Below are 288358 nucleotides of genomic sequence, written 5' to 3' on the forward strand. Positions count from 1 at the left end.
TCTAGAACAACTGTTAAGAGGAGACTGTGTGAATCAGGCCTTCATGGTAGAATATCTGCTAGGAAACCACTGTTAAGGTCAGGCAACAAGCAGAAGAGACTTGTTTGGGCTAAAGAACACAAGGAATGGACATTAGACCAGTTGAAATCTGTGCTTTGGTCTGATGAGTCCAAATTTGAGATCTTTGGTTCCAACCACCGTGTCTTTGTGCGACGCAGAAAAGGTGAACGGATGGACTCTACATGCCTGGTTCCCACCGTGAAGCATGGAGGAGGAGGTGTGATGGTGTGGGGGTGCTTTGCTGGTGACACTGTTGGAGATTTATTAAAAATTGAAGGCATACTGAACCAGCATGGCTACCACAGCATCTTGCAGCGGCATGCTATTCCATCCGGTTTGCGTTTAGTTGGACCATCATTTATTTTTCAACAGGACAATGACCCCAAACACACCTCCAGGCTGTGTAAGGGCTATTTCACCATGAAGGAGAGTGATGGGGTGCTGCGCCAGATGACCTTGCCTCCACAGTCACCGGACCTGAAACCAATCGAGATGGTTTGGGGTGAGCTAGACCGCAAAGTGAAGGCAAAAGGGCCAACAAGTGCTAAGCATCTCTGGGAACTCCTTCAAGACTGTTGGAAGACCATTTCAAGTGACTACCTCTTGAAGCTCATCAAGAGAATGCCAAGAGTGTGCAAAGCAGTAATCAAAGCAAAAGGTGGCTACTTTGAAGAACCTAGAATATGACATATTTTCAGTTGTTTCACACTTTTTTGTTATGTATATAATTCCACATGTGTTAATTCATAGTTTTGATGCCTTCAGTGTGAATCTACAATTTTCATAGTCATGAAAATAAAGAAAACTCTTTGAATGAGAAGGTGTGTCCAAACTTTTGGTCTATACTGTGTATATATATATATATATATATATAACTTTATCTTCCACCTGCTACTTCACATAGGAGAGGAATCTTGGGGAAATAAACCTCCCTTCCACCACCAATCCTGCATTATATATATATAACTTTATACAGCTATACAAATGCTAGGTAAGCATGGAACTCAAGTAAGGTCTCAGTACAATAGGCTAGAAATCCAGTTCTATCTGGATTACTCTGGATGGGATTTATTCTGCTGTTTTTCATGTCAGATTGGTCTCTACATGTTATTTCTACCCAACAGCTCTGTTGAGTGCACTTGAATAGCACACATTTGGTTTGCTCTGCTGATCTCTGATTTGTGTACACTGCACTTTGGTGCTGAAGCAAGACAAGTCAACAGTCCATTGGTAAAATAGCCATACACTGGGAAGGATTTGCCTGCTAAAACAGTGAAAAAATAATACCACTTTATACATTTGAATGGAAGAGAAAAGTCTTTTAAAAATACTTACCCAGCTATGATGCATTAAGACAACATGTGGCTAGAAACTTAGTGGATTTCTAGGCACAGGACTTTACATCATAAGTAAGGAGTCACGTTACATACAAAACACAGGCAAGAATCTCAATGTTTTCTTAGTTGGCTTCTCTAAATAGATGAATGACCTGTCAACAATGACTGCATAACCCTTTATCTATGATAACACACTATATTGGTTCATCAGCATTTCCCCTCAATAGTCTGTACTACAACTTTAAAGATATACAGTAGGGAGGAATCTAGCATGTCCTTCAAAAAGTCACAAGTAGGGGCTTTGGGAAAATTTCTTGTTCACTTTCTGAAAAATGTTGAGACTTTTTGAGCAGCACGCCTTCCAGCAGCACCTTTGGTCAAAATTTTAGAGAAGATCACTTTTGTGACACATTTATGAAGTGTGACTTTTTAAAAAGTCACAACACCAGACATCCTTTTACGGAACTAGGTACAACCACATTGCACTTGTGCCACATTTATTATTACTGTGCATTCTTTCCATAAATTTGGTGTACATAGCAACTTCAATCTCAAAACTAACCTCAAATACACCTACAATGATGAATTCCACCCAGTGTGTAACTGAAAGACAACTCTTCTATGATGTCAACGGGTGAATTAATTAGGCCGAGTGAGTGGTTGATCAGTCATTTTCATCAGTGATTGTGAGCCAAAACCAGGGTCAGAAACACAGAACAGGCGCATTATTACTTATTTCTGCACAAGCTCCTTTTCTGGTTTTGGCTCACAATCATTGATGGAAATCACTGATCAAACACTGACTGTGTGAAAGTGGCCTTATAAAGAGTAACAAATTAGGCATGGTGGGTCACCTATTGGCAGCAAATTAGAACTATTTGTTTTCTTTGGATAACCTTAAATGTAGTAATTTCTATCACTAGACTGACTACAATTGAGTTCCTTCATTTTCTGTTTGGGAACCTTTTTTTACTGGATGCATCCAATGCAAATGTGAACATACCCTGGCACTTAAGAGAACAATAAACAATCAGTGCAGCTTATTGAAATTGATATAAAACTAGGCCTAAGCATAAACTGGGGTAGTAAATCAGTCATATTGCGGGGGCACAAATGAGGCCTAAAATGAGGCCCCAAACGCCATCATAGGGCCACACAAGTGTCAAGTAATAGAAAAAGTCTTAGATTATTGCCGAAATATGGCATGTGCCATAATTTGTTCCTTTTTGCCACTTTTATGATGTAAAAGTATTGATAAATGTTCCCCCAGTTCATGGCAGATGCAGCCAAGCAATGCCAAGGAAAGTCAATATTAGCCAAAATTGCCCCCTCTCTTTCTATTGATCTAGTGAGTGGAAGTCTCAGTACTACTGTTGAGCGAACTTGTGGTTTCAAGTTCAGCGTACACGTTTCAGGTTCGGGTTGTCTAAGAATTCTGTTATGGATTCCGCTACTACTGACTATAAGTTATGGTCCGCGGTAGCGGAATCCATGACAGAATTCTTAGATAACACAAACCCGAACCTTGTACGCCGAACTTGAAACCACAAGTTCGCTCAACACTACTCAGTACCTGAAACCAAATTATGTCAGAAGTTTGTTGAAACTACTTTTTAACATTATACCATCAGGATAGTAAAACGTGACCCATGTCTTCATTACTGAGTTTCCACAGCGTTAGGGTCCATTCACACGTCCGTTGTTTCTTTCCTGATCTGTTCCGTTTTTTGCAGAACAGATCTGGACCAGTTCTGTACCCATTCATTTTCAATGGATCCTGAAAAAAATCGGACAGCACAATGTCCGATTTTTTTTCAGGACCCATTGAAAATGAATGGGTACAGAACTGGTCCAGATCTGTTCCGCAAAAAACAGAACAGATCAGGAAAGAAACAACGGACGTGTGAATGGACCCTTCCATTGAACTTTTGAGTCTGCAGTATGTCGCAGGATTTCATTAAAGGGCCTCTGTCAGCAGAATTGTACCTAGGAAACTGGCTGACCTGTTACACATGCACTTGGCAGCTGAAGGCATCTGTGTTAGTTCCAGGTTCATATGTGCCCGCATTGCTGAGAAACATGATGTATTAATACATGCAAATGAGCCTCTAGGAGCAACAGGAGCATTGCCTTTATACCTACAGGCTCTGCTTTCTCTACAGCTGTCCCTCTGCACTTTGACAGGACCAGGAGTGATAACATTTTTACTGCCTGACCCTGTCAATCAAATGATGCTGGTGCTGTTTTTGGCCACATGTCTGTATTTTTACACAATATTTTAAACAGTCTTCTCCTGCACTGTTAGTAATAATTTAAGGGGACACTTACATTATAAAGGGGTATTTTTTTTATTTTTTTTGATCATCATATTTTTATTAGTTGAGTCAATTTTAGTATTTTAACATAGCATGTTATCTTTAGTGCACTTTCACACTAGCGGCATGGGACTCTGGCAGGCTGTTCCGGCGGGTGAACAGCCTGACAGATCCGTCCTGCCGCTAGTTCACGTGTGCCCCCAGACTGCCGCTCCGTCCCCACTGACTATAATGGGGGCGGAGCTCCGACGGCAGCACATGCCAAGAGGCAGCAGGACTAAAAGTACTGCATGCAGTACTTATAGTCCGGCCACCTCTAGGCGTGCGCTGCCGCCAGATATCCGCCCCCATTATAGTCAATGGGGATGAAGCGGCAGTCCGAGGGCACACTTGAACTAGCGGCAGGACAGATCCGACAGGCGGTACACCCACCAGAACAGCCTGCCAGAGTCCCCTGCTGCTAGTATAAAACTAGCATTAGATCCATAAAATGCCACAGAGGCAAATGTATTTCAATGACCTTTCCCTGTGAACCATTACATTTGCTGGCAGATGAGACACAATCTAAAATACGTATAGACAATACAAATAAAAAAAATATAAAATTTAAGAAGCATCTCATCACAAGCAACCCCTCTGAAATAAATAAGGCCGCAGACACAGCTCTTAGCAGGAGGTTTTGCTCTTCAGAAAAGCGATCAAGTCTTGTCTCTCTGTCTTGCTCTTGATACCAGCAAAGATCATCTTGGTGCCAGGGATGTACGTTTTGGGGTTATGCAGATATTCAAACAGGGTCTGCTCATTCCAGGTAATACCCTTCTTCTTGTTTGCATCAGTGTTACTGAAGCCTTCCGCTTGACCCATTTTGCGCCCAAACTGGACATACAGGTTGGGTCTGTTCTTGTGCTTGGCCCACTCACACGTGTGGCACTGGGAGCATTTGGTGACAAAGAGCTTCCTTCCCTTTTCAACGTCTCCCATTGTTAATTAGATCCTCCTGCAGATCTGGACTGGTATGCTCTAAGTCCAAGGACACGCTGTACCAACCTGGCAGTGTTCATGACGAAAGGGGTATTTTTTAAAACAGTGATCACAGAAAACATTTTTTTACCTTTTTTTTGCTGTTTCAGCAGTACTATACCATTGAAAATGTAATACAAAATACTGTCCTTTAGCAGTCCATGTAGCAGTCAGCACAGATGATACAACCTATGTAGATAAGTAATCCATTGTCACTTTACTGCTGTTGTGAGGCTAATGTGTATGGGGGCCTTTAAGCAAGACTATATCTGTAAAGAATAAATCAAGGCAACTGGACGTACTGTAGATTTCTTGAAAACGTTTCACTCGTTCTTCCAGTTGCCTTGATTTATTATTTACAGATATATACCATGACCTGGATAAATGAGAACATTAACAGACTTTAAGCAAGACTGTTTGCCGTGCTAAAAGGCACACAAAAAAGTTACAGTCAGGACAGGTAGTCAAATACATGGAGTGATTTCATATAATCATATTCAGACCACCCTCCACCTGTTTAAATTTTTTTTTTATTAATATGTGAGGAAAACATTTTATGGAGGTGATAAAACTGCCAACAATACCTCATAGTAGCCCCCAGTCTGTTAATAATCATATGTTTGATCCGTTAGTCTGATGCTCTATAGGTTCAAAAAATGTCTTGCGCATGCGCGGTGCGCAAGACTTATGCGATCCCGGCCGCACTGCAGGCTGTCAGTCTAACAAAAGAGGGTACGGGTAGGGGGCATGCTTACCTTGACTTGAAGCAAGGAAGCTGCTGCCCCCTTGACTTCAAGCTGACCGGCAAGATAGCTCTGATGGCGCTTAAAACATCATTGTTTGAACCTATGAGGTAATACTGGCAGTTTTATATATTTTTGCAGTTACAGGTTCCCTTTAAATTCCATTAACTTGTGAGAAATAATAGCTGAAAGGTAAACTGTAACTATAATCAACTAAAGGTCTGACTGGAAAATACTAACTTTGCCTTCTAAGAAAAACCGTCATGTGACCTAAAATACAAGGTTAGAGCAAGGAGAGGAGCCTGTACGAAGGACAACCCCGGCATGCATTCACTGGTTAGATATTAGAAGAGTAGGAAAGTCATACTTCTGCATTTTATAACACTGTAATGTAGAGAACCGGCGGTGTGCATGAGCTTCATTGACCTCAATAATGGGACAGATTTACTAATCCTAAAATTTAGACAAATCTAAACTTATCAAAATGCCAAATTTATCAAAGTGGCTCATGCTGGATGATAAATTTGGTGCATAGCTAGACAGTATTTTGTAACTTTACACCAACTATTGGTTGGCTTACTTTGCAACCAAATTTTGGTGCAATTTTGGCACACATTGTTGCATCTTAAATAAGGAGAGAAAAGAAGAAATGAATCGCACATCCACTGCTAATGCTATGATCTCATCCCTGCAGGAGACAGCACTGAATAGCGCATGTGTACCACCTCCAAGCTACATGCTAAATGAGGCATTTGTGTACATTTTGATCAAAGGCAATAAGCCCACTCACCACGCCAAGGTTGCCTCTATGAGTGGGTCCTAACCTAAAACTGGCGCGGCGCTACACGGCGACCACCAGCGCTGTGGCGCCATCCCGGCCGACGGCGGGACCCAATGGCCAGACAGCACCCCTGCTGCCAGACCATGCCATACCTAGCTCTGTGCCCCACCAACCAGCCAGAAAAACAGCACCAGGGGCATTGCTAGGGTCTCAAAAGATCCGGGGCACAAGCCCCAATGAATATGTCGTCGTCCCCCCCCCCCCCCGCACTATGCTGTGCTTGCTATACAGCGGCACTTACCTGTCACATCCAGGGCCTTCAGAGGATGTCTCCTCTCTGTCATCATCTTCTCCATTCGGTCTGGACAACTTCTCTGCAGAGTGTGACACACAGACATCTTAGCTTCCTCACTTTCTATCATTATCCCCCAACTGGAGTCCCCACAGTGTTATCCTGCTGCTTGCTATGCCAAAACCTCAACCCCCCCCCCCCCCCCATACCCCCAAATACTATCCTAAAGAAACATTACTGCCCCCCCATAGTAATTGTACTCCTCATAGTCCCACCAATAGTAATTCCCTTCTAGAATGCCCTTATTAGTAACACTGCCCCAACCGTGATAATGCTCCTCAACAATGCCCTCCCATATTAATAATACCCTCACAGAGTCCTTAGTAGAAATAAGGCCCCCTATTGTTCCCCCAGTGGTAATAAAGCTCCCTACAGACCCCTCAGTGGTAATAAGGCCCCCATAGTGCGCTTAGTAGAAATAAGGCAGATCTGTAAGACCCTCCTATAGAGCCCCCAGTAGTAATAAGACCGCCTATAATGTCCCCTGGATCTGCAGTGCCCCCTGTAGTTATAATCCTCCCTCCACCATACAGTCCCATGTAAATAACATCACCTCCTCCCCAGCCGCCTCCAACGCACAATCCCATGTAAACATCACCCCCTAAGGCTACTTTCACACTTGCGTTCGTGCGGATCTGTCATGTACTTGTACAGGACGGATCCGCACCGATATAATACAAACGAATGCATCCGTTCAGGACCAATTCGTTTGTATTAGATTTTAATTTCTAAGTCCCAATACGGATCCGTCCTGACTTACATTAAAAGTCAATGGGGGACGAATCCGTTTACAATTGCACCATTTTGTGTCAATGCAAAGGGATCCGTCCCTATTGACTAAGTCAGGACGGATGCGTTTGGCTCCGCAAGGCCATGCGGACACAAAAAACGCTGCTTGCAGCATTTTGGGGTCCGCCTCCAAAATGGAACGGGGGACCGCACGGAGCCGAACAAATGCATTCTGAATGGATCCGCATCCATTCAGAATGCATTGGGGTTAAACTGATGCATTTGGGGCTGCTTGTGAGAGACCTGAAACGGATCTCACAAGCGGATCACCAAACACAAGTGTGAACGTAGCCTAAACCAGTGTTTCCCAACCAGTGTGCCTCCAGCTGTTGCAAAACTACAACTCCCAGCATGCCCGCACAGCCAAAGGCTGTCCAGGCATGCTGGGAGTTGTAGTTTTGCAACACCTGGAGGCACACTGGTTGGGAAACACTGGACCCTAAACATTAAGTCCCATGTACATAAACATCATTCCCCCCCACCATCCACTTTCAACATACAGTCCCATGTAAATAACATCCCTCCCTCCCCCAGCCACCTCAAGCACACAGTTCCATGTCAATAACATCCCTCCCTTCAGCCCTAAAATACATCCCAGTTAAATAACTACAACTCCCAGCATTTCTCTGCCTCTCCCTTCACTTACCTCTCCTGTACAGACATCACCATTAGGCTCCTTCTCCTCTTGACTCCGGTCCAATCCTGCACTGGGAAGAGGCGAAGGACCTTTGGTGACATCACAGGTCATGTGATCAGCAAAACAGGCTGTGATAGGATGACCTGGATGGTGACATCATCCAGGTCATCCTATCACAGCCTGTTTTGCTGATCACATGACCTGTGATGTCACCAAAGGTCCTTCGCCTCTTCCCAGTGTAAGATTCAATTGTATTTGCCGTTCTGTGTACGGCAATACAGTTGTATCTAGCAGGCAGGCAGGACATTCAGGGCCTGGGACAAAACATCCGGGGCCCAGGCCCCGAATGTTTTAACCTAGCGACGCCCCTGAACAGCACAGTGGCCCCCATGCAGCACCGCACCATGTAAACAGTTGTCAAAGCTCACCTGCTCTGAAGCTCGCAGGAACTCCAACTGAGAGCATGATAGGCTAATTTAACCCTCAGGGATGAGATCATAGCATTAGCAGTGGATGTGCGATTCATTTCTTCTTTTCTCTCCTTATTTAATTGTTGCATCTTAAGCCACGCCTTTCTCCCAGGTCACGACCCTTCTTTTGGTAAACTAAAACAGACAATCTGGGGAGGGTGCTGCATAGTTCTGAACTAGAGTATGGTGTATGAAGGATTTGGATATAAGGGGCCTAACTGCACCACATTTGTGAAAATGATTTAAAAGCACTGTTATTGGGCACCATTCTTCATCCATTGTTGCTCAGTTCTTAATACATATAGTTATCAAATATGAAATCATCCTGGTGCTCCTTAACATGAGGTTCTGTCTGACAATTTTAAGGGGTGGTCGCATATAGATAGAAGACGAGTGGAGAAATGTTTCCTGGGGAAATAAAGTTTATAGAAGTTATGTTCCCAAGCATCTGGGTGAATCTGGAGGCCTCCCTACACATTAGATGATTGGCCTGTCCTACAGAGATCAGCATATTCCATAAAAATTAGTCCTCAACATTTTGGAGGTATAGTCTGAGTCCACAACCTGGATCAAAAACATGGTTTGTTAAACTTTGTTTTTGGTCACTTTAGATTTCAAGAGTACAGTATCCGACCTGTTATGTGTGGCCAAACAGATCACACTGATGACGTCAGAGGAATTTTTCTTTGAACTATACAGAGGGGATGCATTGCTCATGTTTAATAAGAAGACTGATTGCATTTGTGCATTTAATGCACTAACAAGCAGTATCATCTCAGTCTGATAGTGCCACCTAATGGCAGCCTGCTGTATAGCAGTAAAAGTGCTATCTGGGTGCTTTATTTTTACTAGCAAAAAACAAGACATATTTTATTAAAAATTGCACCAAACTGAACACAAAGATAGCACATACGTCATTATATAGCTTTATTTAGCATTAAAGTACATATATTACTTAATACTAGTGCCTTTTTTGTTTGGCCAAATACTCATTTTGATGCTTTACAAATTTGGGTCAAAAAGAAAGAGGTCAATCAGAACCTCAAAGTTTATTTTTTCTTACATAGTATTTTTCATATGGGTATACTGCTACCTAGTGGCATTATTTAATACTGGGACAAAAACAAATATTTAAACAATCTGAAAGATTTTAGGTATTTTCCACACAGCCTGTAACTGTCGGAGCCCATTCACATTGAGTTTTGTGATGCAGATTTTGGATTGTTTTCTGCATCAGAATTGTTGCCAAAAAACAGACACATATTAACTTCTAAGGGAAGCATCTTTGGCTTTTTCTTCCAGTTCATACCGAGCCAGAAAAAAAGAAGCAGCATGCCCTATCTTGGCCACTCTAAATTTCCCATTGAAATGAACGGGAAATGGCCAAAATCCGTGCTGTATGCTTGGTACGCATCTGTGCATTTTTTGTAGGGTTTTTGGCACGGATCAGCACCAAAAACCGCAAGCAGAAAATGCCCTATTGAATGAAGTATACATGCTTTTACAAAAAGACATGTCATAAACCAGTCTGGAATCCACTCTGATTTTGGAAGTAGATTGTCAAAATACATCGTGTGAATGTACCCTTACAGAGGACAATATAGTACAGCTCCCCAAAGCATGCTGCACTTTTTGCTCCGGCCAAAAATCCTGAAGACTTGCCGCAAGGCCGGATCCGGAATTAATGCCCATTGAAAGGCATTAATCTGGATCCGGCCTTGAGCTAAACGTTGTTTCGGCGCATTACCAGATCCGACGTTTAGCTTTTTCTGAATGGTTACCATGGCTGCCAGGATGCTAAAGTCCTGGCAGCCATGGTAAAGTGTAGTGGGGAGCGGGGGAGCAGCATACTTACCGTCCGTGCGGCTCCCGGGGGCGCTCCAGAGTGACGTCAGGGCGCCCCACGCGCATGGATGATGTGATCGCATGGCACGTCATCCATGCGCATGGGGCGCTCTGACGTAATTCTGGAGCGCCCCGGGAGCCGCACGGACGGTAAGTATACCGCTCCCCCGCTCCCCACTACTACTATGGCAACCAGGACTTTAATAGCGTCCTGGCTGCCATAGTAACACTGAACACATTTTGAAGACGGATCAGTATTCAAATGCTTTTAGTTCACTTGCGGTGTTACGGATCCGGCGGGCACTTCCGGCAAATGGAGTACACGACGGATCCGGACAACGCAAGTGTGAAAGAGGCCTTACACCATTATACAAGCTGTACACTGACTACGTTACATTGTATTAACATGTCATATCTTCAGTGTTGTCCAATGAAAAGACATAATAAAATATTTACAAAAAGTGCAAACGTTTTTGGCAGGTGTGGTAAAAATGATGCTATCAGGGAGGGAAGAATGCTACCATTAGGAGGTCATCTGTTTGAATCCAAATGTATTATGCAGCATCATTAAGATAATGTCAATATCTTCAACATAAAAAAGAACAAGTAGTACTGGAAGTGATGATATGGTCCCCACAGAGCCCTGATCTCAACATCATCGGGTCTGTCTGGGATTACATGAAGAGACAGAAGGATTTGAGCAAGCTTACATCTACAGAAGTTAATTCTCTACTGGGTCGGACTAGAGATCCTTGGGCCCAAACCTCACATCATCAATAATGTCTAACAGATTTTGACTCAAACAAATAGACCCTGATGGCAAGTTATTGGTTCCAAATGTTTATTTTCTCTTGGACCTTTGGGGCCCATTATGGTACCGGAGCCTGGGCGCTGTAGAATCCTCTGGTAATCTTGTGGGATATTCTGGCACTGGACTGATACCTCTGTTCCACCTATAGTGGGCCCCTAAAGGTGCGTGGTTACTTTCTGTGTGCATTCCATTATATATGCAAAGAGAAACAATAGAAAAAAAAATACAGTATTTTTATTCACTGCACCCGTACTTTGAAATTTTAACCTTTGAGTGTCAGTATTTAGGCTCTTTCTTTACTGCATTAGAGCCTGCCATTATAAATCCTATGGAGGCATGTGATGGATGCAACAGTATGTCACCCATAGGGTACCACTGTACAAAAATGTTTTATTTTTTGTACTGGTCTTATATATTGAAGCATGATATCTACTGAGCTTATACAGTTGAAGGAAGAGTATGCCAGTGCATTTGCAATGCGCCAAAATGCTGAGTGGTGTAGTGAGGCCCAAATGTATCTTTTAAAGGGCTTCTGTCACCCCACTAAACTTTCATTTTTTTTTTTTGGTTTACTTATAATCCCTATAGTGCGATTTCTGCATACATAAGCTAAATAATTCTTTCGGTCCAGTAAAATTTGTTAAAAACGTAATTTTAAAATATGCAAATTACCTAGGGCACCTCTGCTGGCCCTGTTAGAATTCAAAATATCGCGCCTGCGCCATACCTGTCTTCAATCGGCGCAGGCGCACTGAGAGGTGGCCGCTCCATCCTCAATGCACCTGCGCCGGGTGTAGATGTGACATCATCGGCGCAGGCGCATTGAGGATGGAGTGGCCGAGTGAGCGGCCGCCTCTCAGTGCGCCTGCGCCGATTGAAGACAGGTACGGCGCAGGCGCGATATTTTGAATTCCAACAGGGCCAGCAGAGGACGATCCGTTCCCTGGCCCTGTCAATCAACATGCGGAGGGGGCGTCTTTAGGATCGGAGAATGCAGCTGCTACCAGCAAGTAGCTGCCCTACTTGCTGGTAGCAAGGTAATTTGCATATTTTAAAATTACGTTTTTAACAAATTCTACTGGACCGAAATGATTATTTAGCTTATGTATGCAGAAATTGGACTATAGGGATTATAAGTAAACCCAAAAAAAAAAGTTTAGTGGGGTGACAGAAGCCCTTTAAGTGTCACGGTGCTCCTACTCGAATACTGCTGGACCCCAGGCTTTGGCTTCGAAGCAAAATAAAGGGGGAATAATTGAGGGATGAAGGAAAAATAACTTGAGTCCAGACCTTGTGGTGAAATTCAATGGCAGCTTTACTTGAATAAACGTTCATCCAAACTATTTGCAGGCTTTGTCTTGGTCCCAGCAGGCTTTTCAATAACTCTGCCTTTTCACTTTGGGCTTGCTTAATAACTTTGTTTCCTTTCTTTATGCTGCACTAAAGTTTGCTTATGTCTGGTCTCTGTACTTTAGGTCTGTTCTGGTGTTTTGGATGGGGTGCAGTGGGCTGTTCTGACACTCAGTAAATAACTTATCTCAGCGGAAGAACTATTCCTCTTGCTGACTTCTCTTATGGCGGCCAAATAACTATTCCTCTGGCCCCTATGGCTTCCAGACCTTTTTCCTTAAGGCCAGCTGAGCTTGGGGTGCTCTGGCTGGCATAGACATGACCATGCCCCTACCTTGCTCATCTCCTGTCTAGCTTAGAACTAGAACTAACTGCTCCACCCTTCTGGCAGGAAGCAAGACTGGCCCACTTTTTCCCAAAGGGGGGAGAATGGAATGGTGAGTTACTATAGCTCTGCCATTTGCACTGCCACCTGCTGATGAACTAGGCATATTACATGAACGAAACAGTTGCATAACAAGATTAGGAATGCACAGTGTAGAGGACCTGGACAAAAATACGCTAAATGGCATTTAGGTTAGACCATTAAAGATAGTAGCGGTGTGTCTGAGTGGTAACTCCACTCCGGGGTGTTACACATTCTGGACACTCTTTTGGCCTTTCTCTGGTGAATAGGTGTCTGTTGAAATGCTAATGTATAGGTTGGGAACTTATCCTGGCTTTTACATAAGTGCACAGACATGGTGTTCATTTAGCCTTACTGTGCAAAAAGGTGAAATAAAAATTCTGTTGCTGCTTGAGGTCAATCCTTTAAATATCTCAAGGCAAAGTTACAGCCCAAGTAGTGAATATGTATTTTACTAGTTTTTGTTCCAGTACAGAGAAATCAGAAATTATTCCAAGTGTCTTTTCTTTGGAAGCATTCTTATATGTTCGACAATTACTGTATGATAAAAGGTCAGACATTTTATAATTGTTTGGTCTTGTGTTGGGCCACTCATCAACCAGATGTCATGCTGTTTCCTTATATAAAATATGTTTTATTAAACGAAAAGAACAGATTTATAGGACAGCAGAGTACAGCATGTTTCTCGACATTTGGCTTCTGATCACAGCCAGAATAGCACTAGTTAAATTGTGTTCCTTCTTGGCTCTGAATTCCTTCCAGGTCATTGACTTGCATAAAATGATCCGTTTGATTTCTTGTAAATGTTGTCTGAATTTCCTAGCAGAGAACCTGTGCAGATGCCATCTGAGTTCTATCATAAATTAGCCAGAAAACATTCAGTATGGTACAGTCACAGTTGTGCTCGCTGGAATATTTCTTGAATTCAAGCATTTCCTTGCAGTTTCCATGGAATAATACATTTTCCTTTTCAAAACTGATAAGAAAACAATAGGCATCTCCTTTAAAAACTAAACAGCCTGAAAAAAAAACTGCAGGAGCCATAACCCTAGAACCTTGCATAAAGGCCTTTCACCTTCCCCAAAGCGAATAAAGACATATGCACACAGACTTTGGATAGGGTCTTATTTTCAGTTACACCATTATACAATATCTTAAAATCACTGTGACGAATACCACGCCTCGCGCCCGCTTGACATCGCCTACGCCGAGCTCACGAGACACGGTATGGTCACGGGTTACCAAAGCGTGATGTTACGCCCTCCGGAGGAGCAGGTAAGGTCAGCTTGGTACAGTTTACACAGACCCCTCCTTTCCAAGCAGGCACAGAGAGGCAACAAGCTGAGAGAGCCTTTTCACTGCTGCACAAATCCCCACATCTGTGTTTCGGCGTAGTTATAAGCTACCCCGGGTTGGTTTGTCACCATTTATAATCCCGTTAGCGGACCGGGCTTATATCAAACGAGAAGCTGGTGGCAGATAGCCAGGCTGAGACAGCGCTGTTTTCACTGCTGCAGTGAAAACAGCACTGTCTCAGCCCAGGTATCTGCCACCAGCTTCTCATTTGATATAAGCCCGGTCCGCTAGGGTTAAGCAGAGCAAAAGTCAGTTACCGGGTAAGATGAAAGTTCCTTTCGGTTGTGGTGAGTTCTTTGCTGTAGTCACATGAATGGCAGTGGGCATTACACGATGCGACCCTTCTTCAGAGAAAGACACGCTTGCTTGCTGGCACAAGCCTTTTAACTTGTAGCCATCCCCTCCACTCCCAGGCTTTGGGAGGGGTCCACCACCCCTCTGCTGGACTGGCTGCAAATGACCCACAAAAACCTTTAGGGTTCATAGCTCCAGTCCAGAAGATCACAGGGAGATGGTTCTGGGACCAACGGATCTGCCTGGGTTCCGCTACAACTAGAGTCCAAACATGGTACCGTTAGTTGGTTTCTGTGGGGAGATATGTATATCTCCCTTCCCTGGCCTCCCACCATTAAACCAAGAACATGGGCCTGTTCATCGTGGCCACCGGGGCACAAATATGTACCCGGTTTGCACCTGCAATGGCCGGGCGATTCATAATTCCTTATGAAATGTAGGTGCCAACATATCTGGGAGGTAGCATTGATCCTGGCAAGGGCTGACAACTCCTGCTGGGGGTTTTTCCTGCAGGATCCGGGCTGTCTGACTGGAGGTGTGAAATGTAACAAAAGGTGGCCTGCTAGGATTTTTCTACTAACTGGCTTCAGCTTGAAGCAGGGCCCCACTGTGGAGCTTGATTTCCTCTGCCAGCTTTCAGCAAATGGTGGGTGTGAGGACATGGCTGACAGTAAATATTAATCCATATTCCTCACAATCACCATAAAGCATCTCAGGGTTCAGAAATGGTATGCCTGCCACCAGATGCCCAGGGGGAAAGTCCTCCTTCAGCTGCACCTCTTCATCTCTTTAATATTACCAACTTTATGACTTTTTTATGCAAAAGTATAAAACAGTATTAAAATAACATAGAAAACTGTAAACATCTTGGTAAATTATAAACTTACAAAATTTTACACGCAGAAACAATGGCTGATAAAGAGGGAAGGGGTCGGCAAGGTTTTAGTAAGGTAGTCTGTGAAAGAGGCCTGGGAAAAGCTACCCTACATATTTATTGATTTAGGAGGTACAAACATAATTGGAATAAGGAGAGAGGGGTTTATCTGTGATGCCACCATTCCTATAAATAAAGCAGCACAGAAAGGAGGAGTGCCATACGCTGCACCCCACCACCTAGATGCCCTGAAGTTCATCATGACAGATGTCAGATGGAGGATCATTAAACTAATTGTCTCCTAAAAACACTGCTATAAAATAAAATAAAATCCAACATGTTGTGCCCCCTCCCAATGCTGCACTAGGTGACTGCCTATTATGCCTACCTCTTGGTCCACCGGGTCAAATTTTTGGATTCATTTTACACGAAACAAAAAAAATGAATATTGGATAATCATCAGGAGTATTAAACCACAAATACTAAAGTACTTACCTCCCTTATTAAAATATACCTTTTATTGAATTCAAGCAAGAATTTTCTAATACAAATACAATGCTTGAATTAAATAAAAGGTATATTTTAATAAGGTAGGTAAATACTGAAGTTTAATTTCACATGACTAGAGTTTTCTCTTTTCCCTCAAAAAATGAAAATTCACAAGAAAATGATTGTCTTCTCTCCAATGTTTTTGTCAGCCTGCAAACACATACCCCAGTCACTTAACCCCTAGATGCTGCAGTCAATAGCATCTAGAAAGTTAGACAGAAGTAGTTAAACACAAACGTAATTGCAGGGGCCAAGCTATTGCCATGGCAGCTGGCGGCTTAATAGAGGAGCTAATTCCAGCCTGGTACAGTCATAGGCTATAATGCATTGGTATACAAGGTACACAAATTTTTTATTTTTTTTATGCACTTATATAGTGCTACTATAGTCTGCAGCACTTTACAGACATTAGCATCCAACTGTCCCCAATGGGGCTCTCAATCTAAGTTCCCTATCAGTATGTCTTTGGAGTGTGGGAGGAAACCGGAGTATCCGGAGGTAACCGACGCAAACACGGGCAGAACATACAAACTCCATGCAGATTTGAACCTACGACCCCAGTGCTGCAACTACTGAGCCACAGTGCTGTCCACTATATAGGGAACAGTATTGGGACACACCAATCATTGAATTCAGGTGTTTAATTGAGTCCCATTGCAACAAATGTATAAAATTCAGCACCTAGCCATGCAGGCTGCCTTTACAAACATTTGTGAAAGAACAGTATTGTAATAGGATGTTACAATTTTTAACAAGTCAGTTCATGAAATTTCTTCTTTCTTCTAGATATTCTTAGATCAACTGTGAGTGGTATTATTGTAAAGTGAAAGCGTTTAGGAACCACAGCATTCCAGGAATAAAGTGGCAGACCACGTAAAGTTATAGAGCAGAGTAGTGATTTCATGGCATGGGTTTCCATGGCCAAGCAGCTCCATTCAAGCCTTACATCACCAAACACAATTATAAAAAATAAAATGGCTGCACCCCATTATACATACAAACAATAGAGCTAAGAAATGGGGCTCATAACACTAAATATACTGCCTCTCTTTGGACTTACTTAAGCCTACAATATTCAGGGCAGTGTAGAGACCAGCTACATACGTACACTGCCCTGAATATTGTAGGCTTAGGTAAGTCCAAAGATAGGCAGTATATTTAGTGTTATGGACCCATCTGGGGAAGCCACCTTGACGCCTGGTAGATGGGCCCGACCCACGTTTGATCAAATATGTGCGCTAAGAGCTTCCATTAACTCATTTATAGTCGGTATTGTACTACTTTTATTTAGAATGACCCCCATTTCTTAGCTCTATTGTTTGTATATATAATGGTGTGCAGCCATTTAATTTTTTATAATCATGCTTGCTTCATGGATATGCACCTGTGATTCTGAAGGTTGTAGTCTAAATTCTCTTGTAGTATCACCAAACACAATGCCACGTGTCATGTGTCACACTGCCACTGAACTGTGGAGCAGGGAAATTGTGTTCTATGGAATGGTAAATCACACTTCTCTATCTGACAGTCTGAGTGATGAGTCCTGGTGATGGAGGGATAATATTATAAAGTTGTTTTTTAGTGGTTGGCTTAGGTCCTTTAGCTCCTGCGAAGGTAAGTCCTAATGCTTCAGTATAACAAGACATTTTGGACAATTGTATGCTTACAACTTTGTTGGAGCAGTTTTTCTCTGTTCCAGCATGAATGTACCCCAGCGTACAAAGCAAGGTCCATAAAGGCATGGTTGGGTAAGTTCAGTGTGGATGAACTTGACTAGTCCACACAGAGCCCCGACTTCAAGCCCATCAAACACCTTTGGGATCATCTAGACTGAAGATTGCGAGCCAGGTCCTCTCATCCAACATCAGTGTCTGACCTCACAAATGTTTTTCTGGATAAATGGGTGAAAATTCCTACTGACACACTCCAAAATCTTTTAGAAAGCCTTCCCAGAAGAGTGGAAGCTGTTTTATTTGCAAAGGGGGAACTAAATCCATAATAATGCCTATGGATTTAGACTGGGATGTCATAAAAGCTCCTGTAGGTATAATGTGTAGGCGTCCCAATACTTTTCCCCATATAGGGTATATTGACAAAAAATAAAACAGTTATGTCCAGAAAACAAAAAAAATTATGATTAAAACCCATAATTGTTATTTAAGTTTGAATTTTTAGGCTAGTGTAAATAAAGGGGGTAGTTGGACTGATGTGTGGCAAATTTATGAAAAGGTGTACGACCCTTATACAAAAACAAAAAGCAAAACTAACAGAGAGCCAATTATACCTAAATTTGCATAATTTCCACCTATTCTAACTAAAGCATGTTCCTAGGACTTTAACATTGATGTCTTATATTTAGACCATCCACATCAGATTGGTGGGAGGTCAACTCCTGAAAGCTACAACAATTTATTGACCCAATTTACTGTGGCTCTACAGTGTGCACCAAGAACTGCTCCATACATTTTGTAGTGACTGCGATTAGCAATGTGGTTCAGTACCATTCAAATGAATGTGTCTAAACTGGACTACCAAGCATAGCCGCTATAAAATGTATTAATCTAGCCTAAACTACATCTCCATACCATGACCACTCTTCCTGCTAATTTTCATTTTTGGGAGTGCAAATTTTACCACTAAAATATCAAATGTCATAATTTGCAACGTTTTTATGGAGCAGTGTGGAAAAACTAAATTTGCATTTGGGGTGAAATGGGTGCATTGATAACCTTTTTTTAAATGAGACTGAGTGGATTAGCTTATGTAGTTTTACCATTAGTAGAACATGTAGCCTGGCATTCCCTTTACTCCTCATTGAAAGTACAGAGTGATCTGCTTACTTTATTGTTTTATATTGCAGAAGGAACTAGTCTCATGAAATCACGCAAGGACTTACTGGCCTGGAGTAAATTACTGAAAAAGCACATTAAAGCAGTTGGTACACAAACAGTATTTATCATCTTTGCACAGGACAGGTGATAAATATGACTCTTAAGGTCTCACTGCTGTTAACAACAACAGTTATAACAACAGGGATACTGATTCTCCTGTGCGTACGCCGCAGTAGTATACAGTTGTGTTAAAAATAATAGCAGTCAGACATCACTAACCTGATCAATCACTGTTTTTGAAGCAAGCATCATGATATGGGGATGTTTCTCATACTACGGTCTTGGGCCTATTTATCGCCTACCAGGGATCATGGATCAGTATGAATACATCAGAATACTTGAAGAGGTCATGCTGTCTTATGCTGAAGAGGAAATGCCCTTGAAATGGGTGCTCCAACAAGACAATGACCCCAAACACACCAGTAAACGTGCAACATCTTGGTTGCAGACCAACAAGATTGACGTTATGGAGTGGCCAGCCCAATCTCGGATCTTAATCCAATAGAAAACTTGTGGGGTGACATAAAAAATGCAGTTTCTGAGGCAAAACCAAGAAATAGAGAAGAACTGTGGGATGTAGTGCAATCATCCTGGGCTGGAAACCTGTTCACAGGTGTCAGAAGTTGGTTGACTCCATGCAACACAGATGTACAGCAGTTCTCAGAAACAGTGGTTACACAACTAAATATTAGTGAAGTGATTCAAAGGAAAACTAAATCTTCAAACATTTTTCAGTTTATATAGTGAATGTTTGAGTTTGTAAAGAAGAATACAAACACTGCTATTTTTTGAATAGTCTACTATTCACTTTTCTTCAATTTTTTTCGAGGAACAACACAAATTTGATATATTTTTCTTCATGTTTTGATTTGAAATAGAATGTGTAGGGTTCCCAATGCATTTATGTGTATGGAAATAGAAGCTATTAGAAGGATTTTGAGCTTTATTAACTTTATTAAACACACTGCTACTACTTTGAACACAACTGTACATGCGTGATCACTACTGCCTTCATAGGGTGGACCACTATAAATGCTGATTGGCAGGGGTCTGACACCCTGCACCCCCACCTATCAGCTGTTTAAGTGTGGCTCCATCACCTGAAAAGTGCTGCTCCCTTTGACTTCATGGGTGAGCTCTGTCCAGGGGCGTAGCTATGGAGAAAGCAGGGAAAGCAGCTGCTTTGGGGCCTGAAATCAGAAGGGGCTTGCCCAGGAGGAGCACAATTTTTTTTAATTGTCAGAGCCCCCTCAACAGTATTATACAATTACATTATATACAGTGACACTTTAGAAAACAGACCAAGCGCCTGCCGGGCCTCATCTGACCGCACAATCTTGACTGGAGTGGAGGTTTGCACGAGAGGAGGGGGATGCAAAGAAGTTGCTGGGGGGGGGGGGGGGGGTGGAATCGCCCGTAAAAAAATTTTCTGTGGGGCCCAGTGATTTGTAGTTATGCCACTGACTCTGTCCACTAAACAGTTGACAGTTGTGCAGTTCCTGTTCCTGTGTTCCATTAACAGAGTTACACCAAAATAGCTGATCAGTGGGAATTTGGGGTTTCAGACCTCCGCTGATCAGCTAGTGATGGCCTATCCTGACAATAGCTGGACAAGGTATGTTGAACAGATGAGCGTCAAAAAATAAAAAGTGATCAAAAAAGTTGTATACTCCAAATAGCAAGACCCCACACTGCTGCATCAATGGAAAAATAAAAAAAGTTATAAAAGTTATAGCTCCTAAGAGTATGGCAACACAATACCGAAAGATATTTTTAATTATTTAGTTTTAATTGTGCAAAAGCAGGAAAAGAAAAAAGCAATATAAATTTAGTATCACTACAATCAAACTGGTATTTTTTTTCAGTGTCCATTCCATTTTTTTTTGCAGTCCGTATGGGGACACTTCAATGGGGCCGCAGAAAAAACTGAAATTACTCTGTGTGTATACCGTGTCCTCATGTCCGCATGGCTGTTCTGCAAAAAAAATAGAACATGTCCTATTATTGTCCGCATTACAGACAAGACTAGGACTGTTCTATTAGGGGCCAGCTGTTCCGTTATGCAAAATGCGGAATGCACACGGCCGGTATCCATGTTTTGAGGATCTACAATTTGCGGACTGAAAAACATCCAATGGTCGTGTGCATGAGCCCTAAAATGAATGTCATTTAAATTGCATAGTGAACATGCTCACCGACACGTGCATTTCCTGAGGCTGCTGCCAGCACAGAGAAAGAAGACAAGCAGGCACTTGTGTGCCATGTCCGTGCGTATGCGAGGAATTACGACACTTCTGGGCAGTGATGTCGGGGCTGAAAGGAGGGCATTATTGTATGTGGGGCGGTTCTAGGCTACCAGAGAAGGGGCGTGGCTGGGCTCCAACGGCAATAGGGACAGCCCCTTGACTCCTTAGGAAGGTAATTAGCATATGAGTAAAATCAAGATTTTTTTAAATATAAACTAAATCATTAATGGCAGTAACAAAAGCATATTTAAAATATGCTGAAGGAGACCTAACTGTACATATGAATCTTTCTTTTGGCATAATCCTGGTGATAGAATCTCTTTAAGAGTCATAAGGGTGGTCCTACAGCCTTTCCTGTATAACTGTACATACAGAGATAGCTATCAATCCCTGGTAACACCGCCCTCTGGACTCCTAAGTATAGAAAGAGTAGTGATTTACGTATATGTAATACAAGTTCTACTGAATCATTTCGCTTAAAACTATGTATCAGTCTGCTCAGCTCCTCCTGCTCTAGAACATGCTGCCTGCAGACTGCATGAACACTGCCTGGCAACACCCCCATTGCTCCTAGAGGCTCATTTGCATAAACTAAAAGTTCATGTTTCACAAAAAAGGGACAAAGACTGTTAGCTTCAGCTGAGATTAGCACATGTCTAAAGTCAGCCAGTTTAATACCGATCCTCCTGATGACAGAAGCCTTTTAAGAGCTGTCAGGAGTTCAGAGATAAAAGCTTCACACTGAACTGCCAGAGCTGCTGTAATCAGCAGAAATAGTCTGCAAATATACAGACACTGACACCTGTACAGAGAAAACTGCTGAAGAGTAGACCAATAGAAAAACAATTTTTAGCCCAAATAAGTAGAATGCAATAAAAAAAATGCCCCAAATGTGTACATAGCCTTTATGGCCTCTTTCAGACAGATGGGCGTCCCGGATTTGCTCCAGATGCGTCCTGGGTGCATTGCGGGAAAACTGCGAGAGTGCGCACACAATTTGACTGCAGTTTTTTACTGCGATTGCGTTGTATTGTTCGGTTTTTAACGCGCGGGTGGAATGCGTTTTGCACGCGCGTGATCAAAAATTGAATGTGGTACCCAGACCCGATCTTCTTCACTGAAGTTCAGGTTTGATCATCATGAATGTTGATGATGTAATTTGCTTCTATGATATCAAGTTGAGGCCACCAGATTATGAACCCAACATTGCAAGCAGAGCCTTTTTTTCTTGTCTGACATTGTATTCATCAAGATCCCTCACACAACAGGGACTTTAACTGGAAGTATTCCTGTCATCTCCCATTTCTCTACCAACATGATTCTTAAAATAGAAGTCAAATTATTCAAGAAGGGAAATGGGACTGTTCTTTCCAATCATGGACACGATCATGTCATGAGGATGCCGTGTGATTTCCTGTTTTAACTCAGCACTCTGACCTTTACTATGACTGACTGAAAGACATGAAGCAAAGACAATAATCCTCACCCTTGTGTCTCTCATCAGAGTATTACAGGAATGCTCTTCATTAAGCTTCATAACCTCCTATCTAACTCCATCCTTCCACAGAAACCTTACTCTGGCAAGGACCCAAGCAATAACCGAAGTGGAACTTGACAAGAACAATGTTCAGTCTTTAGCTTGTGGAAAGAGTAAATATGAGAGTTAATATGAGCACATTACTTCACTCAAACACCATCACAAATTAAAGTAGTATGTAGTTGAAAAAAACAAAAAACACCACCCTAAGAGGTGGGAATTAAAGGGGTTTTACAGGGTTAGAAAAATATGCCTGTTTTATTCCAGCACCATATCTATCTGATATTGCTGCTCAGTTCCATTAAAGTAAGACGCACTAACACACACAACCTGCGGACAAATGTGGCATCGTTTCTGAAAGAAAGCAGCCATGTTTTCTTTAATCCTATACAACTACTTTCACATTTTATTCTACCTCCAAAATCAAGCACACACAATCACACACCTTGTTTTTCTGAAGGATAAATACTGGCTATGCAATACTCTCCCTCAAAGCCCTCATACTTGACATAAGTGCAGGGGCATACACAAATCTCATAGGGTCCCATCTTAGTATGGGCCCACCCTCCCCACTCAGTTTGCCAGTATGCGGGCATGAAAAACTTCTAGGCAACACAGAATGCAAAGTGTGACTTCCCTTAGGGATTTACTTTTTTTTCCTTAATTTCCTTAAACCAGACAACTGACATAAATACACTAAAAAAAATCCCACCTGCAGCCACCAATAGGGGAAGCTCAGTGCAATTTATAGAGTAACCATTGACTTTAATGGAAGCAGTAAACAATCTCTTTCTACTGAGCTCCCCCTAGTGGAGGCTGAACGAAAAAAGGGAAATCTATTTTGGGAAGAGGCGAAGCAGTTCAGAGCTGGCACCCCCTCCCCTTGGGTCCCATACTAGTCGTGTAGCCTGCACCATGGTAGGTATGCCACTGTAAGACCAGCCTTGTGTTTTACACTTTACCTCACTAAATTGCTCCTAGTATAAATGGTGTATTACACTAGGTGATTTTTCGGCAGATGATAGCGTTCGTAGTAACGTTCATTAGCAATCATCTGGCAGTGTTATACTACCGCCGATTGCCCGATGAATGAGCGTTAATCGGGCAATCCAAATCTTTTGACAGGTTAAAAAATCATTGTTTGTCGGCAGCAGATCTTGGTGCCAGCAAACAATGATTCAGTATAGGGATTAGCGATGGCATAACGATCACTCTTCCCTACACTAAGGAGGAAATCGCTGCGTGTAATAACGGTGGTGTCCTCTGCCAGCGAGCAGACCACCATGATAACCACCTTAGGTTGAGCCCAAAGTCAAGCCAGTTGGTTGACACATTGGTTTCACACACACTGATCATTACATACTGTACAGTAAAAATAATGGCAGTTCTGGTTGTGCATACAGCTGTTAAATTGTAATCATGACTTATATAAAAAGTTATAATCAATCTAAACCAAAAACAGAATATGTTATAGGAAGCTACTGTCTATGATTTATATAAGAAAACAGGAATCAATACAGTTCTTCGTAAAAAGTGATAATCTGCTTCATACACAATGACACCGGATGAGTGACTGCCTGATGACTGAAGCATATAATCTTATAATATGGCTGAGAGGTCGTAAGATAGATGCGGATTCAGACACTGTTTTCTGTAAATTCAGCACATTGTGTACAGAGGAGGATAGTCATAAGGTCTAGTATTGGCAGGCTTCTCTTTACATGCTGTACCAGAGTATTTCTACTTCAAACAGGAAAGCAATCAGCATTAAGGATAATTAAAGACACCCCTGAATGCTATTTTCATAGGACCAAATCCAGACATGTGCTACTCTACAATATATCTATTCTGGCTAAACAATCTCCTTTACTCATTTTTGGATTTAAAAGGCAAATATCACTACTTTAGAGTGCAATGAAATGCCACCATTAGGACTTGTTCATATCTGCATTAAAGGCTCTGTTTCGGACCTACGTCACAGATTCTGTCAAAACAGTGAAAAGTCCTGCATGCAGGACTTTTTTTCTACACTAGAAAGTGGAATCCAAATAGACCCCATTATAGTCAAAGGGATCTGTTCGTCTCCATTCGTGTTGAATCCTGCACTTTCATTATTTTCATTGTTCTGCTCCTCTAATGATAGTGGTGGTGTTAACTGACCCTTAGTAGATGGAACTTCACTAGCCTTTGGGAATACCATAGATTTGAGGCCTATATACAGTGTCAGACTGTGTTCACGGGCCACTGCACAGCTACATGGTGTCATAGACCCAAAATACCCTTAAGCGAAACCTCTCGTAAAATTTATAATCCACGCTTAGAGTATTAAATAGGTTTTTATTTAGTGGAATATAATTGGCCACGGTGCCTAATGTTACCTATATAATAAGTTAACCACATTAATATATAACACCAACTTTAAATAAATACCGAATAAATAACACCATCTTGTCCACTTGTAAAGTAGAGTGACTATTACCCCGTACTTAGCACCGTGACAATATGAGAAAAGGGGATGGGGGATTCTTCACTGCCACTTACGTGAGTGCGCAGCAACTAACTTGTCTCTTCTTTTATAGGTATCCCGCGAGACCATCTGTTGACCATCCTCCAATCAAGCGGAGCCTTTTTCTTCCATGAAGACTTTAACCTGTACCAACCACATCAGTTACCAGGTAAGAAAATACAACACATGTAATATTTGCTCATGTAAATAATGGGGGCCATGACACCATGTCCCCCTCATCCGCCTGTGAGCCAGTCTGAGCCTGCCTATAGATAGATAGATTTTGGAGGTGTGGCTGTCTCCATCTTTTTTTGTGCACTCCTAATAAACCCATCTTTTCCACGTGCTGTTTTTTATTAGTGCTGTACATAGCTGTAGTCTGCTCTCTTTTGAGGCCTATTGGCAGAAGCAGGGGTGCACCAACAATGAGGCCATGTGAGGCCATCGCCTCAGGCAGCTACAGGTAAGGGGTCAGGTTAAGAAATTGGCATGGGGGGGGGGGCGTTTCAGTTTTCGCCTCAGGCAGCAGAAAGGCTAGGTGCACCCCTTAGCACAAGGAGACGTTCTTTTACTCTAACACTTTTAGTTCTATCTGCAGCAGTTTTTGTTTGGCCTAATCCCTCTATATTTGCCTGGTAGCAGTCAGATCTCCGCCGGTTCCCATTATAGTCAATAGGGCCGGTGGGTAATGCGTTAACACCTGGCAATGCTGGATCCAGAGAGCTCGGCCAAACTGTTCTCTGCTGGAACAGCCTGCCAGAACTAATAACGCTAGTGTAAAACTAGCCTTATATAGAGTAGGTTTTGTATAAATGTGGAGCTGGCTCTCCCTGAACTCATTCAGACCTGTTGGCACCTTGCCGTAGTGTATGGGAACTAATGAATTTGATTAGAAATATAGTTGCTAAGTACCTCATATTCATTTTATATAGAGAATATACTGTATATATAAAAAAAAAAAAAAAAAAAAGCTGATAAAGCAGGAAATATGTTAGAATAGTGCCCTCTTCTGTGTCCACCTCAGTGAATGTGGCAAGTAGGGGCGTTGTTAGGTCAAAACATTCAGCCCTTGAGCCCCGCATGTTTTGACCAGTGCCCCGAATGTTATGCTGGCAGGGCGGCTGCTCTTACTCTCCTGCGCTACACCACACCAGCCCAGCCGCTCACAGGACAGGAGGATACATTTATAAACTGTAATTCCAATCCGTATCCTGCAGTAACTGAACTTTAAATCGGCTTTAATCTCCTTACTATCTTACACACTCAGCTCCGGAACATGCAGTGCGGGCGGCGCTCGCTCACTGACCACTCCCACTAGGCATGTGACGTCAGTGAGCGAGCGCCGCCCACACTGCAGGTTTCTGGAGCTGAGTGTGTAAGATAGTAATTAGATAAACGCTGATTTAAGGTTAAGTTACTGCAGGATCCGAATTACTGAGGGGATGATCTGTGGGGTTGCTCAGACGGCTAGGCCCTTCGCAGTAGTTATTAACCCCTTTCAGCAGTCCCCCATTCACTGAAGGGGGGACTGCTGCAAGGGGTTAATAATTACTGTGAAGGCGGGACTGCTGAAAGGGATTAAAGTAGAAAGGGGGTGGGGGGTTGATCTATGGGGTTGCCCAGACAGCTAGGCATTTCACAGTAGTTATTAACCCCTTTCAGCAGTCCCCCATTCATTGAAGGGGGGACTGCTAAAAGGGGTTAATAACTACTGTTAAGGGGGACTGCTGAAAGGGGTTAAAGTACAAGGTGGTGGGGGATGATCTGTAGGGTTGCCCAGACAGTTAGGCCCTTCACAGTAGTTATTAACCCCTTTCAGCAGTCCTCCATTTACTGAAGGGGGGACTGCTGAAAAGGGTTAATAACTACTGTGAAGAGGGACTGCTGAAAGGGGTTATTAACTACTGTGAATGGAGGACTGCTGAAAGGGGTTAATAACTACTGTGAAGGGGGGACTGCTGAAAGGGGTTAATAACTACTGTGAAGGCCCCCCAGGCGATGGGGGCTTGTGTTCATGGGGTGGGGGTGTGGCTTCATGGGGCATGATACAGTGGGCTTGTGCCCCGGATGTTTTCAGACCCTAGCAACGCCCCTGGTGGCAAGGTGGACACACATGCTCAGTCTTGTCTCTCTTTGCTTTATCACATATGTGGAGAGATCCCTAGTGTGGTGGCTGCTTCTGAAGTTTCAGCGTCCTCTAAGAGAAAATGCTGTTCAAGTGATAAAAGAGTTAGACAGAGTTACTGTAATTGTTGACAAGGACACAGAAAAGCTGTTCATTAGAAACAGCAGGTGGGGCTATTCTAATATTATAATCAGAATATCTGGAGATAAGCATAAAGGCAATAAAAGGTATAAAGTACAAACCTTTGCAACATGGTTTAATGTGGCAAGGATCCATGCAAGTAGCATTTTTTAAATGCTTGCCTGATATTTTATGTAATCTGGTGACTTTGTATCACCAATATCATGCATGTGTGCCATTCCATTGGAGAAATGTGAGTTATGTATAATGGCAGTTGACAGCGAACACCTATAGAACTAATGAACAGTGTTGTCCTTGTCATTATCCTTCATGCAAACCGGTGATGTTATCCTTAGAAATTCAAAATTCATGGTATTGTGTGAACATTATAATGATAGACTGAAAAATGTGGGACAGAATGTGAATTTAGATATTACATCAACACATTTATATGTCCAGCAATGATTCTAGGCATAATAAAAGCCTTCCCATGAAACTCTTATGTAATAAATTCTAACTCTTACCTTGCCATGCTAGATCTTGCCAGTTTAAAGAAAAAGTTTATGTGTACATATCCTTGTCACATTACAAGCTCTTGTCTTGACATGAGCCATACATAACTTTTGCACTCATTGTTATGCAATAGAGTTTTTTAGGTTTCATGTAATAAACCACTAGTTCTACCACTTTCTAATATACTTTGTGCATCAATTTCTGATCATTTTTAGCCACCTGCTTACCGCCACACGTCTTTATACATTGTGGCAGTAGGCTGTAACCCAACATACAAAAGCTCTGGGTTACAATATGATCTGCCATCGCCCCATGGCGCCACGGAATGCTGTGACTGCGCTGTCATTAGATAGTGACTGCTGCGGTCACAGTAAGTATGCCTGAGACCACCCCAAGTGGTCTCACTGTGTGACATCATTGTAGCAGGGTCCTACAACGATCCATCGTTAAGGTGAAAAGCCGACAGGAGAGCATCCTTCTTTATGTGACAACAGTTCCTGCTAGCTGTAAAATTAATAGTGAGCCTGCACTCTCTGAATTAACCCCATCCTGTCATGACTGTGGCAGGAAGGGGTTAATTGACTTTTGTTCATAAAAAAAAAAAAGTTTTTTTTAATTATTATTATAAAATTAAATAAATTAAAAAAATTAATAAAAAAAGGTATAGCTATAGTTACCAGTATTATAAACCAATAGTATAGCAGACTACGGACATGCAAACATTTTCACCCTTTTTCATAAAAAAAGAAATAGTTTTAGCAAATGTATAGCATACTTTGTGTGTGCAAAATATATAAACGTACACACGTTTTGTTTACTTTTGGCTTTATTTAAAAAATAAAAATGTAGGTATTCAGCTATATTTAGTAGTGATGAGCAAAGTTATGAAAAATGTAATTTGGCTTCTTCGTGAAATTTCACAAATAAATTTGATCCATGATGAATACTTTAGTCAGGAAGCGCATTCCTTTGTATATAGAGATTGCGCCGCCTCCCGCCATTGAACCATTCAGAGGACATGTTCAACCCTGATCACGGCATCTGATGCTACAATTGAGGTCTTTCAGGGATAAATCAGGGTAAAAAAACATACTCACCTTATCCATTTGCTTGTGGAGAGGCAGTCGCAGCTATCTTGATTGAAGACATTGTGTAAGATTTTGCAATGTGATGATGTCACCATGCGCTGGCATAGTGATGTCACAAGTCACTCTACGCGAGATTTCCCGTGGTATCTTCAATCAAGATGTCTGCAACGCCCTCTCTCTGAGCAAATGCATGAGGTGAGTATATGTTTTTTTTGTTACCACCATTTCAGGAAAAATAGATTTGTTACCATGAAGGGTAAGGAAATTCTGCTTTGTGGAGAAACACATTTTTTCTGAAATTCGGATTGAAGTCAGTTCATCAACATTAAAAAAGTCACTTTGAAGGGGCTTGTAACACTGTACAACATGTGTTCTGGCAGTACGGTGCCATAGAACCAACAACAGAAAAAAAGGTTGCCAAAATCCAAAGTCTTTGAAATCTTCCAGTGAGTCCTGCCAGTAGATAAATTACACACGTGGCATGCATTTTCAGGGAACAAACATACGGTAATGGCTTTAAAAATGTTTTGTTGGCCCTCATTATAGCGAATTGGGCCAGACGGATTGCCAGCAGTGCACGGCTGCGCCCAACAAGAATGGTTCCGGAAGGCTGTTTCCGGCTGGAAAAGCCGGATCTGTTTCGCATAAGTGTGAAACAAGCCTAAGATATCTGTTTGCAGTCAGTGAATAAGGACACTATTGTTTGCATTCAGAGGCTGCAAAAACCTACATACCTCTGTTTTCAGCTGAGAAGTGGATGGAATTGTGTCCCCTCTGGCAATACTCTGCAAGGTAAACATAGGTTCACATCTCTGTTTGGTATTGTGTAAGGGCTCATGCACACGGCCGTATGACCGCGGTACCCATATTGTGGCCCACAAACAGCGGGTCTGCAATATAAGGGCAACAGCCGTATCACCCATTGACTTGAATGGTCCGCAATCCGCAAGATATGGAGCTGTGCGGAACGGAGGCACAGCTCGGAAGCCCGGAAGCCCATGTAAGCACTACGAAATGGATTATGGTCTGTGCCTGCACACTGCAAAAAAATAGAACATGTTCTATTTATTTGTGGTGCGGAATGTAGCTTACGGATCATGGACCTATTCAAGTGAATGGGTCCGCATCCACAAACGGATGCACTTGACTGCTACCCGTGCATTGCTGACCATTATTTCCAGTCTGCAGCAGGGGCAGGTCGTGTGCATGAGACCTAAGTCTGTTCCGACAGAGGAGCAGACTATAGAAAGTACCATATCCAGTATAACCGGAAACCGCTGGGCACTGCAATAACGGGAACTAGCAGGTTTCCAGCATGAATGCCAGCATTTTTGCTGGAGTAATACCGCTGCATGCAAACCAGTACATTGTTGCCAGCATAAAGTTTTGTACAGCTGATGCATTTGTAAGGATGGGGGGTTGTACTCACTTTCAGGAGCATATACAGTCATGTGAAAAAATTAGGACACCCTTTGAAAGCATGTGGTTTTTTGTAACATTTTTAATAAAAGGTTATTTCATCTCCGTTTCAACAATACAGAGAGATTAAAGTAATCCAACTAAACAAAGAAAACTGAAGAAAAGTCTTTTCAAGATCTTCTGTAAATGTCATTCTACAAAAATGCCTATTCTAACTGAGGAAAAAGATAGGACACCCTCACATGTATTCCCTCTTAAATTGGCTCAGATCTCACACAGGTATATCACACCAGGTGCACATAATTAGTAGATCGTTACTCTGCATGTTGAATGAGGCTTGCCCTATTTAAACCTCAGACATTTAGTTTGGTGTGCTCCTGACTGAGTAAGAGTGAGCACCATGGTGAGAGCAAAAGAGCTGTCAGAGGACTTCAGAAAAAAGATTGTAGCAGCCTATGAGTCTGGGAAGGGATTTAAAAAGATCTCAAAAGATTTTGAAATCAGCCATTCCACTGTCCGGAAGATAGTCTACAAGTGGAGGGCTTTCAAAACAACTGCCAACATGCCCAGGACTGGTCGCCCCAGCAAGTTCACCCCAAGAGCAGACCGCAAGATGCTAAAAGAGGTCTCCAAAAACCCTAAAGTGTCATCTCGAGAACTACAGCAGGCTCTGGCTACTGTTGATGTAGAAGTACATGCCTCTACAATCAGAAAGAGACTGTACAAGTTTAACTTGCATGGGAGGTGTGCAAGGAGGAAACCTTTGCTTTCCAAGAGAAACATCGAGGCCAGACTGACATTTGCCAGAGATAAAGTTGACAAAGACCAGGACTTCTGGAATAATGTTCTTTGGACAGATGAGTCCAAAATTGAATTATTTGGACACAACAGCAGAGGACATGTTTGGCGTAAACCAAACACAGCATTCCAAGAAAAGAACCTCATACCAACTGTGAAGCATGGAGGTGGAAGTGTCATGGTTTGGGGCTGCTTTGCTGCAGCAGGACCTGGTCAGCTCACCATCATAGAATCCACGATGAATTCTACTGTGTATCAGAAGGTGCTTGAAGAACATGTGAGACCATCAGTTAGAAAATTAAAGCTGAAGCGGAACTGGACCATGCAACATGACAATGACCCAAAACATACTAGTAAATCAACCAAAGATTGGCTGAAAAAGAAGAAATGGAGAGTCCTGGAATGGCCAAGTCAAAGTCCAGATTTGAATCCCATTGAGATGCTGTGGGGTGACTTGAAAAGGGCTGTACGTGCAAGAAACCCCTCAAACATCTCACAGCTGAAAAAGTTCTGCATTGAGGAGTGGGGTAAAATTTCCTCAGACCGATGTCGAAGACTGGTAGATGGCTACAAGAACCGTCTCACTGCAGTTATTTCAGCCAAAGGAGGTAACACTCGCTATTAGGGGCAAGGGTGTCCTATCTTTTTCCTCAGTTAGAATAGGCATTTTTGTAGAATGACATTTACAGAAGATCTTGAAAAGACTTTTCTTCAGTTTTCTTTGTTTAGTTGGATTACTTTAATCTCTCTGTATTGTTGAAACGGAGATGAAATAACCTTTTATTAAAAATGTTACAAAAAACCACATGCTTTCAAAGGGTGTCCTAATTTTTTCACATGACTGTATGTTTCACTTTAACCCCTACAGGACCAAGCCATTTTTCACCTTAAGACCAGGCCAAATTTAGCAAATATGACATGTGTCACTTTATGTGGTAATAACTTTGGAATGGTTTTGCTTATCTAACAAATTCTGAGACTATTTTCTCGTGACACGTCATAATTCATATTAATGGTAAATAAGTCAAAAATTTACCACAAATTTGGAATAATTCACAATTTTCTAAAATTTTAATTCTCTGCTTTCACGACAGATAGTGATACCTCATAAAATAGTTACTACTTAACCTTCCCTATATGTCTGCTTTATGTTGGCATCATTTTGTAAATGTCATTTTATTTTTTAGGATGTTAGAAGATTTAGAAGCAAATTTTAAAATTTTTAAGAATATTTCCAAAACCCATTTTTTAAAGGACCAATTCAGTTCTGAAGTCACTTTGTGGTGAATACATACTGTTAAAACTGTGTTAACCCTTTAGGTGTCCCACATGAATTTAAGGAAAATAGAGTAGACATTTCAAAATGTCACTTCTTTTTTATTTTTTTGGGCAAATTTTCCATTTCAAACCAATTTTCCTGTAAGACAGCAAGGTTTTACAACTAAACAAACCTCAATATTTATTAACATAATTCTGCAGTTTGCAGAAACACCCCATATGTCCCATATGTCATCATAAACTGCTGTATAGGCACACTGCAGGGCTCAGAAGGGAAGGCGCACCATATGGTTTTTGGAGGGCAAATTTAGCTGGAATAATTTTCTGATGCATTTGAAGACCTCCCGATGCACCCTTACAGTGAAAACCCCCCAAAAAGTAACCCCATGTTGGAAACTACACTCCCCAATGAATATTTCAAGGAGGCTAGTGAAAAATTACATATTATACAAGAAAATTATGCTTTAGGCCCAAATTTTTCATTTTAACAAGGGGTAACAGGAGAAGAACAGGAGGGGGTACACCCCACTATTTGTTATCCATTTTCTCATGAATATAGCAGCACCCCATATGTGGTCATACATTGCCGTATGAGCACACCTCAGGGCTTAGAATGGAAGGAGCATCATATAACATTCGAAGGGCAGATTTTGCTGTAATGGTTTTTGGATGCCATGTCATAGAAACATATAAATTGTCGGCAGATAAGAACCATTTGGCCCATCTAGTCTGCCCAATATACTGAATACTATGGATAGCCCCTGGCCCTATCTTATATGAAGGATGTCCTTATGCCTATCCCATGCATGCTTAAACTCCTTCACTGTATTTGCAGCTACCACTTCTGCAGGAAGGCTATTCCATGCATCCACTACTCTCTCAGTAAAGTAATACTTCCTGATATTACGTTTAAACCTTTGCCCCTCTAATTTAAAACGATGTCCTCTTGTAGCAGTTTTTCTTCTTTTAAATATTCTCTCCTCTTTTACCTTGTTGATTCCCTTCATGCATTTAAAAGTTTCTATCATGTCCCCTCTGTCTTGTCTTTCTTCCAAGCTATACATGTTAAGGTCCTTTAATCTTTCCTGGTAAGTTTTATCCTGCAATATACGTACAAGTTTAGTAGCTCTTCTCTGAACTCTCTCCAAAGTATGAATATCCTTCTGGAGATATGGTCTCCAGTACTGAGCACAATACTCTAACTGAGGTCTCACTAGTGCTCTGCAGAGCGGCATGAGCACCTCCCTCTTTCTACTGGTAATTCCTCTCCCTATACACCCAAGCATTCTGCTAGCATTTCCTGCTGCTCTATGACATTGTCTGCCTACCTTTAAGTCTTCTGAAATAATGACCCCTAAATCCCTTTCCTCAGATACTGAGGTTAGGACTGTATCACTGATTTTATATTCTGCTCCTGGGTTTTAACCCCAGGTGCATTATCTTGCACTTATCAGCATTAAATTTTAGTTGCCAGATTTTTGACCATTCCACTAGTTTTCCTAAATCCTTTTCCATTTGGTGTATCCCTCCAGGAACATCAACCCGGTTACAAATTTTTGTGTCATCAGCAAAAAGACACACCTTACCATCAAGGCCTTCTGCAATTTCGCTGACAAAGATATTAAACAATATGGGTCCCAGAACAGATCCTTGAGGTACCCCACTGGTAACAAGACCATGGTCTGAATATACTCCATTGACTACAACCCTCTGTTGTCTGTCCCTCAGCCATTGCCTAATCCATTCAACAATATGGGAGTCCAAGCACAAAGACTGCAATTTATTGATAAGCCTTCTATGTGGGACAGTATCAAAAGCCGTACTAAAGTCTAGATAAGCGATGTCTACTGCACCTCCGCCATCTATTATTTTAGTCACCCAATCAAAAAAATCAATAAGATTAGTTTGACATGATCTCTCCTTTCAATCCATGGGATTTTAGATGTTCCACAATCCTCTCCTTATGCATAGTTTCCATTAATTTCCCCACTATTGATGTCAGGCTTACTGGCCTATAGTTGCCCGATTCCTCCCTACTACCTTTCTTGTGAATGGGCACAACATTTGTTAATTTCAAATCTTCTGGGACGACTCCTGTTACCAGTGATTGGTTAAATAAATCTGTTCATGGTTTTGCTAGTTCACCGCTGAGCTCTTTTAATAGCTTTGGGTGTATCCCATCAGGCCCCTGTGACTTATTTGTATTAATTTTAGACAGCTGACTTAGACCCTCTTCCTCTGTAAAGACACATGCATCAAAAGAATCATTAGTCTTCCTTCCTAACTGAGGTCCTTTTCCTTCATTTTCCTTTGTAAAATCTGAACAGAAGTATTCATTGAGGCAATCGGCTAGTTCTTTATCTTATTCCATATACCTTCTTTCTTTTGTTTTTAATTTGGTAATTCCTTGTTTTAGTTTCCATTTTTGTTGTGTATGGGATGCCTTAGTGGTGCATGTGGACCGCGCCGACATCCTCCATTGTATGCATTTTTTTACACTGTAGCGTGTAAAACACGCTACAGTGTTCGGGGTTTGAACAGTTCCTCCATATTTGCCACGATATTTTTGTGTTTTTGTTTGATATGCAGTGTATGTGCCTTTATTTGGCACTTAAGCACTTTTGCACCTGGTAACCTCCATCACATGGTCTGATATGGGTGTGGCTTACAGTCTTGCTTTGTTCACATTGCATTAGTTGTCCTGCTAGGCGGTTGTGTGGAAGCTTGGCTGTGAGCTGGATTTCATCACCTTCAGACCTTGTTCACACCAAAAAGAGGTAGCGTAGTGATAGGACCCCTTGCCATGCTGAGTGACCGTGACGTGGTGCATGATGGGCTCCGATATCTTCCTGACAGGAATATATTGGCAAAAGTCTCAGCTTTTAATATCTACTTGTATGACTAGTCAGTATAGTCAGTGGTATATCCGTTTGGTGCAATGTTTTTGTGATCCATTTTTCTTTGGCCTAAATTTTTCACTTTCACAATGGGTAACAGGGGAAAGTGAACCCCACCATTTTTTTCCGAATGTGTAAATACCCAATTTGTAACCATAAACTGCTGTTCGGCAACATGGCAGTGTTCAGAAGAAAGGGAGCAACTAAATTGTTTTTAGGGGCAATAACTTTTTTATTTTTTGTTGATGGAGCTGTGTGAGGCCTTGTTTTTTGCAGGAGAAGCTGTGTTTTTTTGTACCATTTTAGGGTAAACATGACTTCTTTGTTCCCTTTTTAAACCATTTTTTGGGAGGCGAGATGGGCAAAAATTGCAAGTCCGTCATTGTTTTTCTTTCTTTTATTTTTAATGCTGTTCACCATACGGGATAAGTAACATGACTGTAGATAGTTTATTGTTTTGATTTTTAACCAATCATAAATGTGTGGATATATGAAAAAGTAATACTTATTAAATTAACTTATTGAAAATTAAACTTTTTTTGTTTACTTTTTTTTAACACTTTTTGTACCCAGACCCACATGATTCTTGAAGATCCAGTGGGTCTGATGGCTGTACAATACACTGCAATACTGTATTGCAGTGTATTGTCAGTGACCCTAAGCCTGATCAGTGTCCTGCCTCTGACAGACCTGTCAGGCTTGGGTACATGGCAAACCAGGAGCCTTTTTTAAGGCCTCCAGTAGCCATGGAAATGCAGTAGCCCAATGTTGACCCCTTTCATACAGCAGTCTTTATGGACCGCGCCATGAAAGGGGTTAAACATCCGTCAACTGAGCCAGCACCGATTTTGGCTGTTACAGCAGAGTGTCAGCTGTATGTTACTCAGTCATCTTGAAACCGATCAGGGGCCCAATTGGGGACATTGGGGTTGCATATTGATGGATGCAGGGGGCCCATAAGGACACTCCTACAAATTCAGATGCCCAGAGTCACGAACTGTGGGGATCAGAACCTGTAACTGGCATTGCAATACCCTGAATGGCTAGTCATGGAGCACTAAGTGGCAGTGTTCCATGATGAGTAAATATGTCATATCATTAAGGGGCTAAAGGTAACCATGAAATTCTGTGCAAGCTATAGGCAATATAGAGACGGTGGAGGTAAGAAGATTGATATACAGTTTTCTGTGGAAAAAAAAAGCTTTCATTCTGATATCGTCCTGAAGGCCAGAAGAGTCCAAGAAAAAATTGTTGTCACCTTAAAGCAGAGAGCTGGTATGGTCTAGCAATGGAAGCAGGCAGCTTACTATCACTGAGGTGGCGTGGCTGAGTATATTTGTGAGCCTGTGAGGCAATAAGTCCCGGAGGATCCTGCTAGGATTATGAGAAACGTCAACCCAGTAGGGAGCCAAGGTGGTTTGGGGGTGCTAGACTCATTCCCAATAGACTATAGCTAGGTCCATGAGGGGATGTTGGAGACATCAGCCTGGGAGGGGCTGGTGAGCAGCATGTAGAAGTTTGGTTGCTCATAAACTTGTAATTGGCCTGTTCATTGCAGTCCCTTGGCATAGTAAACTAAATGGGAATGTCATAGGTGGTTCCAGGCGAGAAGAAGTAGCTATGAACAAGCTTGTACATACAGCTATGTACAGAATGTGTGTAAGCAAATTTACAAGTTTCCTCTTCCATATCTTTTTCATGACCCTTGGGCCATTTCCCCTCCCTCAGTTTTTTTCAAAATGGGGGTATAGTCACTTGCTAAGATGCACTTTTTGGACATATCAATGGGAAATTTGACTGGTCGTTATGCTGTCAACAAAATTAAAGAAGTCTTAAAAGACATTTGATGTATAATTGTACAAAAATAGTTCATATTTTACTATAATGTCCATATATTTGTCTAAAATGACTAGACACATATTAATTATTATCCTGGAAGGATGCTATGTGTTTGTGTGTGTGTGTGTGTGTGTGTGTGTGTGTTTTTGTTTCTTGCATATGAGGAAAGAAAAAATGGAAGCTTAGACAGATATTTATTTTCTCAGTTCCCATCAATATACATGTGCATGGATCCCATGAACATTTCTACTTCTGTTTCAACAAGTTTGATTCCTGGCATCACTTCATGAATTTCCTATTCTTCCCCACCCATCCCATGAATAGATAAAGGAGTATCTTCCTGTGCAGGGTCATATCTCCATGTTAAAAGATAAGAGCGCTATTGTCATGAGAATGGTGGATGATCAGCAGCCCTCGGATGATCTCACTTGCAGGAGCATGCCAAGAGATAGGGGTCTATTGCTAGGTCAACGAACTTGGATGGGAAATACAACTTTACAAAACTCTTACTGACAGTGCTGAAATATATGATGTAGAGTGCCAGACATTTCACAATTGCATACAGTGCCTTGCAAAAGTATTCACCCCCTTTTTTCATATTTTGGTGACTCACAACCTGGAATTAACATAGATTGATTGAGGATTTGCATCATTTAATTTACAGAACATGCCCACAACTTTCAAGATTTATTTTATTTTTTTATTATTATTGTGAAGCAAACAACAAATAGGACAAAATAACAGAAAAAGTCAATGTGCATTGAGTCAAAGTATTACACCCCCCTAAAGTCAATACTTTGTAGAGCCACCTTTTGCAGCAATCACAGCTCCAAGTCGCTTTAGATAAGTCTCTATGAGCTTGTCACATCTTACCACTGGGAATTTTTGCCCATTCCTCCTTGCAAAACTGCTCCAGCTCCTTCAAGTTGGATGTTTGCGCTTGTGAACAGCAATCTTTAAGTCTGACCACAGATTTTCTATTGTATTGAGATCTGGGCTTTGACTAGGCTATTCCAACACATTTACATTTTTCCCCTTAAACCACTCAAGTGTTGCTTTAGCAGTGTGTTTGGAGTCATTGTCCTGTAGGAAGGTGAACCTCTGTCCTTGCCTCAAATCACGCACAGTGTTTGGTTAGGTTTTGATCAAGAATATCCCTGTATTTAGCACCATCCATCTTTCCCTCAACTCTGACCAGTTTCCCAATCCCTGCTGCTGAAAAACATCCCCACAGCATGATGCTGCCACCATGTTTCACTGTGGGGATGGTGTTCTTTGGGTGATATGATGTGTTGGGTTTGTGTCAGACACAGCGTTTTCTTTAATGGCCGAAAAGTTCAATTTTAGTCTCATCAGACCAGAGCACCTTCCTCCATACATTTTGGGAGTCTCCCACGTGCCTTTTCACAAAGTCACAATGTGCCTTTTTATTATTAGCTGAAAGTAATGGCTTTCTTCTGGCCACTCTGCCATAAAGCCCAACTCTATGGAGCGTATGGCTTATTGTCCTTCTATGTACAGATACTCCAGTCTCTGCTGCGGAACTCTGCAGCTCCTCCAGGTTTACCTTAGGTCTCTGTGCTGCCTCTCGGATTAATGCCCTCCTTGCCCGGTCCTTGAGTTTTGGTGGGCAGCCGTCTCTTGGCAGGTTTGCTATCGTGACATGTTCGTTCTATTTGGTTATGATAGATTTGAAGGTGCTCCTGGGGATCATCAAAGATTTGGATATTTTTTTATAACCTAACTCTGACTTGAACTTCTCAACAAAATTGTCCTTTGTTCTTGTTCTTGTTTGGAGAGTTCCTTGGTCTTCATGGCAGTGTTTGGTTAGTGATGCCTCTTGCTTTTAAAAAAAGGTGTGTACATGTAATGACAGATCATGTGACACTTAGATTGCACACAAGAGACATCATTTCACTAATTGTGACTTCTGAAGTTAATTAGTTGCACCAGAGCTTTTTATGGGCTCCCTAACAAAGGGGGTGAATATATACGCACATGCCAATTTTCTGTTTTCTATTTCTAAACAATAGTTTTATGCATATATTTTTCTCATTTCACTTCACTAACTTAGACTATTGTGTTCTGATCCATCACATAAAATTCATATTAACAAAGCATTGAACTTAATGCTTTAATGTAACAAAATATGAAAAAAGTAAAGGGGGTGAATAGTTTTGCAAGGCACTGTATGCATGTTTCACATCATGGTTTGTTCACATCATGCGGATATGTTTAGCCATACAGTAAAAATAAACGTATACAAACGTATGCAGTTTTGTGGTTATCTATCCTTTTTTTTTAATGTATACGTTTAATGGATGTGCATATATTTCGAATACGCTTGTAACCATTTTTTTTTAACAAAAAAGTATATGTTTTTGTGAAACCTATATTTTTTCACATAAAGATCTGAAGTGTATCAAAGGAAGTAGGAAGTATCTGGATAAAAACACATACATTTAACAGATGGCAATGTATTGTCTTAGATTTCTATGCGTCTCCCATTCGCTGCAATGCAAAAAAAAAAAGTATATGTTTTTGTTTTTTGCAGGACAGAAAAGTGTGGTGTGCTACGTTTTTCCGTCCTGCAAAAAATAAATACTGAAATGTAAACAGTGACAAATAGAGCCAAAAGTATGGATTTTTACACTAGGTTTGCCCAATTATAGTCTATGAGTATGTCACATTATGTATTTCTACCGTTTCTGCGTTTTTTCTCCCTGCAGGCAACATGGTAATATAGCGGGAGAATCTGAAAAGATTGATATTTAGTTTGGAAAACTATAACTTGTATTTCATTGATTTAAATGCCATCTCCATTTATGCCTAGGAGTCCAGTAGGTGGTCATACATACTGATTGACAGGTATCTCTTTATGTACAGTTATACAGGGAATACTGTACATTACTAAGCAGGACCACCTTGTGGACTCCTAAGCATAGACAGAATCTTTTCCCACAAAACTAAGAAATGCAGAGATCAGTGGCATACCTACTATAGATGTAGGGCACATAACTCCTCTGGAGCCAGTGGGTGGGAGAGGCACACACCTGATGGATAGCTTACTGTCCATGTAAGAGGGTTGAAACAAAATGCACCCCTCTTACATGGAAAACACGTACCCTGTGCAAAAAGACTTGCAGTGCTCACTTGAGTTGAACTGTTGGATTATTTTAAGAATGAAGCTTGTATAATGCATTGCACTGTATGATATACTGCAAAAATATGTACTTGTACTTGTGAATGTGTGTGCTTGGAGCAACACAGAGGTTAAGCTGCCATCTAGTGACAAATGTAATATTATGTGACTTAAGGTCCTTAAAGGGGTTTTCTGGTTTGCATCAGCATGCTTTAAAACATAGATTGTGTAATGTATTTATTTTACCTTCATTGTTTTTATCTTCCGTTCTGGGCTGTGGTCACATGACCATGTCCATGCAGCTCTTTCTTATTTTCAGTGATGTTTAGTCCATGGGCATATCAAAGCAGCAACTGGAGCAGTGACATAAAAGTGTCCATGTAACTAGCTGGGTGGAAGGGAGCTACAGTGCCTTGAAAAATAATTCATACCCATTGACCTTTTTACACATTTTTTCACGTTACACCCACAAACTTAAATGTATTTTATTGGGATTTTATGTGATAGACCAACACAAAGTAGAAAGAATGTGTGAAGTAAAAAGAAAATGATACATGGTTTTCAACATTTTTAATAAATAAAAATCTGAAAAGTGTGGCCTGCATTTGTGCTCCATTGAAAGAGTGACAGAACAACCTTGGAAGGAGGATTAGACCATGAAAAAAAATCAAGAGAAGGAGCTGGATTCATGAAGAAGGGAATACACTTACCTTTTAGAGACCACTGCAGAGAGAATCGGCACAGATCCGGTAATTTTTTGCATTGTGACTTTGATAGAGGATTTGTGGCCTATCCCCCAGCTGGATCCTGCAACCAATGTACAGTACAGACCAAAAGTTTGGACACACCTTCTCATTCAAAGAGTTTTCTTTATTTTCATGACTATGAAAATTGTAGATTCACACTGAAGGCATCAAAACTATGAATTAACACATGTGGAATTATATACATAACACAAAAGTGTGAAACAACAGAAAATATGTCATATTCTAGGTTCTTCAAAGTAGCCACCTTTTGCTATGATTACTGCTTTGCGCACTCTTGGCATTCTCTTGATGAGCTTCAAAAGGTAGTTACCTGAAATGGTTTTCACTTCACAGGTGTGCCCTGTCAGGTTTAATAAGTGGGATTTCTTGCCTTATAAATGGGGTTGGGACCATCAGTTGCGTTGTGGAGAAGTCAGGTAGATACACAGCTGATAGTCCTACTGAATAGACTGTTAGAATTTGTATTATGGCAATAAAAAAGCAGCTAAGTAAAAAAAAAACGAGTGGCCATCATTACTTTAAGAAATGAAGGACAGTCAGTCAGAAAAATTGGGAAAACTTTGAAACTGTCTCCAAGTGCTGAACAAAAACCATCAAGCGCTACAAAGAAACTGGCTCACATGCGGACCGCCCCAGGAAAGGAAGACCAAGAGTCACCTCTGCTGCGGAGGATAAGTTCATCCGAGTCACCAGCCTCAGAAATCGCAGGTTAACAGCAGCTCAGATTAGAGACCAGGTCAATGCCACACAGAGTTCTAGCAGCAGATCTCTATAACAACTGTTAAGAGGAGACTGTGTGAATCAGGCCTTCATGGTAGAATATCTGCTAGGAAACCACTGCTTAGGACAGGCAACAAGCAGAAGAGACTTGTTTGGGCTAAAGAACACAAGGAATGGACATTAGACCAGTGGAAATCTGTGCTTTGGTCTGATGAGTCCAAATTTGAGATCTTTGGTTCCAACCACGTGTCTTTGTGCGACGCAGAAAAGGTGAACGGATGAACTCTACATGCCTGCTTCCCACTGTCAAGCATGGAGGAGGAGGTGTGATGGTGTGGGGGTGCTTTGCTGGTGACACTGTTGGCGATTTATTCAAAATTGAAGGCATACTGAACCAGCATGCCTACCACAGCATCTTGCAGCGGCATGCTATTCCATCCGGTTTGCGTTTAGTTGGACCATCATTTATTTTTTAACAGGACAATGACCCCAAACACACCTCCAGGCTGTGTAAGGGCTATTTGACCATCAAGGAGAGTGATGGGGTGCTGCACCAGATGACACCGGACCTGAACCCAATCGAGATGGTTTGGGGTGAGCTGGACCGCAGAGTGAAGGCAAAAGGGCCAACAAGTGCTAAGCATCTCTGGGAACTCCTTCAAGACTGTTGGAAGACCATTTCAGGTGACTACCTCTTGAAGCTCATCAAGAGAATGCCAAGAGTGTGCAAAGCAGTTATCAAAGCAAAATGTGGCTACTTTGAAGAACCAAGAATATGACATATTTTCAGTTGTTTTACACTTTTTTGTTATGTATATAATTCCACATGTGTTAATTTGTAGTTTTGATGCCTTCAGTTTGAATGTACAATTTTCATAGTCATGAAAATAAAGAAAACTCTTTGAATGAGGTGTGTCCAAACTTTTGGTCTGTACTGTATACACTCAGCAAAGGACAGAAAATCGTATAGATATTGAATTTGTATTCAGCCCCCTGTATTCTGATGCCCCTAAATAAAATCCAGTGTGACCATTGTGCTGATTGCCCTCAGAAGTCACCTAATTAGTAAATAGAGTCCACCTGTGTGTAATTTATTCTCAGTATAACTACAGCTGTTCTGTGAACGCCTCAGAGGTTTGTTAGAGAACATTAGTGACCAAACAGCATCATAAAAAACAAGGAACACACCAGACAGGTCAGGGATAAAGTTGTGGAGAAGTATAAAGCAGGGTTAGCTTGTAAAAAATATCCCAAGCATTGAACATCTCACCAAGCACTGTTCAATCCGTCATCCGAAAATTGAAGGAGTATGGCACAACTGCAACTACCAAGACATGGCTGTCCACATAAACTTAACAGCCTATGGTCACTCTGAAGGAGCTGCAGAGATCCACAGCTCAGATGGGGGAATCTGGCCACAGGACAACTATTAGTGGTGTGCTCCACAAATCTGGCCTTTATGGAAATGTGGCAAGAAGAAAGTCATTTTTGAAAGCAAGCCATAAGAAGTCCTGTTTGCAGTTTGCCACAAGTCATGTAAGGGACACAGCAAACATGTGGAAGAAGGTGCTCTGATCAGATGAGACCAAAGTTGAACCTTTTTGGCTTAAATGCAAAACGCTATGTGTGGTGGAAAGCTAATACTGAAAATCACCCTGAACATACCATCTTTTCTTCAGCAGGGACAGGGAAGCTGGTCAGAGTTGATGGGAAGATGAATGGAGCTAAATACAGGGCAATCCTAGAGGAAAACCTGTTAGATACTACAAAAGACTGGGGCAGAGGTTTACCTTCCAGAAGGGCAATGACCCTAAACAATGGAGCTACAATGGAATGGTTTAGTTTGAAGCATATTCATGTCTAATGCACACCACTTTCCAAAATGTTATTTATTACTAATTTTTACTAATTACTAATTATTATCACTTCATACGTACGTGCTGCTTTGTGTTGGTCTATCACATAAAATGCCAAAATACATTTAAGTATGTGGGTGTAATGTAAAAAACTGTGGACAAGGGGTATGAATACTTTTTCAAGGCATTGTATAAACTAGCCGGGCATTGTTAGGAGCAGTGCTAGAACTATGGCAAAGAAGCAAAAGTATATCAGGGGTTTTACTGGATATAGCAACAGGAAGTGCTACATCTGCAGGCTTCATGATCAGTAGCAGACAGGAGATGGAAGAGTGAGCTGGGAAGCTGCTGCTGCAAACAAAGCCAGCACCCTGCAAGTAACTAGCTAGATAGTGGAGGTGACCGGTACCAGTAATAACTGTACAACAACTCAAGCACTAGTTAGGACATCTAAAGTCGAATATTAATGAGCAGTTGAGGGTGGAGTTGAGGGGTAGACAGAAGTTGCTACTCAATGCATTCAAGCAGCCAAGGCCAGTATAAGAGACATGAATGTACTCAAGACCAGCCAGCCTGGCGCATTTGCGAATGACTGTATGTTCTGTAGAAGGCCATACCACAACTGAGGAGAGTGTGTACGGTGGTTGTGAGGATGGAGATATCAACCTGGGAGCACATGTGAGAAACTGTGCAGATTGTGTAGTACTGAGTCATGAGAAGAGGAAGGCAAGGTTTATAACCGTGATACAAAGTCAATTATACCAATCAGGGTCTGAAACAAATTATTCTGTAAGGACTGACCTCCTTACAGCTATATATATTTAATAAAAACACAGTCTGCGAATTGAATCATTCTGAGCTTTTTATTTACAGACTTCTATGAAACCCTGTAGATTAATGTTTTATTGTAACAGTTTTTACTTCAGTATAAAACTCGTATGAATCCTTTGCACCTTCTCTACCCAGGCCTGATGCTTTCATACCACCAAACGGTAAATTAAGGTCCCTCACTAACCAGCAGTTAGTCCAAACCAGACCTGCCTGAAGTCTCTTAGCAACACGATGAGTACGGCCCACATCTCTCGTCCAAATAGTTGCTGCTAGGCCATACTTGACACCATTGGCCTTTTCAATCACTTCTTCTTCCGTATCAAATGGAACCACACATGCTACAGGGCCAAATATTTCTTCTTGCATGCAGCAGGACTCCTCTTTTAATCCAGTGATAACCGTAGGCAACATGAAATAGCCACCCTGGTTATTTAGTGGTATGTTTAGGGCATCCACACATTCACCACAGTTAATTGTAGCTCCTTCTGATAAAGCCTTCTTAATGTAGCTCCTCACCTAAAGAAAGATTGTGACTTAGTGTTAGCTTTTTAGTCTCAAAAGGTAGGGCAGGGGTTTCAAACACATGGCCTGCAGGCAGCAGCCAATGTTCCTGCTGTCAGCAGTTTACAGTGGTCCTATAGCTCCTGTCCCCGCCGTTCAGCCTCATAGGCCTGAAACCTATGAGGCAGTAGAACATGACCGCCAGCATCATCATGCCAACTGAGACCAGGAGGTTGCAGTGATGTCATCGCGACCTTCTACTCTGGGATGCAACAACATACATATATATATATATATATATATATATATATATATATTTATGTGTGTGTGTTTGCACTACTGGGGGCACTATGGGGGAATTAATACAAGCTGGAGCACTACAAAATGCACTGCAGGGGGGCATTATAAATACTGGGGGCACTATAGAGGGCAATATAACTACTGAAGCTATTACATGGCGCATAATAAATAATAGGTTCACTATAGAGGGAATTATAACTACTGGGGACACTATAGGGGGCTTCATTACTACTGTGGGTTCTATAGGGGTGCCTTATAGATCATCTTTACTACTACTAGGGGCTCAAAAGGAGTATCTTATAGATGAGCCTAGTTACTGCACTATAGTGGGACCCTTTATTCTACTGGCATAGTAGCATTATTACTACTGGGGGTACAGTAGGTGCATAATTATTGGGAACAATATTAAGGGCATTGCTACTAATAAGAGCACTCTTGGGGACCATTATCACTATTGGGGGACTGTACTGTAGGGGGCACTATTACTATTGAGAAAAGCCTGGGAGGGACTATGTGTATAGCACTACTATTGTTGCAATATAGTGTTTGTGGACCTTGAGGAACACAGCAGGCATAGTATTGGGGGTGGTATCAGGATAACAATGTTAGGACACCAGGAGTGGGAGGATGATGGAAAAGTGAGGAATTTAAAATGTCTGCGTGTGAAACTCTGCAGAGACAAGAGACGAATGAAAGAATGGAGGCAGTCTGGTCCGAATGGAGAAGATGGGGAAAGAGAACATCTACATCAGAGAAGACATCACTGGATGTAATAGGTATGTTGTGTTATATTCTATAAATAATAATTTTGTATTGTATTATATCTAAACTTAATGCAGGTTGTCAACTGAAAAATGTTTCTACAAGTGGCCCATATATCCGGCTAAGTTTGGTACCCCAGGGATAGGCCAAAAGAAGTGTAGATCCTAGGCAGGCAAATATTCAGGGGCAAAGCTATAGGAGTGCAGATGTAAAATTTGCATCAGAGCCATGATGCCTGAGAGATCCAAAGACTTCTCTCCCACATGAAAATATGTTGTTATCAATGGCACATACAGTGGTATGTGGGAGAACTAGCTGAAGATATTGCATTATCTTCTGCTTCAAGACTTAATGACCTTTTAGTCGCAATCACATGCAATCCATGAAAAACACCAGCTTCATTATTAAAATTCAATGTGAAAGATAAAACTACCTTAGCTAAATGTGCCTCACTAATCAAAGCTCCCATACTGGCTGTGGGGTCAGAGGGAACGGACACCTGCCATTTTCTTGTAGCTTCTACAAACTTCTGCAGGAACTCCTCATAAATTGAGCTGTGAACATAAATCCTGCTTGTGCAAAGGCAAATTTCTCCCTGCAAAACAACATTTATCACCATGAGAATGTGTAAGATGTTACAGGAACACATTGGGAGCTTCTATTTAACGGGTATCTGTCAGCAGATTTGTACCTGTGAAACTGTCTTACCTGTGGCATGTGCGCTTGGCAGCTGAAGCCATCTGTGTTGGTTCCATGTTCATATGAACCTGCATTGCTGAGAAAAATGATGTTGATATATGCAAATGAGCCTCTAGGAGCAACAAGGGTGTTGGCTTTGCTCCTAGAGGCTCAGCTCTCTCTACAAATGTAGCACCCTCTGAACTTTGATGGACAGTTTCTGGTAATATGACATTTTCACTGTTTGGTCCTGTCAGTCAAAGTGGAGAGGGCATGGCAGCTGCAGAGAGATGAGGGCACATATGAACATGGGACCAGCACAGATGCCTTCAGCTGCCAACCACATATGCAACTGGTCAGCCAGTTTCATAGATGCAAATCTGATGACAGATGCCCTTTATACGGGTAGTCTTATCAAGACCACCCCTGTACAAATACCTTATTACGACACAGAGATCTTGAAGGAAGTCCACTGCTTGGGTCTCCACGTTATCAGCCATAACAGAGTGACGCTCCTACAGAGCGGCTCATGTTCTGGTGGACTCAAGCCATCCTTTTTTCTACCTGTGTTCCACCATCACCTGCTTGTGAATAATATTATGTATCCATATGACAACAACTTTCAAACTACAACCAGTTTGGCAAACAGCTGGTTTTGCTGGAGGAAGCCACCTCCCGCTAGTCATCTCCCCTGCAGTGGTTGCTGCAAGGAAAATGTAATACTACATTTTCCTTGCAGCAACCACTGCAAGGGGAGATGACTAGCGGGAGGTGGCTTCCTCCAGCAAAACCAGCTGTTTGCCAAACGGTTGTAGTTTGAAAGTTGTTGTCATATGGATACATAATATTATTCACAAGCAGGTGATGGTGGAACACAGGTAGAAAAAAGTAGGTTTATATTACAGATTTACAAACCGGATTCCAAAAAAGTTGGGACACTATACAAATTGTGAATAAAAACTGAATGCAATGATGTGGAGATGCCAACTTCTAATATTTTATTCAGAATAGAACATAAATCACGGAATAAAAGTTTAAACTGAGAAAATGTACCATTTTAAGGGAAAAATATGTTGAATCAGAATTTCATGGTGTCAACAAATCCCCAAAAAGTTGGGACAAGGCCATTTTCACCACTGTGTGGCATCTCCCCTTCTTCTTACAACACTCAACAGAAGTCTGGGGACCGAGGAGACCAGTTTCTTAAGTTTAGAAATAGGAATGCTCTCCCATTCTTGTCTAATACAGGCCTCTAACTGTTCAATCGTCTTGGGCCTTCTTTGTTGCACCTTCCTCTTTATGATGCGCCAAATGTTCTCTATAGGTGAAAGATCTGGACTGCAGACTGGCCATTTCAGTACCCGGATCCTTCTCATACGCAGCCATGATGTTGTGAATGATGCAGAATGTGGTCTGGCATTATCTTGTTGAAAAATGCAGGGTCTTCCCTGAAAGAGATGACGTCTGGATGGGAGCATATGTTGTTCTAGAACCTGAATATATTTTTCTGCATTGATGGTGCCTTTCCAGACATGCAAGCTGCCCATGCCACACGCACTCATGCAACCCCATACCATCAGAGATGCAGGCTTCTGAACTGAGCGTTGATAACAACTTGGGTTGTCCTTGTCCTCTTTGGTCCGGATGACATGGGGTCCCAGATTTCCAAAAAGAACTTTGAATCGTGACTCGTCTGACCACAGAACAGTCTTCCATTTTGCCACACTCCATTGTAAATGATCCCTGGCCCAGTGAAAACGCCTGAGCTTGTGGATCTTGCTTAGAAATGGCTTCTTCTTTGCCCTGTAGAGTTTCAGCTGGCAACGGCGGATGGCACGGTGGATTGTGTTCACTGACAATGGTTTCTGGAAGTATTCCTGAGCCCATTCTGTAATTTCCTTTACAGTAGCATTCCTGTTTGTGGTGCAGTGTCGTTTAAGGGCCCGGAGATCTCCGGGCATCCAGTATGGTTTTACGGCCTTGACCCTTACGCACAGAGATTGTTCCAGATTCTCTGAATCTTCGGATGATGTTATGCACAGTTGATGATGATAGATGGAAAGTCTTTGCAATTTTTCGCTGGGTAACACCTTTCTGATATTGCTCCACTATCTTTCTGCGCAACATTGTGGGAATTGGTGATCCTCTACCCATCTTGGCTTCTGAGAGACACTGCCACTCTGAGAAGCTCTTTTTATACCCAATCATGTTGCCAATTGACCTAATTAGTGTTAATTGGTTTTCCAGCTCTTCGTTATGCTCAAATTTACTTTTTCCAGCCTCTTATTGCTACTTGCCCCAACTTTTGGGGGATTTGTTGACACCGTGAAAATTTGAATCAACATATTTTTCCTTTAAAATGATACATTTACTCGGATTAAACGTTTGCTCTGTCATCTACGTTCTATTACAAATAAAATATTGACATTTGCCATCTCCACATCATTGCATTCAGTTTTTATTCACGATTTGTTTAGTGTCCCAACTTTTTTGGAATCCGGTTTGTACTTCTTATCTATATTATAGAACAGATTTATTTATATACAAATCCCCTTATAATATGACTTTGTTATTTTAATTCCTCAGGAGCTCTAGCCCTAGCACATATGTCATTAGTAAAGTTAGTACCACAAGTAATCCATACCTTCCTAGGACCTAATGCTTTAACTCATTAGTGAACACACATACGTGTTTTTACGGCAGTCACTAAGGGGCCTTAGGCTGGGCCGCCGCTTTTTTACGCTGCACGGGTCCCATGAGAGCCGCGGCCCTGCTCTAGGAGTGCCGATCCGGGCTGTTCAGCAACTTACACTCTGCGGACAATGGCGCCCGCTGCATGTAATGTGCTGACAGAGGGCCTCCCTCTGTCTCCCATCGGCACCCCACAAATGCGATCGCAGGGTGCCAATGTGTGTGAAGGATGCCTGCAGTCTGATGCAGGCCCCACACCAGCCTTCAGTAATTTCCAGCAGGCTGCGCCTCTCTGGCGCAGCCTGCTGGTCAATGTTAGAATAGCATATAGGGATAGTGTATTGCACTTTAAAAGCAATCAAAAAGCTGTCTGTTATAGTCCCCTTGTGGGACTATTAAAGGGGACCTTTCACCAGGATACATGTATTGAAATAGTTATATTACCTTACAGTGCGGCCCCCAGTGATGTCTTTCCGCTTTTTTTTTTCAAAGGACCCCCCCTTTTGTCCACTGCATATGAGGCGCTGCATATGAGGTGCCGAAACAAAAGGGGACCACAGCGGACGAAAGGTAGGGGTCCTTTGAAAAAAATAAGCAGAAAGACATCACTGGGGGCCGCACTGTAAGGTAATATAACAATTTCAATACATGTATCCTGGTGAAAGATCCTCTTTAAGTGGTAAAATGATTTTTTTTATTAAAAAATATATATTTTTTTCATTTATTCAATAATAAAACCCCATTTAAAAAAAATGTTTTTTTTTCCATTGAAAATACGCTTTTAAATGAAAAAATAGCAAAAAAAAATATTTCCCATATGTTTGGTATTGCCACGTCCGTAACAACCTGGACTACCTAAATATACAGGGAGTGCAGAATTATTAGGCAAGTTGTATTTTTGAGGATTAATTTTATTGTTGAACAACAACCATGTTCTCAATGAACCCAAAAAAATCATTAATATCAAAGCTGAATATTTTTGGAAGTAGTTTTTAGTTTGTTTTTAGTTTTAGCTATTTTAGGGGGATATCTGTGTGTGCAGGTGACTATTACTGTGCATAATTAGTAGGCAACTTAACAAAAAACTAATATATACCCATTTCAATTATTTATTTTTACCAGTGAAACCAATATAACATCTCAACATTCACAAATATACATTTCTGACATTCAAAAACAAAACAAAAACAAATCAGTGACCAATATAGCCACCTTTCTTTGCAAGGACACTCAAAAGCCTGCCATCCATGGATTATGTCAGTGTTTTGATCTGTTCACCATCAACATTGCGTGCAGCAGCAACCACAGCCTCCCAGACACTGTTCAGAGAGGTGTACTGTTTTCCCTCCTTGTAAATCTCACATTTGATGATGGACCACAGGTTCTCAATGGGGTTCAGATCAGGTGAACAAGGAGGCCATGTCATTAGATTTTCTTCTTTTATACCCTTTCTTGCCAGCCACGCTGTGGAGTACTTGGACGCGTGTGATGGAGCATTGTCCTGCATGAAAATCATGTTTTTCTTGAAGGATGCAGACTTCTTCCTGTACCACTGCTTGAAGAAGGTGTCTTCCAGAAACTGGCAGTAGGACTGGGAGTTGAGCTTGACTCCATCCTCAACCCGAAAAGGCCCCACAAGCTCATCTTTGATGATACCAGCCCAAACCAGTACTCCACCTCCACCTTGCTGGCGTCTGAGTCGGACTGGAGCTCTCTGCCCTTTACCAATCCAGCCACGGGCCCATCCATCTGGCCTATCAAGACTCACTCTCATTTCATCAGTCCATAAAACCTTAGAAAAATCAGTCTTGAGATATTTCTTGGCCCAGTCTTGACGTTTCAGCTTGTGTGTCTTGTTCAGTGGTGGTCGTCTTTCAGCCTTTCTTACCTTGGCCATGTCTCTGAGTATTGCACACCTTGTGCTTTTGGGCACTCCAGTGATGTTGCAGCTCTGAAATATGGCCAAACTGGTGGCAAGTGGCATCTTGGCAGCTGCACGCTTGACTTTTCTCAGTTCATGGGCAGTTATTTTGCGCCTTGGTTTTTCCACACGCTTCTTGCGACCCTGTTGACTATTTTGAATGAAACGCTTGATTGTTCGATGATCACGCTTCAGGAGCTTTGCAATTTTAAGAGTGCTGCATCCCTCTGCAAGATATCTTACTATTTTTGACTTTTCTGAGCCTGTCAAGTCCTTCTTTTGACCCATTTTGCCAAAGGAAAGGAAGTTGCCTAATAATTATGCACACCTGATATAGGGTGTTGATGTCATTAGACCACACCCCTTCTCATTACAGAGATGCACATCACCTAATATGCTTAATTGGTAGTAGGCTTTCGAGCCTATACAGCTTGGAGTAAGACAACATGCATAAAGAGGATGATGTGGTCAAAATACTCATTTGCCTAATAATTCTGCACTCCCTGTAATGTAAGTTATCCCCTACAGTGAACTCTGTAAAAACAAAATAAAATAAAAAAAGACAGAACTGCAAGTTTATTCTTAGTTGCCACCGAAAAAATTTAATAAGTGATCAAAAAGCGCCATTTACTCCAAAATGATACCAATGAAAAATACAAGTCATCCCTCAAAAATCAAGCCCTCACACAACTCCATAGAAAGAAAAATAAAAAAAGTTATGGGTCTTGGAAAGCGGCAATGCAAAAACATTTTTTTCTTTATTGCAAAAAAGTTGTAAAATGTAAAAAAAAACTATATGTATTTGGTATCACTGTAATCGTACTGACCCAGAGAATAAAGATATTATGTTTACACTGCAAAATGAACGCCGTAAAATCTATAACGTAAAAACACAGTGGCAGTATTGCTGTTTTTCCCATCTCCCTCCCGGTAAGAGTCAATAAAAGTTAATCAGAAAGTTATGTGTAACCCAAAATGGTGCCATTAAAAACTACAACTTGTCCCGCAAAAAACAAACCCTCATAAAGCTATATAGACAGAAAAATAAAAAGGTTATAGCTCTTGGAACGCAACAAGGACAAAAGGAAGAAAAACGGTTGGTCAGTAAGGCCCAAAAAAGGCTAGTCGCTAAGGGGTTAAAAGGTGGCAGGGGATATGATGTGATGCAGGACAGCACCATCTAGTGGTAGAAATAGGCTCTTGCAGAAGGTTATTTGGGCTAAATTCATTTGTGCAATGTATTTCATTTAAACTGATCCAAAATCTGTTGAGAGTTTCCACGAGTTTCAGAATCTGACACATATGTACCTCAATGATAGAAAAACAAGCCAATAAATCCTGTATAAAAAACCTGATGCTTTCAAATTTACTGTATGTTGCTCGTCATCTTCAAGGACTTGTAAGTACCTAATATTTATCTTTGTACGAACGCTCATTAGTGAAGATCTGCTGCCGATTATCCGATGAACGAGCAAACATTTGTTTATCGAGCAATCGCAATTTTTAGGCAGGCTGCTGTCTAACCACGCTCTGCTGCCAGCAAATTATGATTCAGTATGGGGACGAGCAATGGCATTAGTGATCAGTCCTCCACATACTGTGGAGGAGATCGCTGCATGTAAATTCAGCGATCTCCTTCACTGACGAGCAGGTGAATGCTGGCACTATGATAGAAATACTTAGGCCTCTTTCACACGGGCGTCATGTTTTTTGCCCGGATAAGAGGCGGGTGCGTTGCGGGAAAATGCGCGATTTTTCCGCGCGAGTGCAAAACATTGTCATGCGTTTTGCACTCGCGTGAGAAAAATCACGCATGTTTGGTACCCAGACCCGAACTTCTTCACAGAAGTTCGGGTCTGGGATTGATGTTCTGAAGATTGTATTATTTTCCCTTATAACATGGTTATAAGGGAAAATAATAGCATTCTGACTACAGAATGCTTAGTATAATAGTGCTGGAAGGGTTAAAAATAATAAAAAAGTTAACTCACCTTCTCCTCTTGTTAGCGTAGATGCCGGTCTGTTCTTTAGCTGTGGACTGAATGACCTGAGGTGATGTCAGATCACATGCTCCAATCACATGGTCCATCACCATGGTGATAGAGCATGTGATCTGACGTCATCAAAGGTCCTTTAGCCCACAGCTAAAGAACAGACCGGCCTCTACGCGAACAAGAGGAGAAGGTGAGTTAACTTTTTTATTATTTTTAACCCTTCCAGCACTATTATACTAAGCATTCTGTATTCAGAATGCTATTATTTTCCCTTATAACCATGTTATAAGGGAAAATAATACAGTGAATAGACTGTCACCTAGAACCCATGCGTGAAAATCGCACCGCATCCGCACTTGCTTGCGGATGCATGCGATTTTCACGCAACCCCATTCATTTCTATAGGGCCTGCGTTACGTGAAAAACGCACAAAGAGGAGCATGCTGCGATTTTCACGCAACGCATAAGTGATGCGTGAAAATCACCGCTCGTGTGCACAGCCCCATAGAAATGAATGGGTCAGGATTCAGTGCGGGTGCAATGCGTTCACCGCACGCATCGCACCCGCACGGAAAACTCGCCCGTGTGAAAGGGGCCTTATACTTGTCCACAATTGCGGACAATAATAGGATATGCTCTAAAGTGATGGAAAAATGAATGAAGCCAAGCAAAAAAAGCAATATGGATAAATGGATAATAGCAATACGTTAGTAATTTATATATACAGGTGAAACTCGAAAAATTAGAATATCGTGCAAAAGTTCATTTATTTCAGTAATGCAACTTAAAAGGTGAAACTAACATATGAGATGGACTCATTACATGCAAAGCGAGATATTTCAAGCCTTTATTTGTTATAATTTGGATGATTATGGCTTATAGCTTATGAAACCCCAAAGTCACAATCTCAGGTACCCTTTGCTCAGGGGGTATGGATTAATTATCTGACGAGAGTGTGACACTTTGAGCCTAGAATATTGAACCTTTTCACAAAATTCAAATTTTAAGCTGCATTAATGCAATTCCTTTTAATTTGCATTAGGCCCCATGCACACGGCCGTGTTTCACAGCCGTGTGCGGGCCGTGGAACCGCGGCCTGGATCCCTCCTGAGAGCAGGAGCGCACGGCGTCACTGGTTGCTATGACGCCGTGCGCTCCCTGCTGCCGGCACAGTACAGTAATACACTGGTATAGATCATACCAGTGTACTACTGCATTGCGGCGGCAGCAAGAAGCGCACGGCGTCATAGCAACCAATGACGCCGTGCGCTCCTGCTCTCAGGAGGGATCCAGGCCGCGGTTCCACGGCCCGCACAAGGCCGTGTGCATGGGGCCTTACTGAAATAAATGGACACGTTTCACCTGTGTATATATATATATATATATATATATATATCATGTTAGACAGTGGCTCTCAGGGATCACTAAATGCAGGGAATAGCGTCTTTATTTATTTGCATTGCAGGTATACTTACACAAGTAGTTTCTCTATATGAACAAGACTAACCATAGTGGCCCAAATTTACTAATATGTCTGTGCCTAGAATCTATCTAAAAAGTGGCTCAACTTGTCACTGTTTTGGCACAATTTGTACACTTTTTTTTCTACTTGCTCCAGGTGCAAGGTTTTGCACCAAAATTGTGCCACACTTTGGCATAAAAATTCAGTCTCAAAGTAAGACAAGCATTACTTGGTATAGAGTTTAGTTTTGGAAGCAGCGACTTTAAGGTAAGGGTGGGTTCACATTAGCGTTATGGAGTCCATTATCGCTTTCTGTTATAACATGGTTATAATGGAAAATAACGGAATCCATAAGACAGAAGGACGGATCCGTTTTGCTGCCTATAGACTTGAATTATGACAGAATGCAAAACGGAGGCCTTTAAAAGGATATTGGATCCGTCTGGGTCCTGTTATGCAAGATGGAAAACAAAGTCCTGTCGACAGGACTTTGTTTTCCGTCTTGCATAACGGGACCCAGACGGTTCCGTTATGTTTTGCCATAGACTTCTATTAGGATGGAGCAAAACGGAATGCCTCTTAAAGGCTTCCATTTTGCATTCCATCCTATGGATTCCGTTATTTTCCGTTATAACCATGTTATAACGGAAAGCCATAACTGAATCCCTAACGCTAGTGTGAATCCACCCTAATAGTGCTAGCACAGTCGCTCCTCCAAATTTGAGCTGCGGCACCTGTGCTGCTGTTCGGAGAAGCTGTGCAGGGCACAGATTTTCAGGGCCAAGCTAGATGTCTGGCCCTGTCAATCAATAGGGAGATGGACACTTCTTCACCTTTGGGAACAGCCCCTCAAAGCTAAAAAAAAAAAAACTCTTGCTAATGAGATGAATCGATTTGTTCAAGTCGATTAGCTCATCCCTAAAATAAACACATCTCAGACAAGAATGTAAGATATCTGGTACTGCATTTTTTATTTTTTTTTGTGTTTTTTTGTGTAAAAAAGTTTTAGCCCGGATGGATTTCACAGTATACTCAGCACTTTAGATTGGCTGAGACTAATGAAGGAGAATGAACTGTTTTTATGTTCTTAAATGCACTGATATCTCTTAGCTACAGCATTTTAAGTCCTAAACAACAGAGATAGGGGAAAGATATGTAACAGAAAAGATTTGTAACCACTGAGTTAGAAATATACATGTTACTTACTTGATTAGAAAAACTTGACCTTACAGTGGTGGCAACACATTCCTCTAGGTTTGCATCTTCAAAAACAATAGCTGGGTTCTTTCCGCCAAGTTCTAATGACAGCTTTTTGCAATATGGTGCGCTCTTTTCTATTATGCGCTGAGCGGTCACAGTGCTTCCAGTAAAGGAGATAATTGGTACATCGGGATGACAGACAAGAGCCTCGCCTGCTCTAGGGCCCGTACCAAACACTACATTAACCACTCCTGATGGGACACCTTTAAAGATGAAAGAATGTAAAAGACTAAATATAAAAATAATCGCCAGGGCAGGATAACTAGCTGTTTGATGGGAGTCCGACCGCTGGGACCTCCACCGATCTCACGAAGGGAGGTCCCATTCCTCCATGCTAATGGAGCAGCAGGTCACGGTTGTGCCCTGCAGCTCCATTCATTCTCTATAGGACTGCCAGAGATAGCCAAGTGCTGTACTCAGCAATCTCCATCACTCCCATTAGGCGAATGGGGTGGCATGGCACATGCTCGACATGCATCTCTATTAGGATTGGATGGGAGAACAGGACACCTTTTCTTGGGATATTACAACACTTGTTAACATTTGTCATGTTCTATGACCGTTAACAAGGCCCTCATCATAATCTGATCTCATAATGATCTTCAAGCTTTTACCTTACAAATCCAATCACCAGACACATGAAAACCAGCAATAATGGGGGTATCTCCTTTTACTGTGTGTCATTAAGTATACCCACCACTAATCATATCACTGTATATCAGTTATAAGTGCAAAAGGGGAGATGCACCTCTTATATATAAGGTTTCATCAAAAATAGTTGGTGCCACACTTCCTTTATACTATTGATGAGCAGTTTGTGCTCTAAAAAGAAATGAATGGCCATGAAAGTGACTATTACTTTTAGGCCCCTTTCACAAGGGCGAGTTTTCCGTGCGGGTGCGATGCGTGCGGTGAACGCACTGCACCCGCACTGAATCCTGACCCATTAATTTCTATGGGGCTGTGCACACGAGCGGTGATTTTCACGCATCACTTATGCGTTGCGTGAAAATCGCAGCATGCTCCTCTTTGTGCGTTTTTCACGTAACGCAGGCCCTATAGAAATGAATGGGGTTGCGTGAAAATCGCATGCATCCGCAAGCAAGTGCGGATGCGGTGCGATTTTCACGCATGGGTTCTAGGTGACAGTCTATTCACTGTATTATTTTCCCTTATAACATGGTTATAAGGGAAAATAATAGCATTCTGACTACAGAATGCTTAGTATAATAGTGCTGGAAGGGTTAAAAATAATAAAAAAGTTAACTCACCTTCTCCTCTGTTCGCGTAGAGGCCGGTCTGTTCTTTAGCTGTGGCTGAAGGACCTTTGATGACGTCAGATCACATGCTCCATCACCATGGTGATGGACCATGTGATTGGAGCATGTGATCTGACATCACCTCAGGTCATTCAGTCCACAGCTAAAGAACAGACCGGCATCTACGCGAACAAGAGGAGAAGGTGAGTTAACTTTTTTATTATTTTTAACCCTTCCAGCACTATTATACTAAGCATTCTGTAGTCAGAATGCTATTATTTTCCCTTATAACCATGTTATAAGGGAAAATAATACAATCTTCAGAACATCAATCCCAAGCCCGAAATTCTGTGAAGAAGTTCGGGTCTGGGTACCAAACATGCGTGATTTTTCTCACGCGAGTGCAAAACGCATGACAATGTTTTGCACTCGCGCGGAAAAATCGCGCATTTTCCCGCAACGCACCCGCCTCTTATCCGGGCAAAAAACATGACGCCCGTGTGAAAGAGGCCTTAAAGATTGTCTGCCAACAGTTCTGACAATGCTAAACTGCTGACAGCACTAGGTAGAGGCTGGGGGGGGACATACCTTTTGTAGAGCTTTTTTTTTTAACAGGAGTAAGGCGACTATGAGCTTTTATTCCGCCAGGAATTGCTCTTGCAAGTGTGCTGGAGGCAGAGCTTCACAGTGAAGAGCTCTCTGTTTTACAGCAACCTCCGCCCCAGTGCTCTGAGTTACAAATATAGTGGTCCCCTGGTTGGATACTACTCAGAGTAGAGAGGTGGGGCTTTGGAGCAGAGGACACTTCGCAGCAAAACTCTGCCCCCTGGGCATTTTCTGGAGTTGTGCCTGGCAGAATAACAAAAAAGTGTTTGTACTGCTCTTCCCAGCACCAACCTAAGGCTACTTTCACACTAGCGTTCGTCGGTCCGCTCGTGAGCTCCGTTTGAAGGGGCTCACGAGCGGACCCGAACGCAGCCGTCCAGCCCTGATGCAGTCTGAATGGAGCGGATCCGCTCAGACTGCATCAGTCTGGCGGCGTTCAGCCTCCGCTCCGCTCGCCTCCGCACGGACAGGCGGACAGCTGAACGCTGCTTGCAGCGTTCGGGTGTCCGCCTGGCCGTGCGGAGGCGTGCGGATCCGTCCAGACTTACAATGTAAGTCAATGGGGACGGATCCGTTTGAAGATGCCACAATATGGCTCAATCTTCAAGCGGATCCGTCCCCCATTGACTTTACATTGAAAGTCTGGACGGATCCGTCCGAGGCTATTTTCACACTTAGCTTTTATATGCCAAAATAATGCAGACGGATCCGTACTGAACGGAGACTCCGTCTGCATTATTATGATCGGATCCGTTCAGAACGGATCCGATCGAACGCTAGTGTGAAAGTAGCCTAATGCTGTCAGCAGTTTTGCAAGGTGAAAACTGCTGACATACTCCCTTTAAGAATGCATTCTGACTCTTTAAGTCTGCAAAGTACATATAATTATCTGTTTCTATGGATGTGTGAACCATTATTAGACTATTTGATTGAAGTACAGAACTGTGTGTTCCATATAGCACAAAACTCTGTCCTGAAAATTGATCAACTGTAATCTTAAATGGCCAAACCTTTGTTGACACCACCCACTCTGCACTGTAGAGTTCTACACTGTCGGGTTTCATCTGTTCGGTTCAGCAGCAGCACTTCTCAGAGAACTCTGCACTGTCAGATTTCATCTGTTCGGTTCAGCAGCAGCACTTCTCAGAGAACTCTGCACTGTCAGATTTCATCTGTTCGGTTCAGCAGCAGCACTTCTCAGAGTACTCTGCACTGTCAGATTTCATCTGTTCTGTTCAGCAGCAGCACTTCTCAGAGCACTCTGCACTGTCGGTTTCATCGGTTCTGTTAAGCAGTAGTACTTCTCAGAGCACTCTGCACTGTCAGATTTCATCTGTTCGGTTCAGCAGCAGCACTTCTCAGAGTACTCTGCACTGTCAGATTTCATCTGTTCGGTTCAGCAGCAGCACTTCTCAGAGAACTCTGCACTGTCAGATTTCATCTGTTCGGTTCAGCAGCAGCACTTCTCAGAGAACTCTGCACTGTCAGATTTCATCTGTTCGGTTCAGCAGCAGCACTTCTCAGAGTACTCTGCACTGTCAGATTTCATCTGTTCTGTTCAGCAGCAGCACTTCTCAGAGTACTCTGCACTGTCAGATTTCATCTGTTCTGTTCAGCAGCAGCACTTCTCAGAGCACTCTGCACTGTCGGTTTCATCGGTTCTGTTAAGCAGTAGTACTTCTCAGAGCACTCTGCACTGTCAGATTTCATCTGTTCTGTTCAGCAGCAGCACTTCTCAGAGCACTCTGCACTGTCGGTTTCATCTGTTCTGTTCAGCAGCAGCACTTCTCAGAGCACTCTGCACTGTCGGTTTCATCGGTTCTGTTAAGCAGTAGTACTTCTCAGAGCACTCTGCACTGTCAGATTTCATCTGTTCGGTTCAGCAGCAGCACTTCTCAGAGTACTCTGCACTGTCAGATTTCATCTGTTCGGTTCAGCAGCAGCACTTCTCAGAGTACTCTGCACTGTCAGATTTCATCTGTTCTGTTCAGCAGCAGCACTTCTCAGAGTACTCTGCACTGTCAGATTTCATCTGTTCTGTTCAGCAGCAGCACTTCTCAGAGCACTCTGCACTGTCGGTTTCATCGGTTCTGTTAAGCAGTAGTACTTCTCAGAGCACTGAACTGTTGGGTTTCATCCATTCTGTTCAGCAGCAGCACTTCTTAGAGCACTCTGCACTGTTGGATTTCATTAATACTGGTAAGCAGCAGCACTTCTCAGAGCACTCTCCACTGTTGGGTTTCGTTAATACTGTTCAGCAGCAGCACTTATCAGAGCACTCTCCACTGTTGGGTTTCGTTAATACTGTTCAGCAGCAGCACTTCTCAGAGCACTCTGCACTGTTGGGTTTCATCAGTTTTGTTCAGCAGCAGAATTTCACAGAGCACTCTGCATTGTGGGGTTCCATCAGTACTGTTTGGCATTTCCAGCATGCAGAGTACAGATCTACAGAAAGTATATGGAATCCATACTCTGCAAGCTGGATATGAACAGACCAGATGCAACCAAACAGCGCAGAGTGCTCTGAGAAGTGCTGCTCCATGATTGTGGTTTTACCAATGCTTTAGTTCCCCTTTAAGCTAAGAGTGCCCTAGAGACTGTAGATGGACGTTTTCTGAACGACTTTTTTTTCCTGGTTGTTCTGTAAAAGTTTTCATTCTTCACAATACCATAAGTTAAAAAGAAAAATCGCTGATTGATCTCTGTGTGCCCTGTAACCTCAGTTGGGCTTCTGCTATATGATAGGACAAACATCTGTCATTTGGCAGACGTACAACGGGACTAAGATTCAGTTCACAGCTCTAGCTTACTAATGCGTCCTTGGTGCCCTCCTGACACGGCACCTAACACAAGGAAATTATGCCCCACCAGCTCTCTACTAAGTATGTACTTGCTTTCAGGTAAAATAATGTTGAAGTATGCTTTGGAGGGACACTGTAAAAGTGGTCAGGTATCAAGTTTTGATCATTGCACTTCAAGAACGCTTTACTTTTTCCCTATCTAGCCACCATTTACAGGCGTTGAGTCCATGGCTTCAGGTGTTTGTAAAGTCATGTGCTCAATGTTACATACATTCAATAGAAAGAAATAAGACCACTGTCTGTCACATTTTCACTGTTGTCTTTGCAAAGGTACAAGTCTTCGTAAACGAATACCTGCTTCACTCAGAAATTTGCACATCATCCATGCCGTGACTGAAGTCATCTCACTTGGCTTTGCCACAACTGTATTTCCACACGCTATAGCCGGGGCAATCTTCCAAGTAAGTAGATATAGTGGTAAATTCCAAGGGCTGATGAGACCAGCTGATTAAAAGAAACACAAGTAAACGGTTAGTTCTATCTCAGACATTTATGGCATATCCACAGGATGTATTAAAATCTCTGATGGATAGAGGCCCCACCGCTGGAACCTGCTCCTATCCTTTAGAACTGAGCGCTTCCTACCCCCAGCCTGCTTGAATGCAACAGCCAGAGGTGGTTGCGATTACAGAAAACCCCAAACAAGCTGTGCTACACTGCTTCCGTATCTCTGTGAGCTATGCAAAAAGCATGGCACAGCCTACTTGGTTGTTTCTGTACTACTGACCATTGCTGGTCACCGCATTCAGGTCGAATGGCAAACAATTGCCCCCCCTCCCCCCCCAGAATGTAGTGAGAGCCAGGGGCAGACAATGGACTGAACATTCTGGGCCCGGTGGCGGTGGCAGCGGCAGTAGGAGATGAGCACTCATCTCCATATACCTCCGGACAGCGATACAGATGAATGGTGCGGAGGAGCAGGGGAGAGGCGTCTGCCTTGCCTGTTCCTCTGATAGACTACAGGCACTAGGCCTGCAGCCTATCAGAGGCCGGCGCAGGCGACGCGATTACATTATCTCGCTGCATGAGCCATACAGAGCGGGACACAGGCCGGAAGAGTCCTGCATCGCAGTGTCATGGAGATATTGTTTTAATTATTTTTAGTACAGTATGGCAAGAAGGGGGATGGGGCCGTATATACTGGCACATTATGAGGGAGCGCACTATGGAGAAGGGGGGGAAGGAGCACTATGGGGGCCCTATATACTAGCACATTATGGGGGGAGCACTATGGAAGGGGGGAGTGAGCACTATGGGGACATCTAATAGGGGCCCTATATACTGGCACATTTTGGTGCCACTATGGGGAAGGCGGGAGAGAAGCATTTTGGGGGCATCTATGTGGGGCAGTCTATAGGGGCATTTTATACTGCCACATTATGAAGGGCACTATGGGGACGGGTATCAGCACTATGGGGGCATCTTCTGGGGACACTATATATGAGTATTTTATACTGGCACAAATTATAGGGGCACTATGGGCACAGCTCAACTGGGGCACTAAGTGTTTTTTGGAGTGGCACACAATACGGGTCATTTGATCCAGGGGTGTAGCTATAGGGGGTGCAGAGGTGGCAGTCGCTACCGGACCCAGGAGCCTGAAGTGGCCCAAAGACACTTGTGCTGCATAAGACGACACACAAAGCACTGAGGGAAGGAGGGCTCAAGCTGAACTCTTGCACCGAGGCCCATGAGCCTTTAGTTACGCCCCTGATTTGATCACATGACGGCACTCTGGGGACATTGGCTCTACTGGGGGCACTAAGAGGAGGTATTTATTTTATTAATTTTTTACTGCCACACAACAGGGCATTTTTTTGTACTGGCGCACATTATTACAACTGGGGGACTATGGGAGCATTATTACTTCTGGGACACAATTACTGTTGGGGGCACTGTAGGAGCACTATTACTACTAAGTGCACTCTGGCACAGAATTATTACTATTGCTGGGATTTTGAGGAGCACTATTACTGTGGGGGCACGCTGGCACAGTATCAGCTTAGCACAGTTATTTTTGGGGGACATTATGGTTACACTATTAGTGTCATGGGCACTATTTGCTGGGTGCAGTTATTTTTTAAGGCATTGTGTTTCAATATTATTGAAGGGGGCGCTATCTGTGTGTAACTAGTATTTTCAGGGGTTTATCTGTTTCTACAGTATAGTTTTTGGCGGCACAGCGTCTCAGTATTGGGGTGCATGATGGGATGTTGAGAAGGTGGGAGGAAAAGTAGGAAACTAAGATGTCTGTCTGTCTGTCAAACTCTGCAGAGATGAGAGATGGCTGAAAGAAATCATCATGGCGGTCTGGTCTGAATGGAGAAGATGAAGAGAGATAAAATCTACATCAAAGGAGACGTCACTGGATGTAAGAGGTATGGGCGCGATATATGGATGGGGCTGTGTTTCGGTGTGACTTGAGGGTGGGCAGGGACACAGGGGCCCCATAATCTCCTATTGCCTGGGGAAGTGCCCCTCCTGACACCAGGCTCTGGATCCGCGACTGCAGCACCCAGCTAGTTTCTAGCTCCTCCCACCAGCTAGTTACATAGACACTCCCCTATCACTGCCCCTAATAACACCCAGCTACTTTCTAGCTCCTCCCACCAGCTAGTTACATGGACACTGCTTATAACAGCCCCTGTTGCTACTTTGACACTCCACTGATGGATTGCAGGGTGGTGGTAACCATAGAAATGAGCAAACAGGGTCCGCCTGTCTCCCAGGCCGACAGGCGCTCCCTTGTACCGAACATAATGCATCATAGTGATTTATGACACAGTCAGTCTCTATCTGATGGCGGGTCTATTGCTGTGTACTCGCATCATCTGTTAGTACACCGCAATAGCCCTGTGTCATAATTCACTATAATGCAGTCAGTTTGGGTCAGTGGCAGCGGTCGAACCGGGAGATGAAGCCGAGACACAGACCGTGTTACCTGGGCCAATTACGGCCAAGTGCCACGGCCAAGTCTAAATGTGATTGAGAACCCAACCAAGCTAAGACTAATAAATATTACCGACTCCAATGGGGGTGCGCACAGTATAATTCATGCAATTCAGGTGGTCCATTTGTGTGCATTCTGTGGTGTGATGCAGGATGGATGAAGCAAAGAACCGGAAGTTGTATGCAGAACGTGGTATATCTACAGCACGTGCAAATGTAATGGTTTTACCTGGAAAGTAAGACATTGGTTCACTTTTAATAAGTTGCTAGGGAAAAAGTTATAATTTCAGGTACAGTAGTATTGTTCATAGGACATGGGTCTTCTACAAGTTCCTACCATATATCTGAAATACTCTTGGTAAAAGAGCACATGCATGGGGCAACATGGCTACCACTGTATAATACACATCAGTGAGAATTTCCCATTGACATGTCAGCAAATAAGACTTGTTAAAATATCAGTTTGATGTCTGAACCTGACCATTATACAAGATAAGACTACTGCTTAGCTCTTCCTCAGAAGCAATTTGTTGTAGATCACATGCAGTGCTCCTTCTGTTAAGAGGTTCTATGTATGAAAGAGGTTCTTCAGCAGCTGTAGTGTGCATTGTACCGTTCTGTGCACCAGGTTCTGCAGGATGTAGTTTTAATCACCTCAGCTCAAGGATGGACAAAAACAGTAAAGCGTCCCTATGAAGTCTACACTATATGGGCAAAAGTATTGGGACACAGTCATTGAATTCTGATATTTCATTCAGTCCCATTGCCACAGGTGTATAAAATCCAGCCCCTAGCTATGCAGCCTTCCTTCCAGGGGGGTCCTGTAAGGGTCCATTCACACATCCGTGTGTGTTTTGCGGATCCACGGATCTTCAGATCTGCATAACACGGACAGCGGCAATGTGCGTTCCGCATTTTGCGGACCGCACATTGCCGGCACTAATAGAATATGCCTATTCTTGTCCGCGGACAAGAATAGGACATGTTCTATTTTTTTCGGGAATGGAATTTTGCGGAACGAAATTGCGGACGTGTGAATGGACCCTAATAGGATACCACCATTACAAGTCAGGGTAAAACTACTGTAAGGAGGGCACATATCAGTTCATGAAATTCCTTCACTTCCATTTATTCTATGATCAACTGTGAGTGGAATATCAAAGTGGAAGCGTTTAGGAACCACAACAACTCAGTCATGAAGAGGTAGACCATGTAAAGTTACAGGGGGAGATTTAAAAGTGGTTTCCCATAGCAACCAATGAGAATGAGTCTTTCATTTTCCTTTGGCACTCTGAAAAATGAAAGGTGGAATCCGATTGGCTGCTGTGGGCAACTAAGCCAGTTTTCCTTTGCACCAGCCTTGATAAATACCCCCACAAAGCAGGGTAGTCGAGTGCGGAGGTCCATACTGCATAAAAGTCACCAACACTCTGCAGACCCCATAACTGATGAGGTCCAAACCTCCTCTGGCATTACCATCAACACAAAAACTGTGCGCCGGGAGCTTCATGGCATGAGTTTCCATGGCCGAGCAGCTGCATGAAACCATTCCATCAATAAGCATAATATTCTTATAACCAGTGAGACAATGTATCAAGTACAATACCCGCACAAATACAGTATATGTCGCATGCTGACATGTTTGAGATCCTATGACAGGTTTAACCATATGGTTTCTGGGAAATGTGGCTACCCAAAATTACATAGTTTTTCCATACACATTATCTCACAAAAGTGAGTACACCCCTCAGATGTTTGTAAATATTTCATTATATCTTTATATGGGACAACACTGGAGATATGACACTTTGATACAATGTAAAGTAGTCAGTGTACAGCTTGTATAACAGTGTAAATTTGTCGTGCCCTCAAAATAACACAACACACTGCCATTAAGGTCTAAACTGCTGGCAACAAAAGTGAGTACACCCCTAAGTGAAAATGACCAAATTGTGCCCAATTAGTAATTTTCCCTCCCCGGTGTCTTATGACTCGTTAGTGTTACAAGGTGTGAATGGGGAGCAGGTGTGATAAATTTGGTGTTATCACTCTCACACTCTCTCATACTGGTCACTGGAAGTTCAACATGGCACCTCATGGCAAAGAACTCTCTGAGGATCTGAACATAAGAATTGTTGCTCTACATAAAGATGAGCAGAAACAAATGAAAAGAGAGCTCATATTACCAAAAATATATAAATTTTATTACAATAAGTTAAAAATAACAGAAAAAAGAGAAGAGTAAATTAGTACATGAGATGCCGTAAAGCAAGGTGATGGGAGCGGAGAAAAAACAGCACCACCCTGGGAGGAAGGAGCACACGGTTATAACAAATAGAAAGATGTGATATACGTGATATCTAACATGGGAGTAAGAAATCTTGGGTACAGTGCCCAGCCCATGCAAAAAGTGAATGGAGAAATGGAACCATGCAATATCAGGTAAAGCACGGTCAGCTCATGCACCCCCACTGGAAGTAGATACAAATGTATAAGGATGGAGATGTGTATCATAAAGGGCAAAGTGCCGGTGGACAACAATTGACCACACAATCAGCGGGGGGCAATGGGAGACCAGAGCTTACCTGAATAAACCGTGTGCAGAGAAACCCAGGGTGGCGCCACCCCAACACGCGTTTCGGCGTGCCTTCGTCACCCCCTGACATTTGTATCTACTTCCAGTGGGGGTGCATGAGCTGACCGTGCTTTACCTGATATTGCATGGTTCCATTTCTCCATTCACTTTTTGCATGGGCTGGGCACTGTACCCAAGATTTCTTACTCCCATGTTAGATATCACGTATATCACATCTTTCTATTTGTTATAACCGTGTGCTCCTTCCTCCCAGGGTGGTGCTGTTTTTTCTCCGCTCCCATCACCTTGCTTTACGGCATCTCATGTACTAATTTACTCTTCTCTTTTTTCTGTTATTTTTAACTTATTGTAATAAAATTTATATATTTTTGGTAATATGAGCTCTCTTTTCATTTGTTTCTGCTATTCCACTCGGGAGCTTTTACCGAGTTACACTTTAGGTGTATCCCCTGCGGCTATTCAGGGTGGGCACTGTCTCTTACCCGCCTTGGGGATACCCTGGGTCATTTTTGTTTGTTTGATCTACATAAAGATGGCCTAGGCCAGTGGTGCCCAACCATTTTTCGTCTGAGGGCCGCACTAGACTTGGTATAAATTTCGCGGGCCGGAACCAGGTAGCTTTGCCAGAAAGAAATGCAAACGCTGTGAGGGGGCACGTGTAAGCATTACTACTGTGAAGAGGGCACATATCTGGCATAACTACTGTGAGGGGGCACATATCTGGGCATAACTACTGTGAGGAGGGCACATATCAGGGTATAACTTCTGTGAGGAGAGCACATATCAGGGTATAACTACTTTGAGCTGTGAGGAGGGCACATATCAGGGCATAACTACTGTGAGGGGGCACGAGTGAGCATTACTACTGTGAGGAGGGCAAATATCTGGCATAACTACTGTGAGGGGGCACATATCAGGGTATAACTACTGTGAGGAGGGCACATATCAGGGCATAACTACTGTGAAGATGACACATATCTGGGCATAACTACTGCGAGGGGGCACATATCTGGGCATAACTACTGTGAGGGGCATGTGTGAGCATTACATCTGTGAAGAGGGCACATATCTTGGCATTATTACTGTGAGGAGCACATATCTGGGCATGACTACTGTGAGGGGGCATGTGTGAGCATTATGTCTGTGAAGAAGGCACATATCTTGGCATTATTACTGTGAGGGGGCATGTGATGTATACATGTGTTTAATGTATGTAGTGCAGTATGTGATGATCACACACTGCACTACATACATTACACACATGTATACATCACATACTGCGCTGTCACCTTCTTCTGCAGGTCTACCTTGATGTCTGGTCTTAAGGTTTCAGTCAGATCCTCCACCGCCATGCTTGCGCCGTGTGCCCGGCGCCACCAGGAGCTGGCCCCTCCTCCTTTCTACTCCCGCCGACTTCTCCTACAGCAGGGCGCTCTATCACTCCAGTGCCCGTCCAATCTTAACAATCAGGGGCGTGGATAGAAATGACTGGGCCCCATAGCAAAAAAAAATATGGGCCCCCCCTCCTGGATCTCCCACCCCCACATACCTATCAGACCTCCCACCCCTTCCAGAGCTCCCACCCAAACACCCCTCCAGGACCTCCCACCCAAACACCCCTCCAGGACCTCCCACCCCAACATCCCCACACCCCTCCCTAGATCCCTCTAAGTGTCGTCCACAGATCCCCCTCTTCAGTGTCGTCCACAGATATCCCCCCTTTAGTGTCGTCCACAGATATCTGTCATGGTCTTACCTTCTTGCTGTTCTCCTTCGTTTGACATGTGCTGGCGGCCATCTTGGTTTCTGGGTTTCTTGTAGCCTCCCACCCTGCGGCTTCTCCTTCCCACTGGGAGGAGCTGGATGCCTAGCTCATATATATAGGAGGTCTGTGGCTTCAGTTCCTTGCTTGGTCCTCCTGTGTTCACATGCTTCTAAGACTGCTGCTGCTTCTGGTTCCTGATCCTGGCCTCGTCTGACTACCCCGCTGGTTCCTGATCCTGGCTTCGTCTGACTACCCTTCTGGTTCCTGACCTCTGGCTACGCAAGACCCTGCTTCGGTTTAGCCATCCGTTTGGACTTTTGCTTACAGCTTGATTTTCAATAAAGCCTTCTTATTCCCACTTATCTCTTGTTGTACGTCTGGTTCATGGTTCCATGACATTAGGACCAAGCCATGAATTCTGACGGTACAGGGCCATCCTCGCTACCTACGCTGATTGCCAGACTTGATCAGCAGGATCACCTGTTGGGTCGGTTCGCTGTGGCGTTGCAAACCCTGCTTGAACGCACGGCTCATTTCGCTCCCGTTGCCGATGGGTCGGTTGTCGCTCCTGGGCCCGCTCCTACTGCCGCTCCGGTTGTTGCGCCAGAGTCTACCCCGACACCTGTTGCTGCGCCTGCGGTGTCTCGGGGTATGACCGGTTCTGCCCCCCTTCCACAGCGCTTTGGGGGAGAGCCAACTCAGTGCCGAGGTTTCCTTAACCAGGTGGGCATTTATTTCGAGTTGCTGCCACATGCCTTTCCTACTGAGAGATCAAAGGTGGGCTTCTTGATCTCGCTGCTCTCGGACAAGGCCTTGGCCTGGGCCAGCCCTTTATTGGAGAACAACAATCCGGTGGTTGCCGAGTTTTCCGGTTTTGTTGCTTCTCTTCGGAAGGTATTCGATGTGCCGGCTCGTGCTGCCTCTGCTGCGAAGCTCCTTATGTCCATCAGACAGGGTTCACGATCCGTAGCTGAATACGCCATTGAGTTTCGTACCCTGGCAGCAGAGGTGGGCTGGAATAATGAGGCTCTGGTCGCTGCTTTCTCTCATGGTCTTTCGGATGCCTTGAAGGATGAGGTTGCAGCTAAGGACCTACCAGTGGAGCTCGAGTCTCTTATTTCTTTCCTGATTTTGATTGACACCAGACTCAGGGAGAGACCTTCCTTTAAGGAGAGCCTGCGGAGGCCTTCTAACAGATTGGCGCCTACGTTTGCTGTCCCACCCGTGCCTCCCTCTCCTCCCACGCCTCCTGGGGATGACTTGTCTGGGGGTGAACCCATGCAGCTGGGGTTTGCTCGCCTGTCCGAGGGGGAGAGGGTACTCCGTAGACGCGAGGGCCGATGCATGTACTGTGGTCTCGGTGGGCATTTTCGGTTGGCATGTCCGAACCGTCCGGGAAACGCTCGCACCTGAGATCCTGTCGGGGGCAGATCTTGGGTGGAGTCTCCTCGTCCCCGGTTTCCCGTGTTGACAAATCACTGATCACTGTTGTCCTCTCCTGGGTCGGGGGCTCGGTGACGACCCAGGCGTTGGTGGACTCTGGTGCTGGTGGTTTGTTCATTGATAGTGTGTTCGCTGCCGCCAATTCCATTCCTCTGCAGCCTCGAGGTTCCCCACTGGCTCTTGAGGCGATAGACGGCAGACCCCTTCTGCCGCCACACGTGACTCATGAGACCCTTCCAGTGGGGATAGCCATTGGTGCCGTTCACAGAGAGTCGGTCTGTCTCCAGGTGATTTCGTCTCCACACTACTCGGTGGTCTTGGGGTACCCCTGGCTCCAGAAGCATAATCCGACTTTCGATTGGAGATCGGCCGAGATCCTCTCGTGGTCACCGCAGTGTGGGGCTAGTTGCATCCATGGGCCTGTCAAGTTGCTGTGTACTTCCTCGGACTCTCTGTTGCCTCCTGAATACGAAGAGTACCGGGATGTATTCGATAAGGTGCGCGCGGTTGCCCTACCTCCGCACCGCCCATACGATTGTGCCATAGAGTTAGAATCTGGTGCCGTTCCTCCTCGTGGCAAAGTCTATCCACTGTCGGTAGCGGAGAATGAGGCCATGGAGGAGTACGTGAGGGAGGCGCTTTCATGCGGACACATTCGCAAATCCTCGTCCCCGGCAGGGGCTGGATTTTTCTTTGTGAAAAAGAAGGGCGGTGAGTTGAGGCCTTGCATCGATTACAGGGGTCTCAATCGCATCACGATCAAGAATGCTTACCCGATACCCTTGATTTCCGAGCTGTTCGATCGCCTCAAAGGGGCCACGGTCTTTACCAAACTCGACCTGAGGGCGGCATATAACCTGGTAAGGATCAAGGCGGGCGATGAGTGGAAGACCGTGTTTAACACCAGGACCAGTCATTATGAATCCTTGGTTATGCCCTTTGGGTTGTGCAATGCGCCCGCAGTCTTCCAGGAATTCATCAACGATGTTTTCCGTGACCTGTTGCAGCAGTGTGTGGTGGTCTATTTGGATGACATCTTGGTATATTCTGAATCCATGGAGGCCCACATTATGGATGTCAGACGAGTGTTGCAACGGTTACGAGAGAACAGGCTGTTCGGTAAGCTTGAGAAATGCGAATTTCACCGATCCCAGGTAACCTTCTTAGGTTACATCATTTCCGCTGAGGGGTTCTCCATGGATCCTGAGAAGGTTTCGGCTGTCTTACAGTGGCCCCAGCCCAGTGGTCTCCGTGCCCTGCAGCACTTTTTGGGCTTCGCCAATTATTATCGGAAGTTCATCAGGGACTTTTCTATGCTAGCCAAGCCTCTCACGGATCTGACCAGGAAGGGCAGTAATTTCCAGGTCTGGCCGCTCGAGGCCATCCGAGCTTTTGAGGCTCTAAAGTCCGCCTTTGTGTCGGCTCCGATTCTGTCGCATCCCAACCCTGGGTTGCCCTTTGTCCTCGAGGTGGACGCGTCTGAGACGGGAGTAGGCGCCCTTCTGTCTCAGCGTAGAACACCAGAGGGTCCTCTGCTTCCTTGTGGGTTTTACTCCTGGAAACTGTCTTCCGCGGAGTGCAACTATCAGATTGGTGACAGGGAGTTATTGGCCATCGTGCAGGCCCTTAAAGAATGGAGGCACTTGCTCGAGGGTTCGGTGGTTCCGGTTCTCATCCTGACGGACCACAAGAATCTGACCTACCTTTCTGAGGCCAAGAGATTGACACCACGTCAGGCCAGATGGGCTCTGTTCTTGTCACGTTTTAATTACGTGGTCTCCTACCTACCCGGTTCCAAGAACATCAGAGCGGATGCCTTATCACGGCAATACTCCGAGCTGTCCAGGGAGGAGTCGATTCCGACTTCGGTCATACCTCCGAATCAGATCCTGGCCGCCATTCGCACCAGTCTGACATCTCCCCTGGGTGAGCAGATTTTGGCGGCTCAATCTGGTGCTCCCTCTGGGAGACCCAACGGCAGATGTTTTGTGCCTGAGGAGTTGCGCACTCGGTTGTTGCGAACCTACCATAACTCCAAGGCCGCGGGGCATCCTGGAAAGAATCAGCTGTCCTGGGCTGTTTCACGTCTGTTCTGGTGGCCTTCTCTACGTTCCGACATCGCCGCATATGTAGCGGCATGCTCCGTTTGTGCCCAGAGTAAGTCCCCTCGGCACCTTCCGTTGGGCCTTTTGCAACCCATAGCCACCGGGGAGCGCCCATGGTCACACCTGGGGATGGATTTCATTGTGGACCTCCCTGCATCCCGAGGCCATACGGTCATTCTCATGATCGTGGATCGGTTTTCCAAAAATGTGCCACTGTGTTCCTCTCAAGAAGTTACCCTCTGCACAAGAGTTGGCCACGATTTTCGCCAGGGAGGTCTTCCGGTTGCACGGTTTGCCCAAGGAGATTGTGTCGGATCGGGGGAGTCAGTTTGTGTCCAGGTTCTGGCGCGCCTTTTGCTCCCAGTTGGGGATTCATCTCTCTTTCTCCTCGGCCTACCACCCTCAGTCCAATGGGGCCGCAGAACGATCCAATCAGGCCTTGGAGCAATTCCTTCGTTGCTATGTCTCCGATCACCAAGACAATTGGGTTGACCTCCTGCCTTGGGCTGAGTTTGCCAGGAACACGGCGGTGAACTCTTCCTCTGGGACGTCTCCCTTCATGGCCAATTATGGGTTCCAACCTGCCGTGTTACCGGAGGTATTCTCTCCCCAGGATATTCCGGCTGTGGAGGATCACCTTTCCGTCCTACGTGCTTCTTGGGTACAGATCCAGAGGTCCCTTGAGGTCTCTGCGCAGCGCCAGAGACTCCAGGCTGATCGCAGACGAGCGCCCGCTCCTTCCTACCAGGTCGGAGACCGTGTATGGTTGTCCACCCGCAACCTCAACCTTCGAGTGCCCACTCCCAAGCTGGCGCCTCGCTTTGTTGGTCCCTTCCGAGTGCTTCGCAGGGTAAACCCGGTAGCCTATGCCCTTGCGCTTCCTCCTGGCATGCGGATCTCCAACGTGTTTCATGTCTCCCTGTTGAAGCCATTGGTGTGTAATCGTTTCACTTCCTCGGTTCCTCGGCCCCGTCCGGTCCAAGTGGGCAATCGTGAGGAATATGAGGTGAGCAATATCCTGGACTCACGCCTGGTCCGCGGTCGGTTGCAGTTTTCGGTCCATTGGCGTGGTTATGGTCCAGAGGAGCGTTCCTGGGTTCCCTCCGCAGATGTCCATGCTCCTGCTTTGCTCTGAGCCTTCCACGCACGCTTCCCTCAGAAACCGTTCCTTACTCCGCGGAGGAGGGGCCCTTGAGGGGGAGGTACTGTCATGGTCTTACCTTCTTCCTGTTCTCCTTCGTTTGACATGTGCTGGCGGCCATCTTGGTTTCTGGGTTTCTTGTAGCCTCCCACCCTGCGGCTTCTCCTTCCCACTGGGAGGAGCTGGATGCCTAGCTCATATATATAGGAGGTCTGTGGCTTCAGTTCCTTGCTTGGTCCTCCTGTGTTCACATGCTTCTAAGACTGCTGCTGCTTCTGGTTCCTGATCCTGGCCTCGTCTGACTACCCCGCTGGTTCCTGATCCTGGCTTCGTCTGACTACCCTTCTGGTTCCTGACCTCTGGCTATGCAAGACCCTGCTTCGGTTTAGCCATCCGTTTGGACTTTTGCTTACAGCTTGATTTTCAATAAAGCCTTCTTATTCCCACTTATCTCTTGTTGTACGTCTGGTTCATGGTTCCATGACAATATCCCCCCTTCAGAGACTTAGATAGAAAATAGACCAGCACTACTCACTATTGTTGTAGCAAATCCAGTATGTGGTGGTGCCTGTAGTATTAAACCCTGGTCCTAGGGTTTCCGTAGTAGACAATGTTGAATAAGCCACGGCACTCCAGAGGGATTCCAATCAATTTCTTTATTACACCTTGTGTAGCAACGTTTCAACCTAATGGTCTTTGTCAAGCTCCCCTTCAGAGAAGCGCTGTAATCTCGCACAGGCGCACTGGCAGAGGCCAGGAAGACGGTGCATGCGCACTTCGATGCCTGTGCGAGATTACAACGGATCTCTTCAATTTCACAGAGGCAAGTGCAGTGAAAAAATTAGCTAGGAGGCGGCGCTGGGCGGGGAGATTGCAGGCACAGGCAGCATCGCTTTGCTGCCTGTGCCGTTCGCAGCGCACCCTGCGCTGATAAAGTCCGGTCACTGCGCGGGCCGCATGACACGGCTTTGCGGGCCGCAGGTTGGGCATCACTGGCCTAGGCTATAAGAAGTTTGCCGATACCCTGAAACTGAACTGCAGCACGGTGGCCAAGACCATACAGCGGTTTAACAAGACAGGTTCCACTCAGAATAGGCCTCGCCATGGTCGACCGAAGAAGTTGAGTGCACGTGCTCAGTCATATCCAGAGGTTGTCTTTTCAAAATAGACGCATAAGTGATGCCAGCATTGCTGCAGAGGTTAAAGGGGGGTGGGGTGGGTCAGCCTGTCAGTGCCCAGACTCTATGCCGCACACTGCAGCAAATTGGTCTGCATGGCTGTCGTCCCAGAAGGAAGCCTCTTCTAAAGATGGTGCACAAGAAAGCCTGCAAACAGTTTGCTGAAGACAAGCAAACTAAGGACATGGATTACTGGAACCATGTCCTGTGGTCTGATGAGACCAAGATACAATTATTTGGTTCAGTTGGTTTCAGGAGTGTGTGGCGGCAAACAGGTGAGGAGTACAAAGACAAGTGTGTCTTGCCTACAGTCAAGCATAGTGGTGGGAGTGTCATGGTTTGGTGCTGCATGAGTGCTGCCGGCTGTGGGGAGCTACTGTTCATTGAGGAAACCATGAATGTCAACATGTACTGTGACATCCTGAAGCAGAGCTGGATTACCGAGGAGTGGAAGAGGATTCCAGTGGCAACCTGTGAAGCTCTAGTGAACTTCATACCCAAGAGAATAAAGGCAGTGCTGGAAATAAATGGCGGCCACACAAAATATTGACACTTTGGGCACAATTTGGCCTTTTTCCCTTAGGGGTGTACTCACTTTTGTTGCAAACGGTTTAGACATTAATGGCTGTGTGTTGTGGTATTTTGAGGGCACACCACATTTACACTGTTATACAAGCTGTACACGGAGTACTTTACATGGTATCAAAGTGTCATATCTTCAGTGTTGTCTTATGAAAAGATATAATAAAATATTTACAAAAATTTGATGGGTGTACTCACTTTTGTGAGATACTGTACATGGGTAAAACATAGAGAAGCACTTTCTACATTTGCTACAGGCATCTTTGAAAGGAAACGGCTGATCTACAGTACAGGCAGAGGCGTATAGACAGTTTTTTTAGGAAATACCCATGCATATTTTATTTTATTACATTTAGTGCAAACCAAGTTAGATTTTATGCAAACTCATTTCCTTTAGCATACAAGCTAACTTTCCCTGTTTGGGATTTTGCAGGCATTTGTGACTCATTTCTGACCCATCGGTACAACACCTTGAAATGTGCTTGTAAATGAAGTGGCTTTCACCTTACACGATGGCTTAATCATGTAGCTTTTGTTTCATCACACTTAGGCTTTACATTGATAACTGGAGTGCTTTTTATAATGGTGGATTCCAGTAACATGCCTATATACTGTATTTCTATCATCTTAAAGGGGAACTCCGCTCTTGGATAAAGTCATCAAATAAGACAGTGCTGTGGGTATGCAAATCAAATATCCTAACTGTATATGTGGTAACAAGTGACAGTACCAGTTGTAAGATTCGTTATATCCCACTGTCCCCCATGTGACATAGTTGACCACCATTTGTAGATGAGCTAGCTCAATGCCATAGTGGAATAAGCAAACTCATATTGTCCTGGATAGGAATGTCCAACTGGCCTGCAAGAATTAGAAATATCAATATAATGAAATGTTCCCTTGAGGACAACAAACATTGCTGCAGGCTTGAACATGGAGTCCTAGCACCATGGAAATTTGAGGCTTTACTTGACTAGAGGCCGGTAAAGACTATTAAACCTTGAAGATATATACAATACTGATGTTGTCTGTCACCTTGGTCTTTAGATTCTGCTTGTGCAAACTCCTCCAAGTGGTTTTCAATAAGGTCTGCTAGCTTGTTCATGACTCTTGATCTATCCTGGGGGCTCCAGGAAGACCAGATGGGGAATGCAGCTTTGGCAGCATTGACTGCGGCACCAACCTGTTGATTGAGAAAGCAGTACTTTACTGCATGTTAGCAACTCATTGTAGGCAGAAGTTATCAATTTACCCGTGCAGCCTCTTTTTTTAAATCCTATGATCCTATATTAGGATAGACCGGGGATGCTCAACCTGCAGTCCTCCAGTTGTTGCAAAACTACAACTCCAAGCATACCCTAATAGCTTTAGGTTGTCCAGCGATGCTGGGAGTTGTAGTTTTGCAACAGCTGGAGGGCCGCAGGTTGGGCATCCCTGGGATAGACTAATAACATTTGATTTGTGGGGGGACGGGACATCTGGGACTCCCATTGATCAGTACAATGGAGAAGCTGTGCCATTCATTTGAGCCCCACACCCCTTCACTACAGAAGCTCATCCATTTATTTACTTGAATAACGTGACATGCAGGCAAAGCTAGTCCTACAGATAAACTTCTGGAAGTTGGCAAGCAGTGCTTACAGAAGCCTGAGGTTGGGCTACCACTTATTAACAGTGATGGCCTGTCCTACCAATCAGTTTATAGAGTATGGCCACACGGTCAGGTTTTCTGATGTAGTTTTGGAAGTCAAAAATACATAAACAAAAAAAATGCACATCATGGGCATTGCCATGTGCAAAAACGCCCATACTGTTAAAATATAACAATATTTATCCCATATGGCAACCTTAGATATAAAGAGCCAGGGAAAAAAAACGTATGACTACCAGGAGGCACAAGCTATACATTTACACACAAGTCACCGTATTTTTTTGCCCTATAAAATGCACCTAGGTTTTAGCAGAGAAAAATAAGATTTTTTTTTTCATCTGATCCGAGTTTTTTTTCTTATTTTTCATTAGCAGAGAATACTTTTTTTTTTTCATTAGACCCCCAATGCTCATCTGACCTAAGATAAGATCCCCAATCCTCATCAGAACTCCAAATCAGACCCCCAAAATAAGACCCCCCCCATGCTCAGATTAGACAACACAAATTAGACTCCCCGTGTCAGACCCCCCGTGCCCAGATCTGATCCCCCCATACTCAGATTATACCCCCCATGCTCAGACCAGACTCCCATTGCTCAGATCAGATCTCTCCCCATGCTGAGATCAGGACCCTCCCATGCTTATATCAGTAGCAACTGAGGGCCGTCTTTACCAAGGGGCAAAAGGGGCAGCTGCCCCAGGCCCAGTTGCTCCTGGGGGGCCCAAGGAAGCTGCCTCTTGAGCCCTGCTAGCTACTGCCCCGGGTGTCAAGCTGTCTGTGTACTTTAACGTTGTGATCTAGGACCTTAATGACATCATCACCATGTGACCAGTAACCTAGCAATTACTGGCCACATGCCTATGAGGTCATCACAGGTCCTATCAGGAGTGTTGCAGAAGTTAACTGTGGAGCATTTTTGTGTGAAGATTACATCAGAAAAAGGTGACAGGGGCTGTTATGTTAATATACTGTAAACTACTGTATAGTGGAGTGCTGTATACTGTGTGGGACTGTATACTGTGTGGGGGGGGGGAGGCTGTATACTGTGGGGGCCTGTATACTGTGGGGGGGCCTGTATAGTGTGGGGTGCTATACTGCTGTACTGTATACTGTGGGTGTGGTATAGTGTGGAGTGCTATACTGCTGTACTGTATAGTGTGGGGGGGCTGTATCGTGTATAGTTTGGGGTGCTGTATACAGTGAGGTGTTGTATACTGTGGGATGCTATACTGCTCTACTATATACTGTGGGGTACTGTATAGTGTGGGGTGCTATACTGCATACTGTGTGGTGCTGTATACTATAGGGTGCTATACTGCATACTGTGGGGTGCTGGGGTGCACTGTAACACTAGGGTGAGCCGAGCCCTGGTCTCCTTCCTGAAGAGTGGTGCCCACTTCCAGCCTGACCCCAGCTGCCCAGAACACTGATCCTGAGCCGCTGGAGTCTTTAGAACTGGAAGTATTTACAGTCATTCACTGTACTCTACCAGATGTGTGGATTTTTTGGGTGTGTGTTGTGGTGGAGGGCGTGATTGCCTGCTAAGGTGCAGGAAGGCGGGATCCAGGGGGCCCAAATACATTTTTGCCCAGGGTCCAATCAATATTAAAGACGGCCCTGGCAACGGTGCCCGATCAGGAAAGATCTCAGCATGGGGTGGAGAGTACGCTGGTCTGACTGCTTGCCAGCTCCACCGCTAGAGCCGCACTTGAAGAGGCAAAGAGCCGCATGTTGCTCGAGAGCCACGGGTTGGCCACCCCTGCCATATGGCTTAACGAAAAAAAATAATCAAAATGGCGAATTCACTATTTTTTGTCAATTTACCTCCACCAAAAAAAATTAGCCCTCATACAGCTCTGTAACTACAAAAAAGTTATAGAGTTTAGAAGATGAAAAGAAAAACTATACAAGTGTGTTATTCTTGTAATCGTACTGATCTGGAAAATGAAGGTAACAGCTAAATTTTACAGAATAGGGAATGCCTTTAAGAAAAAAGAAAAAAAAAACTGTCGAGGAATTGTGTTTTTTTCCAATTCCATGCCATTTGGAATTAGAAAGTACAAATTGTCCCACAAAAAAACAAGTCCTCATGTGAATGGAAAAATAATAAAGTTATGGCTTTGGGAAGGCGGGGAGTTAAAAATAAAAAATCAGGAGTGGATCATAAAAGGACAGATAAAACGTCAACTTTTTTTTTTAAATCACTCCTGGTTTTGGCTTCCAAAACAGCATTAGGAAACCTTAACCATGTGGCGGTACCATTATAGATCCGAAGAAATCCTTTAAATTAGTGATCAGAGACATTTTTATCTCTCATTGGGGAACATGAGTCATTTCAGGCTGTCAGAAGGAAACCTAAATTAGCACAGGCATCCTTCTTGCATATGTAACTGTATTGCTTCACCACCTATGATGTTATTGCAGACAGACCGTATAAGACTAAAAGGTTACTTGTAAAACAATCCAAAAGTCAATCCAAAAGTTAACTGAAATCCCAGCAGCAAACAACACACCCCATAGTCAGATGGATGGAATTTTCCTATGCTGGACATTTTAGTCTCTTTGTAGTAAAGCCCCAATATAGGCCCACCTGATGTCTGTCTGGTCTGCATTTGGACTAGTCGTACCATGTGTATAGATTGCATACCTGGATAACCAGTAAGTAAATATTACAGTAGCAAAACCACTGGGGCCCTAGACATGGGTCTCCACCCATACCCCTACTGTTTCTAATTGTTCCCAGTGTCTGAGACAGTCAAAATAAGATTGTGAGCCTCACTGGGCACCCACTGGGCACCCGACTTTAGTGGAAACAACCTCTGTAACATGCTGAAATATTTTGTTGCTATACAAACAATGGGAATTCAATAAATGGTTCTCACAATGTTTTGTATATGTAATTTACTATGAGGTTAGCAATAAGTCTATGAACATGGGCAAAAATACCTCAGAAAAAGCTTCACAAACGCCAGGGCCAAAACTATGTGAAGGTACCCTACAAGACATCAACAAAATGATTGCAGTCTGTCTCCTCACCTCCTCATTGTCACTATCAGGTACTTTGCAGTAGACTTCACCTGTAGAAGGATCATATGAATCCATATAAGATTTGGCTGGGACAAATTTGCCACCAATGTAATTTTCCAGCTGCAGAAAAGTCTTTTTAGTCTCCATGTTCATAGAAAAGAATTCTCTTCTATTCCATGGGTTGTGAAAGCAGGAAAATTACTCTGGAATTTGGACTATAAAGTTCATGCAGGTAAGCTCCTCCTCGCTCTGCAAAGAGGTAGCTGGACCTTCACCTATTTCCTTCAGTGGAAAACAACAGTGTGTGTCAACTAAAACTTGGAGTTAACTGTGGTTGTATATTATACCGTCATGCTATGTATGCTGAATTTATAGTATGAATTTTATATGGCTGCATAGCCTATGCTACATCTCATTATACCAGTAAGGTGAGGGAACATACCTTTAGACTTCAGGTCTTCACTATGTGTATGTTACGTGATTATAAATTACAGCCCCTTTAGCAATATGGGAAAATAAACTGATCAGCCATAACATTCAAAATAGAGTAGATTCCAACGAGCGATGAGCGAATTTCATATTTTGACATTCATTCACACTTCGTTTGGTGGTAAAAGCAGAATTGCGTTATGGATTCTGTTAACAAGGACCATAATGCAATTCGATGATGGAATGCATAACGGAATGCCTTTAGAGGCATTCCATTATTCACTCTGTCATAATAGAAGTCTATGGGCTGCAAAACAGATCCGTCCCGTTTCCATTATGTAGGGCAGGCCATAGACTTCTATTATGACGGAATTTTGCTTTTACCACCAAACGAAGCGTGAACGAATTTCATAACATGAAATTCGGTCATCTCTAATTCCAACCATTCTGCCAAAACAGCTCTGATCCTTTGAGGCATGGAATCCAGAAGACCTCTGAAGTTCTTACCTGGTATCTGGAGCAAAGATATGTGGAGCAGATCCTTTAACCCCTTGGCGACCTCCACCATACATGTACGGCAAAAGTTGCCACTTTAAAGATGAGGCCTGCTCACACATGGAGTGGACACCATAGCTGCTGGGTTTCTGTTGTTTTAAACAGCAGAGACCTGTGGCGGATGTATGCCATCAGCTATAAGGCTCCAAGAGCTATCACTGGTATATACCAATACAGTCCAGCAGTTGTTAGCACTCTATTGGTATATAGTAAATGGTGTGTTCTATGATGGCTATATTTAATAACTATTAGCCCCCTTATGGGGCTAGAACCCTTGTCCTATTCACCCTAATAGAGCTCTATTAGGGTGAATAGGATTTTACAATGTTCCTGCTGCCCTGTGCTTTATGCACAAAGAAGCAGGGAGCTTACCATGGCAGCCATAGAAGGCTTCAGTAGCGTCCTGGCTGACATGGTAACCGATTGGAGCCCCGCCATTTCACTGCTGGGTCTCCTATTGGAAGCTGCCACTGCCACCAATGAAAATACTGAGGAGGAGAGGAGGACCCTGTAGCCACTGTGCCACCAATGACTTTAATACTAGAGAGGGGGATGGGGTGGCCACCAATGAATATAATATAATACTGGGGTGCCACCAATGAATATGGAGGGGGGCACGTACTGTGACACCAATTAATATAATTAAAACAAATACAAATGTAGGTTGCGGGTGCCGGCCATATCACATACCTGGCCTCAATGACAAGGCGGTGCGATCTGCATCTATTAACCCCTCAGGTGCGGGACCAAACTGCGGAGGAATTGTGTTTTTTTCCAATTCCATCCCATTTGGAATTTTATTCCAGCTTCCCGCTACACCATATGCAACATTAAATAGTGCTATTAGAAAGTACAAATTGTCCCGCAAAAAAAAAAAGTCCTCATTAGGCTATGTGAACAGAAAAAATAAAGTTATGGGTCTGGGAAGGTGGGGAGTGAAAAGCAAAAAATGGAAAATCGCAAGGTCCTCTTAGGGTTAAAGGGGGTCTTGTCATTTTTTTCCTGTCCATTAAGCAGTGGCGGATAAATAGACTTAAACAGATGTGCAATCACAACTTTATGGCCGTTGAGAGGGGTCTAATTACTGAGATAGCAAATTTTTATCACATAGGCAACCGAGGATACAAGTGCCCAGTAGGCGGCCCCGAGCCTGGCATGTACTCGGGCTCTCCTGAGAAAACCCTGCCGTTGGTAGATTGACAGCTCCAGCATGGTCAGTGTAGAAGAGGATGCCATAGGACCACACTATGATAACAGATCTGGGGAACTTGGAGGCCAAGTCAACACCATGAACTTTTTCATGTACCTCAAACCATTTCTGAACTATTTTGCACTGTGGCCACATTTGTGGTGAAAGATACCACCACCAAGAGTATCTCACTGCCTGTACTGGGTTTCCTTATTCAGCACAGTACAGCTTGGTGCCATTTCTTCACCAAGCAACTGAGACATGTGCATCCGGCCATGTACAAGATATAAAAGAAAACATGATTCAATAGACCTTCGTCTATAGTTCCTGTTCTATTCTGTCTGTATGATCTTCTGGCAGCGAAGGGGATTCATTACGATTGCTCTGACCTAACTGCGGCTGGATGAAGGTCAAATATTGTATGGTCTTTCTTTCACCAAAGCTGTTATTGATGTATACACTTGTGGTATATTTGAACACCATGAGCTATCATTTTTACATCCTGTGGGACACCAATCAAACCAGGACTGAATGACTCTTCTCAGGTAATTTACATAATGTGCACATTATATTTAAAGTTATTTTTACACCTAGCGTCAGACTGGACACGGAGTCAGGTGGCCCCTGCCCACTGGTAGTTAGGCTACCTTAGCGCCTTGTTACCTTTAAATCCCTCATTACTATAGGGCACCTTAGGGATTTCTTTTGCGTCCCAGCTACTTGCATCTGCAGCACGGGACCCCCTCCTTTGTTGGTGGTAATCCCTTAATCTTGATTTTTGGTTGGAGTTATCCCCTCTTGTACCTAGCAATATTCATGTACTTAGCAATCTGTGTACTCAGTATTTAGAGTACGCAGCATCCAATATACTCAGCATTTGGTGTACTTAATACCTAGTGTATTCAGCATTTAGTGTGCTCAGCATTTTATGCAATTAGCAATTTGTATATTCAGCATTTCAACCTAGATTGCTGATGAGTTACTGCAACGAAACGGGGCACGTCGGGAACTTCTCTCTAGGGTACACTAGGGACTCTGCCCGGGTCTAGGGACAGGCATCCGGGCGGGGTCGCCCCTTTCTGGGCGGGTGCTCTGCATAGGTAGGTAGGGTATTTTCTGCTCCGCTCCCTTTATAGGGTATTATAGGGATAGCTGTTCCTGCTGCCACTTCTGCTCAAAGGTTCAAGAGCTACCCTGCTCCGTTATTGTGATGTATTGGTGAACTCCTATTTTCCGCCTGGCTGTACACAGACAACGGCAACCTGGAGGCCTTTAAACTATTCACATCCGAAGTAACCATTTATCACGTCCGGACCGGTGAGATTGTTACATTTTTTCTTCCCCTATGTTGTATCAGATGGTCCAAACTCTGCTTGGTGACGTACTTTATAATTTTGCAGCCAAAGTGTGTTTTTTTTTTTTTTTTTACATAATTTTTCTCTATTCATTGTATGTCTCCATGGTGTTGAGATTTTTTTTTAGATAATCACTATTAGTAAAGGTTATGTCTTAAATTCCCATACCTCTGGTCTTGGAGGTCTCTTTAATTTTTGTTGCTATTGGGAGTATTGTGGGGAGACAACATCATTCTCCTCTGGTCTTGTGCTATTGTGAATTATTTTTATAAATCGTTTTAAAATGGACAAATTTGACAAGTACATACTTAGAAAGCTCTTCTCTAGGACAGGTTCCCTGGTTGTAAATGCTCTAAGCTGAAGGTTGAGTGGACAATCTGTACATTTTCTTGTAAAAGTAACCCATCTGTTTAAATGAAATACATAGACAATGTAGATGTTATGCTCAAACCAAGACTTTTTAATTAGTCGATTTTATATCCATGTTGATCAGTTCATAAAATTGGCACACACAGCAAACCCCAATTATTCTTCACTTTTCAATGGTTGGCCATGCTCTAAAACTTAAAGTGTTGTCCTGCAGTCATGCTCCACTGCACATAAGCAATTTATATTCTGTACTAAATACTTTAAACCAAATCTCATTAATATAAAGGCGAAAAAAAAAAAAAAAAAAAAAAAGACTGCAGACATTTCAGAAGAGAGAACTGTAAACGTGTCTGCCAGTTGTAGATGACAGCATCATGCCAAGTCCCAGAAGATTATTAATATAAATTAATTTTGAATTTTATAGGAGAAGCTGCAGCAAGTCATTAATGATATAGGACGGTAGAGAGAACAGGAGAGACACTTGATTAATGGTATTGTGTTCTTGATCCAGGACAAGGTCTCCTGGCTCTTTGTTCAGTGAAATGGCAAGACTGAGAAGTTGTCCACAGCGGCTCTGTCCGTTACGTCTTCTAATTGCACTTTTGTCTTCAGCCAGGCATTCTAGGGTACAGAACCTGGGTGGCCAAGCTGGATGTACTCAGCTGGTTGCAAAAGTCTCCATTATTAGTTACGTGTCATTCTTTTATCTGATAATTGAAAAGAAATCTGAATTAATATGAAATACGTGATAATGCACAAAATGCGTTTCTTTTATTGTCACTTGTCTAACAGGCATCATCACACTGCTGGCGGCTTGGGATGGTTTTAGCAGGGGACAGGTTCCCTTTACATATGAAATATAAGTGAATGGAGACGGCCATGTTCCCAGCACACAGGTCAGGACAGCGGCTTGTAAACATGAATTATTCTTAGTAAACTATCCGACATCAGTTTAGTAATGATTAATTCTAGCCGTTACCAGCACATGTACATTTAGTAATATCAACTGGCCAACCCCTTCAAGACTTCTAAAACTCCAGGAGCAAAACTGCAGAGGATCATGCCCATGTACATGGTTCCCAACTGGTGCTATCACTTGAAGAAACTTTTCTGCAATTTCTGTCATTACAAAAATAAAGTAATGGCCATAAATAGGCATGAGCGAATCGACTTCGGATGAAACATCCGAAGTTGATTCGCATAAAACTTTGTTTGGTAAAAGTTTTTTAACAGTAGAAATTAATTTCTGAAGTTATTACCCGAAGTCTCTAACAAAGTTTTATGCGAATCGACTTTGATCATCCCTAGCCATAAAACTGAAAGTAGAAATTAAATGGGTTTTCTAGGCCCCTGATAGTGATCATCTATCCTCAGGCTAGGTCATTAATATCTGACACTCCGCATCTCCACTGATCAGCTGTTCACTGCAGCCTCCAGCACCAAACTAGCACAGTAAATTGAACAAGAAGCACAGCTCCGTTCAAAGTGTAGTGGCCATACAGGGTTACTGCAGCTCAACTTTCATTCACTTCAATGGGACCTGAGCTGCAGTAACCCAGCACAACCACTACACTTTGAACGGCATTGTGCTTCATGTTCCATTCAAGAGCTAGTTCCGATGCAGGAGGCTAATCTGTGGGGATGCGGGGCGTTAGACCTAACGGATCAGATATTAATTACCTATGCTGAGAAGAGGTCATCAACTTAGCAGCCTGGAAAACCCCCTTTAATATACATTTTATGCCCCAAATACTTACAGAAAAACTTTAGAGTGGAGAGCTGCTGATGCTTTGCTCCCTGAACAATGTATTTATGAATTTAAAATTGTCTGATTCTATTAATATTAGCTGTAAAGATCTTATGTTGAACATGTCTGCGTTTTATTATAGGTTTAGTATGTGAATGCTTAAAACGATGGATCAGGAGAACGTCTGGACTCCTCATGCTCTGATGTGTGCCGATTGCTCAAAATTTGCACCACATACATTGCTAGTATAAACATGCAGCAAGTGAAAGGTAACCAACATATAATCCAACCCAGGGAAACAGAGAAAACTGCTCCTCAGCAAACCTACCTCCGTGACAACTCCAGCTGCTATAGATGACCCACTGTATCGAAGCATGAACCGGCCAAGTTCTTTAAAGTCTTTGTATAATTCTAAAGCGATAGGCCTTTGTGTCTGAAGCTCTATCATGGCATTCATTCCTTTTGTGAGACATCTGAAAAAAGTTAAACCACCACATAAAAACTACTGCACAGACAAAATAAAATCCAAAACACAACTTCATGTTAAAACAAAAAAAAAAAGGAATGATATGGTCTGCAATGGTATGTTGTTCCTATTTTGGTCTGCAGCACATTTTAGGCATGATGACCCCATACACATTGTCATATTATGGCAGTAATAAGTACGTCATGTGCATGAGCCCAATACTGTATTTCCATACAGATTATGCCAAAACCAATTACATAAGTTTTATTTTGTAAAATGTTGTACTTCTCCAAACTGCTACAGATTACATTTTTAGGTTTTAAGTATAATATTCCCTTTGTTATATAATAACTATCAGTAAGAAGAGAAATGGGATCAACATCTGAGATTAACATCTTACAGATCTGGCTCACAGATATCAAGGCTGAATCAGAGAGCGAGTGTTAAATTCCTCTGAAGTACCGGGGAGAATGAAGTATAAGACAGCTACCCTGGAGATAAATAACCTGTAGGTGTCATGGATGGATGCACTGGAGCCTTGCAGGGGCAGAAAAGGTCTTCTGTAGCTGCTCTGGATAAGCACCCTGAATGGAGAACTAGAATTCCCTTTCAAGGCCTTCTTCACACACACTTTTTTGCTGTGTTTTAAAATGCATATAAATTGTTTAGAATGGATATTTTCTACTTGCTTAAGCTACTTTCACACTAGCGTTTTTGCTGGATCCGGCAGGGTCCAGCAAAAACGCATCCGTTACGGATAATACAACTATGAGCGGATCCGGTTGTATTATCTTTAACATTACAAAGGGGGATCAGGGGGGATCCGCGGATGGCGCCGTTATGGAGGATTCTTTGGATGACACTGTTATGAGGGATTCTTTGGATGACACTGTATGGGGAGGGGATCTGTGGATGATGCACTGTTATGGGGGATGTGTGCTGTGACACATAGGGCCATGAGGGGGGCCAGCATAAGATGCTATATGTGTGAATGACACAGACATAGCATATTATGCTGGTCCCCCTCATGGCCCTATGTGTCACAGCATTACTTTATTAATGCCCCCTCATGTGTCCTAAACCGCACACATAACTGTCTTTGTATGCAAAGTCTTTCTTTACTGCTGAAACAATCGCTCTGCTAATGATAAAATCACCAGCCTCTGTACTCACACTGAATGCACTGCAGTGAGCGGGCGGGCCGGCCGGCACATGACTGATGTCACTCAGTCAGTCGCGCTCCTACCACTTCATTAATGAAGCAGGAATGCGACTGAATGAAGTCATGCGCCGGCCGGCCCGCTCACTTCAGTGCATTCATGGTGAATACAGAGGCTGGCGAATTTTTCAATAGGAGAGCATACAAAGACAGTTATGTGCGCGGGGCCTGCGGCGACTTGCCTTCAGCCCCTCCCCCTTCTGTAACTAATGTATCGCCGGCAACGCTGTGCAGCATAGTGGCCGGCGATACATCAGTGTCAACCACGTAAAAAGTCAACCATCGCTTTATGAGACGCACAGTGTCTTATAAAGCGAAAAATAATCGCTGCATTTTTGGGTCGGCCAAATAGCCATATCGCAATCGGCGATTATCGCGATACGATTGCTTTGGCGATATATCGTGCAGGCCTAGAGGGAGCTTAGGTAGTGCATACGCCAAATGCTTCATCAGGAGACTGCGCAGTTAGAGTAGACTGGGCATGTGCAGGACGCTTCTTCAGACGTCTGTGCAGTACAGAATGGACGAGTAAATGAAGCTAGGCATCTACTATATGCCGTCATTTGAAGGTGCCGCGAACAGAGCAGCCAATGTTTACATCTCATTCCCATTCATCTGATGGGATAGGTCATGTGATATTTTTATAGACTAGGTCATTACAGATGTAGTGATCCCAAATGTGTCTTTTTATTTTCAATAAAAGCATTTTGGAAAAAGAAATCATGTTTTTGTGTTGCCATTTTCTGAGACCCATACTTTTTTTTAAATGTTTTTCTGGTTACTATCTTCTGTGGGGGCTCATTTTATGAGGGATGAGTTAAAGTTTTAATATACCATTTTGGGGTACTTTTTGTTCATTCAATATTAAGATTTTTTTGTGAGGCGAGGTGAACAAACAATAGCTGTTTTGGTACCAGTTTTATTTTTTACGCATTCATCCGATAGGGTAGATCATGTGATATTTTTTATAAAACCAGTGGTTACGGATGCAGCGATGCCTAAAATGTCTATTTCTAATTTTTTGTTTCTTTTTATAATTAAGGCAAAAGGGCTTTTTTTTTATTTTTTTTTAACTAAAACACTTTTTTTTAAACTTTTACTATTACTCTTACTATTTTTGTCCCACTATGGGACATCAACTTTTGAAGGTTTGATCCCTGTTTCAATGCAGTACAATACATGGTGTACTGTAATGCATTGGAACTGTTAGTATTACACTGACAGTTGCCTAGGATACCCAGCCCAGGGCCTGGGTCTCATAGGCTTCCGTAGCTGCCAGGCCCCGAGTCCTGTGTGAGGCACTCGGCTGCCTTGGCAGCCACTGGCATTCCGCATCACATTGTGGGGACCCGATGGGATGAGATGGGGAGCTCCCTCCCTCTGTAAACCCGTTATATGCCTGGGGTCATCATTGACTGTGGCATCTAAGGGGTTAATCCGCTTGATTTTTAAGCAATGCTGGCGGAAACAGCAGAGGCCTGGCTGTCAGTAAAAGCCGGGCATTTGTTGCTGATCAAGCAAGCGCAGTTTCCGAGTCCACTTGATCATATATGGCACGTTTCCGAAAGTTCCTGCCGAAGTACGGCTTATGTGCGGAAGGAGTTACAACGTTTTTTGGAGATTTTACTACTGATGACCTATCCTCTGGATAGCTCATCAGTATCTGATCGTGGGGGTCTGACACCTGGGACCTCTGCAGATCAGCTGTTTGAGAAGGCACCAGTGACCCTCTGAGCACAGTGGCCATCTCACCAGGCACAGCGCCGTACATGGTACTGCACTCAGCCCCATTTACTTAAAGGGGTTGTCCGGGACCAAATGTTTAAAAAATAAAAATAAAAATCACGTTTACTCACAATGTACATCTAAACTCATTGTTTATATATCTCTGTTTATCTTTCCCTGACTTCCGGGTGCACTGCCCTGTGGGTCCTGGGGCAGCGCAGTATTAGGTGTTTTATTTTCTTTAACAGGTGTTTTTTTTTTTTTTACAGTGCTCACCTGAGGGGTTAGGTCATGTGGTATTTTTATAGAGAAGGTTGTTACGGACGCAGCGATACCCAATAGGTCTTTTTTTTTTTTTTTTTTTTTACATTTAACACAATAAAAGTATTTTTGAAACAAAAAAAATAAAAAATCATGTTTAAGGGTCCATTCACACAGATCCGCAATACACCTGTCCGGCACCCCCCCATAGAACTGCCTATTCTTGTCTGACAGGCTGTTCAACCGCCAGAACAGCCTGCCGGAGGTCCTTGCCGCTAGTGTGAAACTAGCCTGAGGGGTTAGGTCATGTGATCATTTTATAGAGCCGGTCGATACGGACGCGGCGATACTTAATATGTCATTTTTTTTTAAATAAGAAAAAAAATAAAAGTAAAGTACTTTTTTTTTTTTAGGGAAAAGGACACTTTTTTTTATTTTATTTACTTAAAACGTAATTTTTTTAAAGTAATCTCACAGGCTGTCACGGAAGGCAGCCACGATGCCTAAGGAAGGCATCTGGCTACCTTCCCTGCCATCGGGTCACCGTCACAGCAGCGCGGGGACCCGATGGCCACCCCGCAGGATCCTGCACGTACCGCGGTCAGTGGTGACCGCGGCAGTGCAAGGGTTAATGCGCTGGCATCAGTGTTTTCACCGATGCCAGTGAATACAGCAGGGGTCAGGCTATCAGTGACTGCTGGACCCCTGCAGCTGATTGGGAAGGCGCAGCTCCTGCACCCACCCAATCAGCCTGCCGTACATGTACGGCGCTGGTATCCTACAGGTCAAACACCTTTGTTATGCCAAAGGAACAAACTGCTCATTACAGCGCTGTGCTGCTTTCAGTACATTTTGTTTCTATATCACAGGACAGACTAAATCTCACTTTGGCTTTTTCTTAACCACTTCTCCTGTGCTCTTGTGTAGTACACTGATCAGCCTCCTGATGGTGGCGGGCTCACTCACAGTTTGGTAGTGTATAATAACCTAGATACAGAATGAAAAAAAAAAAGAAAATGAAATACGTAATTTAAACAGAGGGTAAGACTAAGGACATATCTGTAATATTAGGACAGCAGGGCATCACAAACCTGACAACGTTCTGTAAAAGACATTATGTAATCTTAGTCTTCGTAAAGATAAAAGAACAAATACTCACTGGGAATCCTTGTGTTACAGGAACATCAAAATTAAAGATGAGAACTCTGGCTCGGAAACGTGTACAGGCTCTGATAGGTTCACTAGGACTGCAGAACACACAGCCCACACTGCAAAAGAAAGAATATGCCCCGTCACGCTGTAATACACAAATGCGGTCATACAGAAGAGGAATGTTCTGCAATAAGTCATGAGAAAAGCCCCCTCCATGTATGTATAGATCAGCTGAATATGGGACTTTTCATTCAATAGATCAGACATGCCCCCCATTCATATCACTTAGTATGGCCGGCTTATTACCAAGTTTCCCGACTCTATCTAATTTACTTATCGGCATGGACATTGCAGCAATTATGCTATGATGTGATATCTTTAATGACTCAAGCACAAGCCATACAGGAAAGTCAGCCAAAACATAGACACACATTTCATGGGACTTATGTTCTCATCAAGAAACCTGCCTGCCACTTCAAAGAATGCCACCACTCACAGTAGTTTGGCCTAATATATGCTTCCGGAGATGCCTGTATCATGAAGAAACAGCGGGTTCAGAAACGTCAGTATGTTCTTCCAATTATTTTACTTTTCAGTACTGCAGATGTGGTTTATATATTGTTTTATGTGTGTATAATGATAAAGATAAAAGGTCCTCATTCCACCCACAGCAGAGGTGATAAATGGATGATCACCGGAGGTGTACCTTGGTGGGTCCCAGCAGTCAGACACCCAGAGATCATATATTTATAGCATGCTGTTTTTTTCTATCAATAAAGGGATATTTCTTTCACTTTTCTTTTGTATCAAAGAGTATGGCTTTTTTGCACGTTGTCCCAGGAGCATTGTCCAAAATACAAAAGGAGGGGGATAAAAGAACACTTTTGGGGCAATCCATACCCAGTAATGTAAGATATATCACAGAAAAACAAATAAGATTGGCATGTAAAGCAAATCACCTAAGCTGCACTAATCATATTATTGCATATACTTTCAATGGAATAAAACTGGAGACAACAGAACAAGATGACTTGGGTATCCTGGTTACAAGTCAGCCAAGCAGCAGCTGCAAAGGCAAAAAAGATTTTATTGTGTACTGTGTAAGGGTCCATTCACACGTCTGCAACGTGTTTTGCAGATCCGCAAAACACGGACAGCGGCAATGTGCGTTCCGCATTTTGCGGACCGCACATTGCCGGCACTAAGAGAATATGCCTATTCTTGTCCGCTATTGCGGACAAGAGTAGGACATGTTCAATTTTTTTCAGGATCGGAATTGCGGACCCGGAAGTGTGGGTCCGCAATTCCGTATCGGGGCCGCACGTCGTGCGGCCCCATAGAAATGTATGGGTCCGCAATTCCATTCCCCAAAATGCGGAATGGAACCTAAAAGGGAGAGAGAAAAAACTGTGATTGCAATGCAATATTACCCCTTGTAGGGTCACATCTCGAATATGGGATTCAGTTCTGGGCTCCACATTGCAAAAAAGCCTATAAGATAGCTGGAGAGTATTCAAAGGTATTGGATATTGAATTGGAAGAAATGAGCTAGATAGGTCACCAATATCAGATCGGCGGAGGTCCAACTAATGGCACTCCCACCGATCAGCTGTTCAAAGAGGCTACGGTCCTTTGTGAGAGCCTAGGCCTCATGCTAGTGACATCACTGTACATCAGTTACATGGCCTAGGCACATGGCAGTCCCATTCAAGTGAATAGAGCTGAGCTGCGATACTAAGCACAACTGCTATCCAATGTAAGAAGCTGAGCTTGGTAAGCTGCAGTGCTCACCAGAGCTTCAATGAGTGCAGTAGCCTCGTCAAACAGCTGATCGGTGCTGGTGCCAGGAGTCACACCCTCACCAATCTGATATTGATGACCTATTCTGAGAATAAGCCATCAATATAAAATTTTGGATAACCCCTTTAAATGGGATGGAAGGGATCTCTAATAGCGCTTGATCAGCTTGGAAAAAAAATATTTTCTTACACGTATAAATACGTTTGTGGTCGATTAAAAAAAACTGGTACAGGGTTTATTCTTTCCAAATGACCAGGGTCATTCTTGACATGCTAAGGAAAGGCTATTTAGACATCAATACAGGAAAGGATTCTTTACAGTAAGAGTAGTCACACTATGAAAAGCCCTACCCCAAGAGATAGCAATGGCAGTTACAAATGGGTAAAGATCAGGAAACCTAATAAAACATGTACATCTGCAAGTGGTTCTCATATTGTTGAATTACGTAATGTCACACAACCCATATTCCCTTCGTTCTAATCCTAAACAAACGTGACGTCAGTGTCAATCACAAAGACAAAACATAACTCGGCCGCAAGACAATTCCAAAATCGGAATCCCGAATCACTCGTAACCACTATGCAAACGAATACGCCACTAACGTGTCTACAAAGCTAGTAGGCAGGGGTACCACACCCAGGTGCAGAGTTTTGCAAAGGTTGCAATGTGGTGACAACTGATGTCTTTTTGGCTGAGAACTGACACTATGAAAAAGCTACAAACTGCAGAGTAATATGTTCCTGTTTACGGGAGATTAGTTTCATACCCGGTTTCATTAATAATTGACAAATTTCATATAACAGTCAATTCTGTCTAAAAATAAAACCACTTAACTCTCAGAGACTACACCCTTTTCTTGAGGTCCTGAAACTGCTGCTGAGTCAGACACTGATTGATGAGCACTTACTTGATTTTGATGATATCCACGCCGGTCAAAGTGAGACTAACGTGATCTCCGGCCGCGGCCCAATCAACTGCTTCATCATGTAATGTGATTCCTGGAAATGAGTAAGATCGGAACTTTATTGCTGGATGCAAGTAACACAACATTTCTCTGGGCCGAAATGTGCTACATGAGTCATTGTATTTCAGTTACGAATGGTTAGAGGCACAAACTAAAATCGATGCAACCCACTATGTTCACTGCAGGCAGCTACTAGCTTCACGTTTCTACAGATATAACAAAAGAATCCATTAAGCATTGTAATATGTTCTGTGTTACCGTTCCTCAAGGTTATGGCCACGCGGCGCTGCTGAGAAGCATTGCCCTGTAAGCCATTCCAGTATTCAATAACTCATTAAAAACTGTTTCTTCACTGTGCATTCTTAATGGCCATGTGGTTTTGAAGGCTACCGCTCAGCCATTAGCAATACATAGTAAAAAAATAAAAAAAAAAGAATGGAATACCGCTTTTTTTCACAGCACTGCGGTTGATTTTCAGCTACTGTACTGTAAAAATGCACCATGTGGCCGTAGCCTAAGAGTCTTTAAAGGAGTTTTATATTGACGATCTATCCTCAGGATAGGTCATCAGTATCTGATCAGTGGGTGTCCTGGGGGCCAATCAGCTGTTTGAGAAGACGTCAGGGCTCCTGTGAGTGCCGCGGCCCTCAGCTTTACCTAGGCCAGTGGCAACATGATCATCGGTCACGTGAATGGGGCTGAATGGAGTACCAAGCCCAGTCGCTATACCATGTACGGCTCTGTGTTGGTAAGCTGCAAGAAGGCAGTGGCCCTCACAGGAGCGCCGATGCATAGTCAAACAGCTGATTGGCGGGTGTCGGACCCCCACCAATCAGATACTAATGTTCATCGGTATCAAAATCTTGGAAAACTCTTTGAAGATCTGAGCTTGATCTCCGTGAAAGGACACGTTCTAGTTTGTGGCCAGAGCCTAAAAATCAGTTCTGATAATGTCATATGGACACAGGTGCACAGCCATTGCAAAAGGGTCTCTCTATGCACTTAATGTGCCAGATAACGGTTTCATTAATGCCTCATGCACACGACTGTTGTTGTGTTCCGTAAAATGGGGTTCCGTTGTTCCATGATCCGTTTGTGTTTTTGTTTCCGTGTGTCTTCCTTTATTTTTGGAGGATCACCAGACATGAAGGAAAGTAAAAAAAAGTCTAAGTCAAGTTTGCCATGCAAATGATAGGAAAAAAACGGACGCGGACAATCTTGTGTGCCTCCGTGTTTTTTCACGGACCCATTGACTTGAATGGGTCCGCGAACCATTTTTCCGTGAAAAAAATAGGACAGGTTATATTTTTTTGACGGACTGGGACCACGGATCACGGACGTGGATGACAAACGGTGCATTAGCCGAGTTTTCAACGGACCCATTAAAAGTCAATGGGTCCGCAGAAAATCACGAAAAACGGACACGGAATGAAACAACGGTCGTGTGCATGAGGCCTAAGGCTAATTTTGCACAAGTATGTTCAGTCTAGGAAACATGCTTCATAAGATGTAATTCCTGGACCCAATACTGCTCCTCTGACCAAACTCACAGTGTAATTATGATTTATGATGCTCTGAGTTCCTGCCTAACCAAAGGTCTACTGTACACTACTCACATAATGCTGTGAGTACGGTGCAGAAGATCTGTGGTCATTATAATGCTGTGAGTTCATGTCAGAGAAGCAGCATTCAGTCCGGGAGTGTTTCCCAGACCCAACACGCTCCTGTGAAATTAGCTTTAGGCCCCTTTCAGACGAGAGAGTGTCACGCTCCGGACTCGCAGCGCATCACCCATCCTGAAATTTCAGCACTGCCGGGGTCGCATAGCATTATAGTGATTTATGATGAAAAACAACCCTGAGAGGTCTGGAATGTATAGGATAACACTGACATAATGCTGTCAGTGTTATACAATACATTCCAGAACTGTAAGGGTTACATAGCATCATAAATCAATTTGATGCTATGCGACCCCATCAATGCTGGGAGTTCAGGACGGGTGATGCGGTGAGAGTTCGGAGCGTGACACTCGCTCGTCTGAAAGGGGCCTCAAACATGGTCTGAAGGTTTCCATTCCTGAGTACAAGCAATTATCTTACAAATGGTTAGATACCGATACAAAAACTAGAAAAGGAAGTTGCATGAATTTTCAATATACACTGAATTATCTCATTTATTATATAAATCTAGTGGGCTTTTATATAAAACTAGCTGGGTTTAGGAATATGAAAAAATCCTTTATTACCATATTCAAAAAAGCCTAGGGTTGGAGCTCTCTCAAAAAACACAGGTAAGAATGCTTTTCTGACTGCTATTACAGCTTTTTTCAGCAGAGGGCACTAAAGGCATAAGATGAAGACATTTATACCATAGACCATACAAAAACCAATGTGGTAGAAATTACCCACCATCGGATTTTACAAATCAAGAGGCAGAAGACTGACTCCTAGAGTTCCATTATAAACACTTCTCAATAAATGTCCAATAAAGACCAACAAAACAGGATCATATAAAACATATGTCAAAAAGGGAAAAACATGATTGTGTTCCTGAATCCTTAGGCCCCTTTCACACGGGTGAGTTTTCCACGAGGGTGCAATGCGTGAGTTGAACGCATTGCACCCGCACTGAATCCGGACCCATTCATTTCTATGGGGCTGTGCACATGAGCGGTGATTTTCACGCATCACTTGTGCGTTGCGTGAAAATCGCAGCAAGCTCTATTTTGTGCGTTTTTCACGCAATGCAGGACCCATAGAAGTGAATGGGGCTACGTGAAAATCTCAAGCATCCGCAAGCAAGTGCGGATGCGGTGCGATTTTCACGCACGGTTGCTAGGAGACGATCGGGATGGGGACCTGATCATTACTATTTTCCCTTATAACATGGTTATAAGGGAAAATATTTGGCATTCTGAATACAGAGCGCTAAGTAAAATAGGGCTGGAGGGGTTAAAAAAAATATAAATTTTTTCACTCACCTTAATCTACTTGTTCGCGCAGCCGGCATCTCTTCTGTCTTCATGGTGATGGGTCATGTGATTGACCATGTGATGAACGCAGTGACGTCAAAGGTCCTATTCCTCAAAGAAGAAGACAGAAGAGATGCCGGCTGCACGAACAAGTGGATTAAGGAGAGTTAAATTATTATTATTTTAACCCCTCCAGCCCTATTGTACTATGCATTCTGTATTCAGAATGCTATTGTTTTTCCTTATAACTATGTTATAAGGGAAAATAATACAATCTACATAACCTTGAACCCAAACCTGAACTTCTGTGAAGGAGTTCGGGTCTGGGTACCACAGTCAGTTTTTTATCACGCGCGTGCAAAACACATTGCACACGCGCAATAAAAACTGAACGGAACGCAATCGCAGTCAAAACTGACTGCAATTGCATACCTACTCGCGCGGGTTTGTCGCAACGCATCCGGACACGCTCGTGTGAAAGAGGCCTTAAAGAGGTTATATCAGGACTACAGCTCCTATCCTGATGGACGTCATGAGCCAGAACAGCCAGCCACTCTGCCAGAGGTGGTGTTACCATCCATTACATGGAAGGCCAATCTCTTGAATGAACCCCATGTAATAATAAATTTTCCCTGACTGCTGGGTGTGAGAGAAGCTAGCTTTTTTATTTTTTTTAAAAGGTGTTATCTTTCTGTCATGGAAGATCAGCTGTTTGATCTCCAGGCTGAGAAAAGTGGGAGACATTTATCAAATCTGTGCGACAGTAAAATGATCATAACTAATCACAGATCAGCTTTCTTCATGTCTGGTTAGCATATCCATATATTATTGCATTTACACGTATTAAACATGCTTCTATCCGCAGATAGTTTCATGAATAAGGTTAGAACACTTAGTAGTAGGAAACACAAGTAGCGGCACTCACCATAATGTTTACTTTGCACCTTTTATTGGTAAAAAAGGATCGGACACAGGCACTGCACAAAAAAAATCTGGCAACAGCCGTTTGGCGCACCTTGCGCTTTGTCAAGCCTAATGTGAACCGGTATGGGATGAGATAAATACTTCTCTCCACCTCATTTTTTCCCTCCCCCATCCGGTCACATGACCATACACAGGTGAATAATAAATATACCAATTAAAAATAACATCACATAATAGTGCAAATACGTACTTCAAATGACACCCATCCACATAAAAACCTATTAAATAAAGACAGCTATAATCCAGGCTGCTTCTCTCTGGAGGAGGAGACGCTTTCCATCCCATCCCCACTGGCATATAAACCACCTCCAATCCTGCAGATTGTAGGACATTTTTGTTACCTTCATGTTGTTCTTGTATGTGGTTAATCAAACGTGTGGCTCCTATTCCTGTGTCTATAGATTTTTTTATGTTCCCTGAACCTGACATATAGGGGTCTAAAAGTTTTACCAATGTAAAATTACCTTTAGGGGTATATTTTCCCAATAGAAGGAGTAAAAGTCCAGCGCACCAGTAATCCACAGTGCACTGGACAAGCCCAGGCTGGCTCAGTATGAACACCTTGAAGCAGAAGAAACGTCCAGCACGTAGTATGTTAAAGCGCTGCATCATCTTTATTCCATCGTGGATACAGTCAATGTACAAAAGCAGTGGTCATCACCTCCCGTCAGACAGACATGTTTCAAACCAAACTGCTCTTAATCATGATCAAGATCGATATAGTCAAACACGGCCCTAGTATTTTCTTGCTGATGACATATTCGCTCTCTTTTTCCTAATGCAGTCCTTTTGTTTTAACCGAATTACTCTCTGCTGAGCTGTCCCAATGGCATGATCAGGGTAACCCCTATGTAAAAAGCGGGACGTAAGGTCTATACACTCTTTTTTGAAATCATCATCATCATCTGACAATCCTCCTCAATGGAAGGAATTGCCCATAAGGAACTGCCTTTTTGACATGAGGCAGATGAAAGCTGTCATAACGCAACAAAGCGTTAGCAGAGGTAGAGAAGTGCTACCATAGGTAATGCTATAGTGAGGAGTAATTTACAGACAGATGATACTAACTGGTTGGGAAAATCTACCCCTAAAGGTAATTTTGCATGTAGCAGGTGCTCCATGTGTAGATTTATGCATAAGTCCAAATTCCTCACAATAGGGGGGTGCAGCATTTTGTAAAAAGTTTTATATCGCGTGTTATATGTAATCTTTTGCCCGTGCGGTAAATTTTACACTGGTAAAAAAAAACTTTTAGACCCCTATATATCAGGTTCAGGGAACATAAAAAAAAAAAATCTATAGACACAGGAATAGGAGCCACACATTAGAACAACATGAAGGTAACAAAAATGTCCTACAATGTGCAGGATTGGAGGTGGTTTATATGCCAGTGGGGATGGGAAGCGTCTCCTCCTCCTCCAGAGAGAAGCAGCCTGGATTATTAGAACTAATGCTATGGACTCGCTTGGACTCAATGACCAGAACGATCTTGCTGTCTCTATTTAATAGGTTTTTATGTGGATGGGTGTCATTTGAAGTATGTATTTGCACTATTATGTGGTGTTGTTATTTTTAATTGGTATATTTATTATTCACCTGTGTATGGTCATGTGACCGGATGGGGGCGGGAAAAAATTAGGTGGAGAAAAGTGCGCCAAACGGCTGTTGCCTGATTTTTTTGTGCAGTGCCTGTGTCCGATTCTTTTTTACCAATAAAAGGTGCAAAGTGAACATTATGGCGAGTGCCGCTACTTGTGTTTCCTACTACTAAGTATTTATATGACTCTTTTGAGCAGAGCACCACCGAATATTGCTTTTGATCTAGTGCTGAAAAGGGTCTATTCAGATTGATCACACATTGGGTAGTGCCAGCTGCGTTTTTTCTTGATAGACTTAAAATGTTAGAATAGCCCCCCCTGCTGTTTATAATGAGCAGTCTTTCTGTGTCCACCTCAGTAACGTGCAGAGGTGGACGCATATGCTTTGTCAGAGGGATCGGTGAGGTTGATGAGCCAGTTACTTCTGAAGCTCCAGTGTCTTCTCTGCGTCTCAGAGGAAATGATGAGAGAGACAGAGTTACTGTAATTGCTCAGGAGATAGCAGAAAGACTTATAGGTGGTGCTATTTTTAAAGTGTAAATACAATAAATGTTAAGAATAAAGGGCTGAACTGATCTAAACAATATTTTTTCCGGGGGCAACCCCCGACATTGTAAAAAAGGAAAAAAAAAAAAATAGCACTTTCAAAATGATATCATCCAAGTACACAAGTTTTATTTTTAGGATCTCCATGCCAAAACATATCCCCTCACATTCGTCTGAATACAGTGTGATGTAAAGGGGACAAGGCGAAATGACTAATAAAACAATGTGGGAATCATCTGCTGGCGTGAGAAATCGAAGCCTCAAGCTCAGGCATTAAGTGAAATGTCTCACACAGAAGCGCTCAGACGCACAGTCACCTGTGAGGAAATTCGTTTCAAGATTTTGGATAAATTATTCAACAGTCAGTATCAGTTTGACAGCACGTTCCAGTTTCAGGTGCAGAAAGGGCTTTCAGAAGTTGTCCCAAAACAGATGCTGTGAGAAGCAAGGTAGTGCATCCTTCGATAGCAGACTTCAGCTATGTCTATCGACTTACCTTTAACTGTGCATCTATCATTAGGGGGCATAACTACTAAGTGGTCTCCAGTCTGGATGTACCCAGCTTCTATTTTGCCAGTCACGCAAAATCCAGAACCTTGATCTGGGCAAAAAAAAATATTATAATATCAAATACAATCATTAAAGCTTTTACTCTTATCCAGGGTTACCTCAACTACCTTAGATGCCTGCTGAACGCTTGTACGGTCAATATCTGATTTCCCCATACACTTACATGCTTGGGGTGCAAGGGGTAAGGGGAATGTGTGGCTGCCAGACACCTCTGGAAGCACCTTATCTCCCACAAAATAATAGGCATTGTTCTCCAGACATCTGCTATTGGGCAAAAGTCAGGACACCCGAATACACATTAGATGGTTGGAGAGTTCCGCCAAAATTAATGAGGCTGACATGACTCTATTGTGATCCAGTGTTTCAGTCTGTATCATAGACCAGAGCTGAATTCACAATTCTGCTGGCTACAAAGCAAATATCTCCCGGCATTACTTTTCAGCTGAATGTCTGACGCGTATATTTGACAGAAGCCATTGTGGTCTGTAGAAAACGTCCCCGGGGTGAACAACCCTTTTAAAGGTGGGTCTGACTGGTTTGCTGACCAGTTCCAATGACAACCAGCATAATTGTGAATGCAGCTCTGAGGTATAATCAGTGTAAGATCGAGGAGTAATGTAATTACAAAAATATAGATTCAGTGCAAAGGAGGACAAACGGATTTTGATAAGTTTTTTTCCTTAGCTATCACCAAATTGCCATATCCAGAGGAAGCCTCCTTTTCTGTTGGCCTCACCTGTCTATGATATTTTACTGATAACTTCCTCGTCTACTCATACGAAGGCACTCCTCCGCTGCCGCGTCTGCCCGCCCTTAGTCTCTGTTCTAACCTCCCTCCTCCCGTCCGTAATCCCGCGCATGTGCCGATAAAAGCAATATCAGTGCGTGCGCATTGAATGAGCACTGTCGGGCCGGGGCATCGCAGTTTAGAGTGCGCATGCGCAGTATAACGGACGGGAGGAGAGAGGTTAGAACAGAGACTAAGAACCGGCAGGCGCGGCGGAGGGGGATTGCCTTCGTATGAAAATGACCCAGGGGCCTGGGCACCTTCACAGACTCATTTGCATGCGGATTAAAAGTGTTTTTCTCCACAACTATGCTAGCAAGGAACAAACGGTAAGCACCGTTTTAATAGGGGGGATGCCGTGGACATAACACTGTTATTAGGTTAATAGGGTGAATCTGCGTGAAAGACTCCCTTTAAGTACACATCACAACCCCATTAATCCGCAAAATGAAATGCTTACCTTTAAAAACATCAGATGCACACAACCTAAAAGGTTTCTCAACCGAACGTTTTGGAGCTTTAAACGAATCTACAATGAACAAAAAAATACTGCTTCAGTCATAAGTTAGAATGGCCCAAGAGATGAAAGAGTGAACTTAAAGGGGTTGGCCCATCTCAAACATTAGGGGCTTATCGCTAGGATAGGCTCCTAATGTCCGATAGGTGCAGGTCCCACCTATCTCTAGAACAAAGCGAAGGAGAGCAGACCTCACATGGATGGACGCCCTCCATTTATTTCTATGGGACTGCCGAAAATAGCAGAGCCCTGGCTCGGCTATTTCTGTCAGCTCAACAGACGTGAATGGAGCAGTGGCCACATTTGCATGGTGAGCTTCCCATTAATTTCTATGGGACTTCCGAAAATAGCCAAGCGCTCTTCTATTTTCAGCACTCTCATAGAAATGAATGGAGGGCATCAGAGGTGGGACACACACACCTATCAGACATTGGTGGCCTATACCAGAAATATGCCCGTAATATATGATATGGGCCAATCCCTTAAGGCTCCTTTCACACCTGCGTTCAGGTGTCCGCTCGTGAGCTCCGTTTGAAGGGGCTCACAAGAGGCTCTGAACGCAGCCGTCTGGCCCTAATGCATTCTCAGTGGAGGCGGATCCACTGAGAATGCATCCGTCTGCCAGCGCTTAGCCTCCGCTCCGCTGCAAGCAGCGTTCGGGTGTCCGCCTGGCCGCGCTTGAAGATGACACCATATGGCTCAATCTTCAAGCTGATCCGTCCCCCATTGACTTTCAATGTAAAGTCTGAACGGATCCGCTCAGGCTACTTTCACACTTAGAAAAGTTATAATGCAGACGGATCCGTTCTGAATGGAGCCACCGTCTGCATTAAAATGAGCGGATCCGTTCAAAACGGATCCGCTCGAACGCTAGTGTGAAAGTAGCCTTAAACAGTCCGCTCCTAACAACATTTACATTCACTGGTTTGCATAACTTTGACGTAAAAGTCACGTCAAATCCTGAAGTTTTTGCTACGGCTCCTGTAACGATTCTCTGCAATGGAGCATAAAAGTGACAAGCTGCTATGTAATGTTAGCATTTAGAACGATTCACAAACATACAAAAGACTACAAAAACACACAAAAAAATGAATCTGATAATATTCAAAGGAACTTGTACAAAACAAATTCTCACCAATTTGGTCAATAAGGCACGGTCCTTTGTACCAACTTGTCAGTTCACTTATTTCACTCTTTTTCGACAAATTTTCCCCACTAAGACCACTGGTAGGAATGTAATAAACGTCACTGTCCTACAAAAGGTGAAAATAAGTAACACAATAGGGTTCACTGAGCCACACATCAAATCCAAAATGATAGCCAAAGACCATATTACCTTGAAACCAGCTTGCTTTAGGAAGTGTCCAAGCTTACTAGTAACTTCCCGAAACCTTTCCTCCTGCCAGTTAACCTGCCAAAAGTAGAATGCTTGAAAGCACAGAAAACGCACCAATAGTATCGCGATACAAAGGAAATCTCAGCAGTTTGTGAAATATGAAAAGTTAATTTGGAGGAGGACCTGTCCCATTTCCTGACATCTGTTATAGTACTTACTTGCTATTCCTATAACTGTGTGCGGTCTAGTTCCTGCTAGTAATATATGACTTAGGTCGAATGCACACAGCTGTGTTCCGCGGCCGAGAGCGGTCCGTGGTATGCTGGGCTGGATTCCTGTTCAGAGCAGGAGCGCACGGCGTCATTGGTTGCTATGATACCGTGCGCTTCATGCTGCCGCTGCTGTACAGCAATGCACTCGTATAGTGTATTGCTGTACAGCAGCGGCGGCATGAAGCGCACGGCGTCATAGCAACCAATGACGCCGTGCGCTCCTGCTCTAAACAGGAATCCAGCCCGGCATGCCGCGGAACACGGCTGTGTGCATTCGGCCTAAAGGTACAAATGGGTGTTACCAGTTGGGGGGGGGGGGGTGTCCCTAGTCTCACCAGCAGTACTGATCAGTGTACACACCTAGTTGCAAATTTATTAATAAACTGCTAGCAGCAATAACTGAGGACAGAATTACAGTTATTTGAAAAGATGCTCCAGAATTGTTATTGCATGGAAAATACACGCACACACACACGTGAGAAGTGGTGACAGGTCCTCTTTAAACTTTCAACTCCTGGAAACAGAGGATTCAAGCTCAGCTGTTTGTGCTATGAGTATTCTAATCATAATGAATGGCTATCCAGACCTTGGTGGCTGAACTACTTAAAAACGGTTGCATTGCGAAGATGATCAATTTTAAATTTGAAGTTGGCTTGGCAATCTTTTCATTGCAACGGTTTCCAGCTACCCTAAAGCTCTGCAATTTCGGCTAACACAGAGGGAAGCCATGTCCGTAGATTTCCTTCCCCTTCAGTGGCCACTCCACTGCAATGAATGTACAGACCATGAAATGCATGGACAGGATTGGTCTGCCAGAGTGTCTCTTCAGCCTGGAACATAGAGGGAGTCAAGAGTAGGAGACCCCTTCCCCACCCAATGATGTCCATATGCCCAGAAAGGGCATTTGGACTAATATGGTCTTAATGGAAAGCATATATAAACGTGAGAACAAAAAAAAGGAAAACAAACAGTGATGGACTGACAATTTAAAACGGCCATGGGAAAAACATAAAAGTGGTCCAACCAAAATGATAGATGGTGGGGCAACACAAGTAGGCAGGGCCAACCATATGCAGTGCAGGCCACAGACCTTCCCTATTCCGGCCTGGAGCTTTAGATGCCTGCATTGCCTAATGTCCTGATTCCTATGAGGGTGAAGAGCTGGGCAGGAAGCGATGGGCTCCTGTGCCCACCATAGTATTCAAATGTGTCACCGTCCTGATAATGGCAATAAAGTTGTCTTGAGGAGGGCACCTGTGGTACCCAGCTGGGTACATAAGTACCTGATGTTCCCATCATTAATTAACGCTGGGAGTGTCAGATTGTTATATATCCAGCGGCTTGAGGAGGGCTTAGGTGGTCCCCTGGTCATCAGCCCACCAGGAGATTTCCCTGTAGAGTCTAAGGCCAGTCCACTCCTGAAAACAAAAAAGTATTTACTGACACTACTTGAATGCCACAGTAAATATAGTAACATAGTTTGTAAGGCTGAAAAAAGACATCTGTCCATCCAGTTCAGCCTGTTATCCTGAAAGGTGATCCAGAGGAAGGCAAAATCAAAACAAAAAACTGAAAACCCAGTAAGGTAGAAGCCAATTTACCTCATTTTAGGGAAAAAAATTCCTTTCGACTCCAATCAGAATAACTCTCTGGATCAATGACCCCTCTATAGTAGCTATAGCCTGTAATATTATTACACTCCAGAAATACATCCGGGTCCCTCCTGAACTCTTTTAGTGAATTCACCATCACCACCTCACAGAGAGTTCCATAGTCTCACTGCTCTTACCGTAAAGAATCCTCTTCTATGTTTGTGTAAATACCTCCTTTCTGGACGTAGACTTAGAGTTGCTTCTGTTTCTTTTTTCACAAGAGTGTTTTATCTTAGTATTTTACCTTTGCATTTCCTCTAGACATTTCTTATGGCCTGTCTCCAGAATCCTATTTACCTCTTTAGTATGACAGCTATGGCTGTGTGTAAAGCAGTACAACCAGGTAACAACAGCTAAGATTTCTACAGAGCAGCAGCATCAACCCAAAGTCCTACCTGGTGAGGTCTTCTGGATAACATGAAGTGCAGGAGATGGAGCCCACATTCTTACATATAATACAAACTACTTTAAGTGGAAGGGCCATATGAGGTGCCGATTTTAAGAATATTTGAGCAGAACTACAGAGATTTACGCGCAATAGTAAAGGCATCTGGAAAATCATGTAGCCACCAAAAGCAATGCCACAAAAAATATATTTAAACCATTAATACCAAAAAATTACCTGATCCATTTTATTGACTACAACAGCTAACTGAGTCACTCCAAGAGATCGGACCAGAAGTGCATGTTCACGTGTCTGTCCACCAGCTTCAAAGCCTGCTTCAAACTCCCCACGACTGGCATCTACAACCAAAATGGCCACGTCAGCCTAAAAGAGAGAGGGACAGTCTATATCCAAGAAAGCCATACAGTGTAAGAACGAGGCATAAAAGCAACAAGTCACTACATAGAAATGCAGAAGTGTAAATCACTTTACTAAATCTACTTAACCCAAGTCCCGGGCCAATTTTCGTTTTTGCATTTTCATTTTTTTCCTCCCCACATTCCAACAGCCAAAACTTTTTAACTTTTCCATTCATATAGCCATATGAGGGCTTATTTTCTGTGGGATAAGTTGTATTTTTTTAATGGCACTATTTTACTTACAATATCTTGTACTGGATTAGGGGGGGGGGGGGGGGGCGGAACAAAACAAAAACAAAAAAAAAAAAAAAAAAAACAATTTTGACAATATTATTTCGGTGTTCACTGTGTGCAGTAAAAATGACAGGAAGTCCTTATTTTGCGGGTCAGTACAATTACGGCACTTCCAAATTTGTAGTTTTTTTTTTTTTATGTTTTACTACTTCGGTCCACAAAACCTTTCCCTTTCAGATTTTGAATTTTAGTGAATGGATTCCAGGTAATTTTTTTTCCCTTTTGGGATTTCTTGTCTTAGCAGCAACTTCTTGACAGCTACGTGTAATTCAGACCCATAGCACTGGGTTAGCTTCTCACAGCAGAAGGATGGGGAGAACACTTTTTCTTTGCATTAGATCCGAAGCAGGAGTAGAACTTTATTTTCTATATAATATAAAACCTTTAAAAAGGTTTTCCCAGACCAAAGCATATGCCATAAACGTCTCATAGATGTGGGTCACACCTCTAGGATTCATACCTATTTCCAGAAAGGCGGTCTCCCAAACCCCACCTGACTGATGAAGTGGTCTCTGGCCTCAGCAGCCAAGCAGAGAATGAATAAAAAGGTTGCCTCACATATGCTTAACCTTCTCCATTCCTTTCTATGGGGCTACAGAATTTATCAGACACGGATGGTATATATAATGTATATGCCATTAATCTCTAAACATGGGAAATAGTGACGGAGGCTTGTCTGTTTTTTTTATTTTTTATTATTATTATGTTTTCTGGAAAATAAAGAGTAAATGACCCAATGGCCACTGGAAAGGAGGTTTTTGTACAGTACTGAATGAACAATGAAACACAACACATGCAGAATCACAACTTACTTGTGCAGCTCCAGTTATCATGTTTGGGATGAAATCTTTGTGCCCCGGTGCATCCATCAGAGTAATAACTTTAGTCTTCGTTTCAAATTTGGTCATGCCTACATCCATAGTTACTCCTCTACCACAAGAGAAAGAAAAAAAAAAAGAAGGGAAATTAAAAAATTAGGCAGCAGATGCCAAGGCATTATATTAAAGGCTTGTCTCATCTGGACAACCCCTTTGTCTATGCTCTATCAGGGCATATGGAAATTATAGATGGTGTTTTCAAATTGGCTCCCCCTCTATGCACCAAAACAGAGAGATGGTAATCAGCAATGGCCATCACTTGGCTGGCCTAGCCTGTATTACATTCACTGGAGCAAATACTACAAAAGCTGTTTAACAAGGATTTGGCAGCTGGACCCACTGGGTTTCATATTAAAGGCTATAGGACCTGTAGGTATTGGATAATTGCCATGGCTTTCATGACTTCCAGCATCATTACATAGGTCATGCTGAATAAACTGTACTACCTGCTGTATAATTATATATAAAAATTCCATGTATTTTTGTTTATAGGACAATAGGGGTTAAAAGGCAGAAGATTTGTACCTAAGAAACTGGCTGACATGTTACATGTGCACTTGGCAGCTAAAGGCATCTGTGCTGGTCCGATGTTCATATGTGCCCGCATTGCTGAGAAACATGATGTTTTAATATGAGCCTCTAGAAGCAACGGGGACGTTGCCCTTTCTCCTAGAACACGGGTTGCCAACCTGAGGCTCTCCAGCTGTTGTAAAACTACAACTCCCACCATGCTCTGCTTTAGGCTGATCGTTGTAAGCAGTGTGGGCATGCTGGGAGTTGTAGTTTTGCAACACCTGGAGAGCCTCAGGTTGGCCATCCCGGTCCTAGAGGCTCAGCTCTCTTTCTGCAACTGCTGTGCCCTCTGCACTATGACTGACAGGCCCAGACAGTGTAAAGCCTTATTCAGTGTTTTCTCAGTGATTGCGAACCAAAACCAGGATTGGAGCCTCCACAAATATAAGGAATAAGGGAAAGATCTGCACCTGTTCTGTGTTTAGAGCCGCTCCCAATTTTGGCTCAAAATCACTGACCAAACATGTCATCATGCCTGCCTGGCCCTGTCAATCGAAGTGGAGAGCGAATAATGGAAACGCCCCCGTTGCTCCTAGAGGCTCATTTGCAGGTATTAAAACTTCACTTTTCTCAGCAATGCAAGCACATATGAACCTGGGACCAACACAGATGCCTTCAGCTGCCAAGTGCACATGTAACAGGTCAGCCAGTTTCATAGGTACAAATCTAATGACAGATGCCCTTTTAAAGATGAAAAGAGCAACTCCAAGTCATCACTACGGCTGAAACCGAGGAAGGCCTAAAACAGCTACATTTCCCCTCTAAGAGTTATTGATTTCTGCATCTACATGCACATTCACAGACAATTTATATTAAGGTCACAGCCTTAGCTCTGCAACGTGTTGAAATTGCCCATGTCTAGGAATAACCCAAAAGACCCCACACTAAAGTCATACCAAAGACCCCGCACACCAAGTAGGAGATAAAATACCTTTGCCTTTCTTCTCCCGTCTCGTCTAGCACCCACGCATATGCAAAAGAAGCTTTTCCTGCTTTCTTGGACTCTTGCTCATATTTGTGCATAGTCCTTTTGTTCACATGCCCCAAGAGATATAATAAATGGCCCATAAGAGTACTTTTCCCGGCATCAACATGACCTGAAATGAAAAATATTATGATAACCAGAAAACAGAGCGCATATATTCACACTTTCACACTAATCTAATCCAGTCATGCAAACCCCAAGTTTGCTGTGAGGAGGTATAATTCAATTTTCCAGCATCTATGACTGTAAAGTGTACTGTGCTAATGCAGCAAGGCTATGTACTTACATAAGAATGTGACTGACAACTAGCTCTCACATTTGCTGAAGCTAAAAACAACATGGCTACTTGGCTTGCCTGTCACACTGCCACAGTTAATGGCTATAGACACCTATGACATGGAAAAAGTGATTCATGCTCGGGGCCACTTCCGTATTTTGGTCCGCAAAAAAAACATGATTTGTCATCCTTCAAATACAGACAAGAATAGGACCTGTGACTGACAGATCTGAAACACGAGTCTGTAAAACAATGGATGTGTGCATGGCCCTGTAGAAATGGATTGGTCAGTGTGCCAACTATGAAAAAAATGGATACCCGACTGAAGAAAAATACAGTTGCCCTACAATATGTTAGTGGTTACTTTGAGAAATAAAAAAAAGATGTGCACTAAGTTTCAATCTGCAATCTTTATTCATTTTCATACCCCCGATGTTACTTGTTCCTAGTTGCAGACTTCTCAAGTGGACGTGTCCCTCTTACTAATACGTGTTGGATGTGAGGTCTGTGTGCCCAGGATACTGCTTCCTTCTCCCTGAAAACTGCTTTCTGTACCTCCCCTCTATCTACATCCTGTGTGAGCTGCCCTCATGGGATGCTGTTCCTCCTCTCTACTCATCTGTTGTGGACAATCTGCTGTTAGTATCTCTAAGGCTGGGGCTACACATTGACCTTGGCCATGATACCCATTGCGAGACCAACCATCACTGAGTGGCACTGCAGCCATCTCAATAAATGGGGTCGCAAATCAACTTGCAAGTTGCCACAACCCCATTTATTGTGACAGCTGCGGTAGACGCATATGTTGCAGGCAAGTTCAGCCTTAGGCCCCATGCACACGGCCGTTGTTCACAGCCGTGTGCGGGCCGTGGAACCGCGGCCTGGATCCCTTCCTGTGAGCTGGAGCGCACGGCGTCACTGGTTGCTATGACGCCGTGCGCCCCCTGCTGCCGGCACAGTACAGTAATACACTGGTATAGATCATACCAGTGTAGTACTGTATTGCGGCGGCAGCAGGGAGCGCACGGCGTCATAGCAACCAGTGACGCCGTGCGCTCCAGCTCACAGGAAGGGATCCAGGCCGCGGTTCCACGGCCCGCACACGGCCGTGTGCATGGGGCCTTAAACTGAGAAAAGGGAGATAGAGAGCAGTCATACAGAGGAGGAAAGCTCTGGCAAATTTATTTCAGATTCAGCAGCACCAGCAACTATGTGAAGGACTTACACTCTCCAGAACCAGAATGCTAGGAATTTTTCTTTTGATGAGGACAATTTCAAAAGTTGCTTAAGTTTGCATTTAGGAAGCAAACAACAACAACCACAAAATCTTAGTCCATGGCCTATAAAATTAGATACGACGGCAACAAATAAAAACAAAAGTACATAAACCGTGGCGTTCATGTACCTATAACAACAAGGTTCAGTAGCTGTTTTCCTCCTTGTCTTTTCTCCAGCTCTTCTTTAACATTTATCTTTCGCTTGGATTTGCCAGAACTTTTCCCTTGGGATGGGGTAGAATTCAGGTCTTCTGAGATCTGAGGTGTGTTAGATGAGCTGGGACATAGCACACTGTTGTCAGTTTCTTCCATAGGGTCGTCCGTAGCCTGGCTTCTCGTACATGCAGTAACACTCTGACCATTTGTTTCAGATGGTGCACTGCTACAAGTGTAAAAAACATACCTTTAGGCACAACATATACTGTACTAATACTGCTTAAATGGATAATACAGATAAAACCAACCAAGCATATGAAAATCATTACTGGAATAACGATCAGTCACTGACGACACAACTGATTGTACATCAAGTCCTCCAGTGATAGATAATCCCTTTTATTAGTTCAATATGCTCTATACCTATTATTTAGGTGATACAACCCCTTCGCTAATTAAGTTTGCTCAACTGTGAGGAGAACTTGTGTTGCCACCCACTAGTATATTCCGAAAGAAAGGTTTTTGTGTAATGAAAAGTTATAATATTTTTCAATGTACTTTATGTACAACGAAATTCTTTATATTGATCAAGATCTCTGCTACAGGTCATTCAGTGGGAAACTCCTTTGTTTACGTCAAGTCCTGGTTATGTGATGGACACACATGACAAGGACAGAATATTTTTACAATGAGGTTTCCATTGAATGACTGCAAAGAGATCTTGAAAACTGAAGAATTCAACTATGGTAATTTTTTTCAGTATACAAAGAATAACAGTAGCGTTTGGAATCCCTTAGCCAGGCTACTGGAGCTCACCCCATGGACTATGATGGGATCCGGTGGTGATCTGGCAACTTTTACTGCATAAATGTCGGGTCTACGCCACACAAAAACCGTTGCATGTAACGATTTTTGGGTCTGGCTGACAGCCCGCATTTGTGCAGCCGAATCAACATGCCACAGGTGAGAACACGGTCTAACTTGCCTTAATTCTTCTAAAGAGATGCCAAATATTCTTTGCCAGAATGGCTTAGGGTCCTGTTATAATTGTGGAATTTCTAACTCGTGTAAAGGTACCCATTCCCACTCATGCAGATCATGCAGAAGATACTAAAGTGAGAACCCAGCCATATTCTGCTGGTTCTTGCAACAGTGCCCCTCTCTCTGGACTCATAAAGGGAAGCTGTGAACAGATTTATGCTGCCCTCTCTTAGTTGCAGCACTCTGCAATCTAGAACTTCAGCGTATTCATTAGCTGCGAGCTACCCATGCTGATTGACCGCTTTCTCTACAGGCATAGTAAGGGCTCTTTCACACGAGCGGAATCCGCTGCATGTGGGAGTGCCAAGCCCCGCACTGGACAGCAGAGACACGGAGCATTAACATGATTGATAATGTTTTTTGACTCTGTGACCTTTTTACTACAAAATCACGGTGACGGTAAAAAGATCAGAGAGGCACGGAGCATTATCAATCATGTTAATGCTCCCTGTCTCTGCTGTCGGGAACAGGGCTTGGCACTCTTTCACGCAGTGGATTACCCGCACGGCATCCGCTAGTGTAAAAGAGCCCTAATAGAGAGAAAACTGTCAATTGAGGGCAAGTTGGCGGAGGATCTTACAGCTCATGAATACACTGGACTGCTTGTTAATTTATTTTTCACTCAATGTTACCGTATTATGTGTTGTTAATAAATAAAACCGCATTTTCCGCTTTATAAGACACACAAAAAAATGTCAGTGTTCCTTATAAAGCAACTGCTGCAGAGACAACTGGACCTGGAAAGGATCGGTAGAGCACAAGAGGCCAGTGAATCTATTTATTTTATCTCTGATATAAGGTCTGATGGGGGTCTGACATGGAAGTCTCATCTGAGGTGTGATTGTGGTCTGGCATAAAAGTCTGACCTGAAGTCTGATGGGGGTCTGACATGGAAGTCTGATATCTGAGGTCCGATGGTGGTCTGACATGGAGGTGTGATCTGAGGTATGACATTGAAGTGTGATCTGAGGATCTGATGAAAAATATTTTTTTCTTATTTTCCTCCTCTAAAACTGGGGTGCGTCTTATCATCAGGTGTATCTTATAAAGCAAAAAATTAGGTGGTAATAATAATAATAAAATAAAAAATTAAATACAAATTATCTGTGTATGGTAAACTGATCAGAGCTATGATACATAATCACATTGTGTCATTTGTAGTTTAGCATAAATTATTTACTTATAGCATAACACTGTAATAACTTTAAACTCTACAAACCTGTTGCACCCATATCAAACAAACAGAACTTTAGACATAGCAGATCAAAAAAGGTCTGCAAACTGCTACAAGTGCAACCTAGCTGGGACATTAACGGCCATTCAGATACAGAAAAATGCAAAACCCCAAATGATTGAAGTAACGGACACAGATATTAGTCATCTTTGCACTTGTTACCTACAGAATCTTCCTGCTGTAACTAATGCCTTGTTCTCACTTTATTTGCTTGACACACTTCACCCATCTGTCCAAGTGAGGCACAGACCTATCCTTCCTCAGCAGTTAGTCTCGGATCCTGTTCCAAAAGACAAGTCAACTATGCTACTTACTGAGCAGAGGAAGATGAAGGACCTGTGTACACCGTCTCTCTGCTGGTGTCATAACTGTTTGCATTTTGTATTAACACTTTCAAGTTGAGCATGCTTATATATTCAGCCAAATGGGGTCTTAATAACCTGTGCGTTGGTAGTGGATCCGCTGAAGTTTTGAAGGGGCGCAGGCCTAATAACTTTGGCGTATCTACCGCTGGTCTAAATGTAAGCTAGCTTCCTTGCTGGCTTAAATTTAGACCATTTTCTACACCTAAAACAGGCATAGAAAATGATAAATGAGACGGCCGCCACATGAGCGGGGATATGTCGCAGATTGCGGCGCAGAGGTTATATATATTATTATTTTTTATACACGGCTGGATTTCTTGTGACTGTCGCGGCGATCTCATTCAGTTCTATGGGACCACCGCTACTCATCGATCCTGGCCGCGACAAGCGTCACCGTGTAGCCCTAGCCAGGGGTAAAACTGCCGCTTACCTGCAAAATCCTGCACCCATTAAAGAAGTATTCCAGGATTATAATACTGATCGTCGTCCATCCTCAGGATAAATGGCCATCAATATCAGATCAGCGGGGGTCTGACAACCTGCACCTCCACCAATCAGAGTAGCTAGAACTACACAGCTCCATCCAATGTGTAATGACAGAGCTGGTTACTGAAGAGCGGCTCCTACTGAAGTGAATGGAAGCAGAGTTGCAGTTACAAGCTCTGTCCACTCTACAATGCATGGCGCTGTGTACTTCCAGCCACGGAGCTACTCTGAAACACCTGATCACCCTGGGTGGGGGGCATCGGACCCCCACCAATCTAATATTAATTTGTGAAATGACTACCTGCCTGGTAGTGTGATTCGCTGTGGATTTCTCCTGTGCAAATCCACAGATAAACCGCAGCAATTCGGTCTTATGTGGAGTTACTGTTAGCATATGGAAAAACATGGCGGAAATTCCACTGTGAATTTTTCAGATATGCCACAAAGGAAATTGTGCCCTGGATTTCCTGCGGTGAATATCCTCAACATGAATAGGCATATTGCGTACCTAAAACACACACCACAGGTCAAGTTATATTTCTTAAAATCTCCTCTTTGCTGTAAAACTCTACGTATTTGCCACATGCAAATCCACAGGTTTTACTCCACGTGTGAACATATTCTTCTAGTGCAAAATGACTTGATTTGCTGATCCTGCTCGGACTTCTGCAGGAGACTCTGCCTCCTAGGCTCTAGTCTGCAGTATGGGAGATGACGTTGTAGGATGTCATTTAATGCACTCATTCTATAAGCTTTTGCATACACACCTTGGTACAGAAAATCCCATTGTTTGCTTATTTCCAGAAACAGTCAACTTGGCAATTTTGGGAACAATCTGTGCATCTGGAGATGGCATTTCTCTTGCTTTTCCTATAGAGAAAAATAATATGCAAAGATTACTTGTCGGAAATCAGTGCCTGTTTTTGACAGTACTTGGAATTTCTACCCCAGACATTGTATATACAAAAAGGTACCAACTTAGTGTGGTCAGGAAGAAGAAGAACGAAAAGTAATTTATACAGCAATAGCTTCAATCCCTACCTGACCAGCCTGATACATACCCCAATAGGACCCTAAGTAGAGGACAAATATACCGCGTTTGATGGTGGACACTGGTTTGAGATGTCAGTAGAGAAAAGGACAGGACACTCTTGAAGCACCGTAAGTTTTATTTGTGCAACTGACCAATAAGCAACCCTGCTAGATCCAAATGTGAAAACTGCGGTTTGGGCAGAGGATCTGAAAGATCTCCTGACATGTCTTTTATTGGATATTTGCATTTGCCATGCTAAAGCATCTTCTCTTGGAGGTTTGCGTTATACAATTTCTCTATTATTCCTCCAGGAAATTATGAATAACTGGAATGGTACTACTATAACTTGACTATAGGGTGTGTCCTCACAACAGTTTTGGGTGTTTCCAAGTCCTTGAGGAAGCATGGGTACATAGGCTGCCTGTGTCAATTGCCCAATAAATCGCTTTACTGTTGAATGATGAGTACTGCGGATGCTTTCTTCTGGATTTTATGTAATGCCAACGTACTGTAATCAAACATTTCCAGGAGAAATAACAGGAACATCACAACCGATTTTAGAAAATATGCTCCAGTTATCTAATAGGAAATGCAAGTGTTTACTAAAAGACAGGCGGGAGATGCTAGGTCCTCTTTATATGCCTTCGGAAATCTTCCTGTATTCTAAATATAATACAAGACCAGGTTCAGCCATCCTCTGCCACTCTGAAATGGTAGTCAGTGGCTCTAGGTTAATCGGTAACACTATAGCATTGCCATGATTCATGTCGGCTTTTATTTCTAGAGCAGTACTCTAAAGTGAGCACTCGGCTCAAGGAAAAATAATTTAAAAAAATCACATTTAGACCGCTTTCACACATAGGTTTTTGGTGCTGGTTATCTGCATTTTCACACTATTTAGCACCACAATTTTTAACACTTTTTTAGGTAAAAATGTGAGCTCCAGATATTAGATGAAGTTGTACATAAAATATGAAATGCAGGCCACAAGTGATTTTTTTGCTGCTGGCATTTTTGTTCATTAGGTGGATTTTTTTTTTGTGTTTCTTGCTTCTTCTCAAAAAGTAACCAAGCTGTAGTGCTTGGCGTTTTTTCAGGCATTTTTTGACACCTTTTCTATAGGGGGAAGGGGGACGGGGGGGGGGGACAGCATGAAGAAAATTCCAGTGGTAAGCCACACTGTGTGTAGCAAAAAAATAAAAATAAAAAACTACAGCCCTCCCCGGAGACAAATTCAGGTGTGTAAGGACCCCAACTGGGGAACAAACAAAACAGATCCACAAACTCTGAGGCTCTTTTCTGCTGCTCTACTCAGACTACATGATTCATACTGAGGATTTGTAGACTAAGACACTTCCTGCTGGCCAATCCAAGAGCAGGGCTGGACAAGCAGGAAGTGTCTTGGGACTAATGCACTGTGCATGAGGTAGTCTGAGAAACAGTGCAGCCATCTTGGATGACAGAAAAGGAGTGAATCAGTGGATCTGTGGCTGAAAAAAAGACCACCAGGTAAGTGTTCTCTTCATTTCCCAATAAATGGGATTTATTTTTTTCTTAAACCAAAGGGACATTTTAAAAGGGGTTGTCTGGGTTCAGATTTGAACCCGGACATACCCATATTTTCACCCAGGCAGCCCTCTGATGTTAGCATCGGAGCATTTCATGCTCCACCGCTCTCCCTTGCCCTGCTTTTTTATTTACAACAACACACTGCTGGGCAGAGGCTGCTGGGCAGAGTATTCGGTGACGTCACCGGCTGTGATGGGTGGGCTTTAACGCTGCCCTAGCCGTTTTACAGGTTAGGGCAGCGCTAAAGCCTGCCCATCAGTGCCGGTGACGTCACCAGGCTCACTGCTGGGCAGAAGCCTCTGCTTGGCAGCCATATGGAGAGCCCAATACGTCACGATCTCCTGAAAATGCCTTTGCCCTGCGCGATTCAGTGCAGGGCAAAGGAGAGCATCGGAGCATGAAATGTGAGAACCAGTTTATTATTCCGCAGTTGTGTATTTGAACAGGAAATTCACTAGAAAGATTGGGATGGAGTGGACGTTCAGTTTCCACCCAAAACACATTGGGGCACATTTATAAAGACCGGCGTTTTAGACTTTTAGTCTTAATGAGGCCCTGTCCTGGCCATGGATCCGAAGTTATGAAGGATCCTTTATCTGATATCTGAGATTTTTGTTTCCCCTTAGTTCAGCTAGATGTAACTTATGCACAGACCACTAGGGAGTCCGGTACACATTGCATGAACCTTTACCATAGACATTAGTAAGTAGAGGTCTGTTGTAATAGTTCTAGGTCACTTCCATTTGCCATGGAGGAAGAAATAATAGGAGGGAGAAGGCCCACATAAATCAGAAATTTTAAAGTACATAAGAAAATAAGAAGAAATTGATGGTTGTGGAAAAATGCCCCAAGGATTATGTTTTTGGGACTATCGAAATAACTTGTAAGCCAATAAATTTAATGAAAAATGTAACTGCAGGGAAAAAAAGACCCTTTAAAATGACGTCTCTACTTAAGAAGTACAAATAAGGAAACATTAACTTCTCTTGAGAATATTTCAGTTGTGTCGTTTAGTAGTTGTGATTGTAACCACAATTGGTTTTTAAGGTTAGAAGACTTAATAACTTTTATCTTCCGAACCACAAACGTCTAGCTCTTGCCACACAAGCTTCACCTTTTCATAAAGCCTGGCCACAATGTAGACATGTTGTAGCAGCAGCGTATGTGAAGTAAAAGTATATTCTTTACAAATAATCTAGATATTATCTCCACAGATACTAGCCGTGTTCATTACAACAAAGACTGCTAATTAAGCTTCATAATTAATATTACGGCGCAGAAAAACCGCAGTGACGTGTACATTTAGATATTTTAGTACATCAAAAGCAATGTGTTTACTAACACCAGATTCAGGTGGCTGTTCTGAACGCCATCAGCAAAACATGGGCATATCTGGACGTTTAAATATAGTGTTCAGGTGCATCCACTTTTACCCTAGACCCATTCATTAGAATAAAAAAGGGTCGGATGGAAAGCGGACAAGAATGGCAGCATGAATTGCACCAATAACTTTAATGGATCCGTGTGCTATGTGGTGAAATACACACAAACTAAATATGCACACTTTTTATTTGTAATGCATAAGTATGTAAGGAGCGCCGATGCCTTGTCAAACAGCTGATCGGTGAGGATTGAGGTTGTCAGACGCCCACCGATCAGATACTGATGGCCTATCCAGAGAATAGGTCATCAGTAGTTCACATATATAGAATACTATTTCAGCTCAGCCCCATTCACTTAAAAGGGATTGTCCCATCTCCCTTGTTCACCCCAGAAGCTCAGCACTTCCTGGAAATTCAGTAGGCGGATTCATTTCTTTGGTTGAAAGCACAGGCAAGCAGCGTTGTAATGACGTCGATGCGGTGTTTGCCTGTGCGAGTTCAGCCGCTCTGGCTTTATCATAGCTGTATAGAAAAGCTCCAGGGCTTCTGCGCATGCCCTGGAGCTGTTCTAATGAAACATGATATGTTGCAGAACGGTGGCCTGGACAGGAGCTGCTGCGCGTGGATATGTGTAGTCCTGCAATCTCGGCCTGCACAATAAGCAATGTACTTCATCTCACTGCGCAGGCACCACTGTAAGAGCGCTGTGGTGGCCATATCCCCATGCCAAGAGAACGGAAGGCCATGACTTGGAAAGGAGGCACTTCTAACAGAGCATTCCAATTGGTAAGTGCCTTCTATTGACTTTTGCTGCATGAGAGGACCCAAATAGCAACATGGGATGGAGCGGAGTTGCAATATCACATGGAAATTTAATTGCCGCTTTTAAAAATGTCAAAATTATTTTCTGAGCTTCCGTAATGCAATTATCTCTTGTAACAGGAAGGTAGCATGATACTGAAACCTTTAGACATCAGTGGAGTAGAAACAGTCAGGTGACTCATCGTTATCATCAGATAAGCATAAGACAAGCAAATTTACACTTTTTTATGCATCGCTGAAAAACATTGTTCTAAGGCCTTCTGCACACAAACTTTTTTTTTCCCGTATACGGACTGTATACGAAACCATTAATTTTAATGGCAGAGAGAAAAAATGTAGGTGTGCTTAAACCCTGTCACACCGAGCACGGACCATACCAGGAACCACGGCGTTACTTGAGTAAAAAGAGAGAAGGGTCCAGCTCGATTAAAATGTTACCTTTATTTTTCAGTGCAGATAAAAGCCAGTTACACTCCAGTCTACATGTTTCGAATCAGGGACAATAGCGATCCTTCCTCATGACATACACATACTGAGGAGGAGGTTGGATATATAGCGCCTCCACCTAGGAGCAGGTGGACACACTAACTACAAGCTCCTCCTTTAAATGAAATTGACAACACATGCTAAAAGGCATGATAAATGAAAACAAAAGAACACACACAAATCATGGATCAAAAATTCAATAATGTAACATCAAGTCATGCTTCCGATTAAGTCCACTTGGTGCGGTGGACCCATTTTGAAGATCCAGAACGACTCACGATTCAAAAGCTTTTTGTAATTACCACCCCTTGATGGTGGAGTAACCCTTTCCAAGCCTTGCACTATTAAACCCTCTGTGTCACCACCATGCACCGCTGAAAAATGCAGGCTGACTGCAGACACATTTCTGGCATGTGAATGAGGAATGTCAGAGATGTGCCTGCACAGTCTAACCTTAAGGCCATTAGTGGTGCAACCAATGTACTGGAGGGAACAGAGAGTGCATGAGATACAATATACCACATGAGTGGTGTTACAGTTGATGTATTGTTTGATGGAAAAACTTTGATTCATGGCATAGGAAAAGACTTCCTTGCCAGGTCGCATATGGGAGCAACACGTACAGATTTTATGCCCACATTTATAGCTGCCAAGAAACCGCAACCACACTGAAGAGGCTCGTACCCCTTTAGAATATAGAGAGGGGCAGAGTCTATTGCCCAGCGTGGGCGCTCTACAGGCTGAGCAGAAGATGCCACCTTTCAAGACACTGCGCCATTGGTCATCTGTTGACAATACAGGTAAGTGCTTTCTTACTATGTTACAGATCTGCGAGTATTGTGTACTATAGGCAGTGACAAAAACAGGCAAACGGGAATGCAGTGACTGATTTAAGTTATCAGAGCGACGTGTGCGCTTATGGTGAGTAAATAATAATGATTGTCTGGGTCTGGACAGGGCCTCCTTCTGGGCGTGTGCTAAACCGTGCTGGGAATATTGTCTCATGGAAAGGCGAAAGGTCGCAGATCGCATCTCCATGCGGCATGTTGCATCCTGAGTGCAGTTTCGTCTACTGTGAATAATGGAACCGCAAAAAAAACGAAAGGTACTCCGTATGCCTTCCGTTTCCGTATTTCCGTTCAAAGATAGAACATGTCCTATTATTGTCCGCTAAACGGACACGGATAGTACTGTTTAATTAGGGAATGCCAATTGGCAAATATATTACTTATATCAGGCTATAGAGTACAGAGACTATTCATATACTTAGCCATGTCCACAATTCTGAAAGATTGTGAGCCAACATTGTGCTTGATCCGTTTAAAGGGAACCTGTCATGTTGAACATGGTGTCTGAGATGAAGGCAGTATGTTAAAGAGCAGGAGGAGCTGAGCAGATTGATATATAGTTTTATGGGAAAATATTCTGTATAATTTACATTTTATTCATGTATATTCCTGCTCATTCTGGGCTTTGAAGTCATGGAGGTGGCCCTATCAGTGACTGACAGCATTCCCGTTGAATGTGTATACCAAGATATCTGTCAATCACTGATAGGACCGCCTCCTTGACTTCAAAGACTACAATGAGCAGGAATTTATATGAATGAAATCCAAGTTTTACTGTATCTTTTCCCATAAAGCTATAAATCAATCTGCTCAGCTCCTCATGCTCAGCTCAGACACCACGTTCAATGTGACAGGTTCCCTTTAAGGTATCTGTCTTTTGACAAGTAGTCATTAGTGTAAAAAAAAAAAAAAAAAAGTCTAAACTGTGAGTTCCCTAATATGTATTTTCCACCAGAAACTCTCTCTGCAAGCAGGGCTTTTTGGTGATGGGGGGGGGGACAGCCATCTTGGGTAACAGATTTCATATTCCTCTCTGATAATCTCCAAATCTGTGGTCCTTAACCCTTTCTACCCCGGAGGTTTTTTGTTTTTGCGTTTTCGTTTTGCGCTCCCTGCCTTCCCAGAGCCATAACTTTTTTATTTGTGTGCCATATTAGGGCTTGTTTTTTGCAGGACAAGTTTTACTTTCCAACTCCACCATTTAATATTGCATGTGATGTAGTGGGAACCGGGCAAAAAAATTTATGAATGAAGTAGGCGGCGCAGGCACGTGACATCAGTGAGCTAAAGACCGGCCCTGCTCTACCTGTTACAGGACATTTAGTAAGTAGTACAGATGGGGCTGGGGATCGGAACTTCAATTAAAGTTATTATTATAAAAGGTTTAAGCATTAAGGAAGTGAGTGAGCGGCAGGGCCGGAGTCCAGTGACCGCACCGGCCCCGCCACATTTGCATGACACCGGCCCCTCCTCCCTCCCCCTCCAGCTGATACATCGCAGACTGCAATATAAAATGGCAGCATTCGCCCCATAAGACGCAGCGGCATTCCCCCCCCCACACACACACTTTTTGGGGGGGGGGGGGGGGGGAATGCGCCTTATGGGGTGAAAAATACAGTATATCTTTTATTATTTTCATATTTTAGCCAATTTAACAATGCCATGAACCTCAGGGGGAATGTCTCTCTGATGTCTATATAAACTGCTGTACTTCCTGTAATGAATAAGAATTTGCTTTGACCCGTGTGTGTGTCAGTTATTTTCTTCTGTGCACATAAAACATAATCAGCCCTGATTAAGGGCAACGTCAACAGTTGGCGCCCAACATGGGGCTCAGGAGAAGTAGCATCGCTAGCCGAAGTTTGGGGTTCCCAGAGCACGGTGGACCACGCTTGAGGACAAGGACTGCAGTCTCAGAGACCAAGTGAGAAAATTTGGTTATCTCATCTGCCTCTTGCCGTGCTCCACTGTGCTGTGGTACTCTGTTCTGGTATTGATGTTATGTAGTGGCAACTTCGGTTGATGTAAAATCCTGAGTTCCTAGAATCCTAGAAGGATTGCTCTTCTGTGGTTGTTTTTTGTCTGTGTGTTTTGTGTCAGGCACCTTCACCGTTAACGGTTAAGCAAAGCAAAAGATCTCTCATGGCAGGGGGTGGAGCCGCATTAGGGGCTACTAAATTATCTGTTATGTCCAGACAGAGGGAGTAGCCCGGGGTGCTCCAGGAAGGGACTTGATTTAGGGGTTAATGATTTATCTGGTTTAGTGACGGAGGGTGTGACCCCGGGTAGGACTCAAATTAAGGGCCACTAACCTATCTGTCTTAGTGACAGAGGGTGTGGCCCCGGGGAGTCCCGGTAGGACTATAAATTATCTGACTAGAGTGGCGGAGGGTTAGTCCTGGACTGGCGGACCAGATGTGGTAGCTAGGGAAGATACTGTTAATATCCTGCACAGGGGTGAGCCCTGTTTGAAAGCATGAAGGAGAAGGTGCATGCTTCTGTCTTGGTTGTGCGCGTGAAGTGAGTGAGTAAATCCATGGGAATCTTAACCCTAGGAGTACTAGTACCCTGATTTAGGGAGGAAGCTAGTCTGGGAAAGATTCAGAAAGACATATTGGGAGTATGTTATAAAGGATCATGAATGTGAAGAAGTTGAAGATTACAGGATGTGATTTTAAATGGAGAATTCAGTGCGTGGAAGTAAGCATGTGAAGCATTGTGGAAAGTTGAGTGATGATGCAGTGTAGCGCTGGGGATGTATTGTGTCTTGTGTGTGTGTGTGTGTGCCCCGCGCCGAGCGTGTCTCTGTTGCCCGGTGAATATGGGAGAGGGAGAGGAAAGAGGGAGACAGCAGGGGAAATGCAGCTGCAGGGGAATGATGTCATGACATTGGAATGTGTGATAGCGAGAACACTGCAATACTAAGATATATTGGATATATTAAAAGTAAATGTGCGTGAGATACTGAGTGTGCGTGTGTATGGAGCATGTATGTATGTAATTTGTTAATGAGTTCAAAGACTTTTGCATGGAAAAGTATGAGAAAGGGTTCTATATGTCTGTTCGACATTGAATATTATGTCAGTGTGGACCGGGAATCTGACCTTGTGTGTTGCCAACTAGAAAGCGGACTAGTAGAGGAAAGTCACATAGCCAAGTTTACAGAGCGAAGTCAGTTCTACGAAGTAAGGGTTAAAGGGAACCTGTCGCCGGGATTTTGTGTATAGAGCTGAGGACATGGGTTGCAAGATGGCCGCTAGCACATCCGCAATACCCAGTCCCCATAGCTCTGTGTGGTTTTATTGTGTAAAAAAAACAATTTGATACATATGCAAATTTACCTGAGAGGAGTCCTGTACGAGAGGAGTCCAGCATGAAGGAGCCCAGCACTGCTCCTCAGAATCTCCTCCTTGCTCCCTGACGTCAGAAATCTAGAGCGCCATAATCTCGTGATAAGCGAGCTAGCGCATGTGCAGTGTCCTCATAGTGTTCCTTCCCTGTGCTGGCATCAGCCTCAGGAAAGGAACTGCGCATCGCAAGATTACAGCGCTCTAGCTTTCTGACATCTTTCTTATTTTCATATTTTAGCCAATGTAACAATGCCACGAGCCTCAGGGGGAATGCCTCTCTGATGTCTATATAAAATGCTGTACTTCCTGTAATGAATAAGAATTAGCTTTGACCCCAGTGTGTGTGTCAGTTATTTTCTTCCGTGCACGTAAAACCCTTGGGTTACTATTAATTTGGAGCAGTAGAGCAAACATAATCAGCCCTGATTAAGGGAAACTTCAACAATACCATTCTGGGATGTGTATGACTTTTTGATCACTTTTTATTTAATATTTTTGTAGAAACGTCGAATCGGCCATTTTGACGCTTTTCTCCGTTTGCCATAGGGGGAATATATTTTTATACTATGGGCCTTTTTTTTTTTTTTTTGGGGAAAAGGGCGCTGATTTGATTATTTTATTTTTTAACTATTTAATTTTTTTGTTTACACTTTTTTATAGTTCCCATAGGGAACTATAACAAGCAATCATTAGATTGCTATTCTCATAGACCCCAATGCACTAGCATTGGAGTCTATGAAAAAATTGCTAGTTTTCTATGGAGCCCTATTACAGGCAAGGGCTCCATAGGAAACAGTGCAGCTGCCTCCTCTCATTCACTAAGACAGGGCTGCTGCACACAAGATCCTGCACCTCCGATCTCTGTACAGGGGAGCCAGAGCATCATCGGAAGCGCACTCAGGATTGACCACGGCATCTGAGGGGTTAAATGTCCATGATTGGAATTACTGCCGGTTGCGGACATTAGCTGCGGGTGTCTGCTATAAGAAACAGCAGGACACCCGTGGCTATGGCACCAGCTCCGCTCAGAAGTGGGCGCCATCTTTAACCCCTTAAGGACTTAGGACGTACCGGTATGCCATGTTTGCCGAGTCCTTAAGGACCCAGGGTGTACCGGTACGTCGCAACTTTTAAATTCCATTGCAGCGCGGCGGGGGTTAATCGAAACAGGATGTCCGCTGAAATCATTCAGCGGGCATCCTGTCACAACGCCGAGGGGGTCATGTGACCCCCCCCCTGATAGCATGGAAGGCAGCGCGATGCCTTCCTTAGATATCTGCGCTGCCTTCCGGTGACAAGCCTGTGAGGCCGGAAGCTGTATGAGAGCTGAATGAATGTTGTAAATAAAAAAATAAAAAATAAACTGTGCCAAGACAGCTATCTTTCTTGCTACCTTGCCTCACAAAAAGTGCAATATAGAGCAACCAAAAATCATATGTACCCTAAACTAGTACTAACAATACTGCCACCCTATCCGGCCGTCCAAAAACTGTATGGCATCCCTTTCCTTATGAGCCCTGCCGTGTGCCCGTACAGCAGTTTACAACCACATATGGGGTGTTTCTGTAAACTACAGAATCAGGGCCATAAATATAGAGTTTTGTTCAGCTGTTAACCCTTGCTTTGATACTGGGAAAAATGGATTAAAATGGAAAATTTGCCCAAAAATTTAAATTCTGAAATTTCATCTCCATTTGCCAATAACTCTTGTGGAACACCTAAACGTTTGTAAAATCTGTTTTGAATACCTTGAGGGTGTAGTTTCTTAGATGGGGTCACTTTTATGGAGTTTCTACTCTAGGGTTGCATCATGAAGTAGACATATGGGGAATGTAAAGTAATAACTATTTTTGGAGGTATTACTATGTATTATAGAAGTAGAGAAATTGAAACTTGGAAATGTGCAATTTTTTTTACAAATTTTTGGTAAATTTGATTTTTTTTTTTATAAATAAAAATGATTTATTTTTATTTTTTTCATTTTACCAGTGTCATGAAGTACAATATGTGATGAAAAAACTGTCTCAGAATGGCCTGGATAAGTCAAAGCGTTTTAAAGTTATCACCACTTAAAGTGACACTGGTCAGATTTGCAAAAAATGGCCTGGTCCTTAAGGTGAAATAGGGCTGAGTCCTTAAGGGGTTAAAGACCCGGCCAGTGCTGGTCAGGAAAGGGTTAAATCTGTCAGCAGGATAATAGCTATTGAAGTAAATCCATGGCCTAATAGCACTTAGTACCTTATTTCTAGATGTGCCTTTGTTCCAGAAATAGATGTTTTCTATAAAATCCAATTATTTGGTATGCAAATGAGCCAGTAAGGTGCCCAGAGGGGTGTCACTCTTGCAGGAAGGAAGGAGCACAGGTATGCCTCCTGCTAGTGCCCAAGCCCGCTCTCATGCTGGGAGCAGGGACAAGGTGGGCAGCGTTATGGCTTGAATGTGATGTAGGAGAGGTGGATGGACACATTGTGGCAGGGGGTGTGTCTGGGCGCCTTCCAGCAAGAGTGACGCCCCTCTAGGCACCTTACTGGCTCATTTGCATACCAAATAAACTGGATTTTCAGAAGATAAAAACATCTATTGCTGGAACAAAGGCACATCTGGAAATAAGGTACTAAGTGGCTTTATTTAAATAGCAATTATCCTGCTGACAGATTTCCTTTAATGCCATAAACCAAGTAAAGGTGTCATGTACGGTACTTGCATTGGCATTAGAAAGTCCTTGAGTAGGTTTTCAATATCTGATTGTGGGAGGCCATCTTCCAGCACCCTCACGGTCCTCCGGTAAGCAATGCAGCCTCCTCATGGCATACCAAGCACAAGCCCTGCACTTGAATGGGACTGAGCAGTAAACAGGCCATGTGACCAATGAATATGACTAGGGATGAGCGAATAGACTTCGGATGAAACATCCGAAGTTGATTCGCATAAAACTTTGTTCTCCGTACAGTACTAGGATGTATTGACTCCTATCAGCTGTAGTTATTACTTTGTGAAGTCTCGCGATACTTTGGGTAATAACTTCAAAAGTTAATTTCTATTGTAAAAAAACTTTTACCGAACTCAATTCCGGTTCCAAGTGGTGCCTTGGAATCGAACCCGAGTAAAAGTTGTTGTTTTTTACAGTACAAATTAAATTCTGAAGTTATTACCCAAAGTCTCGCGAGACTTCATGAAGTAATAACTTCGGCTCATAGGAGTCAATACATTCTAATACTGTACGGAGTGCTCGTTCCGTACAGTATTCTAACAGTTTTATGCGAATCGACATCGGATGTGTCATCCGAAGTCTATTCGCTCATCCCTAAATATAACGTTACAGGCCACATTGAGCGCCATGGCCTCTTCTAACAGGTGATCGGTAGGGTTGTCACATGTCTGACCCCACCAATCAGACAATGAAGACCTTTCCTGAGGACAGGCAATCCATATTGAACTCCCAGATACCCCTTTAACTTACAAGTCAAGGCCACAACTCTGTACTGCTCCATTTATAAAAGTTGACTGCGGAGGGGTTCACCTGATGTTCAGAAGTGCTAATAAAATCCATCTCTATTACCTTCTATAAATGACACTTACATACAGTAGAATAATAAGCCATTCTACAGAATAGGTAGCTTACTTCCTATCGGTGGAAAGGCGAGAGTCTCTTTTATTCACAACATTAAAGGGATTCTGTCACCTCTCCTAACCCAAAATCGGATTTTAAAGCAGCCACGCAGCACAGCTTACCTTGAATCGGCTGTGCTCTTCTATCTTGCAATCCGTCCAGTAGTTTAGGAGAAAAACGACTTATGATTATGCAAATTAGCCCTGAAGGTGCCCAGAGGGGCGTTATGTTCCCCTTAGTGTGCCCAGTAACGCCCCTCTTACAGTGCCCAAAACGCCTTCCTTCAGAAAGCCTAACCGTCCACAGCCTCTCATCCCTCTCCTCCCCCTCCCTCACGGCCGAGCGAAGTCTCGCACAGACGCAGTACCCACTGAGGGCTGCACCAGTGCGATCTGCAGGAGACTGAGGGCAGGAGCTTCATCGTCGTCACTGGGCATGCGCCGAGCCCAGTGACGTCCGATGCTCGCTCTTCCCTCAGTCAGCAGGCTGACTGAGGGAAGAGAGCATCGGACGTCACTGGGCTCGGCGCATGCCCAGTGACGATGAAGCTCCTGCCCATGCGCAGAGCCCAGTGACGTCCGATGCTCGCTCTTCCCTCAGTCAGCCTGCTGACTGAGGGAAGAGCGAGCATCGGACGTCACTGGGCTCGGCGCATGCCCAGTGACGACGATGAAGCTCCTGCCCTCAGTCTCCTGCAGATCGCACTGGCGCAGCCCTCAGTGGGTACTGCGTCTGTGCGAGACTTCGCTCGGCCGTGAGGGAAGGGGAGGAGTGGGATGAGAGGCTGTGGACGGTTAGGCTTTCTGAAGGAAGGCGTTTTGGGCACTGTAAGAGGGGCGTTACTGGGCACACTAACAGGAACATAACGCCCCTCTGGGCACCTTCAGGGCTAATTTGCATAATCATAAAAGTCAAGGTAAGCTGTGCTGCATGACTGCTTTAAAATCCGATTTTGGGTTAGGAGAGGTGACAGAATCCCTTTAAAGCTTCTACTGAATTAACAACTTGTACATTAATAAACTATATTATCTATACTATCTATAATACTGGTGTCTTATGTGGCAGAGGAGCATTCAGTGGTCAGATACAACTGCTATCACTGCACCCTTCATTGCTACAGCTCTGAACAAACTAGATGGACACTGGACCTAATTTAAAGAGGCTATTAACATAAGCTCGGGCTCACTCAACTGCCAAGATTCTCCAGAACAGTTACCTCATGAGACATATACAAGCGTTGACAAAAAATAATAATAATGCACCAAGGAGTTGTTGGAATCAAACTAATTTTTCAATGTGTGAATGTAATGATGATGATGAATGTAAGTGATTACCATATTAGAGGATACGTTTATTGGGGAAAACTGTACAATTGAGCAGAGGCTCTAGTACCCTGCTGCTGCGCCTCTTCTAGCCTGGATACAAGATGAGATACGGTTGGTGATGGAGGCGCACATTTGCCGACAGATGTTGCAGCTGGGCCCAGGGGCGTTGTAAAGGATTATGGGCCCTGGTGCAAGACTTCAGCTTGGGCCCCTCTTCCCTCACTGCTTTGTGGCCAGGGGCCGGGAAGCATATAGCCTTTGTGCTGCCTGAGGCAAAAATTTAAATGACTGCAATGAGCACCTGAAATGAGAAATTTTAGGGGGTACCTAGATTTCTATTTAAAAAAAAAAAAAAAAAAAAAGTAGTAGAATCACTGCTCGGAGCAAAGAAGTATATGGGATCCATACTCCACATATTTGAAGAACAGAGCCAGTGATTCTACCCCATTTCTTTTAGAAAGGTTTAGTGGACCTATACGCTTAGAAAACCCTTCTGATGTAAATATGAATGTCAGAAATGACACACAGGCCATTCAAAAAGCGTAAATTAATTAATGTAGAGCTCTTTTGACTAGACCAGTGTCATTTACATACCACATTATCAATCCCTGCTAAGGTTACATTTTGTGGTTACAGATGTTACACATGAGCTTCAGGTAAGGAAGCAGCAAACCGCAAGTCTGCTATCAGTGGACAGAAGCAAAAATAGATAAAGTACAAGTGCACGATTCATCAAGCAACCTATTGAAGCATGAAAACCTGAAAACTCAGATGTCAAAGCAGTTTACCCCCAACATTCCACTCACTAAGGCTAAGATGTGGGAAAACAGTCTGGTTTTTGTTATTGTGGCCCCCCGTTTGTAACACAAGGAAGCTGGTACCAAAGTGAAACACCTTAGCGGCACCTTCAAGCATCTTGACTTAACTGGTGCGCATGTCAAGAGCGGACTATCACTCCAGATACTGGAGCCACCATCCATATAACAGGCCAGTATACTGTTCTTCTACTAGTTATAGGTATAATCCTTACTTTGGTTGATCATCTACCAGTAAGTCATGTTTTCTCCCAGAGGGTGCGATTTCATCATATATCTTGCAACATGCCGTACACTGTTAGGCTACTTTCACACTTGCGCTTGATCGGATCCGTTCTGAACGGATCCGATCATATTAATGCAGACGGAGGCTCCGTTCAGTACGGATCCGTCTGCATTAATAACTTAGAAAAATTTCGCAATTGCACAAGTAGCCTGAGCGGATCCGTCCAGACTTTCAATGTAAAGTCAATGGGGGACGGATCCGCTTGAAGATTGAGCCATATTGTGGCATCTTCAAACGGATCCGTCCCCATTGACTTACATTGTAAGTCTGGACGGATCTGCACGCCTCCGCACGGCCAGGCGGACACCCGAACGCTGCAAGCAGCGTTCAGCTGTCCGCCTGTCCGTGCGGAGGCGAGCGGAGCGGAGGCTGAACGCCGCCAGACTGATGCAGTCTGAGCGGATCCGCATCCATTCAGACTGCATCAGGGCTGGACGGAAGGGTTCGGGTCCGCTCGTGAGCCCCTTCAAACGGAACTCACGAGCGGACCGACGAACGCTAGTGTGAAAGTAGCCTAAATTGTATTTGGTTACATATGAAACCAAATCTTCGACCATAACTTCCAATTATAAGCGGCTGTCTATTTGCAGTTAATACATTACACAATACAAATGTGATTTAAATATTAATAATTAAATCATATTTGATTTGAGAAAGAATGATCTGAGTGCTGTGGTGATTTCTTCTACGTGCTAGTTATACTGCAAGGAGAACAGAATAAATCTGAGGTGCAAAAAAACTATGACGTTCTGTACCCCAAATAATGTCAATGAAAAAATACGATTCATCCAGCACAAAAAAAAAGGTCTCAATAGCGATATAAATATACGAAGAAAAAGAGAAGTTCCAGCATTCAGGATAAAATCTAGATGTTTTCTTTATTCATAATGGTCACAATTCACATACATGGACAGCTTTTCCCTCCACCGCTAGGTTGACATGTTTCGGACTTGTTACTCGTAAGGGCAGCAGCAGAGGACCCTAGATAGCCTGTTCTAAATCTAGCTGGCTGTGAAGCCGTCCCCTGCAATTAGACACCGTCACAGGCAAGAAGAAGGTGATGCCCACCGAAGAGAGCTGAGGTCTCCTCTTCCCTCTACCGATACTACTAATTAGCATATTTGGTAGGTGCCAGGACACAGCAGGGGGCATAGCACCGAAAAACGAAGGGGACAATCTAAAAAAATAAATAAAAACAACGGCACCTGCTAAGGCAGACTAAATACTAAGGTTTAGTTGCAAAAAAAATAAATAATAATCCCATGAAAGTCGTATAGAAAAAAAAAAACCACAACATTTTAACTTTAGGCCATATCACCTAGCCCTAAACATTGTCAATGTTTATAGCTTTGTGCATGCTGTACTATTTTTGTATGCTCTCCGGCATTTCATTACATATGCAACAGGACATTGACACAAGCTTATTGTTTTTTTTTGCATGGAATTGTCAGAATAAGCTTCCTGCACAGGAGCACCCTTTACAGGACAGCACCCCAGTTTTTCCTGAAAGGGTCGACATGACGGACTATGCATAAACAGAACAGTTAATGGCTGCATGGTTTTGTGGGTAAAACTGGCAACACTGCAGCCAATTAACATGCTAACTGTAAACTTGCCGTTCCGCAGTCACCAAAAAAGGGGTTTGAACAACACTCTTCAGTTGCAATTTCCAAGTCAGATAAGGCCTGCAAATGCTTAGAAAAAAAAGTATAAAGTATGCTATTCATAGAGATTTTGACAAACATTCCCCACTCATGGCAATTCAGAAGATGAAATCAAGGGTTTGCTTTGTCCTGTAAGTCACTGCAGCTTTTTAGTATGGTTTACATACCAAACACATTACAGACATGGCCCATAAGAGGAATCCACCATAACATCATCCTAAGATATGTGAAGAGTCCAAACTGGCAGGGGTCTATGATACTGCTGTACCACAGTATGTGACAGGTCACAGGATACAGGGGCGGAGTGGCCATAGACCTTACAGGGAAATTTCCCGGTGGGCTGATGCCCAGGGGGCCACCCAAGGCCACCTCTCTGCTGCTGGCCAGGTACATAATGAGCTCGCAACAGTAATTAACGCTGTGAGAATCAGGTACTCATGTACCCGGCCAGTGACCGCACATGCCCTCCTGAGTTTAACTACTGTGGCCCACATCGCACCTCCGAAGCCCCCTGATCCATATCTTCTTCAGATACACATGGAAGAGAAGGACAGAAAATGCCATCTACTGATGGGCACTATAGAGGGACAGCTTTTGGGGCAGTATATTGTGCTGCACTGTGGTATATGGTTTTGATGGGACGGTATTTTGCGCCATGGTATTGCTGACCCTGCCTACTTGTGTTGGCCCTCCTTCTGTCAATTTGGACCCGCCTACAACATGGGGCCACTTTTATTTATTATTATTTTTGAGGACCACTTTAAAGTTTCTAGTCCACCCCTGACAGGGTGAGTGGCCTAGAGAGATTCATAGCCATAGAACGGTTTCACAGCATACAGTCACTTCTGAAAGCATTGACCCCACTTTGCTGAGCTTCAACAATAATTGGGGGCAAGCCTCACAGATGTAAAAGCATTTCAAGAGAATCTGCCACCTCAGTCAAGCACTAATAAGTGCAGTAATACATGCATAAAACACCTAATGCTGACACCGGATCATTAAAGAGGTTTTCCGAGATTTTAATACTAATGACCCATCCTCAGGATAGGTCATCAGTATCTGATCAGTGGGAATCTGACACCCAGGACCCCCGCCGATCAGTTGTTTGAAGAGGGGGTGGCGCTCCCTGCGAGTGCTGCTTCCTGTTTAATACACTGCCCGTCTTCTCCGAAGTTACGGTAGTGCAGCGTAATGATGAGCACTCATTCCATTCACTTGCAGTAGCGCTGGCACCTTCTCTCAGCTTTTCCTAGGCCAGTGACGGCACATTCATTGGTGACGTGGCCTAGGCACAGCTCAGCCCTATTGAAGTGAATGGGACTCGGCTGCGACAACAAGCACAGCCACTATACAATGTACTGCGCTGTGCCTGGTAAGTTCAGAAAAAGGTCACGATGCTCTCTGGAGCGCCAGTGCCTTAAAAAAAAAGCTGATCAGTGTGTGTGTGTGTGTGTGTGTGTGTGTGTGTGTGTGTGTGTGTGTGTGTGTGTGTCGGGTGTCAGACCCCCACCGATCAGACAGATACTGATGACCCATCTTGAGGATAGGTCATCAGTAGTAAAATCTCGTAAAACCTCGTAGACTGCTTTGAGAGGACTTCTGTGCATGAGCACATAATGGAAAGGACTACAGAAGAAGTTTGTGGGTGCATAGCAGGGGAATAGGGGTCGGAATCAACATACAAATCTGAAGTCAGCAGAACAGGTTCTACACATGTATTATTGTACTTAAAGAGGACCTTTCACCTATTATTACACTGTGAACTAAGTATACAGACATGTAGAGCGGCGCCCGGGGATCTCACTGCACTTACTATTATCCCCGGGCGCCGCTCCGTTCTCCCGCTATTCCCTCCGGTATCTCCGTTCACTAAGTTATAGTGGGCGGAGTCTGCCCTTGTTCTTCTGTAGCGCTGGCCAATCGCATTGCAGAGCTCACAGCCTGGGACAAAATAACCTCCCAGGCTGTGAGCTCTGCGCTGCGATTGGCCAGTGCTAGAGCAGAACAAGGGCAGACTCCGCCTACCATAACTTAGTGACTAAAATATCCGCCTACTATAACTTAGTGACCGGAGATACCGGAGGGCATAGCAGGAGAATGGAGCGGCGCCCAGGGATAATAGTAAGTGCAGTGAGATCCCCGGGCGCCGCTCTACATGTCTGTATTCTTAGTTCACAGTGTCATAATAGGTGAAAGGTCCTCTTTAAAAAGGACTTGCCAGAGGTGACAGATTCCCTTGTATTTGCACACAAAGCACATTTGAGGAATGTTATTTTTGACTGCCACCTACTGGTAGCCTGCTGGCATAACACCAAAATCAGCACAGCCTTAAAGCCATCGCATTAAAAGGAACCTGTCATCATGAAAATGCAATGTAAGCTACAGGCCTAATGTTATAGAGTAGGAGGAGCTGAGCAGATTAATATATGGTTTTGGAGGAACGGATTCAGTATAATTTGTATTTCATTCATGTAAATTCCTGCTCCTTCTGGGCTTTGAAGTCATGGAGGTGGTCCTATCAGTGACTGACAGCTTTCCCTCTACAACTGTGTATACAGAATGAGCTGTCAGTCACTGATAGGACCGCCTCTGTGACTTCAAAGCCCAGAATGAGCAGGTATATAAATTCATCATAAAAACATCATTGCTGCAGTGGCATAAACAAAGATTAATGAACAGGTGAGCAATGCTTCTTTTTGTATTTTCTAGCATTCTCAGCCCTTAGCTACATCTGCTGGGCGATTCCAATACATGGGGAGGCTCCACGTTTGACCTGCTGGATTTCAACAGTACCAAACCTTTTGACCTTTTGTTCTGCCAGGAAACAAGCATCATGAGCGTCCAGCAGTGACATGTCTCCTGGTCCCACAGACAGCATGAGAAGAGGGAGGTAGCAGGAGGAGTCATTGGAATGGTACTCACACAAGAAAGAGAGCATCCAATCAACAGGCACAAAGGTGCCTTCACAAGGGCCACCAGAAGGCCGGAAAAAGGGACGTCCTTTTTAATCCATGCTAATTACTGCAAGTAATACAACACTGTGGGATTCATCATATCGGGTGAGCTACTGGCAAATACTACAGTGCTGTGAAGACGTATCCCCTGCGGTTCTTAACTGTTCTTAAAGAGCAGATTAAACCATTAAAGAGGTTGTCCAGCCATTAATATTAATGACCTATGGTCAGGATACATCATCAAAATATGATGGGCAGCAGTCCGACAGTCAACACTCCCGTTACGTCCCGATGTTACGAGGAGGTGGTGCTCCAAGCGAACGTCCCTTTCTCTTCATTGCACTGAGTCTCAGAAGAGCAGTGTAATACAAGTAATTGCTTCATTCAAGTGAATGGAGCGAGTGCTTGTTATCACACTACACCACCGCTCCATAGGAGAGGAATGACAAGGTCTCACAGCTGATCGGCAGGGGTGCCGCATATCGGCCCCTCACCAATGAGATATTACCAGCTGGACAACCCCTTTAACCATGTGCATCCGGCAGAATGGTGGACACATACAACACGTCATGTAAAGCTCTTTGACCTTGTTTAACTCCTAAACAGGTAAGGATAGATCAATACTGCCACTTACTCAGTGTGTCTCTGAGTAAATTGTAGCCATGAACCATTTTCCAATGGTAAAACCTGAGCCAAATTCAATATAGCGGATTTCAAAACGACCGCCAAATAATACAGCCTCCCTCCCAATTAATACTTTCACACACTGCAAGTCAATTTTCCATATATTACACCAGTTAAAATGCTGTGTCCAGACTTTTGTCTCAGCCTGTATTATATCCTTATAACAACGGGTAAATTAGATAACTTAAAAGACGAACTGTCACAAGATTTCACACAAAAAAAAAAAATATAATAATAATAATAATAATAATAATAATATTATAATACCCCTAAAAAAAAAAAAATTGATCACATGGGCCAGTTTCAGATAGCCATGTGTAATCCAAGGAAACCAGTTCATGCAATAGCCACATTTCATCTGACCGCAGCTCACAGCATCCTAGTATCAATGATGCTGCGAGTTCCTGGCCGACCACAGGGCTACTGTACTGTACTCACAAGCATTATGTGAGTGCAGTACCAGAGTCCTATAGTTGGGCAGGAACACACAACATCATAAGTAGTCTTGTCTGACCACAATTCACAGCATCATATCGATTTATGATGGTGTGAATCCCTGCCTGGTCTGTGACACTGTTCTCACATGATGGTTGAGTATGGGGCAGAAGTGCCACAGTCAAGAAAGAACTCACAGCATCATAACTATGTGTTTGGGTGAAATGAGTCTGGGTCGGGCGGGGAAATGAGGTGATCACACAGACCTTTTTCCGAGTTCACACAAACCTGTCTAAAACCAGCCTTAGACCTGATGAGGCTAGTGTGCTTGCTATGAAAATCCAAGGATTATACAGCTGTTCTAACATGAATTAAAGTAAGCACACTGGCCTCACCAGGTCTAAGAAATCTGTTATGCCGTTTGTAATGTGAAATCTGGTAACAGATCCTCTTAAAGTGCATTACCAAGGGTGGTTATAACTTATTTTTTGGTATAAGTTTACATACTCGTGAAATGGCAAAGATGCTCAAGGCTAGGTTATTCAGGTACCCTGATGGGGCTTTCCTGACAGACTAGGAACAATTACTTGCAAACAGTTTCATTCTGTCTGTACGATACTCAGAACACTTCGGCATAAATATTCAAAGAACATCTGGGTTTTTCAAAGAAGAAAGCTTGATGAACGCAAAACAAATATTCACTAGTTACAGAACAAGGCCACCTACAACCACGGTGAGAAGTAAGATCTCACACAGCTACTGCAAATTCTGACAGACAAACATAAGAGTAAGCTAATATGGCCTGGAGTCTTAAAGGGAGCAGCCAATGGCAGGCGGGGACGAGCCTTCCTAGAGTCACCTGCGATGCTAGGGAGGCTCATCCCCGTCTGCTTTTGGCTGCTTCCCCCCCCGGATGTTTTTATCCATGTGCAGGGAGAAGCAGCGGCGGTGCAGGGACCAGGAGCTGCGCCGGGAGGGGGTAAGTATATTACCGGTGAGGGGCCCAGCATGTGTGTGTGATGGGTGTTTGAGAAATTGGATAACCCCTTTAAAGAGAAGCTGTCAGCACGATCCATCCAAATAAACCAAGCATAATGCCTGGTAGGGTTGATCATGCTCATGCCCATCAGTGCTCTAAAATGCTCATTTGCATAAGTAAAAAAAAATTGAGACTTCTCAGCAATGATAAAATGTACAGACAATACAAAAGGTATAGGTTTAATCTATGTACAGTATGTGGATGGTTTTCCCTAGTCGCATGACTCACGTTCTATACCATATATTTTAATCATTCGTTATTTTTCTATAGGTTTAATCAGCATGAACAACCCTACCAGGCAGAATACCTGGTTTACTAGGGTTTATCAGAGGTTGCACATTTCTTTTCCAGAATAGTAAAAATACTCCCCCTACCATTTTTGAAGAGTATTTTGAGCTAGAAGGAGTACAAAAGCAGTAATTCAAATAAAGTTGATATTTATGCAGGGAACCATTACTAGTCTCCTGTAGAACTGCCTATCATGCATAAATAGAAAATTTAGACAATTTTAATTGAAAGCACCAAATCGGTCAGGACATCAATAGGGAGCAGAGCAACAGTGTGTAAAACTCAACACAGATACAATTGTATCATGGCAGCAGTGAGTAGCACTCTAGAAGGCAAAATCACAGCGAAGGACTGGAGGCACTTCAACAAAGTGACATCATTAAAGGGGTATTATCATCTTAATGATCACTGTTAAATCTGTTAATGATTTAACAGTGATAATTTTTTTAAATATATTTTATTAACAAATCCCCACCCCTTAGAAAAAAATAAACCTATACTTACCTGACTGTTGTCTTCAGTCTCCCCTGGTTATGGCCACCGCTCTTCTCATGAATCGCGGTGGCCGCGTGTGCGCAGACGACTTTTCTTTTCTTCTCCCGGCCGGCCGCGCGCTGTACTGAACGCGCACGCCGAGTCCGCGCATGCGCCCTGGTGACTTCTTCCTGGCAAGTATACTATACCGGCCAGGAAGAAGTCACCAGGGCGCATGTGCGGACTCGGCGTGCGCGTTCAGTACAGCGCGCGGCCCAGCCGGGAGAAGACATCAATGAAGATGGAGCCCGCCCCCTGCCGAGTGCCGAAACCAGGAAGTGGACAGCGCGCCGGGACCAGGTAAGTATGAAATAGCCTGTTGAGAAAACCCCTTTAATGGGATGGAGGACCTCAGAGTACAGTGCAGACCATCTGTTAGGATATATAGGACAGTGCAGTCTAGTCACCATTTTTGCTGTGGCTGCCACAAATATTTTACTGCTAGTCTGCCACTACCATAATGTGTCAAAAAAAATAAAAAAATGTTTTTTGCATTTTATTGCATTTTTTTTTTTAATTGCTACATTTTCATAGCAGGAACAATAAAAACTACAATTTCACTTAAACCTTCTAAATATACCTGCTCTGAAGTACATACACAACCATATTTTAGATGCAAGTTCAAGCCACATTTTGGGGGGGGGGGATGTCATCCATGTGCTGTCCGCATTCGTGTAGCCGTTCCGCAAATTATGGAACATGTCCTATTCTTGTCTATTTTGCAGACAAGAACAGGCAGTTCTAGTGAAACATTGCAGCATGCACATCGATAGCATCTGTATTTTGCAGATCAGCGGTTTGCAGACCGCAAAACGGATAAGGTCATGTGCATGAGGCCCAAGGTGTGCAGACACCTGGTATCTTTTGTAACAAACAGGGGTTCACTCACAAGTTAATAAGCCCCTGGGTGACACTAGCTAGGGTTCACCAAGCCCCTGGGTGACACTAGCTAGGGTTCACCAAGCCCCTGGGTGACACTAGCTAGGGTTCACCAAGCCCCTGGGTGACACTAGCTAGGGTTCACCAAGCCCCTGGGTGACACTAGCTAGGGTTCACCAAGCCCCTGGGTGACACTAGCTAGGGTTCACCAAGCCCCTGGGTGACACTAGCTAGGGTTCACCAAGCCCCTGGGTGACACTAGCTAGGGTTCACCAAGCCCCTGGGTGACACTAGCTAGGGTTCACTAAGCCCCTGCGTGACACTAGCTAGGGTTCACTAAGCCCCTGGGTGACCCTAGCTAGGGTTCACTAAGCCCCTGGGTGACACTAGCTAGGGTTCACTAAGCCCCTGGGTGACACTAGCTAGGGTTCACTAAGCCCCTGGGTGACACTAGCTAGGGTTCACTAAGCCCCTGGGTGACACTAGCTAGGGTTCACTAAGCCCCTGCGTGACACTAGCTAGGGTTCACTAACCCCCTGCGTGACACTGGGTAGGGTTCATTAAGCACCTGGGTGACACCGGATAGAGTTCCGTCATAGTTGCTGAATACCGGAAAAGAACTGATCAGTTTTATCCCCATGCATACTGAATGGAGAAAAATCCGTTCAGGATGCATCAGTTCAGTCACTGAACAGTGTTTTGGACGGAGGAAATGCTGCGGTATCATCTCTGTCCAAATTTCCGGATCAGTTTCCAGAATGCCAGATCCGGATCCGGCATAAAAAATACCGCAATGCCGGATCCGTCCTACCGGTCTGTGCATGTGCAGAATGGTAAAAATGTGAAAACAAATATATGACATCCGGAGAGACGGATCGGTTCTTGCAATGAATTTGTAAGCCGGATCCGCGTCTGTCTACAAATACTGTCCGTTTGCATGCAGATTGTCGGATCCGGCAGACAGTTCCGGCGACGTGTGAAAGTAGCCTGAAACTACTTACTAAACATGTATAATAATCTACTCGTCACATTCTTACTCCATGTGTGCTCCTTTTCGGTGCAGCTAGAGCGGGCTTGACTTCACCAGCAGCCCATGTGGATAGCAGACTACAGGTCCTACCACGCTGCATTGCTGACATCTATTGAAATACTCCCACGGCTGCTGAACAGCAAGTCTCGCTCTCTTGTGCATTTCATATTGTGCTGCCTCACTGCGGAGTCTCACTTTAGTTCCCAGTTACAGCCTCGTATAACTCCTAGTGCTGGAATTCAGCGTGTTTAGGCAGCAAGCAGAACTACAGATCGCACCCTATACATTTTGGGCAAGTGATGAAGGATTATGTGGGAAATTACTGAAAAGAGTTAGTGGTGGTCCCAGAATGAGAACATACGACCTTTCCAAAGTGATAGGTGATAAGGTAACTGATTGGTGAAGGGCCAACTGTGACACATCTTGGGCTGTGCCGTGCACCAGGACTGAAATTCACATCAGCAATCAGTTTTTTATTTTTGGAATAGTGGCAAGTGGGGTTCAAACCCACCAAAAAGTTGAAAATTTTGTGCCAATGGCAATTGGGTATGATAAATGTGTGCCAAAGTACATGAGGAAGATGCAGAACACCACTCTGGCACAGCAATGGCAAATTACGAATATAAAGAAATGTTAAATTAAAGTGTTTTTTTTTTTGTACTTTAAAGGGCATCTGTCACCAGTTTTCTGCTGCCCTCACGTTTAAATCTGAACATCTCCAGCACAGTCCAATGAGTCCCCACATTCATGAGCTCTCGGCTCTCCCCGCCCACCTGCCTCTGATTGACAGTTTGTTTTCCCTATGAATCAGCAGCAGGTGGGCGGGGACAGCCAGGAGCTCATGAATATGGGGACTCATTGGCATGAGCTGGAGCGGTTCAATACAAAATTTTGGCAAAATGGCTGGGTCAGTTAGGTGACCCAGTATTTTACTAAAGAGATTTCACACTAATTTATGTTGCCCTTAGGACACCATAAAACTGGCAACAAATTCCCATTTACACGAGCATGATGGATTAGGTCCAGATGCATTCAGGGTGCCTTCAGTGAAACTCGCACCATTTTGCAATTGCGTTCAGTTGTTCAGTTTTTTTTCCGCGCGAGTGCAATGCCTTTTGAGGCATTTTTCACGGAAGGTTTACAAACAACATCTCTTAGCAACCATCAGTGAAAAACACATTGCATCCGGAAGCAAGTGCGGATGCAATGTGTTTTTCACTGAAGCCTCATTCACTTCTATGGGGCCAGGGCTGCGTGAAAAATGCAGAATACAGAACATGCTGCGATTTTCACGCAACGCAGAACTGATGCGCAAAAGAAAATGCTCATGTACACAGACCTATTGAAATGAATGGATTGTTCACGTCACGCATTGCACCCACGCGGAAAACTCGCTCGTGTGAAAGGGGCCTAATACCGATGACTCTAGCTCGCTTCGCTCAACACTAGACTGAAGTTGCTGCACAATGCCTCAGACTTCCCCGCTCTCTGCTGGGCAGAGCCAAAGCAAGCCTGGATGCGCGCTCTTCGGGGATTTAACGCTGTGGTCACTGAGAATGAGAGTGGTGCCTGGAGTTTTTTTTGCATAGTTACATGACCTTCCATCAGCAGCCATTTTAAGGACAGGACCTTTGTACGCACAGCACAAAAGAAGACTTGGCCAACAAGGGTGTATATCTTATGCACTATAGAAAATGGTGCAGAATATCAACAAAAGCGATATTAGTGCCATATAGTCTTCTTACATACATACTGGTCAACAGTAGCCAAAAAGTGGCCAACCCCTTTAACACGAGGCTAAAAATAACCAAATAGTGAATAAAAGTGGCTGAAACATGACAGACTGCAGCATTTGGACCACTTCCCCAGATGAGCCCCTAGCATTGAACTGAACTCAAACAAATGAAATCAGGTACCACCACCCTATGCTTTACATATACATTCAGCTACTGGCATACAAAAAAAAGTGACAGTCAATTACTTCTTCCTATTCCAGAACCATGGTTCTGTAGCTTCTTGGCCACAAGAGACAAGTGCTAACCTCTGCCACCTGTATAGCTACTGATATGGAGAGAACATTGTGAAAGAAACATGACATGTGGAGTTCACTTTCTCTTCTACAGTAGTTTATCTCTAAAAACAGGATCAGAAACAGTTTAGCACAATAAAGAAATAAAAAATAAAAACTGATTTAGAGAATTTTTTCCTGCCCAAACACAAGAATGACACAATCCATATGATCTCAAGTGTTAAGGGGATCTTGAAATTCAATGGCACACGGTGATGCAAAAATATTGTGTGAAAATGAGTTTTCATTGGCAAACATTTTGATGATACATGACATTTCTATCTTTCCTTCAGTATTTAGCTGTCCATGACAAAAAAGTATTGCACCAAAATAAGATCCACGACAAAGAGGTTAAGCGCAACTAAGGCCTCTTTCACACTTGCGTTGTCCGGATCCGGCGTGTACTCCACTTGCCGGAATTACACGCCGGATCCGGAAAAACGCAAGTGTACTGAAAGCATTTGAAGACGGATCCGTCTTCAAAATGCTTTCAGTGTTACTATGGCAGCCAGGACGCTATTAAAGTCCTGGTTGCCATAGTAGGAGCGGGGAGCGGTATACTTACCATCCGTGCGGCTCCCGGGGCGCTCCAGAGTGACGTCAGAGCGCCCCATGCGCATGGATGACGTGCCATGCGATCACGTGATCCATGCGCTTGGGGCGCCCTGACGTCACTCTGGAGCGCCCCGGGAGCTGCACGGATGGTAAGTATACTGCTCCCCTGCTCCCCACTACACTTTACCATGGCTGCCAGGACTTTAGCGTCCCGGCAGCCATGGTAACCACTCTAAAAAAGCTAAACGTCGTATCCGGCAATGCGCCGAAACAACGTTTAGCTTAAGGCCGGATCAATGCCTTTCAATGGGCATTCATTCCGGATCCGGCCTTGCGGCAAGTCTTCAGTTTTTTTTTGTCCGGCGCAAAAAGCGCAGCATGCGGCCAAAGACATCCTGATGCATCCTGAACGGATTTCACTCCATTCAGAATGCATTAGGATAATCCTGATCAGGATTCTTCCGGCATAGAGCCCCGACGACGGAACTCTATGCCGGAAGACAATAACGCAGGTGTGAAAGAGCCCTAATGCTATTGTTTTCTTTCTCAAAATAAGGAATCCAGTTTAGTGGCTCTCAGCGACTACAATGGCAGTTTTCCATTATGGCCCTTCTATATTGATAAAGGCAGTAAAAATACAAAAGAACTACTAAAACGGCTTTAGCATTGCATTTTTTATTTATTTTTTGCACTTCGTTAGTAATAATATGTAGCAGCTGGGGGCGCTAGTGGACTAAAAGACACTCAGACGCACACAGCAGAAAGTGTTCGTTTGCACACCGAGGCTGGTTTCACACATGCAGTAGTTTTTCAAGCCAAAAATGACCATATAAAAAAAAAAATACAGAATCTTTCCTACCCCTCAGGGTTTAGAATGTATTTTAGAGTGGAAAATTCACCATGGATCGGCAATATCCGCAACAAATCCACAGGCAAAACTTGCATGAACTAAATGCGGATTTAGCTGCTGTGGATTACACTAGCTCCATTACCAAGGTGAAAATCCGCAGCATAAACTTTTTTTTTTAAATCCCATCCAATTTGCTGTTACTCTATACGCTGTGAACTTACTGCAGAAAATCCACAGCATATTCCCCAACATGTGGCCAAATCCTTGGTTTGGCTTCACAAAACTGTATCTAAATGGCAAGTGTGAGAGTCCCCTTAAATTCTAACCTGCTCAGATAAGCGTCATAAGACAATTGCTTCATTCACATGTCCGTGCTTAAATCAGTGAAAAGGTGGTCAGGGATGCCTTCATGAAGATATCTGTGATGGATCTGTGTTGGGTCTGTGTGCCATTGCTGTTTCACTGATACTGCACAGCTGAAAAATAATATTCAAAGCATCTCTTCCTAATGATCCGTGAAACACAGATGGCATCCATGGTTTTCACGGACCCATAGATTATAATGGGCGTGATGGATCCGGGAACACGGACAAAATGAAGCATGCGTCCAGTGCTAAAAACACGGACCCACAGATCGTGCTAAAACACAGATGTGTGAATACACACATTAAAATGAATGGGGACGTGTGCTGTCCGTGGAGAACATGTACAGCACACGTCCGTGAAACACTGATGTGTGAATGAGAATTATCACTGAAAATTATGTAAATGAATGCTGATCTAAAACCAAACCATCCCCAGCATCTACCTAAAGAAATCAGGAATCACACCTGACTTGACAAAGGTCGTATTTACACCTATTAAAACCCCAAATTCACAAAGCTGCGAAAACCAGACTCAAGTACCTGGCAATTATTGTTAGCACATGTCATTACAACACCGTACAGATAGATATCTGGAGTTCCAACCTCGCCTTGTAAAAATTATCATTTGTATTATCAATTTGCAGTAGTAGCCGTCTATATTGCAATCACAATAATCCGCACATATGCTATGCTTTCAAGAAAATTATAGCCGCATCTATTAACCCCTTAGTAACCACCCATACGTGTTTTTACGGCAGTCACTAAGGGGCCTTAGGCTGGGCTGCCGCTATTTTATGGCGGCCCAGTCTAAGGCCCCTTTCACACGGGCAAGAATTCCGTGCGGGTGCAATGCAATACCCGCACTGAATCCGGACCCATTCACTCCGATGGGGCTGTGTACATGAGCGGTGATATTCACGCATCACTTGCGAGTTGAATGAAAATTGCAGCCAGCTATATATTATGCGTTTTTCACACAACGCAGGCTGGGGCTGCGTGAAAATCGCAAGCATCTGCAAGCAAGTGCAGATGCGGTGCGATTTTCACGCATGGTTGCTAGGAGACGATCAGGATGGGGACCCGATCTTTATTATTTTCCCTTATAACATGGTTAAAAGCAAAAATAATAGCATTCTTAATACAGAATGCTTAGTAAAATGTCCATTGAGGGGTTAAAAATAATATTTTTTTTAAAGGGAACCCTTCACTGGGATTTTGTCACGGTCCTGCTTTAACAGCCCAGACCGGCAGGAGTGCCGATCCAGGCTGTTTAACACTTTACAGGCAATGGCGCCCGCCGCATGTAAAGTGCTGACAGAGTAAGCGGATTCCCTCTGTCTCCCATCGGCACCCTGCAAATGCAATCGCAGGGTGCCGATGTGTGTGAAGGCTGCCTAGGGTCTGATGTAGGCCCCAGACTAGCCTTAAGTAACTTCCAGCAGGCCGCGCCTCTCTGGTCAATGTTAGAATAGCATTGCCATTAAAATGCAATTTAGTATAGGGATAGTGCATTGCATTTTAAAAGCAATTAAAAAGCTGTCTGTTATAGTCCCCTTGTGGGACTATTAAGTGGTAAAAAAAAGTAAAAAAAATAAATAAAAATCTTCCCTCGTATGTTTGGTATTGCCGTGTCCGTAACGACGCAGACTACATAAATATCATGTACATTATCCCCTAAGGTGAACGGCATAAAAAATAATAATAATAAAAAAAAGACAGAATTGCTAATTTAGTCTTAGTTGCCACCGAAAAGACATAATAACAAGCAATCAAAAAGCGGCATTTAATCCAAAATGATACCAATGAAAAATACAGGTCGTCCTGCAAAAAAAATCAAGCCCTCACACAACTCCATAGAAAAAAAAAAATAATGTATGGGTCTATGGAAGCAGCAATGCAAAACAATTATTATTATTTTTTTTTTGAAAGGTGTTTTATTGCAATAAAGTAGTATGGAAAAAAAATACAATATGTATTTGGTAACACTGTAAACGTACTGACCCAGAGAATAAAGATATTATGTTATTTATACCAAAAAATGAACGCCGTAAAATTTATAACGTAAAAACCCAGTGGCAGTATTGCTGTTTTTCCCATCTCCCTTCCCAGAAAGAGTTGATAAAAGTTAATCAGAAAGGTATGTGTACCCCAAAATGATGCCAAGTAAAAACTACAACTTGTCCTGCAAAAAAAGAGCCATCATAAAGCTATATAGACGGAAAAATAAAAAAAAGTTATCGCTCTTGGAATGCGACAATGAAAAAAGGAAGAAAAACGGTTGGTTAGTAAGGCCCAAAACAGGCTGGTCACTAAGGGGTTAAGTGCTCCAACCTGAAGTCCCCTATTTTTAGAGGACAGTACATGGATTTATAGTTATAAACTCTGCTCACTATTGCAAAAATGTAAAAGCTCCTATTAAGGAGCTGTCCATTTATGTAAACTGTTGGGGGCCTGAGTCAAAATAATAAGCACATGTACACTTGCCTTACCAGCCCCCTCCGCTCCAGCACTCTTTCCCAGACTATAGCCAGTAATGTACTGGTTTGGCTGCATCCACAACACTAGATCAATGGCTGCAGCCTGGCGCAGAGAAAGAAGTGCAGTGCTGGATCGGAGAGGGCTGGTAAGGTAACTGTAAGCATGCTTTTTTATTTTGACACAGGCCCCCAGCATTTTACAGCAATAAAAAAATACCTTGGACAGCTCTGTTAAGGAAAGTCTCAGGTACTATTATTAATGTAACATTTTCTCCAGTGGAGTTATGTAAGGTCAACACATCTCAGCTCATTTCCTTCTACAGTCAGCCATACTCAATAAGGGTGGCCAAAGAAGCCAACCCTCTAATGTGTGTAAGACTCAATTGCAGATGTCAGGAGGAGATAAGGATTCGGCAGCCAGATCCATTTTTGGGGTGAGAGAAGATAAAGCACTGCAAGACTTTCTCCTCTTTCAGGAAACATGCATGCTTGGCCGAGCAGGGACGTGCATAGTGAGTTAGGAGAGAGAGCTGTCAGCTGGACAGAAACAGAGCGGTCAGAAATTTCTAAAGAAGCACGGTGTTAAAAAAAATAAAAATAATAATAAAATAACTTTCACATTAGTGTAATTAGAGATGATTCACCATAATGGTTTCAAAAGGATTTTATCTATACGGTAGAACTCATTTTAATGTCAATTTCACATACGCATAATACGTGCATTTTTCCTGCCCCTTTATAATAGCTGCAAAACTCAGCTTGACCACGGGTCGGATCACCCGAACTAACAACCTCATAGTCTCTTATGACGAGACCAGAAGTCAGGCTCATGTGAAATTAGCTTTAACGTGTTTCACAGCATAGATAAAATCATTCTTTAATATGCTGAAAATTAAAAACCCATACGGTGAAGAAAATTTTATTTAAACTAAGAGAAAACTAAGATGCTAATAAAGATCCGCAGTGTTTAACCAAAGCATGGTATGAAGATATAGATTAAAATGAGACAGGAACAGATTAACGTGGATTACGAGAACAGGTCACACTGTAAAATGGTGGCAACAGCTGATCACTGTTAGTGAAGACGGCTACTACTAAAAAAGGGCTTACCAGATTCGGCCACAAATCCCCTTTATCACTAAAAGGGCAACATATATACGCCACAAAGTGGCGTATATCTAATCGTAAATGACCCGCATAATATGTAGGCCTACACTTGTTCCTATCTGCTTTAGAGCTCTGTTCGGGGCATCTATTGCAGATTCTGTCAAAAAAATAAAATAAAAAATGGACAAAAAAGCCTTGTATGCAGGACTTTTTTTGTTTGGTAAAAAGACAAGATCCTGAACGGAAACTGACTCAATCAAAGTCAGTGGAGTCTGTTAGGGTCAGTTATGTGCATGGTCATCTAACACAGCAGAACAAGATAACTAAATAGCTGTGGTGTGAACGCGTCCTCCAGTCAGCTTCTCCAACATACAGTCCCATGTAAATAACCTCTGCCTTCCCATCAGCTTCTGTAAACTGTTGGAGGCTTGTCAAATTAATAAGCACATGTACACTTACCTTACCAGCCCCCTCCACTCCAGCACTGTGCTACTCCCTCTTCCCCAGACTATAGCCAGTGATGTACTGGTTTGGTTGCATGGGATGCCACCGCTGCAGCCACAACAATAGATCAATGGCAAGAAGAAGCGCTAGGCTGGATTGGAGAGGGCTGGTAAGGCACCCGGCATTTTGCAGAAGTTAAGAAAATTACCTTGGACAACTCTTAGGGAAACCTCAGCTACTTTTATTAATGTCAAATTTTCTCCAGTAGAGGTAATGTAAGGTCAACACATCTCAGCTCATTCCCTTCTACAGTAGGCTATAACGCAATAGATAAAAGTTGGCCAAAGAAGCCAACCATCTAACGTGTGTAAGACTTGGAATTGCAGATGTCAGGGGATTAAGGATTGGGCAGCCGGATTTCAATAAAAGGTTTATGGGACCCCCACCAATCAACATTTTTGATATGTCCCTATGACATATTAAAAGTTTCAAAAACTAAAGCCCACTGCCTACCAAAGCAGTTTACCCTGCCAGTCAACACCCACAGAAGATGGCGCACCGCTGCAGGAGACTCCCTTTGAACTTCATAGCGGTGCGTCGAATGGTCGGGCAGCCAGTCTAAACCGACCAATAACAAAGCTCCTTGCTGGAGGGAGCTTTGTTATTGGTTATTTCAGGCACAGCAGCATCGCTTGCGCTGCCCGTGCCTTTCACAGCACGCCCCTGTGCTTATCAATGGCAGAGAAAATTGGTATTGGTTTGCCTGAGACTTTTTTTAAGGAGTAAAATGACCTGAACAGGCATCTATGATGCTTGCATAGGCGTTATTGTGACCTCTGGTGGTGCCACTCTGCCACAGCTTCCCCACTACGGGTGTCGTCGTCACACCCAGAGCCCCACACCCCCTTCACAATTCAAATTTGCATTTGCTGAGTATAATGGATGTAACAAAAGTGCACCACCTAGTTGCAGACACCAGCTAGTGTAGAAAATAGAGAACTGTAACCACCTAAAAGTACTGTTGCGGTTGGACGTTACCATCGACAACTTCATTCAAAAACAAAAAAGGAGATACAAGGAGAACCAGTAAAAGAATTACTGTGAAACCGTGCAACACCAAAAGTTAAAATATATTGCAAATATGTCTTACAGCATCCTGGATCACGCTGATGGGAAAACTATTAAATATTTGTAATAAGTCTGACATCATCATCATCTAGCACAGTGTTTCCCAACCAGTGTGCCTCCAGCTGTTGCAAAACTACAACTCCCAGCATGCCCGCACAGCCAAGGCATGTCCGGGCATGCTGGGAGTTGTAGTTTTGCAACAGCTGGAGGCACACTGATCTAGCAATCTGCTTTATAATATCCAATATGCCCCCTAATTTCAGTTATTTATAAAAGTGTATATCAATTTTGAATTTGGGCTTTTAACTGAATAATGTTATCAGTCTGAGTCAACCTCAAACAAAAGCACCATATCTACACTGAAAACTACAACTGACAGATGCTAAAAGGGCATAGTTCATATCCATTTCAGGCAAGACTCAGTATTAATCACCAATTCATAAGTGTAACCCATTCTATTTCGGAAGCTACAAGTTACTCATGTTAGTGCTATATTAGACATGTATTACGTTATGTATCAATAAGATACAATATATTGGTTAATAGTTTACCTAACCACCCATATGTCAGCATTCCTAATACCACATTATTCTACTCAAACTTCAGGCGACCATCTCCAGCACTGGGCTCCTTTCAGAACTCTTGGAGGTGAATAAACAGTTCTGGGCTCCTGTGAACAAGGCCGACATAGCAGAGCTGGAGAGGGTTCAGAGGAGGGCAACTAAAGTAATAACTGGAATGGGGCAACTACAGTACCCTGAAAGATTATCAAAATTAGGGTTGTTCACTTTAGAAAAAAGACGGCTGAGGAGAGATCTAATTTACTATGCATAAATATATCAGGGGTCAGTACAGAGATCTATCCCATCATCTATTTATTCCCAGGATTGTGACAAGGGGCATCCTCTGCGTCTGGAGGAAAGAAGGTTTGTACACAAACCTAGAAGAGGATTCTTATTATTATATTTGTTAATAAAACAAAATTTACAAGAAGAGGATTCTTTACGGTAAGAGCAGTGAGACTATGGAACTCTATGCCTGAGGAGGTGGTGATGGTGAGTTCACTAAAAGAGTTCAAGAGGGGCCTGGATGTATTTCTGGAGTGTAATAATATTACAGGCTATAGCTACTAGAGATCCAGGGAGTTATTCTGATTGGTATCTGGAAGGAATTTTTTCTCCTAAAATGAGGAAGATTGGCTTCAGCCTCATGAGTGTTTGTTTTTTGCCTTATTCTGGATCAACTCTGCAGGATAACAGGCTGAACTGGATGGATAGATGTCTTTTTTCCACCTTACAACTGTTACATGACAATGTCTACTAATATCCCTGCTGCTCTATAGGAAGAATGGAAGTGAATTGGTCACTCGCAGCTATGTTGCGACTTGCTTTATTAAGATAGGCGTTCATGCTAAAAAGAATTGTGCGAGTAACAATATAAAATAACATTTCAGAACAAAGTCAACTACAACAGAAGATGTGGAGAGAAGAAAGATATCGATCAGCAGATGTTTGTCAACTACTCAGCATCTACTTATAGGCTACTCAATATATTTATACATGTTCACATGACATAAACCATAAAAAAGCTGGAGAGAGTCTCAGACTTTCCAGTGTGGGCGAGCTGGTAAAACAAAAAATATAAAATTTTGCATTTGAACAGTTCACAAAAACCACATCCTTTGCTCAGCACCCACAAAGCAAAATACCATTGGGGGAAGAATTTAAACGGGCACAAACTCAAATGTTACCATACCCATTTGAAGAGTATACATAATATACTACCCCCAACATATTTCAATATAAGAAACTCTTACAGCTTTCTCTTTTTGCCTGGGATAAGTTCACATATGGCATTGTGGATTTTCGTGCTGCAAATCCGCAGAGTTTTTCACTAATGGCAAAGTGGATGTGATTTAAAAAATCTTATCCAAATGTTGCATTCAAAATTTTGCAGCACAATTGACCTGTGGTGTTGGTTTGAAATCTATACAGCATGTCAATTTATGCTTCCGATCTCCACTGCAGATTTCACCTTTTGCAATGAGCAGGGAGAAATCCACAGAGCAACTTTTGTTGCAGATTTTGTCGCCAATTTAAAACTGTAAGAACTCATAAATGCTTAAGGACTACAGTAGGGATGAGCGAGAGATTAAATGCATTCGATTATTCGCCATTTCAGTCAAAGGGGTTGTCCGGGTCCAGAGCTGAACCCGGACATACCCTTATTTTCACCCCGGCAGCATCCCAGAGACTAGCATCGGAGCACAGGCTCTTTTGTTTATCATAACACACTGCTGGGCGGAAACTTCAGCCCGGCAGTGTGTTCGGTAACGTCACTGGCTCTGATGGGCGGGCTTTAGCGCTGCCCTAGCCGTTTTACTGGCTAGGGCAGCGCTAAAGCCCGCCCATCAGTGCCGGTGATGTCACCGGACTTCCTGGCAGCCCCATGGAGAGACCCGGTACATCACCGGAACTCCTAAAAATGCCTTTGCCCTGTGCGATTTAGCGCAGGGAAAAGGAGAGCATCGGAGCATGAACTGCTCTGATGCTCAAGTCAGGGGGGCTGCCTGGGTGAAAATGGAGGTATGTCCGGTTCAGCTTTAAACCCGGACAACACCTTTAATATAGATTCTGATTTTGTCATACTGAAGAAATTTATATTAACCCCACCCCTACAGATGAAGTCAACATCGAGCCACACAAACATCGGGAGCCCAGGCACTGACTGAAGGCAGGTTCCTGTTGTAATGGCCAGGATCAGATTCCTAGCTGTTTAAGCCCCTAGATGCTACAGTCAATAAGGACCGCAACATATAAGCAGTTAAAAACCGGGAGGTAGTTCTCTGTCCCCATTGCCACCACTGGGAAATGCAATCTTGGGGTGCCAAGGGTTGTCTTGACAGCAAGGGACCTAACAAAGGCTCCTAGGCCCTGACTATATGCATATTAGGCTAATACACAGTTTGTCACTGTTACAGTAAGAGGCTCTAATGCATTAGTGTACAAAGTATACCAATGCAATATGAAAGCAATATCCTCTAGTGAATATATGAGTATTAAGACAATTAATAATTAAAAGGGCATTCCCATCTAAGACAATGGGGGCATATCGCTAGGATATGCCTCCCTTCGTCTGATCGTTGTGGTTCCACAGTCTGGAACCTGCATCTATCTCGTGAATGCAGACGAGCAAAGTGAAGGAGGGGGCACTGAGAATGCGCGGGTGTCCTCCATTCATTTCTATGGAGCAAAAATAGCTGAGTGCTGGCTCGGCTATTTCCGTCGGACCCATAGAAGTGAATGGAGGAGGTGGACGCGCAAGCGCGGTGCGCTCCCATTCATTCATTCACTCCCTATTCACAAAATAGCCGAGCACGCTGCTCAGCTACTTTCGGTGGGCCAATAGGAACGCTTGGTGGTGGCCACCACTTTGCAGGCTTCATTTTCGGCTGCGTTTACAAGACCTGGGACCTGCACCCATTAGACAATGGGGGCATAACACCATTGTCTGAGATTGGAATGACCCTTTAAAGCTTAATAATGTTTAATAGAAATAAAAAAATGTAAGAAAAATAATAATAATAATAATGATTACACTTACCGGTAATCGGATTTTCCTGACCCCACGACAGCACCACAGAGAGATGGCTCCGCCCCCAAGGACAGTACAAAAAAGGTGGAGCCACTCTCCCACCTCAGTGAGTTTTCAGAGCATGAAAGTGACTCCCATTTTTATTAGTTTATCATCACACACAATTTTTTTTTTTTGCAAACCCGTGAACACACAGAAACGCCACCATAGGGAGGGAATAAGGAAGGGTGTTATCGTGGGGTCAGGAAAATCCGATTACCGGTAAGTGTAATCATCATTTTTCCCCTCCCCACGACAGCACCACAGAGAGAGATTACAGAGAAGATTCCTTATGGATGGGAAACCCCTTCCAAGACCTTTTTACCAAAGAGAAGGTCAGAAACAGAGTCCAGCTGTAGCCTATAGTGTTTATAAAAGGTAGAGGGAGAAGACCAGGTGACAGTGCCCGTGTGGAATGAGCTTTTAAAAATAAAGTGACCTCCCTGATCCATCTGGCAATAGGACCCTTTGAGGCAGTTTTACCTTTATTGGCGCCTTCAAATAAAATAAACAGAGCTGACGACTTTCTCCAGTCCTTTGTTACTTCCAGGTATTGGATAATACACCTCCTCACATCCAAGGAGTGGAACTCCTTCTCTTTATCGTTTTTGGGTTCTGCGAAAAAAGCTGGGAGAACCATTTCCTGCAATCTATTGGCCCTAGATGGACCTTTAGGTAAAAAACTTGGGTCTGGTCTCAAAACTACCCTATCCTCCCTAACTGACATAAATGGTGGACTAATTGAAAATGGCCTGAATCATCTCCTAGCAGATGTTAAGAGCCACCAGTAAGACCAGCTTTAGAGTAAGCAGCTTAACAGAACATGACTCCAACGGCTCAAAGGGATGTTTAGTCAAAGAGTTTAATACCAAGTTTAAATCCCACAGAGGAAATCTAGGCCCCCTAACTGTAACAATCCTGTCTACAGCTTTAAAAAACCTGACCACCCAAGGATCTAAGGCAACAATTTTTCTTCCTAAGACTGAAAAGGGCGAAACCTGAACTTTTAGGCCGAATGCACACGGCCGTGTTCCGCGGCCGAGAGTGGTCCGTGGTATGTCGGGCTGGATTCCTGTTCAGAGCAGGAGTGCACGGCGTCATTGGTTGTTATGACGCTGTGCGCTTCATGACACCGCTGCACTACAGTAATACACTATATGAGTGTATTACTGTATTGCAGCAGCAGCATGAAGCGCACAGCGTCATAGCAACCAATGACGCCATGCGCTCCTGCTCTGAACAGGAATCCAGCCCAAAATACCACGGACCACTCTCTGCCGCGGAATACGGCCTAAGAGTACTCTTTGCCAGCCCCATAGACATACCCCTTCTGAAGGAATTCCAGAACCTGAGTTACAGAGAACTCACAAGGCCAAGATATACTTTCCACCCCAATGAAAGATAGAAATTTTTTCCAAACTCTGGCATAGATAACATGTCACCACTGTCCTACTTTTTAACACCTTCCCGACCGCAATCTGTATATATACGCGATAGCTGCACATACCCCGTGCAGCTACCACGTATATAAACGTTCTGGCAGCTCTTTAATCCAAGCACTGCAAAGCACTTGGATTAAAGCTTCTGCCCCTGCCCTGTATGCTGTCACGGACAGCATACAGTGCAGTAATGCCGGCAAGGGACCAGAGTGGCCCCTTGCCAGCAATCAATCAGATTGGTTAGTCTGTGCAGACTAACCTATCGGATCGCGGCAGTGAAAAAATGCCGGTTTCAGGCTCTGATCTGCGCTCTGAAAACTGATTAAAAAAAATAAATTAAAAAAAGAAATTGCCTTTTCCTATAAAAAATAAAAATAAATAAACACCATAAAAATAAAATAAAAAAACTGTGCCAAAAAAGCTATTTTTGTCACCATCACAAAAAGTGCAACAGCAAGCAATCAAAAAGGCTTATGACCCCCAACAGAGTACCAATCAAACCGTCACCTCGTCCCGCAAAAAATGATACCCTATTTAAGACAATCGCCCACAAAATAAAAAAGCTATGGCTCTCAGACTATAGAGACACTAAAACATCATTTTTTTGGTTTCAGAAATGCTATTATTGTGTAAAACTTAAATAAGAAAAAGTATACATATTAGGTATTGCCACGTCCATAATAGATCTTCTCTATAAAACTATCACATGACCCAACTCCTCAGATGAACGCTGTGCTGTAAAAATAAATAAATGAATGAAAACTGTCCCAAAACAGCAAATTTTTGGGTCAATCCTATGTACCCAAAAATACCAATAAAAACCTCAACACTTTCTGCAAAAAACGAGCCCCTGCACAAGACGATCGGCAGAAAAATATAAAACATATGGTGTTCAGAAAACCAATCCAGCACAATCTGCCTTCCAAAAACCGTATGGCATTCCTTTCCTTCTGCGCCCTGCCGTGTGCCCGTACAGCAGTTTACGACCACACGTGGGGTGTTTATGTAAACCGCGGAATCAGGGTAATAAAGAGTTTTGTTTGGCTGTTAACTCTCAATGTGTTAAAGAAAAAAAAATATATAAAATGGAAAATCTGCCCAAAAAGTGAAATTTTGAAATTTCATCTCCATTTTCCTTTAATTCTTGTGGAACACCTAAAGGGTTAACAAAGTTAGTAAAATCAGTTTTGAGTAACTTGAGGGGTGTAGTTTCTACAATGGGGTCATTTATGGGGGTTTCCACTATGTAAGCCCCACAAAGTGACTTCAGACCTGAACTGGTCCTTAAAAAGTGGGTTTTGGAAATTTTCAAAAAATTTTAAGAATTGCTTCTAAACTTCTAAGCCTTCTAACGTCCTAAAAAAATAAAATGACATTTCCAAAATGATGCCAACATAAAGTAGACATATGGGGAATGTTAAGTAATAAATATTTTATTAGGTATGCAGAGAAATTGAAATTTGAAAAATTGAGAATTTTTCCAAAATTTGGGATTTTTTCATAAATAAAGGTGAAATATATTGACTCAAATATATGACTATCATGAAGTACAATGTGTCACGAGAAAATCTCAGAATGGCGTGGATAAGTAAAAGTGTTCCAAAGCTATTACCACAAAGTGACGCATGTCAGATTAGTAAATTTTGACCTGGACACTGGGGCATCAATGACCCTTGGTCATGAAAGGGTTAACAAGGTAGAAATTAATGCTTCGGAGAAACCCTGACTAGGATCTACCTCTCAAGTTCTATGTCGTAAGATGCAGGGACCCTACCTTTGGGTGGAACACTGGGCCTTGTGACAGATGCGGAACGTCTGGAATAATCCAGGGGTCCGAGATTGACATGGACCTCAGTAGCGAGAACCATGCCCTCCTCGGCCAGAATGGTGCCATCAAGATGATTCACGACCCTTCGTTCCTTATTTTCTTGAGGACTAGTGGTAATAACTGTAAGGGTGGGAATGCATACCACAGGGGATGATTCCACCTCTGCAGAAAAGCATCCACCCCAAACGGGCATTCTTTTGGATTGAGAGAACAAAATCTGCTGACTTTCCCATTTTCTCTCGTTACAAACAGGTCTATAGAGGGACAGCCCCAAAGCGCCACTATTTTTGCAAAAATTGACGGATTTAGTGCCCACTCTCCCTGCCTCAATCTGTGCCTGCTCAAAAAGTCTGTCTGGACATTCTCTTTCCCTCTTATATGAAGAGCACAGAGATGGACTACTCTTCCTTCTATCTCTTTGAATACCAACTCTGCTTCTCTCATGAGCACTTCTGACCTGGTCCCTCCTTGATGGTTTAGATAGGATACCACCATCCGCTTGTCGGACATTATCCTTATATGTTCCTGATGAACGACTGGCAGGACCACTCTTATGGCTAATACCACTCCTCTTAGCTCCTTTCTGTTGGATGAAAAAGATCTCTGTCCCTGGGACCATTCTCCCTGAATCACCTGATCTGGGAAATGAGCCTCCCAACCCCAGGGACTGGCGTCTGTTGTCACGACCACTGGGTCCGGGTAACACCAGGGGACGCACTGATTTAAGTTCTTCAGCTCCCTCCACCAATTTAGGTATAGCATGGTTCTTCTTGAGATTGAGATTACTGAATCCAATGAGGTCTCCTCCTGCTGCCTCATTGCTGCTAAGATTTCTCTCTGAAGTTGTCGGGAGTGGAACTGGGGCCATTGCACTGCCGGGATACAAGAGGTCAAAACCCCCAGAATCGACATCGCTTTCCTTATTGTCATCTTTTCTCCTGCCTGGATTCTTTGAATCTCCTGCTGAACCCGAGCAATTTTTTCCCAAGTGAGAAACGTTTTCTTCTGAACAGAGTCCAGAAGAAGGCCCAAAAATGTCTGACACGTTGAGGGTTGCATTCTGGACTTTTTCACATTTATGATCCATCCCAGACCCTTCAGGATACTCACTACTCGTTCCACTCTCTCTATGCACCCTTCCTGAGAATCTGCCACTATCAGGAAGTCTTCAAGATACAGTAGAAAGATGATGTCCTCCTTCCTAATAAAGGAGGCCATCTCGGCAATAACCTTTGTAAAAATCCTTGGTGCCATATAGAGGCCGAACGGTAGTGCCCGAAACTGAAAATGATTGAGTTCTCCTTTCATGTACACCGCTACTCTGAGAAACCTCTGATGGTCTGGGTGAATGGGGATGAGATGATACTGCCATGAAACACTCTGGGAATAGAAGGCGAATTGCAGATCTGATTGTCTCCATCTTGAATTTTCTGGCCATCAGAAACTTGTTCCGCTGTTTTATATTGATAATTGTGCTTAATGTACCGTCCGGTTTTCTCTCCAATAACAGTGTTGAGTAGAACCCCTGTAGACGTTCCTCCACTGGGACTGGAATCAAAACATTTTTGTCTACTAGCTTCTCTACTTCTTCTTGCAATCCCGGAGAAGACCTTGTAATCACAAATTTTGTAGGAGGATTTCCTTTGAATTCTAATCTTAGACCCTCTCTTAACAGTCTAAAAAGCCATCTTCCTGCCACTTTCTCCCAGGCGGGAAGGAAGTATTTTAATCTCTCTCCCACTGGGCAGCTGGCATCATTGTTTGGATTGCCCTTGTTATTGGAGGGTCTGGACCTAGAACCTTGTTCTCTATCCCCCGACTGCCTTTTCCCTTGGAATCTGGTGGATGCACGAAAGGGTCGCCTATAGTTTTTAGGCTACTTTCACACTTGCGTTCGGGGTTCAGCTTGTGAGTTCCGTTTGAAGGCTCTTACAAGCGGCCCCGAACGGATCCGTACAGCCCTAATGCATTCTGAGTGGATGCGGATCCGCTCAGAATGCATCAGTATGGCACCGTTTGGCCTCCGTCCCGCTCAGCAGGCGGACACCCGAACGCAGCTTGCAGCGTTCGGGTGTCCGCCTGGCCGTGCGGAGCCAAACGGATCCGTCCAGACTTACAATGTAAGTCAATGGGGAGAGATCAGTTTGAAGTTGACACAACATGGCTCAATTTCAAACGGATCCGTCCCCCATTGACTTTCAATGTAAAGTCTGGACGGATCTGTCTGACTAACTTTCAGACTTAGAATTTTTTCTGAAATATAATGCAGACGGATCCGTTCTGAACGGATCCCATCATCTGCATTATAGGAGCGGATCCGCCTGTGCAGACACCAGACGGATCCGCTCCGAACGCAAGTGTGAAAGTAGCCTTAAACTGAGAAAATGAAGACTCCTGAGGAAATTTCTTTTTTCTGTCTGCTGCCTTCTCCAGAAGAGCATCCAGTTCAGGCCCAAAAAGAAACTGTCCCTCACAGGGAATATTACAAAGTCTTAACTTTGAGGGCATGTCTCCCCCTCTCCAATTCTTCAACCACAAAGCACGGCGAGCAGAATTGGAGAGGGAAGACGCCCTAGCTGCCAATCTCACTGCATCCACTAAAGCGTCAGCGATAAAAATCAACCACCTTTTGAAAGGTTGGCAAGGATGCTAGTAGTTGGTCTCTCGGGTATTTGTTCCTAATTTGACATTCCAACCTGTCTAAACAGACTGTCATGGACCTGGCTGTTACCGTGGCAGCTACACTAGGCCTGAAGGAAGAGGCCGCAGCCTCACAGGTGCTTTTAAGGCATGTATCAATCCTTTTATCCAGAGGATCCTTCAAGAACCCCATGTCTTCAAACGGTAAAGACGATTTTTTATTTTATTTTAGATATGGCCACATCTAACTTTGGGGCCTTGTCCCAAGATGTAGAGGCTTCTTCCTCAAATGGATATTTCCTCTTGAAATTTTTTGTAATAAAAAAGGTTTTGTCAGGTTTTTTCCATTCTTTTCGAATAATCGCAGAAATACTTTTATGCAAGGGGAAACATCTGCGCTTCTTTTCTCAAAGGCCTTCAAATACAGAGTCTGCTACTTATCTGTCTTCCTTAACCACTTCAGCCCCGCTAGGTGAAACCCCCTTCATGACCAGGCCACTTTTTACACTTCGGCACTACACTACTTTCACCGTTTATCGCTCGGTCATGCAACTTACCACCCAAATGAATTTTACCTCCTTTTCTTCTCACTAATGGAGCTTTCATTTGGTGGTATTTTATTGCTGCTGACATTTTTACTTTTTTTGTTATTAATCAAAATGTAACGATTTTTTTGCAAAAAAATGACATTTTTCACTTTCAGCTGTGAAATTTTGCAAAAAAAACGACATCCATATATAAATTTTTCGCTAAATTTATAGTTCTACATGTCTTTGATAAAAAAAAATGTTTGGGCAAAAAAAAAATGGTTTGGGTAAAAGTTATAGCATTTACAAACTATGGTACAAAAATGTGAATTTCCGCTTTTTGAAACGGCTCTGATTTTCTGAGCACCTGTCATGTTTCCTGAGGTTCTACAATGCCCAAACAGTAGAAAAACCCCACAAATGACCCCATTTCGGAAAGTAGACACCCTAAGGTATTCGCTGATGGGCATAGTGAGTTCATAGAACTTTTTATTTTTTGTCACAAGTTAGCGGAAAATGATGATGATTTTTTTCTTTTTTTTTTTTTCTTACAAAGTCTCATATTCCACTAACTTGCGACAAAAAATAAAAAATTCTAGGAACTCACCATGCCCCTCACAGAATACCTTGGGGTGTCTTCTTTCCAAAATGGGGTCACTTGTGGGGTAGTTATACTGCCCTGGCAATTTAGGGGCCCAAATGTGTGAGAAGAACTTTGCAATCAAAATGTGTAAGAAATGACCGGTGAAATCCGAAAGGTGCACTTTGGAATATGCGCCCCTTTGCCCACCTTGGCAGCAAAAAAGTGTCACACATGTGGTATCGCCGTACTCAGGAGAAGTTGGGGAATGTGTTTTGGGGTGTCATTTTACATATACCCATGCTTGGTGAGAGAAATATCTTGGCAAAAGACAACTTTTCCCATTTTTTTATACAAAGTTGGCATTTGACCAAGATATTTTTCTCACCCAGCATGGGTATATGTAAAATGACACCCCAAAACACATTGCCCAACTTCTCCTGAGTACGGCGATACCAGATGTGTCACACTTTTTTGCTGCCAAGGTGGGCAAAGGGGCACATATTCCAAAGTGCACCTTTCGGATTTTGCAGGGCATTTTTTACACATTTTGATTGCAAAGTTCTTCTCACACATTTGGGCCCCTAAATTGCCAGGGCAGTATAACTACGCCACAAGTGACCCCATTTTGGAAAGAAGACACCCTAAGGTATTCCGTGAGGGGCACTGCGAGTTCCTAGAATTTTTTATTTTTTGTCACAAGTTAGCGGAAAATGATGATTTTTTTTTTTTTCTCTTTTTTCCTTACAAAGTCTCATATTCCACTAACTTGCGACAAAAAATAAAAAATTCTAGGAACTCGCCATGCCCCTCACGGAATACCATGGGGTGTCTTCTTTCCAAAATGGGGTCACTTGTGGCGTAGTTATACTGCCCTGGCAATTTAGGGGCCCAAATGTGTGAGAAGTACTTTGCAATCAAAATCTGTAAAAAATGACCGGTGAAATCCGAAAGGTGCACTTTGGAATATGTGCCCCTTTGCCCACCTTGGCATCAAAAAAGTGTCACACATCTGGTATCGCCGTACTCAGGAGAAGTTGGGGAATGTGTTTTGGGCTGTCATTTTACATATACCCATGCTGGGTGAGAGAAATATCTTGGCAAAAGACAACTTTTCCCATTTTTTTATACAAAGTTGGCATTTGACCAAGATATTTTTCTCACCCAGCATGGGTATATGTAAAATGACACCCCAAAACACATTGCCCAACTTCTCCTGAGTACGGCGATACCAGATGTGTCACACTTTTTTGCTGCCAAGGTGGGCAAAGGGGCACATATTCCAAAGTGCACCTTTCGGATTTTGCAGGGCATTTTTTACACATTTTGATTGCAAAGTTCTTCTCACACATTTGGGCCCCTAAATTGCCAGGGCAGTATAACTACGCCACAAGTGACCCCATTTTGGAAAGAAGACACCCCAAGGTATTCCGTGAGGGGCATGGCGAGTTCCTAGAATTTTTTATTTTTTGTCGCAAGTTAGTGGAATATGAGACTTTGTAAGGAAAAAAGAAAAAAAAAAGAAAAATCATCATTTTCCGCTAAATTGTGACAAAAAATAAAAAATTCTAGGAACTCGCCGTGCCCCCCACGGAATACCTTGGGGTGTCTTCTTTCCAAAATGGGGTCACTTGTGGCGTAGTTATACTGCCCTGGCAATTTAGGGGCCCAAATGTGTAAGAAGTACCTTGAAATCAAAATGTGTAAAAAATGGCCTGCGAAATCTGAAAGGTGCCCCTTTGCCCACCTTGGCTGCAAAAAAGTGTCACACATCTGGTATCGCCGTACTCAGGAGAAGTTGGGGAATGTGTTTTGGGGGGTCATTTTACATATACCCATGCTGGGTGAGAGAAATATCTTGGCAAAAGACAACTTTTCCCATTTTTTTTATACAAAGTTGGCATTTGACCAAGATATTTCTCTCACCCAGCATGGGTATATGTAAAATGACACCCCAAAACACATTGCCCAACTTCTCCTGAGTACGGCGATACCAGATGTGTGACACTTTTTTGCAGCCTAGATGCGCAAAGGGGCCCAAATTCCTTTTAGGAGGGCATTTTTAGACATTTGGATCCCAGACTTCTTCTCACACTTTCGGGCCCCTAAAAAGCCAGGGCAGTATAAATACCCCACATGTGACCCCACTTTGGAAAGAAGACACCCCGAGGTATTCAATGAGGGGCCTGGCGAGTTCCTAGAATTTTTTTTTTTTTGCATAAGTTAGCGGATATTGATTTTTTTTGTTTTTTTTCTCACAAAGTCTCACTTTCCGCTAACTTAGGACAAAAATTTCAATCTTTCATGGACTCAATATGCCCCTCACGGAATACCTTCGGGTGTCTTCTTTCCGAAATGGGGTCACATGTGGGGTATTTATACTGCCCTGGCTTTTTAGGGGCCCTAAAGCGTGAGAAGTCTGGAATATAAATGTCTAAAAATGTTTACGCATTTGGATTCCGTGAGGGGTATGGTGCGTCCATGTGAGATTTTATTTTTTGACACAAGTTAGTGGAATATGAGACTTTGTAAGAAAAAACGAAAACAAAAACAAACAAAAAATTTCCGCTAACTTGTGCCAAAAAAAATGGCTGAATGGAGCCTTACCAGGGGGGGAGTGATCAATGACAGGGGGGTGATCACCCATATAGACTCCCTGATCACCCCCCTGTCATTGATCACCCCCCCTGTAAGGCTCCATTCAGACATCCGCATGATTTTTTACGGATCCATGGATCGGATCCACAGAACGCATGCGGACGTCTGAATGGAGCCTTACAGGGGGGTTATCAATGACAGGGGGTGATCAGGGTAATCACCCCCCTGTCACTGATCACCCCCCCTGTAAGGCTCCATTCAGACGTCCGCATGATTTTTACGGATCCATGGATACATGGATCGGATCCACAGAACGCATGCAGACGTCTGAATGGAGCCTTACAGGGGGGTTATCAATGACAGGGGGTGATCAGGGTAATCAGGGTGATCACCCCCCTGTCACTGATCACCCCCCCTGTAAGGCTCCATTCAGACATCCGCATGATTTTTTACGGATCCATGGATACATGGATCGGATCCACAAAACGCATGCGGACGTCTGAATGGAGCCTTACAGGGGGGTTATCAATGACAGGGGGTGATCAGGGTAATCAGGGTGATCACCCCCCTGTCACTGATCACCCCCCCTGTAAGGCTCCATTCAGACGTCCGCATGATTTTTTACGGATCCATGGATACATGGATCGGATCCACAGAACGCATGCGGACGTCTGAATGGAGCCTTACAGGGGGGTTATCAATGACAGGGGGTGATCAGGGTAATCACCCCCCTGTCACTGATCACCCCCCCTGTAAGGCTCCATTCAGACGTCCGCATGATTTTTACGGATCCATGGATACATGGATCGGATCCGTAAAAATCATGCGGACGTCTGAATGGAGCCTGACAGGGGGGTGATCAATGACAGGGGGTGATCAGGGAGTGTATATGGGTGATCACCCCCCTGTAAGGCTCCATTCAGACGTCCGCATGATTTTTACGGATCCATGGATACATGGATCGGATCCGTAAAAATCATGCGGACGTCTGAATGGAGCCTGACAGGGCGGTGATCAATGACAGGGGGTGATCAGGGAGTGTATATGGGTGATCACCCGCCTGTCATTGATCACCCCCCTGTAAGGCTCCATTCAGACGTCCGCATGATTTTTACGGATCCATGGATCCATGGATCGGATCCGTAAAAATCATGCGGACGTCTGAACGGAGCCTGACAGGGGGGTGATCAATGACAGGGCGGTGATCAATGACAGGGGGGTGATCAGGGAGTTTATATGGGGTGATCAGGGGTTTATAAGGGGTTAATAAGTGACGGGGGGGGGGGGGTAGTGTGGTGTTTGGTGGGACTGTACTGACCTACCAGAGTCCTCTGGTGGTCGATCCTAACAAAAGGGACCACCAGAGGACCAGGTAGGAGGTATATTAGACGCTGTTATGAAAACAGCGTCTAATATACCTGTTAGGGGTTAAAAAATTCGGATCTCCAGCCTGCCAGCGAGCGATCGCCGCTGGCAGGCTGGAGATCCACTCGCTTACCTTCTGTTCCTGTGAGCGCGCGCGCCTGTGTGCGCGCGTTCACAGGAAATCTCGCGTCTCGCGAGATGACGCGCCGATGCGTCCAGGAGGAATAAATCAACCACCTCCCGGACGCATCGGCGCGTTAGGCGGTCGGGAGGTGGTTAAAGAGGACCTGTCTCCGATTATGACACTGTGAACTAAGAATACAGACATGGAGAGCGGCGTCCGGGGATCTCACTGCACTTACTATTATCCCTGGGCGCCGCTCCGTTCTCCCGCTATGCCCTCCGGTATCTCCCGCCACTAAGTTATAGTAGTCGGAGATTTCAGTCACTAAGTTATGGTAGGCAGAGTCTGCCCTTGTTCTGCTCTAGCGCTGGCCAATCGCAGCACAGAGCTCACAGCCTGGGAGGTTATTTTCTCCCAGGCTGTGAGCTCTACAATGCGATTGGCCAGCGCTACAGAAGAACAAGGGCAGACTCCGCCTACTGTAACTTTGTGACCGGAGAGTATAAGCAGGAGAACGGAGCGGCGCCCAGGGATAATAGTAAGTGTAGTGAGATCCCCGGGCGCCGCTCTCCATGTCTGTATTCTTAGTTCACAGTGTCATAATCGGTGAAAGGTCCACTTTAACATCTTTCAAATATATAGTGTCGACCTTATTGCTTTAAGTAACCTATCAGTGTCTTCCACCAGAAACTGAAATTTTCCTTCCCTTTCACCCCTGAGGAAGGAGTTTTCTGAGTCTCCTTCTCCTATCCGAGCTTCGCTATCCTCTGAGGAATCAACCTTCGATTCACATTGCTCCCCCGACCTTTTCTGCTTTTTACACGCCTTCAGGGAGTCCTTTACTTCAGATCTAATCAGCGCCCTTAGATCCTTCATAAAACTCGGCGGTTCCTCAGCAACCGTTTTTCAATACACTGTTAACATAGACTTTTTGTATAGGACGACGACAGAGGACATCTAGAAATAGCACACTCCTTATTTTTTCTTTTAGCCACCACCATTTTTGGCGCCATCTAGAGAGAAAAATAACCATGTCTTAGAATGGAATCAACCATCTGAGCACTTACCCCTCCAGGTGTTCAAGTACCAGTGGCTGAATCTCCATCTCCACTGGGTCTGATATTTTCTCCTTCTACATTATGGCAGACAGACCCCAATATAAAATTTTCAGACCTTTAGCCGTATCCCGGAGAGATAGCAACACTCACCTGAGAGTTTGCACAAAATGGAGGTGTCAGCTTTATTAGACCCACCGAGGATCTTGTCTTTAGTGTAAGCAGGGAGCAATAGCAGGGGCAGGATCAGCAATAGGAACAGGCAACACCAGTAGAACGCCTCTCCAACACCGCACGCCGTTCTGAATCCATGTTGCATGCTATTTCACTGCTCCTTCCTGTGCTGAACTTCCGGTCACCTGACCAGAAGCACACAGCCATGGAACGCATCGCCTCAGCAAATGACGTCATTCTCCTGCGCCCCGTCCTTACCTGCGCTTTCGGCCTATACAGATGCTCAGCGTCCCAAGGTGCGTTTGGAATACTGGACCCGTCTGGGCTGATTCCTTCTTCGCTCCCTGGTGCGTTCACACTCACCTGAGGGACCCACACCATCCTGCTCATGGAGATTCAGGCAGCATCCCGATCCACCGCCTGTTCCCCAGGTCCTGCCAGCCCAACCTATGGGCGATAGAACAGCCGCAGGTAAACCGCCACATGGCCCTCTAGACCCCTTCTAGGGCTTCCATGCCATGGGCTCCTGAAACAAAGAACCGCAGGTCTCCCGCTCCAGGGACAGGAAACCTCACTGAGGTGGGAGAGTGGCTCCACCTTTTTTGTACTGCAGGTTTCCTGTCCTTAGGGGCGGAGCCATCTTTCTGTGGTGCTGTCGTGGGGGGGGGGGCGAAAAAAATATAATTTTTTACATAAAAAGTGGCCAAAAGGTGTCATCTCATCTTAGATATTGGTGGTATATCACTGGGATATGCCACCAACTTTCCTAGCATTGGCTACAAAATTAAAAACATTTTTTAAATGGGAGTCCTAATGTTTCAAAAACTCTTTAGTGACCCAAGCTTCTCACGCAGTACATCTGTGAAACAGTATGCAGGGAAGAAGCAGGATACATTACAAATTCACAGCACAAAACACAGCTACTACATCATATCAGGAAGAAACTACCCACTCAGCAAGTACAGAGAGAAACATGCATTTAGAGAAAACAGCTAACCAATATAAAGGATACAGACACCCATGATATGGAAATGTATACTTTAAAAGTATTCAAAAATATACAAAATGTGGTATTGCTGTAATCATACTGATGACCTATCGAGGGATTAGGACATCAGCAATAAAACCCAGGAAAACCCATTTAACATGTCTTTTTACCTCATATGGAACGTCGTAAAAACAAAACCCAGGAAACTATTTAGGAATTGCATGCCCCGATACCGTCATATGGAATATTAAATAGTGCCATTAGAAAGTATAACTTGTACAGCAACAAACAAGCCAGGCAGGGCAGGGGAATGCAGGGAACGAAAGACTAAAGAGAAAAAAGCTGAAAATCACTGTGTCAAGAAAGGAGTTAATGACGGTAAAGGTTCATTCACACAACCGTATTTTTAGCTCCGCAATTTTGCGGAACGGGTGTGGACCCATTCATTTCAATGTCCGCATCCGTAGATCCGTCCTGCGGCCCCGCAAAAAAGATAGAGCATGTCTTATTCTTGTCCGCAATCGCATTTCTATCATAGGGCCGGCTACATTCACACGGCCGGTATCAGTGTTTTGCTGATCCGCAATTTGCGGACCACAAAACACATACGGTCATGTGAATGTAGCCTTATTGTCAACTCACCCCCTGTACAGCCTCCAGTGACCCTAGGGAAAGGGAATTTACAGGTTTTACTGAATCTTTTCTCACAAAATATATCAATCTTTTTGGCTTCTCCTGCTCTATAACATGCTGCTTTCAGATTGCACTGTATTTTGTGGTCACAGGTACCCTTTAACCCCTTAAAGGGGTTATCGGGGTTCAGAGCTGAACCCGGGCATACCTCAATTTTCACCCAGGCAGCCCTCTCCAGGGCAAAGGCATTTTTTGGAGATCCGGTGATGTACCGGGGCTCTCCATGGGGCTACCAGGAAGCTCGGTGACGTCACCGGCACTGATTGGCGGGATTTAGCGCTGCCCTAGCCAGAAAACGGCTAGGGCAGCGCTAAAGCCCGCCCATCAGAGCCGGTGACATCACCGAACACACTGTGCGATTTAGCGCAGGGCAAGGGAGCACATCGGACCAGGAGATGCTCCGATGCTAGCCTCAGGGGGGCTGCCTGGGTTCAGCTCTGAACTTGGACAACCCCTTTAAGGACCAGGCCATTGTTTGCAAATCTGACTGTAGTGATAACTTTAAAACGCTTTTACTTATCCCAGCCATTCTGAGATTGTTTTCTTGTCACATATTTGAGTCAAAACATAAAATTTTTATTTATAAAAAAAATACCAGATTTACCCAAAATATGGAAAAATTCACAATTTTAAAAATGTAAATTTCTCTGCTTTTAAAACAGATAGTGATACCTTCCAAAATAGTTATTACTTTATATTTCTCATATGTCTATTTCATGTTTGGATCATTTTGTAAATAATTTTTTTGGGGGAGGACGTTAGAAAGCTTAGAAGTTTAGAAGAAAATCTTGAAATTTTTCAGGAAATTTCCCAAACCCACTTTTTAAAGGACCAGTTCAGGTCTGAAGTCACTTTGTGAGGCTTACATAATATAAACCACCCATAAATGACCCCATTTTAGAAACTACACCCCTCAATGTATTCAAAACTGATTTTACAAACTTTGTTAACCCTTTAGGTGTTCCACAAGAATTAAAGGAAAATGTAGATGACATTTCTGAATTTCACTTTTTTGGCAGATTTTCCATTTTAATCCCTTTTTTCCCAGGAACAAAACTTAATATTTATGGCCCTGATTCTGTAGTTAACAGAAACACTCCATATGTGGTCGTAAACTGCTTTACGGGCACATGGAAGGGCGCACAAGGAAAGGAACGCCATATGGTTTTTGGAAGGCAGATTTCACTGGGATAATTTTAAGTTGCCATGTCACATTTGAAGACCCCCTGATGCACCCCTAGAGCAGAAACACCCAAATAAAAAAAATTAAAAACACCCCATTTTGGAAACTACGTGATAAGGTGGTATTAGTGCTTGGTATTACACTTTTTGTGATGCAAGGTGAAAAAAATGGCTTTTTTTTTTTTTTTTTACACCGTTCACCTGAGGGGTTAGTTCATGTGATAATTTTATACAGCAGGCTTTTATGAACGTGTCGATACCTAATGTGTATACTTTTTTTTATTTATTTAAGTTTTACACAAAAATATCATTTTTGAAACCAAAAAAATATAAAAAATATCATGTTTTTAGTGTCTCCATAGTCTGAGAGCCATAGTTTTTTATTTTTTATATTTTGGGCGATTATATTAGGTAGGGTCTCCTTTTTGCGGGATGAGATGATGGTTTGATTGGCACTATTCCGGGGTGCATATGACTTTTTAATCGCTTGCTATTACACTTTTTGTGATGTAAGGTGAAAAAAAGTACCGGCCCATTTAGACGAGCATCTCGTCCTGGGTTCTGAAGGTGGACCAGATTTACTAATGTGTCTGCTCCAAAAATCTGTCTCAAAAGCAGTGCAAATTGGCACATCTAGATTTCTCGACACTTTTCTGACATGTTTGACAAGGCAGCGAAGTTTAACAGAAAAGCGGTGGGGCCTAAGATCCACCATTTGGCTCCACAATTCTGGCATAAAAAACTGTCTCAAAGTAAGCCAACTAATAGTTGGTATAGTGAGAGAAAAAAAAAAAAGAAGTCTATCCCTGCACCAGATTTATCGTCCAGCCTGAGCCCCTGTAATAAATCTGGTGGCGGTCTAGACAGCCTGTGTAAACACCATCTACAAGAGCAGTAAATTTAGGCCAGTGTGCTGTGGAAATGACTTGCAGCACTTACACACAACTGCTGCTACAGGAATCTGGTCATGGAACTGCAAAAAAAATTGCAAAGTATTGTACTGGTGTATTTGGAAGAATTTCTTCCACCCTTTTGGTATTTTAGGTCCATTTTTCGTACTGTATTGGAAAAATGATTTTTATATTTTTTTTTTATCCACACTGACAATAGAAATATGAGCATGAATACAGCTTCTAAAAATTCTGCAATTTATACACATGACTGTAGACATCCAGTAATTTGCAAAGCTTCACATAAGTGAGGATTTCTATCTTTTCACCTTTATAAGGGTACATTCACACTTGCGTTAAACTTTTCTGGTATTGAGCTCCATCCTAGGGGCTCAATACCGGGAAAAACTGATCAGTTTTATCCTAATGCATTCTGAATGGAGAATAATCCATTCAGTATGCATCAGGATGTCTTCAGTTCAGTCACTGTACGGTTTTTGGACGGAGGAAATACTGCAGCATGCTGCAGTATTTTCTCAGACCCAACTTCCGGAACACTTGCCGGAGTCGGCATTATTTTTCATTGAAATGCATTAATGCCGAATCCGGCCCCAAGTGTTCTGGAAAAAACGGATCCGGTTTTGCGGTCTGCGCAGACTGATCCGGTATTGCAGTGCATTTTTAAGACGGATCCGGATCCATCTGTGGCGAAACCAACCTGGCCACTGGGTTTTGGAGGGGCCTGGATACCAGCCTCTTGCCTCAGGATTATGGCCCATACTAACTTTAAAGGAGAAGACAGACCGGCCGCACAGCTTAAATCTGTCTTTGGAATTGTATTTTATGTTATGTGAGGGTATCCAGATAGCTAATTTTATTGTATTCGTGTAGTCCAGGCATGTCCAAACTGCGGCCCTCCAGCTGTTGCAAAACTACAACTCCCAGCATGCCCTAATAGCTGTAAGCTATCCAGGCATTCTGGGAGTTGTAGTTTTGCAACAGCTGGAGGGCCGCAGTTTGGACATGCCTGGTGTAGTCTGAGTGCCATTCACCTAATAATATGCACTCAGACTTGAGCTATCTGGGGATATGTTAAATGTCTGTGTTTACTGTAAGGGTTGTGACATTGTATGTTTAAATGGTGATTTCTGTCCTGTTGTCCCCACATGTGTATTGGCGATTTCCCTTTGTCCTGAGAGATAATTGAATTACTCATCGGGTGTCTCCAGGGCAGAGAGGAGGAAACCATGATGCATTGTGGGCATGTATTGTGTCCGTGTATCCTGAATTGCTGCATATCTGTCCTGTGTCACAGTTTTCCTTCTGGTCCCCTAGGGGCGTGTCCACCAGATGGGGACCTGCATAAATACGGGCAGGGTAGCCCTCAATAAGTGTGCCTGTTTTATCCTTCATCATGTTGAGGCTGATGTTTGGGTAACTGATCAACACTGGGGGACTGCTATACGCTGAAGATTTGCTATACTCCCCTGGCATAACTACTAGCTCTTGTAAGAGCCGTTCCTGCTCTCTGGATGTAGGATAGGTTCACCCACTGGAAGCTGCAGCCCGGTCTTGGGTCCAGCGTGGGTGGAGGACGGTGAGACCCCAACCAAGCTGCGGCGGTTTGTGGGGTCTGCAGTGCGTACGGTGTCAAGTGGAGTGCTTGGAGTCCTTGGAAAGCACTAGGAGCCTCTATCGACGGAGGTACCCGGTAGGGGTGCCAGGAGATCCGTTACACCATCTACAAATGGTATCCTCTTGCATACCGATTGCCGGATCTGCCTGCCGTAATCCAACAACGCAAGTGTGAAAGTAACCTTAAGCATACAAGGACAACACATTTGTTAAAAATACTATTTCCATATGGTTTCAAATGTTTATGAGGAACAACACAAACATTCTGACTACAAATTCATATTCTGACTCAAATTAAAAGTGATTTTGCAAAATTACATATTTCACATCCTGTACATGTCATTATATACATTTCCTAAGGGAAAAAAAACACTGAGCAGGTCAACTTAAATATTACGGGTATGTTCAGACATGGCAGATTTCTGCAGCTGATATATTCAATAGGGTTTGCAGAAATCCATACACATGCTGTAGAAAACAAAAAACAAAAACATAAAAACATTCAGACGTGTGAGACAGATTTTTAGTTGAAGAAATGTCTGCAACAAATCTGTTACATGCCTTAATGTGTCCCCACAAAGAAATGCCTATGAAAATCAAATGTACTACGATTACTACTATTTGAGTGACTGCTTGGAGATGCCATACATGTCCGATAGGTAAGGAAGTCACTTTTGGTAATGCCATCTCAAAAATAAGGCCCTGGAGTAAACGGACAGCAAGCGACGCATGCGCGGCCATCCTCCCATTCATATGAGCAGGTACCAGAGGTGGGACTCACACCCATCATATAGAGGCACATCAGCTCTATATTTCATAAATGTCTGCTTGGACAACCCCTGTAGCGTAATGGCACAGTGCCATGATGCACACGACCACCGGCCACGTGCATTCCGTATGCGAACCATTGACTTGAATAGGTCAGCGATCCAGACGTTTTGGCCATAGAAAGAACATGTTCTATCTTTTTGCAGTGCAGAGGCATGGCTTCCGATCCATGCCTCCGCTCCAATGTTCTATCTTTTTGGTCGTATCTTGCATATTGCGGACCCATTCAAGTCAAACCACACCACAGAGTGCACACAGCCAGCGCGGGGCAGCCGTTTATAGTCCGCAATGCGGGCACTGAGCCATTGCGTGCATGTGCATGAGCCCGTAAGGGCATTTTAAAGAGAACATGTCAGCTTTCCTGACATCTATTTTAGTAAATACTGATTTTCTTCCACATTAGCACAGTCAGCACTGATTAGACAGAGACACATCTCTTTGGCAAGGGAACACAGACTTGTCGATTCATATATTTCTATGAGAAATAAAAGAGGAAAGGAACAATGTAGAAAAGATGCTCCACAACTATTATTTCATGGGGATTACATGCATTTACTAAAACAGACATGTCAGGAGAGGTGAAAACAGGTCCTGTTTAAAAAATGAAGAAAACTAGGTGAGGCCGGGTTCACATCACCGTTTATTTTTCTGTTCTTCTGATCTGCCACAGTCTTATATTTTAAGCATCAGTTATGCTAATTTATGCACATCTGGCACCCATTTTAGCCATTTCCGCCCAAGATCCATTATTTTAGATGGATGCAGGACTGTATTAAAAAAAAAAAAAAAATTTCCTATTCAGATCTGATTACAACAGACTATGCTTTGGTCCTGGCTGAGATTTCCTCGCATTGCACAGAAAGGTGCTTGGAGTGATCAGAGTATAATTCATCGGCGGTGCCTGAATATGGACCAACTATGTTTGCAATGTGGTTTTCACTGGCAGTTTATTTGTAGGAAAAAGCATTTGATACAAACATTAAATCTAAAAGTAAAATTGTGTAATAATCACCAGAAAAGTAATTGATAAAATAGTCAGTTATAAGGCAGGCTTTACAAAAATACAGTGCATACTACTTTTCTCGCCAATAACCCAATTTTCCAAAAGGATTCCGTTAGTGTCAAAAATACTGTCAAGCAAAAAATACTGCTTTTGGATCTAAAAGTATTAAAAATCCTCAACATATAATGAAATATAAAAATAAATGTTCTAAAATATAACTATATATCCTGATCTGTGGCAACTGTACATACTATTACGACAATATCACTATAAAAAGAGGAAACTTCTATATTAAGACATGCTTTACTTTATCTCATAAAAGCCTTTTTCTGACTTTCTTTTACAATGTCATCAGGGGAGGGACTCTGAAAGTCAAAGGGTGTGATGGCTGCTCCACCCATGTCAGTAGTCAGCTTTAATTCATTATTTTGACATTCTGGTGGAACAGTTACTGAAGACTTCCTAAACGCTTTGGGAATGTAGGTAAAACACAAACTCAATGCAAAAGTGGAAGGCTTAGCTTTCAACGACTTGACCCAATGGCAGGGTTTCTTGCGATTTTTTGAAAATGGCATTTTCATAGAACGTATACATATGTCACTGGGGTGTTTGGGTTCTAACTGTTCAGGGGCAGTTGGCTTCATTATAAGACTGGAAGGACTGAGACCACCAAGAGGCTCGCTAATGAGATAGCGGAGATCAATGTTGGTATCAGTCTCAGTCAGGGTCACTCCTACTGGACTGAAGCAAAGTGTGGAGATCATCATGAGGTTTGTTACTAGCTTTAGCAATGAGATCAGACAGGGAAACCTGATCAGTGCTCCGAGAAACTGCAAGGGATGACAGCGATGTTGTCAGTGACGGTATCTCGTAATCTGCATTAGGCCCGGCAGATAACTGAGACAATGGAACAAAAGAACCAGTCTGCAAGTCCTTGTTACACTGATTCTTCTGAGGGGAATCAATCATAAGTTCTTGTAAAGAGTTCTTCTCTTTGTGCTCCTGGATCAGATCAGCCAGTGATGGACTTCCGAACTTTGGTACAGAAAGATTTTCTCCATCAGAGGACATACTATCCTCAGAATGTAAGACTGAACTTAAGTTTCCAAACAAAGTGGCCTTATCACACAAGGTGTGATTTTCTGGCCCAATGTTTTTGGGGTAGGAAGCTATTTGGCAACCATGTAGGCCACTAGCAGCCATACCTTTAGGTTTTATTAGATTCACAGAGGTACTAGATTGACCTATCTGCATGAAATCAGGAGAGTGGACTGAGCAGTGAATAGATGTGGAAAGATCTAAGTCACTCAAAGTACCAGAGTTAACAGGTGAATGGTTCAATAAATCCAGTAGACTAATTTGAGATAATGCAACAGGTTTCCCATTGCCAAAGTTCTGTTGAGAGCCTTCTTTTAAGAGGGCCAATAAAGACAAATCGGGAGGGAAATCTGATAAGATATTCCCTGCCAAATTGCTGCTACTATCCAAGCCATCACCCAAAGGAATGTTACTTTGCGGTCTACTGGTTGGGTTCTTCAAGCAAAATGCTGAACTGTCAGCACATTCTGATATGTTTGGAAGTAAGGAAGATAAAGGTTGGTCGTTGGATAAGCGTTGTAAAGAAGTATATAAGGCTTCTTACCTTACCATGGCCAATAATATCCAGGTTGTCAAAAAAAGCAGAATCCAGACATGAAGTCAGCAAAATCAATGCAAAAAATGGAAAAAAACAAAACAAAAAGGCATTTATTTGCTAAAGGTCACAATAAAACAATGATATAAAGTAGATGATTTTTTAAGCAATCTTTCGAGTATATAAAATGCATGCAGCCTGCAATACTAAGTGTAGAAGCCTAAAACCTCCCTGCTTCCGTGGACACTTCACTAAACATTAGTACATTTGTTTTACAGCAACATAACTACTAGGGCTGCAGCTAACGATTATTTGAATAATCGATTAGTTGCCGATTAATTTCTACGATTAATCGATTAATCGGGAAAAACGACAAAATTACAAAACAGAGGTTTATATGATCTTACTTGAAAAATTATGTTCAAAGGCCATATTAAAACAAATTGTGGACGACACTTATGGGGGATCTGTGGACGACACTTATGGGGGATCTGTGGACGACACTTATGGGGGATCTGTGGACGACACTTATGGGGATCTGTGGACGACACTTATGGGGGATCTGTGGACGACACTTATGGGGGATCTGTGGACGACACTTATGGGGGATCTGTGGACGACACTTATGGGGGATCTGTGGACGACACTTATGGGGGATCTGTGGACGACACTATTATGGGGGATCTGTGGACGACACTATTATGGGGGATCTGTGGACGACACTTATGGGGGATCTGTGGACGACACTTATGGGGGATCTGTGGACGACACTTATGGGGGATCTGTGGACGACATTTATGGGGGATCTGTGGACGACATTTATGGGGGGATCTGTGGACGACACTTATGGGGGGATCTGTGGACGACACTTATGGGGGGATCTGTGGACGACACTTATGGGGGGATCTGTGGACGACACTTATGGGGGGGATCTGTGGACGACACTTATGGGGGGGATCTGTGGACGACACTTATGGGGGGGATCTGTGGACGACACTTATGGGGGGATCTGTGGACGACACTTATGGGGGGATCTGTGGACGACACTTATGGGGGGATCTGTGGACGACACTTATGGGGGATCTGTGGACGACACTTATGGGGGATCTGTGGACGACACTTATGGGGGATCTGTGGACGACACTTATGGGGGGATCTGTGGACGACACTTATGGGGGGATCTGTGGACGACACTTATGGGGGGATCTGTGGACGGCGTTTATGGGGGATCTGTGGACGACACTATTATGGGGGATCTGTGGACGGCGTTTATGGGGGATCTGTGGACGGCGTTTATGGGGGATCTGTGGACGGCGTTTATGGGGGATCTGTGGACGGCGTTTATGGGGGATCTGTGGACGGCGTTTATGGGGGATCTGTGGACGGCGTTTATGGGGGATCTGTGGACGACACTTATGGGGGATCTGTGGACGACACTATTATGGGGGATCTGTGGACGGCGTAGTTATGGAGAGGGGGATATGTGCACTGTTATGGGCATAACAGTGCACAGATCCCTTTCCTCATAACAGTGCACAGACCCCCCTTCCCATAGCAGTGCCATACACAGACCCCCCCTCCTCCCCATAGCAGTGCTATACACAGATCCTCCCCCCTCCCCATAGCAGTGCTATACACAGACCCCCCTTCCCCCTAACAGCCCCGGCGCTTGCATCTTTATTTTACCTTTTTACAATGACGCTCCCGCTCCTGTAACAGCCAGGCAGAGCGGACGGCGGCGTAACGTCACTCAATCACGTGACGCGCCTGCTCCGCCCACTTCATGAATGAAGGAGGCGGAGCAGGCGCGTCACGTGATTGAGTGACGTTACGCCGCCGTCCGCTCTGCCTGGCTGTTACAGGAGCGGGAGCGTCATTGTAAAAAGGTAAAATAAAGATGCAGCGCCCGCCCGCCCGCCCGCCCGAATAGCAACGAATCGGCGATTATTCGATAACTGGATTCGTCGACAACGAATCCAGTTATCGAATATAATCGATTACATCGATTAATCGTTGCAGCCCTAATAACTACTACTGAAGCAGAGTACGGTATATCTGGGACTTTAAAGCTGGTTTGGGTAGGTTCACATGGATTTCGCAGGCTGTTCCGGATGCTGATACTGCCATTCACCACTGGACCCCACGGACTATAATAGGATCCAGCAGCTTTCCATAAATATAGGTGCAGGTTTTCAGCTGGACAAAAACCGTTGCATGTGACGGTTTTTATCTGCCCAAAAGCCGCCATTTCGTTGGAAAGCAGGCAGATCCCATTATAGATAATCACTTAGAATTGTATTTTTCTAATTGGAGCCATGTAGTAATATATATTCTTTTTTCTTATCTGTCTTGATTTCCTGACTTTAGATTTTCTTATTATAATCTGTAGATGCAGGTAGCCATCTTGTCTGAGCTGTGGTTAACAGCATTAGAGATATGCTTTACAAAAGTCAGATGGCCATAGACATAATAGACTCGAACTGACTTCTACAGGAGAATTTTATAGACAGGCTCTGTGATACGTGCAGTAGTCAGACTGTGCAGGGAGGGGGAGTAGGTAAGCTGGGAACATCAACTACTGTCAATGGTGGATTCAATGTTTTCTTTACAGAGGTGCCATCTGTCATTGTAATCCTGCCTGTGAAGGTAATGCGAAGACTGCTGAAAACGAATCTCTACAAGAGGGGAACTTTCAATCTATTATGAGGTTTAGTGGCCTGTTTGCAAACGAAATTCCGGATTTCATTTATTTTTTTAATATAAATTGGGACGTCAAAAATTTACATTTGTGATGACACTTTCCATTTAAAAACAAATAGAGTCTAATTCCTTTAATACAGCATCAGTGGGACCTAAGAAGAGCAGTATTATTAGACTTTCTGGATGTTCATAGAAAAGGATATAAAACTCCTATTCAGGGTATAAAAAATATGATAAAGAGTCAACTCACAAAGAGACATCCACAGATCTAATAAGACTTCTTATAAAATCCAGTGACTCCAGACTAGAGTTACATTTTGGTCATTGCAAAATGGTCCTACACGAGCCACTAGCAGCACAAATCACACAATATGTCATTATGGTAAATGTCAAAACAGTGGATGGGAAGTATTTTAGAAATTATATATTTTACACAACCCAAAATGTATGATCCCATTTAGTACTAGGATCTATCCCAAATAGGAATAAGAGAGAACGATCGGAAAACAAACATACCTTTTCCTGGTCTTTCAGCACTGGAGACATCTTGAGTAACGGGCTTCTTGCTGGAGTTGCTGTCCTGCTTAAAGATTCGGTCCAGGGCCTTTGCCACGTCAAAGCCACTTTGCAATACTGCATCAATCATGATCTTCTCTGATACAGATTCTCCTAAGACTTCTCTCATGTGATCAAGGCATGAATACAACCGAGCTGAAATATATAGAAAATGTGTCTAACACTTCCCAACCAGTGCAAAATGGGTCTATGAGATGGATATGTGCCTAGATTACCTTGATCAAGAGGACTTAGGGTAGTACAGGAAGCTTTGGATTTGTCATCGTCTTCACACTCATCTTCCTCCTCTTCCAAGGGCTCTGTACAGCTTGAAAGCCTGTCCCTTTTAGAATATATGAACTGAGCAGCTGAAGAGAAAAGAAAAGTAAACTAAAACAGCAATCTCATCCACATCAATATTAACTTGGGTCAGTACTGGACTTTCAGCACAAGAACTACATATAACACAGAAAAAATAGCAATGATAGAAAAGACTAACACATTAGACATGTAACTTATGCATCTCATTTTCGTTTCTATAACCTAAAGACTGATGGTGTATAAGGTGGCAATGTCATCAAACATGGCAGAAGCTCTTCGACAATCTAATGTATATAGGGCACTGACGACCCTTCACAAACTGATTGTGCTTAAAAGGGTTCTCCGTGAATTAAGAAAATAAAAGTACAAATATATTCCCAAATATACCTTTCATTAGTTATAATGGCTTGTTTTGTCTGGGAGCAATCATCAGGAGAAATAAAATGGCCGACGTCCTGTTAGTACACAGGAGAAAATGTAGGTACTTCGGAACAATGAATTTCATGTCTACTCATGAACTCCATTCCAATATCAGCTGAGGATCATATTAAACTGTATTCAGGATCAGAATCCCTGACAAGCAGAGCAGAGAGGAGGATGAGGACGTGCTTTACCTCAGTGATGTGAAGTAAAGCCTCATTCACACATCAGTGTTTTACCATCAGTGATTGTGAGCCAAAACCAGGATTGGAGCCTCCACTAGGGATAAGGTATAAGGGAAAGATCTGCACCTGTTCTGTGTTTAGAGCCGCACCTGGTATGGCTGAAAATCACTGACCGAACACGGTCTTAACTTGTCCCCCTGTGTGATTAGGACAGGTTTTGTGTGTACTAATAAGACGGCGGCCATTTTGTTTCCCCTGATGATTGCTCCCTAGACAAAACTAGCAATTATAACTAATGAAAGGAATTTGGGAATATATTTATAGTAAAGTAATATGTAAGTATTTTAATTTTCTTAATTCTCTGAGAACCCCTTTAACACAAAAGCTCACCGGGCATTGAATGTAGATTCAGCCAACTCCAGCCACCACTCCTTCCCCCAACACCAAGGAACTAAATTTAAACTACAAGGGGCTATTTTAAAACCGACAACCTACTGATATGTAAAAAATGGTGATCAACCAGAAACAGCAAAGGTATTGTCTGGGGTCCCAGCAATCAAACCCCATTGATCTTAAATTTAGCACTAATACGCTGTGTAGGTGATAAATGTTATCAGATGGAATACCCCTTTAAGCATACATTCCCACCTCATAAGTTGATAACATTTCAAATGATGGGACACAAAGACTATGAGAGAGCTATGAGCTGGCGAGGACTAGAACATAAATTATGGCAAATTTGTAGGGCCCCCGACTCGATATCCACCTAATACTTTCCATGCCACTTTTAAGCCTCCTTTAATAAGTATAGATGCTATATAAAGACTGTCTACATTCACAATATTTATTTTTAACTTTTTCCGATTTTAGATCTTTTAGTGAAAAAGTAAGTCATGGTGTTCTTTTATATATTGTGAAAAATGAAGTTCACTATCAAAAAAACTTTAAAGAGGATGTCCTATTAAAAAGGTTAAAGTGGTAGTCTTATCTTGGATATTGTTAGCATATCACTAGGATATGTCACTAATGTCACATAGGTGCGGGTCCCACACCCATCTCCAGGACAAGGCCCCCCAACGTGAAGGAGAGTGTACCATGCAAGTGAGGCCATCATCCATTCACCGTTGTGGGTGTTCATTAAATAGCTGAGACCACCATAATAAATACCGCAAACTCACAACTTTAATTTACAGAAGCACTGACACAAAGCAAGGTGGGGGCGACATCTCTGCTCCCTGGCCTAGCTTTGATGAGCCTGCAGCAGAAGCAGACTTCATAAAAAAAATTAAAAAAATTTATGTTAAGGTGGATTTACACCTCACAGTTATTGGGCAGGTTATCAGTTACTACTAACGCTCGCTCCTTAGAATCTGTCCGTGTAAAGGTGCTGCTGATCTTTCATGCAGCACATGAATCATTATTTCTGGGCAGCAGATTGTGCTCTGTGAACAGGGATCTGCTGCCCACATAATGAATTTGTATTAGGCTACTTTCACACCAGCATTTTTTGCGGATCTGTCATGGATCTGCAAAAACGCTTCCATTACAATAATACAACTGCATGCATCCGCCATGAACGGATCCAGTTGTATTATATCTTATTTAGCCATCATCCGTCTTGAACACCATTGAAAGTCAATGGGGGACGGATCCGTTTTCTATTGTCCGCCTGGCAAAGCGGAGCCAGGCGGACAATAGAGCCAAACGGACACCATCGCCAGGCGGACAGCAAAATGCTGCAGGCCTCCAGAGCAGAATGGTGACCAGAGGTCGCGCTACGATTTTGTTGGAAGAGTAAAAATACAATTTTGTTTAGTATTTTTAGCCGATGAGGAGTACGAAAGTTACAGTAATTCAAATAGTTAATACAAAGGCCTATATAACATTAAGGGGTTGCTATTTATGCATGAAAACCATTACTAGTACTCTAGAACTGTCTTCCATGAATAAATAGCAAATATACTGTTAGTGTGATAATGTACTGTATATACTGTTAGTGTGCATAGTGTGATAATGTACTGTATAAACTGTGTGCATAGTGTGATAATGTACTGTATATACTGTTAGTGTGCATAGTGTGATAATGTACTGTATATACTGTTAGTGTGCATAGTGTGATAATGTACTGTATATACTGTTAGTGTGCATAGTGTGATAATGTACTGTATATACTGTTAGTGTGCATAGTGTGATAATGTACTGTATATACTGTTAGTGTGATAGCGTACTGTATATACTGTTAGTGTGATAGTGTACTGTATATACTGTTAGTGTGATAGTGTACTGTATATACTGTATATACTGTTAGTGTGATAATGTACTGTATAATACTGTTAGTGTGATAATGTACTGTATATACTGTTAGTGTGCATAGTGTGATAGTGTACTGTATATACTGTTAGTGTGATAGCGTACTGTATATACTGTTAGTGTACTGTATATACTGTTAGTGTGCATAGTGTGATAATGTACTGTATATACTGTTAGTGTGCATAGTGTGATAGTGTACTGTATATACTGTTAGTGTGATAGCGTACTGTATATACTGTTAGTGTACTGTATATACTGTTAGTGTGCATAGTGTGATAATGTACTGTATATACTGTTAGTGTGCATAGTGTGATAGTGTACTGTATATACTGTTAGTGTGATAGCGTACTGTATATACTGTTAGTGTGATAGTGTACTGTATATACTGTTAGTGTGATAGTGTACTGTATATACTGTATATACTGTTAGTGTGATAATGTACTGTATAATACTGTTAGTGTGATAATGTACTGTATATACTGTTAGTGTGCATAGTGTGATAATGTACTGTATATACTGTTAGTGGCATAGTGTGATAATGTACTGTATATACTGTTAGTGTGCATAGTGTGATAATGTACTGTATATACTGTTAGTGTGCATAGTGTGATAATGTACTGTATATACTGTTAGTGTGCGTAGTGTACTGTATATACTGTTAGTGTGATAATGTACTGTATATACTGTTAGTGTGATAATGTACTGTATATACTGTTAGTGTGCATAGTGTGATAGTGTACTGTATATACTGTTAGTGTGATAGCGTACTGTATATACTGTTAGTGTGATAGTGTACTGTATATACTGTTAGTGTGATAGTGTACTGTATATACTGTATATACTGTTAGTGTGATAATGTACTGTATAATACTGTTAGTGTGATAATGTACTGTATATACTGTTAGTGTGCATAGTGTGATAGTGTACTGTATATACTGTTAGTGTGATAGCGTACTGTATATACTGTTAGTGTACTGTATATACTGTTAGTGTGCATAGTGTGATAATGTACTGTATATACTGTTAGTGTGCATAGTGTGATAATGTACTGTATATACTGTTAGTGTGATAGTGTACTGTATATACTGTTAGTGTGATAGTGTACTGTATATACTGTTAGTGTGATAGTGTGATAATGTACTGTATATACTGTTAGTGTGATAATGTACTGTATAATACTGTTAGTGTGCATAGTGTGATAATGTACTGTATATACTGTTAGTGTGATAATGTACTGTATAATACTGTTAGTGTGCATAGTGGGATAATGTACTGTATATACTGTTAGTGTGATAATGTACTGTATATACTGTTAGTGTGATAATGTACTGTATATACTGTTAGTGTACTGTATATACTGTTAGTGTGCATAGTGTGATAATGTACTGTATATACTGTTAGTGTGCATAGTGTGATAGTGTACTGTATATACTGTTAGTGTGATAGCGTACTGTATATACTGTTAGTGTGATAGTGTACTGTATATACTGTTAGTGTGATAGTGTGATAATGTACTGTATATACTGTTAGTGTGATAATGTACTGTATAATACTGTTAGTGTGCATAGTGTGATAATGTACTGTATATACTGTTAGTGTGATAATGTACTGTATAATACTGTTAGTGTGCATAGTGGGATAATGTACTGTATATACTGTTAGTGTGATAATGTACTGTATATACTGTTAGTGTGATAATGTACTGTATATACTGTTAGTGTGATAGTGCACTGTATATACTGTTAGTGTGATAATGTACTGCATAATACTGTTAGTGTGCATAGTGGGATAATGTACTGTATAATACTGTTAGTGTGCATAGTGGGATAATGTACTGTATATACTGTTAGTGTGCATAGTGGATAATGTACTGTATATACTGTTAGTGTGCATAGTGGATAATGTACTGTATATACTGTTAGTGTGCATAGTGGATAATGTACTGTATATACTGTTAGTGTGATAATGTACTGTATAAGGCTACTTTCACACTAGCGTTCGTCGGTCCGCTCGTGAGCTCCGTTTGAAGGGGCTCACGAGCGGACCCGAACGCAGCCGTCCAGCCCTGATGCAGTCTGAATGGAGCGGATCCGCTCAGACTGCATCAGTCTGGCGGCGTTCAGCCTCCGCTCCGCTCGCCTCCGCACGGACAGGCGGACAGCTGAACGCTGCTTGCAGCGTTCGGGTGTCCGCCTGGCCGTGCGGAGGCGTGCGGATCCGTCCAGACTTACAATGTAAGTCAATGGGGACGGATCCGTTTGAAGATGCCACAATATGGCTCAATCTTCAGGCGGATCCGTCCCCCATTGACTTTACATTGAAAGTCTGGACGGATCCGTACGAGGCTATTTTCACACTTAGCTTTTATATGCTAAAATAATGCAGACGGATCCGTTCTGAACGGAGCCTCCGTCTGCATTATTATGATCGGATTCGTTCAGAACGGATCCGATCGAACGCTAGTGTGAAAGTAGCCTAATACTGTTAGTGTGCATAGTGGGATAATGTACTGTATAATAATGTTAGTGTGCATAGTGGGATAATGTACTGTATATACTGTTAGTGTGCATAGTGTGATAATGTACTGTATATACTGTTAGTGTGATAATGTACTGTATAATACTGTTAGTGTGCATAGTGGGATAATGTACTGTATAATACTGTTAGTGTGCATAGTGGGATAATGTACTGTATAATACTGTTAGTGTGCATAGTGGGATAATGTACTGTATAATACTGTTAGTGTGCATAGTGGGATAATGTACTGTATATACTGTTAGTGTTCATAGTGGATAATGTACTGTATATACTGTTAGTGTGCATAGTGTGATAATGTACTGTATATACTGTTAGTGTTCATAGTGGATAATGTACTGTATATACTGTTAGTGTGCATAGTGTGATAATGTACTGTATATACTGTTAGTGTGCATAGTGTGATAATGTACTGTATATACTGTTAGTGTGATAGTGTACTGTATATACTGTTAGTGTGCATAGTGTGATAATGTACTGGTACTGTATATACTGTTAGTGTGCATAGTGTGATAATGTACTGTATATACTGTTAGTGTGATAGTGTACTGTATATACTGTTAGTGTGCATAGTGTGATAATGTACTGGTACTGTATATACTGTTAGTGTGCATAGTGTGATAATGTACTGGTACTGTATATACTGTTAGTGTGCATAGTGTGATAATGTACTGTATATACTGTTAGTGTGCATAGCGTACTGTATATACTGTTATAGTGTACATAGTGTGATAATGTACTGTATATACTGTTACAGTGTACATAGTGATACAGTATATAGTGTGATAATGTCCTGGACTATAGTGCACATAGTTTAATAGTGTACGGTATATAGTGGGACAGTAATGCTTTTCCTTGGCCACTACTGTCTGTGCGTGAACCCGACCCTGCCCCTCATGCAGCCTCCTGTTCCATGGTGCTTGCAGGATTAGCATTGAGAGTAGGGGTATCTGTAAGTCAGTCATGTTGTGACATCTGTATCAGCCAGGAGGCTTGTGCTGGGCCCCGCACCGGGTACACAGGCACATCTGGCTATGGGACAATAGAATGACCTGCCCTGAGGGTCTCCCTCCCGTGTCCTCGCTGTCTTGCAGCTGGCAGTCAGACCCAAGTCTGAGGTTGGTGTTGCTTGCTGCTGGTCTCTTTTGTCCAGCCCATTTTTGGAGTTTGGTGTAACATTATGTCCAATTAGCTTTTTTTTTCCTCTTTTTTGGTTTTGTTCCAATACACACAAAGGAAATAAACATGTGTATAGCAAAACATGTGTTACTGCAATACTTTACTGTGAGAAATACTTAATGTTCTTGAAAAATTTCAGGGGTGCCAACATTTACGACCATGATACTAATAAATATATATATATATACACATACATACAAACAGATTTACCTCCTTCCCTGTTACCCCTAAAGGTACGAAAGGACCGATTAAATCTACCCCTAGAAGAAAAGAAAGTCTGGGCTGGAAACTTCTTTTTGTCTGCTGCCTTTTCCAACATCTAACGTCGAACCAAAGAGATAATCACCTTCACAGGGCACAGCACAAAGTCTATTTTTTAATAGTAAATCTCCACTCCAGCTTTTTAGCCAAAAGGCTCTATGTGCTAATTTAGCCAGAGCCAAATAGCGAGCTGCTAGCCTAATGGAATCTGCCGAAGCGTCTGCTAGGAATGCAGCTTTTTTAATCGTTAGAAGCCCCGCCAATATCTCTTCTCTGGGGCATTTATTCTTGATTTGGTCCTCCAACTCTGACAGCCAGAACTTGCAGTCAATGTAGAAGCATTAGAAGGTCTGAAAGAAGACGTGGAAGCTTCCCAGGCACCCTTCAAAAAGCCATCCGCTAGACCAGCAGCCAGCAACCTTCGGCACTCCAGATGTGTTGAAACTACGACTCCCAGCATGCTCCATTCACTTTTATGGGAGTTCTGAAAATAGCTAAGCAAGTGTGCATGCTGGGAGTCTTAGTTTATCCACAGCTGGAGTGCCGAAGGTTGCTGATCCCTGCGCTAGACAAAGGAAGAGAAGTTTTCTTGACCACCTTAGAGGTGGCTACATCTATATTAGGGGCTTTATTCCAGGAAGCAGAAACTTCCTCTGAAAAAGGATATTTTCTTTTTATATTTTTTGAATTATAAACCCTTTTATTGGCCTTTCCCATTCTCCCTTAATTAATGCTGCCATATTTTTATGAACTGGGAAAGACCTATGGTGCCTGGTAGGGATGAGCGATATATTTTGAAATTCGTATTCCGTTTGTGTTGTGATATTTACTGAATTGCGTTATGGATTCCGTTACCACGAACCATAACGCAATTTCATGACAAAATGCATAAAGGAATGCCTTTAGAGGCATTCCGTCATAATCGAAGTCTATGGCTTGCATAACAGATCCGTCCGGTTTTGGTTATGCTGGAGTCCTCTCGTGCCGCGTGTCAGCAGAATGGGGAAGATGTAAGAAGAGGCACCCAAAGAGGGAGAAGCTACAGTACTACAGGCTCCCCTCCAAAGACAGGAAACCATACTGAAGTTGGAGGGGAGTCTCCGCCTTGTTGTACTTCAGGTTTCCTGGGGGCGGATCCTCGCTCGCACGGTGCTGTCGTGGGTGAGGGGGGGAAAAGTGCAGTATACTACGTTTTTGCATACTTTTTTTTTTTCATAAGGTATATATTAAGCGTGGGACAAAAAAAAAGGTGATGTGAGCACAGCCTGAGGGCTCATGCACACGATCGTATGTATTTTGTGGTCTCCAAAAAACGGATCCGCAAAAACTACGGATGACGTCCGTGTGCATCAGCTGGCCCCTAATAGTACTATCCTTGTCCGCAATGCGGACAATAATAGGACATGTTCTATTTTGGGGGGGGAATGGACATACGGACATACAGACACGGAATAACTTCCATTTTTTGCGGACCGATTGAAATAAGTGGCTCTGCATACGGTCCGCAAAAGTAACGGAATGGACACGGAAAGAAAATATGTTCCTGTGCATGAGCCCTAAGTCACATGCCATAACCAAGAAACTTGTGAAAGGCTGATGCATACCTGTTGCTGGTGAGATACAGTAGTCATCCTCTACTGACTGTCCATACATGTCATCATCACAGAAATCTGTAACAAAAGGAAAAAAATAAGGATTATGCCAAGCATAAATATGTCTTAGGTACAGGATCCAAACAGCACAACATATCCTCCGATACACACAACGTCTCTTTCAGGGAAGGCCTCGTATATTTCAGCAGGAGAATGCTAAACCACATAATGCATCATCACACCAGCATGGCTTTACAGAACAAGAGGCCAGCATTTTACTGGCAGTCCAGACCTTTCACCAGTAGAAAACATTTAGTGCATTATGAAACTAAAAACCTGGCAAACCATGACTGTTGAGTAGCTAGAAGCCTACATCAGACAAGAATGGGACAAGAATCTTCTCCCAAGCTCCAGCAATTGGTCTCCTCACTTCCCAGACATTTACAGAAGGAGTGCTACACAACGGTAGATATGGCCCTGGACCAGGTAAGTATGAAATAGCCTGTTGAGAAAACCCCTTTAACATAGCAATGTGCAATAAAGTACCTTCTTACCTACGTGTCTTCTTTCTTTTATTCAACTTTTCATTTTTATTAAAAAGCGATTTTTCTGATATGCAAATGAAGTCTCAAGGTGCCCAGAGGGGCGTTATTACTTTGCTCTAGTGCTTAGTAACGCCCCGGACCGCCACCAATCTTAAAGCTATCCCCTATCCACAGGGGGATAGGGGATAACTTGTACCAACCGGAATACCCCTTTAACTTTTATTACATGCGCCATAACCAGCATATTACTGTCATTCTATGGGTCAATACAATTAAAGGGATACCAAATTTTTGTGCTGCTGTAGACTGTATGTGTATAGACATACAGTCTGTTAGGCCCCTGGCTACTCTCCGACTACCTACAGTGCCTTGAAAATGTATTCACCCACCATTGACTTTTTTCGCGTTTTGTTACATTACAGCCTTAGGCCGAATGCACACGGCCGTGGAACAGTAATACAATGGTATGATCTATACGAGTGTATTACTGTAGTGCAGCGGCGGCATGAAGCGTGCGGCGTCATAGCAACCAATGACACCGTGCACTCCTGCTGTCAGCAGGATGCCAGACCGGGATACCATGTGCATTCGGCCTTAAGGTCAATGCTTTGTTAATCTGAATTTTATGTCATGGATCAGAACACAATAGTCTAAGTTAGTGAAGTGAAATTAGAAAATATATAAATAAAACTATTGTTTAGAAATAGAAAAAAGAAAATTTGCATGTGCGTATGTATTCACCCCCTTTGTTAGGGAGTCCATAAAAAGCTCTGGTGCAACCAATTAACTTCAGAAGTCACAATTTGTGAAATGATGTCCACCTCTGTGCAATCTAAGTGTCACATGATCTGTCATTATATATATACACACCTATTTTGAAAGGCCCCAGAGGTTGCAACACCTGAGCAAGAGGCATCACTAACCAAACACTGCCAATGTAGACCAAGGAACTCTCCAAACAAGTAAGGGACAATGTTGTTGAGAAGTACAAGTCAGGGTTAGGTTATAAAAAAAATATCCAAATCCTTGATGATCCCCAGGCGCACCATCAAATCTACCATAACCAAATGGAAAGAACATGGCACAACAGCAAACTTGCCAAGAGACGGCTGCTTAACAAAACTCACGGACCGGGCAAGGAGGGCATTAATCAGAGAGTCAGCACAGAGACCTAAGGTAACCCTGGAGGAGCTGCAGAGTTCCACAGCAAAGACTGGAGTACCTGTACAACAGGCAGCGTACCCCACATGCGCTAGAAGAGTGCGATCCCGGCATCACGGCAGCATGTCCATCTAATTGTAGAGAGGAGGGGTGGGGGGGGGGGCTTAGCTTGACTTGAAGCAAGGAGGCTGCTGCCCCCTTGACTTCAAGCCTGACTCGGAGACAGCGCCAACCGACATTAAAATAGCGTTGAAGAAACACAAAGAAAAACTTGATTAGCAACACACTGGGGGATACTGTGAGGTACTGTGGTCGGTTTAATATGCGTTTTGCAGGTGACAGGTTCCCTTTAAAGATTGATGTTCACAAGCGCAAACCATCCAACTTGAAGGAGCTGGATCAGTTTTGCATGGATCAGTTTTGCAAGGAGGAATGGGCAAAAATCCCGGTGGCAAGATGTGACAAGCTTATAGAGACTTATCCAAAGCGACTTGGAGCTGTGATTGCCGCAAAAGGTGGCTCTACAAAGTATTGACTTTAGGGGGGTGAACAGTTATGCACATTGACTTTTTCTGTTACTTTGTCCTATTTGTTGTTGGTTTCACAATAAATAAATACAAATAAACATCTTCAAAGTTGTTGGCATGTTCTGTAAATTAAATGATGCAAATCCTCAAACAATCCATGTTAGGGACCATTCACACATCAGTGTGTGTTTTGCGGATCCGCAAAACACTTAAGTCGCCAATATGCGTTCCGCATTTTGCGGACCGCACATCGCCGGCACTAATAGAATAGGACATGTTCTATTTTTTTTTTTTCGGGATCGGAATTGCAGGTCCATAGAAATGAATGGGTCCGCAATTCCGTTCCGCAAAATGCGGAATGAAATTGTGGACGTGTGAATGGGGCCTTAATTCCAGGTTGTGAAACACGAAAATATGAAAAAAGTCAAGGGGGGTGAATCAGTTTTTGTATCCGTGTGTCTTCCTTTATTTTTGGAGGACCACCGGACATAAAGGAAAGTAAAAAAAAAAAGTCTAAGTCAAGTTTGCCATGCAAATGATAGGAAAAAACCGACGAGGATAACAATCTTGTGTGCCTCCACGTTTTTTCACGGTCCCATTGACTTAAATGGGTCTGCGAACCGTTTTCCGTGAAAAAAATAGGACAGGTTATATTTTCTTGACGGACTAGAACTGTTACCACGGATGCGGATGACAAACGGTACATTAGCCGAGTTTTCAACTGACCCATTGAAAGTCAATGGGTCCGCTGAAAAATCACGAAAAACTGAACAACGGACATGGAATAAAACAACGGTCAAGTGCATGAGGCCTCATGCGTAGAAATAATCATGAGTAAGGCCTCATGCACACGATCGTAGTTATGGTCCGCATCCGAGCTGCATTTTATGCGGCTTGGGTGCGGACCCATTCACTTCAATGGGACCGCAAAATTCTGCATTTGTTGCTCCGCCCCAAAAAATATAGCATGTCCTATTCTTGTCCGTTTTGCGTACAAGAATAGGCATTTCTACAATGGGCCGCCCGTTCCGTTCCGAAAATTGCGGAAGGCACACAGGCGGCTTCCGTTTTTTGCGGACCGCAAAAAATGGCATGGTCGTGTGCATGAGGCCTTCGATTGCCTCACAGGCGTTGTACAGGCCTTACTGTGACTTCTGGTGCTTTGATTGCCTGAAAAAGTCTCTGTCCTGCCTCGATTCTCTCAAATCGAATGAAAATTCGGGTTTGGTAGTATCAGAATGTTTTGAAAATGTTCATATTGGAAGATGTTTTTTAATGCATTCTTCTGTGACTGTCAGAAAAGTACCTACGCCAGGTACTAACATTGTGTAGCTCTGCACAGGCAGCACTAAAACCCCAAACTATCGTATCACCAGGGATTTGTGAAAATGCTCTATTAGGCTTGAGCCAAATTCAGGGGCACTCAGTAATATTTGGGTCGGTTTTTATACGAGTCATATGTCCTTTCGCTACACAGGGACTAGTTTACACTTGGAAATTGTGGCTTGTTTTCAGGGGGGGGGGGGGGACACAATCTGTGTATTGCTAAGACTACTTTCACACCAGCCGTCAAGGATCAGCAAAATCGCTTCCGTTACTGATAATACAACCGTCTGCATCCGGTTGTAGTATCTTTAATATTGCCAAGACGAATCCGTCATGAACTCCATTGAAAGTCAATGAGGGGCTGATCCGTTTTCTATTGCGTCAGAGAAAACTGATGCATCCTCATTGATGTACATTGCGAGTCATGATGGATCCGCCTAGCTCCAAACTACATCGCGGACAGAAAAAAAGCTACTTGCAGCTTTTTCTCTATCCACAATGAGGACGCAACCAACCCCCGTGCGCTATCGAGATCCTAGGATGGATCTCTACAGCGGAAAGTGAAAGCTCAAATGTGAACGTAGCCTAACAGGATGCAATCACATTACCTCTGCCATCAATATCAAAATCCTGGGAAACCTCTTTAAGGAGTTGAATATTATCAGCCTATCTTTACGAGAGGCGGTCTCTGATCTGGGGTGGTGTGACTCCCAGCACCCCGGCCGATCACTCCTCCTCGCCCCTATACCTCCGGCACTCCAGCTGTGGTAAAACTACGACTCCCAAGATGCACACTTGGCTGTTCTCAGCACTCCATAGAAATGAATGGAGCATGCTGGGAGTTATAGTTTCACCACTGCCAGAAGACTAGGTGGTGGTTCTGTCAATCACACTGTACACTACAGCTAACAATAGCGTGACTACAACATAATGACTGATACACCTTGTCAATAAATGAGGGCGTCCAACATGTACGTGTAAAGAAGAGGGAGAAGCCCTGGCAGCCACCAGTACGGGCACACAGCTGTGCCCAGCCTCTACACCCAGGAGCATATGGACAGCAGGGCCTCTGCACACACGGACAGCGAGATCTTATCACTATTTCCTTAGGCTCCTCCCACTCAAGGGCCACTGGCTCAGTCTCTCACCGTCATCATAGTTGTACCCGCGCACATTGCGGTGCCTGGCCATGACGGGTGCCTCTGTCCTGCTTTGGTACCCTCACCACCTGCACATTTTCTGCCTCTACCGCGCCGGAGCCTATGATACCGCAACCAACGTCACCACATGAATCCGCCGCGCCCATCACTAGAGGCCGCAATGTTATCGAAACATTCTCTAGCGTTTGTCTTCTGCACCAACCTATTACGATAATGTGGTAGCCATTTTGTCGAAGACCAATGTTTGTGTTATTTCCACCTTGGCCCAATGGAAACCGTGAGGTCAGGAGATGGCAAGAGGATTTGTCAGGGACACGTAGAAGCACGTTTTGAACCAACTTTATGAAAAGAACAGTGGTTTCTGGTCAATTATTGCATCCGGGCACATGAGGCTGGAATCATACAGGCAGTTTTTGATGCAGTTTTACGGACTTCTGGTTTAGGCTTAAAAATGTTTTTGTGTGAGTTAATCCTGCAAGAAACAGTTCATTTTCTGCCTAGAGCACATTAAAGAAGAGCTTTTTGGACCATTTTTTATTGTTTCAGTGTATGTAAATAAAAATAAAAAAGGAAAACTGATTTAGGCTACATGCACACGACCGTATGTGTTTTGCGGTCCGCCCAAAAAAAACGGATGACATCCATATGCCATCCGTTTTTTTATTTTGCGGATCCATTGTAACAATGCCTAAAACGGACAAGAATAGGACATGTTCTATTTTTGCGGGGCTACGGAGCGGACATACTGATGCGGATCGCATCCTATCCGCAAAATAAAAAAGGAACGGACACAGAAACAAATGTTCGTGTGCATGTAGCCTTATCCATACCTACCAACTTTTTGGATGGTCATAGAGAAACACTTAAGGTTCATTGTGTGAAAGATCAATTTTTCCTGCATATCTATACACTTTCGCACTGAAAATCCTCACGTAATCACCATAGTATGTAATCACCCTTATGGTGTCACTCACCCCCTTCCCTCTCTGGCCACAGTGAATGGTCTGACTGAGAAAGTAAAGCAATGCTGTTTGGCATTCTAAAAGCCCAAGTTAAGACATAAGTTAAACGGGTTATCCAAGTCCTGTAATGCCTCTCAAAATTCCTGGGCTCTTCATACTGGTCATACTTACACCGCTCCCCTGCCCCCGTGTTACTTCTGATGCCCGCATGGTCGCCTGAAGGAAGGAGGGGGGAGGGGTCAGCCAATAGCAGGCCGTTACGGAAATGAGCCTCCCTAGCCTTCCTATTTTGTCACAATTTTTCAAGCTTTTATTTTTTGGGGACATTATATTATATTTATAATCATCATGCTGATTTAAATAATACTTTTATTTTGTCTGTATGCGAAAGAGCTGCAGAGATATCTGTGTTTTATTCATATGCAAATGAGACGTTCGAGCACCAGGAGGCGGGGTTGAATCGTTTGAGCACTACTTTGTAACGCCCCCTGTGCTCTGCACACGCCCCTTCCTCTTGATTGGCAGGGCTAGACAACAGGCTGAGGGCAGAGCCCTGTCCAAGAGCTGTGTGCCATCATGTAAATATCATATACACTATGTACTATAGCTTCACCACAATGAGAACTGCTCAGAAAGCTAATCTACGTATCACTGCTGTATTCACAGGCACAATATATGATTATACAGACACCGGTAATATGTGTTAGCTTATAAGCATAGAAAAGACATGTATCTCTGTGTGGTAATGTTATAGCTTAGTTGTTAAGTGATTCGTTTTTCATGTAGAGATCCCAGGACGCCAAAGTTTTTTTCTTCAGATATTTTTTTTCTTCCACATTTATCCCATAAGAAAAGTCTATGTCCTTATAATATTAAAGTTTTTTTAGAAAGCAAACAAAAAAAACACTATTCCCAATATAAGTTTCTCCTGGGATCTCTACATGCATGGTAGACCACTATACCACCAAGCTATAATATTACCATATATAAAAACATGTTTTTTCTATGCTTATAAGCTAACACATATTGCTGGTATCCATATAAATATATGTTGTGCCTGTGAATACAGTAATATGTAGATTAGCTTACCGATCTCAGTGTGGTGCAGCTATAGTACATATTGATATGATATCGCTAGCACACAACTCAAGGACTCAGCTCTGCCCTCAGCATGTCTAGCCCTGTCAATCAATAAAAATGGGGTAGTGTGCAAAGCATAGGGGGTGTTACAAAGCAGTGCTCAAATGATTTAGTCCCACCTCCTGGTGCTCTAACTTCTCATTTATGAATAAAAACACAGATATCTCACCGGCTGTTTATCATACAGACAAAAGAAAGATATCATTTAAATCAGCATGAAGAGCCCTGACAGGCAGTATGTCTGCGTTAATGGGGTTGATCCTGGTTTGTGTTATTTTTATTTATTTATTTAGACTTTCAATTTTGGTACATTTTTAATACAGCAAGTGATAAAATAGAAAAAAAAACCTCAGTATTTAGTACCCTGATTCTGCAGTTTTTAAAAAATATCTCAATGTGCTCCTATTAGAAATGAAGGTGCACCTTATGGATTTTGTAATCTCCATTTTTGGGGTGTTTTTAGACATCAATTCAGGATTGCAGAGGCCTTGAGGTGCCAAAACATAAGAAACATCCTCAAAAGACCCCATTTTGGAAATGACACCCTTTCAAGGAATTAATCTGCGGGTATAGCAAGCATTTAGACCACACAGGTGTTTCATATACAGTCCCAATCAAAAGTTTAAGACAACTTGAAAAATGGCAAAAAATCATATTTAGCATGGCTGGATCTTAACAAGGTTCCAAGTAGAGCTTAAAGGGAACCAGTCACCAGGATTTTGTGTATAGAGCTGAGGACATGGGTTTCTAGATGGCCGGTAGCACATCCGCAATACCCAGTCCCCATAGCTCTGTGTGCCTTTATTGTGTAAATAAACCGATTTGATACATATGCAAATTAACCTGAGATGAGTCCTGTATGTGAGATGAGTCAGGGACAGGACTCATCTCAGGTTAATTTGCATATGTATCAAATCGGTTTATTTACACAATAGAAGCACAGAGAGCTATGGGGACTGGGTATTGCAGATGTGCTAGCGGCCATCTAGCAGCCCATTTCCTCAGCTCTTTGCACAAAATCCCGGTGACAGGTTCCCTTTAAACATGCAACAAGAAGAAATGGGAGTGAGACAAAACGATTTTTGAGCATTCAATTTAATGAAAACAACGAATAAACTGAAACAGGCTGTTTTTCAGCTGATCAAAAGTTTAGGACCACACCTCCCAAAAAAATAATAAACTCCCCCCAAAACAGAAATCCAACTTCCAAACATGAACTCAGTAATGAGTAGCTCCGCCTTTATTGTTTATCAGTTGAAAATTTCATTTTGGCATGCTTGATACAAGCGTTTCCATGAGGTGAGTGGGAACATTTCTCCAAGTGGTGAAGACGGCCGCACGAAGGCCATCTACTGTCTGGAACTGTTGTCCATTTTTGTAAACTTCCCTTGCCATCCATCCCCAAAGGTTCTCAATTGGATTTAGATCAGGGGAACACGCAGGATGGGCCAAAAGAGTGATGTTATTCTCCTGGAAGAAGTCCCTTGTCCTGCGGGCATTGTGTACTGTAGTGTTGTCCTGTTGAAAAACCCAGTTGTTACCACACAGATGAGGGCCCTCAGTCATGAGGAATGCTCTCTGCAACATCTGGACATAGCCAGCGTCCGTTTGACGCCCCTGCACTTCCTGAAGCTGCTTTGTTTCACTGAAGGAAAAAGCACCCCAGACCATTATGGCGCCCCCTCCACTGTGGCGCGTAGAAAACATCTCAGGTGGGATCTGCTTGTCATGCCAGTAACGTTGGAAACCATCAGGACATCAAGGTTACATTTTTTCTCATCAGAGAATAAAACTTTCTTCCACCTTTGAATGTCCCATGTTTGGTGCTCTCTTGCAAAGTCCAAAAGAGCAGTTCTGTGGCGTTCAAGGAGACGAGGTCTTTGAAGACTTTTTTGTTTTTGAAGCCCTTCAGTCTCAGATGCCGTCTGATGGTTATGGGGCTGCAGTCAGCACCAGTAAGGGCCTTAATTTGGGGCGAGGATCGTCCAGTGTCTTGACGGACAGCCAATTGGATCCTCTGGCTCAGTGCTGATGAAATTTTTTGGGGTCTTCCACTTGACATTTTTGTTCCATAACCCTCAGGATCATTTAAGAATTTAAGAAATTCCAAATGACTGTCTTACTGCGTCCCACCTCAGCAGCGATGGCGCGCTGTGAGAGACCCTGCTTATGCAGTTCAACAACCCGACCACGTTCAAAAAGGGAGAGTTTTTTGCCTTTGCCATCACAACGTGTGACTACCTGACAGAAAATTACAACGAATCCACATCTTTTAAAGGCATGTGGTCCTAAGCTTTTGATCAGCTGAAAAACATCTTGTTTCAGTTTATTCGTTGTTTTCATTAAATTGAATGCTCAAAAAATGTTTTGTTTCACTCCCATTTCTTCTTGTTGCATGTTGAAGCTCTACTTGGAACCTTGTTAAGATCCATGCTAAATATGATTTTTTTTGCCATTTTTCAAGTGGTCTTTTAAACTTTTGATCAGGACTGTAATTTATTAAAGCTTCATAAATTGTTATGCACAATTTTTCCAGAATATGACAACACCCCATATCTGGTCGTAAACATCTGTTTGGGCACATGGTAAGGCTCAGAAGGGAAGGAACACCATTTGGCTTTTAGAGCATACATTTTGCTGAAATGATTTTCTAAGAGACTTTAACTATTTTATTGATTTTTATTAAATTTTTCCAAGAAAAATCATTTGTATGATGTGTCGCCATATTCTAGGAGGCATACCTTTTTATTTTTCTGTTGATGGAGCTGTATGATGGCTTTTTTTGTGGGACAATCTCTCTTTTTATTGGTGCCATTTGGGGTATATATGACATTTTGATCACTTTTTATAAAGTTTTGGGAGGCGACATGACCAAATAGTAGCAATTTTTAAAAATATTTTTTATGAGATTCACCATGCAGTCTAAATTATGTTAATTTTATTCTGCAGTTGATATTATTACAGTGATACCAAATTAATGTTTTACTACTTTTGCATCATAAAATCACGTTTTAATAGAATTTTTTTTTTATGTGTGTGACCATATTCTAAGACATATATGACCATATTCTAAGACATATAATATATAATATTTTTCCATCTTGGCAGCTGTGTGAGAGCTTGTTTTTTGGGGAACAATCTGTAGCTTTTACTGGTATAATTTTTGGGTCCATATGACTTTTTGATAGCTTTTTTGCCATTTTTTCCTAACTTGGTGCCCAGCCGCACTCCTTGGTCCGGTGCCCAGCGCCGCCTTCCTGAGTCCAGCGCCGCCTCTAATATAATATATTCAAGAGTCGGCGCGCTGACGTAATCCCTGAGCCTGTTAGAAATCCCGCGCGTGCGCACTACACACTGTAGTGGACTACAGGTAATGGCATTGTCGAGCGAAGTGCACATGCGCCGGCATTCAGCGCACTTCGCTCGACGATGTCATTACCTGTAGTCCGCACGGGCGCAGACTACAGTGTGTAGTGCGCACACGCGGGATTTCAAACAGGCTCAGGGATTACGTCAGCGCACCGGCTCTGGACTATATTATATTAGAGGTGGCGCTTGACTCAGGAAGGCGGCGCTGGGCACCGGACCGAGGAGTGCGGCTGGGCACCAAGTGAGGAAAGGACATCCCCTTGGGCACCTTAAGTCATTAGCATATCACTAAAATCGATTTTATAAAGAAATAAATCAAAAGTATTAGTTAATAAGGGCATCATTTAATACAGCTCAGGGATACCTACAAGTAGCTATGTTTTACTGTAGGGGGTAAAATGTGGCGAAAGAATCCCTTTAAACAATCTAATTTGATTCCCTGCCTGTGCATGCTTCTTAACATATTATTTGTAGCCCAGTGAATGTCTTCACTAACTTTTTGTTTGTTGGCAGTCATGCTCTTCCATGGGACCCCCCTCTCTTTATGTTTCTTCTCTATTCCAAAATGATTTCCTTGAGATAGCTACTGAGGGTGTCCCTTTACATTAGTCTACATCTTCATGGAAACACACAGACGTCAAGTTCCACATCCTAAACTACAGTTAAGACTCTACACTTTATAAGAGGTCATGCTGCTTAAACTGCTTGGGCCTATCTCTCACTCCATATTTTTTTGGCAAGTGGGACCTGCCAGGGAAGGGATACTCGCTTAATCTATTCTGTTTTGCTACTGTTCTCTGTTTGATATGTATTGTCTTTGTTTCTGTCTATAAGGCAAAAATTTTGTCAAAATTCTTAATCTTAAAAAAATCGAGATGACTGAATATGTGGGAACCATGCAGAGACAAAGGACGGTTAATTTAATATTCTAAATTAGTGCTGTGGGGGTGTGAGAGGCAAAAAGAGCCTCACAAGGTATGAATAAATAAAATAATCTGTGGTTTGTTTCAAAGAAACCATCATTTAGCTCTAGGCAATGGTGAGGATACACCAGCTGCCTATAGATGCAGATGAAGGCACAGCACCTTGCCTGTAAAGACGAACTGCACTATTGTACAAGCAACACAAAAGCCTGGCTATACAAAGTTTTGGCCTGCTAATGAACCAGTATCTGTTTTGTTTTTTTCAGTAGCTGTGTAAAAAAAAAAATCCCCCTGGCTAGTGTTCACAATGAGACATTTATGAAGTGAAATTGCATAATTCACCTTTCTTATATCCTTTCTACTTCAATGATGATATCTGAGGATGTCAAAATGGGGTTGAAGTATGATTAGGTCCTCCACTGAGAGAAATGTTATCTATGACTGTACACTAAAGACTACTTTACACGGCTCAGTTGAGCAGATGTCGGGATGGAAAGCTTCCTCGTCAGTGAAGGAGACCACTACATTTACATACAGTGATCTCCTCTACAGTATTTGTAGGAGCGATCGCTAATGCCGTCACTCATCCCCATACAGAATCATTGTTTATGTGCTGTTTAGACAACGCAATCTGCTGCCGGCAAAAAATGATTTAGGTGTCCGCACCCACAAGACTATTACTCAATGAATAAGTGTTTCACTGGTTCATCAGGTAATCGGCAGAAACTTTACACAGGAAGATTATAGCTAACGAGTGTTCATATAAATAATCTGTCTGATCATCATCGGGCAGTCTAATGGGGTCTTAAATGCCCCAAATTCCTTCCTTGCTGTATTCCTTGTCTTACATTTAGACCATTTTGTAGGCCTAAAACAGGCGTACTAAACAAGCCCAGACCCTTCCCCACCTACAACAATTTTTTAGACCTGGTGTGAGTGGGGAAAAGTAGCAAACTAACCTTTGCGCCGCAATCTGCTCTAGAAATACGCCTAATATAGGCATATTTCTGGATAGTAAATGACCCCCATCATTTCTCCTTGATTTCTATAGGTTAGCATGTCATTAAGTATTGCAACAATCTGGGCAGAGGCTCAGACCAGATAGCACCATACATGATAGTCCATGGCACCACATTTACAAAAAGGTGAAGTGGCTAGCTCACATTTTGCGGAAAACGTAATTTCCCATTGATCCTCTGGGAGTTGTGTATCTTAGTTTTGCATATATATCCACAAAGGAAAATTATAGAGCAGAACCAAGAGCCAGGGGCAGACAAACAGAAGCATGAGCCTGGGCTCTATGCAAAGTGTTTGAAAGGTAAACATTTTAAAGGACGCATCATAGTTTGGTGCTTCAGGCTTCGGGGATTCATTTTTGCTTTTTTCATCTCTGGATTTCAAAAGCTACAACTTTTTTTTTTCCATCGACATTGCAGGACAAGTTGTACTTATTTTTGTCACCACTTTGGGGATACCTCTCATATACTGTATAACTTTTAGCATTTTGGGGGGCAATAGTGTGAAAAAAGACAATTCCAAAAGAAAACAATTCCACCATTTTTTGGGGGGGTTTCATTTTTACAGTGTTCACTTAGGCTCCTTTCACACTTGCGTTCAGAATGGATCCGTCTGCATTATATTGTAAAAAAAATTGTAAGTGTCAAAGTAGCCTCAGACGGATCCGTCCAGACTTTACATTGAAAGTCAATGGGGGACGGATCAGTTTTAAAATTGAGCCATAGTGTGTCATATTCAAACGGATCCGTCCCCATTGACTTACATTGTAAGTCTGGACGGATCAGTTTGCCTCCGCGCGGCCAGGCGGACACCCGAACACTGCAAGCAGCGTTCGGGTGTCCGCCTGCTGAGCGGAGCGGAGGACAGACGGTGCCAGACTGATGCATTCTGAGCGGATCCGCATCCACTCAGAATGCATTCGGGCTGGACGGAAGCGTTCGGGGCCACTTGTGAGAGCCTTTGAACGGAACTCACAAGCAGAGCCCCGAACGCTAGTGTGAAAGTAGCCTTATTTATGGTAAAAATTTATTTTTTATTGACCCTAACAACTACAATTCTGGCAATGTGTATTTCTTTATGGTGTTTACCATTGAGGTTAAATAATAGGATACTTTAACATATCTGGTAGTTACAGATATGGCGATAGCAATTATGTCTATATGTATGTATAGAGCCAACCCAAAAACAAAACCAATAACCCCAAAGAAAAGTGGGAAACACACATATAAAATATATGTAATTTATTAAGACATGATCACATAACAAACAATATATGAAACATAAGGCACAAGTGTACAGGAGGGGGGGAGACCTCATGTAAGGAGGTCAGATACAACCTCTTTCCCAAACACCCAGCTGGCAGGGAAAAAGATGTCACAGCCCTAGGTATACATCAGCATGAAAATTGTGAGAACTGTAGGTTCACTCAAAGTAACATATACTGGTATGCATGTTGCATGCACAGAAAGATAAATGAAAAAATGTACAAATAGCACAAGGAAAACTAGCCCACCCAAAAATCTGGGATCTGCATTAAATCTGCAGTAAATCTGCATTGTGCCATCCCTGTTATTTCTTTTAGAAATGTATAGATAAATTGACAACTAGGCACTGCCATTCTCCTATTTAAGGGGGGGGGGGGGGGGTGTCCCTGTACAGTTTGCTACTGTTAGCACTTATTCTACAATGACAGATTGTGGGAAAAACAGAGGAACAGTACAACACAGAGTTATAAAAAATGCTCCAGAATTGATGCTGAATATTATGAGGAATACAAGTATTTACTAATGTAAACATGTCCGGGGAGCTGGTATGTCTTCTATAATAAATTTGAAAGTTCATTAACAGCTGTAAAAAGTTGAAAAAGAAGTATAAGTAGGATAAGGGTCCATTCACACATCCGTAAGTGTTTTGCGGATCCGCGGATCCTCAAAACACGAACACGGGCAATGTGCGTTCCGCATTTTGCGGACCGCACATTGCTGGCACTTAATAGAAAATGCCTATTCTTGTCCACAATTGCGGACAAGAATAGGACATGTTCTATTTTTTTCGGGATCGGAATTGCGGCCCCATCGTGCGGCCCCATATAAATGAATGGGTCCGCAATTCCGTTCCAGAATTGCCGACGTGTGAATGGAGCCTAAGAGAAATGTAGGGCATCGCAGAAAGTAAGTCTTATTTATTGTAACATTTTATATTTATTTATTTGACTACAGCTTTGTTCAGTTTATGTACCAAAGGCACTAAGGTATTTCTATTAGCATGGAGCACTCTAAATACTAGCCATATAATGACACTGCTGCATGGATTATACATAAGATACGGTACCCGTCTACAGCCTGTATAATCTATACACAGACTGCTGCTAAATGATTGAATATCAAATAATTACTATGTATTGTTAGGCTGTGTTCACTTTAAAATTACCTTTCAAGATAAGCTGTCATGTGTTCATGAACAATATCATTATTCTTCATTTTTAGTAATTTTCCCCTGTGCAGACTCCATGTCTAATTTTCAGTTCTCCTGCAGCTAGTGATTGGGAAATAAGCTGCTATGATTTCTCCAATAGACTGCATTGGAAGAAAACAGGAGATTCTGGTCTCTATCTCACCCACTCAAAAAGCACCATAAAAGAAATTACAGAGAAGAACTTAAAGAACTTAGCAGTATTGGTGTGAAGAGGGCACTTTGGATGAGATATAGTATTTAGTATTAGCTGCAGCATCATCTGTGTCTGTGCATGGTTCTTTCTCCTGGCATCTCTTTCCTCTTTCCCTTTCACTCTCCATAGACTTATATGGGTAGCTGTAATTTGATCCGTCATTGAGCTGATGGTCCATCTTGATCTCACAAGACTGATTTAAAAGAGAATTCAGTGTGAATGTTAAAGTCGAGGAGGAGGAGCCACTGCCGATACAAGTCAGGATGGCCCACCTAGGCAGATTTTGACATCCTTGAGGGCAGGGAATGGCATCACAAGCCCAGACTGAATTAGTGTTTTTGCCCCATTGCGTCTACTTCTGCAACATGCACAGGCAAGCTAATGTGTACTTTGCTTCATCAGTGCACTGCACATGTAGCGGAGGTATAGAAAGTAGTATACACATGAGATTTCAGCTGGACTTCTGATGCTTCTCCCTGTTCTCAGGGATGTCATTTAACCACCTCCCGTCTGCCCGGTGACTATAAACATCCAGGAGGTGGATCTCTATCTCTGAATGGACGTTTCTGAACATCCATTGAGAGATGGCAGTTGCAGAGCGGGTTGCCCTCTGTCAATTACAACAGGGCAACCCAGAGAGAAGGCAGGGACAGTTCCCATGTGTTCTTGCCTTCTAGATCGCTGTATACACAGTGCTAAACGAGCGCTGTGTGTACAGATCAGGAAGCACTATGCCATGTGACCACCAGGGCTGGGAGAGTGCAGGAGCTGTCGGCTCTTCTACAGACCTCGATCAGCCCTGCACTATAGCTGTACAGCATTGTATAGTGCTGTACAGCCTCTCTGGGGGGTGTAGTTCCCCTGTTACTGGGGCTACTATGTCAGCCCCAGTTACAGGAAAAATCTATAGTGAAAAAAGAAAAGTGTAGTTAAATGTCCCACAGAAGTCTTGTATGAGCTTATGGGGGACGCAAAGTGTAAAATAAAATAAAAAAGTGTTTAAAAAAAATTTCACATGTAAAAAAAAATAATCCCCAATTAATTAATTTAAAACATAAAAAAAAAAAAGTAAAAATAAGAAGGAAAATAGACATATTTGGTATTGCCGCATCTGTAACGACCAGCTCTTATGTCACATGATCCACCCATCCGATAAACACCTTAAAAAAAAAAATAATAAACAATGTAAAAAAAAAAGCCATTTTTGGCACCTTACATCACAAAAAGTGCAACTCCAAGTGATCAAAAAGGCGTATGTCCCACAAAATGGTACTAATAAAACCGTCACCTCATCCCGCAAAAAATGAGTCCCTACATAAGAAAATCGCTCAAAAAATAAAATAACTATAGCTCTCAGAACATGGACACATTAAAACATCATTTTTTGGTTTTAAAAACTCGATTATTGTGTAAAAGTGAAATAAATAAAAAAGTATACATATTAGGTATCACCACATCCGTAACAACCAACTGTATACAAATATCACATGACCTAACCCCTCAGGTAAACGCTGTAAAAAATGTTTTAAAAAAAAAGTGCTAAAACAACCAATTTTATGGTCAACTTGCCCCATAAAGTGTTATAATGAATGATCAAAAAATCATATGTACCCAAAAATGATACCAATAAAAACGTCAACTCTTCCTGCAAAAAACGAGCCCCTGCACAAGACAATGGGCATAAGGCATAAAAAAGATATGGCACTTTCAAAAATGCTTTATTATGTAAAACTGAAACAAACAAAGAAAGTAGACATACCGTATTTGATATCAATGCGTCCGTAACAACCTGCTCTATAAAAATAGCACATGATCTACCCTGTCAGATAAGTGTTGTAAAAAAGAAAAAAGAAAACCAGTGCCAAAACAGCCATTTTTTGGTTACCTTGCCTCACAAAAAAAGTAATATAGAGCAATTAAAAATCACATGTACCCCAAAATAGTACCAATAAAACTGGCACCTTATCCCCTAGTTTACAAAATAGGGTCACTGTTTAGTAGTTTCTACTGTAAGGGTGCATCAGGGGGGCTTCAAATGGGACATGGCATCTAAAAACCAGTTTAGCAAAATCTGCCTTCCAAAAACCACATGGCGCTCCTCCTACATCAGTTTACAACCACATCTGGGGTATTTCTGTAAACTGCAGAATCAGGGTAATAAATATTGAGTTTTGTTTGGCTGTTAACCCTCGCTGTGTTAAAGAAAAAAATGGATTAAAATGGAAAACCTGCCAAAAAAGTGAAATTTAAAAATTTGATCTCCATTTTCCTATAATTCTTGTTGAACACCTAAAGGGTTAACAAATTTAGTAAAATCAATTTTAAGTAACTTGAGGGGTGTAGTTTCTACAATGGGGTCATTTATGGGGGGTATCCACTATGTAAACCCCACAAAGTGACGTCAGACCTGAACTGGTCCTTAAAAAGTGGGTTTTGGCAATTTTCTAAAAAATTTTAAGAATTGCTTCTAAAATTCTAAGCCTTCTAACGTCCTAAAAAATTAAATGACATTTACAAAATGATGCCAACATAAAGGAGACATATGGGGTATGTTAAGTAATAAATATTTTATGAGGAATCACTTTCTGTTTTTTAAAGCAGAGAAATAGAAATTTAGAAAATTGTGAATTTTTTTATTTTTGGGTAAATTTAGTTTTGTTTTTTTATAAATAAAGGTGAAATATATTGACTCATGTTGTATGTGTAGGATTACAAGTCCCAGCTGTACATTGACACTGCTGATATACACAGGATCTCCTCCCTACCTGTTCTTGTGCAGAACTCCTCTAGTCTGTGAGCTCCTGTGCCCAGCATTTGTCTCCTCACTGCCTGCAGCTACTACAGACAACACCACAGAATCACAAATACAACCTAAGACACAGACAACAAACACAAAACCAAGAATACAGGCCATACTACCAGTACAACCCACATCAACCAAAAAGAACACAACAACAAACAAGAGACAATTACCAGACACAACCAATGAGGGACAACTACCAATCACAACAAATGAGGAAATACGGAGAAAGAGAAAGAAAAAGATACGTAGAGGAGGGAGAAACAAGGATAAGACACAACAGATAAACTCACTTGACATTGAAGATACAATTATCAACATAAGCCAAGCCACCCTCAATACAGCCCAACAGAAGCTATTAAATAAAGGATTGAAATTTGCGCCCACCAACCGACTAAATAAATTCGACACATACATAGGCGTGGAGAAATTTATCCGCAAACTATGTCTTAAAAAATATTACATCAAAAATCCTGTAATGAAAGAAATTCTGAGTGATACATATGAACACACAACATTGAAAAATCCATCCAAAAAATATCCAAGACAGGAGATAGGAAAAGAATTAGCAGCATTTAAACAATGCGTGGAAAAAGATATACATAAACTGAAAGAACAGTCAAAAACAAAAAATAAAATTATCTAAGAAAGAAATCGAAGCCATAAAACAATTACAAAGAGAGAAAGACATAATAATACATCCAGCAGACAAGGGAGGAGCAATAGTGATCCAAGACACAACCAAATATAATTTAGAATGCATAAAACAACTGTCAGACACTAGAGTTGAGCGAACACCTGGATGTTCGGGTTCGAGAAGTTCGGCCGAACTTCCCGGAAATGTTCGGGTTCAGGATCCGAACCCGACCCGAACTTCGTCCCGAACCCGAACCCCATTGAAGTCAATGGGGACCCGAGCTTTTCGGCACTAAAAAGGCTGTAAAACAGCCCAGGAAAGAGCTAGAAGGCTGCAAAAGGCAGCAACATGTAGGTAAATCCCCTGCAAACAAATGTGGATAGGGAAATGAATATAAATATAAAATAAATAAAAATTAACCAATATCAATTGGAGAGAGGTCCCATAGCAGAGAATCTGGCTTCACGTCACCCACCAATGTAACAGTCCATTGTCAGATATTTAGGCCCAGGCACCCAGGCAGAGGAGAGAGGTCCCGTAACAGAGAATCTGGCTTAATGTCAGCAGAGAATCAGGCTTCACGTCACCCACCACTGTAACAGTCCATTGTCATATATTTAGGCCCAGGCACCCAGGCAGAGGAGAGAGGTCCCGTAACAGAGAATCTGGCTTCATGTCAGCAGAGAATCAGTCTGCATGTCATAGCAGAGAATCAGGCTTCACGTCACCCACCGCTGTAACAGTCCATTGTCATATATTTAGGCCCAGGCACCCAGGCAGAGGAGAGAGGTCCTGTAACAGAGAATCTGGCTTCATGTCAGCAGAGAATCAGTCTGCATGTCATAGCAGAGAATCAGGCTTCACGTCAGCCACCACTGTAACAGTCCATTGTCATATATTTAGGCCCAGGCACCCAGGCAGAGGAGAGAGGTCCCGTAACAGAGAATCTGGCTTCATGTCAGCAGATAATCAGTCTGCATGTCATAGCAGAGAATCAGGCTTCACATCAGCCACCACTGTAACAGTCGATTGTCATATATTTAGGCCCAGGCACCCAGGCAGAGGAGAGAGGTCCCGTAACAGAGAATCTGGCTTCATGTCAGCAGAGAATCAGTCTGCATGTCATAGCAGAGAATCAGACTTCACGTCAGCCACCACGGTAACAGTCTATTGTCATATATTTAGGCCCACGCACCCAGGCAGAGGAGAGAGGTCCCGTAACAGAGAATCTGGCTTCATGTCAGCAGAGAATCAGTCTGCGTGTCATAACAGAGAATCAGGCTTCACGTCACCCACCACTGTAACAGTCCATTGTCATATATTTAGGCCCAGGCACCCAGGCAGAGGAGAGAGGTCCCGTAACAGAGAATCTGGCTTCATGTCAGCAGAGAATCAGTCTGCATGTCATAGCAGAGAATCAGGCTTCACGTCAGCCACCACTGTAACAGTCTATTGTCATATATTTAGGCCCAGGCACCCAGGCAGAGGAGAGAGGTCCCGTAACAGAGAATCTGGCTTCATGTCAGCAGAGAATCAGTCTGCATGTCATAGCAGAGAATCAGGCTTCACGTCAGCCACCACTGTAACAGTCCATTGTCATATATTTAGGCCCAGGCACCCAGGCAGAGGAGAGAGGTCCCGTAACAGAGAATCTGGCTTCATGTCAGCAGAGAATCAGTCTGCATGTCATAGCAGAGGATCAGGCTTCACGTCACCCACCACTGTAACAGTCCATTGTCATATATTTAGGCCCAGGCACCCAGGCAGAGGAGAGAGGTCCCGTAACAGAGAATCTGGCTTCATGTCAGCAGAGAATCAGTCTGCATGTCATAGCAGAGAATCAGGCTTCACGTCAGCCACCACTGTAACAGTCGATTGGCATATATTTAGGCCCAGGCACCCAGGCAGAGGAGAGAGGTCCCGTAACAGAGAATCTGGCTTCATGTCAGCAGAGAATCAGTCTGCATGTCATAGCAGAGAATCAGGCTTCACGTCAGCCACCACTGTAACAGTCTATTGTCATATATTTAGGCCCACACACCCAGGCAGAGGAGAGAGGTCCCGTAACAGAGAATCTGGCTTCATGTCAGCAGAGAATCAGTCTGCATGTCATAGCAGAGAATCAGGCTTCACGTCACCCACCACTGTAACAGTCCATTGTCATATATTTAGGCCCAGGCACCCAGGCAGAGGAGAGAGGTCCCGTAACAGAGAATCTGGCTTCATGTCAGCAGAGAATCAGTCTGCATGTCATAGCAGAGAATCAGGCTTCACGTCACCCACCACTGTAACAGTCCATTGTCATATATTTAGGCCCAGGCACCCAGGCAGAGGAGAGAGGTCCCGTAACAGAGAATCTGGCTTCATGTCAGCAGAGAATCAGTCTGCATGTCATAGCAGAGAATCAGGCTTCACGTCACCCACCACTGTAACAGTCCATTGTCATATATTTAGGCCCAGGCACCCAGGCAGAGGAGAGAGGTCCCGTAACAGAGAATCTGGCTTCATGTCAGCAGAGAATCAGTCTGCATGTCATAGCAGAGAATCAGGCTTCACGTCAGCCACCACTGTAACAGTCGATTGTCATATATTTAGGCCCAGGCACCCAGGCAGAGGAGAGAGGTCCCGTAACAGAGAATCTGGCTTCATGTCAGCAGAGAATCAGTCTGCATGTCATAGCAGAGAATCAGGCTTCACGTCAGCCACCACGGTAACAGTCTATTGTCATATATTTAGGCCCACGCACCCAGGCAGAGGAGAGAGGTCCCGTAACAGAGAATCTGGCTTCATGTCAGCAGAGAATCAGTCTGCATGTCATAGCAGAGAATCAGGCTTCACGTCAGCCACCACTGTAACAGTCTATTGTCATATATTTAGGCCCAGGCACCCAGGCAGAGGAGAGAGGTCCCGTAACAGAGAATCTGGCTTCATGTCAGCAGAGAATCAGTCTGCATGTCATAGCAGAGAATCAGGCTTCACGTCAGCCACCACTGTAACAGTCCATTGTCATATATTTAGGCCCAGGCACCCAGGCAGAGGAGAGAGGTCCCGTAACAGAGAATCTGGCTTCATGTCAGCAGAGAATCAGTCTGCATGTCATAGCAGAGAATCAGGCTTCACGTCAGCCACCACTGTAACAGTCCATTGTCATATATTTAGGCCCAGGCACCCAGGCAGAGGAGAGAGGTCCCGTAACAGAGAATCTGGCTTCATGTCAGCAGAGAATCAGTCTGCATGTCATAGCAGAGACTCAGGCTTCACGTCAGCCACCACTGTAACAGTCCATTGTCATATATTTAGGCCCAGGCACCCAGGCAGAGGAGAGAGGTCCCGTAACAGAGAATCTGGCTTCATGTCAGCAGAAAATCAGTCTGCATGTCATAGCAGAGAATCAGGCTTCACATCACCCAACATTGGAACAGTCCATTGGCATATATTTAGACCCCGGCACCCAGACAGAAAATAAAAATAGGATTGAATGAGGAAGTGCCCTGGAGTACAATAATATATGGTTAAGGGGAGGTAGTTAATGTCTAATCTGCACAAGGGATGGACAGGTCCTGTGGGATCCATGCCTGGTTAATTTTTATGAACGTCAGCTTGTCCACATTGGCTGTAGACAGACGGCTGCGTTTGTCTGTAATGACGCCCCCTGCCGTGCTGAATACACGTTCAGACAAAACGCTGGCCGCCGGGCAGGCCAGCACCTCCAAGGCATAAAAGGCTAGCTCTGGCCACGTGGACAATTTAGAGACCCAGAAGTTGAATGGGGCCGAACCATCAGTCAGTACGTGGAGGGGTGTGCACACGTACTGTTCCACCATGTTAGTGAAATGTTGCCTCCTGCTAACACGTTGCGTATCAGGTGGTGGTGCAGTTAGCTGTGGCGTGTTGACAAAACTTTTCCACATCTCTGCCATGCTAACCCTGCCCTCAGAGGAGCTGGCCGTGACACAGCTGCCTTGGCGACCTCTTGCTCCTCCTCTGCCTTGGCCTTGGGCTTCCACTTGTTCCCCTGTGACATTTGGGAATGCTCTCAGTAGCGCGTCTACCAACGTGCGCTTGTACTCGCGCATCTTCCTATCACGCTCCAGTGCAGGAAGTAAGGTGGGCACATTGTCTTTGTACCATGGATCCAGCAGGGTGGCAACCCAGTAGTCCGCACACGTTAAAATGTGGGCAACTCTGCTGTCGTTGCGCAGGCACTGCAGCATGTAGTCGCTCATGTGTGCCAGGCTGCCCAGGGGTAAGGACAAGCTGTCCTCTGTGGGAGGCGTATCGTCATCGTCCTGCGTTTCCCCCCAGCCACGCACCAGTGATGGGCCCGAGCTGCGTTGGGTGCCACCTCGCTGTGACCATGCTTCATCCTCATCCTCCTCCACCTCCTCCTCTCCTCGTCCTCCTCGTCCTCCAGTAGTGGGCCCTGGCTGGCCACATTTGTACCTGGCCTCTGCTGTTGCAAAAAACCTCCCTCTGAGTCACTTCGAAGAGACTGGCCTGAAAGTGCTAAAAATGACCCCTCTCCCTCCTCCTCCTCCTCCTCATGGGCCACCTCCTCTTCCATCATCGCCCTAAGTGTTTTCTCAAGGAGACATAGAAGTGGTATTGTAACGCTGATAACGGCGTCATCGCCACTGGCCATGTTGGTGGAGTACTCGAAACAGCGCAACAGGGCACACAGGTCTCGCATGGAAGCCCAGTCATTGGTGGTGAAGTGGTGCTGTTCCGCAGTGCGACTGACCCGTGCCTGCTGCAGCTGAAACTCCACTATGGCCTGCTGCTGCTCGCACAGTCTGTCCAGCATGTGCAAGGTGGAGTTCCACCTGGTGGGCACATCGCATATGAGGCGGTGAGCGGGAAGGCCGAAGTTACGCTGTAGCGCAGACAGGCGAGCAGCGGCAGGATGTGAACGCCGGAAGCACCAACAGACGGCCCGCACTTTATGCAGCAGCTCTGACATGTCGGGGTAGTTGTGAATGAACTTCTGCACCACCAAATTCAGCACATGCGCCAAGCAAGGGATGTGCGTCAAACCGGCTAGTCCCAGAGCTGCAACGAGATTTCGCCCATTATCGCACACCACCAGGCCGGGCTTGAGGCTCACCGGCAGCAACCACTCGTCGGTCTGTTGTTCTATACCCCGCCACAACTCCTGTGCGGTGTGGGGCCTGTCCCCCAAACATATGAGTTTCAGAATGGCCTGCTGAAGTTTACCCCGGGCTGTGCTGAAGTTGGTGGTGAAGGTGTGTGGCTGACTGGATGAGCAGGTGGAAGAAGAGGAGGAGGAAGCTGAGTAGGAGGAGGTGGCAACAGGAGGCAAAGAATGTTGCCCTGCGATCCTTGGCGGCGGAAGGACGTGCGCCAAACAGCTCTCCGCCTGGGGCCCAGCTGCCACTACATTTACCCAGTGTGCAGTTAGGGAGATATAGCGTCCCTGGCCGTGCTTACTGGTCCACGTATCTGTGGTTAGGTGGACCTTGCCACAGATGGCGTTGCGCAGTGCACACTTGATTTTATCGGATACTTGGTTGTGCAGGGAAGGCACGGCTCTCTTGGAGAAGTAGTTCAGGCTAGGAACAACATACTGTGGGACAGCAAGCGACATGAGCTGTTTGAAGCTGTCTGTGTCCACCAGCCTAAATGACAGCATTTCATAGGCCAGTAGTTTAGAAATGCTGGCATTCAGGGCCAGGGATCTAGGGTGGCTAGGTGGGAATTTACGCTTTCTCTCAAATGTTTGTGAGATGGAGAGCTGAACGCTGCCGTGTGATATGGTTGAGATGCTTGGTGACGGAGGTGGTGGTGTTGGTGGTACATCCCCTGTTTGCTGGGCGGCAGGTGCCAACGTTCCTCCAGAGGCGGAGGAAGAGGCTGAGGCGGCAGCAGCAGAAGAGGCCGAGGCGGCAGCAGCAGAAGAGGCCGAGGCGGCAGCAGCAGAAGAGGTAGCAGGGGGAGCCTGAGTGACTTCCTTGTTTTTAAGGTGTTTACTCCACTGCAGTTCATGCTTTGCATGCAGGTGCCTGGTCATGCAGGTTGTGCTAAGGTTCAGAACGTTAATGCCTCGCTTCAGGCTCTGATGGCACAGCGTGCAAACCACTCGGGTCTTGTCGTCAGCACATTGTTTGAAGAAGTGCCATGCCAGGGAACTCCTTGAAGCTGCCTTTGGGGTGCTCGGTCCCAGATGGCGGCGGTCAGTAGCAGGCGGAGTCTCTTGGCGGCGGGTGTTCTGCTTTTGCCCACTGCTCCCTCTTTTGCTACGCTGTTGGCTCGGTCTCACCAATGCCTCTTCCTCCGAACTGTGAAAGTCAGTGGCACGACCTTTATTCCATGTGGGGTCTAGGACCTCATCGTCCCCTGCATCGTCTTCCACCCAGTCTTGATCCCTGACCTCCTGTTCAGTCTGCACACTGCAGAAAGACGCAGCAGTTGGCACCTGTGTTTCGTCATCATCAGAGACATGCTGAGGTGGTATTCCCATGTCCTCATCATCAGGAAACATAAGTGGTTGTGCGTCAGTGCATTCTATGTCTTCCACCGCTGGGGAAAGGCTGGGTGGATGCCCTTGGGAAACCCTGCCAGCGGAGTCTTCAAACAGCATAAGAGACTGCTGCATAACTTGAGGCTCAGACAGTTTCCCTGGTATGCATGGGGGTGATGTGACAGACTGATGGGCTTGGTTTTCAGGCGCCATCTGTGCGCTTTCTGCAGAAGACTGGGTGGGAGATAATGTGAACGTGCTGGATCCACTGTCGGCCACCCAATTGACTAATGCCTGTACCTGCTCAGGCCTTACCATCCTTAGAACGGCATTGGGCCCCACCAAATATCGCTGTAAATTATGGCGGCTACTGGGACCTGAGGTAGTTGGTACACTAGGACGTGTGGCTGTGGCAGAACGGCCACGTCCTCTCCCAGCACCAGAGGGTCCACTAACACCACCACGACCATGTCCGCGTCCCTTACTAGATGTTTTCCTCATTGTTACCGTTCACCACAATAAGAAAAATATTATTTGGCCCAATGTATTGAATTCAAATTCAGGCCTTTTTTTTACAGACACCTAACACTATCTGGCTATCTATTTAGGTACCGTATTACACTAATACAGGCACAGCAGTAACGACAGATTTAGCTGAATATAAATTTGAGGCCTAGTATTTAGGCGCTGGGTGACAGGTATAGGTTTACTGACAGAATTAGACTTGGAAATGCACAGTAGCGTGTGTGTGAAGTTATTCAGAATGACCCTATGTGCACCTTGAATCTTATATACCCTTTTAGGGATAGATTTAAAGTAGCTCTGATACAGCAGAAACCACTAAATTAGGAAATTGCTAAATTGGGAATTGTATTTCAACCCAGAACAAAAACTGTGCTTTGACGGACACTAAATAACTTGCCCAGCCACAGCAATAACCACAGATTTAGCTGACTATAATTTTGAGGCCTATTATTTAAGCGCTGGGTGACAGGTATACGTTTACTGACAGAATTAGACTGGGATATGGCCAAAAAATAACCACACTATTGATGGTTAAATGCACTTGGTGTGACAGCTTGACCAACCACACTATTGAGGGTTAAATGCACTTGGTGACAGGCTCAGCTTGCCCCTGATGTAGTATATGGCCAAAAAATATCCAGACTATTGATGGTTAAATGCACTTGGTGTGACAGCTTGACCCTGATGTAGGATTTAGCCAAAAAACAACCACACCATTGAGGGTTAAATGCACTTGGTGACAACTTGCCCCTGATGTAGTATATGGCCAAAAAATAACTAGACTATTGATGGTTAAATGCACTTGGTGTGACAGCTTGACCCTGATGTAGGATTTAGCCAAAAAACAACCACACCATTGAGGGTTAAATGCACTTGGTGACAGCTTGCCCCTGATGTAGTATATGGCCAAAAAATAACCACACTATTGCTGGTTAAATGCACTTGGTGTGACAGCTTGACCCTGATGTAGGATTTAGCCCAAAAACAACCACACCATTGAGGGTTAAATGCACTTGGTGACAGCTTGCCCCTGATGTAGTATATGGCCAAAAAATAACCAGACTATTGATGGTTAAATGCACTTGGTGTGACAGCTTGACCCTGATGTAGGATTTAGCCAAAAAACAACCACACTATTGAGGGTTAAATGCACTTGGTGGCAGCTTGTGCTGGCGCACCACAAGACACAAAATGGCCGCCGATCACCCCAGAAAAAAGTGACTGAAAAACGCTCTGGGCAGCCTAAAAACAGTGAGCAATTCAATAGCAGCAGTTCAATCATCCACAGCTGCAGATCGATCTCTGAATGAAGTCTTTTGGAGGAGTTAATCACTGCCTAATCTCGCCCTAACGTCACAGCTGCAACCTCTCCCTATACTGATCAGAGCAGAGTGACGGGCGGCGCTATGTGACTCCAGCTTAAATAGAGGCTGGGTCACATGCTGCACTGGCCAATCACAGCCATGCCAATAGTAGGCATGGCTGTGACGGCCTTATGGGGCAAGTAGTATGACGCTTGTTGATTGGCTGCTTTGCAGCCTTTCAAAAAGCGTCAAGAAAGCGACGAACTCCGAACCCGAACCCAGACTTTTACGAAAATGTCCGGGTTCGGGTCCGTGTCACGGACACCCCAAAATTCGGTACGAACCCGAACTGTACAGTTCGGGTTCACTCATCCCTATCAGACACAAACACTTATAAAAAATTGAAAAGTGACCCCACAGAACAATACTATTCAGAACTAACCCAATTTTGTAACAAAGGCCTAGACAAAAAAATCCTGTCTGAGACAGAACACAAATACATTCTAAATACACAAAAAAGAATACCAGTTCTATACTATCTACCTAAAATTCACAAGAACAAGGAAAACCCACCAGGCCGCCCGATTATATCAGGAATTGGATCACTCACCAGCAACCTATCTCAATACATCAATACACTATTACAGCCAAGAGTTAAAAATATAAATTCCTACGTCAAGGACACAACCCAAATAATTAATATAATAGAGAATTTAAAATTTGATCCAGACTGGTATATCGGTACCTTAGACGTACAGTACTTATACACATGCATCAATCACTCACAGGGCATTGAAGCCATACACAAACAATTGACCCAGGAAGCCAAACTCACAGAACAAATTGACTTCATAACAGAAGGGATTCACTTCATACTAAACCACAATTATTTCAACTGGAACTTAGATTTCTACCTACAGGTCCAGGGCACTGCCATGGGCACCAGGTTCGCCCCCAGTTACGCCAACCTATTCATGGCGCAGTGGGAACAAGAAACCGTCGCGCCGAAACTGGGGACGGACCTGGTGCTATGGCAACGCTACATAGACGACATTCTGTTTGTGTGGCGAAACAGTGAGGAACACCTACACTCCTTCTTGAAACAGATAAACTCAAATGAATACAACCTAAAATTCACACCCATTATCAGCACATCAAAAATTGAATTTCTAGACCTACAAATAACCATAGACAAAGACAAACTCATCTGTACAACATTTCAAAAACCAACCAGTAAAAACAGCTTCATACAATTTGATAGCTGCCACCTACCGTCCTGGTTAATAAATATACCACAGGGACAGTTCCGGAGAGTAAAAAGAAACTGTACACTGGACATACAATTCGAAGAAGAAGCACAAAAAATGAGAAAACAATTCCTAGATAAAAATTACCCAATTGCACTCATCGACTCATCACTAAATCAAGTATGACATATGGACAGACAAGATTTCTTTATAAAAAATAACGAAAAAACTCCACAGAAAGACACCTCTTTTAGAATCATTCTCCCATACAACTCACAATAAAAGAAAATAAAACAAATCATCAACAACCACTGGCACCACATCAAACAAGACAAAATTATAGGACCCACCATCCCAACTACCCCACAAATCACATTTACAAAGGCCCCAAACCTAGGCCTAAAAGTAGCCCCCTCCATCAAACAGACTTTAAACAAAAACCTATCAATCCAAAAATGGATGGACATTACAGGCTTCTATAGTTGTGGAAAATGTAACAATTGCCGGATAACATCATTCCCCAAAAAAACCACACATGTCACATCCAAGAAAAACTCACACAAACAGGAGATCAAGGAATTCTTAACGTGTAGTTCAACCGATGTTATATATGCCTTAGAATGTCCATGCCAAAAGATTTATATAGGCCGCACAAAAAGAACTCTAAAAAAAAGGATATCTGAACACATTTCAAATATAAAAAAGGGACTTGAAACACACACATTATCAAACCACTTCAAACTGGTACACAACAAGGACCCCACAGGACTGAAATTCACAGCATTAGAAAAAGTAACAAAAGATTGGAGGGGCGGTAATCACATCCACAAAATGTCCAGATTAGAATCCAGAAGAATTTTTGAATTCGACTCAATTGTACCCAACGGATTAAATGCAGAGATGGAAATCTTTGGCTTCCTCTGAAACACTATAACCGGTTGGTTGACCATCTACACACACCCTATAATATGGACCATTAAAGCCATCCAGATATCCCCAACCACCCTATTATTGGATTGGAAATTAATAATCACAATCATAACTCACATGCACAACAAATAAAAATAATATATGCCACCAATTCTTTATAAAAAAGATTTACCATTCAATTACAACTGGGCCACCTATCCTATAGACTAGTATCAACATTGACATCCCACCAACCCACATAGACCCAAAGTTGATAGTCCCTCCAATTCCGATGCTTTCCAGTATGAAATAATCACATTATCTAGTAATGGATCCCTTACACACAATATACCATGACCCTACATATCCACCAATCCTTTCCTACTGGTTCCCCTCTATCTTACTGGGTGGATTGAATGTGGCGTCACGCCTTGCCCCACAGTCTGAGGGCCCCCGTCCAGTCAACGCTGGGTCTATTGTTTTACGGACCAGTGTTGTACTGTTCTTACATGCCACTCAGGCGTGGAGCAATCAGCGAGTCCATGCTCCATTCTAATACACAACAGTCTCTCTCATACACCCTAGACCTTAATACCAGACCCCAGACTGCCTGGACCAACACCAATAGAAGCTGAATACAATATTGCTATAAATACAAGACCAACTACCAAGTCCCACAAGAAAGAAAAATACACAAAAATACACGTAATGCCCAAATATCCTTAACTAACCATAAAATATAGCCCATAAATAGAATGGGACAGCTACAAGACCCTCAAAGTCCCACTGACATAATGCCTCACTATCCCCAATCAAGCACATGGGAAAAACAAACAAAATATACCCATCACCCACAAGCTGTATAAATGAAAGTTAAGATCCATGGATCAATTCAGATATATCACCATGTGCCACATTAACCGTTACATATACGTATATACAGAAACATAAATACACATACATACTCATACTAGACTTATGTACTTAAAAATATGTACACTAGTTACATCCCTACCAAATTGTTATATATAACACACACACCGGATGCAACTATACCACAAGATTGTCAGCCACGTTATCCGTTATATATATGCATATACAGAAACATAGATACATACATATACCCATACTAGACTCATGTACTCAAAAATATGTACACCAGTTACATCCCCACCAAGTTGCTATATATAACATACACACCGGATGTAATTGTACCCCAAGACTGTCAGCGCTTTGCCACTATTTCCAATTATTTCCAACCATTTTCCCCTTAAATATTTTTTTTTTATCTTATTCCAACTTTTATCTCATCCCTAATTTCAATTTTTTACCCCGGTCATCAACTACACCATCTCCTATTGGACCTTATTCCTGGTTCCACATTGCCAAATCCTGATGTTCTAGAATGAAACATTCACCTCGATTAATCAAGGAACAACCCACTCTCCAATTAACCCTAAATGATGGGCTGTACGCTAAATTAATTGATTAATTCAAAATGGGTCAGCCAATAAATTCCAGACAGACGCCGCAAGTCCTCCACTTACTGATGAAGGGACCAAGTGTAGTCCCGAAATGCGTTTAAGGAGTACGGAGGAACTTTGCCAACGGAGCAGTGATAATAGATAAAGAAGTAAAAGCGCTCCCCCAGCTTTATTGCTACTTCCAAACCGGCACGGCAGATCCTGATCACGTGACCAACACTAGGTCACGTGGATATCACATACCTAACTACAAGCGCGCGCGCCTAGAGACCACGAGGGACGCCGACAGCCGGAGAACAGAACTGCAAGCAACAACTGGTCGGAGCACTGAAGGAAGACATCACTACGTGGCGGGTAAGTGATCTCTGCACCTAAGACAGTACGGGACGCCGTACCGAGGTCCAGAGCACCAATTCCCCCACAGGAGCCATACATTTTTTCATAAGTACAAGGCCTTTAATATACAGAACAGCATCTTTTTCTATCTACTGCGATGCCTAACTATATTGTATAAGACTGCACTTTTTTCCCTTTTTTTCCCTTTTAGCCCAATCCATTTATTTAACACTATTTATATTATTCACAAATTACTGGGAAAGGTTATCCCATCTACTTGAGCCGACTACAAAAGACTCAACTTCTCCACCGTCCCTTCTTTTCCCAACCACACCATACCACCTACCTCAATGGACTAAATACCACCCATTTTTTCCCTGCTATTCTCCACGGATCCACTCCAAGAATATCTGTTACCAGTCACCCCCTATCTGGCACCCGTACCAAGTTCCCAGACCACCACACCCACCTATTTTCTAATATCTTTAAATTTTAATTTATTTAGTATTTTAACCAAATAAAAACTACTGTATTATCCCATTTATGAGTGTGCCTGCTACCTTCTTATTTTAAATTTACTCAGTAAAGCCTTCAGCCCTGAGTCTGTGCAGCTAAAGGGGTTAAGAATCCAGGGAGAGAGCAGACAGCAGCAGACGCCATTGAAGGGGGCGTGGCCAGCACAGTGACTTCTAGTGTACAGACACATATCTGCTCTTTCAGGCTTGTGCACCAATCATCATCAGAGGAGGGAGAGAAGCTGACATCACAGGTCATGTGACCCTCAGTGAAATCTGAGAAAGGAGCAGCTACAGATGCAGTAAGTGCATGGCAAAGCTGTTACATTTGATTACATTACATACAAAGAACAAAAAAATAACTCAGACAGCCCCATTAAGCTGCAAATGCCCTACAACAGACTGGTAGTTGCATTACACCCAGTCGCCACTAGGTGGTGCTATCCCATTACATATATAGAACAGGTCAGTCACAGAAAGTCAGAGGTTAATGGAGGAGTACAGTAGCTAATGCTGTGTGCCCCTGGGCACTCTCCAGTAGGGCAAGCTACATAGGAAACCTAGCCTTTCAGTACTTGGATCTCTGACTAGAATTTGGCAACCAACAGGGTGGTCTCCCTAGCGGCAGGCATCAGACTTCTGTTACATTATTTCCACAGGTTGCTTCAATACAATAAGTCCACTACGTCTCTGGTTTCTGGGCAGTGGCACTACAAGAAGGGTTCCAGTAACCCTTGGGCTTGGTTTTCTATATATCTTGCCCTACTGGAGAGTTCCCGGGGCACACAGCAGAAGCTACATACTCTTCTCTCCTCCACTAACCTCTCATATAAATTCCTGTGACTGACCTGTTCTATATATATGATGGGATAGTACCACCTAGGGGTGACTGGGTGTAATGCAACAACCAGACTGTTGTAGGGAATTTGCAGCTTAAAGGGAACCTGTCACCTGGATTTGGGGTATAGAGCTGAGGACATGGGTTGCTAGATGGCCGCTAGCACATCCGCAATACCCAGTCCCCATAGCTCTGTCTGCTTTTATTGACAGAGCTATTTGATACATATGCAAATTAACATAAAAGAGTCATATCTTACTTGTGTGACCAGAGAAGAGTCATATTTTCAAGCTCTGACTCATCTCAGGTTAATTTGCATATGTATCAAATCGTTTTTTTTACACAATAAAAGCACATGGAGCTATGGGAACTGGGTATAGCGGATGTGCTAGCGGCCATCTAGCAACCCATGTCCTCAGCTCTATACCCAAAATCCTGGTGACAGGTTCCCTTTAATACACAAGATGACATACATGAGATTTAAGGGGCCCACTTCCACCACGGAGTGGGACACTGCAGAGGTAGTGATTAATCTCTATATGTATGTTCATACAGGGGAGGTTGCCAATCGCTCGGTAGGACTACCCATTGTACTCCAGAGACCATGATAATGTGAGATTTAAATTAAGAAAATATATTGACTCATTCCCCATAAAACTAAAGTATATAAAAATCTGCTTATAAAAAATCCTACTGGCATGATGCTGGTAGATTGAACAGCATTTTCCTTAACTCTTAGGCCCCTTTCACACGAGCATGACGGATTTGGTCAGGATGCGTTCAGTGAAACTCGCACTATTTTGCAAGCAAGTTCAGTCAGTTTTGGCTGCGATTGCGTTCAGTTGTTCAGTGTTTTCCACGCGGGTGCAATGTGTTTTGATGCGTTTTTCACGCGCGTGATAAAAAACTGAAGGTTTACAAACAACATCTCTTAGCAACCATCAGTGAAAAACGCATCGCACCCGCACTTGCTTGCGGATGCAATGCATTTTTCACGCAGCCCTATTCTCTTCTATGGAGCCAGAGCTGCGTGAAAAACGCAGAATATAGAACATGCTGCGATTTTCACGCAACGCAGAACTAATGCGTGAAAAACAACGCTCATGTACACAGACCCATTGAAATGAATGGGTCGGGATTCAGTGCGGGTGCTATGCGTTCACGTCACGCATTGCATCCGTGCGGAAAACTCGCTCGTGTGAAAGGGGCCTTAGGCCTCTTTGACACGAATGATAAGGATTAGGTCAGATTCTACATTCAGTGAAACTCGCACCATTTTGGAAACAAGTTTAGTCAGTTTTGTCTGCGATTGCTTTCAGTTGCACAGTTTTTTCCGCGTGGGTGCAATACCTTTTGATGCATTTTCCACGTGCGTGATAAATAACTGAAGGTTTACAAACAACATCTAGCAACCATCAGTGAAAAATGCATTGCACCCGCACTTGCTTGCAGATGCAATACGTTTTTCACGCAGCTCCATTCACTTCTATGGGGCCAGGTGGCAATGCACCCAGGCAGAAAACTCGCTCGTGTGAAAGGGGCCTTAGGCTTTCAGCGTCATACATGTATGGCGCTGGGAGGTGCTTTGAATATGGCGCCTGCTTGCAACTGCTGTTTGAAAGAGCAGAGGCCTGCGGCTAATGTCTGCGACCAGCAATAATGCCGATCCCAGGCATAAACCTTTAGGTGTCGTGGGCAAGCGTGACCACGGCAGCTAAATGGCGAAAAACCCAAAAGTGCACGCTTCCAGGTTAGGACCGACTCCTGTGCTCAGCAAACAGGAGAGCCTTTCCATCGTTCCAATAAGCAGAGTGTCTCTGAAGAGACCCAGCATATCAGAACTGCAGTTCCTATGGAGGCCGCAAATAGAGCTTACACTGTAGTTCTATGGAACTACAGTCTAAGCAAATATAATTCTGATTAGTGGATATTGCAGCCTCCGAGAAGAGCTAAAAAAAAACAAAAAACAATTTAACATAAAAAAATATAAAAAACATTAAATATAAAAATTTAAATCACCCCCTTTCCCTAGAATAAAAAAACATAAACAATAAAAAATAAACATCATGGGCCTTGCAGCATCCAAAAACTCTGTACTGTGTGACGCAGTGAAAGGTCTGGTGTGAAGGGGAAGGTATTTTCCTCCCAGCATGTGCTGCTGGCCTGATTAAGAACAATTATATCTACGGCACACTCATAAATTATTTGCTCAATGATATATGTATTTCATTTGTGTTTGCCAATACCAACTATAGCCATCACATGAAAAGTCAGGGCCAACGTTTCGGTCCACCCTGGACCTTGATCACGGCCTATAATAATACAAATAAATATATGGTATAAGTAGAATATTGGTTCACAATAAAGAATAATATATAACATACAAAACAATGTAATGATATGTCTCATAGAAATCAGTATATATAGAACCAATCATATCTTGTGTTTTATAGGGTACATCACAAAGGTACTTGATTGAGATAATAAGCCAATGCATGCACAGTTTAGTCAAAAATAAAATAAGGAGTTAATGCCAAATTATAAAAGTAAGACATGAAAGAAAGTGTCTGTTAGATTCTCAGAGCGCTTCAAAAAGTTCATTGATGGAGAGTAGCATAATGAAGATCTCCATATAAAACACTTGAATAAGAAACATTACAGAAATGTATATGGGGCCTTAAAGAGATGACCACCCGCATCACCGAACATCCAATGTCTTGTAACAAGAGTTCTAATAAGAATACATGAACATACCTTATCGTAAGGAGATAGTGTGTACTCGTTGGTGGCATAGAGAGAGACTGGCTACAGGACGTCAGTTTATATCGTGTCTGCCTCATGTGTCCCGGCGTCTGACGTCATTAGTATGCGTCTGGTTAATTGTGGAACGCAAGCCGTTCCATGAGAAAGATGCGCATGCGCATAGAATATGTGCCGTCATTGCCTCTAAGCGCATGGAATATGCGCAGCTCTTCTCTCTATGTCAACACTGAGCATAATGGTCACTATTTCAATGAAACAGAAAAGTATATTTCCCGATAAGGTATGTGATGAAGGGGTCTGGCTCCAATATATTCATATGGAGTATGCTAGCAAGTAGCCAAAAGGCATCGCTGCATATTCCATAAAGGCATTGTATATGTCATATTGTATAAATAGTGTTAATTACAAAATTGAAAATAATTAAGTTAGTACAATTATAACAAATCAGAGTGTCTGGATAAAAAATAGAAAGAGTCAGAAAAAAGTTAAGGTTGAAATGCCACAATATACAATGCAAGTTACCTAGTGAAACTGTCTGATTTCACAGGCAATATATATGAACAGACGGACATTAGTTATACTAAGGTGATCAATTGATATAGTCCGATTTTAATGACAATTCCAATCACATTAGTAATTCGAATTCACGATTGAGCCCGTGTGGTGATCGTGTTTTGAGCTCATAGATCCAGAAGGACTCCTTTTTTGTAATAAAAGCTTACGATTGCCACCCCTCCTGGGCATAGGAACATGATCTATGACCTGGAATTGCAACTGGCTAATACTGTGTTGCATCTGAAGGAAATTGTATGGTATTGGAAGATCTGCTTTTTTACATCTAATATCAGATTTATGTTTAGAGATCCTGTCGCGGATGCATTGTGAGGTTTCGCCTATGTATGCCAGGCCGCAGGGACATTTAATCATGTAGACTACATATGATGATATACAAGTATAATAGCCCCTAATATTATACGTTTTCCCTGAGTGAGGATGTGTGAAAATATTGCCTTTTTTAACATGAGTGCATTGGGCACAATTTAAACATGGAAATGGAGCTAATTTAGTCTGAATGAATCTAGGTTTGTATGAGTCTATATCGGCATGTACTAGGGAATCCCTCAGATTTCGCGAGCGTTTGTAGCACATTCTCATGGGACGTGAGAATTCAGATATGTCAGGATAAAATTTATTCAATAGAGGCCAGTGCTTCCGAATGATTTGATGTATCCTAGGAACGAATGGGTGGTACGTGGTAATAAATGGTACACGTGAGGGGGAAGGAGACTTAGTCAATGTTGTACTGGTCTCGACTGTTTTCCTCAATTCCGTATTCAGAAGTGATTGAGGATAACAAAGGCGGAGCTATAGTTGTCATGGACACCAAATACTACATTCATGAAATAGAAACCCAACTCGCAGATAGAGAAACTTATGAGTTAATTTCATCAAATCCTACTTATAGAATACAACAGGAAATCAATGCATTATTAGATTCTGCACTACATCAGGGCACTATTGATAAAGCCACATATAATTTTCTGCACAATGAACATCCTTTGATGCCTGTATTATATACACTACCAAAAATACACAAAAATTTGCAAAAACCTCCGGGTCGGCCAATAGTAGCCTCCGTGGATTCTTTACTATCGCCCTTATCCATTTATCTTGAAAAGATTCTTACTCCATTAATTCAGCAAACTGATTCTTTTCTGCTTGATACCAGTCATTTTTTAAATATTATTTCTAAGTTGGATTCTATTTCTGACAATGCTTTTTTGGTGACGTTGGATGTGTGCAGCCTGTACACCTCCATATCACATGATGGGGGTGTCCAGGCAGTATCGAACATCCTTAAGCTTTCTTCATTGTCCATGCAACAACAGTCTTTCTGCATAGACCTACTAAAGTTGGTACTGAATTGCAATTACTTCATGTTCGGAGATAATTATTATATTCAGCGTAAAGGTACAGCAATGGGGGCTAATGTAGCCCCCCCTTATGCTAATGCCTATATGGCAAACTTTGAGACATTGTATGTATATTCCAATCCATCTTTTCAACAGCACTGTACAATCTGGCGTCGATTCATCGACGATATCTTCCTGATTTGGGAAGGCACTCGCGATTCCTTTGACCAATTCTTCCAATATTTAAATAACATCATACTAGATCTACATTTCACCGTTACCATTAGCGAATCCATTATCCATTTCTTGGATACTTCGATAATAAAAAATCCTGATGGCAAACTTACAGTGGATCTTTATACAAAACCCACGGATAGAAATACTCTTCTTCTCTTTTCAAGTAATCATCCTCGGAATACAAAAAACTCTTTACCAAAATCACAGTTCACCAGAGTCAATAGAATCGGGAGTGACCCCAATATCAGGAAATGTCTCAAAGATTTAAAGAGCGGGGTTATCCTCAATCACTTCTGAATACGGAATTGAGGAAGACAGTCGAGACCAGTACAACATTGACTAAGTCTCCTTCCCCCTCACGTGTACCATTTATTACCACGTACCACCCATTCGTTCCTAGGATACATCAAATCATTCGGAAGCACTGGCCTCTATTGAATAAATTTTATCCTGACATATCTGAATTCTCACGTCCCATGAGAATGTGCTACAAACGCTCGCGAAATCTGAGGGATTCCCTAGTACATGCCGATATAGACTCATACAAACCTAGATTCATTCAGACTAAATTAGCTCCATTTCCATGTTTAAATTGTGCCCAATGCACTCATGTTAAAAAAGGCAATATTTTCACACATCCTCACTCAGGGAAAACGTATAATATTAGGGGCTATTATACTTGTATATCATCATATGTAGTCTACATGATTAAATGTCCCTGCGGCCTGGCATACATAGACGAAACCTCACAATGCATCCGCGACAGGATCTCTAAACATAAATCTGATATTAGATGTAAAAAAGCAGATCTTCCAATACCATACAATTTCCTTCAGATGCAACACAGTATTAGCCAGTTGCAATTCCAGGTCATAGATCATGTTCCTATGCCCAGGAGGGGTGGCAATCGTAAGCTTTTATTACAAAAAAGGAGTCCTTCTGGATCTATGAGCTCAAAACACTATCACCACACGGGCTCAATCGTGAATTCGAATTACTAATGTGATTGGAATTGTCATTAAAATCGGACTATATCAATTGATCACCTTAGTATAACTAATGTCCGTCTGTTCATATATATTGCCTGTGAAATCAGACAGTTTCACTAGGTAACTTGCATTGTATATTGTGGCATTTCAACCTTAACTTTTTTCTGACTCTTTCTATTTTTTATCCAGACACTCTGATTTGTTATAATTGTACTAACTTAATTATTTTCAATTTTGTAATTAACACTATTTATACAATATGACATATACAATGCCTTTATGGAATATGCAGCGATGCCTTTTGGCTACTTGCTAGCATACTCCATATGAATATATTGGAGCCAGACCCCTTCATCACATACCTTATCGGGAAATATACTTTTCTGTTTCATTGAAATAGTGACCATTGCTCAGTGTTGACATAGAGAGAAGAGCTGCGCATATTCCATGCGCTTAGAGGCAATGACGGCACATATTCTATGCGCATGCGCATCTTTCTCATGGAACGGCTTGCGTTCCACAATTAACCAGACGCATACTAATGACGTCAGACGCCGGGACACATGAGGCAGACACGATATAAACTGACGTCCTGTAGCCAGTCTCTCTCTATGCCACCAACGAGTACACACTATCTCCTTACGATAAGGTATGTTCATGTATTCTTATTAGAACTCTTGTTACAAGACATTGGATGTTCGGTGATGCGGGTGGTCATCTCTTTAAGGCCCCATATTACATTTCTGTAATGTTTCTTATTCAAGTGTTTTATATGGAGATCTTCATTATGCTACTCTCCATCAATGAACTTTTTGAAGCGCTCTGAGAATCTAACAGACACTTTCTTTCATGTCTTACTTTTATAATTTGGCATTAACTCCTTATTTTATTCTTGACTAAACTGTGCATGCATTGGCTTATTATCTCAATCAAGTACCTTTGTGATGTACCCTATAAAACACAAGATATGATTGGTTCTATATATACTGATTTCTATGAGACATATCATTACATTGTTTTGTATGTTATATATTATTCTTTATTGTGAACCAATATTCTACTTATACCATATATTTATTTGTATTATTATAGGCCGTGATGAAGGTCCGGGGTGGACCGAAACGTTGGCCCTGACTTTTCATGTGATGGCTATAGTTGGTATTGGCAAACACAAATAAAATACATATATCATTGAGCAAAAAATTTATGAGTGTGCCATGGATATAATTGTTCTTTATCTAGTGGCTTGACAGCCCCTTCATTGAGCACCTCCTTTTGGGATTCAAATTTCCCTTGTTTGGTGGTGTGCCATTCAAACTTTGATCACAATAACTGCTGGCCTGTCCTGGGGACAGACGCAGAAAAAGCGTTTGATCGTATTGATTGGCTTTTTATGCGTCTGGCCTTGGCTAAGTTTGGGATTCCGCCCCAGTTCATTGCTGCCACAATGGCTATGTATGCTTCCCCCACGGCTAGAGTGATGGTTAACGGCACCCTATCTCCCAGCTTTACCATTGGCAACGGCACACGGCAAGGATGCCCCTTGTCTCCCCTGCTCTTTATCCTTGTGGTGGAATGCTTATTTCAGGCGATCCGTCAGGAGGATAGAATCCAGGGTATGAGGGTGGGAAATACCTCTCACAAGCTGGCGGCTTTCGCCGATGACCTTTTGGTCATAATAACCAATCCTTTGGAGGCGTTTCCTGCAGTACAGGAGCTATTCCAGAGGTTTGGGAATTTGTCTAATTTCCTTATCAATCCCTCGAAATCCCAAGCTTTAAATGTTACGGCTGGTAGTGACTTACAGATGACATTGGAAAGGCAATATGCATATGGCTGGACAACACATTCTATAAAATTTTTAGGAGTAAACTTGACCTCGGATCCTGAGGCACTATTTGAGGAGAATTTCAGTAATCTCCATAGATCAATATCAGCCACTATTGATGCGTGGTGTATTCCCTTCACCTCGTGGTTTGGAAGACGCACATTGATAAAATCGGTGTTAGTCCCCAAAATCCTGTATCACATGCTAGTACTCCCAATTCACTTGCCAAAATCCTTTTTTGTCCAGCTGAGACAATGTTTTTCCAGATTTCTTTGGAAAAAATCTAGACCTCGTATTCCACATGCGACGATGATTCAGCCTAATAGGATGGGGGGGATGGGATTGCCGGATATGGCAGAATATTATAGGGCGATTCAAGGGATGAGATGCTTGGAATGGATTAGAGGCCCGGAAAATAGACTTGACATCCTAGCAGAAGCAGGTGATAGGAAACTCCCTCTGAGATCATTTCTTCTCTCTCCCCCTAGAGATATGCCTCAGCAGATTAGAACACTTAGCCTCACGACAAAGAACACTTTGAACCTGTGGCGCTCCGATCTGTCGGGGGTGCTACTTTCAAACCACGAGGTGTCGCCGGTGCTTCAGATTAGAGACATCCTATGGAGCTCTGGAGATCTATTTGGCTCTACTTTGCCAGGTGATCTTACAGAGTTGTCATTCCCATTGGTTGACCTATTGGATCCGACAGGTCATTTAATAGAGGGTTGGGACAGCCATCCTAAATTACAAAAGTTATCATTTATTCACAAATTATACATTAAACAGTATTTGGGAAAGAAGAAAATTTCCGCGTCAGCCTCTACAACTCAATTTGAGCAAATGGTCCTCGCTAAGGTCCCTCCTTTGAAAAAAGTCTCGCGGCTATATGCTGTGTTGGTCTCCCAGACCAGACCTGCCACATATGGTTTCCTTAGCAAATGGGAGAAAGATCTAGATATACATTTCTCAGATAGAGAGGTGAGACAGATATGCTCAATCACACCAAAGGTATCTAGATGTGTCAAATTGCAGGAGAACCTTTACAAGGTGATTACAAGATGGTACTTCACACCCCGTAGATTGCATCTTATATACCCAGAATGTGACTCCAGATGTTGGAGATGTCTTAACGCAGAAGGTTCGCTAGTGCATATATGGTGGACGTGTCCTGATATTGTCAAGTACTGGAAAAGAATATGTACTATATGTTCACAGATTAGTGGGATGCAGTTTTTACCTTCAGCTAAAGGGTGTCTGTTGGGGTTGATGGGTGACTTTAAAGGGAATAGACATATCACCGCTTTGCTGGGTCAACTATTAGCCGCTGCTAGGGTTCTCATAGCCTTTAACTGGAAGAGTAGCAGAGCCCCTTCTATCTCCCAGTGGACTGCGAAATGTGATGCGCTCTACAGATTGGAGCAAATTGCTGGGTGGGAAACCAAGAGATCACATGTGTTTGAAGCCACATGGTCCCCATGGAAAAAATTTAGGGGATTTTCGTCCTAATAGTGCTTAGGGCTATACAGTATTTATATACAGTATTTGTATCTGGGTCGTAGGTTTTTTCTTCCCCCCCCCCTACCCCTTCCCACTACTTACCTACCGTCTTACTTTTCGTTCCCCTCCCCCCTTCCTTCCCCCTATATTGATGGTACTTAACTGTGTTTTCATTTTTGGCTATATGGCAAGTACCCCAGTGTGGGGTTTATGTACCTTTTGTATTTTCTGCTCATGATTCAGAATAAAAATATTTTGAAACTCAAAAAAAAAAAAAAAAAAAAAACAATAACTGCTGGCCTGATTGACACCCAGGTGAGGTCAAACACCGGACCGGATCTCATATGGGGTCAGTTTTGCCACATGGGAAACGCCATAGTGACAATACCCATAAGGGCTCATGCAACGAACGCATTTTCATTCCGTGTCCGTTCCGTGTTTTTTTTCAATGGGTCCGCAAAAAAAAACAGAAGGTACTTTGTGTGCATTCCGTTTCCGTATGTCCGTATTTCCGTTCCGCAAAAAAATAGAACATGTCCTATTAGGCTCCATTCACACGTCCGCAACGTGTTTTGCGGATACACGGAGCCACGGATCCGCAAAACACGGAAAGCGGCAATGTGCTTTCCGTATTTTGCAGACCGCATATTGCCGGCACTAATAGAATATGCCTGTTCTTGTCCGCAATTGCTGCAGTAGCGTCCTGGTTGCCATGGTTACCGATCGGAGCCCCAGCGATTAAACTGGGACTCCGATCGGTACTCTCCACTGCCACCAATGATAGGGGGGGAGATTTTAATTAGGGGGGGGGCCCACTGGCCACCAATGAATCTACAGTACTACAGGGGAGGGAGGGGGGCCGGCCGCACTGGCCACCAATGAATCTACAGTACTACAGGGAGGGGGGGGGCCCACTGGCCACCAATGAATCTACAGTACTACAGGGGAGGGAGGGGGGGCCCACTGGCCACCAATGAATCTACAGTACTACAAGGGAGGGAGGGGGGGCCCACTGGCCACCAATAAATCTACAGTACTACAGGGGAGGGAGGGGGGGCCGGCCGCACTGGCCACCAATGTGTTAACTACAGGGGAGGGAGGGGGGGCGGCCGCACTGGCCACCAATGTGTTAAATACAGGGGGGAGGGGGGTCTGCTTGATTCTCAAGAACAGCAGATAGATAGATTTTTGTCTCTGTTAATAGATCAAGAATTTTATTATTTCCCTTACAGTATCTTCTACTGTAAATGTAAAATAAATAACCACTTCAAAGTGTTTTATTTCAGGTTACTTTTACTACCACAGCTTTATCACTCTATGTATTTAAGCTAAAATTACACAAGCAGCTGTATTCATAGGTGATAAGAATTAGCATTAAAGTGGAAACTCAGCACTTCATTTCACAGTGACAGCAGACCACAAGCTGTATATGTTTACCTTATCTCCCATCTGGCCGCCCACCTTCAGACTTATCATACATTTTCTTTGTATACATCCTACCTCATATAACATCAGCTCCACTGGTATACATGTGTAGTGCAATCATTTTTTGACTAGGACCTATGACCAGGATGACTCCATGGGTGGGGGGTGTATCATTTCTATTTTTATACCAGTTTTGCATAGTGGAAGTGTATGTTAGGCCCCTTCCAGACCAGCCAGTTCCACACTCCGGACTTGCAGCGTGTGTCAGCGAGAGCACCTGTCCTGACCTCCCAGTACTGATGGGGTTGCATAGAATTATATTGATTTATGATGCTATGTAATCCTTAGGCCCCTTTCACACAAGCGAGTTTTCCGTGCGGGTGCAATGCGTGACGTGAACGCATAACAGCCGCACTGAATCCTGACACATTTATTTCAATGGGTCTGTGTACATAAGCGTTTTTTTTCATGTATCAGTTCTGCTTTGTGTGAAAAACGCAGCATATTCTATATTCAACGTTTTTGACGCAGCCCTGGTCCCATAGACGTGAATGGCGCGTCAGTGAAAAACACATTGCATCCGGAAGCAAGTGCAAGTGCTATGCGTTTTTCACTGATGGTTGCTAAGAGGTGTTGTTTGTAAATGGTATGATCACGGTAGGTGAGGGAAGGGAAGCAAACCAAATACAACAAAAGCAACAACACACCAGGCTAGGCCCCAAAGCTAGGGAACAGGGAAAGGTCACCACCTGACAATCCCTGAGTCTTTCCCTGACTGCTGACAACTTGAGCAAATCTGGAAGTGCTCATACGCTGGAACCTAAGCCTAGCTGAAACTGTAACAAACCCTCAGCTAGGGAGCAGGGGATAAGACAACCGGTTTCCTAGCGTTTGGTGCAGGAACCAGCGTCTTCCTGAGGCCTAGCCAGAACAAACAACAAAAGGGAAAGAATAGGACTTAGCTTAAGATGGACGGGGAGCAGGAGATCCACCGAACACCAGCTGAGAACTCCAGAAGCAAATATAAACCGCAAGGGCTATAGTTAGAGGAGGGTATAAATAGCACCACTAAAAAGCTAATGAGTAGAACCTGTGGGGAGGTGGGATCCTGCCCAAAACCACAACAAAGAGAAAGCAGAACAATCTGTCAGATAGACTCTCGTGTAGCAAGTCTGTCAGATCTTCTCTCACAGGGGAGGGCGTGACACGTTTTTTATCATGCACGTGAAAAACGCATCAAGACGCATTGCACTCGCACGGAAACAACTGAACGCAATTGCAGACAAAAGTGACTGAACTTGCTTGCAAAATGGTGTGAGTTTCACTGAACGCACCCTGAACGCATCCGGACCTAACCCGTCACACTTTTATGAAAGAGGCCTTAGAGTTCTAAATATATTGGATAACACTGACATAATGCCGTCAGTGCACACGACCGTTGTTTGTTTCCACGTCCGTTCCGCCGATTTTAGCGTTTCTAATGCTGACACATTATTTTCTATGAATCCGTTGAAAATCCGGATAGTCCACCGTTTGTTATCCGCGTCCGTGTTCCGTGGTACCAGTCCATCAAAAAAATATAACCTGCCCTATTCTTGTTGTCCGGGTCCGTTTTTGTAGAATCAGTATCCTGGGTGGGGATATTAAAATTACACTTTTTTTACCTTCCTTTTTTTGGGGCGGTCCGCACTGAAACACAACGAAAAAAACAAAACACAACGGAACAACGGATCCCCAATTTGCGGAGCGGAAAACAACAACGGTTGTATGCATGAGGCCTTATACAATACATCCCAGAACAGTAAGGGTTACAAAGCATAAATCAATATAATGCTATGCAACCCCGTCAGCGCTAGGAGGTCAGGACAGGAGCTGCTGCATAGTCACACTGCAAGTCCGGAGTGTGTAACTCATTCGACTGAAAGGGGCCTTTGGCTAGGTGCACATCAGAAACATAATGCCAGAACCACCAGATCCGGCATATGCTGGACACTACTGGAGCCCGACAGATCCCATTCACTGTAATAGGGTCCATCAGGTTACCAACATGAATACCACTATATTGACAGATGTATTTCGTTTTCATACTTTTTTTCTGCTGATTCTGCTACAGAGGCTCCTGCCAGAAGCTCCACCACAGATGTGCACAATTTTGGGGCATGTAGAACAATATTAGTTAGGCATGTGTGTAGGGATGCCTTGGCGTTTCAATGTCAAAGTTTTCAAAAACGTGCACGTCCTTCATGAATTAGGCAAAGCCTCGATAGGTATGCTATCTAACCCCCCAGGTGGCGAACATTCGCGCTAAAATTTTGTTTTGAGCAAAAAGTAATACATAGTAACTGTCACGGTACCTTTTGTGAGAGGTTAGAAGATAGGAGAGACTAACTGCACATGAGGTTAACTGACAGTCTCTTGATTCTCAGTGTTGTGTTTGGTAATGACCACACCTCTTGTCAGGTGCAGCCCGTGGTCATTACTGCATTTCCTACTTAGTTTGGTCTCACAATTCATACCATGCGGTTGATATTCTCTGCTTGGATTTGGAAGAGTTGGTGAGTGGACCTTACTTATGTTCCTCCTCATCCATTTTCTATAAGATAAGTTTTACTGCTCTTTGTATTTGGTTTTTCCCCTGTGCTTGTTGTTACTAGGCCTCAGGGAGACGCTGGTTTGTTCACTTGGGAAGGAACCAGTAGTCTCTTTCCTTGCCACTACCTAGGGCATTTCAGGGCTCATAGGGTCTAGGTTCCAGCGTATGTATTTTCCTACCTTCAGGGTCTATACATACTGACAGGAGTCAGGGCCAGGTTTAGGGGCTTCCTAGGAGGTGACCTTTTCCCTCTCCCTAGTCTTGAGGCCTAGTTCTGTGTCCTTCCCCTATATTTGTGACATTATCAACTGCCGAAAAACTGGCCATGTGACGGCTGTTACTTAGACGGCCATTTTTCACTGTCGTGTGCATGTAGGCTACGGCTACATGCACATGACATTGAAAGAAACAACCTTTAAACGGACACACTGTCAGTTTTTCATGGCCATTTTGCATCAGTTTTTCATGTCCGTTTTTTTTTTTTACTGCCCCCATAGTTTAAATAATGCTCCCATAATGGCCTACCACAGTTTCTTTTTTTTTTTATTTGTTGATCTTACAAAAAACCTCACCTTTATCCACTTGCTCGCGCTGCAGCAGTCTCTTTTCTCTTCACTGAACAGGACCTGCCAAAGGTGCGTAATGACGTCACTGCGCGCTCCCACGTGGTTACGTCCCCATGCATATCGCAGGTCCTTTGGCAGGTCCTGCTAAATGAAGAGAGAAGAGACTGCCGCACTGCGAGCAAGTGGATGAGGTGAGGTTTTTTTGTTTATTTATTTTTTTAACCCCTCCTGGGTAAAGTGTACCCATTTTTAACAGCCGTTAGACGGGTGCACTCTGTCAATCAGCCGTTAAAAACGGCCCCTATTTTGGACGGACGCTATTCACTGGCCGTTAAAAGAACGGCCATGTGAATAATATATAATCATATTCAATGCTATATCAACAAATTGCTATTCCGGTTATACTATTGATTTTACCGCTGTTGTGAGATACCGCTGTCCTCATTGTTGCAACAAAGGATATAATAACGACTCTATACTCACAATACAACCCAAGTAGTAATTGTGGACACACCTGAGAATGCTGAGTTATAACATGAGCTAGTTGCTGGTTATATGTTGCAAATGGTGTGCAATATTTTATATTTTAAGTCATATTGATACAATGAGCTAGTTGTTGGATTTTTACTGCAAATGGTGTTTAATATTTTGTATTTCAAGTCATCATATCGTTTTATTGATTGTTATTAATATTTTATTCGTTTGGAATTTTTTAATTTTTTGTTTTACATTTTTGCTGTGTGCATGTATTAAACTCATTGTAGTTCGAACTTTGCCCACTGTGTCCTATATGTTTAGTGTGCCAGTCTTCCAGTATTATTTATTTATATGTTATTTGAAGGGTGAATCAATATAGACCTGAGCACCTTTCCGTGATTGTGAGGAGGTGAGCTATTTCTATTTCAATTTCATAGATTTTTTTATATTTTTTTTATATATCTTGTCCACAGTGGGTGCTTTGTGAATGCTATGGGCACTAAATGTTGGCATTATACCTGCTGGAGCCTCTGGGGGATTGGTATAACTACAAGGGGGCTTTGCAAGTATTGGAAACACTGAAGAGGTCATTTTACATGGGGCCATTGTAACTGTTGGGGGGCACTATAGGTATTGCTGGAACTACAGGGGCATTATACCTTCTGGGGCACTACAGGAGGGTATTATAACTATAGGGGGAACCACAGGAGAGCCTCATAACTACTTGGGCACTATAAGAGGATATTATACCTATTGGGGGGACCACAGGAGGGACTTATTACTACTAGGGCACTACAGGAGGGCATTATACCTTCTGGGGCACTACAGGAGGGAATTATAGCTATACGGGGCACCAAAGAAAAGCCTTATTACTACTGGGGCACTGCAGAAGGGACTATAGGAGGATATTATACCTATTGGGGGGCACCACAGGAGGGGGTATTACAACTGGTGCACTACAGGAGGATATTATACCTATTGGGGGCACCACAGGAGGGCATTATTAGTACTGGGGCACTGAAGGAGGGCATTATTCCTATAAAGGCACCACTGAAGGGCCTTATTACTGCTAGGACACTACAGGAGGGTATTATACCTATTGGCGGCACAACAGGAGGGCATTAAACTACTGGAGAACTACAAGGGAGCACTATAACTACAGGGGCACTATAGGGGGCATTATACAGTAACTAAGATAAGTACTACAGGGGGCCTTATTAATATTATAAAGAGCCTTATTACTGCTGGGTGCACTATGGTGACCATTATTATTGGGCACAATATGGAGGGCACTATCACTAACAGGGGCACTCTTGGGGAGTAGTAATATTATTGGCGGCAATGTAGGGGTCAGTATTACTAAGATGGACACTCTGTGAGGGAATTATTGTTATAAGTAGGACTTTTATATTACTTTAGGTAATAATTTCTGTGGTATAGTATTTAGGGGCATTGGGAAGCACAGTATTCTGGGCAGCACCGGGATAATACTGTTGGGGTAGCAGGGTGGGGAGGATGATGACATTAGAAAAGTGAGGAACCTAAGATGACTGTTTGGTAAACTCTGCAGAGACTAGACGCGGTTGAAAGAAGTTGTCTGGCCCAAATGGAGAAGATGGGGAAAGAAAACGTCTACATCAGAGGAGACATCACCTGGGAGGTACTGGATGTGAGAGGTATATAGTGTTGCATGTTTGTCTCCATGCATCAAGTAAAATATGTCTTTAGTCCGAGGGCGAGCTTGTGTTTGTGTGTTTAGGGCAGATATGTATTGGGGCTTGGGCCTCAGATCTTTTGAGACACTAGCAACGCCCCTGGTTGTACTTATGGTTTTGCATACTATTTTCTGTAAACTGTAGAGAGTGTTCTGCATGAAAATCCCAAGGGATTAGTAGGCCCAAGCTCGCTGAGATTCCATCTCCCCACTTTGGCTCTTACATTGGTTTGGCTCAGTATCTACTGTGTTATTATGAGCCTGTGTGATATACCCTTATGCTACTGCTATATAAAGGTCTTGACTTAGTCTTTCACAAGAGTCTTTTGTTTGCTGTATGCTCTGAATTTGAGTTGGCCTTTTCCAAATCATAATAATTGGAAGAGTTGGATACCCCAGACTAAGGCTACATGCACACGATCGTGCTGTTTTTTTGCGGTCCGCAAACCGCGGATCCGCAAAAAAAAAACGGAAGCCGCTGTCCACATCTTTTGCGGCCCCATTGACGTGAATGGGTGCGCATCCGAGCCGCAAAAACAGCGGCTCGGATGTGGACCAAAACAACAGTCGTGTGCATGAGGCCTAAAAGAAATTTAGTGTAAATATATTCATATGTTGGCTTAGGGCTCTTTCACACCTGCGTTATGGTCTTCCGGCATAGAGTTCCGTCGTCGGGGCTCTATGCCGGAAGAATCCTGATCAGGATTATCCTAATGCATTCGGAACGGAGTGAAATCCGTTCAGGATGCATCAGGATGTCTTCAGTTCCGGAACGGAACGTTTTTTGGCCAGAGAAAATAGCGCAGCATGCTGCGCTTTTTGCTCCGGCCAAAAATCCTGAAGACTTGCCGCAAGGCCGGATCCGGAATGAATGCCCATTGAAAGGCATTGATCCGGATCCGGCCTTAAGCTAAACGTCGTTTCGGCGCATTGCCGGATACGACGTTTAGCTTTTTTACAGTGGTTACCATGGCTGCCGGGACGCTAAAGTCCCGACAGCCATGGTAAAGGGGAGCGGGGAGCGGGGGAGCAGCATACTTACCATCCGTGCGGCTCCCGGGGCGCTCCAGAGTGACGTCAGGGCGCCCCAGGCGCATGGATGACGTGATCGCATGGCACATCATCCATGCGCATGGGGCGCTCTGACGTCACTCTGGAGCGCCCCGGGAGCCGCACGGATGGTAAGTATGCTGCTCCCCCGCTCCCCACTACTACTATGGCAACCAGGACTTTAATAGCGTCCTGGGTGCCATAGTAACATTAAAAGCATTTTGAAGACCGATCCGTCTTCAAATGCTTTCAGTACACTTGCGTTTTTCCGGATCCGGCGTGTAATTCCGGCAAGTGGAGTACACGCCGGATCCGGACAACGCAAGTGTGAAAGAGGCCTAAAACGTAAAAAAATATGTATAAGGCTACAGGCACACTACATTGAAAAATGGACACGTGATGGCCGTTTTTTTAACGGCCATCACACGTCCATTTTCAGACCAATAGTATTCTATGGGATTATTCACATGGCAGTTTTTTTGAGTGAAAAACGGACGTCAAAAAATGTTCTATCTTGTCTGTTTTTCACTGACCGACTGCCCTCATACAATTGAATGGGTCATTTTTTAATGTCCTTTTCTCAGAAAGGCATCAGTGAAAAAAAACAGTTTGTCCATTTATAACGGACGTTTTTTTTTTCACTGCCCTGTGCATGTAGCCTAAGCTATCATGTCTGTATGAAATAATTTCTATGTTTATGACTATCCAGTAAGAGAATGTTTTGTGGTATGAGTTCATGCACATTAAAAATAGCACATTTTGTAAACCTTGTACCTCATGAAAAGCTTGAACAGGTAAACAAGAGGCAATATTCATGGTTAACTGACTTTACATGGCTATACTTCAGTATTCCAGATGTGTGCATGACATGTAGGCCTTCCATCAGCAGAACTAGCATGCATTTCAAGATGTTCCTTCATAAAAGGTGGAGACATGTACTGTATACATGTGTATTCATATTTTTGTCTATCATTTACATTTATTACATTTACTACATTTACTGTTATGTTCTACAATGTATGACAATACTGAACGTAAATGGATTCATGAGTGTGTGTATATATATATATATATATATATATATACAGTTGCAAGAAAAAGTACAGACGTGGACAAAATTGTTGGTACCCTTTGGTCAATGAAAGAAAAAGTCACAATGGTCACAGAAATAACTTTAATCTGACAAAAGTAATAATAAATTAAAATTCTATAAATGTTAACCAATGAAAGTTAGACATTGTTTTTCAACCATGCTTCAACAGAATTATGTAAAAAAATAAACTCATGAAACAGGCATGGACAAAAATGATGGTACCCCTAGAAAACACAGAACATAATGTGACCAAAGGGACATGTTAATTCAAGGTGTGTCCACTAATTAGCATCACAGGTGTCTACAACCTTGTAATCAGCCATTGGGCCTATATATATGGCTCCAGGTAATCACTGTGTTGTTTGGTGATATGGTGTGTACCACACTCGACATGGACCAGAGGAAGCAAAGGAAAGAGCTGTCTCAAGAGATCAGAAAGAAAATTATAGACAAGCATGTTAAAGGTAAAGGCTATAAGACCATCTCCAAGCAACTAGATGTTCCTGTGAGTACAGTTGCACATATTATTCATAAGTTTAAGATCCATGGGACTGTAGCCAACCTCCCTGGACGTGGCCGCAGGAGGAAAATTGATGACAAATCTAAGAGACGGATAATCCGAATGGTAACAAAAGAGCCTAGAAAGACTTCTAAAGAGATTCAAGGTGAACTTCATGCTCAAGGAACATCAGTGTCAGATCGCACCATCCGTCGTTGTTTGAGCCAAAGTGGACTACATGGGAGACGACCAAGGAGGACACCATTGTTGAAAACGAATCATAAAAAAGCAAGACTGGAATATGCCAAACTACATGTTGACAAGCCACAAAGCTTCTGGGAGAATGTCCTGTGGACAGATGAGACAAAAATCGAAGTTTTTGCCAAGGCACATCAGCTGTATGTTCACAGACGAAAAAATGAAGCATATCAAGAAAAGAACACTGTCCCTACTGTGAAACATGGAGGAGGCTCTGTTATGTTCTGGGGCTGCTTTGCTGCGTCTGGCACAGGGTGTCTTGAATCTGTGCAGGGTACAATGAAATCTCAAGACTATCAAGGAATTCTAGAGAGAAATGTACTAGCCAGTGTCAGAAAGCTTGGTCTCAGTCGCAGGTCATGGGTCTTGCAACAGGACAATGACCCAAAACACACCGCTAAAAACACCCAAGAATGGCTAAGAGGAAAAAATTGGACTATTCTAAAGTGGCCTTCTATGAGCCCTGACCTCAATCCTATTGAGCATCTTTGGAAGGAGCTGAAACATGCAGTCTGGAAAAGGCACCCTTCAAACCGGACACAACTGGAGCAGTTTGCTCATGAGGAGTGGGCCAAAATACCTGCTGAGAGGTGCAGATGTCTCATTGACAGTTACAGGAAGCGTTTGATTGCAGTGATTGCCTCAAAAGGTTGCGCAACAAAATATTAAGTTAGGGGTACCATCATTTTTGTCCATGCCTGTTTCATGAGTTTATTTTTTTACATAATTCTGTTGAAGCATGGTTGAAAAACAATGTCTGACTTTCATTGGTTAACATTTATAGAATTTTAATTTATTATTACTTTTGTCAGATTAAAGTTATTTCTGTGACCATTGTGACTTTTTCTTTCATTGACCAAAGGGTACCAACAATTTTGTCCACGTCTGTATGTGAACCCTTTGGAATTATATGGATTTCTGCAAAAATTGGTCATAAAATGTGATCTGATCTTCATCTAAGTCACAACAATAGACCATCACAGTCTGCTTAAACTAATAACACACAAAAAATTAAATTTTAGCATGTTTTTATTGAACACACCAAGTAAACATTCACAGTGCAGGTGGAAAAAGTATGTGAACCCATAGACTAATGACATCTCCAAGAGCTAATTGGAGTGAGGTGTCAGCCAACTGGAGTCCAATCAATGAGATGAGATTGGAGGTGTTGGTTACAGCTGCCCTGCCCTATAAAAAAAACACACACACCAGTTCTGGGTTTGCTTTTCACAAGAATCATTGCCTGATGTAAATGATGCCTTGCACAAAAGAGCTCTCAGAAGACCTATGATTAAGAATTGTTGACTTGCATAAAGCTGGAAAGGGTAATAAAAGTATCTCCAAAAGCCTTGCTGTTCATCAGTCCATGGTAAGACAAATTGTCTATAAATGTAGAAAGTTCAGCACTGCTGCTACTCTCCCTAGGAGTGGCCGTCCTGTAAAGATGACTGCAAGAGCACAGAGCAGACTGATCAATGAGGTGAAAAAGAATCCTAGAGTGTCAGCTAAAGACTTACAAAAGTATCTGGCATATGCTAACATCCCTGTTAGCGAATCTATGATATGTAAAACACTAAACGAGAATGGATTTCATGGGAGGATACCACAGAGGAAGCCACTGCTGTGCAAAAAAAACATTGCTGCACGTTTACTGTTTGCACAAGAGCACCTGGATGTTCCACAGCAGTACTGGCAAAATATTCTGTGGACAGATGAAACCAAAGTTGAGTTGTTTGGAAGACACACACAACACTATGTGTGGAGAAAAAAAGGCACAGCACACCAACATCAAAACCTCATCCCAACTGTGAAGTATGGTGGTGGGGGCATCATGGTTTGGGGCTGCTTTGCTGTGTCAGGGCCTGGATGGATTGAAATCATCAAAGGAAAAATGAATTCCCAAGTTAATCAAGACATTTTGCAGGAGAACTTAAGGCTATCTGTCAACCCAGCTGAAGCTCAACAGAAGATAGGTGTTGCAACAGGAAAACGACCCAAAGCATAGAAGTAAATCAACAACAGAATGGCTTAAACAGAAGAAATTACGCCTTCTGGAGTGGCCCAGTCAGAGTCCTGACCTAAACCCGATTAAGATGCTGTGGCATAACCTCAAGAAAGCGATTTACACCAGACATTCCAAGAATATTGCTGAACTGAAACAGTTCTGTACAGAGGAATGGTCAAGAATTACTCCTGACCGTTTTGCACGTCTGATCTGCAACTACAGGAAACGTTTGGTTGAAGTTATTGCTGCCAAAGGAGGTTCAACCAGTTATTAAATCCAAGGGTTCACATACTTTTTCCACCTGCACTGTGAATGTTTACTTGGTGTGTTCAATAAAAACATGGTAACATTTAATTATTTGTGTATTATTAGTTTAAGCAGACTGTGATTGTCTATTGTTGTGACTTAGATGAATTAGACATTAGGCCCGTTACAATAACGGGCGCTAGAACAGTAGTGCATAAACAGTAGGAACAGTCTATATTAAATGGCAAGGGAACTTGACCACACTGACTGGTGGCTAAGACTGGTTGCTATGGCTGAGACTGCTGGCACTGACTGGTGGCTGTGGCTGAGACTGATGGCTGTGGATGAGACTGCTGGCACTGACTGGTGGCTGTGGCTGAGACTGGTGGCACTGACTGGTGGCCGAGACTGCTGGCTGCGGATGAGACTAGTGGCTGTGGCTGGTGGCCGAGACTGGTGGCTGTGGCTGAGACTGGTGGCTGAAACTGCTGGCACTGACTGGTGGCTGTGGCAGAGACTGCTGGCTGCGGCTGAGACTGCTGGCACTGACTAGTGGCTGTTGCAGAGACTGCTGGCATTGACTGGTGGCTGAGACCGGCGGCTGTGGCTGAGACTGCTCGCTGCAGCTTGTGGCTGAGACTGCTGCCACTGAGTGCTGGCTGTAGCTGAGACTGCTGGCACTGACTGGTGGCTGAGACTGCTGGCACTGACTGGTGGCTGAGACTGCTGGAACTGACTGATGGCTGTGGCTGAGACTGCTGGCACTGAGTGCTGGTTGTAGCTGTGGCTGGTGGCACTGACTGGTGGCTGTGGCTGGTGGCACTGACTGATGGTTGAGATGACTGGCACTGACTCGTGGCTGTGGCTGTATGACTGACACTGACTGCTGGGGCTGAGACTGCTGGTCGCGACTGGTAGGTCAGACTGCTGACAGGGGCTCCTCTCTATATAGCTGATAGTGCTGTGACTGCCGAACAAAAATTGCGGCTGGGACTGACTAACAGAAATGGCAGCTGGGACTGACGAAACAGAAATGGTGGCGCCCCAACCTGCTTGCCATTGTGCAGGTGTGGGCTGGTGCAGGCGGCATGTGGAGCGCCGTGTCCTGATTGGAGGGGGCGCTGGTGTGAGAGGTGCAGAAGGCGTGTTATTATTATGGTTATTCCTGCAGTATAGAAATCTTTTGCTAGAGGTAGTTGTGCATTGTGTGTGTGTTTGTGTTTATAAGGCAAGGTAACCAAAAAATGGCTGTGGCACCGTTTTTTTTACAATGTTCACCTGACAGAGTAGATAATGTGATATTTTTATAGAGCAGGTCGTAACAATGCGGTAATACCTAAAAGGTCAATTCATTTTTATTTTTTATTTATACAAAAAAGTTTTTTAAAAAATCATGTTTTTGTGCATTTTTTTACTTTTTTTTATTGAATAAAGGCATGTTTGAAAAAAAAAATCATGTTTTTGTGTCTCCATTAACAATTGGCTATGTTTTGTGGGATGAGGTCATGGTTTGATTGGTGCTAATTTTGGATACATATGACTTTTTTTAAATCACTTTTTATACCGTTTTTTGGGAAGTGCGGTAGGCAAATTGCAATTGCATCATAGTTTTTCATTTAAAAAAAATAAATTTATGGTGTTCACCATGTGGAAAAAGTTACATGATCCTGTTATAGATCAGGTCTTTAGGGACGTGGTGATACGAAAAATGTACATAAAATAACTTTTATGTGTGCATATAGGAAGTTTTTATTTTATTTATTTATTTTTAACTTTTTTTTCATTTTTTCATATTTTGGTTTTTATTAGGGTGAATAGGACTTTACACTGTCCCTGCTGCCCTGGGCTTTGTGTACACAGCAGGAAGCTTACCATGACAGCCAGGGCTTCAACAGCGTCCTGGCTTCCATGGTAACCGATCGGAGCCCCAGCAGTGTAATACTGGGGCTTACACTGCTGGGGCTTCGATCAGAAGCTTCTACTGCCACCAAAGGGTGAGGAGGGGGGACCCTGGGGCCACTGCCACCAATGGGTGGGGGGAGGGGCACACTGCGGGGGGGGGGCGCAATTTATACTGAGAAGAGGGGGATCAGAAGGGAGGAACTGTGGCCACTTCGCCACCAATGAATATAGTTAATGCTTGAATACAAACGTAGCCTGTGTTTGCCGGCCATATCCCATACCCGGCCTCTATGACTGCATGCTGCAATCCTCTGCAATTTACCCCTCAGGTCCTGAGGGATTAATTGCTGTGGATCGCAGCACGCAGTCATAGAGGCCGGGGGTCGGGAATGGGATATGGTCGACACATGCAGGCTATTTTTGTATTCAAGCATTAACTATATTCATTGGTGGCGAAGTGGCCACAGTCCATCCCTTCTACTCCTCTCTATTCTCATTGGTGGCCAGCGGCAGCTGCACACAGTGGGGAGGGACTAACTCCTTCTCCACTGACTGTGGCGGCTCATAAAATGGTGTGCATCCTAGAAGGTGGGGGTGCTGCGCATTCTGCTATTTTGAAAGGAAGGGGGCGGGGGGGCAGTAACCCTTCAACCATCGAGCCGCTGCCAGGGCAGAGCAGCGGCCCGATGGTTAGCCCCTTCCAGACAGTGGACCGCGGCATAGAAGGGCTTAAGCAGTTATGGAGAACTGTGTGTGTGTGTAGCACTGTATCCTGATTGGAAGCCCTGCTGCGCATGCCCAGTCGATTGGGTTCAGGTCCGGTGACTGTGGAGGCCAGGTCATCTGGCACAGCACCCCATCACTCTCCTTCATGGTCAAATAGCCCTTACACAGCCTGGAGGTGTGTTTGGGGTCATTGTCCTGTTGAAAAATAAATGATGGTCCAACTAAACGCAAACCAGATGGAATAGCATGCCGCTGCAAGATGCTGTGGTAGCCATGCTGGTTCAGTATGCCTTCAATTTTGAATAAATCCCCAACAGTGTCACCAGCAAAGCACCCCCACACCATCACACCTCCTCCTCCATGCTTCACGGTGGGGACCAGGCATGTAGAGTCCATCCGTTCACCTTTTCTGCGTCGCACAAAGACACGGTGGTTGGAACCAAAGATCTCAAATTTGGACTCATCAGACCAAAGCACAGATTTCCACTGGTCTAATGTCCATCCCTTGTGTTCTTTAGCCCAAACAAGTCTATTCTGCTTTTTGCCTGTCCTTAGCAGTGGTTTCCTAGCAGGAAGGCCTGATTCACACAGTCTCCTGTTAACAGTTGTTCTAGAGATGTGTCTACTGCTAGAACTCTGTGTGGCATTGACCTGGTCTCTAATCTGAGCTGCTGTTAACCTGCGATTTCTGAGGCTGGTGACTCGGATTAATTTATCCTCCGCAGCAGAGGTGACTCTTGGTCTTCCTTTCCTGGGGCGGTCCACATGTGAGCCAGTTTCTTTGTAGCGCTTGATGGTTTTTGTAACTGCACTTGGGGACACTTTCAAAGTTTTCCTATTTTTTCGGACTGACTGACCTTAATTTCTTAAAGTAATGATGGCCACTCGTTTTTCTTTACTTATCTGCTTTTTTCTTGCCATAATACAAATTCTAACAGTCTATTCAGTAGGACTAACAGCTGTGTATCCACCTGACTTCTCCACAACGCAACTGATGGTCCCAACCCCATTTATAAGGCAAGAAATCCCACTTATTAAACCTGACAGGGCACACCTGTGAAGTGAAAAACATTTCAGGTGACTACCTCTTGAAGCTCATCAAGAGAATGCCAAGAGTGTGCAAAGCAGTAATCAAAGCAAAAGGTGGCTACTTTGAAGAACCTAGAATATGACATATTTTCAGTTGTTTCACACTTTTTTTGTTATGTATACAGGTCCTTCAAAAAAAATTAGCATATTGTGATAAAGTTCATTATTTTCTGTAATGTACTGATAAACATTAGACTTTCATATATTTTAGATTCATTACACACCAACTGAAGTAGATCAAGCCTTTTATTGTTTTAATATTGATGATTTTGGCATACAGCTCATGAAAACCCAAAATTCCTATTTTAAAAAATTAGCATATTTCATCCGACCAATAAAAGAAAAGTGTTTTTAATACAAAAAAAGTCAACCTTCAAATAATTATGTCCAGTTATGCACTCAATACTTGGTCGGGAATCCTTTTGCAGAAATGACTGCTTCAATGCGGCGTGGCATGGAGGCAATCAGCCTGTGGCACTGCTGAGGTGTTATGGAGGCCCAGGATGCTTCGATAGCAGCCTTAAGCTCATCCAGAGTGTTGGGTCTTGCGTCTCTCAACTTTCTCTTTCCAATATCCCACAGATTCTCTATGGGGTTCAGGTCAGGAGAGTTGGCAGGCCAATTGAGCACAGTAATACCATGGTCAGTAAACCATTTACCAGTGGTTTTGGCACTGTGAGCAGGTGCCAGGTCGTGCTGAAAAATGAAATCTTCATCTCCATAAAGCTTTTCAGCAGATGGAAGCATGAAGTGCTCCAAAATCTCCTGATAGCTAGCTGCATTGACCCTGCCCTTGATAAAACACAGTGGACCAACACCAGCAGCTGACATGGCACCCCAGACCATCACTGACTGTGGGTACTTGACACTGGACTTCAGGCATTTTGGCATTTCCCTCTCCCCAGTCTTCCTCCAGACTCTGGCACCTTGATTTCCGAATGACATGCAACAGTCCAGTGCTGCTTCTCTGTAGCCCAGGTCAGGCGCTTCTGCCGCTGTTTCTGGTTCAAAAGTGGCTTGACCTGGGGAATGCGGCACCTGTAGCCCATTTCCTGCACACGCCTGTACACGGTGGCTCTGGATGTTTCTATTCCAGACTCAGTCCACTGCTTCCGCAGGTCCCCCAAGGTCTGGAATCGGTCCTTCTCCACAATCTTCCTCAGGGTCCGGTCACCTCTTCTCGTTGTGCAGCGTTTTCTGCCACACTTTTTCCTTCCCACAGACTTCCCACTGAGGTGCCTATATACAGCACTCTGGGAACAGCCTATTCGTTCAGAAATTTCTTTCTGTGTCTTACCCTCTTGCTTGAGGGTGTCAATGATGGCCTTCTGGACAGCAGTCAGGTCGGCAGTCTTACCCATGATTGCGGTTTTGAGTAATGAACCAGGCTGGAAGTTTTTAAAAGCCTCAGGAATCTTTTGCAGGTGTTTAGAGTTAATTAGTTGATTCAGATGATTAGGTTAATAGCTCGTTTAGAGAACCTTTTCATGATATGCTAATTTTTTTAGATAGGAATTTTGGGTTTTCATGAGCTCTATGCCAAAATCATCAATATTAAAACAATAAAAGGCTTGAACTACTTCAGTTGGTGTGTAATGAATCTAAAATATATGAAAGTCTAATGTTTATCAGTACATTACAGAAAATAATGAACTTTATCACAATATGCAAATTTTTTTAGAAGGACCTGTATAATTCTACATGTGTTAATTCATAGTTTTGATGCCTTCTGTGTGAATCTACAATTTTCATAGTCATGAAAATAAAGAAAACTCTTTGAATGAGGTGTGTCCAAACTTTCGGTCTGTACTGTGTATGTATATATATATATATATATATATATATATACAGTATATGTATATATATATATATATATATATATACTGTATATACAATCGTATTTTTCACCCTATAAGATGCACCGGCCCATAAGAGGTTTTAGAGGAGGACAACAAGAAAAAGATCTTTTTCATTAGACCTCAGGTCAGACCACCAATCAGACACCCAATGTTAATCAGACCTCAGCTGACAGCCCCAATCAGCCCTCCCATGCCTCTCATCAGCCCCCAGCCTCAGATGACATAAAATAAAAAAATCCACTTACCTCTCCTGCTTCAGACGCCAGTGCTCCTCACCTCCAGTGCGATTTTCTTCCTCCTTCTGTCGGTCACAGAGCACCCTCACGCTGTGCGCAGCCACAGCAAAGCCGAAAGCCAAGGACCAGGAAACAGTAAGTACAGAGCCTTCACTGCTTCCCAATCCTCTGGAACTAATGAGCGCTTCCATAATGGAAGCGTTCATTAGTATTCACCCCAGAAGACGCAGGGACACCCCCCCCCCCCTACTTTTTGGGGGAAAATGCGTCTTATGGGGCGAAAAATATGGTGTATGTGTGTGTGTGTGTGTGTGTATATATATATATATATATATGTATATATATATATCAAAAGAACAGGAAGCACAGTTTCCCCCATTTGAACAGAGCAGCAGACACGCATGCGCTTGTACTCTATCTGTCAGTCCCATAGAGTTGGACAGGATATATTTGTAAGTGTTATGATCACTTCCAAGAAAAATCACACATGAGATTTTTCTCTATACTCTTTATTTTAACAGCATGATCAATTGGAATGCTACAATCGGACTCTGTTCTGATGCTCAGCTACTTAACGTCCACAGGAGTTCCAACCACCCAGCGTCACCCAGAATCTCGCTTCAGCATGGCACCTTGTCTTTTCTCACATGGCATGTTCTTTCTCAGGAGGTGTGTCCTTTCTGCTGTAGCTATCTCTCTCTGTAGCTGTGACAGCTTCTAAAAGAAGATCCATCCCATGGCAGTTGAAAGATTGAACTGAGCCTGTGCATCCACCTTGGTATTGTTACTTAGTTGGACAGAGAAATAAGGAAAGGAACAAACAGCAGGTGGCAATATACAGATACATTTTATTGATTAAAGGGGTGCTCTCACTTCAGCAAATGGCATTGTCCATATTACCGCCATGATCTCGACCACCAGAGAGGATGGCACTTTTTCCTATAGTGTGCACACACTGCCACCACTGCTGGATTGCAGGGTGGTCGTAACCTCTAGAAATGAGCAGTGTAAAATGTGATGGAAAAATAAATCCAGCCAGCAAACCAGGCAATATGGACAATCACAATACATTAATAAGTGCCTTGTTTTAACTTTCTCTATAAAAACAATGCAGACATAAAATATTGCATTCATAAAAACTATTGGGTTTATTTATTAAGACCAGCGTTTTAGACTGCATGCAGGCCCTAAGGCAGTTAGTTACCTGGGCCCGCAAGTGTTTGCCTAAGCTGTGCTGTTGCACAGCTTCTATAGTGTGCTGTTAACTAATGAGTCATTAGTACAGGACAGGAGGCGCAGGGGGAGATGAGTATGGCACCGCTTGCGATGTGCTGGCATTACTCACCTCTCTGGTCCTCTTCACCCAACCTGCACTAGGTCTTGACAGCATACAGCTTTAGGACACAGTGCTGCTGAAGAACCAGAGTGGTGGCGGTGCCTTGTGGTTGAGAGGAGAGGTGACGTCTGCATTAACCGCCTCCGGACCGCCTAACGCAGGATCGCGGTCCGGAGGCGGCAGCGCTGCGCAGTCACGCATATACGCGTCATCTCGCGAGACGCGAGATGACGCGCTTAGCCGGCCCGCGCATACGCATCGCGGGCCGGCAAAAGTTCGAGGGGGGTCACGTCACCAGCCTGCCAGCCAATGATCGTGGCTGGCAGGCTGGCGATTTAAAAAAAAAACGAATCAGAAGCCAGATAACACATCATATTAATAAATATGATGTGTTAAATGGCTTCCTTGCTCCTCTGCTGGTCCTTTTCGTCGGTTGGTTCCAGCAGAGGAGCAGGCTTCACAGTAAGTAGCACCAAACACTACACATAGCCCCAGATCACCCCCCTGCACCCCAATTAACCCCTTGATCACCCCTTCTTGCCCCTGTCAATCACTAGTGAAAGTGAAAAAAGTGATCAGTGTAAAACATTTTTTTTTCACTGGTATTGACTGTTAGGTTTTAGGGATAGTTTAGGCCCCTTGGTTAGGTAGTTTAGCGATCGGTTAGCGCCCAGCCCACTGCACCGCAGTCACTTATTCGCTGATTAGCGTATCGCTAATCAGCTTTTGGACTTTTATAGTATCTGTAAGTGATCAAATTATGTAACTGTAAGTGATCACAGTCAGATCTATAATTGTATTAGTGTCACCTTAGCTAGCCCTCCACCCAAAAGCAGTGTTTGCCCGATCAGGCCTGATCGCTCACCCCGCCCCACCGCAGTGCCAAAAAATATATATTTTTTGATCACTGCACAATCACTTTACACGCGCTGCGGCGATAAAAAAATCAGTTTTGATATTTTTTATCAACCGCAGCGGCCTTGCTTTTTTTCTTGGGTTGTCTCAGGGAATACCCCTAAATTTAGTTGCCCAAATGTCAAACAGGGGAAATTCTTCTGAAGAGGCCTACAGGCTTCTGACCCAGTCGGATGAGGAATGGGAACCCTTATCTGACGAATCCTGCAGGTCAGAATATGAACCTGTAGAAAGCAGTGGCACTCTGACCCAAAGTTCGGACGAGGAGGTTGAGGTCCCTGATAGCACCAGGCGTACCCGGCCCTGTATCGCTAGACCACAGGTTGCGCAGGATCCGCTTCAAGGGCAGCAGACTGAGGCTGGCGCTGTCGGATTACGTGGTGAGGCATACACCAGCAGCGCAGCCCTCCCTGGACCTAGTACCAGCACTACCGTACAACATGGTGAAGTGGCGAGCACCAGAAGGGCAGTTGAAGTTGGTACGGTGGCACGTGCATTAGTTACCCCGTCGCAGCCACCGCACAGACGGGCCCGTAGGCCCCCTAGAATCCCTGAGGTGCTGGCAAATCCTGATTGGCAGTCCCCAACTTCAGCCGCACCAGTAGTTCCCCCTTTCACCGCCCAGTCTGGAGTTCGGGTTGAGACAGCTCAGATTGGTTCGGCCCTGGGATTTTTTGAGCTGTTCTTGACTGCGGAGCTCTTGGACTTAGTTGTGGCAGAAACAAACCGGTATGCCACACAATTTATATCCGCCAACCCGGTGTCACTACCAGAGCTTTGAGACGTTCTCACAGCTCTGTGTCTCCACCCCTGTGATGATGTCACTTAGAGTTTGGAGGTGTTCTCACTGTTCTGTTTCTCCGCCCCTGTTGTGAGGTCTTTACTCCCAGCTGTCTCTCCTGATTTCCCTGCCTTTAAATCACCCCTCCTCCTATTGCAGGGCGTGGATTATATTTCTCTTTTCAGTTGTAGCTCTGCCTTGAGTATCTTCACTTCTTTAGCTACTTGTTACCTGGACCTGTGTTCTGCTGCTGCAAGCACTCCGGATATTGCCAGCGGCCCTTGGATCCGTCTTCTCTGCGGTTGCAGCTTCATCAGCTAAGTGTGCAGACTTTGTTGTGTACCTGGTGGTTTCCTGACTGGATCTGAGGTGGCCCCGGTTCCCTCCATATTCTGAGCAGGGCATCGGTGGCCGTGCCCCTTCCACTATTGTAGGGGTTACAGGGCTCATCAGTCTAAGGTACGCGGGCATGCCTCGTTCCACCATTTGGATCCGGGCATGTGCTTTAGCAGCATAGGGAGAGTGTTGAGGGTCTGACAGGGGTCACCCTTTCTCTTCCCTAGTTTGGGGTCCGGTCAGTAGCTCTTCTTACTGTGTATGCTCTGGTTACCCTTAAACAGCCGTGACATTATAATCCACCAAAACCGTCCTTGTTGACATGGATCCGCTTTCTGACCTGGTTGACCGCATGCAGGGTCTTTCTTTGGAAGTAGCGGATCTCCGTCAATCTCTGACTCAGCTACAAGCATTGGGCTCTGCTCCGGCTCATGGAGTCTGTTGCGAGCCAAAGGTCTCACTTCCGGAAACGTTCTCCGGGGGCAGTGAGAATTTTGTTCGCTTCAGAGAGGCATGTAAACTCCATTTTTGTTTGTGTCCCCACTCCTCTGGTAATGAGGAACAGAGGGTGAGGATTGTCATCTCCCTGCTCAGAGGTAATGCTCAGACTTGGGCTTTTTCGCTCCCATCAGGGGATCCTTCCCTTCGATCCGTGGAAAGGTTTTTTGTGGCCCTGGGGCAGATATATGATGACCCGGATCGTGTTGCTCTGGCAGAATCGAACTTACGTGTTCTATGCCAGAACAAACTGTCTGCAGAGCTTTATTGTTCTGAATTTCGGAGATGGGCAGCTGATTCAGGCTGGAATGATGCTGCACTCCGAAGTCAGTTCTGTCATGGTCTCTCAGAGGATTTGAAAGATGCCTTTGCTTTCCATGAGAGACCAACATCCTTAGAGTCTGCCATGTCATTAGCGGTACGCCTTGACAGGCGTCTAAGGGAAAGAAACAAGACCTCTCCGTCCAGCCATTGTCAGTCTAGGGGCAATGGTGCGGACTCATTCAGTATGCAGGGGTCTCATCCTGTCTCGCTCCCTTCTGAGGAGGAGCACATGCAGCTAGGCCGACTTGCCCCTGATAAAAGAGGATTTAGTCCTCAGAATATGGTGTGTTTTTGTTGTGGGGGCATAGGTCATTTGGCAAATGTTTGTCCGTCTAGGAGATTCCTGACCTGTTCTAAGAGCGATAATAAGAGAAAAACCTCAAGAGGTAGATCATCAAGTTCTGCTTCATCTGCTACTTTGGGCAAAGTTGATGTGGGAATTGATGCTTTTCCTTTGACCTGCAGTTCCCGTTTTCTCCTGACTGCCAGGGTGGCGCTAGAGAGCAAAGTCATTCCTTGTGAGATTTTTGTCGATAGTGGAGCGGCCGTCAATCTTATTGACACTCAATTTGTAGCCTTGCATGGTTTTCAGGTTTGTACATTAGAAAAGGATATACCTGTTTTTGCTATTGACTCTGCCCCACTCTCGCAGAGATCTCTGAAAGGCATTGTTCACAATATCCGGCTAGCTGTAGGTGACACTCATGTGGAGGAGATATCTTGTTTTGTCCTTAACGGATTGCCTTCTTCTCTAGTTTTGGGGCTACCCTGGCTCACTAGACATAACCCCACTATTGATTGGCAAGGAAGGCAAATAAATGAGTGGAGTGACTTTTGTAGAGAGAATTGTCTCACAGCCACTCTTGCAGAGGTGTCTACTAAAACTCTGCCATCATTTCTCTCTGATTTCTCGGATGTGTTTTCCGAGAGCGGTGTTCGGGAGCTACCTCCTCACCGGGAGTTTGACTGTCCCATTAACCTCATTCCCGGCGCCAAGCTGCCAAAGGCACGCCTTTACAATCTCTCACAACCGGAAAGACTCGCAATGCGAACCTATATCTCCGAGAGTCTCGAGAAGGGGCATATTCGTCCCTCAAAGTCGCCTGTTGCCGCGGGTTTTTTTTTTGTTAAAAAAAAAGATGGCTCTCTGAGACCTTGCTTAGATTTTAGGGAGCTGAACCGTATCACGATTCGCGATCCCTATCCCCTTCCTCTAATCCCGGACCTCTTCAACCAAATTGTTGGGGCCAAGGTGTTTTCCAAATTGGATCTGAGAGGCGCGTACAACCTGGTCAGGGTCAGAGAGGGGGATGAATGGAAAACGGCCTTTAATACCCCTAATGGGCATTTTGAGAATCTCGTTATGCCTTTCGGCCTGATGAATGCTCCGGCCGTCTTTCAGCATTTTGTTAATAGTATTTTCTATCATTTAATGGGGAAATTTGTATTGGTGTATCTTGATGATATTTTGATTTTTTCCCCTGATGTTCAGACCCATCAGGATCATCTTTTTCAGGTCCTGCAGATACTGCGGGAAAATAAACTGTATGCCAAGCTGGAGAAATGTCTTTTTATGGTATCGGAGATTCAATTTCTGGGTTTTCTCCTCTCTGCTTCTGGTTTTCGCATGGATCCGGAGAAGGTCCGTGCTGTGCTGGAGTGGGAGCTTCCTGAAATTCAGAAGGCATTGATGCGCTTTCTGGGTTTTGCTAACTACTACAGAAAGTTCATTTTGAATTATTCCTCTATTGTCAAACCCCTTACTGACATGACAAAAAAGGGGACGGATTTTTCCTCTTGGTCGGAGGAGGCGCTTGCAGCCTTTTCTAAGATTAAAGAGAGTTTTGCGTCTGCTCCCATCTTGGTGCATCCCGATGTTTCCTTACCTTTTATTGTTGAGGTGGATGCTTCCGAGGTGGGTGTGGGTGCAGTTTTGTCCCAGGGCCCCTCTCCTGCCAAATGGCGACCTTGTGCCTTTTTCTCTAGAAAACTCTCCCCGGCAGAGAGAAACTATGATGTGGGAGATAGGGAGTTGTTGGCCATCAAGTTGGCTTTCGAGGAATGGCGCCATTGGTTGGAGGGGGCCAGGCACCCTATCACCGTTTTTACCGACCATAAGAATCTGGCGTACTTGGAGTCGGCCAGGCGTATGAATCTGAGACAGGCCAGATGGTCTCTGTTCTTCTCCAGATTCAATTTTGTTGTTACTTTCCGCCCTGGGATCAAGAATGTGAAGGCTGATGCTCTCTCTCGCTGTTTTCCGGGAGGAGGAAACTCCGAGGACCCGGGTCCCATTTTGGCGGAGGGGGTAGTTGTTTCTGCTCTATATTCCGATTTGGAGGCCGAGGTCCAGGCTGCCCAGTCTGAGGCACCTGCCCGTTGTCCCTCCGGGAAGTTGTTCGTGCCTCCTGAGCTACGTCACAAACTCTTTAAGGAACATCATGATACAGTTCTTGCTGGTCACCCCGGGAGTAGAGCCACGGTAGATCTCATTGCTCGGAGATTTTGGTGGCCGGCTCTTCGTAAGTCTGTGGAGGGTTTTGTGGCGGCTTGTGAGACGTGCGCTCGCGCTAAGGTCCCTCGTTCACGACCTTCAGGTTCCCTTCTCCCGTTACCCATACCTTCCCGTCCTTGGACACACCTGTCCATGGACTTTATCACGGATCTTCCTCGTTCCTCGGGGAAGTCGGTGATCCTGGTGGTCGTGGACCGTTTTAGCAAGATGGCTCATTTCGTTCCTTTCCCTGGTTTACCCAATGCTAAAACGTTGGCGCAAGCTTTTGTCGATCATATTGTTAAATTGCACGGCATTCCCTCTGAGATTGTTTCCGATAGAGGCACGCAGTTTGTGTCCAGGTTCTGGAAGGCTTTCTGTTCTCGCCTGGGGGTTCGGCTGTCCTTCTCTTCTGCTTTTCACCCGCAGTCGAATGGTCAGACTGAGCGCCTCAATCAGAATCTGGAGACATATTTGCGCTGTTTTGTGGCAGAGAACCAGGAGGATTGGTGTTCATTTCTCCCTCTTGCTGAGTTTGCTTTGAACAACCGTCGTCAGGAATATTCTGATAAGTCACCATTTTTTGGTGCATATGGGTTCCATCCGCAGTTTGGGACATTCTCGGGAGGGGCTCTTTCTGGTTTACCTGAGGAGGAGAGATTTTCCTCGTCTTTGTCTACCATTTGGCAAAAGATTCAGAGTAATCTCAGAAAGATGAGTGAGAAGTATAAGCGTGTGGCTGATAAGAGACGTGTGCCTGGTCCGGACCTGAATGTGGGTGATCTGGTGTGGTTGTCTACAAGAAATATTAAACTGAAGGTTCCCTCCTGGAAATTGGGTCCCAAGTTTATTGGGCCTTATAAAATTTTGTCAGTCATCAATCCTGTTGCCTTCCGCCTTGATCTTCCACGGGTTTGGAAGATACATAATGTATTTCACAGATCTCTCTTAAAACCATATGTCCAGCCCACGGTACCCTCCTCTTTGCCTCCTCCTCCGATTTTGGTTGATGGCAATCTGGAGTTTGAGGTTTCCAGAATTGTGGACTCTCGCATTGTCCGCGGTTCTCTTCAGTACCTCGTTCATTGGAAGGGTTATGGTCCTGAGGAGAGGATGTGGGTTCCGATGTCGGACATTAAAGCCACTCGCCTTATCAGGGCATTTCATAGGGCTCATCCTGGGAAGGTGGGTCCTGGGTGTCCGGAGTCCACCCGTAGAGGGGGGGGGTACTGTCACTACCAGAGCTTTGAGACGTTCTCACAGCTCTGTGTCTCCACCCCTGTGATGATGTCACTTAGAGTTTGGAGGTGTTCTCACTGTTCTGTTTCTCCGCCCCTGTTGTGAGGTCTTTACTCCCAGCTGTCTCTCCTGATTTCCTGCCTTTAAATCACCCCTCCTCCTATTGCAGGGCGTGGATTATATTTCTCTTTTCAGTTGTAGCTCTGCCTTGAGTATCTTCACTTCTTTAGCTACTTGTTACCTGGACCTGTGTTCTGCTGCTGCAAGCACTCCGGATATTGCCAGCGGCCCTTGGATCCGTCTTCTCTGCGGTTGCAGCTTCATCAGCTAAGTGTGCAGACTTTGTTGTGTACCTGGTGGTTTCCTGACTGGATCTGAGGTGGCCCTGGTTCCCTCCATATTCTGAGCAGGGCATCGGTGGCCGTGCCCCTTCCACTATTGTAGGGGTTACAGGGCTCATCAGTCTAAGGTACGCGGGCATGCCTCGTTCCACCATTTGGATCCGGGCATGTGCTTTAGCAGCATAGGGAGAGTGTTGAGGGTCTGACAGGGGTCACCCTTTCTCTTCCCTAGTTTGGGGTCCGGTCAGTAGCTCTTCTTACTGTGTATGCTCTGGTTACCCTTAAACAGCCGTGACACCCGGGAAGCTATTATGCCCAGCCTTTCCGGTGGAAACCAGTCCAAGTTTCCGAAAAATAAAAAAAAATCTGGGCCTTCTCCTGAACATGGGTCTAACCAAAAAGCATGAATTGCGGTCATATTGGTCCACGAACCCAATTCATCACATGCCCATGTTCTCTGCTGCTATGTCCAGGGCACGATTTGAGGCCATCCTGCGTTTCCTGCACTTTAGCGACATCACCACCTCCCGTCCCAGAGGCCACCCAGCTTTTGACCAGCTCCACAAAATTCGGCCCCTCATAGACCACTTCAACCAGAAATTTGCAGATTTGTATACCCCAGAGCAAAACATCTGCGTAGACGAGTCCCTAATACATTTTACCGGGCGCCTTGGCTTCAAACAATACATCCCAAGCAAGCGCGCCCGGTATGGGGTCAAATTGTATAAGCTCTGTGAAAGGGCCACAGGCTATACCCACACATTTCGGATCTATGAGGGAAAAGATCAGACCCTGGAGCCGGTCGGTTGCCCTGACTACCTAGGGAGCAGTGGAAAGACAGTCTGGGACTTGGTGTCACCCTTATTTGGCAAGGGGTACCATCTTTATGTGGACAATTTCTACACAAGTGTGGCCCTCTTCAGGCATTTGTTTCTAGAACAGATTGGCTACTGTGGCACCGCGCGAACTAGTCGCGCGGGCTTCCCCCAACAGCTCGTTACCACCCATCTTGCAAGGGGGGAGAGGGCTGCCATGTGTAACGAAGAACTTCTCGCGGTGAAATGGAGAGACAAGCGTGACATTTACATGCTCTCCTCCATTCACGCAGACACGACAATACAAATTGAGCGAGCAACCCGTGTCATTGAAAAGCCCCTCTCAGTCCACGACTATAACCTTCACATGGGAGGGGTGGACTTCAATGACCAGATGTTGTCTCCGTATTTAGTTTCCCGCAGAACCAGACGCTGGTATAAGAAGGTGTCTGTATATTTAATTCAATTGGCTCTGTATAATAGTTTTGTTCTCTACAGTAAGGCTGGGAGAACAGGATCCTTCCTCAAATTTCAGGAAGAGATCATCGAGAACCTCCTGTACCCAGGAGGTTCCGTGGCCCCATCCACCAGTGTAGTTAGCCGTCTACACGAGCGACATTTCCCCAGTGTCGTTCCTGGTACCTCAACCCAACCGTCACCCCGAAAAAGATGTCGTGTCTGTAGCAGGAGTGGAATAAGGCGTGACACCCGCTATTTCTGTCCTGACTGCCCTGACCACCCTGCCCTATGCTTTGGGGAGTGTTTCCGGAAGTACCACACACAGGTACACCTAGCATAGGGATTGCATCTCACCAGGACAGGCACACAGGGCTATTAGGGCCCATTCACACACAGCTGCTGCAAACCTCTCCTTTCACCTGGGACAAAGTGCATAACGCACTTCGCCACATCTTTGGGCGATTTGCGCTTTGCACATTGTCCCATGGGGAAGGAGAGGTTTGTCCTATAAAGGTAAAAAACATTAAAAAAAAAAAAAACACCAGTAAGCAAAAAAGTTAACGTTCAGTTTCAAAAGTTAAATAAAGTTTATATGTTCTGTTCTAAAGTTATTATAAAGTTAATAAAATTTATTGCGTTGCGGCCTGGTTTTTTTTTTTTTTTTACCTTCCAGGTGGACCAACCGATCGACTAGCTGCAGCACTGATGTGCATTCTGACAGAAGCATTGCGCTGCTGTCAGATTACACACAAGTCGGTGTATGCGGCGCTGCAAGACGAGATTTCTCCTCTGCAGTAATAGATACGTTTGCCGAGGCATATGAGCTGAGGAGGCGGCGGTGTTCATATGCTTTGGCAAACACTTTGTATATATAAAAAAAAAAAAAATCCCGGCAATGATTTATTCATCCACATCGATTGATGTGAATGGAGAAATCGGGTTTGCCAGGGCATACGAGCTAAGTGGGTATGGATGTTGGGCGGAGCTCCTATGTCCTGGCCGACGCCTTTCCCCTCCTTTTTTTTTTTTTTTGGCAGAGATTTTTTCATCCACATTGATCGATGCAAATGAAGAAATCTGTGCCGTTCATTTTTTTCTTTCAGCCCAGAGGCGGAACGGAAAAAAAATATCTCATTACCTGTATGCTCAATATAAGGAGAATAGCAGAAACTCCTAATGCTGGCCATACATGTAATGATTGCGGAGACCCTCAAATGCCAGGGCAGTACAAACGCCCCACAAATGACCCCATTTTGGAAAGAAGACACCCCAAGGCATTCGCTGAGGGGCATATTGAGTCCATGAAAGATTGAAATTTTTGTCCCAAGTTAGCGGAAATTGAGACTTTGTGAGAAAAAACAAAAAAAAAATCAATTTCCGCTAACTTATGCCCCCCAAATTTTTTTTCTATGAACTCGCCAGGCCCCTCATTGAATACCTTGGGATGTCTTCTTTCCAAAATGGGGTCACATGTGGGGTATTTATATTGCCCTGGCTTTTTAGGGGCCCTAAAGCGTGAGAAGAAGTCTGGGATCCAAATGTCTAAAAATGCCCTTCTAAAAGGAATTTGGGCACCTTTGCACATCTAGGCTGCAAAAAAGTGTCACACATGTGGTATCGCCGTACTCAGGAGAAGTTGGGGAATGTGTTTTGGGATGTCATTTTACATATACCCATGCTGAGTGAGATAAATATCTTGGTCAAATGCCAACTTTGTATAAAAAAAAAAGGGAAATGTCTTTTGCCAAGATATTTCTCTCACCCAGCATGGGTATATGTAAAATGACACCCCAAAACACATTCCCCAACTTCTCCTGAGTACGGCGATACCAGATGTGTGACACTTTTTTGCAGCCTAGGTGGGCAAAGGGGCACACATTCCAAAGAGCACCTTTTGGATTTCACCGGTCATTTTTTACAGATTTTGATTGCAAACTACTTCTCACGCATCTAGGCCCCTGAAATGCCAGGGCAGTATAACTACCCCACAAGTGACCCCATTTTGGAAAGAAGACACCCCAAGGTATTCCATGAGGGGCATGCTGAGTTCCTAGAATTTTTTATTTTTTGTCACAAGTTAGCGGAAAATGATGATTTTTTTTTTTTCCTTACAAAGTCTCATATTCCACTAACTTGTGACAAAAAATAAAAACTTCCATGAACTCACTATGCCCATCATGAAATACCTTGGGGTGTCTTCTTTCCAAAATGGGGTCACTTGTGGGGTAGTTATACTGCCCTGGCATTTTAGGGGCCCATATGCGTGAGAAGTAGTTTGCAATCAAAATGTGTAAAAAATGGCCTGTGAAAAGGTGCTCTTTGGAATGTGTGCCCCTTTGCCCACCTTGGCTGCAAAAAAGTGTCACACATGTGGTATCGCCGTACCCAGGAGAAGTTGGGGAATGTGTTTTGGGATGTCATTTTACATATACCCATGCTGGGTGAGATAAATATCTTGGTCAAATGCCAACTTTGTATAAAAAAAAATGGGAAAAGTTGTCTTTTGCCAAGATATTTCTCTCACCCAGCATGGGTATATGTAAAATGACACCCCAAAACACATCCCCCAACTTCTCCTGAGTACGGGGATACCACATGTGTGACACTTTTTTGCAGCAAAGGTGGGCAAAGGGGCACGCATTCCAAAGAGCACCTTTCGGATTTCACCGGTCATTTTTTACAGATTTTGATTTCAAACTTCTTCTCACGCATCTGGGCCCCAAAAATTCCAGGGCAGTATAACTACCCCACAAGTGACCCCATTTTGGAAAGAAGACACCCCAAGGTATTTTGTGATGGGCATAGTGAGTCATGGAAGTTTTTATTTTTTGTCACAAGTTAGTGGAATATGAGACTTTGTAAGAAAAAAAAAAAATCATCATTTTCCGCTAACGTGTGACAAAAAAGTAAAAAGTTCTATGTACTCACTATGCCCATCAGCGAATACCTTAGGGTGTCTACTTTCCGAAATGGGGTCATTTGTGAGGTTTTTCTACTGTCTGGGCATTGTAGAACCTCAGGAAACATGACAGGTGCTCAGAAAGTCAGAGCTGCTTCAAAAAGCGGAAATTCACATTTTTGTACCATAGTTTGTAAACGCTATAACTTTTACCCAAACCATTTTTTTTTTTGCCCAAACATTTTTTTTTTTATCAAAGACATGTAGAACAATAAATTTAGCGAAAAATTTATATATGGATGTCTTTTCTTTTGCAACATTTTACAACTGAAAGTGAAAAATGTCATTTTTTTGCAAAAAAATCATTACATTTCGATTAATAACAAAAAAAGTAAAAATGTCAGCAGCAATGAAATACCACCAAATGAAAGCTCTATTAGTGAGAATAAAAGGAGGTAAAATTCATTTGGGTGGTAAGTTGCATGACTAAGCAATAAACGGTGAAAGTAGTGTAGTGCAGAAGTGTAAAAAGTGGCCTGGTCATTAAGGGTGTTTCAGCTAGGGGGGTTGCAGTGGTTAAGGGGAAGGAAGAGTTGAGTTTGCACTTGAGCAATAGGAGACAGCAGTGGTCTGATTTGGGGTCTAGATAAATTTGGGCTCTGATCTGGATTCTGTAAAAAATTGGGGTCTGATCTGCGATCTGTGTAAATGTGGAACCTGATGTGAGCTTTGTGTAAATCTGGAGTTTGATCTGGGGTCTGTATAAATTTGGGGTCTGATCTGAGATTTGTATACATTTGGTGTCTGATCTGGGGTCTGTGCAAGTTTGGCATCTAATCAGCAGTCTGTGTAAATTTGGGATCTGATTTGGGGACTAATCTGAGGTCTGCATACATTTGAGACGTGTAAATTTGGGGTCTAATCTGGGGTCTGTATAAATAATGGGATCTGATCTGGGTCTGTGTAAATTTGGGGTCTGATTTGTGATATTTATGAATTTTGGGGCTGATTTGGGTTTTGGTCTAAACTCTGCATAAATTTGGGGGCTGACCTATAGTCGGGATGAATTGGGGGGCTTATCTGCAGTCTGCTCTAGAGGTCTATAGTAAGTTTGGGGTCTGTGTGGATTTGGGGGTCTGTCTGAAGGTCTGTATGAATTTTGGGGTCTGGTTTGGGGGTCTGCATTAATTCTGGGGCCTGGTCTGGGAGTCTGTATTAATTTTGGGGTTTCATGTGGGGTCTTCACACGAATGGGTTGACCAGCCATGTGAAATTGGTTTTTGAAAACTGATTAGAATGCTGCTTAAAGAGGACCTTTCACCGCTCCTGACATGCCTGATTTAACTTCAGGCATTCCCCATGTAATAACGATTCTGGAACATCTATTCTTATGGCTCTATGTTGTGTCATTCCTTTATTATTCCTACTAGAAGTTATGAATGAATTGCTAGCAGTCTGCAGTAAGGGTACAGAGGGGAGGTAACAAGTTGGGGGGGGGGGGGTGTACCTGCACCTGCACAGTCTGAAAATGGCAGCATTGATTGGATAGTGTCTGTGCAAGTACACCCCAACTTGTTACCTCCCCTCTGTACCCTTAACTGCAGACTGCTAGCAATTTATTCATAACTTCTAGTAGAAATAATAAAGGAATGGCACAACATAGAGACATAAGAATAGATGTTATTACATGAGGAATGCATGAAGCTATTAAAACAGGCATGTCAGAAGAGGTGAAAGGTCCTCTTTAAAAGTATTGATACTTCTCTCATCTCACTGTTCTCACCACTAGGGGAGCTCTTGGCATCATTCCTGGGCTAGGCCAGCTAAGATGAAGCTCGGGGGCAGTCAATGTAACACACGTATGTGCTATATGTGTGTTATATGTGGATATTACACTCCTGGAACACAGAAGAGCCAGATCCTGTGTCTGCTGTGAGGACTACACGTCAACATTACGTACACATCTATATAGTATCGTAATTGAAATGAATGTGGCCTGCGAAGTAGAAATTTTCTCTATGTATAGTTTGAAACCTCTTTACTGTAGTTGTAATATCAGATTTGGTCATCTCGTAGATAAGAACTGATGAAGGCATTTGCTTCATTCTAGATCAGATGCACATAAAATGACATGAACACATCACATACAATCATAGTTAACATGCTATATTTATTGAAGGATGAAATCTCTCAACCATACATCTCTGATCCTCCCAAGACCTCCTCTTGTCTGACACAATCGATTATTGCATCCCCTGCAATCTGGAAATCACTACCTTAACATATCAGACTCTACCCCACCTTCCAAACTTTCAAATACTTCCTGAAAACTCAACTCTTCAAGCCTCCACAGCCTATAATAAACCCTTCTGCCACTTTATCACCACCTAAGCAGCTTCTACCTATACCTAAGGCCTCTTTCCCTGTAAATTGTAAAGGCCTCGCAGGCAGGGTCTTCCCTCCCTCTGTACCAGTCTGTCACTGAGTTACTTTATGTTTATTGTACATGGTTTTATATATAATGTAAGTGAACCCTTTTGATACGTGCAGCACCCTGGAATTAATGGTGCTTTAAAATAAATAATAATTCATAACCTATCATAATCCATCTTGTATACACTGTAAATAATACTTGTTTTGTAAATTTGCAAGTATTCTTATTTCATCACTTGAAATCATTGCTGTATTGGGTATATTTCTATAACGGCAGTGTTTTTCATTAAGAATTATTTTCCTTTGCTTATTCCTCCCAAGCAATCTTTTACCATATCTTCAAAATACTAATCTTTTTAAAAAGCTGCCTTTGAGAATTGAAAATAAATCTATCTGGAAACCAATCAGATAGCAAATTCATGCCCGCAGACAGATGTTTCATGTTATATCTGTGTACTTGTCACTCAGACTCTTCTTAAATTAATAAAAAAAAATATATGTAGCCATGGTTTGGGTGGGTGTTGAAATATGTGAGCATTTGATAATAAGAAAACATTTGCCACAAAGATTAGAAGAACACAAACAACCCAGAATCATATTATTGAGGGTACAATTCTCTCTCTTAACCCCTTCCCGACCAGCGCCGTAATAGTACGGCGCTGCGGGATGCAACTTCCTGACCAGTGCCGTAGTACTACGACACGCTGAATGGGCGGGTGCAGGAGCTGCGCCTGCCCGATCAGCTGCAGGTGACCGGCTGTTCCCGTTAGCTGGATCCCTGCTGTATGTGCCGGCATCGGTAAAAACACTGATGCCCGTGCTGACCGCGGCATGTGCGGGGTGTGTGGAGGGAGGGAGCTCCCCTTTTCCATCCGGTCCCCGCGCTGCTGTGATGGGGACCTGATGGCAGGGAAGGCAGATTGATGCCTTCTACAGGGATCGGGGCTGCCTTCCATGTAAGCCTGTGGGATCCATCCCTCGGCTTTATAAAAATATCACATGATCCACCCTAGCCATTTTTTGGTCACCTTCCCTCACAAAAAGTGTAATACCAAGCGATCAAAAAGGCGTATTTAGCCCAAAATGGTACCAATCAAGCCATCATCTCATCCCACAAAAAATAAGACCCTTCCTAAGACAATCACCCCAATTTTTTTTAAATATGGCTCTCAGAAAATGGCAACACAAAAACAAGATTTAATTCTGTTCAAAAATAACAAAAATAAAAATGCTATACATATTAGGTATCGCCACGTCTGTAACAACCTGCTCTATAAAAATATCACATGAGATACCCCCTCAGATGAATGCTGTAAAAAAAAACATAAAAAAAACAATGCGCCAGGCTTTTCCATCGTGCGCGGCCCGGCACATGCACAGAGAGAGGAAAGCAGCCGGGTGAGTGTGGGAGCCGGACCCGGGATCACGCAGTGACAAGGAGCACACTGCGCATGCCCGATACTTGCACGATCCCAGCCTCACAGCAGGATGTCAATCACAGTGAAGGGAGGACGGATAAGGGGCGGGCTTAGCTTGACTTGAAGCAAGGAGGCCGCTGCCCCTTGACTTCAAGCTGACTCTGAGGATAGCGAAACCACAGATTAAAACAGTGTTTTTATAAAGTACAACAACTAGTGGAGGAATGAAAAACATGATTACTGTAAGGGGGCTACTGTAAGGTAATGAGGTCAGTTTAAAATGTGTTTTGGAGGTGACAGGTTCCCTTTAAATTAAGATTTTCTTATTGCATGGCTTCTATGTGGTGCTACAGGTATCTATCTTAATATGATATAAATACATGCAACATATTTTGACGCTCTAAAACAATGCCTATTGATAATCTCCTATAACTTTGTTATATCCGTATTACTAATGGGATTGTGTGCAAAAGGTGAAACGCCCCAGATCAAGAACCATATTATAACAATAGATCGTTCTCATCCCTTGCTTCTCCATTGCTTTTAAGGGGTTAATTTAGATGGGTATACAGGGCCAATGGGAGAAAAATGAACTACAGAGAGAGGTTAGCAATGGAAATAACCTCCAGAAATGTTATGCAAATTATTAACCTGTCAAAACATGCTCTGACTACCACAATCTTAACCCTTTCATGACCAAGGGTCATTGATGCCCCAATGTCCAGGTCAAAATTTACTAATCTGACATGCGTCACTTTATATGGTAATAGCTTTGGAACACTTTTACTTATCCACGCCATTCTGAGATTGTTTTCTCGTGACACATTGTACTTCATGACAGTCATAAATTTGAGTCAATATATATCACCTTTATTTATCAAAAAATCCCATATTTACCAAAAAATTGTAAAAATTTGCAATTTTCTAAACTTCAATTTCTCTGCTTCGAAAACAGAAAGTGATACCTCATAAAATATTTATTACATAACATTCCCCAAATGTCTACTTTATGTTGGCATCATTTTGGAAATGTTATTTTATTTTTTTAGGACATTACAAGGCTTAGAAGTTTAGAAGCAATTCTTAAAATTTTTAAGAAAATTTCCAAAACCCACTTTTTAAGGACTAGTTCAGGTCTGAAGTCACTTTGTGGGGCTTACATAGTGTATACCCCCATAAATGACCCCATTATGGAAACTACACCCCTCAAGTTACTTAAAACCAATTTTACAAACGTTATTAACCCTTTAGGTGTTCCACAAGAATTAAAGGAAAATGGAGATGAAATTTCTAGATTTCACTTTTTTAGCAGATTTTCTATTTTATAAAAAATTTTCTTTAACACATTAAGGGTTAACAGCCAAACAAAACTTAATATTTATTACTCTGATTCTGCGGTTTACAGAAACACCCCACATGTGGTCGTAAACTGCTGTACGGGCACACGGCAGGGCGCAGAAGGAAAGGAATGCCATACGGTTTTTGGAAGGCAGATTTTGCTGGATTGGTTTTCTGAACGCCATATGTTTTTTATTTTTCTACTGATCGTCTTGTGCAGGGGCTCATTTTTTGCAGAAAGAGTTGAGGTTTTTATTGGTACCATTTTTGGGTACATAGGATTTTTTGATCATTCATTATTACACTTTATGGGACAAGGTGGCCAAAAATTGGCTGTTTTGGAAAAAATTTTACAGCGTTCATCTGAGGGGTTAGGTCATGTGACAGTTTTATAGAGCAGATCGTTACGGACGTGGCAATACCCAATATGTATTCCTTTTATTATTTATTTAAGTTTTACACAATAATAGCATTTCTGAAACCAAAAAAATCATGTTTTAGTGTCTCCATAGTCTGAGAGCCATAGCTTTTTATTTTTTGGGTGATTGTCTTAAATATGGGCTAATTTTTTGCGGGATTAGGTAACGGTTTGATTGGTACTATTTTGGGGTATATACGCCTTTTTTGATCGCTTGGTGTTGCACTTTTTGTGATGTAAGGTGACAAAAATGGCTTATTTTTTTACACCGTTTTTATTTTTTATGGTGTTTATTGGACGGTGTTGATGATGTGATATATTTATAGAGATGGTCGTTACGGACGCGGTGACACCTTTTTTTTTGTTTTTTTTTTATAGGAAAAGGAAATTTATTTTTTACATTTTTATTTATTTATTTTTACTTTTATTATTTTCACTTTTTTTTTTTTATCAGTTCCCTCTTGGATCTTGAAGATCCAGTGGGGCTGATGGTTGTACTATACTTTGCAATGCTCTTGCATTGCAAAGTATAATACAATCAGATGCCTGTAGGTGGCAGCACTGGACGCCTATACCATGGCAACCGGACGCCTTTGCAAAGCGTCCGGTTGCCATGGCAACCATCGGGCGCTGCGATCGCAGCAGCCCTGATGGTTGAGAGAGAGGGAGCCCTCTCCCTCTATTAACCCTATGGATGCCCCTACTGCGGCATCTATGGGGTTACAGCAGTGTCAGCATAGAGCTGACACACGCTGCTGATGGCGGCGGCTCAGGAATGGAGCCGCCGCCATCACACACAGAAGGGGGACCGCATCGGGGGCAGGGGACGGGGCATCGCTGGAAACTGGGGAGAGGGGGGAAGCATTTCACTACTTACAGGAAGGGGCTGCAGGAAGGGGCGGACCGCATCGGGAGGAAGTAGCAGGAGAAGATGATGGACAAGAAGGGGGCGCAGGTCGGGGCAGGAGGGGGCGGACCGCATCGGGGGGCAGGACAAGAACGGGGCACAGATCGGGGGCTTCAAGGGGGCACGGGGGCTTCAGGACACATTACCGATTTCAGGCTCTGATCTGCAGACCGCAGATCAGAGCCTGAAACCGGCATTTTTTTCACACCGCGATCCGATTAGTTAGTCTGCACAGACTAACCAATCGGATCGATTGCCGGCAAGGGGCCACTCTGATTGGTCCCTTGCCGGCATTACTGCACTGTATGCTGTCCGTGACCGCATACAGGGCAGGGGCAGAAGCTTTAATCCAAGCGCTTTGCAGCGCTTGGATTAAAGAGCTGCCAGAACGTATATATACGTGGTAGCTGCACGGGGTATGTGCAGCTATCACGTATATATACAGATTGCAGTCGTGAAGGGGTTAAAGAGGACCTTTCATCTGGCAAAACATTGTGAACTAAGTGTCATGATCTGTACAGCGACGCCCAGGGATCTCACTGCACTTACTATTATCCCTGGGCGCCGCTCCTTTCTCCCGTTATGTCCTCCGGTATGTTCGGGGACTTGGTTATAGTAGACTGCCCTTGTTCTCCTGGGCGTCTTCTTCTCCTAGGCTGTAGCCCTGGCCAATCGCAGCGCAGAGATCACAGCCTGGGAGAAAAAATATAATGTTTTACAGGGTCAGCTCACCAGCAGGCCCGCACCTAAAATCTTTTATAGGGTCAGCTCACCTGCAGGCCCGCACCTAATTATACCTAATAGGCAATTTGCACGCATGATGCCTTGCTTGGATTTGGTAGCCGTAGCCGTTTCTCAGGCTCCCTTTCCGGATTCGAACCCTAATTCCCCATTACCTGTAGTCACCATGGTTTGCGCTGACAATAACATCAAAAGTTAATAGGCCAGACATCCGAATGGATCGTTGCCGTCACAGGGACATGTGATCGGCCCCAGGTTATCTAGAGTCACCAAAGCGGCAGCAGGCCCTCACCCATAATGTTTTAGATTGTCAGATCAGCAGGCCCTTGCTTGAAATGTTTTTGAGGGTCACCAGCAGGCCATCAATCATAATTTTTCAAGGCTGTGTATGATGCCCTCCTTTATGTGTAACAAAGGGTGTATTGGAGTGCCGGTTCCTTGTAATTTTTGGCAGCCCTTTCACTTAGTGCATAGGCTTTATAAGAGTGTAGGAGTCCCACTACCTGAACAATGAGAATGAGGCCCTCCTTTATGTGATATACAGGTTGTATCAGAGCAGGGGGTGCCTGGTTTAATGCTCGGGTTCTCCCATTGACTTCCGATGTGTTCGGCCAGAGTACCCGAGCACTTTGGTGCTCGATCAACACTAGTTGTAACCACTAAAATAGTACCTTCTTTTTTTCAGATTTTTCAGATGGAGACCAGGAGTTACCTCCACATCGGGAGTATGATTGCCCTGTCAATCTTATTCCCGGAGCTAGATTTCCCAAGTATAGATTGTATAATCTTTCTGAACCCGAAAGAGTAGCCATGCGAGAATATATCACCGAGAGCTTGGCTAAAGGTCATATTAGACCATCCAAATCACCAGTGGCTGCAGGGTTCTTCTTTGTTGAAAAAAAAAGGACGGAACCCGTAGGCCATGTTTGGACTTCCGTGAGCTTAATCGCATTACTGTCCGTGATCCTTATCCCCTTCCTTTGATCCCAGATTTGTTCAATCAGATAGTCGGTGCCAAGGTTGGCTTTGAGGGGGGGGCATATAATCTGGTAAGGATCAAGGAGGGGGACGAATGGAAGACAGCCTTTAATACCCCTGAAGGTCATTTTGAGAATTTGGTCATGCTTTTTGGGTTGATCAATGCTCCTGCTGTTTTTCCACATTTCATCAATGACATCTTTCATCATCTAGTGGGCAGGTTTGTGGTTGTGTATCTGGATGATATTTTAATTTATTCTCCCGAAGGAGAAGCATCAGGTTAACATGAGACAGGTCTTACAGATCCTAAGGGCGAATAAATTGTATGCTAAGATGGAGAAGTGTGTATTTGCGGTTCCGGAAGTGCAATTTCTGGGTTACCTACTCTCATTTTTGGGTTTTCGTATGGATCCGGAAAAAGTCCGTGCTGTGTTGGACTGGGATTGACCCGAAAATCTGAAAGCGCTCATGCGATTTTTGGGGTTCACCAAATACTACCGTAAATTTATCTTGAATTACTCGACTGTTAAACCATTAACAGATATGACTAAGAAAGGGACGGATTTCTCTGTGTGGTCTGATGAGGCATTACATGCCTTTTCAGTGGTGAAGGAGTGTTTTGCTTCTCCTTCTATACTGCTGCAACCTGATGTGTCACAGCCATTCATTGTGGAAGTTGACGCATCCGAGGTAGGGGTTGGAGCAGTTTTGTCACAGGGTCCTTCTCCTAGCAAATGGTGCCCATGTGATTTTTTTCTCTAAAAAAAACTCTACTGCTGAAAGAAATTATGATGTAGATAATAGAGAGTTGCTGGCCATTAAGTTGGCTTTTGAGGAATGGCGTCATTGGTTGGAAGGAGCGATTCATCCTATTGCCGTAATTACTGATCACAAAAATCGGGCTTAACTGGAGTCGGCTAAATGACTGAACCCATGGCAGGCCAGATGGTCGTTGTTTTATTTAATTTCGTTGTCACCTATCACCCTGGGGTTAAAAACGTCAAAGCGGATGCTTTGTCACATAGCTTTCCCGGGGGGGAAGGGGTTATAGCTGATGGGGTGGTTGTATCCGCTCTTTATCCTGAACTTGAGGCAGAGGTGTTGGAGGCCCAGGGAGATGCACCTAAGTCTTGTCCCCCAGGAAAGTTGTTTGTTCCTTCGGAACTACGGCACAAGGTGTTTGAAGAATATGACAGTACTGTTCTTTCAGGACACCCTGGCAGCAGATCACGGTTGATCTCATTTCCCGGAGATTCTGGTAGCCAGGATTGCGTAAATGTATTGAGGTCTATGTGTCAGCTTTTAAGACTTGTGCGCGTGCCAAGGTGACACATACTCATCCTTCAGGATCTCTACTTCCCTTGTCTATCCCGTCCCGACCGTGGACTCATTTGTCCATGGACTTTATCACAGATTTGCCTAATTTCTCATGGAAAACTGTGATTCTGGTGGTTGTTGATCATTTCAGCAAGATGTCGCACTTTATAGCATTATCAGGTCTACCTAATGCTAAAACTCTTGCACAAGTGTTTGTTGATAACATCGTGAAACTACACAGTATCCCCTCTGATGTGGTGTCTGATAGGGGTACTCAGTTTGTTTTCAGATTCTGGAAGGCGTTCTGTATTCACCTCAGGGTCCAATTGTCCTTCTCTTCGGCTTTTCATCCTCAGTCGAATGGACAGACTGAGCGCACTAACCAGAATCTGGAGACTCTTTGAGATGTTTTGTCTCTGAGAATCAGGAGGAGTGGTCTTCATTTTTGTCGTTGGGTGAGTTTGCCATAAATAACCGTAGGCAGGAGTCCACTAATAAGTCGCCGTTTTCCGGAGAATATGGGTTCCATCCGCAGTTTGGCACATTTTCTGGTACTGAGACTTCTGGTATACCGGAAGAGGAAAGATTTTCCTCTTCCTTGTCATCTATTTGATGGAAAATTCAAATATTCAAATGGGCAAATGTATAAACGTATGGCTAACAAGAGACGTATGAGTGGTCCGGACCTGAGAGTGGGTGATTCTGTGTGGCTGTCCACAAGAAACATTAAGTTGAAAGTACCCTCTTAGACGTTGGGGCCAAGGTTTATTGGCCATATATGATCTCTGCCATTATTTATCCAGTTGCTTTTCATCTAGAACTTCCGCAGGCTTTAAAAATTCATAATGTTTTCCACAAATCATTACTGAAAAGATATGTTGAACCTGCTGAACCATCCTCCTTATCTCCTGCTCCTGTCTTGGTGGACGGTAATCTTGAATTTCAGATTGCCAGGATAGTTAACTCACAAATTCTCCTTCAATCTCTTCCGTATCTCGTGCACTGGAAAGGTTACGGTCCAGAGGAAAGAATATGGGTTCCCGTGACCGACGTTAATGCCAGTCGCCTTGTGAAGGCCTTTCACAGGCTGCATCCTGATAAAGTCGGCCCTGGGTGTCCGGAGGTGACCCGTAGAGGGAGGAAGGGGGGTACTGTCACGGTCCCTCCCATGACAGAGGTGAGAAGATCTGAGAGACTGGAGGCACATGAGGGTATCTGAGAGTTTCTCTGTTTTCTCCTTGCAGTGTTGTTGTTTGTTAATGACCACACCTCTTGTCAGGTGCAGCTTGTGGTCATTACTGAGGCTCTATTAAGTTCTGACTCACACTGCTTACCTGTCACAGATGTAGTAGGGGAGAACACCAAAAGACAACAAGACGGAAGGGAAAAGACACTAGGCCTCACCGCTAGGGAAGGAAAAGAGTCACCACCTATGAAACCCTGCTCCTGGCCCTAACTCCTATCCGTATGGGCACCTCTCGATGGTAGAGATGCCCATACACAGTAACCTAGAAAACCCTGGTGGCCCTCAGATGCCCTAGAATTAATTACAGGGCGGAGACAACCCACTCCTTCCCTGGTGAAGGAACCAGCATCTCACTGAGGCCTAGTAAACAACAGGGGGGGGGGAATACAAAACACAACAAGCGTAACACTTAACTTACCTAAGGATGATGGATGATCAGGACTTCCACTAGAACCACCCTCCAGCTCTTCCAACACCAAATGAAGCTATCCAGAGCAAGGAGTGATGGGTGAAGTCAAACTAAATAGGGGGAGGTAAAGGTCACACGATCCACACCTGAACAGGAGGTGTGGACATACAAGCAACACACAGACAAAGTGAAACCAAAAGATGCTGTCAGATCACTAATGAGCAGATAATCTTTCAGACCTTCTCAAACTTGTCACCGGCTGTGACATTACCATGCGGTTGGAGTTGGTTGAGCTGGTGTGTTGTTCCTTCGGATCTCCTGCTCCTCCATTCTTATTTAATCTAAGTGCATTTTGTTTTGCATTTTGTTGTTCTCTTGTGTGTGTTGGCCTCAGGGAGACGCTGGTTCCTTCATCTGGGAAGGAACCAGTAGTCTCATTCCCTGCCACCACTCCTAGGGATTTCCAGTGTCTCCAGGGCTTAGGTTCCGATGTATGAGTATTTCCACCTTCAGGGTCTACTCATATTGGCAGGAGTCAGGGAGAAGTCTAGGGATTCCTAGGAGGTCACCATCCCTCCCCCTTAGCTTTGAGGCCTAGACTCTGGTCTATTTCCTTCTGTGTGTTATCTGGTGTTTTCCCCTCCCCTTTACTCGTGACAGTACCCTTTTGTATGCTGGCTGTGTACTGAAAGCATTGAAATTCAAATTAACACATTAGTTTGAAATCCATTGGAGTGAAATGTGCTGAATTTATTAATAGGCTCCCACCTCTTAATAAATTTGGCTCATGTTCTGACACATTTTCCATCGGTTTTGAGCTAGCATAGACTTGAGCTACAATTTCTGCTAGTTTCTGGCATAAATTACAGTACTCTGTCAGGCCATGGAAAGCCATGCCCCTCCTGTTAAAGGAGTTGTCCAGGTTCAGAGCTGAACCCGGACATATCCCCTTCTTCACCCAGGCAGCCCCTCTGATAAAAGCATTGGAGAATTTCATTGTTCTCCTTTGCCCTGTGCTTTATAGAGCATGGCAAGGGCTTTTTTGTTTACATAGCGTTTTACAGGCTAGGGAAGCGCTAAAGCTCTCCCATTATTACTGGTGACATCACTGGGAACACTGCTTTGTGGATCACCAGATATAATGAAAAAGCTGCTTGCCCTGCGTGGTCCAGCGCAGGGCAAGGGAGAGCATGAAATGCTCCTATACTCGTCTCAGAGGGGCTGCTTGGGGGAAGAAGGGGATACAACCACTTTAATCCCTGCTCCTATTCATGCAATTTTTGAAAAAATGGTGACATGTGACAAATATGGCATGTTTCATAATTTGTGACCTTTTTTTATGCAACTTGATCCTATGAATCTGAATAGGGTAAACAAAACCTGCAATTGTGGATGATCCCTGTGAGATCTACTTATAAGGTGATATGCACCACTAATACTAACCAACGCCTGGTCTGCACCCTTGAATACTGTCGCTCCAGTAATAAATTAATAAATCAAAAACATAAGTCATATGAATGCTATTTCTTCTTTCTACTAGTTATGGACGGCCCATAGACTATACACATCCGGAGGGTCCACGTTTATCTCTGCAAGAATTTCCTTATAGAGATGGCAGCCGCATGCAGACTGCACAGCTGCAATAGCCAAGAGCTGACAGCTAGGCTCCCCATTGAGAAGACTTGAGTATACAGGGAGTGCAGAATTATTAGGCAAGTTGTATTTTTGAGGATTCATTTTATTATTGAACAACAACCATGTTCTCAATGAACCCAAAAAACTCATTAATATCAAAGCTGAATATTTTTGGAAGTAGTTTTTAGTTTGTTTTTAGTTTTAGCTATTTTAGGGGGATATCTGTGTGTGCAGGCGACTATTACTGCGCATAATTATTAGGCAACTTAACAAAAAACTAATATATACCCATTTCAATTATTTATTTTTACTGTTTTCCCTCCTTGTAAATCTCACATTTGATGATGGACCACAGGTTCTCAATGGGGTTCAGATCAGGTGAACAAGGAGGCCATGTCATTAGATTTTCTTCTTTTATACCCTTTCGTGCCAGCCACGCTGTGGAATACTTGGACGCGTGTGATGGAGCATTGTCCTGTATGAAAATCATGTTTTTCTTGAAGGATGCAGACTTCTTCCTGTACCACTGCTTGAAGAAGGTGTCTTCCAGAAACTGGCAGTAGGACTGGGAGTTGAGCTTGACTCCATCCTCAACCCGAAAAGGCCCCACAAGCTCATCTTTGATGATACCAGCCCAAACCAGTACTCCACCTCCACCTTGCTGGCGTCTGAGTCGGACTGGAGCTCTCTGCCCTTTACCAATCCAGCCACGGGCCCATCCATCTGGCCCATCAAGACTCACTCTCATTTCATCAGTCCATAAAACCTTTGAAAAATCAGTCTTGAGATATTTCTTGGCCCAGTCTTGACATTTCAGCTTGTGTGTCTTGTTCAGTGGTGGTCGTCTTTCAGCCTTTCTTACCTTGGCCATGTCTCTGAGTATTGCACACCTTGTTCTTTTGGGCACTCCAGTGATGTTGCAGCTCTGAAATATGGCCAAACTGGTGGCAAGTGGCATCTTGGCAGCTGCACGCTTGACTTTTCTCAGTTCATGGGCAGTTATTTTGCGCCTTGGTTTTTCCACACGCTTCTTGCGACCCTGTTGACTATTTTGAATGAAACGCTTGATTGTTCGATGATCACGCTTCAGAAGCTTTGCAATTTTAAGAGTGCTGCATCCCTCTGCAAGATATCTCACTATTTTTGCCTTTTCTGAGCCTGTCAAGTCCTTCTTTTGACCCATTTTGCCAAAGGAAAGGAAGTTGCCTAATAATTATGCACACCTGATATAGGGTGTTGATGTCATTAGACCACACCCCTTCTCATTACAGAGATGCACATCACCTAATATGCTTAATTGGTAGTAGGCTTTCGAGCCTATACAGCTTGGAGTAAGACAACATGCATAAAGAGGATGATGTGGTCAAAATACTCATTTGCCTAATAATTCTGCACTCCCTGTACACATCATTCGATTAGGGCTCTGTATACAGAGCAGGCAATGGCCATGCCACTTTCTGCCCCTGTCCTAGCAATCATTTGATGGGTAGTGCATAAGCTGCTGGATTTTATTAGACCCAAATCAGCATGTAGTGCATGTCAGGAGGCTGTATTCTCCATGTAACTGGGGCTAATATATCAGCCCCAGTTACAGGAAATATGAGAAATAAAACAAAATAAAAATGGAATGTTACCTTTGTAGGGGGCACAAAGTGTAAAAGAAAAAAAAAGACAAAACAATAAAAAAAATAATAATGAGAAAGAACTTGACCACCAGTGATCATAACCCATATCCCTTATATCAAAATGACCATGAAGGAAAGGGGATAATTTAGAAATATATTTTAGGCGCACTTTGTTCATGTAAAAAAATAGTTGAAAAAAAATACAAAAATCAAAATGGCATAAAATAAAGCCTTATCACACAGCAGCATATACAAAAAAATGAAACAATGTCAGGTCAGGAAGGGGGTAAATAGCCCTTTCTTCAACTGGTTAAAATGAATACAAAAAGAAGAGTATAAAACGTGTATAGAAGAGATACCAATTATATAGAAAAGATAATATAAATTACAAGCACTGAAATTGAATGGTGTGTGATTCATCTGCTAAAATTGAGATAAAGAAAGCATCATTCAACTGACAAACCAAAAATATCCATTAGCTAGGTTTTTCCTAGACTACAGATACACATTGCAGCTACACGAAGGTGGGTGGGCAGGCAGATATCTGGCTTTTCCCCTCTGCACGTATAGTTGCATGAATTAAACATGGGTCCTTGCCCTGTCTCAATGTAAGAAACCACCACCAGAACACACAAGTGATATCAAAGTATTTCCATGAGAGAAAGTCACAATGCCTCCATTCTTTTAATCTCATTCTGATATGTGCCCACATAAAATAAATGTGGTAGCAGCATCTGGTTCAATAATTATTGTGCCGTAAATAGCATACAAAGAAATAGCGCCATTTCGACACCTTACAGTAGATGGGTCTTATTCAGGCTTGAGAAAGACCCATCCAGTGTAAAGGGATTAAAACCTTGCTATTTCTTTGTATACTACTTGTGGCACAGTAGACATGGAATATTGAACTGGATGTTGTTGCCACAGGTATCCTCTGCTGGAAAAGGAGACCATCACTTGCTGGGTGTATTTGCATCTGCCAGACTTGGTTCCGTGTCATTCACAATTAACACTCATTTGTTTAAAACCCATCAACTGATGAGTTGTATGCAGATAATTGAGGAACACTGAAAAACTGCAGTGTGTGGACTCAGCTTTACGAGTGTTAAGAGCCAGACTCATATACTTAAATGAACAGAAAGCGTTAATGTAAAGGACTAAAGTGCACTGATTGCAGTTACACTAATTGGGTATTTGCTGCAATAAAATTCATTTCTAAGCAACAAGATTTCCACACAAGTTTTAATTAGCACAATTTTAAATGCTGGATGGGAAAATCCCAACAGCCAGCTTCAAAGTTAATCCTATATTCAAACGTATATGTTTCCCTGGCACAGAGACTTAATATGCATACGCTTTCAAATTTCAAAAGGAGTTTTTTGCCATAGGCATGAACATGGGGAAATCCTGTTTAGAGGTAAGAAGCTATTATATGTAGTGATTGAGCTCTGTTTAAGACAAACATAGAGAAGCCTGAGACGAGTGGGTTTATAACAAGTGGGTTCAAACCAGGCTAAAGGTCTGCTGTCTTCATATATTGTTGTGAACATTGTGTGTGTTTGAGTGTGTGAGCTTCACACTTAAAATAACCTTTTCTTCGACACTCATGTCCAATTTGGCTTTTGGGACCCAATCAGACTAGGATATAACAAAAATGACAAAGTTGGCGTTTTTTAGGAGAAAATCTGGATCCTGATTTCAAGATCTCCCTAAGATTATCATCCTGCAAACGATGATTGTTCACTATGTGTTGTATTAGTTTCTTTCTTTTGGGGGTCATAGGGATCAGTTGTTTATGATCTTGAAATGTTTTCAGTTTACACCTAGCTAGTATTAACTACCCAACTGGGATGGCCAGTCTGGTGTGTCCAGGATGACATGTTGATGTCTTCAGCACTGCATTAACCACAGTTTCCTTTTAGTACGTGGTAGAAACAATGGGTCACATTTATTAAGACCGGCATTTTAGATGCTGGTCTTAATAAAGCCCTCTGCTGGTGGTGGTTCTGCCGAAGGTATGAAGAGGTGCCAGCCTCTCTATAACTTTCGCGCAGTTTAGGCGTAGATAAAGGTCTAAATGTAAGACAGTTCTGAAGCTGTCTTACATTTAGACCTTTTTCTATGCCTAAAATTGTGGGCCACCCTTCCCTGCCTACAATTTTAGACCTGCATGAGGTGAAGTCGCAGATAGCAGTGTATCCGTATAAAATATGACCCCCAATATACTGACTAAAAGGATCTATGGACAATATTAAAACCTAAAAAATAAACCATATTCCGGCATGTATTGTAGGTGAAATGGAAATTATGTTAATTATTGTTGAGATAGCTGATGAATTCCAGTATGGCCACCACATTAGACGACCAAATCATTATTATATATTTGAATATATTTGAAGCAGCGGTCATACCAGAAGAGATCAGCAAAAAAAAACTAATTGGACACTAAAAAGACATATCTCTCTTCTCACCAACGTACAGATTTGCCATGGATTTGGCGCCCATCGAGGCTGCAAACTTCTGCAAATAGTACTGCTGAGTAAACATACAATAATTATGCATTAAGAGATACTGTAATACCATGATTATATATTTTTTGTAGATCTTGTGAATAATTGGAGTACTTCTTAATCATCTCAATTATGGTTTGTAGGGCCTAATTCTGTTGAATACATATATAGAGACTCTTTATTCTATGTAATCCATGAGAAACCATTCTGCCTTCTCAATTGATTAACCACAGATAATACATATTTGGTGTCCTTAATACTGTATGTCCAATACATTTTTCCACCAAGGACTGCAGGAGAGAGTCTGGCCAAGATGCTTGTTGAGGGAGCTTATCCCCACCACTATTAGATGCAGAGAAGGGAGAAACCTATTTTATGCCAGACTAGCCTGATATGTCTTTATATTTGTACAATTCTGAAAAACATTCTGACCACAGAAATACAACATACATTTTGGGGGCCGCAACATGGTCATGGTGCCAAAACCAGGAGTGGATTCAAAGAAAGAATAGAAATAGTGTCCGTCACTAATACTTTCTCTGCTTTTATGATCCACTCCTGGTTTTGGCTTCAAAAACTGCATAAAAAACCCAAACATGGGGCAGCACCATTACAGTGATTAGATAAATTACCTAGTTGTCAGAGACACAATGATTATCTGTCCACTCCAAAAGTGTTAGGCCTCTTTCACACTACCGTATGGCTATTTCAGTGTTTTGCAGTCCGTTTTTCACGGATCCGTTGTTCAGTTTTTTTGTTTTTGTTGTGTTTCCGTTTCGGTTCAGTTTTTCCGTTCAGTTTTTCCGTATGGCATTTACAGTATACAGTAATTACATAGAAAATATTGGGCTAGGTATAACATTTTCAATAGATGGTTCCGCAAAAACCGAACGGATACGGAATACATACGGATGCATTTCCGTATGTGTTCAGTTTTTTTTGCAGACCTATTGACTTTAATGGAGCCACGGAACGTGATTTGCGGCCAAATATAGTACATGTTCTATCTTTGCACGGAACGGAGATACGGAAATGGAATGCATACGGAGTACATTCAGGTTTTTTTTGCGGACCCATTGAAATGAATAGTTCCGTATACGGAACGCAAAAAACAGCCCGCAAAACGGAAAAACAAAACAGTAGTGTGAAAGAGGCCCTATACTGTAGTGATCAGACCTGGCTAGTGCTATGGACAAAAATGTAATCTATCTTCCTTTATACAAGGAAAACAATACTTTAAAGGGGTTGTCTCACTTCTGCAAAGGGCATTTATCAAGGAGACAAAGTTAATTTGAGGCACTTACTAATGTATTATGATTGTCCATATTGCCTCTTTTGCTGTCTTCATGCATTTTTTCATTACAATATACACTGGTCGTTTCCAGGGGTTACGAACACTCTGCAATCCAGCAGCGGTGGCTGTGCCTGCAGACTAAAGGAAAACGCACTTGCCTCCCTGTGCATAGGCTCCAATAATTCTATACTTTTGTATATATTCTCTAAAGGACCATATCTAATATGTCTGTGCACCAGGGGGGTTGCTAGAGTCTCAAAAGATCTGGGGCCCAAGCCCCAATGCATATGGCCCAATTCTCTAAGTGTAATCCCAGGTAACAGGCTTTTTGTAGATAAGAAACTTCAGATTAAAGTTCAGTTATGTTAATGAAACTCCAACTGGCTGGTCTATAGCTCCTTGCCTTACTCTAGTAACAGTGGTTTCTGATCCTTCCTTCCACTTAATTGACATAACAGATTGGCCTTTCTGTCTTCTATATACTGGTGAGGCTGCCTGTAGCTAGATTGTCCTACACCGAACTCAAAGGAGCCCATAAGCCTAATAAGATGGCTGTTATCTTCCTTTGTCTTTTCTGTAGTCAAAACACAATTTTCCACTTGTCCTCCCGGAGAGATAGACTGCAGAAGGAGGTCTCACCTTAGCCTTGCTACTTGGCCTAAAACTTGAGAAAAGATCAGTTGGATACTCTTGATCCTGGGGCTTCAGAGAGAGAGCCGAGAGGAGGAGGCCTCTCTTTCCCCCTGCTCCTTACCCTTACTCCAGCTACTCCACCTCCTCAACACACACACACACTGAACTCCAACTCTACATCTTCTCAACTCACTAACTAGGCCTGAACTAAGGTATATACAGACGTGGACAAAATTGTTGGTACCCTTTGGTCAATGAAAGAAAAAGTCACAATGGTCACAGAAATAACTTTAATCTGACAAAAGTAATAATAAATTAAAATTCTATAAATGTTAACCAATGAAAGTCAGACATTGTTTTTCAACCATGCTTCAACAGAATTATGTAAAAAAATAAACTCATGAAACAGGCATGGACAAAAATGATGGTACCCCTAACTTAATATTTTGTTGCGCAACCTTTTGAGGCAATCACTGCAATCAAACGCTTCCTGTAACTGTCAATGAGACATCTGCACCTCTCAGCAGGTATTTTGGCCCACTCCTCATGAGCAAACTGCTCCAGTTGTGTCCGGTTTGAAGGGTGCCTTTTCCAGACTGCATGTTTCAGCTCCTTCCAAAGATGCTCAATAGGATTGAGGTCAGGGCTCATAGAAGGCCACTTTAGAATAGTCCAATTTTTTCCTCTTAGCCATTCTTGGGTGTTTTTAGCGGTGTGTTTTGGGTCATTGTCCTGTTGCAAGACCCATGACCTGCGACTGAGACCAAGCTTTCTGACACTGGCTAGTACATTTCTCTCTAGAATTCCTTGATAGTCTTGAGATTTCATTGTACCCTGCACAGATTCAAGACACCCTGTGCCAGACGCAGCAAAGCAGCCCCAGAACATAACAGAGCCTCCTCCATGTTTCACAGTAGGGACAGTGTTCTTTTCTTGATATGCTTCATTTTTTCGTCTGTGAACATACAGCTGATGTGCCTTGGCAAAAACTTCGATTTTTGTCTCATCTGTCCACAGGACATTCTCCCAGAAGCTTTGTGGCTTGTCAACATGTAGTTTGGCATATTCCAGTCTTGCTTTTTTATGATTCGTTTTCAACAATGGTGTCCTCCTTGGTCGTCTCCCATGTAGTCCACTTTGGCTCAAACAACGACGGATGGTGCGATCTGACACTGATGTTCCTTGAGCATGAAGTTCACCTTGAATCTCTTTAGAAGTCTTTCTAGGCTCTTTTGTTACCATTCGGATTATCCGTCTCTTAGATTTGTCATCAATTTTCCTCCTGCGGCCACGTCCAGGGAGGTTGGCTACAGTCCCATGGATCTTAAACTTATGAATAATATGTGCAACTGTACTCACAGGAACATCTAGTTGCTTGGAGATGGTCTTATAGCCTTTACCTTTAACATGCTTGTCTATAATTTTCTTTCTGATCTCTTGAGACAGCTCTTTCCTTTGCTTCCTCTGGTCCATGTCGAGTGTGGTACACACCATATCACCAAACAACACAGTGATTACCTGGAGCCATATATATAGGCCCAATGGCTGATTACAAGGTTGTAGACACCTGTGATGCTAATTAGTGGACACACCTTGAATTAACATGTCCCTTTGGTCACATTATGTTCTGTGTTTTCTAGGGGTACCATCATTTTTGTCCATGCCTGTTTCATGAGTTTATTTTTTTACATAATTCTGTTGAAGCATGGTTGAAAAACAATGTCTGACTTTCATTGGTTAACATTTATAGAATTTTAATTTATTATTACTTTTGTCAGATTAAAGTTATTTCTGTGACCATTGTGACTTTTTCTTTCATTGACCAAAGGGTACCAACAATTTTGTCCACGTCTGTATATCCTAGTGCTATCTCCATCTAGTGGTGGATGTGGTGCACTGCACCCTACCAGCCTGTTAACAGAGATTTAAGAAGCAAATATATGCAGTATACAATACAACAACTTGGCAGTGCCCACGTTCACTAGTGGGACGCTGCACATACCTCTCACATCCAGTGCTTCCCAGGTGACGTCTCCTCTAATATAGATCTTCTCTGTCATCATCTTCTCCATTCAGTCCAGACAACTTCTCTCAGCCACCCCGTCTCTGCAGAGTGTACCACACAGACATCTTAGCTTCCTCACTTTTTTGTACCCCAAATACTATTCTGAAGATAAAAATGGTGCCATACAGATAATCTTCCCCATAGTAATAGTGCTCCTTATTGTCCCACCAATAGTAATTCCCTTCTAGAATACCCTCATTAGTAATACTGCCCCCTACATTGCCCCAACCGTGATAGTGCTCCCCAAGTTGTGCGCCCATTAGTAGAAGAGCTCTCCAGTATTAATAATGCCCTCACAGACCCCTCAGTATTAATAAGGCCCCCATAGTGCTCTTAGTAGAAATAATGCGGATCTATAAGTGCCTCCTCTAGAGCCCCCAGTAGTAATAAGAATGCCTAATGTCACCTGGATTTAAAATGCCACCCAGTGCCCCCAGTATTTATAATGCCCTCTACTGTTATAATGCTCACCCTGAAGTGCCCCAGTATTTATATCGCCCCCTACTGTTATAATGCCCCTACAGTGCCCCCAGTGTTTATATTTTCCCCTACTGTTATAATGCTCGCCCTAAAGTGCCTCCAGTATTTATATTCCTCAGTTTAGTGTCCTCAGAAATTATGATTCCTCAGCCCTTCCACCATATAGTCCCATGTAAATAACACTATTTTCCTCCCTCCACTATAGAGTCCCATGTAAATATCATCACACCATCTCTCCAGACCCCTCCAATATACAGTCCCATGTAAATAACATCATACATCTCTCCTGCCCCCTCCAATATACAGTCCCACGTAAATAACAACACCCCCTCACCAGTCACCATCAACATACAGTCCCATCACTCCTTAATATTCTGTCCCATGTAAATAACATCACTCCGCCAGACACCTTCAACTTACAGTCCCATGTAAATAAAAGCACCCCCTCCCCAGCCACCTCCAACACGCAGTCCCATGTAAATAACATTACCCCGCAACATTCAGTCCCATGTACATAATACCACTCCCTCCCACAGCTGCCTTCAACATATAGTCCCATGTAAATAACATCACCGTGTCCCAGCCACCTCCAACAAGCATTCCCATGTAAATAACATCACCCCCTCAATTTTCAGTCCCATGTAAATAACATCACTCCACCCCACTGCCCCATGTAAATAACATACAGTCCCAGTTAAATAACTACAACTCCCAACATTGCTCTGCCTCTCACACTGAGTAATCCACCCCTTCAATTACCTCTCCTCATGTAGCAGACCTCACCACAGCTTCTTCCCAGGCCAGAACTTCTCTTCACTGCTGTGCCATCCTCTCCTGCACTGGTTACATGATGGTGACATCATCGCAGGTCCTTTTCAGCTACTGCCTTTAGAACTGATCACATGACCTGTGATGTCATCACAGATCCTTCAGCTCTTGCAGGGCATTAGATTCAATTGTATTGCCGTTCTGAGAATGGCAATACAGTTGTATCTATTTGGCAGGCAGTACATTCGGTGCCTGGGACAAAACATCAGGGTCCCAGGCTCCGAATACTTTAACCTAGCAACGCCCCTGCTGTGCACCTTAATAATTATGCACCAAGATTCTCCATTCTTTGCAGAAAATCTAAAGGATACAACATTTTTTTCTTTTATTTAACCTCATAAAAAGTTTTTCTTATCAAAATACCTATATGAGAGCTTATTTGCTAGAGTTTTTTTGCACTGCATTCGCAATGTGATAACAATAGAATGTTAAATATATTCTGTGGGTCCTGGTGACTATCCATATTAGTCCTTCTCTTTCCCTCATCCACATAAATTTCACATACACGTTTTATCTTCTTAACTAGCTATGACCCCTTTTACTCCATGTTGCAGAACAAAAAAACAACAACTCACAAATCACTCAGCCACTCATTTACAAATCTCTTTCTATTCTCATGCTACTAGCTGCAGGCAATATCTTGTCAAACCCAGGTTCACCTTCTTCTTCTGCTAATCTCAGCTTCTCACCTGCCATGCAAAGTAACCCTAAGAATCTGATTAAGATTCGCTGTATATCTTCTTCTGTCTCTTTTAACTGTGCTCCCTGGAATGCTCGGTCAGTGAGCATCTGACTGGCTCACCAGAATATTAAAGGATATTTCAGTGGGTCCAGGTTCTGATACCATAGTAGGCCCCAAAGTTCTAGGAGAAAGAAAAATAGAGCTGAATTTTGAGCCAATAACTTGCCACTGAGGTCTATTTCTTTGAATCAAAGTGTGTTAGACTTTATTGATGACCTGGGATTTGGGCCCCGAGACTAATTTCCTCTGATGAGCTCAAGGAACCTCAAGGTCTGATCTTGATTGTGCAACAAACTCCCCACCAGCCATGACTACTTCCTTAAAATATGTCTTGTTGGCTCTGATTTCAACAATCTGACACCGTTTTCCCTGCTGCCCTATACTTCTCCCATACCCCCAGACCTGACAAGTGGAGGAGTAGGCACACTTCTTTCCCTCTGTTGCCTCAATCACATTCCCCTCTTTTAAGGTCCACACAATTAGCCTCTTTCTCCTTTTGAGTGGCTGTTGTCTACCATTCCCCAGACTCACCCAGCAGTTCCCGGATCTCTTTGCTGGCTGGCTTCCTTATTTTCTATCTTGTGAATTATCATCTCTTATAATGGGTGACTTTAAGACCCTCATTTACTATCCAATCTCCTCCTCTGCCTCTCAGTTTCTATTTATAACGTCCTCTGTAGGCCTCTCACAACTTACTTTCTTTACCACACACAAAAATGGCAATACTCTTGATCTGGTGTAGTTCCATCTCAGCTCACTTTATGATTTGCCAACTCATCCTTCCCAATTTCTAACCACAACCTTTTTTTCTTTACCATCAGGACCTTTCATTCTTCCCATAACACTTCTATCTTTCACACATACAGAAACATACTAGTAACTCCCACTCAACAGTTATCACTGGCCCCAATCTCTTCCCTCTTTTGTCCTGATCTGGAGTGCTGCAAACTTGGCACATGCCTGAAACACATTTTTATTAGTAGTGCTCTACATGTGCTGAATGATTACAGAGAAAATCATATATGTCAGCAGATTTTCTCTATTATACGTTTATTCTTAGTCTAGAACTCTTCCCTTGACCATGCCAAACAAGCCTAGTACACTCATCTCTTTGATAGTTTTCACTCCCTCCTTAGCCCTAAAGTACACACACGTGCCCATCACTGACCACTGAGCAAAAGACCTGGTCCCACTTTTTTCAAAGGTAAAATTGATAACATCCAGCAGAATATAATCTCCCAGTCCCAACCAGCATCAATCTACCTTCCCTCCACACTTCTTGTTCTTTCTCCTCATTTGACTATATAGCAGAGGAAATTGTCTCTAGTTTCCTCTCTTCTTGTCACCCAACTTCCTGCACTAGTGATCCTATTCCCTCAAACCTTTTCTCATCCCTCTCCCCACCTGTCATTAATCAACTAACAAAAATATTTAACCCCTCGCTTTCTTATAAAACTAAAAAGAAATATATGTTAGGACCGCGCTACAATATTGGGTAGAAAAATGCACAGTTTATAATTCCTCAGGTGTTCCTTTCAACTCGATCCTCAGTTGATCTCCTTCTTCATCACATCACTTCAACCTCTATACTGACCAGCAGTAAGCAACTCATATCTCGCTCTCTTATGACATCTTTCTCTTTCACCATTATAACCCCGCTGCTAAAAAAAAGTCTCTTGACCAGTCCTGCACTGCTTACTACCAACCTGTCTACCCTTAACCTCTAAACTCCTGGAACATCTGGTCTACTTTTGCCTAATAAGCCACCTCTCTGCTAACTCCTTTCTCGACCCCTTACAATCTGGTTTCCGCACTCTATAGAAACTGCCCTTAAAGAAGCGTCTAATGATCTCTTGACATCTAAGGCTAGGTCTACACGACGACATTTGTCGCGCAACATTTTGTTGCACTAATGTCGTGCGACAATTTTTATAATGACAGTCTATGGTGTCGCACTGCAACATGTGACATGCTGCGACTGCGACGCGTCAGTCACAGAAAATCCATTCGAGATGGATTTTTCTGCGACTGTCGCGTTGCAGTCGTAGCATGTCGCATGTTGCAGTGCGACACCATAGACTGCAATTATAAAACTTGTCGCGCGACATTAGTGTAATAAAATGTTGCGCAACAAATGTTGCGCCCTATCTGTCGCACAACTTTTTGTCGCGCAACAAATGTCATTGTGTAGACCTAGCCTTAAAGTAATTGCAACTACTCTCTCCTGATTTTTCTGGATCTCTCTGCAGTGTTCAAGACTGTGAACCACCAGTATGCTCATCTCTGTTGGCTTCAAGGACACTGCCCTCTCTTGGTTTTCTTTCTGTCTCTCTGGCCACTATTTCTATCTCTCTGGCTCTACTCATTCCCCATTTCTCTAATAAGAAAAAAAAAACTATTTTCATCCAACCTCAGAGCAGACCTTACCCTTATCAAACCTCCAATCCTTACCCTAAATCAAACCCCCCAACCTCCATCAGCCTCAGATCAGACCCCCCAGCCTCCATCAGACCCCCCTGCCTCCATCAGATACCCCAATTAGCCATAGATCAGACTTCAGATCAGACGTAAAAAATAAAATAAACTTACCTCGCTTGCTTCAGATGGCGCTGCAGATCCAGGACTCGCCACTTACTGCACCACTTCTTCCGGGTTCCGCTGTGCACTGTGATGGGGTGTCGCACAGAGTCAGGTCATAGTGCTTTCCTAAGTGCACTATGTCCTAACTCTGTGCACGGTCAGGACACAGAGAAGAATACCAGGGAGGGTGAGTACAGCCAGCACAGAGCTGAACTCACCTCCCCATGCCTCCCGCATGCTGATGACCTTGATTATTATTATTCAGAGTATAAGATGCACTGCCACTTTTTCCCCACTTTTGGGGGAAAATAAATGCGTCTTATAGTCTGAAAAATATGACACATCGTCCCGTGACATCACCACAGCAATACCACAAAACACCAGTGTCTGTCAGCTGACTCGAAGGCTGGGTTCACATCTGTTCTGTGAACTCTGGAAGCCAGATACCACCATGCACGGATACAGTGACCAGAATACAGTGCCGAAGTTCACAAAGCAGATGTGAACCTGACCTAACATCATGTCCTATCTCTATCTGAAACTGAATCTCTCAAAAACTGAACTTCTAATGTTTCCCCCATCTACTAACCTACTTAAATCTGATATTTCAATTTCAGTCTGTGGTACCACCATAACTCCTGGGCAGGATGCCCACTGTCTTCATATTTAGTTTGACTTAGATGTTTCCTTCACCCTCTATATCCAATCACAGGCTCCCTCATGTCTTCTACATCTCAAGAACATCTGCAGTCCTCTCTCTCAGTGGAAATGGCCAAAATCTTGCCTTGGCTACTGTAACTCAATACTAATTGGTCTCCCCCTCACTAAACTCCCCTTTTCAGTCTGTCCTAAATGCAGCAGTCTGGCTCACCTTTCTGTCCAATCAACCAAACAATACCTGTAGCCTGTGCCAGTCAGTGCTCTGGTTGCCCATCCACCACAGAATACAATTCAAACTTATTACTGTGACCCACAAAGCTCTCCATAGTGCGGCACCTACATAATCATATCCTCCACCATCATTTCTGTCTGCCACCCTATCCATGCTCTATGTTCTACCAATTATCTAAAATTAACATCCTCCATAATTCAAACCGCTCACTCCTGTCTTCAGGATTTTTCTTGAGCTGCACTAGCTCTCTGGAATACGCTACCCTGGACAAGTTATCTCCCAACTTCCTTAGTTTTAAATGTGTCGAAAAACACATCTTTTAAGGCAGGTTTATCACATTTAGTAATCTGTTTAAATTCTTTTTTTATTAAAATTTTCAGGTTCAAAGAACAATTAATATTACAATAAAATAATAGTGAAAATCAATATCGGATACATAAATCAGAACGGTGAACATATCATTAATGTCATGTTATCACGAAAATATATAATAAGCAAATAACGGTATAAAAGTATCAAGTTTTCTATAACGATTGAACCTATAACCCTTAATGCTGAGGCGACAATCAAACAAATAGCAAATTAGGACCGCAGTCTTTATTACCTAGATGGTAGCATAATTGCCATTTGTTATACCCTTATGTCACTACAGTTGCCCAATATTGCAGAGTTTAGCCTACTTCTTAATTGCTGCATGTGACAATATATTCAGGTCATCCCAGCTACATTACAAGAAGAACCGTAACTTGGGGGGGGGGAGGGAAAACAATTAACATGGAGTACATGAAGGGTGGGGAGGGGGGGGGGGGGATCAGGCTCGATCTAACCCTATGGTTACAGGGTCTAGGCGAGGAAGCTAAATATTTAAAGAAGTTCAGTTATGGTATTTTTTTCTAGAAGTTTGATCCGAGGGTCCTATATTTGGTGGTATCTGGGCATCCTATCATCTCTGATTAATCTCAGTTTCTCGTGATTGTGTAAGATATGCATCTCTTTCAACCACTCTGAGAAGGAATGGGGGCTCTTTTTCCTTCCATAGTTTGGGGATAAGTAGTTTAGCTACATTTAGCATATGTAGTGTCAAAGGATGTCTAATGTTAGACGTTTGTATGTTGAATATACTGAATAGAATCAGGTTTGGTGAAATTTTTGCTATCGTGTCGAAGGTTTTACTTATTATCGTTTCAATGGATTTCCAAAATGTTTCCAGTTTTTTGCAGTGGACCCAGATATGGGATATAGTGCCTCTATCGGTCTCACACCTCCAACACAACGGGGAAATGTCTGGGAGCATACGATTAAGTATAATAGGGGTTCTATACCATCGTGAGACTATCTTGAAGTGATTTTCCTGAATTTTGGGGCTAATTGATTTAGATCTTGCATTTGAGATGATGTCTTTTATCTCCGAGCTATTGAACTCCCTACCTAGCTCTGCCGTCCATTTTTCGAGGTATGAGGGGGGTGAGGTGGGATTGTTGAGTATATTGTAAATAGAGGAGATAGCTTTTTTATCAGGGTGTTATTTTTGATGCATTTTTGTATTGTCGTTAAGGGGTTGGCAGGAGAATTATAAATTTCTGACTTCATTACGTGTTCTTTAAGCAGCGAGTATTCCCTGAAGGAAATATCTAATTCCGGAAAATAATTGTTAAGATCTGTATCCGAGATGAAGACATCATCATATGCTAAATTCCCTATTGGCGCAAGAAGTAATTCTTCCACCTTCAATATCTTATTTTTTAGATCTTTGAGATGAGGGGGGATCAATGTTCCGACCGGGGTCACTGCTCTATCAGAAGTCAAAAATTGCGTTTTCTTATTAATTTTATGCCAGATTTTTAAGGAAAAACTGGTCAGAGGATCTCCTTTTTTTCTGTTTTGTGGGGATAAAGGTTTTTTACTGATTTCCACAGCAACAAGCGGTGTCCAGGGAACAGCAACTCCCTTTCTACATCTATCCATCTCTTTCTGGACGGTTTAATAAACCACTCCATTAGTTTAGCTATGTGAATTGACTGGTGATATTTTAGGAAATCAGGCACTCAGGCAGACCACCGCTAGCCCTAGGCATGGAAACAGTACTATATTGTATCCTATTACTATTTGATCTCCAAATAAATTTTAAAATCATCTTCCTGAGAGTGTTGTAGAAATATTTAGGGATGTCGATAGGCAAAGCCTGTAAAATATATAGAACTTTGGGAAGTATCATCATTTTAATAGCGTTTATGCATCCGAACCAGGATACATACAGTGTCTCCCATTCTTTGAAGGCTGACTCAACCTTTGTTACAAGGGGGAGAAAGTTCAATGTGTATAGCTCCCGGAAGTTCCTGCTTATGTTGATGCCTAAATATTTAAAATTTAGTAATCTGACTCATCCATTCTTCAGAACCAGATACCATCATCCAACAGTAATACCCACAATCAGTGCACTGACTTATTGTCACAAACTTACCTGCCCAGGCTCCAGCTGTGAGATCTCCAGCAACAGTGTGATGGTAGAGATGCGCTGCGATGCCACGCCCCCTGTTGATGCAACAGGATGTAATACTGTGTTTCTCTCCACAACAGGCGTGTGCTGGAGGAAAACTAGCAGTGCTTGATTATTCAGCTGTTGGACTAATTGAGCACCGAGTCATGGACCTTTCAGGTTCTGATCCTGGGACTTTGTGCTCTTTTTAAAATCCCTTCCTGGCCATACACCTTTGGCAGTGATAGCTCTAACTATAGGTTCTACCAGTGATGGACCTGAAATAACAGGGACATGGGACTCTTGCTGTTGTACCCTCTTTGCTAAGTCCTGGGCCAATTGGGCCACACCCTCCATCTGGGTGTCGTTGTCGCTGCCATTAATCCTGTTCTGGCTGCTGAAATACAAGGTTGTCAGGACTTGACTCCCAATGATCTTCCTTCTGGTACATTTTTTGTATACTAAACTTGCACCTTAAAGTGGAGGAGTCTCATAGTTATGTTCTGGCAGGTCATCCAAATATTGCGAAGACTAAACATCTGGTCTCTCTTGCGCAAACGTGGCCTACTTGTTCATGCGATGTGGGTGCCTTTGTCTCTGCGTGTGCCAGGGCAAAGGTAGGAGACATCCTGCAGGTTTGCTTTGTTTTTCGCCCATTCCATAGAGACCTTGGACCCACAACTCAATGGATTTCATTATAGACCTCCCACCCTCCCCGGGGAAGGTCGGTCGCCTGGGTAATTATAGATAGATTCTCAAAGCTGAGTCATATGGTCTTTAAACTACTTGACTTCCTTGTTCATAGACAACATCATTAGATTGTATGGCATACCTTTGTCTCAGGTAGAGGTGTCCAGTTTGTCTTGAGATTCTGGAGAGAGTTAAGGGTCAGACTCTCCTTCTCATTTACATTTCATCCCCAGACAAATGGACAAACTGATAGGGTCAACCAGGTATTGGAGCAGTTTTTAAGATGTTTTGTCTCGGGTTACCAAAATGAGTGGAAAAGGTTTTTGCCTCTAGCAGAGTTTGCTATTAACAACCATGTCAGCTCCTCTAGTGGCATTTCACCTTTCTTTTTAACTATGGTTTTAATCCACATTTTTCTTCTGTCTGTGGGTCCAGCTCTGTAAATCCTGCTGTGTCTACTATTTTTAATGATCTGTGCAGTTGGGCCCAGGCTTTGGAAAAAACCCAAAGCATCGAATGTGAACAAGCTAATAAGAAGCGGTCTGTAGGTCCAAACTTTGTATTGGGTAATCTAGTATGGCTTTCTACAAAAAAATTATGTCTCAGAGTGGCATCTGGCAAGCCTTCAACTAAGGGAACTTTAACACTAGAGTTAAAGTAAAAACGCTTCAGTTTTATCCTAATGCATTATGAATGGAAATAATTTTTTTAAGTATGCATCAGGATGTCTTCAGTTCAGTCCCTCTTTCGGTATTTGGCCAGAGAAAATACTGCAGCATGCTGCAGTATTTTCTCCGGCGCAAATTCCGGAACACTTGCTGGAATGCTGTTAAAATGTATTAATGCCGGATCCGGCACCAAGTGTTCTGGAAAACCACAGACCTTTAAAAATGTTTTTCAGGATGACACCAGAGAGATGGATCCGGTATTTCAATGCATTTGTCAGACGGATCTGGATCCGGAAACAAATGCTATCCGTTTGCATACGGATTTCAGGCAACGGAACTGCCTGCCGGAATCCTCTAATGCAAGTGTGAAAGTACCCTAAGTTTATTGAGCCATATCAAATTTTGTTTGTAATGAATCCAGTATTGCAATTAATCCAGTTCCCTTATACCATGGTTATAAGGGAAAATAATAGCATTCTCTAATACAGAGTGCTTAGTAGAAAGTCAATTGAGGGTTAAAAAATAAAAAAATGAACTCACCTCCTCCTCTTGATCGCGTAGCAGACGGTCTCTTCTTACTACTTTAATCATGAGCTGCCGGCTAAAGGACCTGTTGTGACGTCACATCACATGGTCCAATCGCATGGTCCATCACCGTGGTGATGGACCATGTGATTCGACCATGTGATGAGCTCAGTGACGTCACCACAGGTCCTTTTTTTAATTTATTTTTTAACCCTCAATTGACCTTGTGCTAAGCATTCTGTATTAAAGAATGCTATTATTTTCCCTTATAACCATGTTATAAGGGAAAATAATTACATCTACACAACACCAAACCCAAACCTGAACTTTAGTGAAGAAGTTCGGGTGTGGGTACCACAGTCAGTTTTTTATCACGCGCGTGCAAAATGCATTGCACCCACGCAATAAGAACTGGACAACGGAACTCAATCGCAGTCAAAACTGACTGCAATTGGGTACCTACTCGTGTGGGTTTGACGCAATGAACCTGGGACGCATCCGGACCTAATCAGGACACCCTTGTCTGCAAGGGGCCTTAACCCCTTCCTGACATATGATGTTATAGTACGTCATGGCAGCAAGTGACTTGCTGCATTTTGACATACTATTATGTCATGGTGATCAGACGGGCACCGGAGCGGTGCACGCCCAATCACTGCAGGGGCCCGTCAGTCACTGATAGCGGGGCCCATGCTGTATCTGCCGGCATCACTGTAAATGCTGATGCCAGCGGATAAACCCCCACAGCATAGAAGGTGCATGCGGCGGGTGATGGAGCTGGGACCCTGCTGTGACAAGGACCTGATGGGTGACAAGGCAGCCCGATGCCATGCACAGGCTGCCCAATCCCTTGCATGGCATCAGGACCTGCCTTCTACAGGGGCCGAGGAGATCCAGCCCCAGGCTGGGTCTCCTAGGCAACCTGTTAGTGTATTACTCTGTGTAATACACTAACAGGCTATGCATTACAACACAGATGTATTGCAATGCATTGCAGAGGGTATCAGACCCTCAAAAGTTGAAGTCCCAGAGTGGGACAGAAATAAAGTAAAAAAAAAAAAAAAAAAAAAAAAGTGGTTTAAAAAATAATAACTTAAGTTTCAAGTAAAAAAATAAAAAATGCCCCTTTCTCCTGATTTTATAATAAAAAATAGAAAAGAAAGGAAAAAACACACATATTAGGTATCAGCTCTATAAATATAAACACCGTAAAAATAAAATAAAAATGTGTAAAAAAAGCTATTTTTGGCACCAAGCGATCAAAAAGGCATATGCCCCACAAAATGGTACCAATAAAACAGTCACCTCATACCGCAAAAAATGAGCCCCTACATAAGAATATCGCTAAAAAAATAAAAAAAATTGCAAATGGAGACATTAAAACATAATTTTTTTGTTTCAAATATTATTGTGTAAAACTTAAATGAATAAGAAAAAGTATACATATTAGGTATCGCCGTGTCCGTAACAGTCAGCTCTATAAAAATATCACATGACCTAACCCCTATAAAAAATATTAAATTAAAACAGTGCCAAAAAATGGCTTTTTTTGTGTGACATTACATCACAAAAATTGCAAAACCAAGCAATCAAAAAGGCATATGCATCCAAAATAGTACCAATCGAACTGTCACCTCATCCTGCAAAAAATGAGACCCTACCTAAGACAATCGGTCAAAAAATAAAAAACCTATGGCTCTGGAGACTATGACTATGGAGACACTAAAAGATAATTTTTTGGGTTTAAAAAATGCTATTATTGTGTAAAACCTAAATAAATAATTAAAAGTATACATATTAGGTATTGCCACGGATCTGCTCTATAAAAATGTCACATGACCTAACTCAGGTGAACGCTGTAAAATAAATAAATAAAAACTGTGCCAAAACAACCAATTTTTTGTCACCTTGCCCTATAAAGTGTAATAATGAATGATCAAAAAATCATATGTACCCAAAAATGGTACCAATAAAAACGTCAACTCTTCCTGCAAAAAACAAGCCCCTGCACAAGACGATCGTCAGAAAAGTAAAAAAAATAAGGCGTTCAGAAAATGGAGACACAAAAAACATAATAAAAAAACAAAAAACTTTATTATGTAAAACTGAAACAAAGAAAATAGACATATTTGATATAATTGCGTCAGTAACAACCTGCTCTATAAAAATAGCTCATGCTCTACCCTGTCAGATGAATGTTATAAAAAATAAAAACTGTGCCTAAACAGCCATTTTTTGGTTACCTTGCCTAACAAAAAACGTAATATAGAGAAATAAAAAATCCCCTAAAATAGCACAAAAAATTCCCTAGTTTCCAAAATGGGGTCACTTTTTGGGGAATTTCTACTGTAAGAGTGTATCAGGAGGGCTTCAAATGGGACATGGAAACTAAAAACCAGTCCAGCAAAATGTGCCGCAAAACCACCGCTGCTTTTCTTCTGCACCCTGCCGTGTGCCCTTACATCAGTTTACGACCACATGTGGGGTGTTTCTGTAAACCGCATAACCAGGATACTACATATTGAGTTTTATTTGGCTGTTAACCCTCGATGTGTTAAAGAATTTTTTTTATTAAAATTGAATATCTGCCAAAAAAGTGAAATTTAGAAATTTCATCTCCATTTCTTTAATTCTTGTGGAAAACCTAAAGGGTTAACAAAGTTTGTAAAATCAGTTTTAAGCAATTTGAGGGGTGTAGTTTCTACAATGCGGTCATTTATGGGTGGTTTCCACTATGTAAGCCCCACAAAGTGCCTTCAGACCGGAACTGGTCCTTAAAAAGTGGGTTTTGGAAAGTTTCTTAAAAATTTTAAGAATTGGGTCTAAAATTCTAAGCCTACTGATGTCCTAATAAATTGAAATTTACAAAATGATGCCAACATAAAGTATACATATGGGGAATGTTAAGTAATAAATATTTTATGAGGTATCATTTTCTGTTTTAAAATCAGAGAAATAGAAAATTGAGAATTTTTCTACATTTTTAGTAAATTGGAGATTTTTTCATAAATAAAGGTGAAATATATTGACTTAAATTTATGACTGTCAGGAAGTACAATGTGTCATGAGAAAACAATCTCAGAATAGCTTGGATAAATAAGTGTTTCAAAGCTATTACCACATAAAGTGACACATGTCAGATTTGCAAATAATGGCCTGGGCAGAAGGGGTTGTTTATACACACATGTGTTATTGTGTCAGAAGAAACA

General features: G+C 43.2%; 3 protein-coding genes across 3 annotated transcripts; all 3 read right to left on the reverse strand.

Moving 5' to 3' along the window:
• Nucleotides 1-4367: 4367 nt before the first annotated feature.
• On the reverse strand, nucleotides 4368-4693 carry LOC122935976 (cytochrome c-like). The gene has a single exon (XM_044291949.1). The coding sequence runs from the start codon at nucleotides 4691-4693 to the stop codon at nucleotides 4379-4381; it is 315 nt and encodes a 104-aa protein (XP_044147884.1). The 3' UTR covers nucleotides 4368-4378.
• A 39882-nt stretch (nucleotides 4694-44575) lies between these two features.
• ALDH8A1 (aldehyde dehydrogenase 8 family member A1) lies at nucleotides 44576-79455 on the reverse strand. The gene is made up of 7 exons (XM_044292304.1): nucleotides 79304-79455; nucleotides 75652-75799; nucleotides 63880-64035; nucleotides 61152-61301; nucleotides 56078-56334; nucleotides 46559-46720; nucleotides 44576-45078 (listed from the first exon to the last, which is right to left on the reverse strand). Exons 1-7 carry the CDS (start codon nucleotides 79445-79447, stop codon nucleotides 44626-44628), a joined length of 1470 nt encoding a protein of 489 aa, XP_044148239.1. The 5' UTR covers nucleotides 79448-79455; the 3' UTR covers nucleotides 44576-44625.
• A 3804-nt stretch (nucleotides 79456-83259) lies between these two features.
• HBS1L (HBS1 like translational GTPase) lies at nucleotides 83260-187894 on the reverse strand. Its single transcript, XM_044289314.1, has 18 exons — nucleotides 187736-187894; nucleotides 183041-183106; nucleotides 174462-174593; nucleotides 174187-174381; nucleotides 112896-112998; nucleotides 108975-109228; nucleotides 107239-107404; nucleotides 105669-105786; nucleotides 104381-104527; nucleotides 101835-101909; nucleotides 101634-101751; nucleotides 100442-100510; nucleotides 99121-99225; nucleotides 92469-92559; nucleotides 89769-89877; nucleotides 89496-89596; nucleotides 85267-85411; nucleotides 83260-83898 (listed from the first exon to the last, which is right to left on the reverse strand). The coding sequence occupies exons 1-18, from the start codon at nucleotides 187776-187778 to the stop codon at nucleotides 83887-83889; spliced, it is 2049 nt and encodes a 682-aa protein (XP_044145249.1). The 5' UTR covers nucleotides 187779-187894; the 3' UTR covers nucleotides 83260-83886.
• Nucleotides 187895-288358: the final 100464 nt, after the last annotated feature.

Source organism: Bufo gargarizans, chromosome 4 (assembly GCF_014858855.1).
Source record: "Bufo gargarizans isolate SCDJY-AF-19 chromosome 4, ASM1485885v1, whole genome shotgun sequence".
Taxonomy (NCBI): Eukaryota; Metazoa; Chordata; class Amphibia; order Anura; family Bufonidae; genus Bufo; species Bufo gargarizans.

Excerpts from the sequence above, each read along its gene's own strand:
- HBS1L (XM_044289314.1), bottom strand. The coding sequence starts at position 187,778 with ATGGCCAGGCACCGCAATGTGCGCGGGTACAACTATGATGACG. Across the intron at positions 105,787-107,238 it reads ACGGGAGAAGAAAGGCAAAG|AGGAGTAACTATGGATGTAG; the intron begins GTATTTTATCTC and ends CTCTTGTGGTAG. Across the intron at positions 85,412-89,495 it reads GTGGTTAAGAAAAAGCCAAA|ATGTCTCACAAAAGGAATGA; the intron begins GTGAGATTTAGT and ends AACTTTTTTCAG.
- ALDH8A1 (XM_044292304.1), bottom strand. The coding sequence starts at position 79,447 with ATGAACATGGAGACTAAAAAGACTTTTCTGCAGCTGGAAAATTACATT. Across the intron at positions 64,036-75,651 it reads AGCAGAATCTAAAGACCAAG|GTAAAACCATTACATTTGCA; the intron begins GTGACAGACAAC and ends CTTACTTTCCAG. Across the intron at positions 46,721-56,077 it reads GGTCAAGTTTTTCTAATCAA|GGAGAAATTTGCCTTTGCAC; the intron begins GTAAGTAACATG and ends GTTGTTTTGCAG.
- LOC122935976 (XM_044291949.1), bottom strand. The coding sequence starts at position 4,693 with ATGGGAGACGTTGAAAAGGGAAGGAAGCTCTTTGTCACCAAATGCTCC.